Source organism: Pipistrellus hanaki (genome assembly GCF_964339955.1).
Source record: "Pipistrellus hanaki genome assembly, chromosome: 4".
Classification (NCBI taxonomy): Eukaryota; Metazoa; Chordata; class Mammalia; order Chiroptera; family Vespertilionidae; genus Pipistrellus; species Pipistrellus hanaki.
In genome coordinates this window covers 3767238-4014617 of record NC_140506.1, presented here as the reverse complement: position 1 = coordinate 4014617, position 247380 = coordinate 3767238, and the positions used below count along the sequence as shown (strand labels likewise).

The window sequence follows — 247380 nt, the reverse complement described above, 5'->3', positions numbered from 1 at the left end:
TGGGCTATCATTCCCTTTACAAAAGGATTTATTGCTTTTGAAGGAATTATACTCACTCCTTTAAATAGTGGTGCATATAAAATCCTATCTAATAAAGAGGGAATATGCTAATTGACCCTCATGCCATCACAAAAGATGGTGGCACCCACAGCCAATAAGGAAGGAATATGCTAATTGACTGTCCCACCCTCAAAGATGGCAGCACTCACAGCCACAAGATGGCGGGACATGGCAAGACCTCTGGAGTCTCCCAGTCTCCTCAGCCCCCCAGCTGCCCAGGGCCAGCCCAAGGCTCAGGCAAGCCTCGGATGGTGGCTGCCTAACCACCCAGGGCTGGCCCAGGTTCAGGTAACCAGGGCCAGCTGAGGCTTGTGCTGACATCAGCTGCGGCAGCAGAGGTGTGATGGGGGCATTACCTTCCCCTGGTTGCCTGGTTGTCTCCCACCCCTGAGGGCTCCTGGCTGTGAGAGGGGGCAGGCCGGGCTGAGGGACCCCCTCCAGTGCATGAATTTTCATGGGACAGGCCTCTAGTGTACATATAAATGCTTACCAAACCTAATTTTCCTTTCCTATACTCTGGCTCTAGGTAACTTAAAGCTTAATTGTCTCACCTGCCTATTAAGCACAACTTAAAGGGGAGATAAAGCACTCCCCAAATTTTAATTAAATTAATAAGATTTTTAATAAGATGAAAAATCTTATTAAAGTTGTAGAAATTCACACATCTTTATAGAAGCAAAAACTTTAGTTAAAATGACAAAATTCTAGATTTTTATCAAATATTTGGCTTGGAGGGATATATTTTTTAAATACGTTAGTTTATTACTTATTTTTGTGGGGTCCACCCACTTCCACCTCGCTTTAGAAGTGATAGTTTCTAAAAAGAGATCATGGCATCTGAAAGGTCTTTTTTCTTCCATCATTGTCAGGAACTGTCTTATGCCCCACCTTCTCTGACCTCTCCTATAGGATCAGGTCCCCAAGTGAACCAAGACTCCTTTAAGCAAATCAGGAGCCCAAGTCTTAGGATAGCCTGCTTGGCTTCATTCAGGCTGCTGGTGTCTTCTGCCTAGTCCCCGGACCCTTGCCTAGACCTTGACCTTGGCTCCCATATTCTTTGGCTTGGTTTCATTTCTAGCTGAGGTCCTCAGTCTGGATTCCAACACCTTTTTACTTACGTTTCTTGACTTCTGATGAGATGCAGTCATTTTCTTGCCTGGATTATTTTTTCTACCTGTTTCTATCTGCCTTAATTGAAGTTCATGGAATGTGACTCCTTTGCCCTCTTGACTAATGTTATCTATACTACTCTCCTGCCTTATTTGTTGTTGTTTTCTAGAGTTGGCATACAAATCTTAAAGGCAAAAGCAAACTGAGACTCAGAGAGATGACTTCCCCAAGGTCAACAGAGCAAGTCAAGGGCAGGTCACCAGGTGTGTGCTCCCATCCACCTCCCACCATGCTTACTGACCCTGAGACCTGGTAAGGCCTCGTGCTGAGGGCCATGCTCTGCTCTGACAAGGGGAGCCCAGTTTCTCCCAACTGGCAGCTCAGAGCTGCATCTTTCTCCAGTCTCCACATTGAGGAAAGATGCAAAATGTGAAAAAGCAAACAACTATGGACCCAAGAACTACCCAAAACATTGCAAAACATAATGAAAAAAGTGAGTTTTTTTATAGGTCCTTGGGCTTAACAAAACCTCTACATTGATTTATTAAGCAATAATATTGTTATACAAAGTTTTTCCCCCCAACATTGCTAGCAACATATAATACTTTTATAATTGAGGAAAGAGTTTCATTTTAACTTCGGATGATCTAATGATTTAATTGAGAGGCATGTGGTGAGTAATTTACTTTTTAACCTGACAGTAAATAACATCATCCAGCTAAGTCATCAGACTTTATTATTAACTTAACCAATACATCTGAATTTTGACAATCCCAGGACAACTTGTTCTTTAAGGACAGGTCAAACCTGATGACTTATGTACCTTGGGAAGATGAATAAATTATCTAAACACTCTCTTTTTGGCTTCTCTTATTATCTCCTTTTCCTCTCTCTGGATATTTGAATTTGCCATCTCAAGGACATGCTCCCTTTTACACAATTTGGCAAACCACACACACAAGACAACTGGTTCCAAGGCGATGCCTTGAATCGGTAAGCCTCTCTTTTTATGGAATTGTGCTAAACAGAGCATAATATTCATATTGGGACAACACACAGCCTAAACCAAAGAATACTCCAAATGAGCTCATGTATTCATTAGAAATATATAAACGGAATTGACCTAAGCTAATAGCTGGCTTCAATTCACTAAATAATGTCTAAATAAGAGGTATGGGGTGTGGGTGGGTGTTGGAGAGGTTTTCCAGAGGTTAATACATGTAATGAAATAAGATTCCAAATATCTTTGGGGGAATCTGAAGTTCAAAATATATTTTACAATAAAATATGTACTGAGACTTTCTAGTTTCACAGGTGTATCACCCACCAGGGACAGAGGACAATGTGACTATAGTTGTTGCTTTCTGAGTGGGTGGTTAAGTAATATAAAGAAGACAGTCATGTTATGCTGGGCTCCATCCAGTCTGTCATCTACTGCAGTGTACATAAAAAACTCCATGCTTCGCCCAGCCATCAACCTATGAACCAGGAGGTCACGGTTTGATTCCCAGTCAAGGCACATACCTGGGTTTCAGGCTCGATCCCCAGTGTGGGGTGTGCAGGCGGCAGCCGATCCATGATTCTCTCTCATCATTGATGTTTATATGTCTCTTTCTCTCTGAAATCAATATATATATATATATATATATATATTTTTAAAGCCCATGCTTGCCAACTGCTATTTTTGGCTTCTCTTATTATCAGAGGCCACGTTGGTGTAAGCCATGATGAGCAGCAAATGGGCAGAACAACATATCAGAGGCTCCCAAGTCCACTAAATGCAATTTAGGAAAATAAAAAACCACCTAGGGAAGCAGACGTTAGGAATCATGCCAACTCATTGCCTCTAGAAAAGCGGTCAGCCTTGGCAAGGTGGCCACAGGAGCTGCTCTCGCTGGCAATGTTGTGGAATCAATCTCACTGGAAGTGGAGAGAGTCCAGCATTGCCATGGCAACCACAGGCTGCTGCAGGAGAGGAGGGAGAAGAGCTTCAGGCAGGCCTAATCGCCAACCGGGAGAGCCCACTCTGGTGAAGAGGGCCCTCAGGACTTGCTTCTGACCCCAATCCCTAGAGAGGTCACTTTTCCCAGCAGGGATTTCCAGAGGAAAGACAGGCACTTCTTCCACTAGGAAAACAAGTCATAATTGCAGCCAAGATGTGCAGAGGACCCAGGGTTTGCAGGCAGGGGCGTGCCCTCTGTGGTTTCTCCTTCGTGAAAGAGTATCTCTCATCTCTGCCCCTTCGTGTGACAGTTCACTCTAAGACGTCAGAGATGGAGCAACAAGTGGTGCTGCTGAGAAACAGACAGGAACACAATACGGGAGCGTTATTCAGGTATGTTCTACTGGAGTTCTGCCGGCCAAGGTAATTAGTACTCTAATTCAATGGAATCTTCACAGATTTTTTCTTAATATGAAAAGTTTGTATATATTTTCCCTCAATATATATTTGTATATATTTTCCCTCAATACTCATACCTACCAGCTTCTTCCCTCCTCTTGTTTCTATCCTCTCTTCTCACCAAGTTTATGGTGGTGACAAGGATATATGAGTACCACTTACACATGTAATAGCATAGAAGATGTAGTTGGATGATGCAATAAAAGAGAGTTCAACTCACAAAAGCCAAAGAAGCAAGGACAAATAGTTGACTCCCTCTTTCTTTTTTATATATGTTTTTATTGATTTCAGAGAGGAAGGGACTGGGAGAGAAAGATAGAAACATCAATCATGAGAGAGAATCATTGATTGGCTGCCTCCTGCACACCTCTTGTCCAATGTCTAAAACCATTACTTCATATATACTCTACTACCCTCTACACAATTTACCTTTGCCATCACTCAATAATACTGCTAAAAAGCCTCTAATATGCTTCTAAAATATAGTTACACATGTGTAGATCTTGCCCTGGAGAGTTTTAAATCTAATGTGGCCTGATTTGAACAAACTCCACAGGTTAAGCTGGATAAAATCACTATGTCTCCAAATTCCTGCAAGGAGTTTTTTGTTTGTTTTTAAATTTTTGAAAATATATTTTTATTGATTTCAGAAGGGAGATGGAGAGAGAGAAATATTAATGATGAGAGAGAATCATTGATTGGCTGCCTCCTGCACACCTCACCCTGGGGATTGAGCCCACAACCAGTGTATGGGCCCTTAATCAGAATTGAACCTGGGATTTTTCAATCTGCAAGCCAATGCTCTGTCCACTGAGCCAAACTTGCTAGGACCCTACAAGGAGATTTTAGAAGTGTAAGTTCATGTAATCTCTGCATCCAAGAGAAAATAAAATCATAGGTACTCTTGCCCTATCCTGAAGACAAATGTAACAGATAAAATAATGATAGTGTGATTTACCCAAATACACACAGTCAATGAAAAAAAAAAAAAAAAAAAAAAAGGTGAGGAGTTTAAAATCCAAGTCTCAGGATTCTCAGTCCATTATTTTTTTCCTCACTATTTTTCCTTTCTGGTAAAACAGCTGTGTGTGCCTGTCTCCCACTGTAAGTCTGAGGGGTAATTAATCATTGCTCCCTCAACTATAACACCAAGGGGATGATCATTCAATTGGTGCTAGGAAAATATTGGTATTGAATTGTCGATAACAATGACTATGGCTCTTTGGTAGGACTGAGCACAGGATACTAGAATGGTTACCTGTACTGTCTGCAAAGTCCTCTAGAACTTTCTCTGGAGTGTGCAGGCAGCATCACTAGTAGTTCAATGAACAGGCTCAAATGAGCAACTTTACTTTCCTCCTCCGTATCTTGCCAGCCTGTTTAGTCACATATGACATGAGGATAAGCAAAGTACCCCCGTATGGACCTGTTGTGAAATTTAAATTATTCTGTTCATTGAAGTGCTTAGCATTTATTCTGAATCTCAGTGAGAAATGAATGAATGCTCATTATTATTATTTTATTATGACATTTCCCTAGAATACCTTTAACAATAGAAGCTGAGATGGTCCTTCCCAGAAAATCAAAATCAGCCACATTGTGTTTATGCCCACCCACTTGCTTTTGCTTAGGCAGGGCTCTGTAGCACAGAAATCAAATATGTTTTGTTCCCTTAGAATGATTCAGACCTCCTTTGTGCCCGGGCACCTCTGAATGTGTACTCCATAGGAATGTAATGCTCTGTTAATTAAACACTGTAAAATCTGTAGAAATCTTGTGAGAAACAACAAACAGGTCGATTATAGGCTGAATAAATTACACTCTTAGATGTTGGTGTCGTGAGCTCCAATACATGCTCTGCCACCTGCTGTACATTAAATTAAGGAAGCTGGTCAATTTCCTTTTCCAGTTGAAAAGCTCTCACATCCTCTGTGGCCTCAGTACAAGCCACACGTGTGCTTTATTGAATTATTGGCTCTTCAGTTATGCACACATGAAACTGGCTGGCACTTCCAACTGCTTCGGCATTTATTGCCGCCCGTGCCAAATCATTGTGTGTGAATAGCAATGTGGACTGTTCTTTTGAGTCACCCCCTGGCAACGGCCGCCAGTACATTTATAAGCTCTGCAGTGCCAGCAGGTCTTTGCATAAGACAGGTGGACTCTGCTGGGTAGCAGTGCTGTGCAGTCAGGGATGAGCCTCCTGCTGTAACTCAGTGTGCCCTGAGCACCCACTGGCCGTTAAAGGGAATGAATAGGGGAAGCAATTTGTTAGGACAAAGCAAGTGCCACTTACCCAAACCCTAACCCAACCACTTTGGCGGGGAGCATATTGACTATAATTGTTCCTAAATCTTTCATGTAATCCGACTTTACATATGACAGAGAGACAGAAAAGGTGAACCACTAGAAAATATAGATGTCCTCTCAGTGAAACTGATGTCAAACTGAATTATAATTACTATAGAGGCAAAGAAAAGATTTTACCATCGGCTTAGGTAAAACACACACACACACACACACACACACACACACACACACAACTAAGAGACAGATTAATGAATACAAAACGTTTCCATTCATTTTAATTTCAAGTCAAATTGCTATCAAGTTTTCTCATGACAAAATTGACATAGTCTTTTATTTTTATCCTCACCCAAGGACATGCTTCAAGAGAAAAAAGGGAGAGAGAGAGAAATTGATGTGAAAGAGAAGCTTCAGTCGGTTGTTTTCTTGACCAGGGATTGAACCTACAATCCAGGTATGTGTCCTGAGTGTAATCTAACTGGCAAACTTCCAGTGCACATGACAATACTCAACCAACTGAGCCATTCCAGTCAGGTGAGCATAGCCTTTTAAAAGTCATCTGTGATGGTACATGCTTTGGATGTTTTAGTACGGCTAACGCAACCAGGATCTGAGTGGATTTCTCTTACAGGAATGTCTACTAACTATTTTATATCATTAGTTTTTCATGGTATAGAACCACTGTAAATAAAAATACACATTTTAGCGGTGGAGATACTTTTATACAAATTAATCCGAGACCATTCAAAGACAGAAATTTTTTCTTACAAATGGAGAAAATACATAGCCAGTTTGCCATCTTTATATTTATCTTTATGGGTCATTAAAATAAGGCAATGCCATATATTATACTGTATGTTGAGAGAAGAAAAATGATCATTTCTTTCAAAACACTGCTCTCACTTTGAGCTCTGATTTTCTTTTCCAAAACTATTGTTTTTAGACAACTGGGTTATAATTGGTGTGCCTTTGCTTAGGAGTGCACATGGACACATGTGTGAGGAGTAATGTTCTATGATCATAACAGACACTTATGGAGTGCTCACTATTTGCTAGGCTTTATGTGCATTTTGTCATTTGTCTTCACCATGCTCACATACAGTGAGGATTACTTTCCATATTTATGTTTCAGATGGGAAGAGAGAAGAGGAACCCTTCTGAAGCATGGAACTCTTTCTGTCACAGCATACCTCATCAACACAGGATTTCATAAGTGGGTTTTGCCGCCACTGGCCACCATAATCTCCTTTGACTAACTGGGGAGGGACCACCCAGTTCATGGGGCCCGGCATTTAAACAAGGACCTTAACAGGTTTGTGAGACTGAGTGTTGTCTATGGAGGTCTTCACATGTAAATGACAATTTAATAAAATTTCTGCTAAGAATCTGGTGATGCCCTTAAAGAGAACCTGTATCTGGCCATTCCCAACCGTCTCCTAGGCTTCCCATGCCATCTCGTGGGGACATCTACTTTTTGTTTCAAGGACCTTAACACCACCCATGGCCCATCAGCTTTATTGAAGAGAACTCATCAGAACTTCCTGCAGAAGGTTTTCTTTTCCTCCAGTTCATTCTGGAAAAGGCTGGCTGCTGGCTGTACTAGTGAGTGGAAATATTCACGTGACACTGCAGCTCTCTGCCTCTCGCTGTCCTAAATATTGGTACGTAGACCTTCCTTGGAGGCATGTCCTCTTTGGTGGCACATTCTCTTTGGTGGCCTGTTTTCTGTGGTTTTTCCACTTCTCTGCGTAAACTCCTCTTAGAAGGAGTCGTTTCCTGTTTGCAACCTGAACTGAGAACATCAGCCAGCACACATACCTGTCCCGGAAGACATTATTTATGGGCTCCAGGGATGACTGACAGCTCATTTTGTGCCCGAGGAGCAGGCGGGCCACAGTTCCATCCTTGATTCACATCAGAGTCCTACAATTGGCCAGATGGCAAAGTAAAAGGCTGCAAATTTTGGTCATTACAAGACTGAAACTCAAGGTCTGCACTAAGATGCCTCAAACTCTTCTGCTTTGTATTCCACTATTAATTATCCCTACATGGGAACCTGAGTGCTTTGGACATGCCTGAGAGTGATCTGGGCAATGCTCGAATTCCCTCCATGGCTCCAAAGAAGAGTGCTATTGCATCATACAGACGTGAAGGGCAAAGTCCAATCCTGCCCTGTGATTGTGGGACAGGCCAGTTTAATAAGGAGAGAACATTCTTTAGTTGTGTTGAATTCAGGGACTTGTAGAAGAAAAACTCAGCTATCAATAAAGTCTGAAAGAGAAAAATTTAGGATGTGTTCATCATGCTAAGCACTTGTCTCCCTTTCTTTGGTGTTCAAGTTCCTTCCTGTGGAAAGATGCCTTTTTGTGGTTTTTAACCATGGTTAGAAGAAACAATACAAATGCTTTGTTTGGGTAGCACGTCTTTCATCTGGGCCCTCTGCAAGGTTGTAAACACTCCTCACAGCATTGTGCTGTGTATATATAGTTCTTATCCTTCAGACGGGAATTCAACAGGCAAAGCAATTTAAGCGTTCGTTATCATGCAGTCCGAGTCAGTCCTAGTTTCCTGACCATTTTCTGGTGTAACCAACTGTTTTTCTTTTTCCCCCCTCTTTGCTTCTAGTTATCCCCAAAGCGTTCTCATGTGCTTTTCCTTTCAGTTTCCTTACCCGTGTATCTTTCTGAATACGCATTTTGCCAACCTGAATCAGATAACTCTGACTTCATGCTCACATGATGTTAAAGTCATTTTTCTCAAAATGAATTTCCAAACTCTAGTTTGGACAAAAGTCCCCAGGGAATCGTTGCAGACATCGCCTGAGATTTGTCTGGAAATGTCATGGAATGTAGACGGCTGATATCAGGTGTGTTTTCAATGGGCCCTTAATCTTCCTTTCAGTCGATTGTGGGTATTTCCACAAAGCACATAGGTTTTTCAAGAAATAAAGGTGGGTACTTCTATTTACTATTCAGCATAAACTGGCTTGGTTTTGTGGTCAGCAAGAGCTGTTCCCTTCCTGCCCCTTCCCTGGGCCATCCCTGGTGGGAAACTACTGCTGAGCCCTCTAAGGGATACAGCTTAGATATCCCTGCCCTAACCTTCAAATATGAGTACGGCTTCTCTTCTTTGTGGTCGCAGGCTGTTCAGGAGTTAGCCTGCTTACTGGTTTATAACCCAGAATTGCTGTAATCTCCATCAAGCCTGGAATCTGGCCTACCTCATTCACTATTGTATTGCTAATTGGGACACAGATAGTATTCTGTAAATATGAAAACTCACCATCATACACCTACCCATCTGCCATAGCTTTTTTCTAGAGCAAACTGATGCCCAGTTTAAAACAAAAAGTCTCGCCAAAACTGGTTTGGCTCAGTGGATAGAGCGTCGGCCTGTGGACTGAAATCCTGGGTTCCATTCTGGTGGAGGGCATGTCCCTGGGTTGCAGGCACATCCCCAGTAGGGGGTGTGCAGGAGGCAGCTGATTGATGATTCTCTCTCATCGATGTTTCTAGCTATCTATCCCTATCTCTTACACTCTGTAAAAAGTCAATAAAATATATTATAAATAAATAAATAAATAAAAAACAACAAAAAGTCTGGCACTCATTACTAGCGGCCAGCAGACCACCAGAGAGGAATTCTTTGGAAGAGGGATGTAGAGTTCTACATGGTTTGAAGGCAGACATAACTTTACCTTCTCTCTGGTTTGATACCTGATACCTAACTGTAACTGACATGATCGTATACAGGGAAAGTGGTAGCTTTTAAAGCAATGTGTATCAAACAGTTTAACTTTTTCCACTACTTTCTACTCCTCTGTGGAACCCAAGAACAAACTGTGGACGAAAAGGGGCCACATGCTAACCTGACTAACTCAGGGAAGGCCTGCGTGGAGGCCATGCAAACTCAGAGACCTAAAGCAGTGGTTGGCAAACTCATCAATCCACAGAACCAAATTTCAACAGTACAACGATTGAAATGTTTTTTGCAAGCCAATTTTTTTAAACTTAAACTTCTTCTAACGCCACTTCTTCAAAATAAACTCGCCCAGGCCGTGGTATTTTGTGGAAGAGCCACACTCAAGGGGCCAAAGAGCTGCATGTGGCTCGTGAGCTGCAGTTTGCAGACCACTGACCTAAAGTAACCACAAAGGATGGTCTGAAAGGAAACTTTTTAATTTAAAAAACAGTTTACAATGGGTAGTCATATCCCAGGCCTATATCTTCCCTGACAAAGATCAACTTTGATCTTAACTGAGCCTATTGTCTTTTGGCATCTAAGGTAAGATATCTTATCTTTGGAATGTCAGGGTAACTTGTATCTTCCCTTTTCCGGACCCCTCAGGGCACAATCAATGTGTCAGGGCACCAGGTCATAGATCACAGATTCCCTCATTGTTATTGTTATCTGTTAATTGTTAATTGATGACTGTCAACTATCCTGCCCCCACCTAAATATATATATATGTGTGTGTGTGTGTGTGTGTGTGTGTGTGTGTGCCATTTTACTTTTTATCCAATCCCAGAGGTTTACCCACTTTGCTTTTTCCCACCTCCCTAGTCTATTACCAATGGACTTCCTGTAACCCACTTACATCTCCTCTTTTGACTTAATGTATAAAACAAGGTCAAAACAAAACAAAAGGAAAAAAAAAAACAAAAAAAAACCACGCCATTCTCTGGAGCACTCTCAGTATATTGACATTCTGCTTCCCGGCATTGTTGACAGTTTGGCTCAAATAAATTCACAAAAATTCCTTACGGGCTTCAGTGTTTCTTACGTTAACAGGACTCCGTGAAGAAATGTGTCACACACTTTTTGGCTTGAGCTAATCATTAATGGAGCCAGGATCCTGTCTGCACAAAACACCTGGATGATTCTCTAAAACAGCGCCCCCTACAATACACTATAGAAGTCCTCCAGGGAATCATGGCTGGAAGAGAAGAGAAGAAGAGAAGAGAAGAAGAGAAGAGGCCCCAAGTTTAGAACACTGAGCTCACAGTCTGCCTGGCTGCTGATGCAGTGATCCATGAATGTGCAGAATGGACAGGTAGCCAGCTACATTCTCAGCTGACCCTCACATGTGCCTTGGGTGGCCTCTCTCTTATAGCTTTCATCATTCTTATGCTGATGACCCCCAGTTCTGCATCTCCACTAACATTTCTCTTCTCATTTTCAGAGCCAGATAGATGCTATTTCGTCTACTAGTCATTTTTACTCTAATTTCTCATTAAATCGAATTCATAATCTCATTTTATGCCTGCTTCTTCTGCATTTTGTGTTTTGGGCTTCATCCTATTGTCACAGTTGTCAAAACCAGAAATTCTATAACCATGCTTCAGTCCTCCTTCTTTCTCTTTCTTCACAGCCCCAACACACACACACACACACACACACACACACACACACACAGTCTTCAAAGTTACCTCTTAATCCTACCTTTCAAATATCTTTGAAAGTCAATTACTAGGCTTCATCCCCACTGTCTCCACTGCAGTTCAATCTAGTGTCATCTCTAGTTTGGATAGCTGTGACTAATAGCCTTCTAATCAATTAGTGTCTTCTCTTCATTTTTGCCCTTCCCCTGCTACCTCTCCACACTGACCTCTCAATTGGACCTAAATTCTTACAGTTGCTCAAAGACTGTATTCCTTTCAAAGATTGTGGTCGCACATTCTGTGCCCTCCGGGTGGAAGACTGCTGGGCCATCCCTGGCAGGAAACTGCTGCTGAGCCCTCAGATCTAAGCTTAGATATCACTGCCCTGACCTCCACATATGAGTAAGGCTTCTCAAATTCTTTGCTGTCCCCAGGCTGTAAGGGAACTAGCCTGCTTGCTTGTTTATAACCCAGAATACTGTAACCTCCATCCAGCCTGGAATCTGGCCTACCTTGCTCACTATCATATTGCTGCCATGTAGCATGGGGTTGGGACATAGCTAGTGTTGAGTAAATATTTATGAACTCGGAAGAGGAAGAGAAAAAAGAACATATAGGGGAATGATAAAGATTGAGCATAAACCAATCTACTTAATAAATATGTAAATAAATACATATGCAATGTGAATAAATATATAAGTAAATAAGCCCCAGACATCAGTGTTTTGTTCTTATGATTTGCCTCTTTGTTATCAAAGTAGACTATATGTGGAAGGGGTCTGTAATACTTTTAGCATCTGTAATACTTTTAACAGTAAAGACAAATTTTAAAAATAATAATTAAGAACATTAAAGAACACAAAGTTCAGAGAGAGATAATATCTGAGCATTAATAATCCTAATTCAAAGTATAAATAATGTAAATGCCACTAGAAGGACAGACGGGAATGGTACAGGAATTTATTAAAGCGAACAATTATTTCAACCTGGAAGGAGACTAGAGGGATTTGTGCTTCTCCTAATATGAATAGTCTTCAATTGTCCCTTGGTAAAACCTGTTATTCTAGCCAAGGTTGAAGACATGAGAATTTAAATATTACATTAAAAAGTGTCCCTGTTTTGGGATGCAATAATGTATTTGAAATAAAATAAAATCTTTAATGTTCATTATTTATCTGGGCTGAGAGCAAGCTGAATTATATAAACAGTATTGTGTATAAATTCATAGTGCAATCCTTAAAGTAGGGTAAAAACTAAACAAAGAACAAAAGTATTCTACATGTTAGATAGGACAAGGGTACTGAGGTTGGGGACATTCTTACTAAACGCTATTCTTGCTAAATGTTAAAATGCAGCAGAGTATCATGCAGAACGATGGTAAACAGGATAAGTTTGATAGGGACTCTGTGCATAAATGTGGCCAACTGCAAAGAAGAAACCAACATGTATGTGACCAAATCACATGTGTTAGCAATGGCGGAGCGTTGGATATGAATGCTCTGTCTCCTTCACTCGCTGCAAGTGAATAAAACTGCCTTAAGGCAACATGTCTCTTGAATAGAGCACCCCAAGCAGCGAATCCCTTGAGTTCAGTAACAGGGAGAGGGAAAAATAAACAGTTTAAACTTTAAAGTCTTAATTAGTTGATTTCTGGTGAATCAGTTTTTAAACTATAGATTTAATCTGAAGGCCTAAATAATATTTTTAACACATGATGTTTAATAGGATAATACAGTGGAGTCTCTAAAGATATATAATGTTTTGTGTTGTTGTTTTAAAATCCAGATTTCAATAATAGCCTCTGCTATAAGTGAGGTATCTCAGAGTAACTACCTCACTACTGAAGTGTCCCTCCCTAAAGAGTTCTCCTGAACACTCTTACAACCATCACCTTAATAGAAAAAAACATGATCACAACAGGCAGCAAGTGGGCATCCATGCTAAGACTAAATATCTTTTTAAAGATTAGATTTTGACAAAAGTATGCTTTCTTACTTCCCATTTTAAAGCCATTTCAATGACAATATCAATGTACTTTTAAGAGTTAAGATCCTTTCAAATCTAAGTGATAGATGTTTCCGTGGTCAAAATGCCCCGGGTGCATGCTAGGAACACTGCCTTCTGCGTGCTTTATGTTCTAACCTCATTAAGCTGAGAAGACATAAACCAAGATGGAGTAGCGTTACATTCATATTTCAAAGTCAAAGTGCCATTTCAGGGGCCCAGAGGCCTAACCGATCATTGTCTTTTCTTCATTCCAGGTTATTCCTGAGTCCTGTGCTCACTGGAACCACTTCTCCCTCATCAAGATCAATGAGGGGTGGGCAGACCCCAGAAGCCACAGAGCTCCCGGGCACACTTCCAGATATATATCTCCTGCTCTTGAGAAAGCGGGAATCCTGAGTTGTGGACTTAAGAGGGCAACATTAGAAGTTGAAATATGAGTTCTCCGGTGCAAAGAAGCAATGAAGTACTTAATTCTGTATCAAAAAGAAGCATTCCATTTTGGCCTGAGAATTCATTACATAAAGACTTAATTAGCTTTTCCTGTTGCTGGTGCCAACAAATCTATTGTCAAGACAGAGAGAGGCCCAGAGCCATGAGGTTTGCTGAATCTCGCTGTTCCCTCTGACAGGAGCAGAGATTTACAGACTCACAGCATGCAAGTCACAGGCAAGACCAGGCCTGTTGGCGGCTGTTGTCAATCTCCGGGTGCTCTGAAACAAGACTACAGAAAGCAATTACCTCCTGGAATTGGTTGTTTTTCCCTCTTGATATACACAGTCGGGATAAGATTTTGTTCTAGTGTTTAGGTAGGGTCGTGGTAGGATCCGATGGAGCTGGCTCTTCCGTGCAGGGCAGAGTGAGGTGGGAACTGGGGAGCGAGTTACAAGAGCCACTTCCCACAGGGATTTTCCTGAGTGTGTCTCTTGGCTTTCTTTATATCCTAAACCTTCACTGAAGATTTAATCATGTATAATAGATTGTTTTACAATTATCTAATTGTTTTATAAGAGGGATGTCTATTTGGCTTCATTGTAGGCATTTCTCCTATTTGTTGCCATAATAAAAATTTATTTGAATTCTTGTCTTGTTTCAAAAAGACTTAAAATTCCCTTTACCTTCTTATTCTCACTACAGTCCTTATGTCACAGCACATCCAGTAACTATTTCCCAGAGCTAGTTTACAGTTCATGAATATTCTAAATAATTCAACAAAATTATTGTTTCATAAGCATTATGGGTTTTGCTTTTATTTTCAGTATCTGTGGCCTTGGACATAATTTTTGCATTAGCACCTTTAGAGTTTCATTTCCCTTATCAGCATTCAGTCTGCCTTTTAAAAAATCTGACTTTTTTACATTCTTTGGTTAGCATAAGAAACATTCAAACCTGTAAAGAATGTTGGTGAGTTTATTTGCGTCAAACTGTCGACAAGAGAAGCAGAATCTCAACGTATTGAGATAGTGTTCCAGAAAATGCATGTGTTTATTTCTTAACCTTGTTTCATACATTACAATCAAAGAGGAGATGTAAGTGGGTTACGTGAACTCTGCTGGTGACAGATCAGGGAGGCAGAAGAAAGCTGGGGGAGGAGAGGGAGCACCCTGGGATTGGATAAAAAGTAAAATGATAGACAGACTTCTTTCACTCAGGTGGGTGCAGGGCAATTAACAGTCAACACTGAACTCAATAACAAGAGGGGAGCAGTGCCTGTGCCTTGAGAAATCACGGAAAAAGGAAAATGACTTTGACATTCCAACAACATGTTATCACAGAGGCAAAAGGACAACAGGCTCAGTCAAGGCGAAGACTGACCTTTGTCAGGGAAGATACCAGCCGAGGACGTGACTACCCACCATCACTGCTTTCAGTTCAGGTTTTCATTTCAGACCAGCCTTTGAGGTTCCTTTAGGTCTGAGTTTGCAAGACCGCCTCGCAGGCCTCCCCGGAGCTGGTCAGGTTAGCATGTGGCCTCTTTTCATCCACACTTTCTTCCTGCTAAGGTTCCAAGGCATTTTATCTGTATTACTTTTAATATTTGTTATGATAGAGTCAGGACTATGTCTAATATTTGTATTGCCAGCACTTAGCACAGAAAATAGCTTATAGTAAGCATTCAATATGTGTTTGTAAATAAATACTTGATGGAAAGAATATATGACATTACATTTATTAGTTACATGTTTTTCCTCTCCTTGGTTCATTTTATGTCCCCCATAGCTCCTGGCAAACTCTAAGTTCACTAAATGACGGCCAGTGACACAAAAGGTAGTGAAGCTGTCTTGCAAAGAAGCAGAAGTTTGCCCAGTTCAAGGACCTTGGTTTCTGTCTTTCCAAATCTTATTTTTTTTTTTGTCTTTTTTTTTTTTTTTTTTTTTTTAGCATTCACCCAAGAAAGTGGTAACTCTGTGCCTTCTTGAATCCTTAGACCATTTACAGGAGGGAACAAGTAAGCCCAGCCAGTGGCAGAACAATTAATAGTCAAGTGGAAGGGAAGGGCAGAGGTGGTGAAAGAGCAGAGGCTTGTTGGGCCCAGCTGTGTAGTAAGGTGGTTGGTGTGACGGCAGCTTCCAGAGAGGAAGTGCAGATGTGCCAGTGGTAGCCAGCGCATCCAGAATAATAAGAGCACAATATGCTAATTAGACTGGATGTCCTCTGTCATATTGAAATTCAGTGAGTCCAACAGAACGTGCCACAGTCAGAGGGTCCAATTTTGGAGCCTTTATTTCAAAAGCCGGTGGCTGCGAAGGGCTAACGCCTCTCCAGACCTCGAGGTCCGAAATGAAGTTAAGGGTACGCTTCTAGAGGCAAAAAGAAGAGAAAAACTCTGGGATTGGTGCAGTGAGACCATATCTCAAGGCCTGGCCTGGCGCCAGCCCTGACAACTCCGTCCGGGGTTGTATGCTTTATGGCCTTTCCAGAACGGGAGCGGTGCTTAAGTGAACAGGTCCTGCAGGACGGACGATGAAGAGGGAGCAGCGAGCAGGCCATAGACAGATGAGAATGCTGAAGAGGGAGCAGCGAGCAGGCCATAGACAGATGAGAATGCTGAAGAGGGAGCAGCGAGCAGACCATAGACAGATGAGAATGCTGAAGAGGGAGCAGCGAGCAGACCATACAGATGAGAATGCACACCAGAATTCTGTCTCAGGCTCAGATTTCCAGGGCTTCTCCCCATGCCCACCCCCACTTTTTTTTTTCCCCCTAAAAGTGTCTTATTTTCCCATTATTCAAACAAGAAATAGCATAGTTACTTAACTGGTTTAGTTACATCCTGGAATTAAGAGAACAAGGGGACCACCTGTGCTCATAGGGAAACCCTAAAAGGCAGTTCTTACCAAATGTGTGGGGATAAAATAGAGTGCCTGTGGTTCAGATAGAGGGCAAGGGGACGGGAGGGAGTCAGTTCTTTCAAGGTCCGTTTTTCACTTTCAGAGTCTTCCGGACGTCCTTCCTGCCACCCTTCCAGACGAAGCCAGGGCTTCCAGGGAAGCCCACGTCCGGGGAGCCAGAGGGAAGCTGATGCTGGTAGCTGGGAGAAGGAAAGCCTACTTTTGCACGAATTTCATGCATTGGGCCTCTATTGCTAATAATAAGCATGGCTATGAACTCATCCCAATGTGAACGTGACTTAACTCATTATATCTGCTCTTCTGAAGGAAAAATATTTAAAACATGCAACTCTTACAACAACAGGACAACTTTTTCTGTTCCTTCCTGTCAAATCTCTTAATGTCTTCACAGATGCTACCTGTCTTACCTTTCATTGGCATCATCTGCAGCAGAGGAGAAAAACAATTCTCCCTTCCGCGTACCATCTTCCCATTCTTCCCTGGGTTAGGCCACGAAAGGGTGGAAGAAAAGAAGAGTAGAAGAAAATCCCTGAGTCAACAACGATTCGGAGCTCATCTGTGCAGCCACGAAGTCTTAGGTCTCCTGACTAGCTTGGATTGCTCTGAGGAACTGAACTCCATCACGTGTGGCCAAATGTGTGCCTAGGTTGAGAAACTGGTGTTTCAGTGTTAGTCAATATATTTTAAAAGTTAGGAAGAATTTTTAATGATTTCACCAGGAATAAAACCTTAACAAAAAAACTGAACAAAACGGTAGATGCAAGTTCACCTAGTCAGGCACTGAGAGCATTCATGATTTCTTGCCATGAAGTTTTCAGGTCTTGGCAGGACAAATTAGTTATTCTAAATATGGGGGAAGGGCACTTTATTTTGTGTACAGCTTGCATTCAGGAAGTACGGAATGATTAACCAGAATGAATGTATGGAACTTCCCAGCAATATTTGCTACACTTCAGTATTATTTCTTAGCTCTTCAAAGGAATAAAAACAAGTAAATGGTTTATTTGATGGGAACATAGTCACATTACCTTAGGCAAACCCAATGCCCCAGTACTCTGAATAGGGGAGAAGACCAAAGATCTGGAGTTCATTTTATTGAGTAAGAAACATGAGCAACTACCCTTCTCTTGGGCAAATCAGAGCAAGAGGGTTATCCCCTTGATGCAGTACCCACACTCATTCCATCTATGTCCCTGCCCCCTGGTCCATAACAGAGTAGGACCCGAGGGAGGGGGGCACTTTGGATCTTGAACATTTGCTCATCAGGTTCTACAACCACCTGGCCAACTTGGAAATTGCTGTGGCTCAGCAATTCTCATCTCTTGTTCAGCATTTTATCCCTCCCCATTAACTGGCATATGTGCTAACATTTATTGAATGAATAAATGAAATGAGACTAACAATAAGAATTGTTTCTACTTATTGAAAACTTACATAGGTAATACTATGCCAAGCATTTTATGTGTGTTCCCTTATTTATTCCCTGTATATTCCACAGGGCAAAAGTCCCCTAGAATTCATTTGCTTTTCATTATAGCCTTTCCCCAAAGTGATGGGCAGAATGTTTTATGATAAAATTAAGTGAATTAAAATTTAGTATTGGGAAATTTCTTCAATAAAATTTTATTTTCATAATCATGGAAAACAAAGACTATATAAAAGTTATAAAAACATTTGTGTGAATCTATATACTCACAAGATTATAGAGAAGGGACTTTTGAGTTCATCTAGTCTAATTCCCTAATTTTCTGAAGGAGAAAATTGAGGTCCGGATTAAATTAGAACCACTGTCACACAGTTAGCTGGTGACAGAAGTGGGAATAGATCTGCAGACCCCATAGACGTGCATGGCTCACTGGGCTTCTTATGGGACATTCTTTCGTTATTCCACTCCTTGCTTCAAAATTATTAAAGGTAATTAAATATCTAATGACATTACAGCCAACGAAGTCACAGAACTCCAGGTCATTGTATCACCCTGAGGTCTCTAGAATACATGCAATGACACAAACACTCTCATAAATGCTGATGTATTGCTTGATAAAGATTCTCAAGAAAAATGATTATGAGCCACATCAGTGGGAGGGAGAAGAATGAAGTAATAGCTACACTGCACCTCAAATTTCCCATAAACTTTTATCTGTGCTTCTGCCAATTAAAAAAAAATAACTTCCCCTGAGTCTTAATGGGAGATTGTCTTGCAGGTGATTGTATACTCACCCCATTAGTTGGATTTCCCCTGAAAAAGTTTTGAGAATCTCAGGGAACATTGCCTCTCTGGCCTGATGTGGGGAGGAGGAAGCAATGTTGGAACCCAAGATCCCAGGTCAGAGTTTTCTACCCCCGTAGAGGTGCTATGGGCAATGCCCCTCCCAAGAGCCTGAGCTCCTTCCTGTTTCCCCAGCTGTAAACAGAAGAGTGGCCCAGGATGTCCTGACATCCCCTGTTACAAAATTGCTTATATAACACCTGCACGTGTGCTCATCATATTACTGTAGTGTTGCCTAAGCTTCATTATTTCATCATAGGGACTTCTGGACAACCCAGCACACAACTGGAAGGTGGCAGTCAGTTTTTGGAAGAAAGAAAATCTTATAAATGTATCACGTGACCTTCATCAAGTCATTTTCTGAAAGACGTTTATAGTATTATACTTCCCTTTACCTCCAGGAAGGACCATGTTGGAACATTTCCCATTTAATTAGAATCTATCCTGGGGTTTCGTAAAGCCCAACTTTCCATTTTTTTTAAACATTTACTTTATACATAATCGTTTTTCACTTCATACCCAACTCCAAATAGCTTAAGTTTGAAAGGACACATTTGAAAACAATGCAACTCAACTCCACACTGCCCTTATGGCGGCAACATGTTAATAGAATATCAAGTAATTTCTTTCGTGGATGATGGATTCTTTAGTAAGATGAATTTTCGTGTAAGCAAGTCACCCAAGAACACACAGTCGTATTGGGCTCTGGTGGAGACGTTTTAATTTCAGAAATATCCATGATTCTGATCTGTGACTTTCTCTCCTTTAGCAATCAGGACTCCCGGAGAGTTAGCCAGCCTGCTAATCTAGTTTGTCAGGCAAGATTTCTTCTGCAGTAGCCTGGGGGATGCAGCCTGGTTCTAGCTTTACTTTTTCCCTTAGGTCAAATAACACAACTTCCCCATTTCCTGATGCTCATCTTAGGTATGGGTGTAAAAAAAAAGAAAGGTACTGGACAAAAAGCTGTCCCTAAAGTGTTAACTAAAATTTTTATTGGTAGTTCATCTCATGGAAAAATTAAGTAACATGTAATGAACCTAAAGCTGTTATAATGCAAAAAATGAAAATTTAAAAGCTATCAAGACTACATGATATAATTTTCAAAAGTCTCCTAATATTTAAAAAAAAAAAAAGGGGGGGGGGAATAGTAGAAGAATATCATGTAAGAAAAAATATCCTGTAAGTAAATTACATCTAGAAAATTTTACTTTAGAAAATTAATTTTAATGCTAACAGCAAGATACCCATGAAAAGAAACATATGGTGCCAAAACAAGCCAGAGGAAAATCATTTGGGCAAAAATGAAAAAGGATCCCAAGTCAAATTTATAGAAAATATCCCTTTATTAACTTTTGGTCGAGAATATGTGTGTATATTTTCAGAAAACAACTCCGAGACCCTGTGGATTCCTGTAACAGAGAGGAATTGACAGGACTCCTCCAGCCATGAAGACAGAAGAGAAGCAGCCCAGAGTTGGAAGAAGCTGACGTCGCCTTGCCATACTATCAGTCAGCAACTATGCATCACTGCAGGTTGCCCAGGACCATACCAGAGCAGGTTGGTCCTGCATTACCACCATTTGACTACCATCCAGAACTGAAATATCATTGCTGACATGTATACATAAGGAACTGTTTGACATTGAAATTGGGACTCAAAAGAACTCTTGTTTCATTTGTTGAGGAGCAGGAAGAAAAAATGGGCACATCTGATAGGAAGAAATAATAGCCTCTTCACCTCTACCTCCTCCATGTCCATGAGTTCTTTCTCTTTTTCTTTCGCTCAATCCCTCCACTCCCTCCAAACATCACTGCCCCCATCACTGCCTGCTCTCTATGAGTCTGTCTCTATTTTGCTTGAGAGTTCAGTTTGTTCATTAAATTCCACATATGAGTCAGATCACATGGTACTTGCCTTTCTCTGACAGGCTTATTTCACTTAGCACAATGTCTGCCAGATCCATCCATGCTGTCCCAAAGCATCAAAGGGTGATAGGGAAAAAATAAAATAATAAAAGGGGGAAAAAAAAGTAGCAAATGTCCCCACATATATAAATATTATTTAGCAGTTTATTAAGTTTTTGAACAAGTAAGAATCTTACTAGTGATAAAGCACCAAAATTAGCTCTTTATTAAAGTAACCTTTATTAACAGACAGTCAAAGAATTTCAGACAGACCAGTTGTATAACCTTTGGCAAATTGATCAGTCAAGGGCTCTGCTTTCTTTATTTGTAGAGTAAAGGTAATAATAGAGCCTAATTTAAACTTGTTAGAAGAATGCCTGTCATACCATAAACATTCAACAAATGTCTTCTGCTGCTGCAGCTATACACAAAAGAGAGAAATAACAGCAAGCAACCATCTTCCTTCTAAGTGGAACCTCAATTATTGCTTTTAAGCACACAACATTAAGCATTCGGAAGCAAAGAATAAGGAAAGCAAGTGGAGGGACATAGACAGGTGCTTTTATAATTACCTTGGGCGGCAGAAGGGTTTTTCTCCTGATTATCAAGCATGGAGGGCTGCCTCCTACTCTACCAGTAAACAAAGGAGTCCTCTTTGGCTCAGGTAGCACACAATACTGCTGTCGCATCAGTGCTAGCGCAGGGCATCTCAGCCTCAGGTCTGTGGACTCCCAGAGGTCCATGGGACTGCAGAGGGTTGATAATCTCCCCTGAAGTTGGATGCAAAACATGGCATGAGTGTGGGTGTACAGAGAGTATTTCTCTGACTGGCTATTTCAACTCAGTATTTGACACACATTATCTCAGAAATGAACGTGAGCCTGTCATTTTAAGAACAATTGGCAGCCAATGATAAAATTAGAGTTTTCCAGAGAAATTAGAAATTGAAACAATTAATTGCTGTGATCTGGACAGCTCTCCAATACTTGAAGCCTTAATGATATTAACTAAGGTGATTGATATTGTGTAATGAAGTCTGCCACCATCTGGAAGACCTTGGTTGTTGAGTGAGCCAATACTTTTGAAATGACCTTTGTATGATGTTTCAGAATCACGTGCACATGAGAGTTCCATTCAAAGTACAAGATACAGCAATGGGTTTTATTTATAATGCAACAGACTCCCAAGAGTTCAGATTCCATACTGCAACTCACTTTGAAAGAACTATTATTTGTTGAGTTTCAGTGTTGTTTCAAAGAAAAATATCCATAATTATCTGAGTAGGCTTTTAAAATATGAAAATACCTTCCCCAGTATATGTGTGTGTACATGGAGCTAGCTTTTCTTTTCAAATATATTTTTATTGATTTCAGAGAGGAAGGGAGAAGGAAAGAGAGATAAAAACATCAATGATGAGAGAGAATCATTGATCAGTTGCCTCCTGCATGACCCCTACTGGGGATCAAGCCCACAACACAGGCATATGCCCTGACCAAGAATCAAACTGTGACCTACTGGTTCATAGGTCAATGCTCAACTACTGTGCCGTGCAGGCCGGGCGAAGCTAGCTTTTCTGCAGGTACTTCACTGTAACATATCACAACAGATTGAACACAGAGCCAACTGTGAAAATCCAGCTGTTTTCTATTAAAGCAGATTTAAAAGAAACACAAAAATGCAAAATAATGTCATTTCTCACACCATGGTCTGGTTATGGAAAATATAACTTTCTATAAAAACATTATGTTAGTATGTAATAGATTTTTATTGTTATTTTAGATGAGTCCATGAATAAACACTTTTATACACTTTCCTTTTAAATTTCCAATATAGTAAATATCTTCACATATAAATAAAAGCTTTTTATTTATATGTGAATCATTTTAAGAGTATGAAAAGGTTCTGAGACTTCAACATTTGCCAACTGCCACTTGAACCTCTCCAGAGAGCAAAAATTGCAGAAATATAGACTTGCCTTCTCAGCCTGTCTGACAGGGTGGCCCGTGAGGAAATGGTGACAGCAGTGTTGTTGCCTTCATTATGGTTTTGGTGGGGGATGTTTGAGGAGGGGGTGGCACCCTCAGCTCTCTGCCTGTTCACAGTTGCTTGCCCACTGGGGGCAATATGTAAGTCATTATTTTCCCAGCACCAAAGGAGTTGACATCGTATCTCTCTGTTTCATGAGGAACAAAAGGGGACATTTTCTCAAGTTGTGAGGAAGAGAGAGTTCTCTGGAGACATTGCCTTGTAGAAAGGTAGATGCTTCCTTTGCATACATGTGCGTGGAGCCCTGGCCAAGGGCAGAGATGCATGCCGGCGATGGCTGCAGTATTTCTCAGCCATGAGGTGAGGTGGATGGAATCTTTTTTAAAAAGTCTCGGCATATTTTCCTGAACCTGGTCTTAACTTCCATACCTAGCATTGGCTTATGTCCTAGAAGGAGAATAAAAGCAAGGTGGGAAATGTGGAAGATAAAGGGAAAGAAAAAAGCAGGGAGAAAAGGAAGGAAAGAGGATGAGGGGTGGGGGTGGGGGTGGGGATGGGGGAGTGGGAAAGTGGCCAAGCTGGGTAGTTGTAAATTTCACTCCCAAGCCCCCACAATTAACCTCTATGTATTAGCCAGTGTCATACTTAGCCATGTAACTTTAGCATTTCCTTAAATCTGGACCATTAGGTATAATACTTAGAGACTACATACTTCTATCGTGTAAAAAATTCAGTACTGGGGAAAGGGAAACCATAGGCAAACTGAATTATATGGACCAAAGTCCCCTGCTCCTGGGCCCTGATTGGTTTGTCCTCATGCAAATGAGGATTCCAACCTGGAAGTTTGATCCAAAGGCCCTGTCCTGATTGGTCAGAATAGAGCTACTCCGGTTGGTCAAAGCTGTGCAGCTCTGATTGGGTAGGAAAAGCCTCAGTTCTATTGGTTGAAACGGGATTCCAGGAACTCCTTTGTAAGGCCTGGCTCAGATGGCAGACACAGCTCAGCAAGACTCCTCCTTGCAGTGAAGTGTGCCCAAGGAGCCTTGCAGGTTCTGCTTGTTGTTGTTGTTGTTGTTGTTTTAATTTGACTCCCAGGAGCCCTTCCTCATAGAGGTCTTCTTTCCAGGGTTCGCTAAGCACACAGCACAAACCACTTTATCCCAAGCGCAGTGTAAGATGGGTGTCACGGGTCGCCATGGGCCGCACTCATGTCTGCCTCCTCTGTGGCAGGCAGCCCTGTGCTCCCGCCTGGAAAAGGCCGGCGGTGCTGTTTGCCTTTCGGTCTCAGTGCAGGTGGCGTGTTTGTCTTGGCAGCCACATCCTACCCGTGCAAGAAGCCCTGGCACCTGTGACTTCTGTGAATTGCCTTCCCTATCCTCGAATTATTAGTCAACAGGGGCAACACACGGTGTGGGGAGGGGGGGCAGAGGGGAAGCCACGCTCCGTTTGCCCAGCTGACCTCTTGCCCCAGTTGTAAACCCTGAGATGGAAGCTGGTCTATACTCGCCCTGTTCCTCCCACGTGGAGGAGAGTTGGTGCCACGGGGTGAGCCAACAGAAGGAGCCCAAGGCGTGGGGGAGTGCCTGCGAAGGGCCGGGCCCCGCTGCTGGCCCAGGCTCCTTTGGCAGGAGCGGGAGACGCGGCCAGCCTGCCAAGTGTCCCAGCTGTGATTCAGCCGGGCAGCCTGCTGCTGGCTTTTCTCACTCCGCAGGACGCAGCTCACTCAGAGCCATATGCTGGACAGAGAGAACCCACCTTCCCTTTAAAATCAAAGGGGGGGCCAAAACCGGTTTGGCTCAGCGGTAGAGCGTCGGTCTGCGGACTGAAGGGTCCCGGGTTCGATTCCGGTCAGGGGCATGTACGTGAGTATGGAGGACATCTCCATAACACCTCCTGGATGACATCAGTTAGAGCCACTGTTCCCTGAGAAACATAGACCAAATGCTCTGGGAAGCCAGGAAAATGCCCCAGACTGACTTCTTTGCTTGTAAGAATTACAAAAGAAGAAGAGAATAAATAACACGCAAGCAAAGAGGCACAGTCAGAGAATGAAATAAAATGATAATAAAGACAACACGTAAGAAAATCACTTTTGGCCTTCAGAGGAAAAAGAAAAGAATTTTTTTTGTTGATAATCCTAACGAGGATATTTTTCTATAGATTCTGAGAGAGAGAGAGAGAGAGAGAGAGAGAGAGAGAGAGAGAACGCGCGAGAGCGAGCAGGGGGTGGGGGGAGAGTGGAGGGAGAGGGACATCAATGTGAGAGAGACCATTTGATTGGTTGCCTCCCACAGAAGCTCAACTGAGCTGGGGACTGGCCTCAAACCTTCAACCTGGGACCCCTCAGTCTGCAGACCAACATTCTGTCCACAGAGCAAACCAATTCTTGCTAGAGCAAGAAAATTACTTTTAACAGGACCCCCGACTGCCAGAGTTTTTGTTTTGGGGCCAGGTTGGGACATTTATTTTGGTGCTGAAGGCAGCTGGCGGCCAGGCTAGCAGTGAAGACTGCTCTTGCTGAGATGCACAAGGAAAGGAAGCCGCTGCCCAGCACAGAGAGCAGGGGTCTGTCAGGCAGGGGCTGTTCAGCAGCCACTGTAGCCAGCCTCTCACCACAGTTCGCAACGTGGCTTTTCAGACGTTTCCAAAGGCTCGGGTTTCCTTTGGCTCAGAGAGGAGAGCTGGCCCGAGGTCTCCACCTCATAAACGATCCTGCCAGCGTCTCAGAGCGGCTCGTCTCTCAGAGGCACTAGAATGGGCTTGTTTGGCTGGGGCCCAGAGTGGTGACCTCCTTGGAAAAGCCATCACTTCTCTGGCCCTCGATCTCTTAGTCTCTAAGGTGAGAGCATGACTCAGTGATTGTCAAACATCACAATCTAGGACTCAATATAAATTTGATTTCTGCATTTTATTTTAATATTATAATACCTATATTCAATAACTGAAATAAATATTTACAAAACAGTAATTATCCTTACTACCTGCAATAGACTTCCTCCTTTCTCTCTATTGCTTGTCATGACCCATTAAATTAAGATTTCATGACTCTAAAGTCATCAAAACCCACAGATTAAAATCTCTGATCTAGATCATACATTCACTCAAGAAATATTGACTAAATGACATGTACCAGGTTGCCGGGTACTGTTCTAAGTGCAGCAGAAAACTAAACACATGAAAATGCCTAGAGCTTACAACTAGATAGGTAATGAGGTATATCATGTATCTCAATAAACTGCATATATGTCAGATGTTGTAGCAGATACTATCAGTACCCCACCCATATCTCTGGGTATCATATCATATCATATCATATCATATCATCACTTCAGTGTGCTCTCTCCTACTCCAGGGACCAAGATCTGCATGTTTTTGCTTTGGGGCTTCTTCCAGAGTCACAGAAGTCCTATTTGCCCACCTTCAGGAGAAGCAGGCAATTATCACCCCATCCCCTAGCGCCCACAACCAATGACTAACCGAAGTTGGTGTAGAAATACCCCAGCTCCTTCTCCACTTGCGTGGGGTAGCCATGAGGCATCTCCCTAGGAAACCACTTCCATTTGAGTTCTCGGCACAATGTGTCCTCCTGGGGGGACTCAAACAGTGAAGCAAGGTGGAAAGTGCTGTGATATAAGAATCATAGGGAAGAGGATAGGAAGGCCGTGGCAGACATTTTCAGCGCGGAGATTAAGGAAAGCTGTGCTCATAGGAAATGAGGGATATCTGAGGAAAGGCCTAAAGGGGAGAAAGACGTGTGGCTATGGGGACGGGGAGGGGTGTTTCAGACAAAGGGTAAGACGGACTTAATGGGACAGGAGATCAGAGATAGAGCAGGCAGATTTAAGCACATACTTTCAGCTCCACTGTTTTATTTTATGTCTATATGTTAGTGATGGAGAATAATAATATCTAGAAGAGTGATTCAAAAGCACACCTTGTTATTTAAAGGCAGAATATGTGCCAATGTCAGGCTGAGAGGCTAAGGGAGGCTGCGTGCATACATTTCAGGACCTCCGCCAGCACCCACTGTGCTTCCGTTAAACTGAGCTTCCGAGAGTGGGTGCGAGATTCCTCAAGATTAACCATCTCTTTCTGCCAGGTCTCAGGGACGGCCTGAGAGCTTTCACATTCCCGATCCATAGCGGACTTGAACCTTTTCACTTGTTGATTTTGACCCAATCCGATTGTATTTTAGTATCAGTTTCCTCATCTGAAAATAGCCCAGCCAGCACTGGCACCATCATGCGTTTTGGAAAACCCTCAGCCGGTCCCTCGGGTGGGGCGAAGGGAGCAGCAGGTGAAGGCAGTTGAGAAGTAACATGTGTGCTGTCGTGGGGAGCAGGGCCTCCTCCTCCTTTTCCACAGTCAGGTTTTAGAGAAAGGAATCCCTTCTCTGCTGAGCCAAACAGCCCATCTTTGCTGGAACTCTTTCCGTGACAAAGGCCTCAGAGTTTCACCAAATGGTGCTTCTGATGCTCAGGCCCTGCTGGTTCCATAAAAAGTTACCCATTCTTTTGAATCGCACTCCAAAGGACTCTCAGAGCAACTCAGAGCCTGCTTTTCTCTTATGTGACTGCCCTTTACGTGACTGAGAAAAAGCCAACCTTCTTGGCTCCTTTCTCCTCAGCCAAACATCCTCAGGTCTATTAGGAAATTCCACACATAATGCAACATCCAGCACTTGAACATAACTTAATGGTTGACAAGCCCAACAATAATACCAACCATCAAGGTTACTGCCTACTTGATGCTGTTCTAAGTGCTTTTAATTTAATAACCTTATTTAATACGTAAGCCATCCTATGCAGTAGGTACAATTATCATTCCCAGTGTAGAGAGGAGAACAATAGAAAGCAGAAGCTCAGTCATTTGCCCAAGATACATAAGCAGGAAATCGTGGAGCCAGACACTGAGACTGGTTAGTCTGACTCCAGAGCTCACATCGTTCTGCTCTGCCACCTCTCCACTGACAAACCCATACCTCCTTAGTGAGGGCCCAGACCAAGGCTCAGACCTCCGGCTCCCAGTCCCATGCTTTGTCCACCATGTCCTTTTGCCCTGAGTGCGTTTGGACTGTCCTTGGGAGAAGTTTGGGGGTACCTTGGGGAGGGAGAACTAGGGCACAAAATCCCCTAAATCTAAATTCCCAGGGAAAGGTACATCTCTTGAGTTTTACTTCTGATTACCAAACGTAGAAATAACCTTTATTTTTACATTTAATCAGGAAAATAGACACTGCTGTAGAGAAGACACTAAGACTTTCCCAAATTCCCACACCTCGGGCACCCGAGGACAAAGCTCAGGGAAGTCTTCAGTTTGAACCAGGAAGGAGCTATCGCCTCCGGCCACAGGGCCTTGTCACCTGAGGCTGTGGAGATGGTGAAAAACGCAGTGGTGAAAGCTCCCTTTGTGTACGATCTTCCTTCTTCCCTAAGGAATTGAGAGGAAGAGAAAGAGAGGGCCTCGGCTCACAAAACTGAATCTGAAAGATTTTTATCAAGACAGTGAGCTTTCTGAAAGGGTTTACAAGGCGAAAATCTCAGAGAAAGGAAGCAAGAAGGGAGACAGAGATGACAATTGTCAATAGTACATTTTCATGACAGCAGGCAAGGTGATCGATTTGAAATGAAAGTCAGCTCAGGTCAACTCCAAGGACTTCCCTCCTCCCTCACCGGAGGAGCCTTGTTCCATAACCGCACTTCGTAGTTCTCATTCAGACTCTGCTCAGGCTGCATTACCAGAGGCCCACTCCCACCCTCAGACTTCATTCAAGCCTCCGATGCCCTTCCTCTGTTTTGTTTTACTACGTAGCATATTTCACATTGATGTGCTTGTTTGCTTTAGGTCTCTTCTCCTTCCAACCATATGTGTAATATAATGAATAATACAATGGAAGAAATCTCAGACTGAATTCAATTTTTTTTCCCCCTGCTATAATCCACCACCTAAAACTGAGCCTGGTATTTGTTAATGTATGAATGAATGGGGGGGAGGGGGAAGATCAATGAACAAAACTAAGAGGAAGCAAAGAAAGCAGATAGGTAAAGATAATAACAAAAACAAACAAAAAGAATGATTCCAAGAGTAAAGAGACCTAACATATGAAATTTGTAACCCAAATACAGATAGGAAGATTAGGCAAAATGAGAGACACTGGTCTGCAGTGATTTAAAAAATAGGAACATTCATTCTGTTTGCAAACCAACTATGGGCCTTATTTTATTAGCTCTTTATCTCTGGCCACACACACACACACACACACACACACACACACACACAAAACATTCATGATAGATTCTATATATTGAACAAGACATATGATCTGAATTAGCTGCAACCTTCACAATGACCCTGAAAACAATTATCCCCACTTTGCAGATGAGGAAAGTGAGGGCTAAAAGTTAAGCAATTTATTCACAATAGCCAAAAGTTGAAAACAACTCAAATGGATGAAGAGATACACAAAAAGTGGTATATCCTATATAATAGAATAGTACTCATCTATGAAAAGAAATGAAGTAATGACACGTGTTACAACATGGAAAAACTTAAAAAGCAGTGTGCTATGTGAAAGAAGTTAGGCACAAAAAGTCATGTACTGTGGGATTTCATTAATATGAAATAACCAGAATAAGTAAACCTATAAAACATAAAGCAGAGTGGCTGTTGTCAGAGGCTGAGAAGAGAGACATGGGCAGTGCCTAATTGCTGTGTATGGGGGGATGAAAATGTCTGGGAACTAGACAGAGGTGATAGTTGCACAACACTGAGAAGGTACTAAGTGCCCTGGATTGCACACTTTAAAATGCTTGACTTTATATTCATCTTAATAAATTAAATGAAGTATGAAAAACATGCACCATGGTAAAGTGAGGTCTTCACGTTGAAATGAAAAACACTTAACAGCAATAAGAAAGTATGTGAAAGTATAAAACTCACTGGTTAAAATAACTTTACAGGCAAATTCAGAATATTGTATTACTTATGTAATAATATGTCACTTTTGATTTTAATATAAAGTTTAGAGGCAAAAATACTAATAACTATAAGTATTTGATAACAAATACACAATATAAAAATATATAAATTGTCAAATCAGTAGCATAAAGTGTTGGAGATGGAGTCAAAGTGTAAAGTTTTTATATGCAATAGAAATAAAGTTCTTAACAGCTTAAAAGAGACTTGTAATGATAAGATGTCTTATGAAAGCCTCATGGTATCCAAAAAGAAAATGCATACAGGAGATGAAGACAAAGAAGGAAAGCATACTCCAAAAAAGAAATCAACAAAATATGGAAGACAGTGAGAGAGGCAAAGAGGAACAAAAAAACTACATGACAAAACATAGTTAAAATGTAACCCTTTTCTTTTTAGTAAATCTGTTTCAATCAATAATTGCTTTAAATGTAAATGAATGAAAGTTCTCAATCAAAGGGCATTAGAGTGGCAAATGGACATTAGAGTGGCGAATGGATTAAAAAACAAGATCCAACTATATGGTACTTGCAACAAATTCACTTCAGATTTAAAGATTTAAGGACAATCCTCAGCTGAAAATGAAGATATTTAAAAAATATTCCACGTAAGTGATAAGAAAAGAAAGCAGAGATAGCTATAGTTATAGCATCAATGTAGACTGTAAGTAAAAAACTGGGACTCGAGGCAAAAGTCAACATTATATAGTGATAAAAATATCAATTCACCAAGAAGATAAAACAATTATAAATACATATGCAGCCAACAATAGAGTGCCTCTTAAATATATAACAAAAACATGAACTAATCTGAGAGGAGAAGTAGATAATAATACAATAATATTAAAATACATCAATAACCCACTTTCAATAATATATAGAACAACCAGATAGAAGATCAATAGGGAAAGAAAGGACTAGAAAACTCTTTAGGCAAACTAGGAAAACCCTTACAGACATACACAGAACCATTCACCCATCAGCAGAAGCATGCACACTCTTTTCCAGCACACACATAACATTTCTCAGCAAAAAGCACATGTTAGGCCACAAAACTAGTCTTAATAACTTTAAGAAGATTGAAATCATACCAAGTATCTTTCCAAATGCAATGAAATGAAACTAGAAATAAATAGCAGAAGGATAACTGGGAAATTCACAAATATGTGGACATTTAAAAAGACATTCTTCAACAACCACGGGGTCAAAAAAATTACTTAAAACAAACAAAAATAAAAGCATACAAATTATGGAATGCTTTTGACCTGGTGCCGAGGAGGTTCCCAGGACCCGGGTATGCAGCGAAAGTATTATAGTAGGAGGAGGGAAAAGTATAGTGATGAATACCTACATTAAAAAGGATTTAGCCCTGGCCTGTGTGGCTCCATTGCTTGAGCATTGTCCCATGTATCAAAAGATCACCGGTTTGATTCTCAGTCAGGGCATATTGTGGGTTTGATCCCCAATAGGTGGTGTGAAGGAAGCAGCTAATCAATGTTTCTCTTTCATATTAATGTTTCCTCTCCCTATCCCTTCCGCTCTAAAATCAATTATTAGAAACATATTAAAAAGATTTTTTTAAAAACCTAATCTTAAAGCTCAAGAAACTACATAAAGAAAACAAACTAAGTCCAAAGTTAGCAGAAGAAAGAAAAAAAATAGATTATAGCAGAAATAAATGAAGTAGAAAATAGAAAACTTAAAGATTGTTTTTTAAAAGATAAATGAAATTGACATTCTTTAGTTAGATTAAGAAGAAAGATAGAAGACTCAAATAAATAATACCAGAAATGAAAGAGGACATATTATATCTAATACCACAGAAATAAAAATGATTATGAGACTGTTATGAACAATTATATACCAACAAAGGGAATAACAGAAGAAATTGATAGATCCCTAGAAACACAATATATATAGACAGAATCATAAAAAAAAATTAAAAATCTGAACGGACCAACAATGAATAAGGAAATTATCTCAAGAATTAAAAACATAGCAACCAAGAAAACTCTAGAATCATATGGCTTTGCTAGTGAATTCTACCAAATATTTGAAGAATGAATATTAATCTTCCTTAAACTCTTTCAAAAATCAAAGAGGAGAAAACCAACTTCATTTTATAAGGCCAACTTTATCCTGATGCCAAAGCCAGACAAAGACATTAGAAACTAAAACGCAATATCCCTGATCATCAACTGTGCAAAAATCCTCAACAAAATACTATCAAACCAAATTCAATGCACGTGGAAAGAATCACACACTGTGACCAAGTATCTGTAGGATGCAAGGATGGTTCAACATATGCCAATCAATTGTATCTTTCTAGAAACAGAGAAATCAGCGCCCCACCCTAAACCTCCTGAATTAGAAGCGTTGCAAGTGACAGCTGGACCCGGTGCCTTTGAAACACTCCTCAGGCGATGGTGGTGGCAGCCCAGGTTCAGGACCGCTGGCACTGCTGGAAGGCGGTGAGAGCATAGTGAGTCGGGGAAGCTGGGGAGTGTAGACCATTCTTCCCCCAAGTTTTCCAGGTGAAAAAAAAAAGGAGTGGATTCCATTGTAAAGCGCCAAAGGGGTTAGCCGGGTCAAGGCAGGTGTGAGTCTATTCCAGTCTGAGATGAAGGAGCCTGGGACACAAGAGCTGAAGTTTGCCTGGGAGAAAGGGAAGGTAACAAAGCAACTTCATGTGTCTGGACTTTCTGTTAGTTGTCAGTCATTTTACCTAGACTATTGCCGTTATTACTCCTTCACCGGTGATAAAAAAAAATAATAATAATCACCATGATTGTTATTCTGAAGCATATATCACCGCATCCAATTTACCATGAGGCAGGGAAGCTCCGGGAAGTCAAGTGAATAATAGTAAGGACCTACGCCATGCCAAGGGCTGAGCTCTCTCCTCTGCATCTGGCTGTGGACCAAGGTCTTGGAGGCTGGGGAAGGGATGGGGCCCCGAATCGCGTGGGAACAAAGGAGAACACATCCACGGAGACATGACCACTCAGAGACATGCAAGAAGCCAGCACAGGCAAAGGGGCCGTTCACATGCAGAGAAGGAGGTGGTGAAGGAGCTATTGTGGGCCAGAGACAAGAGGGGAGGCTCACCCACCAGCAGGCTTCCTTCATGGTCTCCCTAAAGCTGCAGGGTCGCCCTTCATGGAGGGTTTGTGCTGGCGGCTTAGGGACAGGGCCCGGGTCCTATGTGCTCACCACGAAGCCAATGCCAGGCTAGCCCTTCCCTCCCAGGGAGGTGTGGATCGGCCAGTCACTCCCCAGCCCCCCTCTGGCTCCCTGCAAGCCAGGAGCACAGAGGGGCTGAGCTGCCTGCAGCTACTGGGATTTGAACCCAACTCACCACCAGGAGTCCTTCTCGGTGAGTATCTGCCTTCTCACAAAGGCGAACTCACCAGCCATTGTTTAAAACGTTTTCTTGGTGCCCCTCTGAGGTATGAACAATCAAATACAATATTAATCCCATCAGCCGGACACTAGCGACTCACTAACTGAGGGATAACTGTTTGTCCTGGCACCGATTCTACTTGTTTCAGTTTTTGGTTTCTGTGGGGTGTGTGTGTGGTGTGTGTGTGTGTGTGTGTGTGTGTGTGTGTGTGTGTGTGTGTTTCCCAAGAGAAAAGGCGGTGGTGGTGCACATACAAAAGAAGGAACTCCATACAGCCCTACCAGAGAAGATAAATCCTGTGTCTGTGGAAAACAACCAAAGCTGGGTTCCTCAGGCACCACCACAGCCTCTGTGGTGAGCAAACACCCAGCATCCTGCAAGTTTGGGTTTTGGGGTGTCAAGAAAGAAACCAAAACTTCCCTGGGCCACTGACTGTTCTTTATTTTCTTCTGCCCCTTTCCCCCTGAGCCTTCCCTCTGGGCAAAGGTGAGCTTCTGCCCCCGGGAGCCCCTCGAATGTCATCAGGCTACTGCAAGTGACTGAGAACTCAGAGATCTGACACGGAGACACTCCATCCACACTTTGGCCGCCAGAGACATGCCACCTTGTGGTCCCTGAACGTGTGGAGCCGCCGTAGCCGTTCTGCTGCCCATAGAGGGCCCCGGGCCGGGGCAGGTGGGCGGCCCCGATCACGCATCGCCCGCCTGGGGAGACTGGAGAGAATCTCCGTTATCTCTCCCCTGGCTGCCCGCACTCCGGCCGCCCGCACCGGGAGGAGCCGCTCCGGGCGGTGCGGGCAGAAGAGCGTCACTGTCGCCTCCAGCGGAGCCGAGTGTTGCAACCCTGGCTCCTCCCCCCGAGAGGAGGCTCCGGACAAGTGCCCGCCGCTCCACTGCACCGCCGCCCGGCGCCGCGCAGGTCCCGGTCCGTCCAGTGCCGGTGCCAGTGCCAGCCCCGGTCCCAGCCCCGGTCCCAGCCCCGGTCCCAGCCCCGGTCCCAGCCCCGGTCCCAGGAGGCGTCTGCACGGGCTCCCGCCACTCTCTCTGGGTTTACGGGTTCGAGCAGCAGCCTCGGCGCGGATCGGCGCGGAGCGGAGCGGTCGCCCTCCTCCCGCAGGAAGTGCTCGCGGCCGCGGCGCGGACTTCGCTCCGGACAAGAGTGAGTGGCTCCGCGGGCGGCGGGCGCCGGGGCTGCGGGTTCGAGGCCGAGCCCGGGCGGAGAGCGAGGGCGGGTGGTTTGTTTGTCTGAATGGAAGGTGTCGGGGTGCTGGCCCAGAAGCTGCATGGCTCTGGCTCAGGGAGCTAAGCATACTGCCCCCCGCCCCCCGCTTTTCGCATTGGTCCTTTCAAAACGCATCTGCAAACGCACCTTGGAGACCGAGTTTCGGCCTGACTGTGGGACTCAGAATGTGAATGATTGACGGCAAATTGGGGAGGGGATTGGGGGCGAAGGGGCTCCGCTAGGTGATGGGTGACCGCGGGCTCAGGGTGTCCCGCCGCCGCCGCCGCCTCCCGCGGTCCCGGTGCGTGTCCCGCGGGAAAGTTACTCCCTGCGCCCCCGTCCCGAGGTGGCTCCCCGGGGCGGCTCCCCGAGGGCGGCAGGGGAGCGATCCGAACCCCGGGGGCTGCGATCCGAACCCCGGGGGCTGCGATCCGAACCCCGGGGGCTGCGATCCGAACCCCGGGGGCTGCGATCCGAACCCCAGCAGAGCCGAGGGAGCAGGACTGGGCAGAGAATTCCAGCCCGAGGGGACCGGGGACCGGAGAGCGGAGCCCAGGGAAGGGAGCCGGGAGCCGGGAGCCGGGAGCCAGGAGCCGGGAGCCGGGCTGGAGGTCTAGCCCTTCCCCAGGAAAACAGCCTTTGGGTGCCTCTGCCTGTGTCCCGGGAAGCAGCCCTCATAGGCAAGTTAGGGATTTGTGTGATGGGGCCGGAGAAGGTTGCTGAAGGTTAGGATCGGTCTGGAGGGATTCCTTGGTCTTCATTCATCACGTCGCTGGCCAAGGTTTCCCACGGGGTCCCCAGGGAGCTGCCTGCAGCCCTGCCCCTGCCCCTCCCCCTGCCCCTGCTCCTGCTCCTGCTCCTGCCTCAACCCCTGCAAGACTCCTCTCCTCTTTTCTCTTCCCTTCTCTCCTCTCTCCTCTCTCCTCTTCTCTCCTCTTCTCTCTTCCCTTCTCTCCTCTCTCTTCTCTCCTCTTCTCTCCTCTTTTCTCTTGCCTTCTCTCCTCTCTCCTCTTCTCTCCTCTTCTCTCCTCTTTTCTCTTCCCTTCTCTCCTCTCTCCTCTCTCCTCTTCTCTCCTCTTCTCTCCTCTTCTCTCTTCCCTTCTCTCCTCTCTCCTCTTCTCTCCTCTTCTCTCCTCTTCTCTCCTCTTTTCTCTTCCCTTCTCTCCTCTCTCCTCTTCTCTCCTCTTCTCTCCTCTTTTCTCTTCCCTTCTCTCCTCTCTCCTCTCTCCTCTTCTCTCCTCTTCTCTCCTCTTTTCTCTTCCCTTCTCTCCTCTCTCCTCTTCTCTCCTCTTCTCTCCTCTTTTCTCTTCCCTTCTCTCCTCTCTCCTCTCTCCTCTTCTCTCCTCTTCTCTCCTCTTCTCTCTTCCCTTCTCTCCTCTCTCCTCTTCTCTCCTCTTCTCTCCTCTTTTCTCTTCCCTTCTCTCCTCTCTCCTCTCTCCTCTTCTCTCCTCTTCTCTCCTCTTCTCTCTTCCCTTCTCTCCTCTCTCCTCTTCTCTCCTCTTTTCTCTTCCCTTCTCTCCTCTCTCCTCTTCTCTCCTCTTCTCTCCTCTTTTCTCTTCCCTTCTCTCCTCTTTCCTCTTCTCTCCTCTTCTCTCCTCTTTTCTCTTCCCTTCTCTCCTCTTTCCTCTTCTCTCCTCTTCTCTCCTCTTTTCTCTTCCCTTCTCTCCTCTCTCCTCTCTCCTCTTCTCTCCTCTTCTCTCCTCTTCGCTCTTCTCTTCTCTTCTCTTTTCTTCTCTTCTCTTCTCTTCTCTTCTCTTCTTCTCTTCTCTTTTCTCTTTGCAGTATTTAGGAAATTACTTACTCCATAGAATATATATTATATATCCCATTACACATTGTCTGTGTGCATATGTGTGTGTGTGGGGGGGGGGCGGTAAAAGTACTGAATAGAGCAAGGAAGCCGCAGGTGAACATTTCCATATTTGTGTGGGTCTGTGGCAGTGGCAGCCTCCGCTGGCCAGGCTGGCTCCCGAATCACCTGCAGCCTGCCCGGTCTGGCATCAGCCAGCTGCCAGGGGGAAAGCCTCCTTGGTGATCGGGGACCCTGTTTCCCGGGCTGCCCGTCTGCCTCCTGGGGGCCCGCCTCAGCAACCTTTCAGTGGCTCTCCTGAGCGGAGTCCTCACCCCCAGAGGAGTTTCCTGTCCTGCAGACAGCACTGGGGCCGCATGGAGGGTCCCTGTGGTCACAGAGAGCACTACCTCAGGGGGTCGCCTCGCTGGATGTCAGACTGGGGCCAAGGCTTGGCTGTGGAATGAAGTGCTGCCCGTTCCCCTGGGAACAGTAGGAACAGGAAATGGTGTTCCTTTGGGCCTCTGCACTTTGCCTTTAAGGGACTAGGGACTCACAGGGCCTCCCATTGCCAATGCCAGCAAGGCTGAGCAGAGGACACACGGAGCTTTGCAGTCCAGCAGCCTGGGCTTCAGATCTCAGCTCCCACACACTGTAAGTCAGTTCTCTGAGCCTCACCTTTTCCGTCTGTGAAATGGGGAGCATACTGCCTTTCTTGCACTGTTGTCGGAGGAATGTGATGCCTGGTCTCCAGTCAATGAAAAGCGGCTGCTGTTCACATGACTGTAAGACTATGAGTAAGTGGTAAATGGTTGCTTGCTTTTCCGCGCACTCTCTCTCCCGCAGGGCTTATATCCACGGGAGAAGGAGTAGAATCAGTTCTGGTGGAAATGTTCCCGAAGGTGAGTGGTGGGCTCAGAGGGAGTGTGGTCTGCTGCCTCACCTGCTGCCACGCAGAGCCCTCTGTGTTGCCAGCAAGTGAAATAGGACCAGACTGGTGTGGGTTCTTGGTCGACTTCCTCTGTTCTTTCTTGGCCCACTGTCTTGAACACACAACAGCTAGATCTTTGCCTGTAGCTACAAACAGCCGGGCATGGAGACTGGAGAGGTTTCCTGGCGGCGTCCTTCTCCAGGTACACCCGAAACTGTCTCTACAGAGAGAAATGTCTCCACTCCCATCTTTCAAAGCTTGGCATAGACTTAGCCAATTCAGCTCTCTCTCCCTCTCTCCCTCTTACTCTCTCTCTCTCTCTCTCTCTCTCTCTCTCTCTCTCTCTCTCTCTCTTCCTCTCCCTCTCCCTCTTTCTCCCTCTCCCTCTTTCTCCCTCTCCCTCTTTCTCCCTCTCCCTCTCCCTCTCCCTCTCCCTCTCCCTCTCCCTCTCCCTCTCCCTCTCCCTCTTCCTCTCCCTCTCCCTCTCCCTCTCCTTCTCTCCTTCTCTCCTTCTCTCCCTCTATCCTTCCTCCTCATTCTGGCCCCTCATTTGCAAAAAGTTGGATGACTGACATGGAAATTTGGGAAAGAAATATCACAGCCCTAAAAGGAAATGGGGCAGCCTCGAAGTGCCCACTCCAAAGACTGGCCAGTATGTTCTGGCAGGGCATTCTTGTATGCAAAGATGCCAGTACTGATGCCTACTATCATCGAGCCTTTGAGCGGTACTAAGCACTTTCCTACATAACCTCAATGATTTTTTATGTCAACAATGCAGGGTACAAATGATCATTTAAAAGCTTCACAGATAAAGAAACTGGGGCTTATAAAGATTTGCATATTTTTCTAAACCTCAGTTTGCAGAGCTGGTAAAAGGCAAAAGCTGGGATCCAGGCCCAGGTCTGTGGGATTTTGACAATCCTTTTCCAGTGCTGCAAAGCTCCTTCTATCAGAGAGTTGCATCATGCCAATTCGATCCCAGTTCTTCTTCTAAAGAGCAGGACTAACCAAATCTTCGGGATGGTGTTAAGTGGCGTGCACATGCACTTTGCGTGGGATGCATACTTATAGCTAGCAACAATAAAATCACCTGTGGAGAATAATCCTCCTCCTCTCCCCGCCCTGCTGGTAGGCTCCACATACTCAGCAAGTGAGGCTGGCTCTGGGCCATTGACTTCCTGAGCAATCCTTTTAAGGTGAAAAGAGCTGTGGAATTTCCTTTTTTTTCTACCTTCAGAATCTGAGTACCATTCACATTTACCTCCCCGGGTTAAGCATTCATTCATTGAACAGATACTTGTTGAGTTCTGAATGATACAGACAAGGTGCCGGCTCTTGTATAGCGTCTGCGCTAGAGAGAGTGACAAATGAGGGACAGGGAATAAACATATAAGAAAGATAACCTCAGATATTGATAAATGCTATGAAGGAAGTAGAGAGGCTGGGGACTAGCATGTACCGAGGCTTAGAGGCAACTTTATTAAGTAAGGCCGCGAGAGAAATTTTCCGTAAGAACTTGATGTTCACTCTTGAACTTCAACTTGCCTGATAAGAGGGACCCAGTCTATGAAGATCTGGGGAAAGGGCTGCCTTAGCAGAAGAGACCTCAAGGGAAAGATCCAGACATGTAATACATGAAGCACTAGCACCTCAAATACAATAAAATGGCCCCTTAGAAATCAAGGAAAGTTGTTGTTTCAAGGCCTATTATATTTTTCTAAGCTGTGCGGTGTACTTTATACTAATCTTATTTAATCTTCTCAACAATCTGATAAGTTAGCTATTTTTGTCTTGATTTAATAGTTGAAAAAAGCCAAGACTCATAGAGGATAAGCAGCTAGCCCACGGTTACGAAGCTAGTATTTTCATCTCAGAGTCTGTTTTGCTCCAAAGCCCCAAACTTGTTGCTCACCTAGCCTGTGGTCTTTGAGATAATCTCTTCTAGGGGATAGTGAAAATATCAAAACTATGTTAGGTAGCCAAATGTGAACAGTGATTTCTAGCTGATGTCCCAAGCTTGTTAGTGGCTGTTAATGTAAAAAGCATTCAAACCCGCAAAGAATTTTTGTGAGTTTATTTGAGCCAAACTGTTGACAATTGCCAGAAAGCAGAATCTCAGCGTATTGAGATAGTACTAAGGAGAATGGCAGGTGTTTTTTTTTGTTGTTGTTGTTGTTTGTTTATTTTTTACCTTGTTTTGTACATTACCATCAAAAGAGAAGATGTAAATGGTTACATGAACTCTGTTGGTGATAGATTAGGGAGGCAGGAGAAAATAAAGTGGGCGGGGGGGGGGGGTGGTCTCTGGGATTGAATAAAACGTAAAATGATAGCCCTAGCCGGTTTGGCTCAGTGGATAGAATGTTGGCCTGTGGACTGAAGGGTCCCATGTTTGATTCCAGTCAAGGGTACATGCCCAGGTTTCGGACTGGATCCCCAGTAAGGGGGCTTGCAAGAGGCAGCCAACCAATGATTCTCTCTCATCATTGACCTCTCTCTCTCTCTCTCTCTCTCTCTCTCTCTCTCTCCTTTCCTCTCTAAAACCAATGAAAGAAAATTTTTTTAGAAAGGAAAATGATAGACACATATGTCTTTGACTTAGGTGAGTGCAGGACAGTTAACAGTCAACAATTAACTGAATAACAAGGAGGGGCTTTGCGGTCTGGACCGAGCCCTGCTTAGCGGTTCTCAACCTGTGGGTCGCCTAAGACCATCGGAAAACACAGATATTTACAATACGATTCATTAACAGTAGCAAAATTACAGTTATGAAGTAGCAACGAAAATAATTTTATGGTTGGGGGGTCACCACGACATGAGGAACTGGATTAAAGGGTCACGGCATCAGGAAGGTTGAGAGCCACTGCTCTGCGCTCACCCCAACCTCTCGCTTCTGCTTGGGCAGGCAGTGATTTGCTGCCCACTTCATCATGTCACAGTCAGATTTGGTGGAATAGACCCAGTAGTTACACCCAACCTCTGACTCAGGCGAATCTTAAGATGCTGTCAGATACCCTCGGGCCAAAGGGTCATTTTGAATCTGGGTTTACAGTCTTAAATTTAAACCACTTCCCAGGACAATGCCTCTGTTGTAGGTGGCATTTTGTCAAGTCAGACTAGGAGTCAGCCAAGGCTTCTCGTTTGTGTGCAAGGCGCCTGGAATCAGTCACCTCACCGTGGTGACAGATGTTTCTTCCTCGCCGTTCTCCCGCTTAAACCATTTGAACAAGATGCAGGGCCCGTTTCCAAGATGCGAGGCTGCTCCGAGGACATCGCAGAAGGCCGTTTCGGGTTCTTCCGTCCACTCGCTACAGTGGCCCTGGAGTCTGTCAGTGAAGTAAAGATCCGATTCGCTCCTGCAGTTTTATTTCCTCCGAAGGGGAAAGCAGTCAGATTCTGGTATTGGTAGAGGGAGCCTCTGGCCTGGGGTATCAGAGGGCTGGATTCTACTTTAATCTACTGGTGTGTGTGTGTGTGTGTGTGTGTGTGTGTGTGTGCCGCCCCCCCCCCCCCCCCAGGCCTGCAGTGAGTTCGGAATTGATGAGTTATTGGCCCATCAGTGCTAATGGGGAAATCTCGGGCAGAGGCTATTCCTGAGGAGCTGAGGGCTGGGGGCTTCCTCAGATACTCGCCTACAGAGAGGAGCTTCCTTCCTGTGGCTGTGCCAGAGCCTGTACGAGATGCTCTGGGAAATACACAAGTAGCACTGCTCATGACCATTTGAAATCTAAATCTTGTGGGAAGGGGGATGGCAGTAAGAAGTTGACAGGAATGAATTTTCTTGTATCTATATCCACAGTAACACATGTTTTTCAGCACCTTCTATGCCAAGAACTCAGTGCCAGACTCCATGGGGAAAATAAATGACTAAAAAAGCCAGGTCCTTGGTTTGGAGAACATGTTACCCAGTCGGGGAAAGTAGGCATAGATGTAAGCCCTTAGGAGCAATGTTGGATGACAGCCAACGTTACGGGGATGGTACAGTTAGAGCCTGGAGGTTCCGGAGGGCAGTGTGCCCTAAGCCCCAAAGTACAATGAGAAAGACAAGGCGAGAGATGGCCACTGAAGGGTGTAAGGCTAAGCCAAAGACAAGTGGAGACATGGAGACAGAAGAGCGGGCTCTCCAAGTAAGGGGAAATGCACAGACACCCTAGGGCCAAAGGTTACCGCAGGAGGAGGAGACGTATGTGGAGCGTGTGGTGATGTGGAGGAGAACCGTTGGAATCCCAGGGAAGCTTTGACAAACAACTGATGCCCCCACCCTCTCTCCCAAGTCTTCATTGAGTTGGCTTAGGAATGGGGCATGGGTATTAGCGTTATTGAATTCCCCAGAGGAATCTAATGTGAAGCCAAAGTTGAGAATCACTGAACAAAAACACCAGGTCTCTAGATCATAATCATGGGAAATAAAATCAAAAGGGCGATATCTTAAAGAGAATTCAATGGACAGTCAAGATGTGTGGTCTTTGCTTTGTGGAAACTTTATGTACACTTATATCTCTCGGTTGTCTTTTTAACTCACAGATAATATTTGTGGCTATTCTATCGACGTGGGTGTCGTAAATGAAAGGTGTAACCAGCTGCCCATTCCCACATGCCATGTGCTTTTGGGCTGCCTTGGCATGAACCTGAGCTAAGTATGGAGCAAACGGTACCTCCCAGCTGGTGCATTGACCAGGCTTTGTATAATCTTGCAAAGGGCTTCATTATCATGCCCATTAGTACCAACAATAGCTATTTTATTAGAATCTGTAATCTCCCCTCTCACCCCCCACTTTACAAATTAAGAAATGGTGTTTAATTATTTGCCTTGGGCTTGAGCTTGCTGGCAAGAGAGATGAGAGTAGAATTCTCAGCTACTGAATTCCCCGTAACTGCTTTGGCTCCCAAAGAAAGTGTGCCCAGTCTCCTGTTACAGAATACTCTGTACCTGGCAATGTTATTCCTCCAATGAATGAGTTAGTGTTATGGCCCAGTGGGTAAGAGTGCCTAGTTTGGCTGAGCTGCCAGCCCTGTGCTGAGGGTTAGCGTCCACCTGCAGGCAGCCAGGGGGGTCCCAGGAGCTGCGTGGAACTTACCCACTGAGCTTCCATCCAAGGGAGAGCTCAGCCACGCACATCCACAGCTCATCCGCTCCTTCTTTGGGAGGTGAAGGCTCCCTAGCCCCAGAGCTCGCTAGCTATTGGATTTCTCTTTTCCAGAGCTTTGCTTTGCCAAATAGTGACTTTCAGAGAGAGAGAGAGAGAGAGAGAGAGAGAGAGAGAGAGAGAGAAACCCAGCAGTTTTACAGCTGCATTTTTAAAGAATTCTTGCCACTGTATGTCTTGTGCTGGGTCTATTGCCAATGGTGAGGCTGAAGGCTAGTGGAGGGAAGCTAGAGTCTTGGCATGTAGCCTCTTCCAGACAAGAACATAGGCCAATTTTGTGCCATCCCAAAATGGTTATTCTCTTTTTCTCTCTCACAATCTGTTACTGATCAAAGAACAAGTTCCAGTATCTTTAGCGATACCAAAAAGCAAGCCTGACTGCATGTGAGAATCATCTCAGGAGCTTTAAAAATGCGGCTGCCCAGGCCCCATCCATAGAGCCCTGGCATCAAGTATCTAAGACTGAGTCCTGGGCATCCCATCAGTTTACAGCTCTTCAAGTAGCTGCGTAGTGCTGTGGTAAGAGCTGATCTTACAGCTCAGCTAAGACCCAGCTCTTCATTACTTGTTTCTGTCTCTGGTTGTAGGTGGCATGGACCCCAGAGAACCATCCAAACCATATTTTTGTTGGGGAGCAACACCCTCATTCTCCTCTTTAGGAAGCAGCCTCTCTAACACAATATTAAGCTCTCTACCTCTCTAACTAACGCGCTCAGAGGGGCCCTGCAGGGCCTCATGACTAAATTCATGTATGTGCAGCTTGGAAATCCGGTTGCCAGAAACTTGATAATCATGAGATTGAAAGATAAAGATCAGGCTCCCTCCACCGTGCATTGCATTTCCCAGTTGCTATGTTGTTCTTTAGTTCACCAACTCCTGCTTTCCTGTTTCAGACATTTTAAAGCCAATTAACTTCGTTTCTGTTCACACCCTCATTAGAAATGCAATTACAGCCGTATCCTCCAGGGACTGTCACTGGGTAGACTTGAAAAGGTGAATTGGCCCAGGACTAAATCGGTTGTATAAAACCCTCTCCGTCCCAGGAAAAGGGCCAGCTTGCAGAGATTTCCAGCATCAGACTGGGCTTAGGGGAGCCATGAATTTGGGTTCGAAAGGGCCAGTTACAAGTCACCCCAATATAGAAGAACCTGGTATGTGGAAAATCATTCCAGAATCAACCTGAGAATAATTATCCAAGGCCCAGTGAAGTCTCAGCCTCCCATCTTTCTCAGAAAGTTGTATCACTACCAAGGAGCAGCCGAGTGTTTGTACTGAATTGGGAGGGAGGGAATGAGGTACCTCTGGGCTTTTCAGGAGCCCTGAGAGGACAGGATTGGAAGATGAGACATTGCTAAGGGAGATGGCAGGAAGGAGCCGGACCAAGGTCTGCTGTGAGCCATGCCTGTGTGGGCAGGGGCAGATTTTATTCGCTCCACTGTTCTCTGTGGAGGGTCTGCTCCCTGCCAGGGAGCCTTATAGGAGCTGGAAATGGAGCAAAACAAACAAATGAATTCGAGCTATAAAATCGTTAAGTGAAGGGAAGGGAACAGAGTCTAAGAAAGGCCGCTGTAAATGGGCTTGCAGGTGAGGAGGTGGCTCTGGAGCTGGCACAAGAATTGGAAAGAGAAGCCACTCAGGGATCAGGAAAAGGCCAGACACAGGGGACAGCACGAGCACAAGTCCTGAGCTTGGAAACGGTGCGATATGTTTGGAAAACAGAGAGATCAGTGCAGCTGGACCTCAGGGAGAAAGGGACGAGAGTCACAGGAAAGCAGCCCGGAGTTAGGATGGAGTTAGGACTTTCAGGAAAGTAATGTTAAGTAGGGGAGTTATGGGTTTTACATTGCATTGCAGAGATGGCTCAGGGTTCTAGATGAAGAACGGGTGGTGGACTAGAGGCAGAGGGGGGATTGGTGGGCTGAGCAGGCAGACTGCATGAGGATGGAGCCTCGAGGGCGGAGCATGGGGTAGAGTGCTGGAATGGGAGCACATGAAAGGGAGAGCCACCTTGGCCTTCAGACGGAGAGGGCCAGTAAGAGCCACAGCAGGCCCGGGCCTGTCTGAGACACGGCTCCTGCCCCTTCCTGGCTGCACCAAACTTGCCTGGTTATGAACTAAAACAGAACCACCTCAGGTGTCCTTTAGAATCATGAGGGACTTTGACCTTAACTTGTACAAACAAAACGTCCAGATTCCTATCCAAGACAACGTAACTGCTGCCTGCTTCTAACCTCCAACCCGGAAAAATGCCATCCTGTCTCATATGACCACCCTGTGGGTTTCGTTGTGTGTGTTTATCGCCGTGCTTTTTATAGGTGCTGAGCATGTCATGTCCCCACGGCTAGCTCCCCACTTCTCTGAGTATTTCAGCGCTTTGGCTGTATGTGCCGAGTCCTTCCTGGTGCCAGGTGTTCGCCCCTGGCCTCAGCTTCTCCAGATCAGCGCCTCCTGGTAGCCAGCTCTGCGGGAGCATTCACTGCATGCCAGGTGTTGTTGGAGAACTTCCCATTGTCAATCATTTCATCCTCCCAGCCCCCCTTGGAGTAAGTGCTCAGTCTTATTACTGTTTCCAAAAGGAAGAGACGAGGGAAGTCAGAGGCTCTGTCGTTTGCTCAGGACCCCACCGCTGGAAGGAGCAAAGCCAGGCTCGGAGCTGCGGGGACAGCGGCGTCCAGGCTCTGAGCCGCTTCTCCCCTGCGGCCTCTGCTCCTTCCTGTGAAACCAAAGCTGCTCTCTTCCTCTGTCACCGAAACACCTCTCTTCCTCTGTCACCGAAACGCCTCTCTTCCAACTTAGGTGTGTTGATTCTGAAAACAAAACAAAACAAAAATAACCCCAGGCCCCAATGGGAGGCCATCCCCCTGAGCAGGGCTTCCAGGCGTAGGCTGGAGGGGCAGTGGCAGGCCTCAGAAGCCCGGGGATGCGGCCCTTTGCAGGTCAGCCCCACAGCTAAGCCTTGGCCTCTGCCCAGGGAGCAGGGTGAACCCACCTGAGGAGCTGGCTGCACAAAGCTGCCCCCAGCAGAGGCTCAGGGTGAAATGCCCCCTCTGCTGCCCACTACTATAGGGCCTGCGTGGTGCCCATCTGCCTGTCCCTCCTCAGAGGACTGACAAAATCCAAGCGAATTCTAGCTGCTCGCCAGGCTCATTTGAGGCTGGCCCTCAGAAACCAAGAGAAAGAGTCATTGATTCACTTTGTAGCACATTTCTGCTTTAAAAATATTGAAGGTTCTCTCCAGAGGTTTGTCATGGGCAGTGAAAGAGCCTGGAGAACAGAACAGCCCAGGTTGTCTCTCTCCCTTTCACTGCATATCTGCTTCCAGAATATTCTTCTCTCACAATCAGCACACCAGTAGCAGACCTCCTCCCCTGCCTAACAGCAGTAACAGCAACGAGCTGAACAGAATCAGGTCTTGTACAAAGACATTCATTAAGGTTGATTAAACTTCATTAATGAATTCTTCAGCAATGATGGGAAAGGCAGGAACTGTGATGTTTTATTGCCTATGCTATAAGTTTTAACTTGTTACGTATGTCAATTAAATAGAAGGCCTATTTTCCTGCAATTGTCATAGGGTAAGTTTTCATAGCAATTGGAATGCCTTTATTGGAAATGTTGAATTCCTCTAATCAGCAGCCTGTTCATTCCATTATTTGATTTTCAATAAAAAAGCTATTTTTTAAATGTCATACAATGCATGCCAGATATTTCCTACTTGAAACGACAAAGTAATCTCCAGATTCAAAATGACAAAGGGAAAAAAGGACTATAGTGATGGTAACATGAGGCTCTCATCTTATTCCAGGCAGGAACACTGCAGTGCAACATCACTCAACTGAGGAAAGTTTGAAAGCCATTTCACGTCTCCGAATAACTCCCAAAGAGCTCAGAATCCTACTACTAGGTTAATGTAAAAAGATAAAATAAAATGCATCTTCAATTCTAATTGGACAGGTCTGACAAAATATTCAGCGGAAAGTGAGGGTGAGCTACCAAATGTCGGTATGTTCTGAATCCAAGTCACTCAAAGATCAGTGCAGTGTGCTGGCAGCCAGCTATGTGATCATAGGGGTGACCCCATCACCCCACTTTGAACTGGCAGAGTTTCCTTTTTCTTTTAGCACGCTTTCCTGGTTTTACTTTTTGGAGGACATACCTGAAACCATAACTCTATTCAGATCTGTGACTTTTATATTTTTATTCTTTTGTAGGTGGTTTAAAATTCAAGGTGCCAAAGAGTATTCAGTGAAAATATACCTTCTTGATGGGGAAGGCTGGCTGGGTGGGAAGTGATCAACTGAAGAACTTACATACATACTAGAGGCACAGTGCAGGAAATTCGTGAAGGCCTCTGTCCTCCCAGTCCTGGTTTCATCCGGAAGGTCATCTGGACAGTTGTTCTGCTGTTCTGTCTAATTAGCATATTATCTCTTTATTATATAGGACATGCATAACCCATGGACACAGACGATAGGATGGTGAAGGCTTGGGAGGGGGCAGGAGGAGGCTAGAAAAGGTCAATGGGGGTGCAGGGAGGGAGGCATATGTACTAGAAATACTTTCAACAATAAAGATTAAAAAAAAGAAAGAAAACATCTTCCCTTTCCTGTTCCACAGCCATTGATTGCCCTAACAGGCAATCACTCATATTACATAGCCGTTTGGCTCAATGGATAGAGCACTGGTTATGAACTGTCCTAGGTGCAATTTCAGTCAAGGGCACATGCCCAGGCTTCTTGCTCGATCTCCAGTAGGTGGTGTGCAGGAGGCAGCCAATCAATGATTCTCTATCATCATCATTGGTGTTTTCCTCTCCCTTTCCCTCTGAAATATATATATATATATATATATATATATATATATATATATATATATATATATATATATGTATTTAAATGCACCAGGTGTGTGAATATGGGCTAGATGTTTGTTTGTTTTTTAATTATTTCACACCCAAGATCTTATGACTCTTGAAGCCAGAACCTACATTCTAGTGCTGACCTCTTAGTCCTACTAACACTGGATACTTTTCAATCCTGGAGCCTCCTCTCCAAGCTCAAGTGCATTGCTCAGTGTGGCTATTAAAGGATGAGCAGCTGTCTTCAGAGAGGGTCCATCTGCCCAATATGGAGGAGGAGATGATGTTACAGGAGATGCCCACCTCTGTGTGTCAGTGGGCATGTGCTTTAAGTGGCAAGTTTACAAACAATCCAGGGGGAGTTGTTAAGAATTAGGGTGTAAGTCCTGGGACCTAAGCCTGCTTGGGCTGTCTTCTGCAGGGACTTAGGGGTGTCGGGGTTCACTTTGACTCCCAAAGCTGCCGCGCACAGCCACTTTCAGAAGGCTGGAGACTTAAGCGCCTACCTGCAATGGAGCCTCGCTGCCTTTGTGGGTCTCTGAGTCTCTCAGCAGGAAAGATGGATGTCCTGAAGGATGGGTACACTTGAAAGTCAGTCAATGGAGCTGGCTATTTGTTGACATTTGGGAGGAGTATGAGGAAAGGCAAAACCTGGGATCCAAAGAGAATTTCATTTCTTTTTCTTTATTATTTTAATTTAATTACTTTGTAGGGGCATCAACAATTCTTTGTTTTTGGTTGTGTTTTTTTTTATTGTTGACACTATTAGAGACGTCCCTCATTCCAGGACCTTTGTCTCCCTCCATCCAGCACACTAACCCCTGTCTCCACTACATTGTTGTCTGTGTTCATGGACTCTGCATATATGTATATGTATTCTTTGGCTAATTTCTTCCAGTATCTCAACCCCTCTTCCTTCTTAGATCTGTCATTCTATTATTTTCTTTTCTTTAAAAATATTCAGACTCTTTCATTGTGATGGGGATAACAACAGCAATGACTAAAAGTTTTAACTACATCCTGTATGCTAAGCATCACTACTCTAAATTCTTTACATACATTAACCTGTTAACGATACAACAGCTCACTAGAGGAAGATCTGTTCCCATCTTATGAGGAGAAAATGTGTGAGAGACTCGCCTCAGGTCTAAATCTAAGATTTGACCCAGTGAACAACAGAACTCAGGTAGTGGACCTTGGAATTGAACCTAAAGAATGAAGCAGTTATATAACAGACAGAGCCTTCAAAGTACACTGAATTTTAGAATGCACTGACTCTGTCCATAGCGTTACCCCATCACCTTTAGTTATCACCTTGTGTTAGCCATATGCTTACTATTGATCAACACCATTACAAAGTAGACTGCGGGGAGGGAGGCTTATGACTGACTCACCTTTGTATACTCTACCTGAGAGCCTAACAATGTCATTCACATTACAATATTCAGTAAGCAGGTTAAACCTATCAGAAAAGAATGTTTCAAATCATCACAGATTACAGTTAGTTGGAAACCCAAGTTCTTGTCAGCTTGTATCATTTCTAACTAACTTACTGTCCGTGTTTCTAAAAGAAATGGAATTTTGCCAATCACCAGTAAGGTCTAGACTCCAAGTCTGGAAGGCAGCAAACTGTCTTTGTGTTGACCTCTGTCACAGGTTGCCCATGTACTAATGACTGGTTATATGCAGATCTCCTGCAGGGTATCACATAAAGCCTAAGAAATAAGTTCACCTCATTATTTCACCTCTCCTCCACTATCATTCAGAAAGAATTCCCTTTTTCCTCCACTTACTACCCTAAGGTGTCCCCACATAAACCCCCAAGTCCCTTTTCTGTTCCCACTCTGCTTTCCTCTGTCAGATTCCTTCCTCTGAACTGAATGTTTATAAGACTATTTAAAGAACTTGATAAACCATTCAGGCCATCATGGTTCAAGAAATGAACAGTCCCAGCATTTGCATTTTCATAATTATGGTTCAACTTGAAGTCTTTACTGGTGGAACTATCACTAACAGCTAGGTGGGCGAGGGGGGTGGTGGGAGGGAAGAGTGGGCAGGTGAAGTCCTCCAATCACACCTCGCAGTAGCTCCTGCTGCTGCCTCCAAAGCCTTGTTGGTGTCCCACTGAGTTGGAAGTCCTCAATGCCAGAGCACTTACTCCTTAAAGTCAATGGATTACGGGGTCTTCCAAGAACTCAGAATTTGACCTCAGGTTGCGAGTCTTTTGTGCATCTTGCAAGTGAGAATATTCATTGGAATCAGACTAAGCACAGTCTCAGCTCCAACATTTCAGGGGTGAAACTGGAGCAAGTTAGGCACCTCTCTGCCTTACCATCTCAGCTGCATACAGAGGACATTAGAACATACATTCCAGGGCTGCTGAGAGAATGAGATAAGGTATGTAAAATACTTTGCATCGAGGAGGCACTCAATTCAACTCATGGGAGGCACTGGTATCACCTTCATCAAATAATGCATGTCTTAGTGGGGAGATCTATAAATGTACAGTCACCAAGGCAACATTCCAAGAGAATGGAGCAAATGGTGGGTCTGAGCTTGGCAGGAATAAATGAGCTTGTAAGACCCTAAAACGCCTCATGTGAGCTGCTCAGTTTAACCACTTCCCTTCCTTTCCCCACTTCACCAGCAGACCAACATGGCACACTTGGTTGGCAGCCCTTATCATAGACTTCAGCTTCTCTGACTACAAAAGCAGCCTATCCCTTCTTCCTGCCACATGTGTGTCAAGGCTGTGCCACTGAACATTTTGTGAAACTTCTCTTGAGTCTCAATCTCCTTTGTAAAAACAGAAATGATAAGCCCAACTCTCAGAGCTGTTGTGAGGCTGGAGTAAGGTAATGGATGAGAAGCACCTCAGCCATAGTGGGCCCTCACAGTGGGCTTGCTTGCTCCTCATGCTTTTGGATGGCTTGAGCAGTGTGTCAAATATGGAGGAAAGGCTCTAGAATGATGAATTGTTGATTTGGTGCTTTGTACATCCAGCCACAAGTGGAGGATTTTGAAGGTCATTGATCTTGCCAAATACTTAACTGGGGAGCTAGGTTATGAGCCTTTGGAACCCAAATCTGGGAAATATTCAGGAAACCTCCTCAAGAGAGATGAAACCAGTAGATTAGCCCAATAGACCTTCTCCGTTTGCCCTACATTTGATGCCAGCAGGCAAATGAGAGCTGGTTGGGCAGTGTGCAATTCTGAGAAATGAGAAGAGGGCAGAAACACCCGTTCTTCCTGTAGTAAAGCCAAAGCAAATGGAAGAAGCTCCAAAATATATTAGCACCATTGGCAAGCTCAATGGGAAAGGCTGGAAATGTGCTGCACAGCTCCCATAGCTGGTGAGAGTACTGCTTCCACCAGTACCAGGGAGCCTGCCAGTCTAGCCTCATATTGAGAGGCCTGCATGGCCAGGGCATGGGCTCTGCAGGAACTGGGCCCCCGGCAACTGAGGATTGAAAACCAACCTAACAAAGCATGCTTGTTTATAGGTATTTCTCTCTTTACCACGAATCCTGAGTAGGGGCGACAGAGAATTGAGAAAATGAAAGAAACAGACACAGAGACAGTAGGGACAGCTGGGACCAGATGGGACAGCTGGCCCTCTAATGAAGAGACAGTGACCCAGAGCCAGTGCAGCATGTTTATTTTATACAGTATGATTCTAGGAAGTTTTACTAGAGTTTAAGACAAAGGAAATTATGTGAAATCATGGTTAAAGATCAAGCTGCAATTCTTCATTCTTGTAGCTTCTTTGTAATCGTCACTCCTGGCTGTGCCCAGATCATTGCGGCCATTCCTTGTACCTGGCTGAACTTAGATAATGAAACTCACTCCCTGGCACCTAAGCTAAGGGTTAGCTTGACAACATATCTGCCTCTGGCATGGTATGTTTCCATGAGTGGCTCTACCAACGCCATTGGACTCGGCTGACAATAATCAAAGAAATTTTCATGTGCCTTCCCAGGTGCTCTCTACACTTGTTTCCACTTGTGAGAGACGGAGTGATATGAATTTTGTGATGCTAACCCAACTCCAAGGCCAAACAGTTACAGAGGCAAAATGCCTGCCTTCCTTTGACCACACAGAAGGGGCCTCAACTTGGGCGGTTGTGCCACTGGCGTTGGTGATTACACCAGAAGGAACTGTCAGGCTTGGATGCTTGTTATGATTCACAAGATTTCAATTTTGTTCTTTCCATTTGTTTCTAATTCCATAAACATAATTGTGACTGGTGGTTTAAAGAGAAATTTTTCGTTTGTGAACAAAGTGTGTAGTAAGAATCCAATAGCGAAAATCTACAAGCAACTAAAATTGTAAGAACAACAGTAACACGGGCTCCAAATATCTTGTGTTGTGTTGTCATGGTGAGAATCAATAGTGTTTGGGGGAACACTTTGAAATCTCAGGCATGGTCAAATGTAGTAAGTTAAAAGGCTGTGGATTTCTTTTAAAATAGAAATCACATGTGGCTTAGGGTACTCTTCAAGTGGAATATAAGCAATAGATAGTTATGGATTCTTACCAAAGTTATCAGGAGACTGATTATGTAAGAGCTTGGCAAATACATGTTCAAACACAAGACAACTTCTCCCCACAGTGGTATTTTATGGAGACCTACTTTACAAAGTGGCCATTGGTTGGGACTTTTCCAAGGATACTCATTTGGAAGCAGACAATGAACTTCAGTTAGGACATGTTTGTTGTACAATGTGGCAGATAGCTGGGATTATTCCAGCGGCTACTATTCAGTGACAAAGCATTAAGCTTCTCTGGGAATCTTTCTTCTTTACATGGAGATGGATGCTGTGAAAAATTTCTTTTTATGGGGGAATTTGCCCAGCAAATGTCAAACATTCAATAGGAGTGAAAGAATGAATGGCACTGGTTATTGCTGATGACAATTGAAAGTGAAACACACCTTAATGAATCTCCTAAGACTTGGTGCTGAGTCAAAGTCCTGTGCTGGAAGAGTTTAGTTATGATATTCCAATATTTAGATATATTGATTACTAACTCTGGTTTTCCCCATCCACTTTCCACGAAAATTTTAAATTCTCTTGGGGAAATTACTGTTTTTAAAGGTAAGAAAGAGATGGTCTTAATAGCGCAACCCTAAAATAGCACTCCCTGCCTTCTAATTGAGATCAATTTGTAAAATTTGAATGAGACTAAAGTATGAACTCCACGTTTAACCATGGTCTGTATATTGAGACAATTATCAAAAAAGAGATTCAGGCATTTGTCCCTGAGTGAAAATTTGTTCAGAATATGGGTTTCATTATGCAAAGTAGAAAGAAAAAAGCCCAAATAATGGAACAGTCTCCCTAGGTTATTCTCTTATATATAGCTAATTAGATGGTATAAGAGTTGTGATTATCAATGTCATGTTATAACACATGTACATAAATTGATTTCATACCAGGAACTTCATTGGGAAAAAATAAGTCACTACCACTGAAGACAATGAATTTGGTTTCTTTGTGGGTAAATACTGCTAATATAGTTGGTGTACAGGAAAGTGCAGTTTTGTTATTTAGAAATTAGAAGTCCTTATCTTAGTTCCACCTAATATTAGGACATCTCTTCATGCTTCTGAATTTTATCTCCCAACAATTCCATGCTTTGTCAATGGGGAGCCAAAATTGAACACATCAGAAACAGCTAAATAAAGTCAGAATTGAAAAGCACCAAAAACAAGTGAATAAAATAAAGATGGTGTTTTGTCACCATTTTCCTAGTATTCAGGCAGCATCCTTAACTTGATTACCAAACCTCAAAAGATGTGGGAATCAGATGACTGGTAAATATGTGTTTACCAGGTTATTCATATGATTATCAGAAATTGCTGCCCTCGACAAAATTCTACACCTTCCCAGAGTTGTTGTTTAGGAGAACTTATCTCATCATACTTCATGTGGACCTCAAATATGAATAATACATGCATGTTCCAACTATGTCACAGACAGGAAACTTTTTCTCTAAAGCACAAAATAGTAAATATTTTAGAATTTTCAAGAAATACAGCCTTTTTCACAATTACTCAACTCTGCCATGTCACACAAAGATAGCCAATGCATAAATATATTTGAGTATGGCTATGTTCCAAAATTTTAAAATCAAATATAGTCAATGGGCCGAATTTGGCCAATGGGTTACATTTTGTTGGCTCCTGTTCTAAACTTCTTTTAATTCCACAATATCCATCTGTTGTCATACATAAATTTAATTTACTCTAAATTCTGTTTAGCTTATTAATAGTTTAGTCCCTGTTACATAATATATTGTGAATCTATTGTGACACCATACATTAATTTATCTATACATTGGTTTGACCTATTAATATTTAGACATTATTATTATTATTATTATTATTATTATTATATTATGAGTCTTCTATCATGCTATATATGGAATTTTTAAAATCTTTGTTTACTCTATCAATATTTGTAGTGAATAGTCAACACACTTTGAGGTAACAAGTATTTTTTAGTTCACTATATATTTGATAATGTAGCCAGTCCTTACCTCTTCCTATATTCTTTCTAATCAAGGGGGTTTTACATAATATAGTGTAGGGAGTAAGCTGATTTGTTCTATCCCTATCTTTCTTAAGAGTAGCCATGTCTTGTGTTAATTTTTATCTTTGCAAACTGAATAGTTCTAATCTTCATGATTTGTCCTTAAATAATCCTCTGTCCCTCATCTCCTTGATCATTTTATGCCTCCATCACTGAGTCTCTTCGGGCTTTGTGAGTCCTTGAAGTGTAGCAAACTAGACTGGAACACATTGTCCCAGGTCAGTCCCATCATATCTTCCTAATGAGGCCTGGTTGTACTTTTTGAGTGCAGCAAGCAATAAACAACATAAAAAGTGTGAAAGTAGGGAAGAAACCGAGAAAGCCCCGAGGGTTATGGGTAGAGAAAAATGAACTACATAAAAAAGAAAAAAAAAATGGCTCTTGCAAAGCACTCTGAACTGACTACTAATGTATTATATAATTCCTTTAAATCTTAGCTGTGACCACAGGTAAGCTGTCTGGAATGTTGAAAGAGTCAGAACAAAACCAACATCCTGCATTGGATAGGAGTGGTCCTGTAGTAATTTAGAGTGAGGAGCTCTGGTAAGAGTTCGTCTCTGATGGATGTCAACCATGCAAAGAGAAAATTTAAGACATAGTGTAGCACAATTGGCTAAATAACGGAATGAGCACTACTGCTCAGACAGGACTACTCATCTGGGAAAATCTGTCTTTGAACTCAATTCTTTCCTCTGTCCTCTGGATCCATGGGAAAAGTTCACCTGAATTTAGTGAGATCAGTAACAAGGGGATTATGTTGTCATTGAAAGTCCTGTGCACAGGTTCAAATTAAAATTGGGAGTGATCCTACAAAATTCATTAATTTATCAAATCCCTTAGACACTGTGCTAGGTACTAGGGAAATATTATAGTGAGCAGATGGTTTCTGCCCGTTGGGAACTTACAATATAATGAGGAAGTTGATGTCAGTCAAATTCATATGCATTTGTACTATGGTTAAGACAACAAAGCAGAGGCACATTATTCTCTAAGAGAGCATCCTTGAGAAAGTGATGATTGACGGGAGATAAAAATGGTAAGGACATTTTCTCAGCAAAATGAATAGCACATGCAAAGGCACTGAGGCAGAGAGAACATGCTGAATGTGGGGAATAGAAGAAATGCAATGTGCCAAAGCCGGTTGGGCTCAGTGGTAGAGCGTCAGTCTGCAGACTGAAAGGTCCCAGGTTCAATTCCGGTCAAGGGCATGTACCTTGGTTGCGGGCACATCCCCGGAGGGGGGGGGTGCAGGAGGCAGCTGGTCGATGTTTCTCTCTCATCGACGTTTCTGGCTCTCTATCTCTCTCTCTTCCTCTCTGTAAAAAATCAATAAAATATATTAAAGAAGAAGAAGAAAAGAAGAAGGAGAAGGAGAAGGAGAAGGAGAAGGAGAAGGAGAAGGAGAAGGAGAAGGAGAAGGAGAAGGAGAAGGAGAAGGAGAAGGAGAAGGAGAAGGAGAAGGAGAAGGAGAAGGAGAAGGAGAAGGAGAAGGAGAAGGAGAAGGAGAAGGAGAAGAAGAAGAAGAAGAAGAAATGCAATGTGACTAAGCCAAGTTGAAACAAAATATGAGAAAAAGCTGGATAATGAGAGAGGGGGTAGGCAGGTCATATAGGATCTCAAGGAGCAATAGGAAACTTCTGGGGTGTTTGAAGAAGAGAGATACCATGGGCCATTTGGTATTTTTTGTTTGTTTATACGGTAATTGTTTTTTCAGCATCTTAGATATTTTTCCTTTTTAAAAAAAAATTTATTGGGGGTGACACTGGGTAACAAAATTATACAGACTTGGGGTGCACAATTTCACAACACATCTTCTGTACACCACCCCAAGTCAAGTCTTCATTGCCTTTTATCCCCTACTGTCAGCTTCTCCACCCCCTTACCATGGCAAGCACTACATTTTGTCCATGTCCATGAGTTTTTTTTCTCTTTTTTGCTTAATTCCTCCTCCCCCTACCCAGCTGCCCAACGCTGCTCCTCTCCCACCAACAGTTCTCAATCTGTGAGTCTGTCTCTATTTTGCTTGTTAGTTCATATTGTTCATTAGATTCCATGTATGGTCTTTGTCTATCTCTGACGGGCTTATTTCACTTAGCACAATGGTCTCCAGGTTCGTCCATGCATCACCAAGAAAAAAGAACCACTTGAGCTACTTTGTGGAGAGTATTGTGGGAGGTGAGTGTACATGCCTTTGGGCTTAGAGGTTAAGACAATTGGTAAGAAATGTGAGCAACGCTGTTGAAGGATCTGCTTCATTGAAGGCTATGAGACTAACAAAAATTTGAGGGGGGCCTGTATTAGACATGGAAATACCTCCAGTGATGATCACAGCCAAAGCAAAAGTTTGTTTGCAGTGTTGAAGGAAAAAAAAAAAAAAAAGGCTGGACCCAACTACAGTGCTGAATTTATTATACTACTAGCTCCCGGTGGTTTAAATAATTCAAGAGTCATTATTCATTACGGAATATGCAAGTGAGTGGTGAGTCTATAAGTGCTGATAGGAAGGCAGCTGAAGAATTTTTGAAACTCCCGATTAGCTGATTGTGGAGGAAAATTACTCGCCGGAGTAAACCGTCAGTATGGACCAAACTTCCCTCTTCTGGAAACAGATGCCTGAAAGGACTTTCATCCACAAGGAGGCCAAGTCAACGCTAGAATTCAAGGCTTTTGAGGGGCAGGGTAACAGTATTGCTCGGGGCAGTGCTGCAGGCTACACCTCTAAACCCTCTGTGACTGGCATCGTGAGAAGCCCGGGGCCTTCGAGCACATGAATAAGCACACGCTGCCAGGGTCCTACGGGGGCAACGAGAAGTCATGGGATGACCCGGCTTCTCTCCCGACATGCCCTCCGGAGCTTCTAGGTCAGCAAAATGGAGAAGTACTGTTTGGAGAATAACATACCTTTCAAGATTTTGCTTATTGTTGATAATGCTTGCAGACATCCTCCTGTTACTGATGATTTTCACCTCAGTATCAAAGTGGTGGTTCTCCCTCTGAATACCACCTTTGATTCAACTAATGGGTCAAAGAGTTATGGCAGCAGCTTTTAAGGCCTCCTACGTGAGCAGGACCTTTTCCTAGGCGATTGCTAACAACCGAGGAAGACACGGAGAAGACCCTGATGCTGCTCTGGGAGGGTAACCCCAATGCCTGCATCAGGAACCTCGCGTGGCCTTGCAATGGCATTACCAAGCAGCGTATGAGTGGCATATGGAAGAAGACCACCAAGAAGTTCGTCTATGACTTCACAGGATCTGCCAAGGATGAAAAAAGTTGCAAAAATAAGCCAGCCTGCAGTTGAAATGGCAAACACCTTGAACCCGGGTGTAAATGAGGATGACATCAAGGAGCTCCTGTGGGTGGTTCTTGAGGAACTGACTAATGAGGAGTTGTTGGAACCGGGACAGGAATTCAAAGCTGAAGAAGAGGCAAGAAAAAACCGCAGGAGAAGAACAAGAACCCCAGGAAACTCACAGTTGGAGGGTTAGCAGAAGCTTTCGCAGTTCTCAACAAGCTACTTAAAAACATTAAAACTTGGATCACAACACCAAACAGCTTCTGTTAATAGAGAGGCATATTCATGGCTCCTTAGCTGCTTCCAAGCAAATCTATGATTTAAAAAAAGAAACAAGTGGAGCAAATAACCATGGACACATTAGAAAAGACTCACTCCTCCTCAAGAAGAGCCTCCCACAGGCCCTCAGGAGCTGGTGCAGAACACGTTATAGGAGAGGTCAGCTCCCGCGTGTTGTTGCCCCTGAAGACCCTCCAGAGGGAAAGACGTGGAGGTGGGAGACCCTGTGGAGGCAGACTAATATGTGTGTTTGTGTCCTAGTTTATAACAAAGAAGCTTAAATACAATAGTAATATACACAGAGTGGCCAGATTATTATGACCACCCCATCAGTACTTTGTTGGGCCACCTTTTGCCTTCAATACTTCAGCGATTCTTCTTGGCATTGATTCCACAAGATGCTGAAAGGTGATGTGAGGAATCTGACACCAGCACTGTCTGGTCTGTGAGATTTGATGGCTGTGGAACCAGCAGCCTGATGGCTCTTTTAACTTCTTCCCACAAATGCTCAGTTGGATTGAGATCTGGTGATTGTGGCGGCCACCTAAGCAAGGTAAAGTCTCCCTCATGTTCTTGAAACCACTCCTGCACAATACGAGCACCGTGGCATGGCGCATTGTTTTGTTAGAAGAAGCCACCTCCATTGGGATATGCCATCAACATGATAGGATGAACTTGATCAGCAACGATACTTAGGTATGTAGTGCTATTCAGATGTTGTTCCACACCAATTAAAGGACCCAAATCACGCCAGGAAAACATGCCCCAAACCATAACACTGCCCCCACCAGCTTGAAGGGTTGTACTCATGCATGTGAGGTGCATGTCTTCATGCTGTTTCCACAAAATTCTCACTCTGCCATCTGCATGATGCAACTGGAAACGTGATTCATCGGACCACATGGCTTTTTTCCAATGCCCGACTGTCCAATCCTTGTGTTCCTGTGCGAATTGGAGATGTTTTATCTTGGTGACTGCAGACAGCAAAGGTGTTCGAACAGGCCTTCAGCTTCCATATCCCATATATGTGAATGTGAGGCCTAGTTTATGTTATATACTTCTGAAGAGTTTATAAACACTGCACACTGACTTTTAAAAAAGTATATTTTCTCCAAAAATAAGTTAATTTTTTACTTTATAAAAAGTCATTATAGCCCTAACTGGTTTGGCTCAGTGGATAGTGCTTCAGCCCACAGACTGAAAGGTCCCAGGTTCAATTCCGGTTAAGGGCATGTACCTTGGTTTTGGGCACATCCCCAGTAGGGGATGTGCAAGAGGCAGCTGAATCGGTGTCTCTCTCATTGATATTTCTAACTCTCTATCCCTCTCCCTTCCTCTTTGTAAAAAATCAATAAAATATATTTTTTAAAAGTCATTAAACATTTATCAGAACATTCTGTTATTAAGCAACTCATGACTGTACACACACACACACACACACACACACACACACAGACACAGTCTCCCATTGGAAATTTGATTGAAACCTATAGATCCATAGTGGAAGAAAATGGCATTCTTTTAATATTGAATCAGTCCATCAAAAAGCACTGACCAGCTCCTCACTCTAATTTTCTTTTACATTTCTTTTACATTTTCTTTTACATTTCATTTTAGTTTTATTTATACAGGTCCTGCACATTTCTTGTAAGGGCTCTTCTTATGTATTTTATAATGTGAGTTTTTCATCATATCTTTTCTCTGATATTGCTGGAATATAGGAAAATTACTAATATATGTGTGTTTTATTTTCTGACTTACTTGTTAAAATTAAATATAAGTTTTTAGTTGATTGTAAGGATATGTAACTATAAAAATGATGGCTGTAAATAATGTTAATTTTTATTCTTCCAATAGTGGCATCTAATTTTTATTTATAGCATTGATTATAACTTTATTAAATAGAAATAATGAGCATCCTATCTTAAAACATCAGTCTTAAGAAGAATGCCTCTTTGTCTAACATTTTTCAGAATATATTCTATGAGAGCTAATAAACTTGGGAAATGCTACAAATGAAATCCTCCCTCCCAGGGATTCATAATTCATATTAATACATTAAGAGTCTGAGCTCGGCAGTAAGAAAACTAATTCAACTGAGTTCAACCCAGAATTTCTAAAATGCATTTGACTACAGAAGTATTCTTCCTCTCATTTGAAATTACATCAGGTATAGCAGTCAAAATTATATTAATTTGATCTTACTTTCTTTAGTATTTTGTGAATTCTTGTATCTACTGTGGTTTAATTTAGCTTTTATTTTTCCAATAATTTAGAAGGCAATTGACTTGTTTTTTATTTCTACAAGTGATTGTGCATAAGATTTTCCAAAAACACTTCTGTCTATCCTATATAATAAAAGCATAATATGCAAATTGTCCCTTTGACCAGTTCAACTGCTTGTGATGTGCACTGACCACCAGGGGGCAGCGCAGAACATGGCAGGTGTTGGCGAAGCAGCACTGGTATCCAGCGGCAGTGGAGGCACTGCCAGCTCCAAAAAGAGCAGGACCACAGCGGGATGGTGGAGCAGTTGAGCAGGCAGTGCCAGGCCAAGGCAGGTGCAAGCAGGGCCCAAGCCGATCAACCCACAGATGGCAACCAGTGGTGGTGGCAGGAGTCAGAGCAGCCAATTGGCTCCCAAGAGCTGAGGGAGCCAGGTGGGGGCCTGATGACTTAGGCAGAGGGTATATGGGGGGGACCCAGGGGCCCAGGTGCTGCCTAGGACCCAAAGGTCAGCTGTCCTTCCATGCCAGACACTCGTGCTTCTATAGCTGGCCAGGCATAGGAACCACACCTGTGCATGAATTTTGTGCACTTGGCCTCTAGTATATTATACTTACCAAAGTCAATGACATGACCACTCACTTTTCTAATAAAGTTCAGAATGAAATGGCATGTTTGAATAACTCCATTGCAAATGAAAATTCTAATCCATCTTTACTTCCAATTATTTTCTTCTTGTTTATAAAAAATGAAAACATTTTTTATTCAGGTTGTTATCGGTAACTATTTTATATTACATAACTTCTCTCTCATACATTGTTTTATCTATTTAGCAATGTAATCAGAGTCTCAATACATCTCTAGGCAGTTTCTATGATTATCTGGCTTCTGTTCCATAACTCTTGTCCTTTTATACCATAAATACCTTATTTTTGACTTCTTATTTTCATTCCTTTCTAAGGCATCTAAAGGATAGCATCAAGAAGTATCATAAGTAGGGCAAGTAAATTATATATATTTTTTAATTCCTTGGTTAGTTTGGACAAATTTATTTAGGCTTTCAACATTAAGAATGATTTGTCTGGGTATAAAATGTTTGTCTTGCCATCCTTTTTGCCTTCCATATGTACTCATGTAGTGGAAAAATCTGAGATCATCCATATTTTTGTTTCTTAGTAATCTGTTTTTCTTCCTGGATTTTTGTAGCTTTTACTTTGTAATGCAAATATTTTATCATAACGTATCTAGGTATGAGCTCTTTTGACTCATTTTGCATAGTGCTTGCTGAATCATTTCCATTTCCAGAGTTGGATATTCTATTAGCACTGGGAAAATGTTTTAAAATTTATTTTATAAGTTTGAGTATTTCTTTGGTTACATGGGTTATGCCTTTTTAGAGATATTAGTTACAACAGAGATTATGTGTGTACTTTGATCAATTTTGCCAAACGTAGATATCTAAAGTAGTATATTAATATCCCTATTAAGATATAGAACACTTTCATCACTCCAGAAATTTCCTTCCTACCCCTTCCCCGGCAGTCCCTATACCAGAAGCAACCACTGATCTGACTTCTATCACCTTAGATTAGTTCTGCCTGTGCTGAATATCATATAAATGAAATCATAGTGTTGTGTACAAGACTTCTTTCAATTACATTTTTTTGAGATTTGTCCATGTTATTGCTTGTATCCGTCATTCACTTTACTTATTGCTGAGTAGCATTCCATCATATGACCACACTGCAATTTGTTTATTGATTTCCTATTCGTGGATACCTGAGCTATTTCCAGTTAGGAGCTATCATGAATAAACCTGCTATTGGCATTCTTGTGAGGTTTGTTATGGACATGTTTTTCATCTTTTGGGTAATTTCCTAGGCATGGGATTTTTTAGGTCAAATGGTGAGAATACGTTTAACTGTTAAGAAACTGCCATGTTTTTTCAAAGTGGTTGTTCCATTTTCCACCCCTACTGACAATTGATGAGTTTCAGTTGCTCTGTATCCCCCACCAACCTTTTAGCTGGCCTAGAGGGTGTGCAGTGCTCTCTCATTGTGACCATTAGTGTCTTTTTTATGAGTACACATTAACAGTAATTTTAATCTGTTCCCTATTTTGTGGATCTGCCATGTCCTCTCTCATTTATTCCTCTTAGGACGTATCAGGTAGAGCTTCTTATATTTCAGAGCAGGTGTGAGGAACCTTTTTCTGCCACGGCCATTTGGATATTTAAAATATCATTCGAGGACCATACAAAATTATCAACTTAAAAGTTAGCCTGCTGTATTGGGTCAAACATTTAATTAACTCACCCCGAAGGCCTTGGCAGGGCCAGATCACATGATCTCCCAGGCCTTCTACAGCCCGTGGGCTGGACGTTCCCCACCCCTCTTTTAGAGAGTGTCTGATTCTGTCTCCTGTAGCATCAGTTTTACTTCTTACTGCCTTCGGAGGATGTACCATATGAATCTTTTCATTTTGGGCTTCCCTGTAACCTCTCTATATCTCACCCGGCACCTTCTTCATTCATCCTTTTCTCTCATAATGGTTACCTGTCTTTTTTTTCTACATCAGTTGAGGATGTGAAACAGTTTTCTAAAATTATCTTTGATGATCTTTCGATCCCCTTGTGATGCATTTCTTCCACTATCTGTGCTATTTATTTTTCATGTTTATTCATCCGGGAATGAAAATCAATCTGCTTAGAACCAGTGTTTGTGAACACATAGCATGCACAGTGTGTTCCGAGCCCTGTTCAATATGTACTGGCTATAGGTTCTTTGATCTGCAGCTGGAGGGCAAAACGACATGTCCTAGGGCAGTATCAGCTTCTAACAGGAAGGCGGCTGATGCAGCGCTGTGCTCTGAGATGGGCTCCCCTCCTCTCCACCCCCTCCCCACCCCCACTGCCTGCTCTGCTAACCAGAGAACACACAAAGGCTCATCATCTTCAAATGCCCTTCTTTCAGGACTCTCCCTTTGTCCCCATAGCCTTTTCTGATTGGACGTGCGTGCCAGGATTTAGTATGCTACGACTCAGTCTTGTAACATCAAACTTTATTGTTTTGCACTGAGAATTTTATACAAATAAAGACGGGATCACCCACTGGGTTGAAGATTCTTTCATTCAGCAGAGGGATAGCTAAGTCATTTTCAGGAAAGGAATGACTTGTCTCCCTACCTTCTTTGAAGGAATGACTTGTCTCCCAACAGCTTCCTTTTGTTTTCAACAGCAAATCATATTTTGGTTAATAATCATAATTCTCAATTTAGTGTCATGAGTCATGTCTTTCAAGATTCTGGCTGTGAATAGTTGTTGATTTGAGCTATCCTCTAGCATTTTCTTCCTCTCCCCTGTCAACCCGTGTCTTTATAAGTAGTCAAAAATGGGGACTTCTTGCCGAAGCTGGTTTGGCTCAGTGGTAGAGCGTCAGTCTGTGGACTGAAAGGTCCCAGGTTCGATTCTGGTCAAGGGCATGTACATTGGTTGCGGGCACATCCCCGGTAGGGGGAGTGCAAGAGGCAGCTGGTCAATGTTTCTCTCTCATCGATGTTTCTAGCTCTCTATCTCTCTCTCTTCCTCTCTGTAAAAAATCAATAAGAATATATTTAAAAAAAAATCTTTATAAAAAAAAATGGGGACTTCTTTATAAAAATCTAATAAGTAATTTTTTAAAAATCCTTTCAAGTTTTAAGATTTTATTATGTTATACATTTCTCCCATGAATCTTAGCTAAATGCAGTTAATCGAGTCCAAGTTTTATGAACAATTAACATGTTTCTCTATTTTACATACATAAATAAATTCAAGTGCCATCTTGCCAATGAAACCCCTTTACAGATGACTAAATGTCCTCGGGGGGGGGGAGGGGGGGGAGGACATTTCCTTTTCCTGGGGAAGGAAAAAAAATAAAAACTGAGAAAGGAATCTAGTTAATCACAATTTTGTTACTGTCTTAAAAGGTGGTCAGTGTATGCCTTGAAAGATGTGGCATTGTTGATTTTGTGTGCCACCTGAATTCAAGTCAACTAATATCAGAAAGTGGACATTAGAGATGTGTAAGACATGGGTTATTCAAGGCCTTCCTACCTTTGTCAGGTGTGGAACTGGTCAAACTAGTCTTTGGAATTTGTGATGTTTCCCATATTGCTTAAAAATCTTTTGAATCTCATACAAATTCTTTTTTCTCCCTCTCTTAAAGTTATGTCTACCAGGAAAGTATTTGACTCTGACATTATATATTGTATTATTATTCCTTGAGGGTAATAAGATTGGCAGGTTGAGAGTCTTTGAAGAATAACACTATAAAGCCCAGAAAATAAGACTGTGCCTTCTGGGCTGCTTTAAAGACATCTTTTAGGTACTCTCTGCTTTGTACAATGAAAATCCCAAGGTCCCCTGTGAAATGGGCCTATCTGAGTTATAAGATTCAAAACGTAGCTAAACATTCCATCATCATGTCTAAGTATGTATCATATACTCTCAGCCCAGCATACTTTTCTAATCCCAAAGTAAGACTACAAATTTAAATTCCAGTTTTGTTTCACACAGTTATCCTTTGAATCACATATCCCTCAAAGTATCATGAAAACATTGTCCCATGAATTTTCTTAAAATCACCAGTAAGTGATGTAGATCTTTTTATGATCCCCAAAAAAATCAGTCTTGACTTTCTCAATCTTTACATGCAATACCAAGGATACTCAAGACAAAGGCTCAAGGAGAAAAATACCAACCACCTGCCCAAAATATTTAGTATAACAGTTCTGAACTTTTGGTAAAGACTCAATTTCCATGTTTGTCTAATAGATGAAAAGAGGAGCTTTGTTATTAGAAATTATATTCATTAAGGAACTTGATCCCAGAGCCCGTCCAGATCTGTATTAACAGCTACTGTACCATCATTTGGTAGTTTCCTGCACCCCTCTACTCCTTAAGTAGTGGATGACCACAAATGGGCAGGATGGTGTTAGATCCAATGTTTTGGCATGACAGGATGCAAATAACTCCTTGTGAGACTTTCAGACACAGCATAAGATTCCTAGCCATGTCAGGAGCTCAAGAAATCTTAGTTCCTTATCTCTTTTCTTCACATACTCAGCAAAATATCCTGCTAAGCAAGTCATCTCCTGTGGACACCATCATCTCTGGCCTAACCACATATTTGATGGTATCTTAAGGATTTTTTTAACCATATTTTGCCAAGAGCCCAATATCTAGAGCACAGGGACCCATTTAGTTTCCTACTACCTGTAGAAAAGGGGCAGTTTGGTCTTTCTGAAAAGATCGTTCTCAAGCAAGAAAGCATTTGAAGCTTCATGTTCACAAGGATGCTGGTAATTGATGCTCCTTCCAAAGCCAAGTCTCTCAATTCATAGGCATGATTTTTTCTGCTGGATTGCACTGAATTTGATTAAAAATCACTTAATGCAAATATGTAAATTGCCAGTTAGAAGCAATGCATGAGTTCTCTTATTGTCCTTATCTTTCTGGTGAGGAAACTGAAGCATTAAGAAGTTAAGTAGCTTGTTTAAAGTCACATAACTAGTGATCTGGCTTCACAATTTGTGGGCTTACTTACAACACCTTGCCCTCTCTTGATCTAGAGATCTTTATGCTTTTATCTGTGTGCTACTGTCGGCAAGTAAGCAAGCTTGAAACAGAAAGACTTGATATCTATGATAACACAGGTCATAAGGTCAAGGAATGAAGGATACCCCCTGGTCAGGTCTTCAAATATCTTTCTCTTTACCCTTTCCTGGTTATTTCAAAGCAGATACCTGGAACTGGATAGCCTCACCCTGCTAAGGGTAGAGAAGTGCTAGAAGAATCTTAAAATGGTATTAAAGGATTTGATGACCTCTGAGCTGCTATATATATTGCAATTATATTTACTATACAAGACATTAAAAGTGAAAGGCTAAACATCTCAGAGAAATATAATGTTTCTGATACATACTGGTTATTTGGTTTTGTTTAAATGTTTATAGGACAATGGAAAAGACACTGGGTGAATTCAAAGCAGAACAAATAGGTCCAACAAGTGTTTCTCTTTAAGAAGATAGCACAGTCCTTGGTGCTATCTTCTTACTTTGCATGTACCAAAGGAGTAAGATATTTGCCTTGGAAGCCCAAATGTTGAGTATATTTTTACAATGTGACTCAAATACTGTGGATTTACAATTCATCTCCTGTGTTTTGCATATCTATAGCTCTTCAGTACCTTACCAGGACTCAATATTTATTGAAAGTTCAACATCAAAGATTTATAATGTGAGAGGAGGAAGAGTACTACAAAGGTTAGAACCAGCACTGAGAGAATTGTCAGAGCAGGACATATCTAACAAAGTAAAGGGAAAGCTTTCAATCGACTAGTACATGATACACTGCTACCCAAAGGACGGACGGCCCTTCCCCCTGAAGTGTTTGAGCAGAATAACAATTGAGGGGTGAGACTAGGTGAAATAAGAGCTTGATGTCTAAGGTGGACTTGAAAGCCCGCTGGAGGTCCTGCTTGATCCAAAGTACCCTGAAACAATGTACAAATACTGGCTGGCTGCACAAAGAATTGGGTCTTTTGCTTTATCATACTCACTCATTCCATATGGAAAGGGATATTTGGCCCACTTTTTTGGAAGTAGTTGTCATCTTCATGTTCATTTTGATACCTCTTAGATTTTAATATATGTTAAATATAAACATACATAGATTTTATATATTTGTGTGTATGGCAAACACCTATAACAGCACTTCTTGAATCCTCTGACCATCTTTACAAGGTAGAACATGGAGAGGTATTTCTGTGAGCATGCCGTAGGTCAAAACCCTGGGGCCAGGCTTCTTCCCCCATCCTCCTGTGTCTGGTGCTGTCGGTCAGGGCCCTTTGAATGGAGGCTATTTTACATGTGGACATTTTGTTCAGTTTTAATTACAATGAAAACTCCTTAATGGGGGGAGGGGAGGATATAACATTGGATAATTTTCTGTGGAGAAATTATATCTCTTGTTTTGTTACCCTAAAATGCATTGTTCTTGGCCCACGGCTCCCCTTCCGTGCACATGGCTAATGTTTAAGAAGCATGTGTTAAACTGAGCTGTTATACTTAGAATTTTCCCAGTCTCCTGGGCCAGAATTAAAGGAGACTATGCATAACTCTCATCTGATGCATCAGGTACAAGCCCAAGTGTCCCAGTCACGGGGCTAATTTCAGATGTTGTGATGCTGCTAGTAGTAGCATGACGGAAGTACCGAGATGAATGAACATTGATGACTAAACAGGACTTCCCTCCATTATTCCCCTCTCACCTGGGTCAAATGATAAATTTCTCAGAATCTTTTGCCAAACTGGATCTGGCTCTGTTGCCTTGGGGAGGCTGTGTAAGCAGAGGTAACCACTTGATTGAAAGGAGAATTGTTTTGTTTTTTTTCCCCTGTTGCATTGTTGAGCAGGGGTGTAATGGATTGGCTAAACCTAGCTAGAGAGCCAAAAAAAAATAAAATAATAAAATCCAAAGTCTCTACTTAGACATGAGCTCTAGTGAGGAATCCATTCCTTTCTGCTTTGGCTTTTCTTATATAAGAAATCTCACTCAGGGATTAAGTACATATTTTGGAGGGTCACGGTTTTGCAAGAGACTGGGTCACATTCTCCCAAGTCAATGATTTCCCTAGAAACCAAGTGTCTTCTTAGAACTGCTAAAATTCCTGAGCTTCTTGGTAGAGACTGAATCAATGAGATAAGCACACTCTTGAGGCCTGTGTGTCCCAAGCTGCACAGACTCTGTCTCTCACTACACTCATTTGTAGTACATCAGTCTTCCTCCGAGCTATTAACTCAGGCAAACACATACCAGTGTCAGCCACTGTCTCTTGCACTGCTGAGCTAAGCCCCCCAAATAGGCTAATGCCAACTCTGGTGACAATCCCACTTTTTTTTTTTTGTCCAGCTGGTTACCACTTCCTCACTTTCCCCTTGCCCCTTGCCCCAGAGCAGGGCTTGGTGTCACTCTCATTGTGGATTCTCCAGATGCACCAGGAAAGTGAGTGACTGAATCTGCATGCGTTTAATGCAGCTTCTGTGCGTCACAGAAGAGGGAGCCAAGATTTAGTCACTCTTATGAGATAGAAGACTTTTCAGCAACTTTTTTGTCCAAACATGGGAGAAGAAATAGAGAAGGTTTCCCGTAGTGCATTTCTGCCCACGCCTGTATGCAGCCTGATCTTCGTAGACTGCTTGCAGGGATTTATTTTCCATTCCATGTCACTGCAACTCCAGGAAATACGGATTCTTAGCCTCCTTTTCAGAGGTTAGCAGACTGAGGCAACGCTGTGAAGTGGCATGCCCGTGGCCATGTGGCTCATAAGCAGCTGGGACTCTGGTCTTAGGGCAGATACCTCCCGCAGTGCTCTTTCTTCTACCCATGACTGCCTTCCCAGTTCCATGGAGGAAATCAAAGCCTGGAAGGATGAATTACAACAATAATAAAATTAATAATTGAGAGTCGACATATGAGCCAGAAGGTCAGGTTTGATTCCCAGTCAGGGCACATGTCTGGGTTACCAGCTCAATCCCCAGTTGGGGTGTGCAGGAGGCAGCCGATCAATGATTCTCTCTCATCATTGATGTTTCTATCTCTCTCCCTCCCTCTCTCGCTTTCTCTCTGAAATGAATAAAAATATATTTTGGGGAAAAAGAGATTTAAAAAATAATAATTGAATGTTTAGCCCTTGCTATGTGCTAGATACCATACTGATAACTTATTATATGATTATTCCTTCTACTCTTCCCAATTTTTGATAGCTGTCTTATCTCCATTTAAAGAAGAAAGTGGAATTCAAAGAGCATGAGCGATTTGCTATGGTTACACAGACAGGTAGAGACCTGAGTGCTGAGCATGGAATGTGTTAGTGCCAGACAGCTAATGGGTAGGAAAAGCAGGGCCTTGTGAACAGAGTCTTGAGCAAGAAGGATAAAAAGTCTGAGTTGGAGTTCTAAATCTGCTCCTGTTCATCTGTGTGCAGTCAGGGGCAAACCTGTTAACCTTTCATGCTGTTGGTTCCCTATTATAAAACGAGGCTGGTACCATTTGGCCTGATCGCTCACCGAAGAGGACCCAGTCAGACCAGACATGCTTAGGGTCTCTCGAAGCTGGAGAGCTCCATACAGAGGCAAGGCACTGCTCTTCACGTTAGAATTAGAACTCCAGCCGTAGGTCATGACACCTCACAGCTATGCCTGGAAGTTCTGGTCTCTTCTCTTGCTCCCATCTTCCGGCCACAGCTGCCGGAGCAACTTGGTGAGGAAGAGATTTGTTCCTGGAGAATGTATCCATGCAGGCATCTCCCTTTCTTCATAGTAAAAACTCATTAGGTGAAAACAAGCTACCCTTTCCAAGGAGTATCTTTCTGAGCACCCGCTCACCGGCTATTGGCCAAAGTGGTTGTCACTCAGTAAACGAGACGAGTAGCTGCCCTGAGAGAGAATGACTAACAACAACCTTCCCTCGCCCAGGAATAAACAGGACCTTTAGAAGGAAGGTTCTGGGGCAGCTTGTGGCCATGACAGAATTGATTTGCCCTTGTGTCAAAGGTCATCACTATCATGAGAGTTGCCATTCACCAACTGCCTCGTATGGGACAGGCACGTTAATTATATTATTTCCAACCCTCACAATAGCCCTGTGAAGTAGTTTCATTCCCATTTTACAAAGGGAGAAACTGGAGTTCGTGGAAACCTGCCCAGGACCTCAGAGCTAGTAACTTTCACCCTGGTCTTCCTGCCGTGTCATCTGTTCCCACCCTATTGGCCCTCCTGGCCCTCCCATCCTTTCTGTCAATCATCCGAACCAGAACCACTCAGAGCATGGGGGACGCAGGCAGGACAGAAGTCCTGTAGCTCTAAAGCTCATGCCCACAAATTGGGTGGGATCTGGGCTGGGACTAACGCCCTGTCCCTGCTTTTTTATTTTTATTTTTTGGACAATTTATTAAAGCCTCACTCAGTCCTTGGTTTCTGTTTAGTTGTGGTGATAGATACAATATATTTGGAACCTTTCACCCCTTGGAGTACAGATTTAGAATTCATGGGGATAAGGAAACTATAAAATGAGGGAGTTGAAAGACACAAAATGTGCTTTTGCAGTCTCATTTCCAGGCTCTCAGTGAACTTATTTTGGAATACCAAGGTAGGTTATGTAGCCACTGCATTGCTCATGTCATCACTGGGTTTTATTTTGAGAACCATAAAAAGCAAAATGGAAAAGGTACAACTATATTATTCTTTTTCATTTCCAATTTTTGAAAACAAGTTTTTTGGAAAACTCCTTTTAACTTCCCTAAATATAACTTCCTTTAAGATAAATGTATAGCTATAAAAATGATACCTTGCAAACTTTTCTTTATCATGACCCTAATCAGAGGAGAGTAAATAAGTTATTGTTCCACAGCTCCTCCTTTCAGAAAATAGCTTCTAACCAGACATGTTGTCTGTCTCACCCCATAACCACCTGCATGTCTGAGACCTCTTAAACAGGAAATGTCCACCAACTGCACAGCCTGACTCAGGGGAGGAAAGAAAGAAGGTTCCCATGGAATTCTGTCCCTGAATTGATCCTGTGTTTCTCCTATGGTGTTTCTTTACGTGTAAATAAAGCCTGCTCACTTGCAGTCTCTTTGAGGTTCTTACCTTTTGGTGAGTTAAGGAGAAGAGGGGTTAGAGCCACATTTCTATGTGTTTTCTCTTATATTTCCTGCTTCTGTGGAAAAGCCACCCTGTCCCAACACTGGCACTTCCTGCCCAGGGGCCCTGCTTTCTTTGTGCCCAGCCAGGTGGGCACACTGTCAACACAGGCAGGTGAATGCTCAGCTCCAGCTCCTTTCATCTCTGCTGCTGTCCCTGTGGTGCTTGCTGCTTAGGAACAAAGACTTCCGGGGGACAGACAGGTCAGCGGGCTGCAGGGAAGCTTCCAGGCTGTGTCTGTAGCAGTCACCTGACCAGCAGGTTCCCTGTGAGAGTGTCTGCAGTTCACTGAGGACACCACCTTCAGAGCTGCTGTAAACAAGTCCAAGTGACCCATCTTATAACTCATACCAGCAGGCGTAACTCACATACTTCCCAGTGGCGAAGAAGGAGCGGGGCAGAAAGAGAGAGCAAAGCCCGAGAGGTGGAAGTTAGTTCTAAAAATAAAGCAGGAAAGCAGCAAATACAGAGTGGCCAGATTATTATGTGTTCAGAGATCATAATAATCTGGCCACTCAGAGTATTTTTTTTTTCCAACAGCCCAAATAGTTTCCCATTTAGGTATCTGCTACCTAATCACAAATACAATACAATACAATACAATACAATACAATACAATACAATACAATACAAAAAAATAAGTTAAATGGCCAGTTTACTCTATAGAACAGAAAGGAAATAGAATCAAGAATTCACACTCGGGTCTTTGAGAAAGGAGACAGGCAAGGTTAGAGACGCCAATGACCTTTTGCTGAAATAAGAGACTCCTGTGAGGGAGCTGCCAAAAAAAACACATTTTGTCCAATGCCAAGGAGACTCGTTGAACCCATTGAAGGTTATCAGCTCTGCAGCTTCACTGAGGACTGAAGGCATGTTTCAGAGTCAAGGGCATGACATAATAAAGTATTCTGTTTGTTTACTTGAGCAGGTGTTGAAGACTTTACTAAGCAATCCTCTGCGAGGGCCTGGGGCCAGCCCAGCTGAGCAGGAAAAGAAAATCCATCTTTGGGACAAGGTTTTCTCAACCTTCCTGCTCTCAGAGATGTCCACAGGGATAACATTTGTCAAATCCCTGAGGGAGAGCTGAGCTCCTTAAAATTCTGCTCTGCCATTGCGGACTCCAAAGAGAGGCTGAAGGATGGTGTCAGAGCGATGAAAGGCTGGCTAGAGAAGTGGCCCATTAGCATCCTCAATGCAATACCTCCTCCGTCCACAGGGCAGGTATCAGAGGCCGCTTTTCCCTCTCTGCCGCCCAGGCATTGCTCCTTCAGCTTGCCAGTCTCAATCCTCATGCCATTGCATGTCCCCAGAGGGCCCTCGGGGGCTGATGCAGATCCAAGGTGGCAAACCTAAGTGGGCTTGGGCTCTTGAGAGCTTTGCTCCATCCACAAAATGACTACAGATGCTCGCTCTGCGCAGCACTCACACTCTGAGCTGCCCCAAGGTGTCTCAGCCACAGGCGAGAGCTCTCTCTAGGGAATGGTGCTAACTTTGTTGGCTGGTTTATCTTCAGCCTCCACCCAGACTTAGCCCCCATAGGTCCTTCTCTCCAGCCTCAAAGACTGATGGGAGTGAGGAGGAGACTGGCAGTTGTAGTTGAGGGTAATAGGCCATAGAAACTGAGCCGATGAGTGGTGGCACCATTGGGTTGAGCATTAATCATTCACCTGAGCCCTCATGGAGCCAGTCACTCTCGGAGCCGAGCAATGCGCCAACCTGCCCCCGGGGAAGCCCCGTAGTTGGATAAACCTGAGGAAGTGGCCAGAAGAGGAGGGACTGGCCCTGTGGCTAAGTAATGTTCAAAGGGAGAATAAACAAAAACAAAAAGTGCCTGTAGCTTCAAACACGTCCAGTGAGCCTGTGAATCTCTCCAGGTCCAAGGGAGAGCTGGCCTTACCCTCTTCCTTTCCTGTTTGTCTTTCCATAACTTCTCATGGCTAAAGTGCTTAGTAAATTGATTTATCTTAGATTAAAAAATAAAAAGTTGGGGTCAGAGGACAGTGGTTCCAGGGACCTACATGCCCCACCACCGAGACCCATTTCCCTAGGGGAGGCCTTGATTGGCCTCTGAGTCCGTTTGCCACCAGCTGGCGCATCTGCCAGTGGCTCTGGGTTGCTGCCCAGGTGCCCAGGCAGGAGTCCTCGGGCTCCCTGTGCAGAGCTCCACGCACATGGCGGCCTGGGAAACCTCAGGAGGAACAATTCTCTTGAGAAGGCAAGCCCTGTTAACTAGGGGTTTGGTCCTGCTTTTGCTCCCTGAGGCCCCAAGCTACCCTCTGCCCTATAAAGTACTCACTCTTGTCCTTATCCCCAGGGGATAAGATATCCAGTGGATGTCTGATATCGCAGATAATACCAAAACCCTATCTGTACTATGTTTTTTCCTATACATACATAACTATAATGAAATTCAATTTATAAATTAGGCACAATAAGAGATTAACAACAATAACTAATCATAAAAGAATTATAAAAACACGCTGTAATAAACGTTATATGAATATGGTCTCTCTCTCTCAAAGTATCCTATTACGCTGTACTGACCTTCCTTCTTCTGATGAGGGGAGGTGATAAAATACCTGTGTGATGAATCGAAGTGAGTCGAATGACCTAGGCCAGTGTTTTTCAACCTTTTTTGGGCAAAGGCACACTTGTTTCATGAAAAAAATCACGAGGCACACCACCATTAGAAAATGTTAAAAAATTTAACTCTGTGCCTATATTGACTATATATAAAGTAATTCTCTTGAATAGGAATCAAATAAACACAAAGAAAGTATTTTATAATTACTTTATTATGAAATATTAAGTAAACAAAATAGTGAAAAATTATAAAATTCTTGTCTTGTCTGCACCTACGGCACACCAGGCAACATCTCAAAACAGCGTTTGAAAAACGCTGACCTAGGCCTTGTGACATAGTGTTAGGCTGCTTCTGACCCTCTGACCCAGGCATCCAAAGGAGCTTCTTCTGCTTCGAGTGATCCTGTAGCATCAGGCCGTGCCATGTGGATGGTCAGTGTCAGGAGCAGACAGTGTGGGTGGGTGGGGGTCCTCAGTAGTTGAACTGTTTATTTCTAAAATGTTCTACTTAACATTTTCGGACCGCAGTTGATCTTGAGTAACTGAAACCATGGAAAGCGATCCCAAGGGTAAGGGGAACCCTGTGCTCCGAGGCTGAGGGGGAGCACTGTGCTCTGGTCCTTCTAACCCCCGTGGCTGGTGCTCCACCCTCCCACACAGACTCCTGTACCCTTAGGCAGAATGGGCCAGGGCCAACCCAGCTGCACATCTCAGAGTGGTTTTGTAAGAACCCCAAGGAGGGCGGTCCTGGGCTCCCCCCTCAGAGGAACAGGGCGACTTCTCCAGGCCACTGCAGTAGCTTCGCTGGCGGCCAGAGCCGTGGACAGTCAGACGCAGTGGGCATCTCTGCTCTGATAACCCATTGACTGCTTTCCCCTTTTCCCCTCCAGGATGCAAGGGGTTGTATTTATCCGCACCCTTCCCTGCCTGGTTTCTTGCAGAAAGCTTGGCATCATTGTCTTTCCTCCAGGGGAGTGACCGTTTACTGTGTCCTGGGAATGCTCTTATGTGTGTGTTGGGGGAGGGAGGAGCGGGGAAGGGAAGGAAGTAGAAGAGAAAGCAGTGCCTTTCAGGCTGCCACTCCCACATCAGACAGGATAATCCTCAATGAACCAGAGGAGGAGGGGCTGTGATACCAGGTGGAGAGCGTTGGCACAGGCAGTGTGAGGGTATCCTGAAGCTGCAGCTCGAAGGCCACACAGCCACTTGTCCACCGAACATTACTGAGGCCCTGCCACACGCCAGGATTCCAGAGCTACAAATTGGGTGAACCCACTACTGCAAAGCCTGGGAACTGAGAGTCTAAGGTAGGGGTGTCAAACTCAATCAGAGAAGGGGCCAAAATCTAAAATCCAGCCTAAATCGCGGGCTGAATGGTTTACTGAACAGTCATAAACTGACAATGTCATAAACTGACAGCGGAGTGCAGTGATGACAGCGTGGTGCAGGCCACATTGCAAGGCCTGGCGGGCTGGATTTGGCCCGCGGGCCTTGTGTTTGACACATGTGGTCTAAGGCAAGACCCTCATGGCCAGTGAGGGTTCTGTGCTCAGGGCAGACATCCCGGGCCCCTGCTACTCCCTGTGGGGATTGACAGCTCCCTTTGCTGGTTTCTCCCCAGGGGCGGAGAGATAAGGTGTAAGGAGCTAGCTTTCCAGGAGGTGCTTCTCAGGCCAGTGATTGGCATCACACACCCCATTGCTTGCTCCTACATAAGCTCCTTCCCCTATGCATGCTCCGTTTCTGAGCAGACAGACCGCCTACAGATGAGGGTCTTTAAGACAGCTGGACTCTTCCCTTATTGCCTTTGCTTTTCCTCTAAGTTCCTCTCTTCACTGTCTTTCCTTTTATCCCGCCTTACGCTTGTCACCTCCCAGAAGCCTTAGCGGCTCCTCCCTGCCTTCAGGATGGAGCTCGGCCTTTGCAGCGTGGCCTTCCATGGCGCGCAGGCTCGGCACGGGACTGCTGACAGGGCCTCAGACTGAGTCGGCTCTTGGTCTTTTCAACGCCTGTCATTCCCAGGAGTTGATAGACTGCTTTTTCTGGAAACTTGAGAATTCCTGTTGTCTTTCCGAATCAACTTTCCTTTTTGCTTAGAGCCTGTTAAAGACGAAGGTCCCATCCCTACCCACAACCAAACCCAGGAGACATATGTGAGCAAGTGCATGACAAGCCTTCCCCGACCCCCACCCCTGACCCTTGGAGCCATCTGGGAAAGCGTGTGGCTGTGCTTTTCAGCAGGGCACTGTCTTGCCTGTCCTGTTCCCATAATTGAACAGCGATAACAGTTCCCCATGCATTAATGTACAGCTCAATTATTAACAGCGGCTGTACTTTTCCCGGCTGTAAAAAGATGAGTGGTTAGAGTCCCAACGTTCTCCCGGCCAGTGTAGGAATGTAGAGGGGGATGTGGTCTCAGGCCACTGGCCTCGAAGACTTAGAACAAAAAGTTGGCAGGCACCCCAGGGAGTGTGAGTGGGGTCTCCGATGGCAGAAGGACCACAGGTGAGAGACTTTGGTGACTTGCACCTTTCTTCGTCAGCTCTGAAGCTTTCCTTTCATCTTTCTCTTCTGGGGCTTGGCATGGCCGGGGGCAGGGAGTATGATTAGGGTATCAGTGGTTGCACAAAGGTCTTAGGGAGAGGTCTGTGCTTAAGCAAGAGCTGTGCAAGGAGAAGGCAGGTTAATGTGTAAAGACCAGCAGGAAGGCCCACTCTGGACCCCGCGTGTTCCAGGGAGAGGGTGTGGGCCAGTGTGGGAGTGAAGATGGAGAGGCCAGCACGATGAGACACCAGCATTGTAGCATGAAAGACCAGTCCTGGGTGGTGGGAAGGGGGAAGTGGGAGTCCAGGAGGCATTGCATGGATGGGAAATTGGGGTGGTCTCCGGACCTCACTGCAAAGCAGAAAGGCCGAGAGAGAGCCAGACGGTGCACTGGGAAGAGCCCTGGGGCTCACGCCAGGGGAGCTCTGGGTGACCTGGGCTGAGGTTTCCATTTGTTTGTTTGCTTAATTTTTTAGAGCAGTCTTAGGTTTACAGAAGTATACAGGAAGTACAGTGTTCCCATATCCTTTTGCCCTGCACACACGCCAGGATTCCAGAGCTACAAATCGGATTCCTCTGATACTAACTCTTGAATTAGTGTGGTGCATTTATTACAATGATGGGCCAATTTGGATATATTTGTATTCAAGTCCATAGTTTACATAGGTTTCACTCTCTGTGTTGTACCATTCAGTGGGTTTTCACAAATGTAGAAAGGCATGTGTCCACCCTTACAGTATCATACAGAATAGCCTCACTCCTCCAAACACCCTGGTTCACCTACTCATCACTCATGCCTTTCCCCCAAACCCCGGCAGCCATTGATCTGTTCACGGTCTCTACAATAGCTTTGTCTTTCCACAATGCCGTGTAGTTGGGATCATACAGAGAGTAGCCTTTTCAAGTTGGCTTCTTTCCCTTAGCAATGCCTTTGGAAGTTTCCTCCATATCCTTTCACAGCTTGGTAACTCGTTTCTTTTCAGTACCGAATAACATCCCGTTGCATGCATGTACCACAGTTGGTTAACTTGTTTGGGCAGACTTTTCAGTGAGATACATGCAAAAACAATGGGGAGGGTAGATCTGACCTAAGCAGGGTTCTTGGAAGCCAGAAGCCAGCTCCTCTCCAACCTCTGAAGGCCTTCCCTGCTCTGACAGAAACCTCGCCATGGTGGGAACTGTGTCGGCTTCATCCTGAGAGCCTGACACACAGCAGACATCCAGTAAATGTTTGTTGAACCCAAGCATCCAGGACCATTTCTAAGGAGCAAGTTTGGGGACCTGAAATGGCTGAGGCCGGTCCCCACTGCTCACTGGGTTGAGACCCTCCATGCCCTTGGGTGGCACAGAGTTTGCCTGGGGTGTCTCCTCCTCAGCCAAGACCGTGTCTCTCTTGCTGCCTCTTGCACCTGCCTTGGGAGATGTGATGTAGACAGAACCGGAGGCAAGCTTTAGGGAGACAGGAAAGCCAATGGCGAGTCCAGCCAGCCTACCATCACAGGTGAAAAGGCACTCTGGCTACAGGGGAGATTCTGGCTCTCCATGCCCTAGGTTTTTTTAAAAAGATTTTTAATTGATGTTTAGCGAGAAACATCAATGCCAGAGCAAAACCTGGATCAGCTGCCTCCCGCACCCCCTGACTAGGGATTGAAACGGCAGCCCTTCAGTGCCCAGGACAGTGCCTGCCTACCTGAGCCATACTGCCCAGGGCTCTACATGCTAATTTTTCAAGGCAGCAAAGTTAGCCCAAACCATGTCCGTGGGACAGGAAGAACCAGCAGGGTGCCCCAGGTGCAAGGAAAGAGCTGAGAGGAGGCCGAGGGAGGGTGGGGTGCCCCCCATGCTCACATTTGAGAGGAGAAAGTAGGTGCTGTGGCAGTGACAGGCCCCTTGTGGGAGCTCCGGGCACCCCAGGAGAGCTGCAAAGTCAGCTCAAAACAGCAGAGCCAAAGCAACTCGCTAGTTGGAATTTGTGGCAGGTGGTGCCCCCCTGGCAAAGAGGTACTACCCAGATCTGTGCCTTGAGCCAGGTCGCTGTTTAAAAGCAGGTCCTCTCCCAGATGCCCCGATGGTGTCCTTTGGTACCCACGTCACTTGCTCTTGGAGTGATGGAAAGAGTGAGTGAGTCTGCTGCAATGCTGGGGATCTGTTCAGATCCTCCCCTGGTCCCAGGTTGTCCTGATGGAAGATGAGGTCTCATCTGAGGGACAGAATGTGGCTGCTGTTTTGAACAGCAGGGCCACCCAGAGACGCATTTCACTCTTTGTCCTGACTCTTACACAGCTGGAGCAGCCAAGGCTCACTGTGGTGGTCAGTTAGGCACAGAGGTAGCAGTGGGCACTGCATGGGGCAGGAGAAGCTTCCTTCCCCCTGGGACCCTGCAGGGGCAGCCCCTGCAGCAGGAAGACATGTCCATGGGGAGGGGGGCCCGTACTGGCACTGAGTGTGCTAAGGTGCCAGCCCCAGAGCTCTTCCTGACACGGGGCAGCAGAGGCAGCCCAAACCCTGCCGTGCCTGCAGACATGCAAGCAGGGGAGAGGCAGGCTCAAGTCACAGCACAGACTCAGCCTTGGGGACAGCTGGCCTCTCCGAACGCATCAGCATCTGCCGCCTCTCCTGTGCCTGGCCGGTCTCCAGGGCGTTTCCTATATGCATGGCCCCATGAGAACTACCACGAAGTTACCTGCATCCAGAGACTCCTGTGAGAAAAGGGGGTGTCGGTGTCTCACCTCTGTCTGTCTGTTCTCTAGGGGCATCTGCTCTCTGGGTGCCCACAGCACAGAATGTTCCTCAGATTGTCTTGCCCATTTGCATTTGCCTTCACGGGGTGGACACTGAGAAATAGTGGAGAGAAGATGAAGAGATGGCGCTAGCTCCATCACTCTGTCCCAGGATTATGAGTCACTCACCACACAAATCGCTTCTCTCTTCTTCCCATTCACACTTTTTTCTCCCAAACTTTCCCAAGCTTTGTCCTTCTGTCACTCTACATCCTTTCTTTCCACTCACCCCATGTTTCTCACAGACATCGGAGCACATTTAAACATCCACCCGTAACATAGGAGGACAGGGCTGAGAAGGGCATGCGCAGTTGGTGCTAGCTCCATAAGGAGCTCTGAATTGCTGGGGACCTAACAGCACACACACACACACACACTCATGATAGAGCCCAGAGCCATGTCCTTACTATCTATAATGTTAAACTATGGCTCGTTCATTCGTCCATGCATTCTCTCCACAAATGTGGATAGAGCACCAATTCTATAACAAGTAGGCTGTGACAACATACAGATAGAAGAGGTATAATTCTTTCCCCGAGAAGCTAATGGATGACATGGGTGACTGTTGGTGGTGATAACTAGTGGGGTGAAGTCTCCAGGGCACCGGGTCTCCATGGGAAGGCCTGGAACCCAATTGGCTGATGGGAGAAGAGCTCCTAGGGAGTTGATGCTGGAACTGAGTCCTGACGGCCAACCTGGGAGGAGCAGGGCAGCATGGCATACTCCTGGCAGAGGGGCCCACGCAGGAGCAAAGGCACTGAGGAAGCAGGTGGTCGCTGGGAAATGAGGGTGCTCAGGGGCGGGGCCAGGGGAGGGGTGAGACCTGAGGCAGGAAGGCAGAGCCAACTCACCATGGACTGTGAGGGCAGTAGCAACGCTGAAGCTACAGAAAACCATGGAAGGCCCGTGGTCGGAAGAGATGTATAATCAGATTTGCATTTATGGAGGAAAGTTCTGGCTGAAATGTAAAAATAGTCTGTATTTTTCGTGGGAACAAGATAGGAGGCAGGGAGAACACTTAGGAGGCTGTTACCTTTAGATCGACTAATAGAGATGTCCCTCAGGAGACTGTCCACCCCTGTCTACCTGAGGCCTCCTATCACAGGGAAAGCAAGCTGGTGGCAAAGGTTTCAATGAACTCATTTGCTGGTTGGATCATTTTTGTGCTGTAGGCGATTATAATGGCTGTGTCAGTTCCCATTGTGTAACATCACCAGTGTGTAAACGTTTCTTCTTGCGGAAAGCTAGCCTCCAGAGCTGTGAGATAATTACTGCTGCTTACAGCTCGGTGTTGGCACTTTGTTATGGCTGCCCCCGTAAGCAATATAATTATCCAGCACTACATGTGGAAACTGAGGCACAGAGAGAGCAACCACTTCCCCGGTGTACACAGTATACCAGTGGTGGGCAGTTTGTTCCAAAATCCGTCTTCTTAACTATAGTATTTAAATACAATTCTGTTTTATCCAAAAAATCAAATGCTTTGAAACAAACCTTAATTTAGGTACAGTCCTATAGTGCAGAGAAAGGAATAAATGAACTCTTTCTCTAATGAGGCCAAAGTCTAGCCCATCTTATTCTGCCACCCGGTGCTGGAACAGGGGTCTTGACAATTGAGTCTCTGCTTATAATCAAAGAGGAAACTTCCTCCCAACAGAAACTGTAAGAATGTGCCAGGCAGCTGGGTCTCTGAGCCTAGAGATGGGCTAATACGGCTTCTCCTACAGTTAAGAAGACAGAGTCTGGAACAAACAGCCCACCACTGTTAGCCGTTTGTTTTCATGCAAGCACTTCCTCTCTCCGTGCTTCAGCTTCCACGTGTAATGCGGGGTAATTACATGGCCCAGTTATATTCATGTGTTGGGGTTGCCATGGAAAGTACCACACACAGAGAGGCTGGAGCAGAGGAAGCATGTGGTCTCATCACTCTAGGGCTAGTAGTCAAGATCAAGGTGTTGACAGGATTGGTCATCTCTGGGGGTGTGAGGAAGAAGCTGTTCCATGCCTGTCTGCTGGCTCCTGCAGGTTTGCTGGCAATCTTTGTCGTTGGTTGGCTCATAGGTGCATCACCCTGTTCCCACCTTTCATCTTCTCGTGGCCGTCTCCCTGTGCATAGATGTGTCCAAATTTCCCCTTTAACAAGGACACCAGCCCTATTGCATTAGGGTCTGCCTGATGGCTTCAATCTGACCTGATTACCTCTGTAAAGATCCTATCCCAAGGGAGGTCCCATTCTGCAGTACTGGGGGTTAGGTCTTCAATATGAATTTTGGATGGACACAATTTAACCTATCAAAACACGTTAGTAGAGTTTTCAATGAGAATTAAAGGAATTAGCTCCTGTAAACAGTGGCTCACACTTAGAAGCACTCAGTAATGGTAGATGAGTGGATGTCAGGGTTGAAATTTTAGCTGGTTTGCCCAGGATAGCCTTACTACTTATTTACAGCTTGTGCAGTGTTTTGTTGGTCAGAACTTTTCCCATAGCAGTAATTTGGGGTAACACTACTGGCTGACTAAAAGGTGCAAGATGAGAAGGGATAAAACCACTGACGTCTGTTATTTGTACCCCCCTTTCTCCAAGCTGTGTATTCTGTACAATACAACCAGCTCTTTCGTTTAGAGAGGAACCAGCGAGGGCCCTGTCCTTCTGATGAGCTTATGAAAGCAAGCTTCCCGCTGTCAGTGGCTCACCCACCTGGGTCTTAGAGATGAAGCTATTCAAGCATGTTCAAGAGGGGCTGAGCCAGGCCATCGGGGGAGCAGCTGACGTGCAGAAAGGTGTTTGCTCAGTTCACTTTAGAACCAGCCCTCCAAAAAATAAATAAGGTGTGTTGACCTTCTGTGTGGATGGCTAAACCAAGCAGGTGGCCCAAAATGAATTCCAGGTAAAGAATAGTAAGAGGAAATGTCAGAAAGCAAGCAAGCTGCAGTGAACAGCCTGATCTGTATTTGGAGGGCCCAGTGGCCTGTTTGTAGAGTGTTCTGGGCACCTCTTCTTCTCAGCCAGGACCCTGGCAGCTCTCGGTGGCCGCCCCAAGTGATTGTAGCAGTAGGGGACTGAGGAGGCAGCATGTGGCTGGGAGAGGGGGTAGCTGACACAGTAGACCAAAGTCACGCTGAGCAGTCAAGGGGGAAGAAAATGATTGGAGATATATCGTTTCAGTTGAGGAAGATTCCAGACATATGGTTGTCTGCAGACAGGTTGTGAGGAAGCGGACTTCGTCGCTGACTGATGTCCTATAACCCTTATTCCTGGAACATCAACTTCCTGACACCCAAGGCCAAGTCAAGGTCGCCCTCTCCCAGGTGAACAAGAAGGCTTCTGTGCTCAGACTTGGAGGCTAGATGCCTGCTCTGATCCTGCTGCATCAAGCTGCCACCTTCGACAAGTGCTTTCTCCTTTCTGTGCTCAGTTTCCTCATCTATTTCTGAGAGGGAGGTGGAGTCTGGGAGTCATGGACTCTTCAGCTAAAGGGAGACTTAGGAATCCCGTCCAATCTATTTGGAAGTTAAGGAACCTAAGGCTCAGAAGTTAAGTGACTTATTCCCAGTCATCAAGTTAATAAGGGGACCCATTCATTAACCATACTGATCCCTCTGTCCAGAGTGTCAGGGCGCTTACATTTACCCCTCATAACTGAGAATATCTGAAGTAGATATTCTTAAACCCATGTTATAGATAAGGGAACTGCCTCTTTCAAGATCTCCAGCTACTGAAGAGGAGGGCCAGGATTTGGACTGTTGGTTTGGTGTTCTTCCTACTGTATGCAAGCTGCCTCAATGACTCTCAGAAAATATCAGCCACAGGACACCTTGGGCCCCACATTCTAAGCTGGTATCAACCTCGGCATGAGCAAGGGGTTAATTCTTGAGAGCAGACAGGTCCTTCACAGGGTGATAACAGGCCACCAGAATACTTGTTCTAAGTAGCTACAAAAATGTCACCTTCATCTTTACAGTGTAAACAAGTTTCAATGGGATTTCAATTAAGAAAATTTTGTATATCTGACATTAGAAATAAGCTGTTTAATCAAGGGTGGAGCAGAACGAGTTAGCCAGGTACATACTACAGTAGATGGGGCGGCAGCTGCCTCTCTGATCCACAGTGAGGTTTTTACACTGGTTTTCCTGCCCTCTCCCTGTCCTCCCTTACTTAAAGGGCCAGATGCATGGGAACAACTGCAACACAGGTTTCAGGGTCTTAGGGGAGACTCTCTTCCTGGGTAAACTGAGACCTCCATTAAGGCATCAATGCCTCTTCTGGGTGAAGAAGAGACAGCTTTTAAGATCTCTCCAGGGTTAGTGCAGATTAAGTCTAGTCTAGACGTCCAGCTGTACCAGCCAGCATTGGAGCAAGTCCTAATGAACATCAAGTCAATGTCATGGTGGGGAGAATCACCAGATGAGGTTCTTTGTAGTAGTTAACCAGCACTACCCAGTAGAAATAGAATGCACTAATGTGGCTGGGAAAACTTTCATCCTGCTCCTCATATTCTGAAAAGAAACAGATGGCAGCAAAATATAATCCCGAATCCCCTTTTCCCTACCCAGCCTCTCCCACCAACAGGCTGGTCTTAGAGCAACAAGGACCCCTGCCCCATGCAGAGACAGTGCTCACTCCTCGCAGGGCCTCCACGGCTCGTCCTCAGCAGCCTGTTTGTGGAGGTGGACCATCTGCCTCCCTCCAGGGTGACAGCCCCTACGAGGAGTCCCAGGATGAATGATTAACCACTAAGCAAACCCACGGGAGCCGGGACTTGGTCTTGCTATAGAGCTCCTGTGTGTTCCAGGGGCATGTTTCCCCGTGGACTTCGCCCTGTTTTGTTTGTCCTCTGGGCCCAGGACAGGGAGGCAGACACACTGCGCATGCAGTTTCAGTTAGATGAGACCCAAGCCCACACCCTCAGGGCACCCACTGGGGGGATTGTTCTGGGAAAGTGGAACAATTGTTCTTTTTGGCTTCTCAACTACACCGGTGTTTGGGGAGAATGAAGTCACACTACCTTACAAGGAACTGGGTAGTCTGGCCTGACTTGGGGAATATTTAAAGGAACTTTGTTCATTGTAAATAAATAAATAAATAAATAAATAAATAAATAAACAAACAAACAAATAACTCTAAATGATAGTAAACTCTTAGGAGATTGATTTACTGGCTGCATATACCCACCATGGAATTAACACCTGGGACTTAGGTTGGAAGGGCTGTGGGAATTTATCTTGTTCCTCCTCAATGTGTAGATGAGGCCTCTGACGTTCAAAGAAGGACCTGTTGAAAAGGGAACCCCCATGAACTGTTGGTGGGAATGCAGATTGATGCAAACTCTATGAAAACAGTATGGATGATCCTTACAATGTTAAAAATGGACCTGACCCAGTGATTCCACTTCTGGGGATTTATCCCAAGAAACCCAACACACTGGTTCAAAAGGATATGTGCACCACTGTGTTTGTTGCTGCACTATTTACAATAGCCAAACTATAAAAGCAACCCAAGTGCTCATTTATTCGTAAAAAGCTGTGCTACATAGAGGCGATGGAATGTTACATGGCCATAAAATAGAATGAAATCTCACCATTTGTAACCACAGGGATGGACCTAGAAGGTATTATGCTAAGTGAAGTCAGTCAGAGAAAAACAAATACCATCTGATTTCACATATATGCAGTATATAGAGAAAAATAAATAAACTAAATAGAAACAGGCTCATAGATACAGTATATAGAGCAAAATAAATAAGCAAAATGGAAACAGACTCATAGATACAGAGAACAGTCTCACGGTTGCCAGAGTGGTTGGGGCGTTGGGAGAAAAGATGAAGGGATTAAAAGGTACAAATTGTTAGTCACAAACAGTCAAAGGGCATAAAATACAGCGCGGGAATGTAGCCAATAAGGTCATAATAACTATGGGTGGTGCTGGTGGGCATGGTGGGGCTCCAGCAGCCATTCGTCATTCCTTTGGCTCTTTGAACTTTCCACGCTCTCACCACTACTCTGTGGGCAGCTAATGTGAGGCAGGAGAGAAAGATGCTGAATGTTCCTCTCAGGGCACATTATGCACCTCTGGAGCTTGTGCCCGCTCCTTCGTCCTCATGAACTAGATCGTTAGGGAGACAGCAGAGGACTCCTGCTGGTTTCCAACCCCAGGAGCTAAACCACTTTGTTCCTCAGCGAAAGAAGGCAGCTCTGTCCTACCATGAGCAATCAGTTGTCCATGATAGGATGAGCCTATTTTCCAGGGTCCTAATAAATAAAATAATGAGACCGCAGATGACCCCAGATGGTCTCCCTGGAAATTGGATGGTGCAAAAGCAAGCACTTAAATTGGTTCTTTTCTCCTTGGATTGTGTATTAAACTAACATCATTAAAAAAATGTTAAGAACTATTACGCCTCATTAGTGTGCTCTGGGGCATAATTTAGCACAGTGTTTTTCAACCTTTTTTGGGCAAAGGCACACTTGTTTCATGAAAAAAATCACGAGGCACACCACCATTAGAAAATGTTAAAAAATTTAACTCTGTGCCTATATTGACTATATATAAAGTAATTCTCTTGAATAGGAATCAAATAAACACAAAGAAAGTATTTTATAATTACTTTATTATGAAATATTAAGTAAACAAAATAGTGAAAAATTATAAAATTCTTGTCTTGTCTGCACCTACGGCACACCAGGCAACATCTAGTGTGCCGCGGAACAGCGGTTGAAAAACGCTGATTTAGCACTTCAGTAATAAGCGGCCATCACCCACCTCCCAGGATGCTCCCACTGGCACAGTCATGTCTAGACTCTCATCTTGAGTGAAACACAAGCTACTATCAAGCGTGAGCCGCAAGTTGTTTCTCCTGATTATCTTGTTTCTCTTTCCTTTGTTGTCTATGACACTAGCAGAAAAATCTACCTGCATGGATATCTGTCCACTATCTAGAACGTTCCATCATTTACTGAGGAAAAAATACATCTGGCAACAATAACATTTAACTCGAAGAAGCACCGTTTGGCCAGCTAACTGTGAGCTTCAACTCAGGCAGGATCAATGCTGCAGTTGGTTAAGGTTAACAATTAGGAGTTGTTCTTTATTAGGACGAGCACGTGTATAGATAGTGGTGAAATTCAGCAAGGTTTTGTTCAACAAGGGTTTTGTTTATCATGAAGATTCTACAGACTGATCTGTAAAGAATGTCCACAAAGACCCCTTGGAATGAGATCGTGTGTCAGCATTTTAGGTTTTCCCAAGTTAGAAAAGAAATTATTAAAAAATTCAGTGAACGATGATAGAATATGAGTCAGAAGTGGTGTGACATTTTCAATGTCCCTCAACCACGCATGGTGGCTTATCATCACTCCCTAATAACATTATCAACTCTAATAACAGTGGAAGAACTTAAAATAGCTGTCTGTCTCCATGGGAAACCTCCAGAAGGAAAATCTGGAGAAGCATTAAATGTGTGTGGATATAAGGAGAGAGCAGCACAGGCAACTTCTACCTCTTGTTTGATGGGTCGGTGTCTCTTCCCTCTTCTTCTAAGAGCCTTTCTGCTTAAGCATCTGTCCCCCTGAATTATAATAAATGAATTTATCGAATTGAATCACTTTACCTTCCACTCTACTCCTTACTTCACAAAAAATTGCACTTAATCAAGAAATGAGTTCTGATGTGATGAGAACTGGGTACTGCAAATTGCTGTTATTAAACTTATTAAGAGAAGAGAAAGGAGAATAACGCATTCTGAGTGGCATCTCTCTCCCTTAATAAGCCTCCTCCAAGAAGTGCTTCTGAACGTGATAATTACATTAAATAATTACAAATGAATTTGTAATTAGCGCACAACACTCTCCCCACAGCCTTTCTGAAACTGGTGCTGCCAGCCCATTCTTTTTCTTGCTGTTGCTTCACCAACTGGGAGGTATGGCTCACCCTCCTGTTAGACTAATAGCTGGACCCTAATCCCTGACTAATTAGTGTACAGCAGGGCCAGAATTATTCAGTATGACTCTGATAAATTTCAACCCCCAATGAGATCACACCTTGTTAAGTAAACGAAATGGCCCGTGGAACACCGCTGTGAAAGTCGTGCGCAGAGGTTGGCTAGCTGTCGGACATTCAATTGCACATCCCACTAAATTGTTAGGACAAATTTTCACTCCTGCGGAGCCTCAAAAATTGGCCACTTTAGCACTTAACTGAATATGCTGCTCATTACTTTTTTCCAAACACATACTAAGCAATAATATATTTTAAACACCTACTATATCCCACTGCTCTCAAAAACACTTTCAGTTTTGAATCGAAGAGGTAAAAGATACAGACCCTCAGGAAAAAAACTAAACAACTGCACAGAATGCTATGCCATCCGTATGATATTGAGGCGCATGGCGGAGTGTGAATGAGGTCACTGTGTGGCCACCTAGGCTAACACGGGCCCTCCCCAAGCACTTCCAATGACACAGCGTTATTTATCTGCTTTTCTGCATGTTGTCCCCACACACTGGGCTGGAAGCTCCATGAAGGCAGGCTCCCATCTCAGCTGTTACCACATCTGTCTCATCCACCGGGCCTGTACCTAGTGATCTGTACAATACTGTTCGCATGGGTGAAGCTGCTTAGAGAACGTACACATTGAAAAGGTGGGCAAACTTTTCACACACGTGGATGTTGAATGGCAGACTAAAGAGGTGAGCCAAAAGCAAGGATGAGCTTGGCCGATATAGCATTTCATTCTCTCGGCAAACATTTGCCAATCCCTCCCCGTGTGCTCGCTGCTGGGCAGGCACTCAGGGTACAGGGTGAAGGAGCACCATTCCTGTGGGCAGAGGAGTCATTTGGAGACCAGCCTGAATGGCGGGAGGTGGGAGGCAGCAGGCTGGGATTAGAGATGTTGGGAGGGTGAGCTGTGAGGAGCAGAGCTGTGAGGTGTAGAGGTCATCAGGTGTGAAGGGACCTGAGACCTTTGTCCTGAGGACAGTGAAAACTTGCAAGAGAATTTAAATTAGGGAAAGTTGAAAAGTCATTGCCAAGGTCCCAGAAGTTTCTATTACATCATTGTCCGAATATGGTTCATTACTGGTTGCACATACTTTAAAAACTGCTATCTCGAAACTCTTAAGAAAGTGAGGTATGTATTCACAGTCAGACTTTCCAGGGTTGGATTATATTTGTACTTGCATTGTTTAAGTTTTATGTAATCACAATATGAATATTATTAACAGTATTTGGTAATTGTTTTATAAATATAACTCAATTCTTTGAGCATATTTTTTAAACGGCTTTGGTGTATTGTTAAAATGTGGCTTTAATATATTCCCAGACAAAATTCTTTTCTAGCAGACCTCATTTCTATTCATAATATAGTTCAGCAGGATAACAGGACTTAGTCATGCCAAATTCAATGTAGAGGAAACTTAGCTAGAGTTCATCTGCTCCATTAAATGTATGTAGAGTCAGACAGTGTAACAACTAATGCCAGGGTCTTCCCCACCTTCTCTGCTATGTTTCCCTTGGAACATACGGGAATGTGTTGCATTTTGTGTATGCAGCCAGATTTTACTGATGTGCATTCTGGTGGCAAGGCAGTTTCTTCCTAGCTCCCATAGCTACCTCCAGGCTCCACGGACAATGCAAACCCCAGCTAATGCCTCCTGATGGGAGTGAGGTGTTTATGACCACAGGAACCGGGCTTCTTAGGGCAAGTGGGAAAACAGGGACAATCTCCATGTAGAAAGGCTCCTTAATACTCTCTTTCCTGAGGCCTGATTTGCAGCTGAGTGGCAAAGTTTCGGATTCAAAAAGGTCAACCTTGGAACAATATAAAGACAAATAATTCAAATAAAAAGTAGGTAAAGGATTCAAATAAGCATGCCCTTAAAAAAAGATATCCAAATGGCCACTAAATACAGGAAAAGATGCTTAGCATCATTACTCACTAGAGAAATACAAATTAAACCACAATGAGATACCCTTCTCACCCACAATGATGGCTATAATGAAATGACAGGCAGTAACAAGAGTTGGTGAGGATGTGAAGAATTCAGAGGCCTCAGTCTCTGCTGATGGATGTATAAAATGTTGCAAATACTTCAGAAGACAGTGTGTGTTTCTCAGAAAGTTAAATATAAAGTTACCACATGACTTAGCAATTCCAATACTAAGCATATACCCCCAAAATTGAAAAAATTAAAAAAAGATAATTAAACAAATACTTGCTCATGAATATTCATAGCAGCATTATTCACACTATCCAAAAAAGTGGAACAACCCAGGAACAGGTAAATGGGTAAATAAAATATAATAACCCCCTGGAATGTTATTCAGCCATAGAAAGGAATGAAGTACTGATACATACTGTGCTGTAGATGAATCTCAAAAACATTAAGCAAAGTGAAAGGATCCAATCAGAAAAGACCACTTATTGATGGTTCCATTTATATCAAATGTCCAGAATAGGTAAATCCATATGAACAAAGAGTGGACTAGTGGTTGCCAGGTTGCTGGAGGAAGGAGAGAATGGGAAGTGACTGTTAATGTTACAGGGCTTCCTTGGATGGTGATAAAAAGGATCTGAAATTTACTATGATGATGAATGTTCAACCTTGAAAACATATTTAAGAAAAACACTGAACTGAATCTTTAAAAAGGTGAATTTTATGGTTTGTGAATTATTAGTTGACTTAACAAATGTTTTAAAAAATATATTAAATTTGGAATTGTTGATTATGTAATGAAATTAGTCCTTGGTTTGAGGGAGAGCCATGAAAAAAGTTGCAACTTGGAAAAGTTATAAGAAAAGATATGTGTAAATCAAAGAAGGTTGGGAGAGAATCTATAATAATGTATAATTATAAAAGTCCAGGAATCACTACCAGAATGACCAATCGACCAGTCGCTATGAGGTGCATTGACCACCTCTCAGTCCCTCCCCCAAGCCTGCAGGCTCCCATCACTGGATGGCCAACAGGGAACCACAGGAACCGGGCTGGGTGTTAGGGGAACAGGACTGGGGACTGGACTCACAGGGCAGAAGCAGCAGCGTGAAGGGTCATGGGGGCAGCGGCAGCATGGCGGGGCGGCAGACATGGCTCTGATCGCAGGCTAGGCCTACGGACCCTACACGTGCACGATTTTATGTGCTGGGCCTCTAGTTAGATGATAAGGAGACAGTCACAGAGACTATGTTGAGGTTTCTGAAAACAACCTCACAATGGACATGGGGGCCAGGTGTACATGTGTGGGCATCTGTCTATATTTGTATATATGTTAGACCTCATATATTATAATATATAAATGTACATATATCCAAATGGGGAAATTCTCAAAGACTATACCACCAAATAGTAACAGTAATTGTCTCTGTTTAGTGGGATTCCAGGTGATTTAAATTATTTTCTTCCTTTTGCTCCTCAGCATTCTCTTACATTGTGCGCAATGTCCACATAATAGTTGAAGAAAAATGAAAAAGTGAATGTGGGAGGAGTTGCTTGAGAAAGTTTACTCTGATCAGACATAGAAGGTAGTGGCAATTTTTGAGGTCTCACTAATAAATGATGTCCTGTTTGGGGAAATTGTGTTCATACTGGGAGGAAATCATATCGGATATGCATCACTGGTAGAAAAGGTTGACATGACAGAGCCTCTGAAATGCTGATGCCTAGAAGATGGGTCCTTAGAGACTCTGAAGGCAAAGCACACAAAAACCTCTTCCCTTCCTTAGCAGTTCCTCCCTCAGGTTGAGGCATCCACAGGTACACTCTATGTAAGTCACTAGGGTGCTGGGCCTATTGCAGCTCTATCTACTATCTATCATCTTGCTATCTTAATTGGACTATGTCTACAAGGCACTTAACACCTAAATGGAATGAAAATGCATTTGCTAAATCACAAGAAATTCTTAAATTACTTAAGATTAGACCACAGCCAGGCCCTGCACCTGAGCAAATATATCACATACCATTGACTAAGCCATGCCCTCTTGCCTCTCCGAGCTTGCGGTCTAGTTAGACAGGAGCCGGGAAGGGGCTACTCCAGGTAGGACACGTCCCACAGGCTGTGGGTGCCCTGGGTGTGGCTCTAACCCATAATTTCCAGTCTGAAGCTGGAGGACAAAGATGAGTCCCATCCTGAAAAGTTCTCAAGGCTAAAGTCAAGGTGGCTGGTTCCAAAACATGTCATGGGAACAAGGGCCTGGTCAGACAATTAGAAACAAGATATGGAGCCCACACAAAGTGGCTTGGATATGGGCAGAGGAAAGGGGGGGTCACTGGATATCGAGGGGGGAGAGAGGGAGGAGTGGTGGAAGGAGGAAAATAGCACCATCTCCACATTTGTGATCGTGTCAGCCTAGACAATGTTCACAGCAGGGAGTATGTAAGGGGGAAATGGGGAAAACACTAGTTGCCCATTCACAGAAATAAACAAGTTAATTGTGGGGCTTTCAACTGATCCAATGTTCAGCATAAAAAATTAATAAACCAGGGTGGCATGCCGTCGACATAGAAAGTGAAGAACAACAAAAACTACCCTTAAAGGGGATGCACGTTAACAGTAGTTTCTTTCTTTCTTAGTTTGTTTGCTGAAACATTAATCGGGCTGTCTTTCAATCGAATGAGACATGTCTTTTAAAGGGATCAGAGGCAGAAAGTTTTCAGTTGCCAAAAACAAGAGAGAAACTGGGAAGAATTTAACTTCTGAACTGGAAGGCCACTCCTGCCAGAGGCCTTAGAGGAGGGCAAGGCTCTGCCTTTTGTTTCCCAGGATTTTTTCCTTTAAGTAAAAGACCACAGCGCTCAGGCCAGTTCTGCCACTTTAGCTCAAGAATGATTCGGCCAAACCCCTTAGAACGGAGCTGAGCAGAGTCCTGCTTTGGCTTCTTCTCTTTGCCAGGATGAGTCTCCCTGGAGACAGGATCAGGGCTGAAGAGGGCAAAAGGCAGCTGATGGATGGATCTTGGGCCCAAAATAACTCAATTTTCTCTGTCTGTCATCCCACCATCATGGTGAAGGTTTTCTAGATTGTAAGAGACTCACACAAAAGTGAACCCACCATTGAATGATATTAAATTTTATCAGACAACATCTATGTGGAGGCCCCAGGAGAAGAAGAGCTTGGTGACTTAAATCAAGCGGGGAAGGTTGTGGAGTCAGCAGGTAGAATAAGACATGCTTTGCCAGCCAATTGGGATTAAGGCTCATTTTTCTGGAGGCCATATTAAGTGAAATCTCAACAACAAACAAAAGTAAAAGAAAGGAGGAAGATAGAGAGAGAGAGAGAGAGAGAGAGAGAGAGAGAGAGAGAGAGAGAGAAAGAGGAGATTGATTCTAAATCTCACATTGAAGACACCTCTGAGGTGCCAGATGCTAGTTTGAACATCATCCCTGTTCACCCAGGAGTTATGGGTGCCATTCCTCCTGTGAAAGAGAGAGAGTAAGCCCACTCTTCTAAGGTCCTCACACCTTGCTTGCTCTTCCTACTCTCATGGCAACAATCCTATGTAATAAAAGGGTAATTTGCAAATTAACCATCACTCCATCACAAAGATGGCAGCGCCCAGTCCCCTAATCCCCACTGGAATCTTCCAGTCGGGGGTGAGGGAGACGAGTTTCGGGGTGGCCACTGAGAGTGGGCAGCATGAGCAGGCTGGCAGAATTTTTGCTTCTTCACTATGGCAACCATGGTGACGAGGCAAGTGTTTTGTGCCTGGCCTCAGATGGCCTCTGGGCAGCAGAGAGCCTTTGGGCAGCAGACACACCGGCCAGGCCCTGCAGAGAGCTACTGGCACATGGATTCGTGTGCAGGGCTACTAGTTCTTTAAAATAATTAATCATTTCAATTATGAGCTGTCACAATGGAGATGGGGTGGAGGAAATGCCAAGAGACACAGAGACGAGGCATACAGATCAGGGCCTGAGTCCTGTGTGAGTCAGCGTGGGCAGAGCACTGCCTTCTCTGGCCACCCCGTCTTTATCAGAGATGTGAAACCACAGCCCCAGGGTCGCTGGGACCCTCTTGGCTCTGACTCTCTTTGATTCGAGAAGCATTGTATTCTGAAGCTACAGCCCTAAAAGGGCTGTGTATGTATTTACATGCTTAGGTTCCCACAGAGTCTCACACAATAGGAATCCAGTGTAATTCACTTTCATGCAATTTTTGTATTCCTGCTTATTTTAACTAGAAACATATTTATATGCACTTCTTTAAAACCTGGAGGAAACATGCGGAAAATGCACTTTATAACCCAGCAAGCTCCCCTTAAAGACGAAGTGGGTCCAATGACCTCAGGCTACTTGAGCTTTGTGGTTTGTTTTTGAAGCTAATCTTGGAAAGAAGGTCTTTTATGATTTATCAGAGAGAGAAAATAAGATTGAGGCTTACAACCAGTGATGCTCAGATATATTTTATGCCATGCTCAAGTTGCAACCAGAACTTCTTTCACCACCACCGTTGGCAAGCCTTTGTGACTGAGAAGGAGAGAGGGTTGGCAGTTCTGTGCACAGGTAAGAAGTGCATGCCCAGCATTTTCCTTTATGCACAAGACTTGCTGGGCGACGGCCACGTATCGCATCCACAGGAGACTATGATGAGGTGCTAACCACGGCAGCTAAAGTTTTGGAAAATTGGCTTTAAAAAGTAGTACCTGGCAAACTCAAACTTTCCGCTTTCCACAAGACTTTTGGAACAGGATGGGGGACATCAGTGTTCTCAGACCCACAAGGAACAGACGCATCACTTGCAAAATGATCCTCCATGCAAGTCTGATTTTCCAACATGGCCCCGGGCTTCGGAACGTGCTGGCTCTGGCTGGACCTTCATTAGCCAAACCAAGAGGACGGTTGAGGCATTTACATAGACAATCGCATGTCAGCACTGTCCCCTCGGAAAAGGTAAAGAGGCTTGCTTGCCTGATGAAGATAGGAGCCTCACTGATGGAACAGTATTCATGCGTCCGCTGTGACGTACACCACAATCAGGTGTTTTTAGGACAAGGCATTTGGCAAGCTGGATGCCAGTCAGCCAGTTCCTTCTCTTTGCTTCTATAGTTATGGCCATGGCTTTAGAAATCACGTCCTGTGGATATAGAGCTATAATTTTAGGGATTGAAATGCCTCTTACGGATGTAGTGCTGCATACTTTTGTAGAACCATGATCCTGTAGAAGTCCTTTCCCTGGCACTAATCTGTGGTCATGATGAATGGACATCCAAACCATACATCCCATCCCTTTGTAACCAGCATCAGGCCTTTGTGAGAGCAGATAATCTTAGAATTTGGAATAAGCTCTATAATAGGGACAAGAAGAGGGAAGCCATGCTCGACAGGAGTTAAATCACTTTCTAGGGCCACAGAGGTAGCTGGGCATGAAGCCACTGCACCATTTTGCCTCGTGCTGGCTGTCGAGGGATAGCAATAAATCAATAGCCTCGGAAGCAAGATTTTCGTAGGGGTAAGCAAGCAATTTTTGTAATGAACCAGATTGCTTTTGGCTTTGCAGGCCATATGGCCTCTGTCGCAACTACCCTATTCTGTAATTATAGGATGAAAGCAGCCACCAACAGTATGTAATGGAATAGGCAAGGCTGCTTTCCAATAAAACTTTATTGATGAACACTGAAATAAGAACTGCACATACTTTTTACATATCACAAAATATTATGCCACTTTAGGGTTGTTTTTTTTTTCAACTAACAATGTGAGGACCTTTCTTCGATCACAGTGGGCTGGATTTGGCTCAGTGATTTGCTAAGCCCTGTGAGAGTAACACATCCCAGCCCAGGAGAGAACTTATTCTACATTCTGGGCAATGCCCTTTTCTCTGGCTCCACACCCAAACCTCAGGTCTCACTCCCTGTTCCTCTGCACAGTACACTGTCCCATTAGACTGAAATTAGGTCACTTTCCCATTTCATCTCTAAAGTGACTAATTTAATCCAAGTTGCTGAAGGTATAACTAAAGTCACAGGACTTACTCTAGAAAAGGACCAACGGGGAGAATTCATTCTGACACAGACCCAGCCACAAGTGCCAGACATGTCGTTGGTGAGTGTTGGTGGCTTTGGTGGCAGTTAATAATGGGGCAAACAGGAATATAAATGTGGCATGTTGACATGGGGCTAGTAGGGAATACAGAAAGTGCCCCAAACTCCTCGCTAAGATCACAGACTGCGTGTTTACAATGAAAGGAAATACTTGGGTTTGTAAATAAATAACTGCCTCAAGAAATTGGCCACATTTCGGGTCAGCGAGACCTCTGCTGGCCCGTTCCTTGGACAGGCCTGGATTGTTTGCTCACTTAACAGAACAGCCAAACATTCCCTTCAGATTCAAGGGCCTTCTCTCTGGCCGACACTGTTTATCTGTGTCAGTAGCGTGGCCCTCTTGGAACACTCCAGTTTTATCTGGGTTGAGAACAAACAGATATAGATCTTTTTTTTTCTGATTTGGATGAAGGCAATAGGTCTGAGTTAAGGAAAAAATACATTTAATTCTTTTTTCCTTTCTTGTCTGGCATGCACTTAGAAGAAAAGAGTGTTTCTGGAAGCCAAGAGAAGGTTGCATGATGCCAAAGAACTTAGTTGCATAGTAGTGCCTCTTGGCTGCAGCCTCCACAGAATAAAGGGCTATAGATGGCTCACTGAAACTATAATCCAGATGCTTCCATGGAGTGTGAGGCCAGGAGGACCACCAACTCAAGTTGTTCTTTTAATGTCGTCCATCATGATACCTCACTAGAACCACTTATACTGGCATCATGTTGCCTGTTCAAATATGAATTGTTATCAAAACCTTTGGTTGCAAGGGACAGACACTTAACTCAAAGTGACCCATGCAAAATTAAATACATTAAAAAAAAATACCTTTTGTTCAAAAATCTGAAAAAACGATGGGTTGATCTTCAAACATGGTTATATCCAGTATTCAAGAAGCAAACATCGTCTCTTCTTCCCCTTCACTCCATTGTCTCTGCTTTCATCTCTGTTGGCTTTGTGCTCATACAAGAAACAACCAATAAATGCATAAATAAGTGGGACAATCAACCAATATTTCTTTCTCTCTGTTTCTCTCTCTCAAACCAATCAATAAATAATAACAAGATTAACAACAACAACAAAATTGAGGTGAGACTGTGTACTCAGAGTAGAAGCTTGGGGGTTTGGGAACCACAGACTCCTCTGAGGAAAATTAGGTGTTTGGATGGAAGAGAGCCCAAGATCCTGTCCAGTGTGGACATGCTGTGATCCTACTTTTTTTGTCTGTTTTCTGAGCTTAAATTGCATGTGGCATAAGCAATCCCTAAGAGCCAGCAAACTCGGCTTTGTTAAGGAAAAAGGGAGAAGTCCTCTCCCAGATAAGACATCTCATCAACCAGGAAGTGGTTAGTCACACTGGAAATGGTAGCATCTGTATTTCAGCCCCTTGAAGTATCCATGAACAGGCTTCTCCCCACCCTACCCCCAACCTGAAGCCTTGCATAGGAAGTCAAGAAGATAATTGTGTTGATACAAATTTGGATTGCCAGTGAGTTCTGCCCCACAACATTAAGATGTACCTATTTCAGATCTACGATATTGCCCTTGCCTCAGTTACATAAACCTCCATTTACAGAAGAAAAAAGGAATTAATGATTTTGACTTTCTGAAGAAAGCTGGGTCAGACCATTTTAGATATCATTTCTTTTATACCAAAAATCTCAGCCAATATATCATTGTCCCTGGATAATTGTATTTTTTTTCCATATTGTCTATCTTTGAGTGTGGTGACTACATTTTATTTAAGTTTTTGTTCCAGACAGAGGACACAGAAGGCTCTCAATGCATATTTGTAGAATTAATAAATTAATGTAATTCCTGGAACTCAGGCAGAGAGGCAAATTTTCTCAAAACTAATAGGGACAATTGTTATTGCTCTATATAATAAAGTCTGGGGAGGATTTGACAACTTCTGAAATAAAATATGTTCTCCTTCAAATCCAGAGACTTACAACATCCAGAGTTTAGCCCAAAGGCTGTGATTCAAAAGAAAAAAAAAAAAGCTTTAAAGGATAATTCACAACAGAGAAGAGATTGACAACCATGAGAAGGGAAAGGATTGGGGGGATAAGTGAAAAAGGTGAAGGGATTAAGTGAAACAGGTTGGTAGTTGCAGAATACCCACAGAAATGTAGATTACAGCATAGGGAATATAGACAATAATAGAACAGAAGTGTCATTGTAAAACAAGCAAATGGAGGAAGTGATTTGCAAGCCAATTATTCACACACACAGAGCCAGTGTTGCAGAGAATAAATAAATACATAAATAAGCGAGTAAAATATAGGAAGGAAAGTAGAAGGCTAAGTAACTATGAAGTTAAAAAATATGTTGTGGCCGGGACCGGTTTGGCTCAGTGGATAGAGCGTCGGCCTGCGGACTGAAAGGTCCCGGGTTCGATTCCGGTCAAGAGCATGTACCTTGGTTGCAGGCACATCCCCGGTGGGAGGTGTGCAAGAGGCGGCTGGTCGATGTTTCTCTCTCATCGACATTTCTAACTCTCTGTCCCTCTCAATCCCCCTCTGTGTAAAATCAATAAAATATTTATAAAAAATATATATGTTGTGAAGTTTTTCCAAGTCAAACAGCAGGTGAACAGAGGAGCTGTGATTTCATTCCAGGTTTTGCCAATACCAAGTCCCATTGTACTTGCCAATACCTCAGCTTGCCCCTGTTAAATTGTGTGGTACTTAGCAAATCTGCACATTGCTTTAGCTTGTGGGCCCTCGTAGGCTTCTCTCCATCCTGTCTCATTGCTGTGAGTGAGGCAAGATTCCATGAAATGATCAGCTATATAGTTGACTTCGGCATACAAAATTGGTTCCTTACTCGGGATTGGTTTGCTTCTTTGTTGGAATATATACTTTGCCCTCTCTGCAAACTAACAGGATATAGTTTATATTTTCTCTAGGACACATACCGCCCAACACATTATGAATAATAAAAATTAGCCCCCAACATTTATTTAAGAATCTGTGAAATAAACCTTACTCAGACAATATGCTCATGCAACACTTGCCCTGGTGTGCATTCATAGTGTCCATTTGTCCCCAGAGCTGTGGAACTTTAAAATTAAGCTAATTATCAGTATTGTTGCTTTGCACAATATTGGCAATTTTCTTCTCTGCTTTTCCACTGTGGTATCTATACTTCTACTAGTAAATATAATACAATGTGAGCTCTAGTGGTTTTGTTAAAATTGTTTTTTTGCTAGTAATTTGAAGCCGTCCAACAATATTTATTCAGGAAGTAAATATTTACCCTACTTGCATGGCAATATCTGAAACTGACATCTAACATAACAATGGCTTAGATGCCAGCTATTTCTGAAATATCAACCAATCATCCGCAATATGAGCTTCCCAGTTTTCCCCACAGCATCTTATCGTGTGTAAATATGTGAAAATGTGCCATTTGTTTCCTTGAGGTTCAGAAGGATATGGTTATTTTCAGAATGAATATTGCCTAGAAGAAACAATGAAAATTGCTGTGCGCCAGTAAATTCAGTTTAATAATCTTGTGTAGGTGAATGAGGTACTGGGGATGTGGCTTCTGACTAAGCAGAATGAACCACACAGGTGAAGCCAGTATAACTTCCCCATGATGATGGTACTATATCTGACACTATTATAAAAAACCTGAACTTATTATTTTTCATCTTACTTTGTTATGCTCACAAATTTTGTGGGTCATGAAACTAGATGCAATATAGCTGTGTGATGCTTCTTCTGTGTAATGTCTGGGGACTCAGCTGGTAACACTCAGATGGCTCAGGGGTTGAAATCATCTGGAAGCTTCCTCCCCCACATGTTCGGTGCCTTCCTGGGATGACTCAGATGAGCTGGGACTCTTGACAAGAGCACTGACATGTGAACTCTCTGTTCAGCTTGCTGGCTGGATTCTGAGAAGCAGCAAGCAGGGAGCATGCGTTCCAACAGAGCGATGCTCCGAGACAACTTCCTGGCTTTTCCTAGTCTTGTACCAGCTGTCACTTTTGCCCCCCAGATCCAAGGGGAGAGGAAACAGAGTCCACCTCTTGCTGGGGGTACGGCGAGTTCACGCTGAAGAAGAGCGTGTTGGGTGGGCCATATATCCACCGTCTTGATCACTGTGGACCTTCCCTCTGCCATGCATTGGCTTTCAACAACAAGGGTGTGTTTCTTGCTCAGACAAATCTGCTTTGTATCCAGGCAGTTTTCCAGAGCAGGGTCCTCCTGGTGGCTGAGCAATGCAAGCTGCTGTTTTAACAACTCATGGTTCCTCAGCTGCTGCAGCAGGGGAAGAGTGGACTCCATGATCATGCACCAACCACCACCTGGACGGGACATAAGTCACTTTACTCACATTTCATGGCTCACGTAGCCAGACCTGAATTCAGTGGTGCAAGCAAGCGTGGCCCTTCCGTGTGCCCAGAAAGAAAAAGAGAGCTAGAATTGTTGGCAAGTGGCAATAATTGCAAGTGGCAATGTTGTCTGAGTCGTGACACCCTGCAATTCCTTTCAGTGCTGATTTGAACTTTGTTCAGTCAATTCATTCATTCCATCATCCATCTGACAGTGTTTTAGATGCCTACTATGGGGGACGCATCAGACGTAGATTGTTCCTGGAGCAATTCAACTGCCCCCAAAAGGCATATAATTTTACTCCAGCAAACCAATTGAAACTTGTATTGCTTTGTCCTTGACTCCTGTGAGTGCGTAGGGAGTGTCTTTTCAGGGTCCACATTATCATATCCCCTCAACGCATGTAAAATAAGACTTTAGTTTTCTATCTTTACTTCCCCTGGTCATTGAGTTTTCTCATTTCCATATACTACTGTCCATCAAAACCATTTTCCTTTCACTATTCATTATCTATCTTCTCCTCTGAAGGCCTTAATTTCAAGAGAGACTTTTGAGGATGCAGCTCTGATTTTAGAAAATACAGATGGTGTCTGTTAATCAGGCACTGCCACAGCAATAAATCAATGATATACTAGTACGAAACGGCTTTAATCCCATTTCAAGTTATCACGCATCGTTAGCCTGACAGTCTGATTCCATTTGCTGTTGCTCTAACGGACAGTTAGATATCGAGGCTGCAAACACTTGATAGTCCGGCCAGGCGGTTTCTATTTTGCAAAAGCAGAGCTCAGAGATACAGCTCAACAATGAAAGGAACAAAACCCAGCAGGAGCTCTGTTTGGAGCCAGTTTGTTTTTTGGTCTTCAATTAGAAAATTGTGTTTCTGCGGGAAAACTGTAGACAGGTCCTCACTCCCCGCTGAGAAAGAATGAAGAGGGAGAAACGAGCTCTATGATAGACTGAAGCCAGGACACTGTGTCTTTGGCTGGACACCTGCTGTCCTAGGTTAGTTTGGGTAGGTCAAAAATCAATCTTACCCTTAGCTTTTCCACGCACCAAATTATACTATGGAATGTTCCACCAAGGTTTCTAAAGTATTGAGCACACGGTGGGAGTTCTTAATTCATGGCAAATATAGGAAATGTAAGCAATGGAAATCATTAGAGGTGCATATGAAAACTTTTTGAGAATCCTCAAATTATATTTAAAGTAATATGTTTATGGCAACATTATAAATCAAGATTGCTAAAGCTTTTCAGCAGAGACCCCTCACCTTTGAAATGTACCCACAATTGTGTAAGAAACTTAGTTGTCTGCTAGTCTCTTCCAGTATCATATGTGTACACTGAGTGAAAACTGGATCTTTATAAGATCATTATCATAGCTTTCAATTTGCAAAAGGTATAATGCTTCATTGGGTCTTCCAAACTAGGTCAACCAGTTAGCCTTCAGATGTAACATGTTGTATTTGGCTAAGCCAAACGGAATAAACAGATATTATCAAAACAGATGCAAGCGAAACTAACAATAGGTATTCTGATGGTAACTTTTCCTTTTAATGAAATCTGAGGTCTTTTAAGGTCAGTCAGATGTAAACTAAAGAGGATGATGGTTAGGCTAAAAGGAAAGGTACTAAACAGCTCAACGCTTTGAATTCCAAGAATTTTAGTTACATCATGATAGAAAAAGAACACCGACTTCACTTTTAAAGCTGTACATTTTAAGGTCATCTTCTTGGATTCTTCTTAAACTTCTGAAGGCTTACCAGTCCTCAAAAATTAAAGAAACTCTGTATATGTGGATCTGTTTATGTATATGTCTTGTATCTTTAAAATTTTATATATATATACTTTGAAGATCTCCAAACATGCATACTAACTACAATTTCTTTTGTTTTTCAACCTTACATACAAATAATAACATTTTTAAATTTGAAACTAGGAATTGTTTACAGTACAGATAAGAAAACAATGTAGTATTAACTATAGGTTTAACTTCAAATTTTTTAATTTGGCAATATCAAATTTTTTAAAAGTTAAGTTTAAAGATTATCTCTTTTAAAATCAAGGGTTAAAATTAAGTGGCTTCTAAGAGCTCTCCCTTCCCTGAGAGAAGGGAGGGAACTCGTATTCACTGGGCATGTGCTGTGTGCCTTGTTGCTCACCTGTAGTATCTTATTTCTCACAATAATCCAATAATCCTCTCTAGTAAATGTTGCTGTTTTTCTCTTGCTAATGAAAAACCCAAACCCCCTAAAGATTGCCCAAGTTCACATGACCAATCATCAGTATAGCAGGTATTCCACTCCAAATCTCTCCAAAATCAAAGCACACTCTCTTCCATCCTTGCCCATCCTCAGCTCACATGATAATTTTGCAGTAAGCAGTGGCTAGCTACACCACATAACATTGAGCCTTTTTTGTTTTATTTTGTTTTGTTGTTTTTTCTCAAGAGAGGATAGGAGCCAAACTTCCTGCTCCCTTTATTGGAATCACAGAAAGTATACCTGATTCTCAAAAGTCATACCCTAGAAGTTCAATGCAAATTGAATGGTTGGAATATGATTAGTATGAATGGGATGGTTGATCCACATCTCAAGATTGATTACACAAAGTGAAGTTGAGATTGAAACCATTTTCCAGATAATTAAGTTCTAAAGAACAACTGTTAAGGAAAAGATAGCTTGAAATACTTAAGAAATTGGGTTGTAAAATTATTCAAATTAGTGTTATATATACTTAGAGAATTTAAACAACATATCTTTCCAAATTCATTCTTTTTAAAAATGAGTGAAAAATTAAACCTATGATTAATTCTATGTTGGTTTTTTATCTGTACTGTAAACAAAAAAATATATTTTACATATGTTCTCCTAAAGTTTTGAAAATAAGTTTTCTTCTAACTCAACCATAATGTAAATTCAGTGACATGTCCCATCTGTGATAATCTAGTTATCCAGTTGGTTTCATTAGAGGCACCATATATATTTGACAAATCTTTGGTTTTGGTTTTTCTTTTATACCACTTTTCATTGCTCTTTTTTTTTTTTTTTTTTTTTTAGTATTAAGAGATATTTATTCAAGTATAAACCAAGACTCCTTTTCAGGAAGTTCAGTAGTGCTTTGAATTTCCTCTTAATTGCGATTCTTCTGAGTTGCAGTTGTTTTAAATTTACATCTACTAATTTGCAATTTGCCCTTTATGTTTGGCCCTGATTTTCATAAAAGCTTATTTCTCAACTATCCCTAAGTACATTAAAGTACACCATCTTAGGTCTCATGGGCCCCATCACCATTCAGCATCAATTAACTCGACCTCCCAAGACATAACTGCTCTGATCATCAACATCTGTTGGAGTGGAAAATGGTTGAATTGTCCCTGCATTTCATTGCAACATAGGAAAGAAATCTGCTATTTAAAAGTGTGACTTAATGATTACTGAAGTGGGAATGGTGGCCGCCTCCTGTGACCCTGAAAAGGACATAGATGCTTCCAGAAAGGAGGAGCGAAGCAATGCTGTGGCTGAGGCACAGTTGGGAGCAGTGCTCTAGAGCAAGCCATCCCTCTCTGAGAAAGCTGAGCGCTACTCTACAGGGCAGAAGAGTGGATCTCCTGGGAGCAGGGCCCAGCAGCAACCACCCGAGCAATCCTTTTCTGGCTGTGACTGTCCTCTGTGAACTCGTACTTTCTAGCTGGGTTCATGTAAGAAATTGTGAAGCAGAAAATTGAGGAATCAGCACGAAAGACTGGCCTTTAATGGCTTCGCAGATGGAGTATTGTTGAAAGGAGAGGCTGGAGCTCACTTCAGCATCCCACTCTTCTCCCAGCATCCATCCCAGCCTGGGTCCCAGCTGAGGGATAGGAAGTGTGTGCGTGCGTGTGTGCGTGTGTGTGTGTGTGTGTGTGTGTGTGTGTGTGTGTGTGTGTTGAGGTGATTGGAGGTTCTTTTCTGTTCCCAGGCCAGTTGGATATCTCTACTTGTCTTCCTTTGTTCTTTTCCAACCCCTTTCCAAAAGAGTAGAAGAACTCTTACTTCAGAATGGCTTAGGGAGACTAAATAAGTTCATAACCTGTATTTGCTAAAAGAGGAAAAAGAAAAAGAACTGATTAATAAGACAGTTGCTCTAGCAGAAGCACTGCTCTCAGAGAAACACAGGGGTTACTTTTTATCACTCCAAGTCTTGTGTTTGAGGCCTCATCCTCTCCTGCAAAGAGGAATTAACTCTCTTGTCTACGGCCATACCACCCTGAACGCGCCCGATCTCGTCTGATCTCGGAAGCTAAGCAGGGTCGGGCCTGGTTAGTACTTGGATGGGAGGAATTAACTCTCCACATTTTAAACCATTGTCAGCAGGTGTGTCTGGCATGGCATTCTCAGGAATAGTTCTAATGATGGGTCACTAATGGGGAAGACAAACTGGATAACCTCAAAGACATGAATAAATTCCTGAAGTCACATAATATACCAATAATAAATCATGCCCAGCTGGCGTGGCTCAGTGTTGAGTGTAGACCTGTGAACCAGGAGATCATGGTTTGATTCCCAGTCAGGGCACATGCCCAGGTTTTAGGCTTGATCCCCAATGTGGGCCGTGCAGGCAGTAGCTGGTCAATAATTCTCTCTCTTCATTGATTTTTTTTTCTCCCTCTCTCCCTCTCCTTTCCTCTCTGAAATCAATAAAAATATATTTAAAAAAATATATAACCCCACACATATATGGTCATTTAATATATGACAAAGGAGTCAAGAATACACAATGAGTAAAAGATGGTCTCTTTAAAAAAAAAATGGCATTAGGAAAAATGGGTATCTACATGCAAAAAGATGAAGTTTGGATCCTCATCTTACAGCATACAAAAAAAAAATAGTTCAAAGTGGATTAAAGATGAAATGGAATACCTGAAACTAATGTAGTGTACACTTACAATCATTAAGAGGTTAGATCTCATGTTGTGTTCTTAAATAATAATAAAAAAAATTAAATAATGGGTATGTTGTGGTGGGGGGTTAACTGTTTATTTTCCTATCTCAACTCTAATTGCCTTGGTCACTGATACATAGAAATTAAGGCTATTGTTTTTTGTTTTTTGTTTTACATTGACTTTATTGGGGTGACATTGGTTAACAACATTATATAGGTTTTAGGTTGCTATTCTATAATTTTTTGCACAAAAAAAGAAGGTTCTAAGCAAAGAGAAGGGAATTTTGCTTTGTAGTATTAAAATAATTCATTACAATTTATAAAAAGAATTCAGCTTTTATGTATTGTTTTATGCAGTCAGCAAACATTTGCTGGGGGCCTGCCGTGAGCCAGCACTCAGCAGTTTTAGAGATAAAGTGTGCGTTAAGACCCCTGTCTTCAAGATGCTCACCAGGCACAAGGCCAGCACACTGTTTTAAGTAGCGACTTTGGTGTGTACAAAGTAGAGTAGGTGCGTAGAGGAAGCGAGGAAGTGCTCAAGGAGGCTCACAAACCCCTCTAATGTATGGGGATCACAAAATAGCTCATCCAGGGTGCAATGGGTAGGAACAGGCACCCTCCAGATCCAACCAGCCCAAGGCTCTGTAGAGCCGGGACTTCTTCCCTAATCAGGAAGGAAAGTGATTGATGCAAATTAAGCATCGTCCCCACTCTTTCTTGCCAGGATTCTATCAAACAAAGGAGTAGGCTGTGAAAGGCCACATTTCTCTTCTTCTCTTTGTTTTTTGTTTGTTTTGTTTTTTTTTTGTGTGTGTGTTTTGTTTTTTTGTTTTGTTTTGTTTTGTTTTTGTTTTTTCATTAAACCACTCTCAGGGCAACTGCATGCTCCAGGAATAGGTGTCAGAACAAAGCAGGCAGGTGTGTCTATGCCATGAGTCTGTGCTTCATGTTTATGAAATCAATTTTCTGTGCCTGCTGGGTCAGCCTGCTATGAGTATTAGTTTTCCACAGCTCATTGCATTGCCTCCGGGGTCATTGACAAGGCTGGCTTTTTATCAGGCACACAAAGGCGGGGAGCACTATATACATTCTCCTGATAGATTCATTACCTGTCTCACCATGCTGGTAAATACTATGCAGATGGTAACTTGAGAGCAGTGGCGTTCCCACTGCTCTTTTTTCACTCCTGGAACTCTGTCTATGTTGCAAAAATCAAAGACAAGATTACCTCAAAATGTGATTTTATGTTCCTCCTGTTCTCACTTTCTGGTGTCCACACAACACATTCTTCTCTACAGTACATTCTTCTGTTTTAACCTGTGTTTTCAGATAGCACAGCCCCTTCTGCTCATACTTTTACTGTAGAATGTTGTAAAATTACTCAATGAAGACTCATACATTTGTTAATTCTCAGATATGTATTAATTGCCTACTATGTTCCTGGCATGATGCTAAATCTTAAACATAGAAAGAATAATGGGAAAGATGAAAGCATCTGATTTAGGGACTGTTGTTATTTTATTTCTTTTCAAACTTTTCCAAAATCCACGGCATCATCTAAAGACAAAAGAGAACAATAACTGGATGCCTCAAATAGAAATGGATTAATAATGAGTAAGAGACTCAAAAGCTCCCTAGAACACATGGTTTCAATTAACATGAGTAAACCGATTATCTGGAAAAAAAGCTTGATGGTGCCCCTGGATTTTGGGAAGAAAGCCCTGTTTATAGATTGCATATTGAAAGCAGATGCCTGGAGCACTTTTCCTAGAAATAAGTGACTACATTGGTGTGTTTTACTGAGAGTGGCTCTTAATTTATGTGTACTTAAACTGTCAGAATGTTTTAGTCCTTTACAGCCAGTAATTCTTTCGTTTACTCATTTAATAAACATTTATTGACCTGTTATCCTGGATCAGTCAGTCGTCGTTGTCAGGTGTTGGGCATTAAGGGTCCGGTCCTCCTGGAGCTTACATTTGGATGAGAGGACAATTAAAACAAATGAACAGACATTCCAAAATCCCCAGTGGATGCCTGGGATCACAGATAGTATTGAACCCTTTATATACCATGTTTTCCCTAGACATTCATACCTATCACACAGTTTTAATTTATAAGTTAGGCATATGCAGGAGGAGATCAACAGCAATAGCTAATAACATAGAATACACTGTAATAAAAGTAATGTGAATGTTTTATCTGCCGTGCAAAGTATCTTATTGGACTATACTCGCCCTTCTTCTGTGATGTATTGATGGTACGGAACTGAAATCCCAAAGTGTCACAACAGATAAGGGGGGATTGCCATATACCAGTTAGAACTTATGCTATGAAGGAAACAAATGATGTGCTTACAGACATAGAGGTGTGTGTGTGTGTGTGTGTGTGTGTGTGTGTGTGTGTGTGTGTGAAAGAGTACTTTACAAAAGTCAAAGTTTGGAGCCAATCATGCAAATAGGAGAAGAAAATAATTTCAGGCAGAAAACAGAATATTTGCTTACTGTTTCCAAAAGATAGCTCTTTTGGACAAAAGCAGTATACAATTATCTAAATCAGGGGTTGGCAAATCCCTCCTGTTTCTATAAATAAAATGTTGTTCTGCTTTTGTAGAAAAAGTGTTTTGGAAACACAGGCGGGCCTGTCCTTTCCCGTATTTTCTGTAACAGTTTTCACACCACAATGATAGAGTGTAGGGAGCGGTTATAGGGTCAAGTCTCAGACTGACCTGTGGCAGAGCCACATAAAAGTCCCAGCTTGGAGGCAGAGCCCTCCCAGCACAATTAAGCTTGACCTTATAGACCTCCCTTGTTCCTAGGTAGCTAATAGGCTGTGGGAGGTGCAGCAAGAGCTGCCAAAACAAAACTTGAGTAAGAAATAGATTTGAAACTTGCAAGAACGTTGTAAACATGTTTACACTCCCCTTGTTTTCTTTGTGTGCTCTGGCTATAAAATAAAGCTTCAGTTTATAGACTGGGTCACTGCTTCCTCATTCAGGCACAGTGATCCTACCTGTCCCCAACTGTATTCTCTTGTCTGTCTTCTTTAATCCTTCACCACCCCTCCTTAGGTTCACCCCTGGCGGTACTGCATGCGGTTCAGTAGAGCACTGTGGTTGCAACAAAGCTGTTGTGGCCCGCAAAGCTGAAAATATCTACTGTCTGGCTCTTTACAGAAAAAGTTTCCCGGTCCATGATCCAAATCACCAGGCTGAATAATCATTACCTCTGTGGGCTTTTTAATTCTGTGTCGTTAGCCCTGTGAGGTCAAACTGCACTTTATAGGAACTCTGCTAAAATGTACCTGGTGATGATAGTTGGTAATTAATTATTTAGTGAAACTATGTTCCCAACACTTTTTTAAGCACTTTACATGAAATTGTATTGTCCTTAAGGCTCACAATAGCCCTATTCAGTGGGTGCAATGAACACTTCAGCATGTAGGTGAGGAAACTGAAACACAGAGAAGTTAAGTAACTTACTCGATTTCACCCAGCAAGTAAGTAGTGGCATCAAAGATCAAAAGCACACAGCCTGGGTGGGAAACACTATCCTAAAATGCCCTTGTCACTGAACATTCTGCAGCTCCTCCACCACAACAGACCTGCTGCTTCCAACTTCCTGTCTATTCCCAACTTGCACAAGTAAACAAACATCTTGCCACAAGAATTTAGAACTTGCTTCGGAGCCAAATGTTACAGTTATCCCATGCTTAGCATTCAAGATGAAAGGCATGCTTCCAAGTCATTTCCTCTCAAGCTTCATTGAGAAGCATTTGGGTAAATATTTTATGCTTTCAGGAATGGCCCTGGCCACACTGGAAACCCAAGCTATTTCTATAATTACCCAAATGTGCTCATCATTCGACGTACTACATTATTCTGCAGCCTTCTCCCTTGTTTTGGCTAGAGACGAGACTCTTGAGCCAATACCACCCTTCCTTTTCTCTCCATGTCCTGAACATCCAACGTACCGTCATTGTCTCCTTCCTAGATTGCTAGACGATCTCCACTTAAATCCCAGATTTACTGGGGACGACAGGTTTAAACTGACCTGAAAAGTCTGTTTCAGGAAGTCCAAATTCTCTGATGTTCACTCCTAGCAGCTCTGTCCAATAAGCTATGTGCTAATCTGTATGAAGGATGTTGGTGTTTCTAGATTTTATTTTATTTTTTGCAAGCCTATTCACTTTTGAGGTGATTTCCCACAGGTTGGAATAATTTTCCAAAGTCACTTGTACTTCCAACATTTACAAACCCATGAAAACACTAGAGAATTGCCATTTTTTACCATGTTCGAGTATAGGATTTGAATAGTTATTGAATAGTGGCACTGTGCTAAACAGTACCTAATCACACAGATGATCATTGTCCCTGTCATCATGGAATGGCAGGGATAGGGACCAGTAAAGAGAAAATGAATATACACCGTAGTGCGTGTTATAATGAACAAAGTACATGGCGCCTACCTAGGAGATAGGTGGAGGTCATGGTCAATGAAAGCTCCCTGAAGGGTAGATTTAGAAGAAAAATTTTATCAGACTTGGAGTACAGAAGGGAGAGAATTGGAAATTAAGAAGATGAGATCACATCTGGTTTTATCGTCAGCATTTTGTTGACTTATTAGCCTTTTCTTGATATGTGTTTCTACACACATCCAAAATTGATAGTCATCCATTCAAATTAACCCACTTCCTATAATGTTTCATGTACGTTTTTGTGTTTCAAAATAGTAAAAGGATCAATCCAGCCTCACTTTTTTAGTAACCAGCTGTTAAAATTTGGACAAATCACTGAATTTTGCTCAACCTCAGTCTTTTCCATCTTTACAAGGATATTGTACAAAATAATTTCTCTGGTTTCTTTCACCTCAGGAATTCTACCCTGTTAAATCCTGTCCTTGTCATAATGCTTTCCTAACTTCCGTGGCTTCATGTGGAATTTTCCAACTTTGGACCTGATGATGGTGAATCTGTTAGAATTATATTATACTATGTGTCACACCAAATCTGACTGACCAGGAACTGAATCATGGGGTTTTCTGGTTCTCAGGTCTGAAGGAGACCAGCTTAGGCAATGACATCCTAAGCAGCCAGGCAATGACATCCATTGGAGCAGCCAGGCAATGACATCAGGGGCCCAGGCTCATTCTATCTTCCTTCTTAATCACCTATACTCCCAAGACAGGTGGTCCATCTCCAGCTTCCAGTCTGTGTCCTAGGTCAGAAGAAGGGACAGCAAAAAGGGCAAATGGCAAGGTCTAGCTGGATCAATTTTCTTGGAAAGAGCTTTTCCAGAAGTTCTTAGTGGCATTTGCTTAAATCTCATTGGTCAGAACTGTCACATGGCCACCCCTAGGTGTAGGGCAGTGCTCTTTTCTTTGGTTAGGTCAATGGATGCAATAAACAGAAGGAGACTGCATATATAAGAAAGGGAAAAGGGATATTGGATAGGCAGGTTGCATCATTTTGTTACTCAGATGTAATATCAAAATAGTTTAAAACAGGTCTGGCATAACCACTGACCAATCAGTGCAGCTGTTCAGTACACTGTAGCAACACATCCCAGTTGGTGGAGTGTTTTTCAGCTTGGAAGGACAGTCATTACACGCAGCTTTTATCCTTCCTCCCTCCGTGTAATAAGACTTTAGTTCATCAAGGGCAGGACCATATTTTGCAGATATTCTTTCCAGTCCCCAGGAAAGCAACATTAATATAGAATAAGTGTTCACTTTTGTTGAAAGGAGTTGAATTATTCATATTATAATCCAAGGATGATACAACCAGGCAAAGAAGCGTTCCTGTTATTACCTATTCTGTTTCCTCAGGACCGAATGACTCTTCTGAATGGTGACTGTATAATCCTCAATGCCACAGTACAATTGATTAGAAAACGGGTAGATGGATATGGAGCTTTGAAAGTTGTTCAAATCTTTTACAATTATTCAAAGGGATTATTATAGACTTTGAAAAAAAAAAAAGTATTGCCTGAAGTGAAAAGCTTCAGGCATAATAGAGGTTCAGAAGCCCTTTCTCTTCATTTATGAAATTGAATAGATCTAACAAGAAGCACACCCTCCCCCCCGTTAGTGTAAAGAATCAAATAAAATAGTTGCATCTGGTCCTTCCAGCCTATAAGACACCTAATAATGTATTACTTCTTTTCACTAAAATCTCAAGTAACCATAATGCTCAAGATTAACTCAAAAATTCACGTAGCAATCCTGATTATTTTTTTTAAAGCTTCAATGTTTATCCTTTAATTTTCACTAATTCAATTTTTTTCAAAGTACTTCTATTTTTCTCTGCTTTGTTCATTTTTTAAATGATGTTTCAGTGGTTGTATTTTTTTCATTTGCTCTAATTTTCCAGCTTATTCTCCATTCCATGTGCTTCTGGAAATGCAATAAAAATGTATCCAAAGTTATTTGGAGCCGAAACCGGTTTGGCTCAGTGGATAAAGCGTTGGCCTGTGGACTCAAGGGTCCCTGGTTCGATTTCGGTCAAGGGCATGTACCTTGGTTGCGGGCACATCCCCAGTAGAGGTTGTGCAAGAGGCAGCTGATCGATGATTCTCTCTCATCGATGTTTCTAACTCTCTATCCCTCTCTCTTCCTCTCTGTAAAAAATCAATAAAATATATTTTTTTAAAAAGTTATTTGGAAAATTAATGGGATATCAAGAAAAAAATATATGTAATATCCAATTCTGAGATGGCAAAACCTAACTTTGAATCATCATATCCATTGAAACATCTCTCAAGTGCAAATTATTTCATGATGTAATAGAGGTTAGAATATAATGGGTGTTTTGTTTCCTTACTTTATTTGGAACCAGGGAAATCTCTCTTTTTTTATGTTCTTATTTGGCTAACTTCCTTTATTAATAAAGTATGATGGTGCATACATCTTCAAGTCTAACATGAGTTCTTTCTTTACTTATTTTATTATCTTTGAAATTGGGATATGTCTTTAAATTTTGGGCATATCATGATTTAATTGGAAGATTTGGGGGCAGTAAGTAAAATAATGATAGCAAATAAAACAATCAATAGCTTCTCAGATGCATTGAAATGAAGACACCTCCAACAGTAACAGTGAACTTTTAAGAATTTCTGAATGCATCCTGCTCTGAACTAAACGATTGCTTCTGACTGGACCCATACAGTATCCTAAACAGAAGGAGGTTTACATTTTTGAAAATTGGAGCACACCGGCTCATTTTTGTCAGCCACGGAATCAGTCCATTCCGGATATTTCAATTCTCAGTTTAACGGTTTAAAATGTTCCCATTCCCATCATCACTCACTCACCAAAAGCACTTTCAAATTAACTTTGGAAACAAGCAAGTAAACAGAAACACAGTCATCATTCTGCCAAGTTCAACTACCCCTAAGAGCGCCTACATCTGATAGTCAGCAAACAACCAGATTGCAAACCAGAAGTGTCAGCGTTGACATGTGCTACTTGCTTGCTTTTCTGCAAGGGTCATTAGCTGCGCTTCCCCAAGATGTGAGAGACAAAACAGTTCAAGGGCCAGAGACAAACAGCATTTAGATGGTCCCAAGTGGCTGAAGTAACAAGAAAACCAAAACATCTTCCTCCTACCGTTCCCATCTGAACAGTCTTCAGGATTATGCAGTGTAAAATAGAACACTTTTGGCTACTAATCCTTAATAATCCTAAACCTTAGATACTAAAACCAGGTGGTATTTATTATTTTATGTTTCTCGGTATGAAGGTGTTCTTGATTTTGATGGCCAAAATCATAACAACCTTCTAGTTTAATTAAAAGAGTGTGTTCTTTCCTCACAGTGTTGGAGGCTTCAAATGCTTAAAGAACCTTTTCATAAGCACCCCCTGGTGGGAACTTACAGATCAGGACAAAGGGAACATTTTAAGAATGGTCTTAATATTGCAATTAAGTGGGGATTATTTATTTTAAATCATTCCTTATGAATTTTGGATAATGTCTTTTCCTGTCTTGGAGGTTGTTGTTTTGCTCTCCTTTTAATTAAGATTGCAGCCTGGCTTGTAAATGCTACAAGCTTGTCAGGGAGGGTGGATTTCACACTGTGGTCTCTGAGCCACTTTGTTCAGGTTCACCGCCAGTGGTCATCTCACCCCCACGGTTGCCCCAGTCAAGATGACCGCTGGTCAGTTTGTGCAGACTCACATCCATGCTGTGGCTGTCCAGTGGACTGGAGCAACCACGCTGCCTTTGAGCGATCCCTGTTTGGCACTGGTGTGCTTGCAACATTCAGCTCTAAGCTCTCTCCTTCCCTTGTCAGCCAAGGACACCAGGACTTTGGTTCCTTGGAAGTTAGAGTAGAACATTTTATTCACTTTGCACTCATTCCCGAGAGGATTTGAAGTAACACGATTTCAATATGACTCTGCTGTGCTGTGACCTCGGGCGAGTTACAACAATAATAGAGCCTCTAACCTTCCCCAGTGTTTCCCTGTTACAAAGCACTTTGTGGACCTCCTTTTGTTAAAGTTACTAGCCTCGGAGAATGCCAGTTGCCCCATGTGCTTCTGTGAAAGCCAGCAGATGGAAGAAGACTTGGGAAAATAGGGCGCTGCACAAATGCAAGGGTCACCCTGTGAGTCTGTCGACTGGTAGGACTAGAGTGTCAATGTGTTGGTCCAAGTTTGTTGGTTTCAGAGCTAGCTTCCAGAGAAGTTCCCATTCGGGATATTTGTCAAGAATGGGAGGTCAGAAATGCCAACACCAGCAGGTCAGGCTGGTGGTAGTCTACCAAGAATTCATACAGGAAACTTCTTGGAAAGACAGAAATGGAGGACTTTGGCCTGAATTTGACCTGGAAGGGGGCCTTCAGTTCTCCCCGCTGATGACTGCAGGGATATCTAAACTCTAGCATACAGCTGAATTGTAAGCCTTCAGTCTCCAGGAATCAGAGCAGTTCCGGGCTGAAAGTCCCCTTACTGGTCTTCCCACCCTGATCCAAGTCACTAACCCCTCTAGGGTTTCATAGGGTCTCTGCTTGAGCATTGGCAATTTCATCATTGGGGCATAATAATAATTAAAAAGGTATTCTTCCTCTGGAGTTGAGGCCTTCTGCCTTATAACATGACCCATTCATGGTAGCTCTGCCCAGTAATGGGCAAGTGGAATGTACAGCAAGACATTTCTCTACCCTTTTATTGAACTCGAGTTTGCTCCCATGTCATTCCCCCCAGTGAGAGGATTTCTCTACATGAGTTTTTGGATACACTTTCTTAGTGATAACAACTTTGAATGGTTTCAGAGTCAACACACTAAGCTCCTGGGAGCTGCATATGTGCCTTTCTACTCTCAACCTCTTCGTGTATTCTGTATCTCTGATATCTCTTCTGCTTCTGTACCTAACTCTCTTGTAATACTCCTGAAAATTAAGCATGAACTCACAGGCAGAGGACTCTAAGTGGAAAGAGCAGAGGAACTTGGTTCGAGCCTGGAGAAATTTCCACCTCTAAAGCTTTGTGAGTATTAGTATTTACCCAATGGGAGTGAAAGAGAATAATGGGAGAATGTAAGTGAACAATCATTATAAATTGTAGTGTGCTATAAATCCACTGCGTACTTTACCGTTAAGTTCTACAAGGCCTCGAGCTCCTTGTTTTGTGCTAGAGGACATGAAACAGAGAAGAAAAGTGACATGCCCCAGAACTACAGGATCTGGTAGCGGCAGAGCCGGGAATGGATCCCAGATCTTCCAACTCTCAATCCCTGTTCCCTTTGCTGCCCCTGTGTTGAACAATGACTTCAATAAAATCATCCATGCACAGACCCTATATACAATAGTACCCAGCAAACATGAGGAGCTCCATAACTAGTGGCTGAAGAGATGTCTGAGCAAACAAATGAATGTACTTTTTTCCAATGTCCGTTTATAATTTCCCTCTAAATGTCACTTTCGTTGTAATCATTTTTAATTAGGTCTCTTAAGGAGTGTGGTTCTCAGGATGTACTTGTGAAGATTAAATGAGACAATGCATTAAAGTGCTTAAGAACAGTGTCTGGCAGTCAATAAATGTTAACTATTGTCGTTCCCTGTTTTCCAGCCATTTCTAAAAATGAGGCTGTGTTGTTGCTGTAAGAACTCACCAATCTGAACATCACTTTGCAATTTACTAATGAAAGGAATTCTGGGATTGCAAAATTATTACAACTAGTTGGCAGTTTCTATCCTGTGCCTTTAACTAGGTCCTTGGTCAGCAAACTGGGGCTCAAGAGACACATGCGGCTCTTTTGCCCTTTGAGTGTGGCTCTTCCACAAAATACCACGGCCTAGGCGAGTCTATTTTGAAGAAGTGGTGTTAGACGAAGTTTAAGTTTAAAAACTTGGCTCTCAAAAGAAATTTCAATCGTGTCCTATTGATATTTGGCTCTGTTGACTAATGAGTTCGCCAACCACTGAACTAGGCCATCCATGCCTACCCCTTATTGTTGGCACCCCAAAAGCCACAAAGTCCTGGATTGTTCACTTCCTCCTCTGGGCTTGTGTTTACTCAGCCCCTGGCCTTGAGTTCTGTCTCCATTCCCAGCATGTTGGACCTGACAGTTTAGTATTTTGCTTCATATTATTTGAGCCTTAGCATTCTTGCTCCCTCTCTGTCCATCCCAATATTAACCTCAATCAAGGTTTTGGGTTTTCCCTTTTATTCCCTTCGTTCCCGGCGCTGTATTCCTTTTGAACAAGGCTTATTCCTGTCACCCAATTTGGTGTGTTTGCCTCACACATGTCTGATATGAGGTCAGACAGGCTCCATTTTATAGCATCCTCTATAATAAAGATCACATATGCAAATTGTCATTATGCCGTGAAGCATAACAATTGACCTCACAGAATGACCGGATCACGGATCAGCAGGAGGGTGGAGCAGCGAGCTACAAGTGGGTGGCAGAGAGTTATAGGAGGAGGCAGGGCAGCAAGCTAAGGGGAAGATGGGAGGGATGGAAGGGAGCGGGGCCGGGAGGGGCTACAGGAGGACGGGCAGCAGGCGGAGAGCTACTGGAGGGCAGCAGCGAGTTACTGGCAAGCTGCTGGCACACGGATTCATGCACAGGGCTACTATAATAGTTTGTTACAAATATTGAATTTAATTTTGACACTTGGGGCTCAGAGATAGCCTTAGTCTCTTTATATCTCAGTATTTCAGGCACAAGAAAGGATGACTTTTTCTTCTTTATTTTTATGTTAACTAAACGGATTCTTTACATCTGTTGGCTCTGATCTCCCAGTTTGAAGAGTGATTCCTGATTGTTTTATTGGCTCATTTTTCCTTCTAGAGCTCACACACCTGTATACAAATCACTATACATGATCTGTGCCTATTGCCAAAATCTTAAAACTTCCTTCCGAATCTCTGAATGTGTCTGACAATTTGTCAAGACTAAAGGCTAACCTTGAGCTAAAGTCAGTGAACAAGAAAGAACTTTGGTAAATTCACCAATTAGATTATGCCTGAGGTTCTGGTGTGGACAAGAAATATTTATTATCTTTTTATTCTCTGTGTCTTCTGATGGATTACCATTTGATATATTCTCAATGTTAGTGGTATATCTACTCTCACTATCCCATCCAAAATGCAGTTCCTTCAGAGAATGGACTTGAATTATTCATATTCATAGCACCTAAAACAGTATTTGGCAAATAGCAGGCAAGCAATTAGTGTTTGTTGAACAATGAATGAATGAATGAATGAATGAATGAATGAATGCAAGATAGAGTTGAGACTTTGGCATGAAGAGATCCCAGTTTAAGTTTTGGTTATGCCACTTCCCAGCTATGAGACTTCTCTGAATTTTAATTTTTTCATCAATAACATGGATAGGTTTTGGGGGAGAATTAAATAAGATAACTGATATACTAGTGAAGTTCTTAGCACAGTAGCTGGCATACTTTCAGAACTTAATAAAAGTTGGCATTTATGTCTATTCTTTTCAGTGAATAGTCTCAAATATTGAATCTTATTAGAGGTAATTGAACTAATTTAATATGACCTGTAGTGGTGACTGTATTAAAGACAAATTAGTTCAATTCAGCTGTCAGCAAGATTTTACTTAAAGAGCCACATTGAAAAAAGAAATGTATTGGTCACACCACCATGCTTTCTGTACTTTACTAGGCTTCAGGAGTGGGCAGGATAGGACAGATATGACACAGTCCCCTCCCTCTAGGAACAGAAGCTCCAGAGGACTTACTATTTCTGCAGCACTTGCTGAGGTCACATAAAGGGGAGGCATTGTCGCCTCCCATGTCATCTGATTTACTCCCTGTGCTTCTCAGAAAATTATCCTACAACTTTCAGTTTCTCTTTGAATCCTTTCCATGACAAGAGACCCGCTGCTTCTGAAGCCGCTCGCTCTATTTGGGAAAAATAATCACCATTAGAAAGATCTTCTCTAGAATTAGCACAAATCTACCTCCTTATGATTTCTACACATTGACCCAACTTCTGCCTCCCAAATACACCCAGAATAAATGCATTTCTCCCCCCCTCCCCCCCCCCGCCCTATGTACCAGAGGTCAGCAAAGTAAGGCCTGCAGGCCAAATCTAGCCCACCATTTATTTTTGTAAATAAAGTTTATTGGAACACAGTCAAGCCCGTTCATTTAAATATTGTTTGTGGCTGCAGGGCAGTTGCAGTAGACGCTATTGCATAGAGAACTCATGGACCACAAAGTTGAAAATGTTGATTCTTTGACCCTGGAAGAAATGTTTTTGGCCTCTGCCTTGACACGCTGAAAGACACTGAAAGACAACTGGCATGTCTCCTCTTTAAGTGGGAAGCTCAGAATGGAGCCTAGAACTCTAAATGGGAGCTAGGGGAGGCCAAATGGAGTAGCACTATCACTTCCCTTGTTCTGGATTCCATACGTCCAAGATGTGGCTGTTACCCAGCAAGGGCTCACTGCCTAATGTGTATAGAAGCCAGTACTGTGGCCCCGGCTTTTGGGGAAAGCAACAGCTTTATGGTAAAGTCAGCCTGAGAAATTAGGTGACAGCAGTCAAATCTGTCTCTCGGATGGAGGGTTTGGGGTGAGTTTTAAGGGGTTTGGGGGAACAGGCTGTATGAGACTGAGCTGGTGGAGCAGCTGTCTATTGGAGGGATTTTAGAATTCGACTCCTTATAGTCCGATGTGGCAAGTAAGGCTTCAGCCCAGATCTTCCCGGACCCTTGGCTTCTGGAAGGGTCCCAGCATTCAGGCGGTGGTACTGCCCCAGCCCTTTGGCACCTTGACAGGGAGAAAGGTTGGTGCTGGGTGTAATTGGCAACGTTCTGCCCTCTGCACATGCGTCGGTTACATAACTTGCAATATTGTCCTGTTGTCTCTTGAAAACAGCTTGCTCAGGATCTCGTAAGAAACAGGATAGGGCCGGTTTCGGTTGCTTTTGCTATGACAAGGTCAGTGGTCACGTTGATCTTTGATGGATACACAATACTTGGTTGTATAAAGGACTAAGCCTCTGAGATTGTCCTCCTCCCACGCCCTGGAGCTTCTGCTAACTCCTCCCGCCCCACCTGCGGTGGCGGTGCCCAGTGTTGGAAACTATGTACAAAGCTTGCATCTCCGCAGGCCAGAGCCATCCGGAGCAATTCCGCACACAGACAAGGGCCATGCCCTCAGGGTCAGACAGGAATAAGGTGCCAGGCTCAGCTGGGATTTCTAAGGGAACTTATTAAAGAGGCCATTTATTGTATAATACATCCCTGTGGGCAGGGCTGAGATAACTCAGGAGGGAATTTGTCACCACTGGCTCCTCGTTAAGGGGAGTGGGGGAAGGGGAGTTTGTGGGACCCAGTGGTAGCTGGAGCCTGGAAGAGGGGCTGCCCAACTAGTTGGAGACACAGTCGCTGTTGGAACTAAGCCTGGAGGAAGGCAGGGAACAAGAGCAGCAGTCACCCTGATGTGCTCTCCTCCCGTCCTCCACATCCACGGCTGGAATCCAACCTGAAGCTGGAGGGCAAGGGAGGCCAGGACCCAGCTTCACGGGGCACAGAGCAGGGCCAGGAGCAGGGCCAGGATTTGGGGCACAGGGTGACAAGAGCTAAATGGTGTGCCAGGCACGTTTTAGATGCCGAAGGACAGATACGTGACTGACGTGAGCCCAAAGCCTGAAAGTGCTTGTTGAACTGCAGTGATGAGCGGAAGGCCTGTGACCTCCCTTATGTCGTCCTACCCCAGAGCTGTCAGTGCTGGGCTCTGCGTTCCAGACAACCACTCAGTGCAGTCCCTTCCTACATCTCCCTCCCACCCGCCCCCAGCCCCCGCGCCCTTCCCCTGCCTCTGCTGACCCCTTGGGTATCCCGAAAGAGGAGACAAAGAGCCTGGATGTTATTTAGGAAGGAATGGAGCAGAGGAGTTCTGAATGGAACTAGGACATTATCAAAGAGAGGGCGTTAAGCCCTGAAATGATTCCCAGAATCTAAAATACATTCTAGGATGTTCAGAGTGTTAAAGATGAAACATTCTGCAACACTTCAGTCTATGGTAAAAAAAAATAAATAAATAAATAAAATAAAAATTGGTGGCTTCTGAGAAAACTGCCCCAGACATTCATGATAAGCTCTGGATTCAATAGACACCTCATTACCAAATGCCTCGGGGCTGCCCACTTTATGCTCAAATGACCCTCATCATCTCACAGCTGTTGTTGCAAAGATATCTGGGCTCTCCATTCATTATGCCCGTCGCAGGGCTACTGGGAGCGGGGAGTGTGTGAGAGAGACATCATGTGCATCATGTACAAAAGTGAGAGAGAGAGAGAGAGAGAGAGAGAGAGAGAGAGAGAGAGAGAGAGAGGATGCACACCCTTTCTTTCAGAGGAATTTACAGGCTCATGAAGACATGAAAGTGAGTAGGTCCTTTCAGTCTAGCCAAAATTGTGCTAGGATTTCCTGAGGCCAGCCGAGGGTACTTTCTAGTCTTCCAACGTTGAAAAAGTGGTAGCCCTTTGGGGGCCCTCTGACACTTCAGTGTCAAGAACCAGGCCGGCGCCTTTCCTCTGGGTCAGAGTTCTCAGCTTCAGTTGGCATTCTGGGCCAGATCTTTCTTTATCCTAGGGGCTGTATTGTGCATTGTAGGATGTTTAGCAGTTCCTCTGGTCTCTACCCACCAAAGGCCTGTAGGACACTCACCTATCCAACTCGTAACAACCAGCAGTATCTTCAGGCATTGCCTAAGACTCCAGAAAGGACAAGATTTCCCTCCTCGTGGTGACCTAACATGTTTCCAGACATTGCGAATGTCTTCCCCCAGTGGGGAATGGGGAGCTCAAAGAGCAGTGGCACAACTGGCCCACGTGGCCTAATAGCCCTGCCCAGGAGTGCTTAGCAACACTGCAGCCAGTGAATCAGGCCAGCTGGCTTCTCTGAGTTTTTTCCTCCTTCTGGGCTTCTGCCCCTGGGTGCCAAATGCCTCGTGAGATTTACATGAAGGAAAGATACACAAGAGGGAACAGGGTAACACTGACTCCTTGGGCAGTCCTTCCCTTTGTGAGGTCGAGGAAATTCAGAGAGGCTCTGTGTAGCTTCAACTGTGTTGCAAGGTGCCGGAGGGACTTGGCTGCCATGTTTCCTTCGTATGTGTCCTTATTTATAGACCACATTATTACGCAAAACGTTTGAGACTTGACCTCCAATTTATTTCATAAAATTGGGTGGTTTTATAAACAAATAGGCATGTGGCTTAACTGGAAATCCCTTCAATTCCTCAGAGTAAAGAGCGGATGAGGTGTGATGGCAGATTTTCCCACGGTACCAATAAATAGGCAAACCAAGGCCTGGGAGAATAAGTCCCAGCCAAAGTTCTTGGGTTGGTACTCCCTTTCCCTGCTCATCTCACCTCTTATGCCCCAGTTGAACCCCTTTCCAAAAATCCTCCCCCCATTATCCTCCACCCTTTACCCAACTTAGTGTCTAGTTTGTCAGGCTGCATTTGATGCCTGTGGGTATCTGTGAAAACACAGGCGAGAACCAGAGGGTAGTTGCATAGTCATTCAAGACAAACAAAAAGACAGCTCAGTATTGGGGTAAAAAGAACATCTAGAAAGCAATGTCCATAAAATAATTCAGAACAAGAAAAAAAATCCCTAAAATTAGGGGAGATTAGAATTGAGAGCGGAGATACAATTCCTATCTGAGATTCAGCCCAAAGTGCTACAGTCCATTCTGTGGCCTTCGATCTGGTTTCTGAGCTTGGGGACTGAACTCTTAGCCCTTCAATCTTGTCCTAATGGTAACAATTATTTCCTAATGACCTCTCCCTGGTACCTCCTCCCCAGGGTGGATCAGAATGCCAACTCTAACTGGCACACCAGGTTCTTTTGTAAGAGCTTGGCATCCTTTGAGCTCTTCCCATTCCGATCCTCCCCTTTCCAGCCCCTCCTATCTCCACTTCTCAGGCTCATTCGTAACTTCAACTCACCCCAGACTGCAAGAGGCTGGGAGGGACCTACAGCACCCCTGGGCACTGGTAAAGATGTGCCTGTCCATAGAGTATGCTTTGGAGTGAGTCTAAAACTCTAGGCCCATAAGCTTTTCCCCAATCATGCTTGCCTATCAGAGTCCTTCAAAGTCCTATCATTTGAGGCTCTGCTTTGTCTAAAGTCTTGCATTGCTCAAAATCTATGAGCTTATCTAAGAGAGATAAGACAGTAATTAATGGAGAGGAATTTGCTTTTGGGTAGGCATGTTGGTACATCTGTAAGAAGAGGGCCTTGAAATTGGGACACAGGACAGGTTAGTTCTGATTGCTGTGGAGAGACTGGATGATTGAAGTGTTGAATTCCAGACCTGTACTGTCCAATATACTAGCCACATGTGGCAATTTTAATATAAATTCATTAAAATTAAATAATATTAAAAATTTAGTTTCTTAATCACACAGGCCACATTTCCAATGTTCAATAGTCACATGTGGTTATGGCTACCATATTGGACAGAGCATATATAGAATGTGTCCATTTTCATAGAAAGTTCTAGTGTACAGCACTCCTGAGCCTGAGGCTGGTACTGGCATTGGAGAATTCTGGAAAGCAGGGGCCTAAAATCGCCGGCTCTGTAAGGAAGGATAGAGAAGAGAGTTCCAAAGAGAACGTGAAACAAGACCAGTAGGCAAACCAAGGTTCTCTGTGTTGATGATGTAAAATAGTGAGTGGGGTTGGCTTTGAGCCCTATTTCCTCCATTGTGTGGTCCATGAGGCACATGGCTCTTTGGGAAGCAAGAGACCCTATCCTGAGTCTGGAGCTGAGAGGGGCTCCGAGCCTCACTCACACCTACACACAGGTCTTCCAGCCAGAGGGAAGCCATCATCCTGATGGCACATGGCCACCCATCGCTAACACAGAGTCTAGCCTTGGGAGTTCCCAAATGACAAGACACTCAGGAAAAAAGGAGCAATTCCTCCCCCTTGAATTGGAATCTCTGAGGGACGCGGAGAATCTGAGGAGCAATGTCACGCCTTACTGCCAGCGCCCGGTTCACACTTGCATAGAACTTGCAGAAATGTGGAGCATTTGCACAATGTTCATTTACCTCATCTTCACAATCATTGGCTGGGCAGAGCAGGGCAGGTGCAACCCTCTCGACTTTTTCAATTAGAAAAAAAAAAAAAAAAAAAAAAAAAATCCATGCTCAGAAAGAGGTGCCAAAGTCACTCTGACTGAGAAATGGCAGAGCTCCCTCTCTCGGGTGAGGGGGTTACTGTGTACCTGTCCAGATCCTTCAGTTTCTCAGCCCAAGGGTGTGACCTCCCTTTAAATCATGCTGCAAAGTCAGCTCACAGCCAACCCAAGTCGACCATGGCGCCTCTAATAGTCTCGAGGATTCTTTATTACCAAGTGACTCATACGAGCTGCTGAGAAAGAGGACAACGTGGGGACATCACTAGAGTGAGAACACTGACTTTCCCACGAATCCCGGCATCTAGAAGATGGGGCAGAGGAAATGGCGCTTATGGCTGCCTGTGTACCGGAGCCACTGACTCTGTCTGTGTAGACACACAGGGAGGTACTGCTCTCCTGGGTCTCCAAACTCTGACTCTGCAGAGCGAGGCCCTGGAACGGGCCCGTGGCTTTTCTTTGCTAGAAAGGGATCAAGGATCCAGAAAACTGGATCAGATTAGTCCATTGATAGGACATTCAATAGTTTGTGGCCAAATACAAGGTGGGGCAAAGGTAGTTTTACAGTTGTTTATATGGGAAGTAATATAATAATAAATAGTGATACAAAGATAAACTGTGTTTCGTGTACTCACAACTGTAAACCTACTTTTTCCCTACACTGTGTATCACATTTTCAAATTTGAAAGAATTTTTCACTGGATGGGAGCCATTTGCACACATGGCTAAATAGGACTTCCACTTCTAGGAAGCTCTAGCACTAAGTCAGCCATTGTCCAGAGAACAGAAAAGAAAAAAGAAGAAGATACTCAAGTAACTAAAGCAATAGTGAGGCCAATGACAAAAATGAAATGATTACTTTAAATTACCCAATAAAGCAATACCCCTAGCAACCACTACTTTGTTCCTTCCCTTTACAGCAATATCCCAACACTTCTCATTCAACATCCACCTTTCTATACCTCTCAGCCACCCCTCATCAATTCTACCCCTGAGTTGTCCATGCCAAACTTTGATGAAACCCCCAAAGCCAGATGCCTGGCTAAAAGTGCATTCAACCGTGGGCATGTAACACACCCCAAAGTCCTAAGAAAACTAGTTCCTGGTGTTACTGAGCTGCTCACCATACCACATAGTCCCACTGAAAGAGGCTTCTCCTCACCCCTCTCTCTTTTCACCCTGGAGGAAAGCTTTCCCAGCGGACCCCAGGAGACTTCTGCTATGGGTCAGTGGCCAGAACCAGAGGGATAACCACTCCTACACGAATATTAAGCAGTAAATGAGGTTTCCATGGTTACCTTAGACTGATACCTCCTCCTCCCCTGGTCTGGACAGCTGGTAGCTGACAAACTGGGCTCCTTGCGCAAACACAAATGGGAACATGGTTGTGGGAGAAGCCATCAGCGGTGCCTGCCACATCAGTTATACACAGGACCACAGATAGAGAAAGGGGGGCTGCCCACTCCTCCCCCCTCCAGGCAGCTCCCCAAGGAAGCCCCGCCTCCGTGACCAGGTCAGATCTACCTGCTGTTGGCTCTCATGGTACCTGCAGAGCTCCTTCTTAATACTTACGTCATTTACACTTAAGTGTCTTACTAGCTCCTCCTCTATCAGACTAAACACTAGGAGGATTGTTTTAGCACAACCCTATGTGCTCAGGCCCTGCCTATGCCTCGTGCATCATAGATGCTCAGTGATCCTTTGTTTAAAAATGGATAGATGGGTGGATAAATGGGTGGATGGATGGATGGATGGATGGATAAATGGATGGGTGGATGGATGGATGGATGGATGGATGGATAGATAGACGGACGGATGGATGGGTGGGTGGGTGGGTGGATGGGTGGGTGGGTGGGTGGATGGATGGATGGATGGATGGATGGATGGATGGATGGATTGGTTTTCCAGTCACCAAACTAAACCTACCCTAACTTTTTCTGAAAATGCATTAAAAGGGGGTGAATCCAGGTTTCCCTTCCTCCTCTCCATTGTCACCCAATGAGTCTGCACTGGGGGCATTTACTGTTCCGTCCCCAGGCCCAGCCTCACTGAGGACACTGCCTATGACACTTTTATTGGTCAGGTGGCTTTGCTGCTGAGGGAGGGCTTCTGGGGGAAGCTGGGTGAAGGAGAAAGAAGAAAAGGGTGAATTTAAGCCAGTAAGAGAGTCAAGTGATTATCCGGCTGGATCTATAGCCCGGAAGTTTTGAATGAAGAGGCGAGTTTGAAAGAACACGTTGTACAAGAGCGAGGCTGGGTGGTGATGAAACCCGGTAGAGACAGTATGTGCTCCAACGAGATGCAGCAAAGGGAGGAGAGAGAGGGGCGTTGGGACTGGGCTTCTAGATGTCGCAGAGATGCTCAGGCTTCCTCGCCCACCTGCTTCCCCTTTCCGCCGCCTCTGAACCTCCAGGTCCTCCCTGCAGACCTCGGGTGAGCAGAGCCGAGGGCCCGGGACCAAATAAGCGCCCGGCTCCCCAGAGACCCTGTGACCTTCCTACGCTCTCTTTTAATAAGATGACCCCACCTTTCCCTGAAGTTCTGAAAAAGAGTTTTTCCGTGAAATTGCCTTTCACGCTGTCAGAAAGTTGGTGATAAATCATGGCCAGTCGCCCTCAGTGTTTTAAACAGCCCTAAGATGAATACCATAATGGAATTCGGAGAAGCAGAGGGAATTCCTAAAAACAAGGGAGCTGGCTGTGGGGCATCACGGGCTGGAAATCACTCGAGTCTCCCCGAGAGGCGGAGCGCACCCAGCCCCACACGCTAATTGGCACAGGGAGGCTGGCTGTCAGCAGCTGCTGAGAACTGGGCCACACACACACACACACACACACACACACACACACACGCATACAGCATACGTGCAACGCCTGCATCCCACTCCAGCGAGGTCCTTCCCGTGTATTTACTCCATGAAATGGCAGGTTGTCTATAGGAGATGGTTTTTGTAGGGGTAACATTTTTATGGGGATTTACCCCCCTCAATTATAAAAGTAATAACTTTTTATATTGTTTAGGTATTTCAGTAATATTTTATTTCACTTTATTTAAAAAGTAATAATTTTTATTTTAGAATCATCCCTCCAGAGATAACCACTGCTAACATATTGGCTGATATATTAGTGCATGGATTTCCAGTCTTTCTTCTGTGCATGTGTGGGGGGGGACATACATTAAAGTAGAAGGCAAACACATCTATTTTGTACCCAGTTTTCTTTTTCCTTTTCAGATGTTTCCATAGCATTAAAGTTTTATGACATTAGTTTAAAGATTAAATAATATTTTATTGTGTGCCCATATGGGGATTTAGTTCAATAATCCTTTATAATCCTTTTTTTAGATTTTTTTCCAATTTTCTCTTTTATAAATAGCAGTGAGGTTTCCGTTTTGTACAGAAATGGGTTTTTGCACATAGCTGTTCATTTGGAATAAGTTTCTAAAGGTGTGTAGTTTTTTTTTTTTTAATTCAGAGTGCATCTACGTTTTTCAGACTTTTAATAAATACTACCCCTAAAAAGATTGTACCATTTTGCACTTAAAAGGTAAGGTGCCAGTCCTATCTCTATAATGAGCAGCCAGAAGTATTGGCAAACTTAGTGAGACCATCCTGAAATCTCACAGGGTTGCAACAAAACAAAATAAAATATTTTCTCTATAAATACTTTTAAAATTGAAAATCCTGTTAAAAAACACATTTACATTACTATCAATTTTTAAGTCACCCAAGACAGGCAGGCATGACCTTTCTGAGCCACGTATCCCAGTGATTAACACTTTGGAGAATGATATCGTTAACTTCCCTCCAAATGCAATGACGCACCCAATTAATTTTCTTTGTTCCAACCATGTATTGAGTACCTTCTATGCCTTGAGCTTTGTATTCAGCAAGAGGAAATCAGAAAGAAAAATAATCAACATGGTGCTTGACATCAATAAGCATCTAGCCTGGGAGGGCGTGGGGAGAAAGAGATAAAGGAGGATTTACTCTGGGTTCTGAGCTGGGGTCAGGTCCTCGGTGCTGTGTAGGCAGGGCATCCCCGCCTTTTGGGAGTCTCTGTCTGAAGGAAGGAAAGCTGAAGCTGAGGATGGAGGTGCAGTCCGGCGTTTGGTTGGATGGCCACATGCCAGTCTCACTGCTTCAGAAACAATATTGCGAAATCACATTTTTCTAGCAGCTGTGTTCATGCACAGAGGAGGAGCCATTTCTGAGGGATGAAGACTTCAGCATGCCACATGGTGGGAAAGCTGGCGCCGCCCCCCCTCCCCCCATGGAGACAAACCTTGGGGAATGCTAGCTGGATATAATTTCTCTAGAAATCAGCCTTTTTGGTCAGTGAGATGTGCAAGCTGAGTCTGGGAGAGGAATTGCTTGGAGTTGTAGAGGGGATTTTAAAGGGGTGGAAGGAAGATAGAGGGGCAAGATATGGCACCTGGGCAGGAAGGGGATGATGGGTGCCTAGCAGGGGTCTGCTATGAGATATGCTACCTGTCACCCCACAAGGTTCTTGCCCTTGTTAGCACCCAAAGTGACGAAAGGCTGCGTGTAGCCTCCGGTGGGCAGAGAGTGAGAACGAGGCTGTCTGCTGGAGGTTGTCACACCTGGTTTAGTCAGCCTTCATTCTGTGAGCATGCAAGCGCTGCGATGGTGTGCTCAGGAGACTCTGTTAAGCAAGACATCTCCTAATCTGCACAGGATGTTCAGTCAGCATTACCTGCTGCTCTCCCCGTACTGAGCCCCTGGGTCCGCTCAGGCTCCATGTTCTTGGCACATACACAGAGCTTTAAAAAAAGGTGGGGGTTGTAACGAGGACTGTTAGGCAATCAAGGATGTTCAGAAATGCACTCCCCAAATCCAGCTGTGGATTAGCTCCTCTGCTTAGGCACACCCATGAAAAGCATCCCAAGCCATTTGTTTTTTGACTTGCAAATAAATTGACAATTAACAGAACTACAGGTACTGGCAAAGCAGTAAACTTCTCTTCCAAATCATATTGTCTTGTGATGACATTACAATTAATTTCTGTCTCTAAAGCTGAATTCAGAAGCATGGGAATGTGACAATAGGATGCCTACCAGGCTAACGATGGGAAATTACTAGGGACAATCTTTCTAGAAGAGTGTTAACAAAGATACAGAAAAATTAACTAACCTTTTGGATATTGGCATCCTAAACTCTGTTTTTCCTTTGGTGGGCTCAGAGAAGGCTGCCTGGAGGACATGCCACCAATTGTATGTTGAACAAAGAGGTGATGCTATTATTGTAAAGCAGTGACTCAGCAATGAGTTACTAGGTTCTTCCAAGCCAATGAGGCGGTGGCCAAATGAACAGACTTTTGCTCAGGCCCACTCCACATCCATGTGCAAATACATCGGCACACGAAGCCTAGCAACTATTGTGCATCTTTGTTGAGGTACACTAAGGGGATGATGGACTTTTGAAGAAATCCTGAGAGAGATCCTTTTATAATTAACAAGTACCCTTCCCTTTTAAGGTGTTAAGCATACTATATCATATTTTTCTAAGGGCGGTTGTCTTACTTTGGGATACAGGAATACATCACTATTCAAAGTTCACTGATCTAGCAACCACATCTCAATTGGCTTTTGTCACCATCTGTCCCTGGTCTTAAATTAATGCACATGAAGCTTTATTGGAGGAATCAATAAGGTCTGAGAGCATATCCCTCTGTAATATGGAGGACCTATTCATTAATGGGAAGAGCTCAAGGTCAAGTGCTTTTCCAATAGATTTGTGAGTCAGAATAATGTGTTTTTTATATAGCCTTATAAAAATAGTCAGTCAGGTATCTATGGACATGTGTCACTGTGACCTTGTGTAGAGACTGAATATATAGAGGAAAGAAGACAGAGGTGACTCTGAGACTTTGATGATGGTGTTCACCACGGAACACTGGCCGTAGGCCAAGTCGCAAATGGTCTTCTTATTCACAACTCTTTTACTTGGTTAAATATAGTTGTTACCATGTAAATGAAGCTGTCTCTGGACTGTCGCTGGATTAGTCAGGCTACGGCTAGCCATTATACCGCCCAGTCTCTGTATATCTCAGAAGCTCATACCCAAAGCTTTATCCCTCAGCTATGTCACCGTCCACTGGGCATCAGTAGGGGCGGATGAGCCTTCCATCTATATCTGTACTAAAACCTTAGGACCTTGAAGTCCTCAGTCTTGCCTTCTCTGGCCAATAAAGAATCAGAGAGAGGGAATGAGAATGTGTGCGAAGTTTTAAAGACCAGGACTAGACTAGAAGTGTGAGATTTCTGCCCACTTTCAGAAGCCACAACTCAGTCACCTGATCCCATTTAGCCACAGGGGAGTCCAGGAGGTGGATTTTAATTGTGTGCCCATAAAGAAAAGATAGAACCGAAATCTGATGGGTACCAGCAGTTGTTACTCCTCTTGTGAATGGTCTCCTGGGGTTGTAACTGAGGTGGTGGGGAAAAATCAGGAATCTGAGAGGGAAAACGCTTTTATACAATACATTATTGGGAATTCCTTCTTATCAGCTTCGCAGATGTGCACTCAGCCCAGTCTCGATGCTCTAAGGATTCTCCCAGCAGGCATTTGGCCAAGGCATTTCATCTTCCTAGTCCTCAATTGACTCATATGTAGAAGTGAGGGGTTGGATGAGAATTCTTTCCAATCTTTTGACTCTCTTCATATCCCAAATGGCATGATTCTAGAATACCAGCTGTTCATGTCCTCCTAAGAGAAGTAATCAGGGAGGCAGAGGGACAATGCCATTAGGCCAATAATTTATTTTATTTTAACTTCCCTCCTCATTTGCCAAGCCCAAGTTTCTAAAAATTAAAATATGCATAGTAGACAAGGTTGCTATCAATACAATAGTGATTTCTTTATGGCAAAGTAAAGTTGTTAAGGGGTTTAGATGAATCACAGTCCATTCACACACACAAACACACACACACACACACACACGGACATACACAAGAGAGAGAGAGAGAGAGAGAGAGAGAGAGAGAGAGAGAGAGCCCTCTGTGAAAAAATAATCTTCTTTAAATAGTCTTTGAAAACATATGTTCTCTTCCTACTACTCTTGCCTTGTATCCGTTGTCTGTGCACTGGTAACAGTGCCTTTTTGCTGGCTTAACATTTACTCTTTGCTCATTTTGCATAATGATGGTGTCTCAGCTGCAAGTTGGTCGTGGCTCTGCTAACATTGGCTGGGCTATTCTGGAGCCCTCCTGTCTTCTCATGTCAGAACCCAAACTGAGGGAGTAGCCACTATCTGGGACATCCTGAGGGCATGTGGATAATGAGAGCAAGAAAGCCTAATCTAGCCCTAACCAGTTTGGCTTGGTGGATAGAGTGTCGACCTGTGGACTCAAGGGTCCCCGTTCGATTCCGGTCAAGGGCATGTACCTTGGTTGCGGGCACATCCCCAGTAGGGGGTATGCAGGAGGCAGCTGATCAATGTTTCTCTTTCATCGATGTTTCTAACTCTCTATCCCTCTCCCTTCCTTTCTCTGTAAATATATATATATACATATATATATATATATATATATATATATATATATATATATATATATTTTTTTTTTTTTTTTTTTTTTTTTTTTTAGAAAGCCTAACACAGACCTTGCAACTGTATTTAAGGCTTCTGGTTGCACACAGCGAAAACAATCATAACCACTCCCATTCCACTGATCAAAACTTTTCACATGGCCAAGTCCAAAGTCATTGAGGTAGGATGTGTTTCCTTCCCAGACGAAGCATGGGTATGTCCAATGACAATGGGGCTATACAGTCCTATGACTGGGAGGGAGCAAATAGTTGGGGACAGTAATTTGGACTGCTCACACCCCCTCCACTGAAATTGTAAATGTAGCATTTCCCATTGAGAGAAAGCCTCTTGACCTCTCTCCTGCTGTGGAAAGTCCTTGGGTTGGAGAGAGTTAGGAGAGAAAAACAGTCAACAATGGGAAAATGGAGGGGTTTTAGCAAACATTTGTATAGGTCTCGGGCACTGTTTTAAGCTCTTCGCAAATACTAACTCATTAAAATCTCATGGCAGCTCTGTGAGGTTGGTTCCAGCATCATTCCCATTTTACAGATGAGGAAGCAAAGGCACAGAGCTGTTAAGTAATTTGCCTGTGATTACACATCTAGTGAGTGACTAAAAAGGATTCCAACCAACCCAGGTAATCTGGCTCCAAAATGTCTCTCCTTCAACACTCCAAAGGGAAGAGAACTAGAAGGATTCTAGCATCCTTGATAGGCTGGTTGCCGATATGCTATGATTTGGGGGAGCAAGAAAACCAACAGCTTCTGGAAGGGGCAGACATTATTTCCTTAAGACCTGACAAGATTGTTTTTCAAAATACACACAACACTGAACACCGTGAGGTTACTGGGACTTAGGTCGCTGTCCTAGGCATGGTCCTGCATAATCTCCTCTCAAGGAGTTTACAGTTCAGTGGATGGAGACACGCTATCCACAGATAAAGAAGGAAAAGGCGCCCTGGGGCAGAGGGCGGCACGCTCCACGGAGAGCAGTCAGGTGAGGAGGGCAATGAGGAGCAGTGCAGAAGGCAGGTCACATTGGAAGACAGTGGTCGGTGAAGGCTGTGGACGAGATGCCATTTGAGCGATGGCCTGAAAGAGGTGAGGGAGATAAATATTAGATGAGGGAATAAATGAATGCTCAAGCAGCTTCAGCTGGCCCAGTGAGACCTGCAAACAAACAAACAAAAGATTACTTAATCCTTACGCCTGGCTCAGCCACCACTCTGCTGACGTCACCCGGGCTGATCTTGTGGTTGCCCCCTGCTCCTCTCTCTCCTCTCTCCCTTGGCTGTGGTCACTCCCAATCCCAGCAAAGGACCTCCTGTGGGAAAGGAGGGGACATAAGCACAACCTTCTTTATAAACGGCCATGGCACTTTTTTTCTGATTGGGAATAAGCAGGGGCCGTGTGGGGCATTTGTTCCCTTTGTCATGGGAGAGAGGCGCAGGGATGATCTGTACTGGTGTGATTGACATTCGCATGCCCACACATGTGAGAGGAGGCCACACATGTTTTGTTTGACAGGGAAGTGAGCCAGGTGTGACAGCAGACAGAGCTAGTAGGATTACTGGGCAAAGGGTGAAACCTTTGAGTGCCAAGCCTCATCTTTGAAATGGGAGCAATAATGTAGTAGTCATAGTAACAACAATAATAGCTTCCCTGCCCACTGCACAGGATTATCCTATATAATAAAAGGCTAATATGCAACTCCTCAACTGAATGGCAGAACGACTGGTAGCCATGACATGCACTGACCACCGGGGGGGGGGTGGGGGGGGGGGGGGCAACCGCTCAGCCAGAAGCCGGGCTCACAGCTGGCAAGTGCTGCTGTGGTGGCGGGAGCCTCTCTGGCTTCTACGGCAAAACCACAGGTGCAGTCGGGCTGGGACGATTGGAAGCAGCAACCAGGCTGCTCCCTGGCCACCTGCAGCTGCTCGCACCACTACCTCCCTCAAGGGATGGTGGACTGCCGGTTTCACCCGGTCTGCGAGGATCAGGCTGAAACTGGCAGTTCGACATCCCCTGAGGGGTCCCAGGTTGCAAGCAGGTGCAGGCAGGCCTGAGGGATTCCCCTCCCACAAATACACAAATTTTGTGCACCGAGCCTTTAGTTATAAGAATGACATGTGGTAATGATATGAAGGGGCTTTACCAACGCTCCATCACCATGTTAGTAGGAAAGTTTGCCATTTTATCTTTGATGTTGTTGCTTATTTGAGGCAGGACTCAGAGTCTAAAGACTAGTCTCCCTCTGCTGTGCCACCCACACTGTGTGATGGCTCCCTCTCTGAGCCTCAGTTTCCCTGCCTATCGAGGTGTTATCCCTTAAGTGAGGTCATGCCGGCCACCGGTTCCAGTCCTGCCTCCCCACTGGAATCTTCTGGAGGCTTTTTTAAATGCCCCTGTGCCCGTGGGCCCAACTCTGAACACCACAGGTGTCTGTGCAGCGACTTGGTAACCTGCAGAACGTAACCTACCATCTACAAGGGGGGTGTCCATTGTTATTGAGTGTCATTGATTTGATTTTTATTGATTGATGATCTCACGAGGGATCAGACTGACGTGCCTTTTCTACCATCTGTCCGAAGTGGACCCTGGCCGGGAGGATTGAAGCTCCCCCGCGTCCTAGTCTCGCCTTCCAGCCAGGCAGGCTGAGCGAAAATCTGCTGGGTCAGATCAGAGATGCTGCTGGGAGGCCGAGCGTGTTAGTGGGGCTGGTGTCCTCGGATTTTGAGCGCTGCCTCCAGCCGTGGGAGCACTCAGCGTTCTATTTTATTAAAGGAACTCCATGCCAGTCGCAAGGGGGTGATTTAGCCCAATTCAATTAGGAGCCAGGAGATCTTTCTATTCAAGTCCCCATATGTGGAACCAAGCCTGAGTCAGCTCCAGTCTGGACACACACTCTCTCTGCTAGGCCTGGGCCTTCAGCACGCAGCCACCACCATGCACAGCTCTCGCCCTCCTGAGGAGTGTCTGCACAGAGTACAGTCCGACAGCTGTACTTCCTGTGGTGGAATCGAGGATTCGTGTGAGAGGAGGGAGGGAGGGGCTGGAATGCGAGGTGGGCATTTTGCATCAGCCTCTTTCAGAGCCGTAATGTTCTGACTAAACCGCTGAGCTCTAATGCGATGGTCATTTTATGTAGAAGTGATTTCCTTGTGGAAAGTTCCAGAGTGTTTCCCATCAAAGACTATCTCAAAACAAGGAACGAGATGAAAACCTTATTGGGAAGCAATTAAATATAAACTTGATCATGGCAGTGATAAACAATAATAATAATGATCACTTGAGCAAGGGCCCTCCTGTGGAAGTTCACAGACAAATAAATGTCTAATGTATGGTCTGGTGACAGACAGGGATACCCACTGCTGTGGACACGTGCGTCGCACACACAGGAAGAGCTAGAGCTGTCATCTCCCCACCTGGGGCCAGGGTTCTCTTCCAGCTGCATCCCCAGCTTTCAGCGTCTGTCTCAAAGAGCAGCTGCCACACTCTCCTGGAATGCTGGCCAGCTCCCCTGCCTAGTACACGCTGCTCAGCTGGCCCCACGTCTGGCGTGCGAGAACACGTTCTCCTTGTGCACAGGTCATCCAGGGTCTTAGAATCTTGTCTGCTCTCTCACCGTCAGGGCTTCACGGATTCGCATATTCATCCCACAGACCGTCCTTGGCCATTGCCTTTGGACAAAGCTTGTATAAAGGCCTTAATCTTGTCCCCTGGTGCGAGCGCACTAATCCGTCCTCCTGCTCTCCCCACGCTGAGCAGCTTTTGGTCTCTGTTTTCCAGACTAAATGGTGGCATTCTGTATTGGAAAGACAAGCCAGACTCCTGAAGTCGCAGGGGACATGTGGGTCCCCTGTCAGTCCAGCCTCAGGCCATCTAACCGGGAGGAGCAGCAGCTTAAGGGGACCCAGTGAGCTGAGGACCCCAACCCAGCAGACCCCAAACAAAGCCCCTAACATTGAAAACAGTGGGGAATGTGTTTAAAATTCGTCTGCAAGAAATGAGATGCGTTGCATTGTTAGGACAAGAAAGGCATCTGAAATTGAATTCGGATTAACAACCAGGAGCTGCGGCAGGCAGTGCCCTAGCTATTCAGTAGAGAACTGAGGGGAGGAGCACAGAGTGGCTGGGGGGGAGGGGGGGAGATGCAGGGTCCCCCCACCATCTGGGCCTTGACCAGTCTTAGCAAAATCCAATGTCTGCCAGACACTGGCGAATGTCTGTCAAGAGCAGAATGGATTTAAAATGACAGCCTTTCCTTCGATGTAGTGTGAATGATGATGAGTGAAATGAAGTGAAAGTGTATTTTGTAAAACGACATGTAACAAGGCTGAATCATCCAGAGAGAAATGAAAGGAGCCAGACACACCCACTCAAAAATGCACATTGTATGATTCTATTTATATAAAGTCCCAGAGCAGGCCAAGCGGACCTGTGGGGCTCGAAGTCCGAAGAGTGCTTTCTGCGGGGGAGGAGTGTGGAGACTGGGAGGACCCCAGGGGTGTTTCTGGGGCGCTAGCAGTGTTCTCTTCCCGGACCTGGTTGTAACATGAGCTTGTTCACTTTGTGATAATTCATTGAGCAGAATGCTTATGATTTGTACATGTCTTATGTATGATGGTCTTCAAAGAAACCCAATCCTTGGATTGGGCAGCCCTGTCCCTGGGATTTGGGATTGCAATTGCTAGGGAGGTCCTCGGAATTTCCTGTCTCACATGCTAGGCCCATTTCTAGAGTCAGGGTAAGTGGTTCAAAGATCCGAGTAGAAGATTAGGGCAACAGTGGCAAGTGGGGCAGGGCAAAGTAGGGACGGTACTCGCTTTGGGGACCACCTGATACCAGGTTTTAGGAGTAAATCCCACAGAATGGTAGCGATGAGATGGGTGGGTTTCCAGGGATTTGCTCAATTCTGGGTGCACCCAACTGTGCGGATTTGTAGGCAGTGGGACCTCAGATCTGTTATTTTGAACTTTCACACACCCTTTTTGCCACAGAGATCAGGGTCAGAGCAGGCTGTGGGACCGTGGCTGTGCTTTTCCACTTGGGGGGGTGTGGTTCTTATTTCTCAGAACAGCAAGTTACCAGGGCAAAATTTGCCAGATTTCTTTCTCAACTCTTGGCCTGGGTGAAGATCAATGGCTCCATGGAAAAGGGCAATGAAGGAAGGCTTTTGGAAAGAGAGGGTCTGAGCAGGCTCAGCACTGATAAAGAAGAGGGGTCATATCACAACGGGACAGGGCAGGTGGGAAGGCATGTCTGAGCAAGATAATGGGAGGAGGCTAGGGAAGGGAAAGTCCCTAAGGATTCAGAGGCGAGGAAGCCAGGCAGCCGGTCCCAGGCAAGGTGTGGGAGCGGCTGCCTTGCTACAAACCCGCTATCTAATTCCAAACCTTCTTCTATTTCCAAGCCCTAGTCACACCCAGGGAGCCAGGGAGCAGTGGAGCCAAGGTAATGGCCCTGGGGCAGAGGTGTGGGGCTGACTTTTTCCTAATTGGATTCCAGATATTTGGAGCCATTTGCCACTATCGCCATCACTAAAAATAAGGTGCTCCCCTCCAACTGGGGTGAGCAATCTTGATCAAGGGCCTGTTTGCGATGAGAGGGTGGATTCAGAGAGGCAGACTCCATGTTTATCCCCAGCCTCGTGCTAGTCAGCCATAAAAATGGCCAGTGGCAGCGGAGGTGGGCCCAGCGCTGGGAAATGCAGCTGTGATTGTCTTTCTCTCTGAAGGCTTACGTATCCGACCATGTTTGTCCTGCTGGAGAGCGAGATGTGGAATGAGGGGGAAATCGTTACTGGGACGCAATAATGACACCACGGTGCGTGCGTCCAACCCCCCGGCACAGGTGTTTCAAGGCATCCGGAGGCGCGCATGGCTAGTACCCAATCTGCAGGGAAGTCAGGAAGTCCTGGAGAAATGCTTTCTTTTTAGCACAGAAGATGCTTTCGGAAAGCATTTTTATATGAAAACGTTATCGAGGAGAGCTTCTCGGAGCCTGGGTCAGGGCGCCAGAAAGTATAAGCAATGACAGCATCTGCTCTTGCGGCCCCACCCAGCTTCCCTCGCCCAGGCGTTTCTTTTGCAAAGCACATGGGGCCCCAATTCTGAGGAGAAGTCTGCATAGCATCTGGCCGCGCCCGAAGGTGTGATTTATAACCTGTCGCGCTCAAGCATGTCGGTGCAACTGCCCAAAGAGCAGGGAACTCTCAATCAACGCACAGTATAGGGCTTCGCCAGCCAGTGGGAGGTGGTTCCATCCCTGAGCCCAGCTAGGATCACCAGGTCTCCAGGACTAAGAGCCTGTTTGGGGTCACCGGTCCCTAAACAAGCTGGGTCAGTGGCAGTCAGGTGTTTGAGGTGCCCAGGCCCCAGTGGGGCGGGTAACTGAGAGGGCCTCCCTGGGCCCTGGCTCTCCGGACCCCAGGCCACCCAAGGCGTGACGGGTCGGCTGTGTCTCTGTGGTCTCTCCCCATCGAAGGAAGAGTAATCACCCCGGTGATCACAGACTGTCCGCAAATCCAATGACTCCTCGGATTTGCCAGAGTTCTCTGTCCCGGTGATACGTTGGACAGTTGACCAACCCGCTCTGTACTTCAGCTTCCTCCTCCGTTAAAGGGGCTACCGGTGGGCGCCGGTGAGGGTTAACTGAAATGTAAGGAATTGGGGTACTCAGCACAGTGTGCAGCCCATAAATAAGTGCTCCATGCATAAACCCGTTATGAGTCTTTAGTAGCTTGATTTCCGGAGATGATTCTGAGGCCTTAGATGGACCAGCGGTTTCCAATGTACAGTCTGGGAGAGGGAGCCCGGCTAGAAGGCCCCGAGGAAAGGCAAACTGGCTCCCTCCCAGAGCCCCGAGAGGAGTCACTGATGACACCCATACACCCAGACCTCTGTTTCCCTAGGACTTCCTTTCTGAGAGTGCTGGGGGGTGGGAGGGAGCAGATGGACCCAAGCTCTCAGGAAACCCATTAGGGAGTGTCCAGCTGGCAAATGGGGAGCCGCCCTCTGGCCAGGAGAAGTGGGCCACAGCTGGCCTTCTGGGCTCAGCAGGTAACACTCAGGCATGTCCAATGTCCCACGGTGAGCAGTCTTACCCCTGGCCATTCCTCCCTTGACTTAAAAATATTTTTTTTCCTTAATCAATAAAGAAATTTTTTAAAAAGAATGCAAAAAATAAACCTTTCCCCCTAAGCATTTGCACTCTGTTCATCAACTCCGTTGTTTTCTGAGAATTGCATGGAGTCTAAAGAAAAGAACATTTAGAGGCTTTGACACTGGTTCCTAGGTGAAAATAATATTAACAATAAATTTCTTGAAATTCTCAACCCTACAGGTTCAGTGTTACCTAACACTCGGCACGCAGAGGACTTGAGTCATTACTGGGTTTGTCATGTCTTGTTTCTGGGCCTTTTCCAAACGGGAGAGAGAAGCCACCTGGAAGTTCACCAGAGTTCACTGCGTGGTGCATGGCCATGCCTGTAGCCAAGATTTCCAGATCCTTCTCCGCCTGCACCTCCAGAGGAAGCCCCCGCCCCCAACTGTGTGGCACCAAGGAGGCCCAGTTGGAGTTTGTGCCCAGTGTTGAACTGCTTTGCTTTTGACTGGCAGAGCGAGGCCCTCCCAGAACAGTCCCCTAGGGGGTGGGGGGACTCGGTGTCCCTTCTCGCACTCAGGGCGACGTGTTGTTGGGTGGCTGCTGGGTGGGAGAGAGCAAGTTCCCTTTGGGGTGTGCAGACAGAACCGGCTGCCACAGGCTGCCCTTGAACGTGGTCATCTGATGACCTCTGCTGGTGGAAGTTCCCCCGCGTGTGCACAGATGCCCGGAACCAAGCCCAGACCATGCTCCTGTCCCCACATCCCTTCCCTCCTGGCTTGTCCTTCACAGACAGCAGGGAGCAGGAGGCCTTTGCAAACCCCCGGAACCAGGGGTGCCTGGGCCAGGCCAAACTGTGCCCCTAAAAGCGTGCTGCCGCCCTCTCTTCCAGTGAGCCTCTGATCCCCGCGGACCCAGCAGGCAGCCAGCATGATGGAGAGCGCGCGGTGCACGGGTGTGTGTGTGCTGCTGCTCTTCCTCCACGTCCACCTGCTGAGCGGTAAGTCGGGGTGGCCCTGCCCTCTTTCGCTGCGGGGGTGTGTCCTGGGGGCGGGAGAGTCCCGCTCAGTCCATTTCCTGTGCAGTTCTGGGTCACAGGTCAAAGCAGAATGGAATTAAGGAAAAATGAAGGGGAAAGGAAGGAAAGGAGACAGGAAGGGGGAGGGAATGAGGAAGCTGAGGGAGGAGCACCAGTGACACAATGAATCACAAGAAATCAGACACTGAGTTCCTTGTGAGGGAATGGCAGAAAGATGGAGATCAATGAGCAGAGTGACAAGTGCCAGGGAGCACTGTGTCAGCAAAGGGGGAGGATTCAGTGTAGGGCCACCGGCATGCCGTGGGTGGGTACCAGCTGCATAGACTCCATGGGCTTACAGAAGGGCCGCATACTCCTCAGCCCATCCTACTCCTCACGTGCACTCTCTGTTGGAATTCTACAGCTTGTCACTTGATCCTAAGTTGCTATTATTTCCATCTCACACAGTACACATATACACACCACCACCACCACCACCACCACCACCATCTCTCCATTTCCACTGCAAAGCTGTCTCTCTCTCTCTCTCTCTCTCTCTCTCTCTCTCTCTCTCTCTCTGTCTGTCTTTCTCTGCATCCTGCCAACAAGGGGCAGCCCACAGAGAAGGGTTGCTAGATTGGCATTTCTGAGCTCCCCACCCCTAGGCCTCTTCACCCCAAGACCTCATTGCTGGCGGGGTCCCCTGAACCTGCTCTTGTCACCAGCAGGGTGACGGAATGCTTGAATGGGCCTTGAGATTGATTCCAGCGGCTTCTGGCTTTTTCTAGGACAGTCACCTCCTGAGAAGCCGAAGATATCGAAATGTCGCTCCACCGAGAAGGAGACCTTCACGTGCTGGTGGAAGCCGGGGCGGGACGGAGGCCTGCCCACCAACTACACGCTCTTCTACCACAAGGAAGGGTGAGTGCTCCCGCTCGCTGGCAGCGCGGGACTGCTTCTGAGTGAGCACTCCCTCACGGCCCCCTGGGGACTCTAATACAGCTCCTTCTTCCGGGAAGGGACCCAAGCATCCGTGTCCGCCTTCTCCTGTTAATGACCTTGAAGCGCTCTCTCAGTGTGCGTCAGCTCATCCACCACCCCAGCAATACCACGTAGTGTCCCCTTAGCTGGAGTTTTGCTTTCAGGGGTTTTAGTGACTGGTGATCAGCCACAGTCCAAAAGCATTAGATGGACAATTCCAAAAATAAGCATTCCCTAAGTTCTTAAATGGTGTGCTGTTCTGAGCCACCTGGTGACATTGCATCTGTCCTGCTCCTTCGTCCCATGTGTCCAGGCCGAGTAGCTACCCATGTGTTAGTCACATGGGTTATCATATCCATCAAGTAGCCCCATAGTTGCCTAACCCTACGTCACATGCCTGTGTCCTCCTCACGCCATCTCATCCCATCGGCCCGTGTCACCTCACCTCATCAGGAGAAGGGTGAGTACAGTAGCTTAAGGTATTTTGAGAGAGAACATTCATATAACTTTTATTACAGTATATTGTTACATTTGTTCTACTTTAATGCTAGTTATTATTTTAATCTCTTACTGTAGCTAGTTTATAAAATTAAACTTTATCATATGTATGTATGTATAGGAAAAAAAACACGATATATATGTGGTTCGGTACTCCCCAGCAATCCAGGCATCTACTTTGGATCTTAGACATATCCCCATGGGAAAGGAGAGTCTACAATAGCAATGTTTCCAATTGCCTGTCCCAGACTGAGGCTGCAGCCCCAGGTCCCATATAAGTGTTGGCTGAATGTTAGTTCATTTCAAATGCTTATCTGTGAGCCTCGTGCTATTTGTAATTTTTTTAGTAATAATTATTTTTGCAACATAAAAAGACAACCATGGTCCATGAGCTTTTCAAACTAGTGTTGTGTCCTAGAACATGAAGATCCCTAGCCTTATAGGAAGGGGAGGGTTTCCCCTTGGGAAATGGCTAACCCCAGACCCTTGATCTCCCAGAGGGTGTGTTTGGAGCCCAGGATGCAGTGCGGACTGAAAGAGGTCACCTGTGGGTGAGGCTTTCATCACCCCGCAGCGAGAGCCTCCGGAAGTCCAGGAGAGCCGCCTCCTTCCCCGGGGAAGCACCGCTTACTGGTAGCAGCCGCTGGCCCGCCGCCCGGTGCCTGCACTCTGTGCACACAGAGCTATCAGCCCTCTGGGACCCACAGGGTGGCAGGTCACCCATTCGGGAGCTCCACTGGCAGCCCGAATGGGATACTTCTCCACACCTGTGCGGAGTGTCTTGCGCTGAGGCCCCCAAGGCTCGGCAGAACAGAATGATGGGCCGCTTGGGCCTGAAATACCTTTCTTCACAGCCACATCACTGTTGCCAACTTGGTGCAATCTGAAATATGCTGGCATCAGCGTTTATTCTCTTGCACCTTTTGTAAATGAAGTGTAATTCAATATACGTGTGCCATGAATGCTGCATGTGCATGACCCTGGGTGTTATGTGCGGGAGAAGGCCCCCGTTTCCTGAGATGACCCAGGGGCGGGACCGTGGGCACGGTGATGCCTTGGTTGTGGAAAGTTCCAGCATCTATCGGCAGGGGGCATATGTCACAAAGCCCACAAAATACTATGGAAAGAAAGGGTTGGTGAGAAGCAGAGTCAGCAAGCTCTGAAGGGACACTTCCACCCCCTTCCCCAGCATTCTCTCCCCGGTCTCACCCCAGGGCACAAAGCCTGGGGGTGCCGTGCTTCAGCGCTGATCCCCAAAATCCAATGGTATTGATCTACTAAGAAAAGCTGGGCTCTTCTTACTACTTCCTTACTCACTCCTAGTATATAATACGTTGCAGGAATTCATTAATCTATGAATGTCCGGACTACAAAACCGGTGGTCCCAACTCCTGCTACTTCAACAAAAAGCACACCTCCATTTGGACCATCTACATCATCATAGTCAACGCCACGAACGAGATGGGAATGAGTTCCTCAGATCCGTTTTTCGTGGATGTGACCTACATCGGTAAGGGGGATGGGAGAGGGATTTCTTACTCCATCGCAGACCTAACAACAATTGGAGTCTTCCTGGCTTATGAATGAATCACCAGAAAGGAAGATGAGAAAATGCACACTATTCTCATCTACTGATAATTTTTATTGAATCATTCATGACGGTATTTGGGGTCCTTGTGTTTCTCTTCTTCCTTTGGCCTTTCTTCCCATCCCCTTGCACCAACAAGAGTGTTCTATTTGTGCTTCTCTTATTGATCCTTCCCTCCAGCCCTCCTGCAATCAATGCCCCCTTCCCCCGCCGCAAGCTGGAACTTCTGTTCTCCTCCCCACCACTCCCCCCTCCTGCTGAAGGACAGAGCTACTCACCAGAGCAACAGCTTTTGGAGTTCATCTGCTTCTACACCCACAGGACCAGCTCCAGCTGCTTTACCCACATTGAATTCTCAGTGTATAAGTACTTCTTAGCAACCGGAACTCTCTTCTTTTACAAACAAAGAATTTGGGGAGTGAAGTGTGTTACTTGAATAGCAGGCTGAAGGCCACAACCACACATACAAGGTTTGTGGACCCCATTAGCAAAGCAAAACAAAGCCAACCCAAGAGCTGTTTCTTGCTCTGCATGATCCGCATTGATCTGCAGGGCAAGTGGGCATCACTGTAGTGGCCTCTGGGTTTAGCAAGGATGACAGAGGGAATCTTAGGACAAGTCATGGGTTAGCCAGGACTAGGGTCAGCCCTCAGCTTTGATAATAATTTAAGGAGAAGTGTTCGATTCAAGATTACCTAAGATTTACCTAACGCCACCCAACAAGGAAAATTAGACTGGAAATCTCAAATATGTACTTGTATGTCATTGCTTTGTCATGTTATCAGTGGCTAATACCACCAACTGGCTCACATTTGAATGTTTTCTGCCCCCAACAAATCATTGCAATTAGCATGGAGGTAGAAAATGAATTGAATCTTAGTTTAGGAAAATCCAAAAGGTAACCCCACTGACAAGTCAGAATACAGTAAATTTCAGTCATATAAATTTACTTGAGATATGAAGTCTTTAAGATGCTAAATGCCAAATAATTTCTTATTTATGGTTCTTTCTAGAATTGCCCTGCCCTCAAGGATTCAACTAGTATTTGAAAGCAAAACAGTGAAACAATTAAGGTTCTAAAATGAGTAATTGCTATATCACTTGAAAGCAGTGATTCTCAGCTGGGGTCTATTTTGCCTCCCATAGATATTTGGCAATGGCAGGAGACACTTTTCATTAGTCCAGGGAGGGGAGGCGACGGTATTACTGACGTATAATAGGCAGACCAGAGATGCTGCTAAGCATCCCACAATGTTTCAGGATGGCCCCCACAACAAAGGATTACCTAATCCAAAATGCAAATGATGCTGAGGGTGAGAAACTGCTTTAAAGAGTTCACCCTGAACATTGTACATGGACTTCTGCACAGTATTTTTTGGATCAGAGGCATTTCTCATAAGTGTTTAACTTGAGACGTATATTGAATAACTGATGTTTGTTAGTGAGTGCATATAAAGCAATCTTTCTTAGGTATTTGCTTAGTAACCGAGAAGCATAAGGATTAGTGGCAGATTTTCTAACATTCCTTTTGTAGGTTATAATGTCAAGTACACTATTGCTACACTCACTCCTATGCCACCTGGTGTGGAGAGTGGGCTGAGGAGGTGATAAGTAAAGAGAGAAAGTATTACTAACTAGCAAGACTGAGACTAGGATAAGGCAAGCCAGGGTTCTAGACATCTCACTCTTAATGAGGCACTCACAGACTTGTACTTGAAGGAATATGGAGAGCAAGTGCCTCTTTAATTTTCTAAATATGGTAATATACACATAACATAAAATTCACCATTTTAACCATTTTAAAGTATGCAACCTAGTGCTTGGTATTAGTTCATTCTCAATATTATGCAACCATAACCACTATCTATTGTAGTTCCAGAAAACTTTCATGACTCCAAATACCCATTATGTCCTAGTTACTCCAGATCTCCCCCCTTACTCCAGCTCCACTAATCTGCATTTTTTCTCTTCAGATTTGCCTATTCTGGTTATGTTATATATATTGTAGGTGTCATATCATAGGTGGCCTTTATATCTGGTTTCTTTCATGTAGTGTAATGTTCTCAAGATTCATCCATGTTGTAGCCTGTGTCAATATATACTGCCTTCCTCTTTATGGCTGAATAATGTTTCATTCTATGAATATTGTTTAGCCAGTCACCAGTTGATGGACAATGGGTTGTTTTCACCTGTTGGCTATTGTGAATAGTGCTGCTTTGAACATTTATGGATGAGTTTTTGTTTGAACACCTGCTTTCATTTCTTTGGGTATGTTGGCTAGGACATGAAATTCATGGATAACATGACTTAACATTTAACCTTTTGAATAAGTTCCAGACTTTTTCACAGCATTTTACGTTCCCACCAGCAATGTATGAGGGAATGTCTCCAACACTCTCCCTTGTTATTTTTTCCTTCTTGAATTTCAACCATCTTAAAGTGGGGATGAAATGGTATCTTGTGATTTTGATTTGCGTTTCCCAAATGACTAATGACACTGAGGGTCTTTCCTGTGCTTGTTGGCCATTTGCGCCTCCTGAAACTTTGCACCCTACACATCTCCCTTGCTTCAGCCTGATCCCAACACCGCTGATCAGCACCTGACATCAAATACAAGCCACCTCATAAGCAGGGTGGAGTGAAACAGGAAGTCATATAGTTTTGTTTTCAAATGCCACTTTTACTAAGTATGGGATTTCTTTCCTCAGTTGAACCAGACCCTCCAATGAACCTGACTTTGGAATTAAAACATCCAGAGGACCAGAAACCGTTCCTATGGATAAAATGGCGTCCACCCGCCCAGGTTGACGTAAGATCTGGTTGGCTCACACTACAATATGAAGTTCGATTAAAGCCTGAAAAAGCAAATGAGTGGGAGGTGAGTCAACCATGAGCATTTGGAAGGAACCATGTCCTTTGACAAAGATGAAACCCTTGCTACGGGGAACAAGTCATTCCTCCTAACTACTGGGCATCATGTTGCCCTCCTGACGCTGATCTGGAAGGGCCTTCTCCCCTCCCTTGGGACTGATGGGGTGCGTCTTCACAGCTCTCCCAAGGCTAATTCCTTCTTTGCACTGAACAATCTCTTCCACCAGGTTTCCAAACCACCTCCCTCAGGATATCATAGATCTAGACACCTATGAGAGTTCTTCAATGGCACTAAGGGGGAGGAAAATATCTCAGTGTAACCAGTCAATGGCCAGTGGTATTTTTATTCACTTCACATTATTTTAATGTAAATAAATAATACAGAAGCCCTGGCCAGGTAGCTTGGTTGGTTGGCATGTTGTCCTGATATGCCAAAGTTGTGGGTTCAATCCCCAGGTAGGACACATATAAGAATCAACCAATGAATGCATGAATAAGTAGAACAACAAAATCAATATTCTCTCTCTGTGTCTCTCAAATAAATGTTTTAAAAACAATAAATAATACATTAAATTATAGGCATTATGATGTTCCACTTTAAGTATTTTAGGTCAGTGGTCAGCAACTGGTGGTCCACAGACCACTGGTGGCCCGCGAGTTCTGAAAGGTTGGCAACCACTGCTTTAGATTGTCTCTTTTACAAAGGAAACATTTTTAAACATAGCCAAAATATGAAAATCAGACATTGAAAATTAACGAAAATTTTTACATAATTCAAATAGCCTGTCCATATTTTAGTTCTGCCAATTGCTTCAAAAAAATGTCTTTAATGATAGTTTGTCCAGACCAGCATCCATCCAGGACAATGCACGTGACTGGTTGTTAGTTACCTTAGTTAGTTTCAGTTTCAGTGTGGTCAGGAGACCAGGCTCTTTGTCCACGGAGTGCTCTCTCTTTTGCATTAATCTGATTATTCTTTGTGAGGTCATTTTGCTAGTTTCTCGCCTCTATATTTCCTGTAACCAGACATTAGATCAAAAGAATTGATTAGATTTGGGTTGGACAATTTGGGATAAGAGTACTTCAGAGGTGACATTATATTACTTCCTATCACATTATGTCAGGGGACACAAACCATCTGGTTGACCTCATAAATGATGCTAAAACTGACCCCTGGGTTAGGGGCCAACCTGGTAATTGTGAAGTCCCATTTAATCTGTGCACTGTTGTGTCAACATACATCCCAGTTCTCTTCCACCTAGTGGCTTTACTTGAATGATCCTTGAATCAATTACTTCATTGGGGTTCACAAAATAACTGTTTTTACAATGTTATTAATTGGTTACATTCTATAAAGTAGAATTTTGAAGGCAGTGGGAAGGATGCAGAATATTTATCTTTCTGAAATAGAGTTCCAATGGAGAGGTAGAAAACCTGTTAATTTTTGTGTGAACTATGTTTCAGAGCGAAAAGGGATGGGCTGAGAGGGCGGAATGATGAGAGCAAGGTATCTACTAAGTCTGATCGTCTGGCCTCACTCCTCCAATAGTTTCTGCTCCAAGGGAAAAGTCTGTTTCTTCAGAACACAAGTCAGAGTGACTTCCGTTTTCCTTGCTCCTCCTTAGGTTCATTTTGCTGGGCAGAACACTCAGTTTAAGGTTCTCACCTTATATCCAGGGAAGAAATACCTTGTCCAGGTTCGCTGCAAGCCAGACCACGGATTATGGAGTGAATGGAGCCCAGAAAGCTCCATTCTGGTACCTGATGGTGAGTGTCTTGGCTACATTTTGCTTATATCATTAAATATTTTTAGAATAGAATGGATATAGTTAATTTGAATGTCATCACTACAAAATAGAAACTATTTTTAGCCTTAGTAAGAGGAATGAGTAGAGATATGACTTTCTCCACCCAACACAAAGACACTTGGAAGTGTAGCAGTGTTGGGGTCACTGTCGGTGAGGACCAGTTTCTAAAGCTGCAGACATGGGCTTGGTGTGTGTCAGAGGGCTTGGTGGTCGTTCTGGCTTCCCCATCTGCCCATCCCTGTCATTTAGTCAAGGTCATCATCTAGTTCTCCCAGAATTTGTAAGGTGCTATGCCATCATAAGGGTCTAAGCTGAATTGGTTTTCAGTCTCTCATGTCGATTCCATGTTAGTCCTTAGTTAAGGCACAGTATGTGAGAGGCCCACGATTCTAACAGTGTCATTACCCATGGTGCCTTGTAGTTCACAAGAGAACGATTCATCTTGCATTTCCCAAGTACTTTATAGTTTACAGTCTTTCTCTTGTTTGGGCCTCCCAACCCTCACAGGTATTCAGAGAGAATATAATTGCCATTAAGAATTAAAAGTGAGGAAATTGAAATTCAGCAGTGAGGTTTGAAATCTTGCCCAGAACCAAGTGGCAAAGCCTAGTGCTTGTGACAACTTGCCTGGCCAAAGTATCAGGATTTGCACCGGTTTGTCTTACTGGAGAGAGCTGTGGGTCATAAAAGATGTACATGCATCCTGTCCAGCCCTGGCTCTCACTTCATAAAAGCACAGAGTCTACAGGCAGAAGGCTGGATTCAAATCCCCGACTATGGCCTTACAGTCACATGCTAACGAGTAAATCACACATTAGAGCCTCATCTTTGCATGCAAGGCAATGTATGTAAAGAGCTTAACACTGTTGATGGCTTTTAGTAAGAACTTAAGTGTTACCTTTTATTATTACTGCAACTGACCAGGTGGCCTCGGCTTTCCTCTTTAAGTAGCAAATGAAATAACATGTAAAAGGATTTTAAAAGTACAGATGACTATAAAAAAAAAAATACATGGAACCCATGAAAATGTAATAGTATTGGGAAAATTAGCCCAGCATGAATGTTACTCTGGATTGCTGTCCAAATCAAAAGAGTGTGTGTAGGAAGGGCGGTCGGGGGAGGCCTTACCTTCAAAAGGTTCATTCATTCGCTTTGTTTGTTCGCCCGTATTTAATGATGCTGTATGTGATGAGAGCTTTCTGGCTGTTTCTTTTTAGATCCCACCAATGCAGACCCCACCGTGTGGATCTTTGTGGCTGTGCTTTCTGTTGTCGTCTGTCTGATTATAATCTGGGCAGTGGCTTTGAAGGGCTATAGGTACTTCATTGTCTATCAACCTTCCTCCCAACCATGTTTTGTGGGATAGTGGTTTTTTAAAAGGCGAAAGCGAGATGATGGAAACTTACATATAATTCAAGCACCTGATTTTAGCCATTAGCTTCAGTGTGCTACCCATAAGAAAACCTTGTCAGTACCAGCAAAAGTCGCAGAATGAGCTCATCTGAAGCTGGTTGGTGCTCTTTCCATCAAACTGAGGCTTGCAGTTGAAAAATAGTTTAAAAAAAAAAAATCTGCCAAGAGCAGCTAAAATCAAGAGGAGCAACTAGTGCACATAATCCACTAATTTGCAAATCAGCCCCTTAGTCAGCCAGAGCTAACTTTGCTGTTGGCCTCTATAATTATTGTCTTCAGCACGGATTGTCAATTTCATGTAGCACCGACCCCTCCTGGCCCCAGCTTTAACTCCTCTCTACCATAGTCCATGTAGCAGCTATTTATAGGTAATACTAACCTTCTAGAAATTACAAAGTGATCAAGTGAGTCATTTTTTCTCTCTCACAAATTATTTTACAGCATGATGACCTGCGTCTTCCCACCAGTCCCCGGGCCAAAAATAAAAGGATTTGATATCCATCTGCTGGAGGTAAGTACCAGAGGTGGAGCATGTATCCTGCCTCACTGATCTGTAATAATGACCTCTACACATGCACACACAGTCCCATCTGTTAGACCCGGTTGCTTCAGTCACCCTTGCCCCACTGTCCCTCCTCTTTTGAGAAAGATGCATGAGGCCTGAGGGTCCTTCCTAGGAGACATTAAATGTCAGAGGGAAGAGAGAGAAAGACAAGAAAATAAGACAACACACAGTCATGCTCTCTAGACTTACCAGATCTATTCATAAGCACAGCTGTGAGCATTTTGTACAAATAATCAATTTAGAAAAGAGGTGAATATTTTGTTTAATACAAAAGAGGGACCTACCACTCCCCCTGCCCTATGGTGCAAGCTTTCACTTGAATGTTCTTTACAGAAGGTCATGGTGACAGAATAGCCTGCTGCAGTGTTGGCTCTGTTTGGGCCCACAGTTGAGATTGGGTCAGTGCAGTGGGCTGGTGTCTACCAAGGCCCATTTAGGCTGATTCAAGTGGGAATTAAATGTAAGTGTTTTGAATGAAAACATGGGTTAGAACATTGTAAATTTCTCTGCAGGTTGAAATATGTAGTTTCTATTTGACCTTAAGTTTAACACTGACATATATATATATATATATATATATATATATATATATATATGCAATTAACTTTGCAATATATCATTTGACCTAGCCACTGTGAGGCTAATAGTACAAGAATGTGAGAAGTGGGTCCCGGAGAATTTGGCTTGACTGCATTCACTTTGACTGCAAATATCATAGCAGGGACTCAGGCCCTGGAATTTGGGTTCCTCGTTCAGTGCTTTCACCCCACTATCCTTTAAAAACCAGCATGAACATCTCAACTCACTAAATTAAGAACTATTTGACCTTGTGGTCATGGGAGCTTAATGGAAAAAAAAAAAAAAACTTCTTTTTGTGTCACAAACACAAAAAAACGTTGTTGTTTTCTCAATCACATGACCTCCAATCCTCAAAAGAACTCTCCCATATGACACTATTATTCCCATTTTACAAACGGAGAAACTGAGAACCACTAAGCAGCTTGTTCAAGTCAGTACCCATTAGTGAGTGAAAAAGCCATGATTTAGACATCTGTACCTGACCTAAGTCAGAAGATCAGGAAGAAGAGTGGCAAGTAAGAGGAAAAGGCAAAAGGAGGAATGAGGGAGACGGAGAAGGAGGAGGGAAAGGGAGAACAAGAGAAGGAGAAAATATGTACTAGAAGGAAGAGAGGGGGAAGAGAAAGAGGAAATGGAGTAGAGAAGAGAGAAAAGGAGGATGGGAGAGGAAGAGGGAAGAAAGAAGGAATGATGAAGTAGGAAAAGGAGGAGTTAGAAGGAGGAGATGAGAAGCAACTCGCTGCTTCCAGACTTGAGAAAGTGGTGGAGGAGGTTGAAGGTCAACTACCAGATCTTAGAGCCTCTGAGTCCCAGAGTGAACGTTTCTTCTTTAACAGTTATGTTTCTCACCTGTGCATATGCTACTTGCCCATTAAATGCATAATCAGTATTGCTTAGAGACTAAGTTAAAATCATGAATTGACTTAAAGAAAAATATTAGATGAATAGAAGTCTAGGAGGTGATTATTGAGAGCCTGTTTGGGAAATGTCTAAAGTTTGGGAAATGCTGCTAGACCGTTATAGCTTCCAGCTGCCGTGGCCATGAGCACAGCTGTGCTTTGATACTGATTTGGAATGTTCTGAAGCTCACAGCCATTTCTTCTGTGTCTATGTTTTAACAGAGGGGCAAGTCTGAAGAACTGCTGAGTGCCCTGGGGTGCCAGGACTTCCCCTCTGACTGTGAGGACCTGCTGGTGGAGCTGTTAGAGGTCGTGGACAACGAGAACCAGCAACTGGTGCCGGTCCATTCAAAAAAACACCCCGATCAAGGTCTGAAGCCCAGACACCTGGATCTCGACAGTGACTCTGGCCAGGGCAGCTGTGACAGCCCTTCCCTTTTGTCCAGCCATCATGAGGGGCCCCAGGAGAGTCCCTCCACCTTCCACACTCCTGAGGGCGCTGAGAAGCCAGAGAACCCTGGAAGAAACGGAGCCCACACCTGGGACTCTCAGAGCACCAGCGTGCGGGGCAGAGTCCCCTCTTTCTGTGCTGATGGACCCAAATCTTCCACATGGCCTTCATCGCAGCCCCCCAACCCCAGATCTTCTTACCACAACATCGCCGACGTGTGCAAGCTGGCCATGCCCCCGGCAGGCTCCTCTGCCACTGTGCCCCCGGCAGGCTCCTCTGCCACTGTGCTGGACAAAACAGACACACGTGCTCCGACGTCTTTGGAAACCACTGAGACTGGAGCGGGGGAGGAGGCGGCCGAGCAGAGAGGGGTGGAAAGCTTCCATTCCCAGACTGACCCAGACACCCCATGGCTGCTGCCCCAGGAGAACACCTCCGATGTCTCTGCTAAACCCTTGGATTACGTGGAGATTCACAAGATCAACAAAGACGGGGCGCTGTCCTTGTACCCCAAACAAGACGAGAACAGCAACCAGGCAGAGAAGCCCGGGGCTCCCAAGGCCAGCAAGGAGTACGCAAAGGTCGCCGGGGTGACGGAGAGCAGCATTCTGGTGCTGGTGCACGAGCCGCCCGCCCCCGACCTGGCTTTGTTTGAAGAACCAGCCGAGGATCCCCCCCCATCCTTGCAGCAGAACCAGGAGGAGAAAGACCGGGCCGCCTTCGCCATGGCACCCAGCCCCTGCAGACTGCAGCCGGGGGGACTGGATTACCTGGACCCCGCGAGTTTGAAGGACTCCTTCCAGTGACGGCTGGCTCGTTGGGATGGCCGGTTAAAATGTGATTTTTCTTCAGGTACTGCTACCGCGCACATGTAATGTACTCTCCTAGAGAACGTTAGAGAATGGGGTTCAGATGACACTACTAAAACTCACAGTTCTCTCTTCTTCATGCTCCATTTTCAACCAGTGGCCTCTTCCTCCAACAGCTGATTCCGGATCGGATCATTCTGTTTCCTGTGATTTGTTGATCTAGTTTTTGTTTTCAGTTATAAAACTGCATGTTCGATGCAATAGAAGCGCCATTGCTCAGGGTTCCTGAGGGACTGTGCCAATAGGGAAAGCCTCAGAAAAGGCGCCCGTGATTGGGCATGGGACAGGAGGAAATGAAGGAGTTAGCGTAGCTTGGCGCAGGAAGATGATCGATGTGAGAAGGATGCCATGTAAGCTGCTTTTGAAAACCAGTTGCTTATCCTTTGCACCCCTCCCCCATTTTATTAGGATTAACCAAATACAGCCCCGTGCCAGAAAGAATGCATTCTGGGACCTGACACACCATTTTCACCACCTCCTGTTACCTTAGTGACGCGTTGCTGGTATGCACCTAACAATCATGCCTCCATCTCTTTTTCTTAAAATAGTTGGAATCTGGTGAGCAAGGATGCCCCTCTCCCACATCGTGTTTCATCCTAAAGCCTCTAAGAATACAGTTTTGGAGAGTGAGGTTTCCTTACACGGGAGGCAAATGAGTTTGACATGGTGAATCCTCCTAAAATGGTTTCCTGCTTCATTTCAATACGACAGATAATTTATTATACACCCTAGTCTTCTCCTAGTGGGGAAAAAAACAAATCCCCAAGGACTAACTTTAATTTAAAAACTAACCACAGCAAGATGATCATGGAGATACTGCCTTACTGTACATACAGATTCTACTTTAATACCAGACCCGTACGTTTAACAATGTATTTTTGAAGACTATTTTTCTACCACTCGGCGAAGTAAAAGAGTATTTTCTATCTTCCCAGTACAGCTGTTTATGTAGTCAGAGGGCATAGTCTTTTCTGCCAAGGCTGCAGGGAGCATGTGCAGTCCACAACAGTATCTGCAGTCCCCATTTGGGGAGCAAATGTCATATCAACAGGAATGTGAAGTGGGTGACAATACTCAATTTCCAATACAGCATAGTATAGTTTATCTGGTTCTTTTATCTCCAGATATACTAAATGACAATCACCAATAGCGGGTTAGGACTCTCCACACACAGAATTATTTCTCCTGTAATTTAGGGCTAATCTGGGGCTCCTGGGTGAACATTCTAGAAGCTATCAGGAAAAAGGAGGGTGGTGACATCCAGCATACTGTTTTAAAGAGAGGTTTTGTTTTGCTTTGTTTTTCTGAGCAATCTTGGACAGCAAGGATATTTTCAGCAAAGCCGTGCGTTAGTTATCTTTCTGGAGTAGATCCATTTGCAAAATCTTGGCAGAAGCAGAGAAAACACTCACGTCAGAAGTTTCCAAATAAATGTTTTAAGAAACAGCATCTGTGGAGTGGTAGGCACAGCTACAAAGACCAGGGTCTGGTAGTAAGGATCTCTGAGTTAGTGCTAGGGGGCGGCTCCCAGGAGGGATCAGAAGCCTGGATCTCCATCTTACAGAGAGCATCCATAACTCATGAGCTGCCTCCCTCTCTTGTTTATTTCACCTGATGCCAAATACTTTCCCTGTGTCCACTCACCAGCTGGACTTAGAGAATTTGAGCTCACCTCTATGAGTTAAGTATTTCATCCAACAAGCCCATGTTGACAGAAACTGGACGCAGAGGTGACCTGATGTTGGAAAGCGAACACACTGTCCTGGCATCCGGATTGCAGAAATAACAGACCTGAGGCTCTGTTCTCCCAATACATAAACATCGTAAAAGTAAGGGGAACATTTGGAAAAGTTGTCCCCAAGTTCATCCTGTCTCCTAGATCCTTGCTACTCAAAGTCTGGTCTGAGGACCAGTTGTGTCATCATCACCTGGGCGCTGCATGGAAATGCAGATTCGGCCTCTCTGGCCCAGAATGACAGAGCCATTACCTGCATTTGACTAAGTTCCCCAGGTGACCCCTGTGGGTAATGAAGTTTGAGGAGTACTGCCTTACATGATTACTTCCACGAAAAGCTATTTTAGCACCTGGACACGCCTCTTTTGGAAAGTACAAGTCAAGTCTGTTTGACTTACCCCAGACAATGCTGTATGGAAGGAGAAGGCATGGGTTTTAAAGATCTATTTGAGCTTTAAGATTCACAGGATGGTACAGAATGACCTGCAGAAGGACACATAACTTCTAAGAGGGCCAAGGGATGTAGTCCATCTTGAGTAGCATTGACCAAGACTCTACCCTTCAAAGCCAATGCAGACTAAAATGTTCCGCAAATAGTCCATTGTTCTCCAAGATGTACTAGTCTATCAGTCACTCTGATAGCTTGCAAATTAAAAAGTAATCTGATTTTGGTATTCATGAAAAAATGTTATGGGTAAATATTTAAGTTGAACTAAATTTTTATGAAAACACCAATTAGCCACTCACTAAGTCAAGCCAAGTCTATATTTCTTTGTCAGTTAGGGCTCTATTTTAATTAATATTTTTTTCCATGGGTAGAATATTTTCTTTCAAGAAAACAGCTAGCTGAATGGGAAGTTGCAGGTTGGGGGTCAAGAGTCCCAGGCCCTAGTCCTAACTATCCCACACTGAACAGATCAATTCCCTTCTCTGAGCCCCCGTTTCCTCTGAAAGAAATATTGGTCCAGATAAACTCTAATGTCCTTTTAAATTCAACTCCCAGATTCCATGGCTCACTGGCCATTTTATAGCCAAGATAATTTAACCAGTAAATGCCTTGTATCCTGCGAACAAATAACTGCCCTTCATCATAGAAATGCAAGTACTCTTCCGTGATGTGCTGATCGTTTCCTTTAAAATCATCAGTTCCAGCTTGTGCTAACACACCACATGTGCATTTTATAAGTTACATAGGCACAGAATCACAATCTCAGATTGTGCACAAATATGTGTGTAGAGAGAAGAGGCGTGAGATTCTTTAAAAAGACGTTTTGAATGGGGATCTACTTTTTAGAGAAATGATCTTTGGCTGAATCAAACCATGCTTATTTCTTGCTGAGTCCAACAGCCCCAAATCTCCTCTCTTATAGCCGGCTGCTGATTTTGGCATTTTTCTCTCTCTTCTAGATTACCAACCAACATTGCACAGTTGGTGTCATTTTCTGAATTATGGAAAGTCATATTTTTATAAACAAAAGCTTAAATATTCATGTTATGAAGCACATGGAAGCGGGATAGCCAGTGGGTGATTTATGGAAGCTTGTGGCCCAAAATGCACATGGGCTGTGGCCGGCTTTCACAAATGGGTATTAGGCACCTCAACATGAGCACAAGGTCCTCTCAGCCATGTCATTGCCAATTAGCTGACTCTTCTTTCCCCGAAGTGCCTCAGGCCAATCCTGGGAGGCAGTTACAGATTGCAAACTTGCTTTCACTGGTTTAGCCCAAAGTGGGTCCATCCCTTAGTGCCTGCTCTAATCAAGGAGTTTGACTGCTTTTCCCATAATGACCCACTGAATGAGGGAGTCCTGTGAGTTAAGGAGCGGCCAGAGGCTGTGGAGGAAACCTGGCTCTTTCTCTGGCTGCCCGCTGCTACCCATCACTTCCAGAAAGAGGTGGCCCTGCCCTTAGTACCGTCCCTATCTCCCTAGAGTAGGCGAGAAAGAAACAGATTTGTACACATCCTACAAAGTGCCTTTCTTTACTTTTATGTATGTTTTTAAGTTTCCTTTTCACAAAAAAGAAAAAAAAAGTGTATTAAATGGAAAGTAAACTTTCCTTTTTTATGTAAATGAACGAAGAAGCCAAAATAGAATGATGAAATGGTCTAAGGTCCAACCAGCAACTGCCCAGAGGCCTTTTAAATGTATTGTTTAACTGAAGGACCACAGAGTCGATGTGAATCATGTGACTGACTTTGATAAGAAATTGACTCTGGCTAGGGTTTAGGGAGTCAACCTGCCACACCCAGATCAACTGACAAGCATATTGATGCCCGTAGGCAGGGCTGTGAAGTGAATGCCGGGACCTGAACAGGGGTGCACACAATGGAACTGTGCATAGGCAAGGAAATGGAAAGGACTCAGGTTGCTCCCGTGCTTGCTCATGCAGATTTCCCGTTGATAAAGGCGCCGAGTGTACATCAGTGAACACATCTCCTGCTCTGCCTTTTCAGCGGCAGCACAGTTGTGTTGTTGCTTGGGTGGTGGCTGAGCGTTCAGTTTCCAGGTCTCGGGCACATAGGTACTTTTTAAATGTGATAAAGAAGCTTTTAAGAGAATGCTGTGGAACGTTAGTCAAATAGAACAGGCTGTTGACTTGATACAAATCCTTTAAACTCTAGCCACCATTTTCCTCACCTGTGAAATATGTGGGTTGGCCAAAGACCGTGTTACAACTCTAACCATCTCTGATTTCCGTGATCTAAATAAAATCTAGTGTTTCTGGTGAAATGCCCAAGTACAGTCAGAGAAGCATGGTTGGTGTGCCCTTGACCTGAAGCAGTGAACAGTGTGGCTGGAGCAATGCTTGAGAGAAAAACAGAGATCCATCCCTCCATATCAGATGGACATGATTTAGCATCCTTGCTTCTCTTATTAATTGTCCATACTTGTAGGCTTTCTTCTCTCACTGCAGGGCCTATAGTTTACCTAGGAGTTACTCATGGCTGTAGCAACTTTAGGAACTGAAAAAACAAACAAACAAAAACAAACACCTGCATTATTCCTAAACAATGACTATGGCCCTGCAAAAGGCTGAGTTAGGTGTTAAATCAGCCACCCAGCCATCAAGGCCCAGGTTGAGGGTCACAAGTAACCTAAGTTGGAGATTTGCACGCTTAGAGATTCTAGCTCTATTCATTAATTACTAAATTAATTCCAAGACAATTCATAAATCCAAGTGGCATGGACAGCTTGGTCCAGGAGGCCTTCAATAGAAACTTAACGCTATAGAATGATGGCCAAGGGCCGGTGGTCTCACCAGGAGTTCTATGTTTAAATATGGCTTGGATGTGTCCCAGGATGTGCGAATCACATGGGAGTTCTCTCCTCAGACTGGTGTTTTTCAGGAAGGTGATTTTTGGCCTGAGATCCTCATAGTGTCTATTTCAAAGAAAGGAAAAAGATAGAAAATAGAACATGTTCAGAAGTTTAGGCATCTCAGGAGTCCATTAAGTGCTAAACCCAAATTTTATGAAACCTGGTGAATCGATTACCTACATAACTAACAACACCATAGGCCCCGTGGATTCCTTTGGCCAGTGCTCTGATTTCAAGTCAGGATGAGTTGAGACGTGCAGGGTGGTAACACATATCCCATTTATGTGACTTTGGCCAATGAACAGAGAGAGACCTTGGATAGTTGTCGTCTATTAGTTAAGTTCCACCTGCTTCTGATTAAACAGGGGGAAAAAAATTAACTCTCAAAACTTTGGCTACAGAAGTAGTAATATCAAAAAACAATGTTTAATAGTTGTGGTCAAATTATGCGTCACCTGGATAAACTTCAAAATATAGTCTGAATTTTTCCACGCAAATTTCACAAGTCCTGGAGGGAAATAAAGCTGTTTTTGTTATGCTATCTGAAATTGGAAAACTACATGGCAGAGGTACTTCTGAGAAATAATTTGTTTCATAAAATTCCTGATGAAATGATTTTTTTAAAATTTTTCCAAGTAACTACCTCCCCTTCTTGTCCTTTCTTCAAAGCTGCTTATTCTTAGAACGAAGGATGTCATGTCTCACTCATGCTTTGACTTTTTCAGTGGTATATTTGTTGTATTTGCCATGTGATATTCCTGACTTTAAAGTAACTATTATATTATTTTACATTATAATGCTTTATGTGGTACAAAAACTCTATGACACATTGAAATATATAGTCAATCATGTTGTAAGGATAAAAATTCATGTTACACAATGAAAATAATTATTTAATGACTTACAATCTATTCATATGTGGTTTCAATATGATTGTGTCTGTGTCTGTAAAACAAAACCGAAGGAAATATGTAATCATATAATTCTGTTGAAACCGTGACTACACTAATTTTTTTCTTAATCTTTGTGTAGAAGTAGTATAATATGCCATTTGTACAGCTGGGCTGGGGTCTTAAGTGTTTAGAGTACAATCAGCAATTGTTTGAAAGTCAACCAAGCCCTCAGCTTTGCTTCCTGTGACCTCTTCTTGAGTGCTATCTGCAGCACAAGGCCTGCTTTTGTGCTTGATCCTTCATTCTTAAAAAATTTCAGTCTGCTGTGGAAACCAAAGCAATGTCGAAGCAGCCTGTGTCTTCTGTAAAGCCATACTGAAGAAAAGACTGTGTAATAGTATCAAGTTCCACATTTTCAAAGCTACCACTACCTCTGCTTTGTCTCTTTCCTAGAAAATGCCAAGCAGAATTCTTCACCATTAAGTGGGAAATGAGAAGCGATTGTTACAAAAACTGTTGGATAGGTTTGTTTGTTTATTTGTTTTCACATGAGACTACACCTTCTAACTCACCGTTTTGCAGGTTTATGCTAGGTTGTCTCAAGAGCCATTTTTACATCTACTAAAAACTGGATAGTGAATAAGGACCAGAAAGAACACATAGTAAGTCACTGGTGGAAAACCAAAAAACCAGAAAGCAGACTTTTTTCCTAACTATAAATCATCTGTTGCCCAAAGTCATGATGATGTTCTCTCTCACAATTTGATTTCCCTAATTCCATGTAGAAATAAATATTTTCCTTATTTGATTTTAGACATTAAATATATTGTGGTATGAGAAAAGTTAATCATATATCATAACTAATCTTGTTCCAATTTTTTAAATTTATTTCTACATGTACTTATTATAATGGCGATTGTGCTTCTTTTTAGCCTTAAAGAATTATAGATGATAATCATCCAACCTGCATTTTTAATTCTGTAAATCTTTGGTAATTGAACCTTGTGCTTTCTGTTCTCAGTGGATTTACTCCTTTGTCTCTTTCCATTTTGAGGAGACACGTGGACAGTTACATCTTTGTCAATTGTATGGGAGATTATGCTAACTGCTGTTATCCTAACATCTTCATCTTTTCTGCACGCCAAAAAACAATGCTTGCCAAACAAAATCGTAGATGTCCCAGTACAATACGGTCATTCTGTTTCTATTCATGTTATTGAAAATTCCCAGCTCAGTGCCTGGCTCAATAAATGTTTATTTCCCTTGACTACCCTTCCTCTATTTTCTTATTTTTTTGACATGGAAGTGAGTAGAATATCATGTGTGTGGTTGAAGCAACTTTCTTGAGTAATGTTTGCTGCAATCGGGTCTGATTTCCAGAAATTGTTGGTATAAGTTGAACCAAATCACTTTTCCTCCTTTATCATCATCCTTCCTCATGACTACAAACATAACAGCCCCCTTTGCCTGTCCTTTCATGTGACAAGCTGCTCAAACTAAAGGAGATGGAACATGAAGATGGGGAGCAAATCAGAGAAGCTCATTTAGATATTGTAAAATGGCCCTGGCTTAGTGGATAGAGCATTAGCCTGTGAACCAAAAGGTCCAGGGTTCGATTCTGGTCAAGGGCACACACCTTGGTTGCAGGCTCCTCCCTGGTCCAGGCCCTGGACAGAGCTCATGCAGGAGGTAACCAATTGATGTGTTTCTCTCGCATCAATATTTCTGTCTTTCCCTCTCCCCTCCACTCTCTCTAAAAATCAATAGGGAAATATCTTCAGGTAAAGATTTTTTTAAAAAATTAAATATTGTAAAGTAAAGAAATAACCAAACCATTTTTTAAAATCATAATAAATAAATTTATTTAAAACAGCATGAATTTTCCATATTACGAACATCTTTCTGATGAAACCCATCAGAGTAAGGACTCTGGACCTAGAAATCTTGGCTGCTGCTCATGCTTGTGGTACAGAAATAGGGCCTGGTGTGGGTTTTGCTTTACAATCTCTCCTCTGCCTTCTGGTTCTCTCGTGCCAGGTTTTCTGGGGCCATGAAGACTTCCCTGTATATTTCAGTCCATAACTTGGCCTATGCCAAAGAAACGGGGACTCTCCCGTGCTTAGGTGGGTGCCATCCGTCTTCCATACTGGGGCGCACTTTCACTTCTAAGCTGCAGAAATGGGAGGGTCAGCCACCAGACACAACAGTCGAATAATTTACGAGGAGCCGGAGAAGCAATATGTAGATAGGTTTCCAAAACCATTGCGTGTGCTTTTCTGAGAGAAGATGGAAATGATGTATTGCCGCATCTTGCCAGGATTGCATTTGCAACTTTAACCCCACCCGACTCCCTGTGACTTGCTAGCCAAGCTTTATACATTCTAAACCTCCTCTAGTGTTCAGGGACTCGGGGGTACAACTTCCATTTAGGTAGAAACCTTAAAGGCTTGGGGGTGGGGTGGCTGGTGAAATAAGAGGGTCCAGGAAATTGAGGCTACTGCACAGCCCCCCATCGGGACCTCACGGGCCACAGAAGCAGATTCTTGCTGGTTAACCCCTGAAGACCTTCTCAGACCATGCAGGTGGACCTGAGCCCGGTACTGCTATTGCAGAAGACACACGACACCATCAATCTATCTACAACCTGCCCCCAATCCCGCTGGCCATGTTAAGGTCCCTTTCTCTTGTTACTGATCAGGTTCACATTAAAAGTCAAGCTTACAAACTGACTTGAGGCACAGATACTTTTTAAACATGATTAAGAAGTTTTTAAGTCAAAGCAGTGGGGCGTTAGTCAAATATTGGGTCGGCAACTAAGTAATTGCGGATTTTTTAAAGAAAATCAAAGACAATTTTTTCATGGAACTAAATAACTTTATTCTGTAATGTATTGCCCATTTCGATCAATGACCTTTTGCCATCTTTCAGGCAGCATCATAATCCCACGTTCAAAAAACTTCTGGTTTTTATTAGCAAAAAACTGAATCAGGTACGATTTGACATCATCATCATTATTGAAATTTTTACCATTCAAGGAGTTTTGTAAAGATCGAAACAAAAAGTAATCAGATGGTGCAAGGTCAGGACTATATGGTGGATGTGGCAAAACATCCCAACCAAGCTCCATTAATTTTTGCCGAGTGACCAAAGATGTGTGTGGCCTTGCATTGTCATGATGGAATACAACACCTTTTCGATTTGTCAATTCGGGCCGCTTTTCTTCAACTGCATTGTTTAATTTCGTTAGTTGTTCAATGTAGACATCAGAATTGATCGTTCGGTTGGGTGGTAAGAGTTCAAAGTAGACAATTCCTTTGTAATCCCACCAAACTGATAACAAAACCTTCTTTTGATGAATATCAGCTTTTGATGTTGTTTGAGTTGGTTCACCTGGCCTGCTCCACGATCTTTTCTGCTTGATATTGTTGTAAACAACTCATTTTTCATCGCCAGTTATCAGTTGTTTTAAAAATGGATCATTTTCATTACGTTTCTTTAGCAAATCGCAGCTGCTAATGCGTTGCGTTAACTGTGATTCTTTCAGTTCGTGAGGAACCCATGTATCGAGTTTTTGAACATAGCCAAGTTGTTTTAAGTGATTTTCAATGCATGTATGTGATACATGAAGCTTCTCTGCAATCTCACGTGTTGTACTGTGACAGTCCGAATTGATTATTGCTTTGATTAGGGCGTCATCAACTTCAACTGGACGACCAGAGCGTTTTTCATCTTTGAGTGAAAAATCACCAGAACGAAATTTGGCAAACCAATTTTGACACTGCCGTTCTTTTAAGGCTTCGTCACCATAAACAGCACATAACTTTTTATGAGCTTGCGATGCGTTTTTCCCTTTGCGGAAATAAAAAAGCAAAATATGACGAAAATGTTCCTTTTGATTTTCCATTTTTCAACGAACGCCAAACAAAAACTACAAAACAGATCAAAAAACTTTTTTTACTGATTAACAGCTGAATAGCCAACTATCAAATAACAAAATGTGTTTTACATTTGTACTGCGTCTGCAAACCTAAAAATTCAACTGAAGCCATATATGTGTGAAACCCGCAATTACTTAGCTGCCGACCCAATAAAACACCACATAGAGGTCAGTTGGTGAGCACTAGTTTAAAAAAGAAAAAAAGGTGGGGGGGAGGAAGCTCAGAAGTTTTTATTACCACATGGACAGATGTGCTTGGGAGAATTTGTGTCACAGGTACATGTTTAAGGTGACACCTTCGCTCCATCAGTCACTGAAAATTCCAAGATGAGCGTAAATGGCATCTGCAAGTGGTTTTATTTCACGTGATCAGCATTGATGCTGTTACTGAACCATGTAGCCTGTGATGCATTTTTTCAAATCTCTTTCAGTGCGACTGCTTGCCATGGCCGCAATGCCTAGTTCCAACTGAACCAATAAATTACTGCCTGAGCGATGGCTTTGGGAGGTTCTGTTTGTGTGCTTATGAAACATGTATTTTGGAGGAGGGAAGGACTTTGAAGACTTTGTCTTGACTTCAAAAAAAAAAACTTTATTAGGACCCTAAAAAGGAGAAGAAGGAGGAGGAGGAGGAGGAGGAGGAGGAGGAGGAGGAGGAGGAGGAGGAGGAGGAGGAGAAGGAGAAGAAGAAGAAGAAGAAGAAGAAGAAGAAGAAGAAGAAGAAGAAGAAGAAGAAGAAGAAGAAGAAGAAGAAGAAGAAGAAGAAGAAGGAGAAGGAGAAGAAGAAGAAGAGAACAGCATACAAGTATCTCTGGAAATAAAGTACCCAGACCCATGGTAAAATCGAAGTCTTAGGAAAATATATTTAAAATCGATTTCTTAGAACACACCCCAGGCATTCTTTTCAGACACACATGTTTTGTGCTCGTCTTTCAACACAGTTTCTAATTTTATTTTTCCTGCTAATTCTAAATAAAAACTGACGTCTTTCTTCCAAGCCAGCTAAATTCTCCATCTTCTCTTTTCCCGGTCTTTATTTATGTGCCAGACCCACGCCTTAAGCGCGTACACATGCTGGGAAGCACTCAGGAGTCCCTGGGCCTTCTGGGAACAACGGGAACAATTGGAAGGACGCATTCCAAATCCGATCTACACTCAACTTGCCCCGAGGAGACTCAGGCCATAAGCCTCAGTGCCAAGGAGCCACACTTTCTTTTGCCTGCTTCTTCCTACTGAGCATGGTCTTCCCTCTTCACATGAAACTCTAGTTGTGATTTAATCCTCCATTTATGATCTTTTCTTTATTGCATAATACTTTGCACACACTTGTAAATTACAGAGGGTGATACAACTATCCTCTTACCAACACTTACATTTCACAAATTAATATTTCATCACATCTTTCCTCTACCATCCTATATAATAAAGAGGTGATATGCAAATTGGCCCTCACGCCCTCACACAAGATGGCTGCCCCTAGGTGGTCAAAGATGGCCAACAGGGATGGCAGTTGTGGGCAACCAGGCCAGCAGGGAAGGGCAGTTGGGGGTGATCGGGCCAGCAGGGGAGGGCAGTTGGGGGCGATTAGGCCAGCAAGGGAGAGCAGTTAGAAGCAACCGGGCCAGCAGGAGAGGGTAGTTGTGGGCAACTAAGCCAGCAAGGGAGAACAGTTAGGGGTGACCGGGCCAGCAGGAGAGGGTAGTTGGGGGTGATCGGGCCAGCAGAGGAGGGCAGTTGGAGGCAATTGGGCCAGCAGGAAAGCAATTAGGTGTTGATCAGGCTGGCAGGGGAGTGTTTAAGGGCTGATCAGGCAGGTAGGCAGGTCAGTAGCATGATAAAATCTTATGCTATTCCTCATGGATAACCCAGGATGTCAGTCATCCCTTTGGCCAAAAGATCCACACTATATACACTACCCACTTGTTAGTCCCTTAGTAGCTATCAGAGAAAGAGGTAGAGACCACATTGGCATAACTTATATTACAGTAAATTTTTATAATTGTCCTATTTTATTATTATTTGTTCTTGTCAATCTCTTACTGTGTTTAATTTATAAATTAGGCATTATCATAGGTATGTATTTAGAGGGGAAAAACATAATATACATAGGGTTCAATACACAGTTTCAAGCATCCATTGGATGTCTTGGGACAAACACATCCCCCATGAATAAGGGGACTACTGTAGTTAGATCTTTGTGTTTTCATTCTATTTGAAAACTTCTTCCTTTAGGTGAAATATTAGTTCCATTTTTTTTCAACTGGTGCACATTTCCTTTATTTTTTTATTTTCTTCAATCTAAATGTCTTTGCAATTTGAATCAGACAATTCTGAAATAATTATTATAGGGACAAGAACAAGATATAATTAAAGGTAATTTGCTGTATCTGAGGGCCCAAGTCCAGGGGCAACTCGTCCTCATTCAAGAGCAACCCCAGATTTAGGGAGGCAAATTCTAAGAAATGCCATCCTGCTGTGATTGGGAAAAACAATATGCTTTGATTGTGAAATTCAAGGGATGAAGAATTGGAGAAGTCCAACTGTTATGAGAGGAGACTGTGCACAAAACTCTGCCTGCCATACATCCTACCAAAAAGACATTGACTTGAATGTTCATGCCCCTCCTTTTAAATATGAGTTTTACTCAGTTATCTGTCAGTCATTCAATCACATCCATTTTTGAGCAACACTTGATGAGCTCTGGGCCAGGACACAGTAAGCATTAGGGCATGCTTTCTTCCTCCTGGGGATTACAGTCCAGTGGGAAAACTGAGGCAACCCACATGCCCCCAGGTCTCACCAGGCTGACTTTTAAATTATAGTGAGTTCAGCATGCCAGATGAACCTTGTCCAAAGAGTTTGTCCTAATAAATAAACAAAAGGACTTGACTCTGCACAATTTTTCAAGAAAATCATGACTGCATGAAACTGATTGCAAGGTTCCAGCAGGGGAGCAGTTAGGTGTTTTGTGTGGGGGGGAGTAGGTTAGGGGGGGTGTCCCTCACGTAACTGATATGGGATCTGACAAAGTCATTATCTGAGCCACATCTCCATGCAGCTAGTTATTCTGTCCTGGCACACCTGCCATCTTTGCACCTCCATCCAGGCACCCTGTACACACCATCCTTCCTAGTCAATGCACTCTGCAAGGCAATCCGTGTCCCATTAGGGTTCATCTGAAATTCTCCCCAAATTTGTCCATGTCCTTCCATTCTACTGCTTTTGAATGAGTTGGGGAAGGGACGGGATCGCTTTGGAAAAACTGTTATTTATCCTCAGTAACTCTTACAAAACTCTGTTCTGTTATTGGCAAGAGGACTGGGGCAAGAGGCAAAGTTCAGGACTTAATCACTCAGGACAAATCATTGATTAACCTGTTTAAAAATACTCTCCCCCCCCCCCAGAATCATTAACATGACAACAGAATTGCCATGTTTCCCCATTTTCCAATTATCTTTTTCAAGAAGAAATTCCAGCATTTCCCTACCTGATGAAATATATTCTGTACCTTCAAAGTCAAGAGACAGACATCTTGCTCCTCCTGTTTACCACTCCTGTGAACTGTGGCTTTTCATCTCTGCTTCTATGTAAAGTGGAGAAAATTGCCCCTGATCTGCTTGAGGGAGAGAGAAGAAAAATACCCATAGCAGTTGTCTCTTCAAGCCCCTCACCACTGACAGAAAATGGCTATTTAAAAGGAGTGTTCTCTGTGAACCCATGGTAAGAGATCTTGGATTGGTATTTCAAGTGACTCCTAGACTGAGGATGATGCTCTGGAGGGAGTCTGACTGTTCTTTCTTCCCATCCCAGTTCTCAGATTCAGTGGATACAACAGTAATTCTAAAGAGGTCAAAAGGCCCAACATCTCAGAAAACCAGTTCTGTGACATGTTAGTTAAATTATAAATTGATACCATCTTCTGGAGTACATTTAAAATGTACATACACTTCGACTTAGAGAGCTCTCCTCAAGGAATTTACCCAGAGAACAACATAATTAGCACAGTGCACCGAAGTCTACGTCCTAGGATGCTGGACAATAAAGCCTTCCCTCAACAGAGATTTATTACGTAAAATATTCGGAGTCTTCCAGCTTTATCTTCAGCACACACGGAGCTTGGGGGTTGTCACTTCCATTTTTAATCAAGAAGCTGGCAAACTGAAAACCAATGACTTTTTTTTAACCCATCAGGAAAGTGAAGTTGTGAAGTGACTCTCAAAATCTAGAGACACCGGCAAATCCTGAGCATTACAGCCCAGACCTGCTTCACCTGGAGCAAAAGCACCCGAACCTTAACTGGCAGCAAAATTTAAACCAGTGTTTCCCAAACTTCTCTCATGATGAGAATCACCTGGTGGAGTTGTTAAAACACAGATTCCTGAATCCCAACTAAGAAGTGCTAAACTAGAATTTTTGAGAACATATAGGTAAAATTGCATACCTAACTTAGTGCTCTGTATATAACATCTGTCTTAGAGCACTAGTTAAGTATACAATTTTACCTATATGTTCCCAAAAATTCTAGTTTAGCACTTCTTAGTTGGGATTCAGGAATCTGTGTTTTTACAACTCCACCAGGTGATTCTCATCATGAGAGAAGTTTGGGAAACACTGATTTAAACGGTAATTTTGACAAATTGCTGGAGGACTGGTGGGTCCAGTGTGAGAAGGAGAAACTCCCTGGTTGCCAGTTTTAGGAAGAGCCCAGACTTGTACGGTGACGATCCCCTCACAGCACTTTTGTGGTGATGATTGCTTCACAGAGCTGGCTGGGAAAGGGAAGAGTGATCACTGTGAAAGGTGCTCAGAGCCTTCATTGTGACAAAGATCTCTTCTCCAAGGGAAATGACTTTGCCAGATCCCATATCAGCTACATGAGGGACATCCCCCCCCCCCACCAAAAAAAAAATCCCTCTAGTCTCACCTACAGGATTAAAAGAAGAGGAAGAACAAATTCAATGGGTATAAGAGCTTCAAGGCACTAAACTGGAAAAACTAAAGCCAAAGAAGGGAGTCAAGAGTGGGATTTTTTTTCTTAGGTTAAACTCCTGGAGAAACACTTGTGAAAGTCACAGTCCAGAGACATAGGCCCATGAAAAGACTGAGATCAGCCATTAGACTTTAGGGCATCTGTATAATAAAACGGACTCTCTTTAAGGAGAATTTCTTAGGACTGCCCTAAGACAACGAGGACACAAAAACAAGGACACTCAAGGATTTTAAGTCCTCTGGCTTCTACAGCTCCAGCGAATATTGAACGCATCCAACTCCCAACCAGATTAATATAAAACAATACACTATAGCTACTGACCTCAGCTTTTCCAATGCATCGTGTCCAGCTTTCATCAAAAGGAGGTGACGTTAACCGAAGTGATAGGAAGAAGAAACACAGTCTGAAAAGACAAAGTAAGCATCTGAGACAAGCTCAGAAATGACACAGGTATTGGAATCCCGACAATTTAAAATAACTATAATTAATGTCAAGGACTCTCATGAGTAAAGTAGACATTCTATCATACCAAATGAGTAATGTAAGCAGAGAGAGAAACTCTAAGAAGGGGTCCAAAGGAACTGCTAGAAAACAAAAGCACTATAACAGCCATGAAGAATGTCTGTGATGGGCACAGCAGAGAAAAATGAGCAGGGAAGAAACAGAATAGACCCTCAAGAGCTGTGGAACAATTTCAAACGATATAATATATGTGTAATGGTAGTACCAGAAGGAGAAGGAAAAAACAGAGAATAGGTGAAGTTCTAATGCCCAAGAATTTTTCAAAATTAAATATGTAATGGAATATTATGAAAAAACAGTTAAGAAAGGTGACTCAGGTTTCTATTTTTGCATAAAAAGCTATAGTTTTGCACTAAAAGCTACAGTATTGACTATAGGCAGTGTGTTCCTAGGAGGAAGGCTTCAGAGTGCTGGGCCTGGTGGTAGATGGCACCATGGGGGCCCCAAGGGAGCCTGGACGAGCAGGACAGCAGCTGTTCTGGTTTGAAATGGGTGGGTGTGTCCTCAGGAAGATGTAGATTCCGTTAGAGAAATTGATATATCTGAAATGGTTGTAAATGAGACATTTTATTGTCTTCTTGACCTTGGTTTACTCTAGTTTGGTTGTATGGTGGCTTTCTTCGTGGCCTGAGAGTGACTGGTTTCCTGTCACTTTTTCTCCATGGGGTTTGGTTCCTAACACATGCATTTGAGTATACGCTTATTATCGGAGAAATTGGGGTGACCCCTTTCCCACTGGGTGCTGGTGGTGGGGTCCTTATGATATCTCAAAAACAAGAATTTTCTGAGACTTGCACGGGAGGGTGAGTGATTTTTATTTGCAGGGAATACATCCCTGATTTTCCAAAGTCCCATTCCAGTCACAGAAGTGTAGCTAACCCTAACTGGTTTGGCTCAGTGGATACGCAGGGGTCTTCAAACTACGGCCCATGGGCCACATGCGGCCCGCAGAGGAGTCTGATCCGGCCCGCCAGGTTTTTTGGGCAGTGAGCGCAGCCGAGGTGTTACAGTAGGAATTAGTAGTTCATATAGTCCGGCCCTCCAGCTCTCTGAGGGACCGTGATCTGGCCCCCACCTTAAAAAGTTTGAGGACCCCTGGCAGAGTGTCAGCTTGCAGACTCAAGGGTCCTAGGTTCGATTCCTGTCAATGGCATGTATCTTGATTGCAGGCACATACCCAGTAGGTAGAGTGCAGGAGGCAATTGATCGATGTTTCTCTCTCATCGATGTTTCTAAATCTCTATCCCTCTCCCTTCCTCTCTGAAAAAAAAAAATATCAATAAAAATATACTTTTAAAAAAAGAAGTGTTGCTAGGGTTTCAGGAGAGCTAAAAGCAAAGCCAGTGTCCACAGCTTTCGTTCCATGTTGCAGCCAGGTTTAGTTCAGCATCTGGTTGGCTGCAGTTCATTAGCCCATTGAGTGTGGGGTCCACACACTGAGGAGTGTGAAGCTCTAGCTTCCTGGTGAAGCTATCCAAATGACATGCCTGTGAAACTTAGCCTTCCCTTTGTCCTTTCCTGTTATTAATAACGAGGTTGAATATAATAATATCACTCTCACCATTTAATAATGCCTTCTACAAGGCAAGACCTGTCCCCTCCCTTTAAAAGTCTGTCTGCTCTTGATGATTATTCTTGGGTGAAGCTCTGTGGTTCAGACACATCACCCCAAACAGAACCCAATTTCTTTAAACCAGTCAGGAACTTTCATGAACTTGTAATGTTTATTTAAAAATATTTGCCACTGTTATTTCACATCAAACTCTAGAAGTTTCACTATTTATGTGTTTACCTTCTCCAGAAAAACTCCTGGACATTTCCCTTTGGGGAATTACATCTAAATCCTGGTAACTATTAAAAGGAAGACCTGGTTTATTTCAATGTCAAGTTTCACATTTTTTCTTAAACAGCCAAAACCCATCTTTTAACTTCTTAAGTCGAGGACATTATCAGGTACTAGGGAGATCAAAATATATAAGCTTACCAGTGCTTACCAATATTACTAAAATGAAGTAATTTGGGGGGAAAATGCATTTACCACAAACAATACACATTTAACAAAAATACAAACCAACAAAAGGATATATATTAAACACATCAAATACCTGCCTATGCAGATTGGGGAAGGGGGAGGCAAGAGGGACAAATGGGAATTTAATAAATTAAAATGTATTAAAAATAAAGCACCCTAACTTCTCAGAACTCAGCTTCTTGCCTCATACAGACATCTGTGGGGATGCCCGCTGCCCATGGCCTTCCCTAGCCCATTGGTGCTCCTCTCCTTCCTCTTGGAGTGTCCCCTGGTCCATTAATCCATGTCCTCTTCCTCTACAGCCCCCCCATACCAATACCTATTTCCTTGCCCATTTGCTTCATGCATATTCTCCTTAACTCTCTTATTCACACCTTCTCAAACTCTAACCCTAACCCCAACCCATTACTACCCTCCCTCAGCAAGAAGCACACCCCATGAGATGCTGACAAAACACAAAACTAAGAAAACTAGTCCAGAACTCCTTCCCTTTGCCTGCCTGCCCTCTCTCTTTCCTCTCTCCCCTCTTCCATGACCCCATTCCCTTTATCCTTCCCTGTCTCTAGGCACTGCTGCCGCCCTAAAGCCCCTGGGCTTGTCAGTAACCACTCCAGGACTCCTCTCCAAGCTCCTCCCCTGCCCTCCTGATCTCAAAGTCCAGCCGCTGGGTGAGCAGGTGGAACCCTTCCTCCGAGCCGCTTCCGTGGGAATTGGCTTCCTCACCAGGAGAGATGACTCCAGCCTGGAGACATTTGCTGAGAACTTGGCGCCTGGAGACTTCCTCACCCAGGACCCCCACGACATGCCCTTCCCTGAGCCGTGAGTGGAGCCCAGGGGGACGTGGGTCAGCAGAGGGTGAGGGAGAGGGAGGGACGGAGCTCTCGAGCCTGTGCCTGGAATTCTGAAATGTTAGACCTGGGTGGGATCTGAGAGACGGGGCACCAACACAGCAGTTTTCGCCATGTTGGATCCAAAGCCCCCTCTCTTGTCCAGTATTTTCCAGTGAAATTGATGGATTACAAAACCTGGCTTTACTTTCAAAATAAAAACACAACACCATAGCTGTAATGTAAAAAGGAAAGGAATGCAACATAAAGTATTAACTGCAATATACAGGTGCTCAAAGACAACCCCTTTCAAAGACATACGGCATCCTCACAAATCTCCACCATCCCCTCAATTACCAACACAGAGACTGAGACTCAGAAAAGTTCAGTCTTTAGCTCAGGGACACACACAAAGCTAGGATTTGGCCCTGAATCCCCCTCTCCTGCTCAGACTCTTCTCTTCCCAGCAGGAACAGAAAATGGAAGGGGACCTGGGATAGCCAGCCATTGTGGCTTGCATATTATGCCCACCTATGTGTTTGTGAATTTTCACATCTCTTGTTCCACTAGAACATCACCACACCCCCAACAATTTCCCTCATGCAAACATGAGCATCAATAGCTATCAGCGCATTTATGTGCCGTAGTGGGACCTGGCCTCACAAGCTCTAATTGGGCACAAGAAATCCTTTTCATTCCCTATTATGATCAATTTTATCTTCATTTTCTCCTCATCTTTCCTTGTTCTCCTTCTTCCGCTATTTGCTTCTCATTTCACCACAAAAACTTAATATGCCTGTTGTTTTATATTATCATCTCCTTTCATCTTCAACCAGACTTGTAGGTGAGTACTATCATCCAATTTCACTGAGGAGGTGACAGGAGGAGAGGGAATGGTTAAGAAATTTGATCAAAGGCAGAAACATAGAAGTGACAACATGGGATTCAAAGCCAGCTCTGTCTGACTCCAAAGTTAGCGTGATTCCACCAGACCCCTTCTTCCAATCCTGTTTGGATTTCTCTTTTCCCTTAGTCATGGGTCTTTTGCCAGAACATCAATTAACCCCAACGTATTCTAAGAAGGAACTAGAATAATATCCAGAGTTTTATGCTTGTTAAGGAGGACACTCTGCTGAAAATACCAGTTGCTGACAAAGCAAGAGGAAATGTCCTCTCTGTGATCCCCTTTACCCCTATGGTTGTGGAGCTGGGCTGAGTAGCAGCAGGTGTCTTAGGAATGGCAGGTGAGGCTTGTTGCCTGGAGGTCCTGATCAGCTCATGGGAACTCTTTAACGGAGCTCCACTACAGAGAAGTATCCTTGCAAGCCCACACCATGTAGACATGACTGTCATACTTTTTACCTGGCCTTCTAAAATCCTTCAGAGTTTGGCCCTGGCCAGGTGGCTCAGTTGGTTAGAGTGTTGTCCCAATAGGCCAAGGTTTCAGGTTTGATACCCGGTCAAGACATATCCAGGAATAAACCAAATAAACCAATGAATGGATAAGTAAAACAACAAATATCTCCATCTCTTCCTCTCTCTCTCTAAAATTTAAAAAAACTAATAAATAAAATCATTTGGAGTTTGATTTCTTCTCTCTTACCTACTGTATCTAGATGTATTCCTGCTTGTGTTAGTTCATTCAAACACACTCATTGAACACACTCTTCTTAAGAACTTGCTGTGTGCAAAATATACACCCACTTGATGTATCTAGACTGAGATGTTATCTAGACTTATTTCACTTATTGACTAATCATTTTTTCTACTTGCTTGCTATTGTCTTTCTTCCTTCCTTTCTAAGAACAGGATTTTATATATTGCATTTGGAGCCCTCATCCCACCACTGTATTCCTATCAGTTGAATTAATTAATTAGTTAATTAATTAATCTGTATTGACTGTTTAAAACTCAGGCTTTCTTTTATCAAATCTTTCTTTTCAATTCTCTTCTTTCAGCCTAATTTCCTAATTCCTATAACCATGAAGTCAAGAGTGCTTTGATCTTTCTCAATGGACAACTCCAACTTTGCAGGTAGAAAAATGAGACTGGAGGAGTGAAGGAAATTTGAATTCTTAGAAACACTCAGAATTGTTCTTTCATCTCAGAAAAGTAATGTAGAGAGGCACAATGAAAACCTTTTTAAAGGTGAAATTCTCAGAAAACTTAAACTATTGGTTTTGAGGGGCTATTTTTATGACTAGCCAAAAGCCACTTGCTTTTAAAGAGCAAATTAATGACATTTGTGATTTTTTTTTTATAGCAAAAAGTAAATGAGAGCTCTTTGAAAGAAAACATATTCAATGCTGTTACATTTCATCTTCCTTTAAAAATGCAATTGTTCGTTGTGTTTCTCAGGACTGTGATTTCATAGCCACACAAAATACCAACACTTTATCTGTGGATTAAACAAGAGATCTCATTGCCTCAGATTCTCCAATTATCTTGATACTGACCTTGAATCTTCAATTAGCAGCATTCTGTTCCAAGGGTACTCGTAAAGTCTCTAGATGTCTCTTCCAGCTCTGATCTTCTCTGGTCCATTATTTCATCAAAATCTGTGTCCGGCCTGGCAGGCATGGCTCAGTGGTTGAGCGTTGACCTATGAATCAGGAGGTCATGGTTTGATTCAGGTCAAGGGCACATGTCCCGGTTGTGGGCTCAAACCCAAGTAGGGTTTTGTTTTGTTTTGTTTTGTTTTTAATCTGTGCTGGAGGGGAGTGTGAAGATAGCCAATGAGTGAGAGGAAAAATACAGAGCTGGAAGTCAGCGATGTAGAGTTTCATTCTTGTGCTGCAGCGAACTAGCTCGGTTTCCTTTAACAAATTAACTCACCACTATGAGCTGGTTTAATTATCTATGAAATGAGCATTTTAATCAAAAGATAAAGTCGAAGGTACCTTCTAGCTCCAAATGTTGCATTTTGTGTGTATTTGTATCTCTGTCCCTGTGATATATCGTCATGGATGTACTCTGTCTCTTTCTGGCTCAGCTTATCTTTGCTTTTTTCATGGTCTTGTGTTGCTATGGTCTTTGTGTTGTGTTTTGGAGAAAGGTTTTTCTTTCCAATCTATTTGCACGTAGTATTGATTAATACAGTACATTGCCAAGCATCTCTTTGTCTTTATTCCCAAAAAGAAAAGTCAATAACCATTCATTCCTTTATTATTGACACTGGGGTGGGTCCTGGGATTCAGGCACCAGGTAATCCAACACTTAGAAAGCACCTCTATTAACCAAGGGTACATATTCCAGCAACGCACAGCACTGCAAGAAGTTTGGTCAACGGAAGAGAGAAATGTTGTTGACATGGGGGTCGGGGAGGAGCTTTCCAAGTTAGTGAAGACCCTGATGGGAGAAACCGTGACTTCCCCCAGTATCTGCCACACCTTCCCTGACTCCATTTGAGAGAAATTATCTTTTTTCTCTCCAGAAAATTCATTATTGAGATACCTCAGTTTCTAAATCCCATCTAAAGACTAATTTAAATGATTTTTTTTTTAACTAAGAAATAAAATATCCTAAGAACCTTGATTCAGGTAACGAACTACAGGAGATTTATACAAATGGGCCTGTGTGCTGGTTAGTTGAGGATCCTAACTCACTTCGCTTTTAGTAGGTGCTTTCTGGAGATCTGTAACCAAGCTCGGTCTTCATACGAAACCCAGAATGCCTCCATGTGACTTCACACCTGAAAAGTACCAGGTAAGAGCTCCAGCTTTAGGGAAACCCAAAAGAGGTGGTGCTTCTCCAGAAAGCTAGGTTAACTGTTTTCTCAACAAGGACCCATAGCCCAGCCGGTGTGGCTCAGTCATTGAGCATGGACCTATGAACCAGGAGGTTGCCGGTTCGATTCCTGGTCAGGGCACAGGCCCAGGTTTTGGGCTCCATCCCCAGTGTGGGGTGTGCAGGAGGCAGCTGATCAATGATTCTCTCTCATCATTGGTGTTCCTATCTCTCTCTCTCTCCTTCTCCCTTTCTCTCTGAAATCAATAAAAATATGTATTTAAAAAAAAAAAAAAAAGAAGGATCCACAATCGGCCCTGCCTACTGAACCATCCCACCCAGATAGCCTCTCCTTATACCACTGGGAGCATCTGAACCCTCTGGCTCTATTCAACGCCACAGTGTCAAAGGCTGTGCATGTTTGTGAGAGAGAACCAGAGACAGAGGCAGAGGTGGAAGGCAGAGAGAGACAGAGTGCATCCATAACAATATATCACAGGGACAGAGATATAAATATGTACATAAATACATATATCACAGAATGGATTGGCACACTAACCTTAAAAAATGTTGTTCTGAGTTTGATTGTCTCATATGGCCTTCCTGAGTTCTCCACCAAAAAATATAAAGTTATCATTTTGCTCCCAAGTTAATAAACCTCTTCCCCCCTTTTCTTTTCTTCTCTCCTTTCCTCTTCCCTCTCTTCTCTCTCTCTTTCCCCAAACTTTTATTCTACATAATATTCACAGGTTAGGAATCGCATAAATAATAGACAGTCAGGAGGGACCCCCAAAGCAGAGACGCAGAGGAGACAGGTGTGGTAATTATGAGCATAAACATCACCAGCACTTCATGTTTTTATTTCTTTTAATATGGCAAAATTTAAAAAATATTAAACCCGACTTATTGCTTCAGATATTTACTTCCGAAGTCTTCTCCCCCCACCCCCCCGCCCCCGCTCCCCCAACCCCCCCCCACACACACAGCTAAAACCAACTCAAAGCCAAGGCTTTCCACTAAGAGGCAGAAATGCCTGCTCCTTTCTTCACGTGTGATCTAAATGGGGTCCCAGGGCCACCTTCCTGAATCCCTCGACTTGCAGGAAGGGCCTTGATGTCCTGCGAGGAGGGGAGGGGGGCGCAGGCAGATGGCCGCTGGGGAGCACAGGGCCCGGCCTCGCGGGGTCAGGGGAAGGGAGGCACTGCTGTGGTGGTCACTGTGGGAAGAGCTGTGAGGGGGGAAGAGGAAGACTTCCCGCTGAGCGCTGTCTGTCCACAGTCCATGCCCTACAGCCGCGTCCTGGAGGTCTACAGGGAGCATCTCTCCTGCGAGCTGGTGTACTTCCCCGACCCTCTGCTGCTCCACCAGGGCCACATGCAGTGGCTCTTCGACCACGAGGGAAACAGATACCTGGACTTCTTCTCTGGCATCGTCACTGTCAGTGTCGGCCACTGCCACCCGTGAGTCGCCTTAGAAGTCGGGGTTTCCACTCCAGGAGAATATATGGAGGACAGGCGAATGGCCACGTTGGTGATGCGGGGCCCTGATTAAAATTCTCTCTCCTGAGGCGCATCCCAGCTTAGGGCTGACACACTCTCTGCTGTTTCCTGGGTAACAAAAAATCTGAGCACTGCACTCTTTTCTTGACCATGCAAGTTTTAGTCATCCTCAGGGCCCGTGCCATGGAGGGGACCGTGTGATTGGACTGCTGTGCGTGTGTGGCTGTGGGAAGGGAGTCTCCGCACTGGTAACTCTTCCCAAGAGAAGGACGAGGAGAGGCAGAAGGAAGAGGGAGAGAGGCAGTTCTCACATCACACGTGTGGAGTGGAGGGAATGAGGACAGACGAGAGAGCAGTTCCAGCTAAGGATCTTCATCAGCTACTCTGAGCCAGAGATGAGGAAATGGAGGGTGACAGGAGAAGGGTGAAACATGGGTGGGGATTTCCATTAGGAATATATGGGCCCATTAATCATGAGGTTGTCTGCTACCTTAGGCATGAGCCCAACTAACAGCGTCTCCTATGAGTCTCCTCTGCCCACACCTAGAAGGCCACGTACCTTCCCAGCAGGACTACCGGTACCAATCTTCCCCCCACCCCACCCCCGCCTTCCATTCCACCTGCACGTGGCTCTCAGATTTATTTTGTTGAGCAATCTTTGGCCAAGTGTCTCTTCTGTCTGGGAGTTTATTGGCACTCCACACTTTTCTAAAGGGGGTTTCATGGAACACTGACCACAGGAGAGGTTTGTTAGTAAGAGATGCTTGGAAGAAATAAGCTCAGGAAACACTTTAAACTGTATCTCCCTCCTGGGTAGAAACTGTGCACATGAGACTGTTAAAGGTACCGAGAAGTCTTGCAGTCCAGAAATCTGTATGATCTTGCATTTCTCAAAACTGGTCAACTACTAACTGATTTTCGGCGTGGGACAGTTACTAATAACAGATTGGTGTGTAACAAAACTCAGCCATTGCTGTTCTTTAAATCAAAATCAGACAGCTGCATCTGGCTCTTCCAGGCATTCCAAGCCGAGTCCTACCTGCCTATCTACCCTTAGTTCCCACTGCCCGTCAACATGAGCCTTCTTTCTGAGAATGTGGTTTCATAGTTACAACACGTTCAACTTTCACCACTGCTAAGACCCAGATATCAGAATCTTCTTTGAAGGAAAGGAATATTGACCTTGTATGCATGTGCCTGATGGATCTGTAGTTCCTGAAAAAAATAAAAAGGGAGACACCCAGGCTTGCATTTAGAGTCTCTAGCTTCCAAACCATTGAACGTGTAATTAATAAGAATGCCTCATTGGAAGACACTGTAAGCCCAAACTCCCTCCTACACTATGAATTTCTTTTTTAAAAGATTACCATGTAGGCTCCTTCATTGCCTTTGGAGGCCACGTTGCCAGTCACCGCTGGTGGTTGGAGTTCTTTCTCATGTGCGGATGGAATGTTTGCACTCCGTGCTCAGTGTGTGAGGGACCTGGGCCTGCAGCCTGGGTAACTCTGCTCCCCGTTTGCCCAGGAAGGTGAACGCTGTGGCGCAGAAGCAGCTGGGCCGCCTGTGGCACACCAGCAACCTCTTCTTCCACCCACCGAGCCATGAGTACGCAGAGCAGCTCTCGGCGCTTCTCCCCGACCCTCTAAAGGTATGATGCTCCCAGCTTCCAGGGAGGGGAGCCTGGGGATCCCAGAGGAGCTGCCTGGCCCGCAGGGGCATGGGAAGGGAATCTGGTGTGTGCCTTGACCTGAACAGTGAGCTGATAGCTGTCTCTGGAAGCAATCGAGAAGGAAGGAGTTGAGGAATCGCTGGTGAAACCAGACTGGATTCACTTCCTCTGCTCCAGCTTCTGGTTGCTTCCTCATCCCTCCTACTCCGACTTTCTCCTTTATGTTCCCTAGGAGGTTTTCATCTCTTTGACTCATAGCCCATTTGCAAAGTCATTTGCATTTTTTTCTTTTACAAAGAGTGGAGCCATTTTTAAATAAAAAAATATATACACTGAGTGGCCAGATTATTATGATCTCTGAATGCAATGAGATTCTTCTGTATCTGAAATAATTGGATTTTTTAACTGAATTGAGATGTGAAAATGTTGCCTAAGATTTGCAACTAGGGATTCAATGAGTTAATACATAGGTAGTACCTAGGACAGTGCCTGTGTTAACTATTATTATTATTTCACTCTATTACCCGGATACCTTATTTACTATAGTAGCTGGAAGACATGAAAGTTGGAATAATTGTAACCAAAATTCAGCCCAGTCATGTTTATGGAAGAGCAGGAGCCAGGAAGTCAGCAGGGGCACAGCACATGCCTACTGCTCTGGGTCCCCAAGCCAGGAGGACGCACACCCTTCCGTCGCTCCTTTCTTTGGGTCAAGATGGACTGCATTTTGTTCATTTGCTTGTTTTTTCAAAGTCACACACAGCTCAGGCTTCGATTCCCTTCGGGCTGCAGGATCAGGGAGCCTCCTAGTCCCAGGCCCTCAGATCAGGTAGGGTTCGGGTTCAGGTTCAGGTTAGTTAGGTTCAGAAATCGAGAGACCTGGTGTTCAGATCCACTCAGCTACTAAACACTGTCTCCCCATCTTAGTATTTTGCAGAGCATCAAAGCCAATGAAAATCAAAAACATTTCACGACTGAGACAATCCCTGAGCCATTTTCTCATCGCTAGCACTTAGCAGCTGCTCACTGAAAAGCTATAGAATGAATATAGTCGTCAAGTGACAGAACTGCTAGTCTGAAGGAAACTCTCCTTAATAATCTGGGCTGGGACACAATCTTCAGCAATTTTGAATTAATGGATAACAAGAAAATAAACTGAAGTGTGAGGCCACGTGTCTTTCCCTCCAGGTCATTTTCTTCATGAACAGTGGCTCAGAAGCCAACGACCTAGCCATGATGATGGCCAGAGCACACTCAAAGAGCACAGACATCATTTCGTTCAGGTAACCACACCTCGGAATACCCAACTTGAATGGCAGTGACTTACCCCAACACTAAATGTCTAGCTGTAAAATATAGCATGGAGGGGTATGTTTCTAATTTTAGGTTTTAAGGCAAGATCAGTCAAATGACTTTTATGACTGGATGACCCCATCCAAATTGGCCTGATCCAAACTAGGGGTCCCTGACTGCGTAACCAACAGTGTGAAGTCTATAATGTCACAGATCTCCTGTGGAAGTGAAGGTCACATCTCAGCTCCTTTTACTTGGAAGATGTACTTTGATGACGACATATGCCAAGAATTACTGGTCTCCACTAATAGAAACTCATGACTCTACCATAGGACCGGGGCCCACTTAATCTCTGCTTGTAATAATGAGCCGGTTGGCATTCATAGTGCCAGCTGCACCGGGTTTCCATGTTTTCTTCTTTTTAAGTTCATACTTCTGTTCCTTTGGGTGACTTTTGAGAATTGGTCATTTATTAGGTTAATTATTAACCTTTGATGGCTAAATTACTAATGTTAAAAATAATAGAACACTAAGAATTTTGCTTACAGTTGCCTCCCTCAGGTAATTTTATATAGCACATTTAAACACTATTATAGAAAAGTTTATGCAAAAGACAGGAGTGACATATAGTAAAAGTTGATGGAATGAAGAAATAGTCTCATTCTTTCCACTGTATGGCCATAATTTCTATCTAGATCTGAAAGAAGATTTAATTTCAGCACAATTTTATTACCAAAGCACACCCAATAGTACAGATTCCATATAAAAAGCACATGCAGGGATAGCAGGCTTGAGAAAACATTTGCTATCAAAGAAATATAATTATAAAGAGTTGTGATGGATTTTACCTAAAGGAACATTCCAGAAGATGTATGTCCTGGCAAGTATTAGCCTATTAAAAACAATAATGGGGCCACTAGAATTCATAAGATGTTTGTGTCTCCTCTTTCAAGATAGATGACCATCTGTTTGCATAGGATTGGTCTTCATTCAGAGTCCTAGATCTGCATTTTGAGTGATTTTGAATTGGGAAATTGCCCAAACTCATTTGAAGCCAAATAGATGATTAGGATGATTTATACTGAATAGGATTATTTCAGGTTCAAGAACAAGTAACACCTGTGTTTCTTCTATGGCAGATCAGGTAGCTTTTAAGGCACTTAAAAAGGAATCTCCCACAGTGTGAGCAATAGCTGCATCACAGGAAGGAATATTTGGCTTCTCAAGGTGACTATTTCAAAGACAAATACTCATTAAATATATGGGGTGAGGCAAAAGTAGGTCTACAGTTGTAGTATGCGAAATATAATTTATTCTTATACTAGAGGCCCGGTGCCACCAATGGGGTCCCTCAGCCTGGCCTGCATTTTCTCACAATCTGGGACCCCTCAGGGGATGTCAGACTGCCGGCTTCAGCCCAGTCCCCACAGGCCAGGCTGAGGGACTCCACTGGTGCATGAATCTGTGCACCAGGCCTCTAGTAGGCATGTAAGATCTTTGGTTAACTTCTTCCTGCCCTCCCCCCCCCACCCCCATTCCCTCTGAGATTCATCAATCTGTTCCATGTTTCTATGCCTGTGCATTGAGCATCTGCCCCCTGGTGGTCAGTGTGTGTCACAGCTACTAGTCAAATGGTCAACAGTGTCACTTAGGTATATATATATATATATATTAGAGCCTGATATATGAAATTCATGCAAGGAGCTCAGCCCCTGCAGCGCTGGTGCCTCCACTTTGTCTGGAATGTTGTCTGGATGGTCCTTGCAGCTGTTCAGTCTAATTAGCATATCAGCTCTTTATTATATAGGATAGATTACTTATTAATTATTGTATTATTTTCCATACAAACAGCTGTAAAGCTATTTTTTCTCCACCTGTATAATTTTTGTCTTGTTGCTAGAAGAGGAGTCTCCCTACTTTATAGTAACAGAGTAAGGCAGGTGGTAAGGTCAGAGTTTTGGCTAGATGGCCTCCAAAATTTCTCCTATCATTTCAAATCTATGACACCAGCAGGAAAGATAAACATGTTAGTTTGCCTGGCATAGGCTTAGAAGATTTCTTAGAAACTACTGGAATTGCATGAAATGGTGTTCCATTGCATCTCCATGGCCTTCTGGGGTTTTCTCTGTTGTCCTACTCTGTGCTTCACAGGCCAGAGATCAAAGAATAATGAACTTACCTCTGTCCTCCGTTTTTTCTCTGCAGAGGAGCCTACCACGGATGCAGTCCTTACACAATTGGCTTATCAAATGTAGGGCAATTCAAGATGAAACTCCCCAGTGGAGAAGGCTGCCAATCAGTGAGTTTTGAGACTTTTCGTCTTATTTCTCTAAAGGCTGCTGAGTATGTGGAACAATTGATCAGATTTTCCAGGTATTGGCCTTAGAAAGCAATATAAAGTCCATCATTCACCCGGGGCTTAGTTTAACTTAATTGTCTGAAGACCATTGTGGGGAAGTGTTCCTTAGAAAGACCTTACAAGTCTGAGGAATAATGAATAATAGGATTTGTAAAACGAGTTTTGCTCTTAAATAAAATCAGGTAGATTTCAATAAATGCATTGAAATTAGATCTCAAAGCTTTAAGTGCATAGAATGTCTATAAAGTCGCCCCGATCCCCACCCTTTCAGCATCAGGCACCTAGTTATCGTTACTCTTTTGATGCGCTCACCCACCAAACCCTTGAGCAAGTTGTTACCAGGCTGACGTTGAAAGCAGTTTCCTTTGTACAGAGCCCACATGACTTTTTCTAAGAAAACAATTACCTCTGCAGAGCAGAAAATTAGGTTTTCATCCTAAATGGGAGAGGAATCTTGATAGCAAATTAAGAAACCCTCTTGCCTTGATTGGCACCATATGAGTCCCCCAAACTGGCTGTCTTCTGCTCATGTTTTGCCAAACTTCTTCTCTTGTCCTTGCAGACAATGTGCCCAGATGTGTTCCGTGGTCCTTGGGGAGGAAGCCACTGTCGAGATTCTCCAGTGCAAACCATTAGGAAATGCAGCTGTGCACCAGGTCCCACGGGGCAGGGAGGGCGGTACCTGGTGGGAGATCAGGAGCGATAAGTCGCTTGGAGAGAGGCTGGTAGATTTCTGGGGGAAAGTGGGGAAGGAAACCAAACTAGGAAGCAACCCCTCCTTGAATCACTTCTCATGCCTCCTGCCACCGTCCTATCTGGCTGTTAGGAAAAGCACTTCCTGCTCCCACAGCCGAGCTAAACACAGACTGTCACCTGGTAGTTATTTAAAGAGGCCCTATTAACTCCGTTAGCAGTAGCTTTGCTACTGATCTTAAAAGAGAACACGGTTGGTGGGCTCATTTGCCCATTTCCAATGGGAGGAGGGGAGAGGGAAAGAATACTTTTAGCAATCTCAAAACTCCAGTCAAGAAGCTCCCCCAGGGACTCAGAACGCCAGCCAAAATGAGAACATCTGTCAACACGTAAGGCCATTCTTGAAAGCTGCTGACATCTCTGGCAATGTTTTGAAGGCCTTCTCACAAGGAAAGCTTCTGTTTGCCAAACGCATTGTCTTTGCATTCTTTACATGAGGGAGGAGGCAAGGGCATGGCATCTGTTCTTTGCTAATCACCAGTCCCACCTCCTATCTATCGCCATAGATCAGAACTTTTTCGGTTGCTGCTCCTCAGTAGTGCCCAAGGGAAGAACTGGATGTTCCAGCTGAATGAGCTTGAATAGAATAGTAGGCGTCACCCCGTGTTGAGAGGGAGAGTGCAAATGGAAGTCTTTAAAAGCAGCTTTGAAAGGAAGAATAGTCATAGGCATCTTAAAATTCAGATGGGATAAGGCAGATGGAGATAGAAAGATGGAAGAATGAGCATTGGGTCCAGAGGTCATGGGCACAGAACATAAAACCATAGGAATTTTCCAGCTGTCATTCAAACTCTGTACAGATGAAGAAACTAAAGTCCAAACCCAGGAAGCAGAACAGTTAGGACTTAAACCCAAGTCCCTGACTCCAAAGCCAGTGTTCCCAAACCTCTGAGCACCCTGGCTCACACTACTATCCCAGCAGGGTAAACCCAGGCTTTAAAATAACTCCTGTCTTGCTGTCTGGGGTTGAAGAGACACAGGAAGTCAGGAGACCTGGGTCCCACTCCCTGTCCGACCATGGTGCAGAGAGAAAGCCCCATCATTTGCATAAGTTTTCTCATTTGTAAGATGGAGATAAGAATCCCTGCCTCCCTGACCTTTAATCCCAGGACTTCATGAGATTGAGGCAAGAGAATTTTTGTAGAGGAAGGCAGACAGTAGCAAGGCCAAGTACAATCAGACCTGGATATCTTATCTACATGGCATCAAGAACCAAAGGCACTTGGGTGCACCTCACAGACATCCATATGACTGCAAAACCACCAGCACAGAGCCTTGTAGACAGGAGCACTCGGAGATGGTCATTTCCTCCCCCTCCCTCCCCTGTGTCCCCCTCTCTCTCTATTCTCTCTGCCTCCTCCCTCTTTGAGGTCTTTTCCTCAACCTTAGGCCAACTAGATAGAAAATACCAGAACATCTCTAGTGGTGATCTCTCTTTTGGCAACTGGAGGCTAATTGACAGTGACCCACGTTTGTTCCTGCTTCCCTGAATTTGTTCTTTAGCTTTCTGAAGTCAGCTGTTTTCCTAACTCATATTTTCAAGAGACAAGCCTGGCACTGTATCTTTGAATGAAATTGGAATGCAAAAAGGATTTTAGCCTCTGCTAGTGCTTTTAGGGCCTGCGAAGTCAGGCTTTGTTTTAAAGAGGTTTATTCAAATATGTTTACAAAAACATTCCAACGTGCAAAGTCCTTGGGGCAGAAAGTTCCTGTTGTCAGGTGCCTCAGGGGGTTCCCTCAGATGCCAATCTTGACAGAAGAATTTTTGCCTCAGAATTACGCCATCACTCCCCACACTGACCTAAGCAGGGGTCCGTTTTGTGAGGCAGGTGGTTATGTGGTAGATTCCATTAGCCTCCTTCACCCCCTCCTGAGGAACTTTTATTTCCAAGTGTTCGTTCCAGGCCCTGAATGTCAGATAAAATTCACTGGTCAAATCACACTGACCCACAATGTCCTCAACCTGTTACTGTTCATGTCACTCTGCACCTTTTGCAAGACAAGTTTTCTTTTAATTTTTTTTTTCTTTCTTGGCTCCCCGTTCTGCTTAACTCTTTCTACATCATCAGCTGAAAAAAGAACTCTTCCTTCTCCACGCTGTTCCTTGGATGGTACCCAGCAGAGCATCCACTCTCCACCGCCTTGACGTTGTCATGGTGACACCACTGCATCAAGCCTCTCTCCAGGGCCAGACTGACCTGGAGTTTCAGCAATGAGCCTGTGAAATGAATAAAAACTCTTATGACAGTGGGTGGTCCCTCTCATCGCTGAGCTTGTGGGCAGTGGGGGTGGCATCAGGAAAAGTCTAGTGCAGAGCCAAACAAAACACTATCTTCTCTGGGTTTGGTTTTGTCCAAATTTAAGACATTGGGTCGATTTTTCTCTACCCTTTGATTTTTCTAATTATAAATGGGCCTGAAAAACATCCATATTATATCTTTTGGACATATGTCTATCTATCCTTTAAGGTCATCCTAGACTCTTTTCTCTTCTTTTCTTAAAAATAAATTCCTCATCTCTAGAGGCCTAGATTTATTTGTCTACTATTTCCTGCACATCCAACAATGTAACTGATGCTAACCATGTGCTTTCTGAGTTTGCTATCCTTTCCATTACTTCCTTCTTCACACCCCAACCCCCAACTCTAACTAACTCTCTGTCAAGCATGTTTTCCCAAACATCACTTACAGCCTAAAACAAATGTTGGGGCCAGGTAGTGATTTTCTCGTTTTCTCAGTGAAGAGCTGGAGTATAAAATAGATGCATGCTTCAGTGGTGAGGGTGATGACTGAAGGTCTCTGTTCCTCTAGCCTTCAGGAGGCAGGCTGCAGCCATGCCTCTGAGTGTTAGGATGGTAGCCGGTGACTCGTCTTCCAGACTTGCACTGTCATTTCCATCACATCCTCATTGCTCTGGAGATCCCTCTACTGTCCACAGATACGAGTTGTTACGCTCAAAGAACCCATGGTGCTATTTAGATCCAAGTTACAGGTGCAGGTAACAATTCTGAAGGTTCAGTCATATGTGGATGTGTCCATCCGGGACCTTTTCCAGAGGGAAACGCTTCCTCTCTCTCCCTCGCTGCAGGGATGGAAGTCATCAGGCTCTGTAGACTGAATTCTAATTGTTCTATAAACACACTTACTAGCTGAAGACTGAGGTACTTCATGACTTTAAAATTGTAAAGCAACTTACGTATCAATAAAAGGTACATAGAGTTATTCTCAAATAGATTAAATCTCCGCCCACCATCACATTGGAATGAAATCTGTGCAGCTGAGAGGATGGGTCTCCTGAGCGGAAGCAGCCCTCTATAGCAAACTCAATGGCACTTCCGGGCATTTCTCCCCCAGACGGAAAGGACGGAGGAGTTTGCTTATGCCTCTGTGGTTGCCTTCGCCGCGCTGCTGGATCCAAAGTACAAGCCATTCCGACAGAATGCTGCCCCTTCAGAAATCAATGCCCTCCCACCCTGGTGTTCTGTATTCCAGGGGACTCTAGTCCATTTGTGCTTCCTGTTTTCTTTTGTCTGTGTTTTCCCCGCTCCTCTGGGTGCCACTTGCACACCCTCAAATACGTGGGGGGGTTGTTTCTTTGTCGGTTTGTTATCCACAGACTGCTGCCAAGCTAAAGACCAGTATATCGAGCAGTTCAAAGATACTCTGAGCACCTGTGTGGGCAAATCAATTGCTGGATTTTTTGCAGAACCAATCCAAGTGAGTATGCTAGCCTGAGATATTAACTGAGTTTACAGTTATGAGTTTTAACCCATCCATTTTAGAGAATTGTGAAAGTATTTAACCATTGCTGTGTCCCTCTCCAAAGTCGATTTCTTCTCTTGGTCCCCTTGTTAAAACGAGAGCCCATGATTTTCAATTGACTTATAAATATACCATCTTCTGAATGTCTGGGCTGAACAGATAGAGAAAACCATTAAACTCCTAATATTCTGAAAAACAGAAAACCCCAGCAATATTCAGTTGCTTAATGCCCACAGCGTGAGGAGAGGCCTTCTTACACGGTGGGACAAAAGTAGATTTGCAGTTGTTTGCATGGAAATAATGCAATAATTAATAAGTCATAATACAAGAATAAACCCTGTGTTTCAGGTACTCACAACTGTAAACCTCCTTTTGCCCCACCTTGTATGACCTTACTAAGTCCCCTTAACTTACTCTTATTCTAATCTCAGGAAAGCAGACAGTTGGATTTTTTCCCAGAAGGCATGGCATAGGAATAATGGCCTCTCTTTTCACCCATGGTTGAAGCAATTCTAGAGACTGTGTTAAAAATTGCTGGGATTGCAATTCCGGTCAAAATGGCAGAGTAGGTGTCCGCCTCCTCCTATGGTCATAGCCAAGTTCCCACGAAACTGCAGAGCGGTCGGTCGCCTGGAGACCCGCTGAAGAGGAGCTGGCGGAAGTGCTGTCACTAAGGGTAGAAGATGCCAGAGCAAGACAGAAAACAAAGAAAAAAAAGAAAGAAAAAAAACTTTTATTTGAGTATAAAAAAGTGGCTAGAATGACTGATGTTGAAAAGCTATCTTCCTTGTCTTTAATACTTTCCAAGGCTGTGCGGCTGTGATAGGTCTTCTGTGCTTGGGCTCTTGCAGGGGGTGAACGGGGTCGTCCAGTACCCCAAGGGGTTCCTGAAGGAGGCCTTCCAGCTGGTGCGGGAGCGAGGCGGCGTGTGCATCGCGGACGAAGTGAGTGGGCACAGGGGCAGCAGGCCGGGCAGAAAACCCTTTTAATGCCCCTCTGTATTCCAGGCAGAGAACGGCCAGGGTGGGTACAAGTTAGTGGAGCTTCTGCTCATTGGCTGGCTGATTGATTCCTGGATTAGTCAGTCATTTGAACAAGTACAGACAGCAACTTGAAGTCTAGCACATATTGCCATCACCAAAATTACCTTTAAATTCCTGTTTGGGGTTACGTCAGGGGCCACTTAAAAACCACAGGGGAAATTTCATCTCGTAACCAAATCTTCCTCAAGTGCTTGTTGCCAAAAGAGTATTAACCAGCCTGGCATTCACCTCACCTTAGTAACAAAACTTGTTCGGAAATTATATTAAAAAAGAAAAGAAGCCAGCCTCTAAGTTAGAAGAGGGCCAGCATTGGGAATATTCAAAAAATAGTTCCCCCAAAAAATTCTAAAACAGCTTGAGTTAAGAAGGCCTTGTTGGAACAGCACACTGTCTGAGGGGACGACTTTAGAGAACAGAATTCATAGCTTCTGTGAGCTCTGGCCTGTGTGTGTTTAAAAGAGACCGGTTTATTTATAACCACACCTCCTAGTGACGTCTGTTCGGAAAGTAAGGTTTGCCTCCTGAGAACAGCAGTGGGGATCCATGGCCAGAGGACGGCGGCCAGGCCCCAGAGGTGCTCCCGGCTCACTCATCCTGATTCCACCAGCAATGGTAGCCGCACCAAGAGCAGGTGGAGAACTCCTATGCTCCGCGCAGGTTTCAGACCTGCCGTCTTTGCCTGAACCATTTTCCTCAACTACTCAAGCCAAGGCAGACTTCAGGCTCTCCCTCAAAATTTTGTTTTGTTTTGTTAATCCTCACCCGAGGATATTTTTCCATTGATCCAATGATTTTTAGAGAGTGTAGAAGGGAGAGAGAGAGAGATCAATTGATTGTTTTCCACTTACACCCTGATGGGGACGGCGGGTGCAGGCAGTGGGAATTGAGCCTGCAACCAAGGTATGTACCCTTGACTGGAACAGAACCATCTGGACCCTTCCGTCTGCAGACCAATGCTCTATCCACTGAGCCAAACTGGCTAGGGCAGCTTTCACATTTTTTCCTGCAGTTTCTACATGTGCAGCTGGGTCTCTGTTAGCCTCAGGGGGACTGGACAGCCTCCTCCAGCCCCACCGCCCCTTTGCAACCTGCCGGCTCAGGGTCAGGGACGTCAGCCAGTCAAAGTCCCCGCTGAAGAAAGCTAACCTGTTGTTAAAAAGAAGAAAAAGCTACTCAATGGGTTTGCAACTCTCTGCATCAGTGAAAAGAATGAACTTTGGAGTCAGCACAGCCCAAAGCTGCTGACTTGCCCTAAACAGAGGGAAGGCAGACTGGATTCAAGGGATCTTGCAGGGTTTTCTAAGAGACCTGGCTTTGTCACTTGCGAGAACTTGATTGGAAACTAACGCAAGATGACCTGAGAAGGGCAGACGGAATGACCAGGCAACGCGAAGACCGGCTGGAACTTTCTGAGCACTCCTGCGTGCCAGGCGCGTTGGTCACGCCTCTCCAGCTAATGCTCCCAGCAGGTCTGTAAGGTCCGGCCCATTGTCATCCTTCCTGATTTTTAGAAAACTGACTTGAAGTCCAACCTGGTTCAACCACCTGCCAGGGAGGGTCACGCATTGAGTAGGGCCAGAGCCAGAACTCAAACCCGGGCTCCAAGGCCACCATAACCACGGGGCCACGCTGCCGCTCCTGAAGGTACCGTGGTGCAGAAGGCAGAGGGGGGCAGGAAAAGGGGGAGCGGGACGGGAAACACACAGATCATCTTGAGGAGCGAGCCCTGCTCTTCTCTTCTTTAAAATGAGGAATTTGGAACCAGAGAGAAGACCGGCCTCCCTCGGAACCGGCCCGGCATGAAATCGGTTTACATGTGAAATTGACAGCTTTTAGGCAGGGCGAGCCCAAGCACAGTCCTCTCCACTACTCGTGCTCCCCATCCCCACGCATTAGCATGTGTGGGCCTTAGCATGAGTCATCCCTGTTCCCGTGAAAGATTCCGTGAAGCTGACATTTCCTCCGTGACTGCACATGGTGTGCTGTCCTACATCATTTCATGCAATGTCCAGGCAATCTGGTTTTCACCATTTACTTTGATCCTTAGACAGATGGAAGACAACACGAGCAGATTTTCCACAAGCTCTTCCTACGTGATCTCATTTGGGCAAATCCGACAGCCTGCCCAGCTGCCCAGAGCGAGGAAGCTGGAGATGCCCAGGCTGGGGCCCAGGTCTGTCGACTCCTGGGGCTAAGCTCGGCTCCATTATTTGCGTCCTGTAATTCTAACCTGTGGAGCGCACCCTGGAGAGAGGGGAGCTATAGAAGGACTCCGGAAGGAAGCTCTGTCAAGCACATTCAGAGTCAGCAGCTCCACGCCTTGGTCCCCACCTGCAATGTGTGTGTTAGAGAGACTGAGTCCAACAGACAGGCCAAGAGACTGAGAGCCAGGAAGCTTGGCCAGAAGGCCCTGGCCAAGCCCACACGGCGTTGGTGTGCCTTTGTGCAGTTAGGCACTCGGCCACGCCATTCATTCTACAGACCCTAGGTGTCTGCTTTTACCAGGCACTTGGCGGTGTTCTGGATCGAGGGAGGTGTAAGATCCAGTCCCTGGCATCAGACATGTAGCCTGGTGCTGACAGTCTAAGGCGGGAGGCTCCAATGGCAGAGGCGGCAGGTTCTGGTGGCAGCATGCCCAGATGCCTTGACTAGGGGCCCGACTGGCTCAGGAAAATCCACCTAGACTATGTGATGATGAGGAAGCTGTGCTTTGAAGACGAGAGAAATCAGTGGGATGAACATGGGGAGGAGTCTTCTAGAAAGAAGGAACAGCATGAACAAGACAATGAAGATCAACTTTCGGTCCTGAGTTCCATGGCTCAGCTGGGTCCTCCTGGTGATGGAATCCTCCGGAAGAAAAGGAGGTGGCCGGGAGAGGAAGGCTGTCCTATCTGGGCTGGTGGCAGGTGCCCCAGCCCCCACCTGCTTCTGTGACTGCTGCCTCATCCAGCTACCCAGCCAGGGGCAGGGGCTGCTCCTCCAGGCTCCTCCCTGCTGCCTTGCACACAGGAGTCACTAAGACTTGCTAAATCGTACTGACCCTCTCCACATGCACCGTTTGTGTGGCCCTCACAGCAGGCCTGAGATGCGTTGCTATTAGCATTCCTGCTCACCAGAGTCAACACAGGTCCAGAGTGACTGAGAAACGCAGCCAGGCACACAAAGCTAGTCAATGGCTTTGGCGGCCTAGAAGCTCAGTCACAGATGAAGCGTTTTGTCAGTGATAGTACAAAGGTGGCGATGACAATAGCTGGCAATGAGGATCCTGAGGAGGAGGAGAGCCAAGCAGAGGGGGAGAGGGGAGGGGAGGAAAGTGAAGACCCCAGAGTGAGAAAATCCAGCATTTCCTGAACGTCCCCCAGTGATTTGGGATTTGCATCCTCCAGGTGCAGACGGGATTTGGAAGGCTGGGCTCGCACTTCTGGGGCTTCCAAACCCACGGCGTCCTCCCGGACATCGTCTCCATGGCCAAAGGGATCGGGAACGGCTTTCCCATGGCAGCGGTTGTGACCACGCCAGGTAGGCCCTCCGGGCAGCGTGCCTTGTGCACCGGCGATGGGAGAGAGCATGCGCGTTGAATGTGTTTGGGTTGGAGACGTGATGGGAACTCACATGCATTTCCCAAGCCATGAAAAAAAAAAGGAAAGAAAGAAAGAGGAGCAGTCTGTCAGCCAGATAGTGGCCAGATGAAAGCTAGTGGCCCCTCCTGCCTTGCTGTAGGGGGACTAATTCTCGTTCCTCCACCATGAAATGCAGGGTTCAGGCACACTGCCAAGGAATAGGGAAATGAGCCACCAACCCAAGAGATCCTCGTTAACCAACCTGAAACCAACCCTGACATTCCCAAGGGAATATTCTGGAAGGAAATGCTAACTTGGTCTCGCCACATTAAGAAGCCATAGACTCAAGGTCCTGAGTGTTAGATGTGCCTGTGGCTGTCTCATCCATAAAATAGCTAACTATAGCACAACGTCACCTAGCCAGACATGAAACTTAGCTGAATTCTTCATTTTAGAGAGGTCTGACAGAAAATAATTTTTATGAAATTCCCAAAATCATTTCATTTGTCTTCCCCACATCAGGCTCTGAAGGCTACTTCTTAGGTGCCTGGTGATAGCTCAGAGTTTTTATTAAATGACTTTAGGTACAAAAACATGGATGTAGAAGTATAACAAGCTGAATATATACTCACCCTGAAACAATCCAAAAATTCTATTACTAAATCCTTGATGTGAGCAATTTTTCCCCCTCTTAATCCCAAAAGTGAAAGACAGAAGGAAAAAAAGGTTTTATTAATTAAATTATTAAATTAATTATTAAACTTCCAAATTAAATTTCACAAATCAAGATTTAAGGCACTTCTCAGTTCACATGGCACGTTCAAGGCTGTGTGAGCCAACTCTCCATTGAGTAGACAAACTGTTTCCTTGTGCGCCATACTGGTCAGCCAGGGAAACCAGAACAAGATACCACAGGGAGCGGCTTAACCAGCAGACGTTTCTCTCTCCAGTTCTAAGACCTGGGGTCCCAGATCAAGGCGCCAGCAGAGTTAGTTTCTGGTGAGACCGCTCCCGCAGATGGCTGCCTTTTTGCTCTGTCCTCAGTGTCCTGTTTGACAGAGAGCGAGAGAGCTCCGATGACTCTTCTTCTGAGGACACCCGGCCTGTGGGATTAGGGCCCATTCTTATGCCCTCATTTGACCTTAATGACCTCCCTACAGGCCCTACCTGCAAATGCAGCCACGTAGTTAGGATTCCACATAGGGAGTTAGGTGGGGCCACAATTCCATCCAGGCCTCCGCTCTCTGAGTGAAGAATGAGTTGGATATGATGTCGCTTACAAAGTTCCCCAAATGTTGTGACGGGAGGTTATAGACGGGGTGTCCCCTTCACCCACCTTCACCTTCTCCTCCTAGAGATCGCCAAGTCTTTGGCGAAAAGCGTCCTGCACTTCAACACCTTCGGAGGGAACCCCATGGCCTGCGCCATCGCATCGGCCGTGCTTGAGGTACGTGCCAGCAGCCGTGTGAACGTCATTCGTGTCACAAACGACAACCTCAAAGCCACACACACATTCTCACAACTTTATCACGTCACAGTATTGGAGAGGAGGGCTATTAGTTCATGAATTAAAGTAAGATCCCCAGTTTTTATTTTACTAGTTTATGAATTAAAGTTCGACTCCCAGTTATTATTCTGACACCTGACCTTCTTTTCTTAATTATCTAGTCTTGGTGACCAAAGTGTGGAAAAGGAAATATATAAGGAACCTCACATGCATGGGAAATGTCAGCTTTCCGCTCGCTGCTGGGAGCACTGAAATGTCTTTGTTATTTGAGTGGCATTTTATGGACAGCTAGCAATCGCTGTCTTTAATGCCATTCCTTTAATATCTTTAAATAAACAAGCTCTTTTTCCTTATATAGTTTAATTTTGGCCTTTTTTTTATATATTCTTTCTTGTTTTTAAAAAAATTATTGATATCAGAGAGAGAAAGACAGAAATATCAATGATGAGAGAGAATTATTGATTGGCTGCCTCCTGCATGCCCCCTTCTAGGGATGGAGCCGGCAACCTGGGCACCACCAGGAATACAACTGTGATCTTCTGGTTCCTGGGTTGATGCTCAACCACTAAGCCACACCTGCCTGTCTTCTTGCTTTTTTTTTTTTTTTTTTTTTTTTTTGTATTGTCATAAATGAAATGTCTACAGACAGCGGATCTGAGTGCTGTGTGACTACCAGGTATTGTAGCTACTATTTAGCCCTCTCCATTGATTTTGGCTGGGGTCACATCTGTAGGAAAAGACGTCTTAAATGCCCTCAAATGCTAATAGCTTGAAAGCACTGGCATAAATGGGTTTAATGCATTTCTGAAAGAATGCTCAAGAAGTTGGTAGCAGCAGTTGTTTGTGGGGAGGGAGACTTGGGGGCGGGGGGACAGGGGTCAGCAAGGAGCTTTCTACTCTGCAGGCTGTTACGCTTTCTGATTTTTAAACTAGTCCCATGGTTCCCCTGCTCAGAAACTTAAGTTCAAAGTATTTTTAAACAAAAAACAAGTAAGAAAGAGCTGTCCTTGCTAATTAAAAAGTACCTCCAAATATGATTAAAGGATGAAATGAGCAAGTGTGGATCCGATGTGTCATTTATTTCATTTTGTAGACATCGCCAACTTTTTTTTAAAAGTGCTGTGTCACCTCAACTACTTAGAAAGTAGAGGACTTGGATGAACAGAGAGGTATTAAAAGCGTCTGGGTTTGCCCTCAGTCGTGCAGCGGCTGTCAGTGAGATATGAACACAGCACATGCTGCACGTATCACAGATCACAGTCTCGCTGTGCGCACATGAAGGTGAGAATCCTGTTGTCTGTCCCGGTGCCCTGACTCTGGGTCACACGGGGCTCAGCTCAGCTCAAGAGGCCAGGGCCCTGCAGGGAGGCCCCTGGGCACTGCCAGCCTGTCTGCCGGGGGCAGCTGGGCGAAGGCCAACAAGCTGCCAGGAGGGCAGGCATCTGTGGCCTTTCTGCCCTCGGAGCACTTGTCTTCCCCCCTCGGTCGCCCAGTGTTCAGCAAAGCCAGGCAATGCAGAGCTCAGGACTGTGGGAGCTGTTACAGACCGCACCGGGACGTGGCTTGCACGCTTTCCTGGATTCTCAGCCACCTGAAGATGAGGAAGGATGGGAATAGCCCCGCTCCCAGCACTCACTTTCTCCTCCCAGAATTCTCTCTGTGGCACGGGCCATGGCCACACTGGATGTGGCTTCCATTCGCCTGGCCGGCTTTCTGTGAAGAAGGCCACCTACACTTACCTCTCCTCACCTCTCCGTTTTGGAACTTTGCTTAATGCAAGGGCGTTCGGGGCTTTCTCTCCACAGGTGATCAAAGAGGAAAAGCTGCAGGAGAACAGTCTAGAAGTTGGCACATACCTATTACTGAAGCTGGCTGAGCTGCGGGATGAATTTGAAATCATCGGTGACGTCCGAGGCAAAGGCCTCATGGTGGGAATAGAAATGGTGAAGGATAAGGTAGGTGCTGGCTTGCGGCTCTCTTCTCTCTCCCTCTCTCTCTCTCTCTCTCTCTCTCTCTCTCTCTCTCTCTCTCTCTCTCTCTCTCTCTCTCTCTCTCTCTCTCTCTGCGGCTTCTGGGGCAGCAACAGGCCAATAGCAAGCATCAGCCCAAAGCTGGCTTCATGCATTCTCAGGGGGAACCACAGGGCGGCAGCAGTGCTGGGTGTGCACAAAATGCTGCAGGCTCTCAGAGTGCCAGAGGGGTGAGGGTGGGATTTGGAAAAGGGAGCTGATCTTCTTGCCACACTAGGCAAAGAGCATCGCTGATGACTGAATATTTAGAACCACAAATGTGGGCCAGGCAGGAAATTATTGGGGGGGGGGGGGGGGGCAGCAAGTGGTCCAGAGAGCTAGTGGAAGTAAGGGGGAAGGGCTGGGAGAAGGTTGTGGTAACGGTTTAGGGTAAGGATGTTAAAGATCTGTAGGTAGGTGTGTGTGTGTGTGTGTGTGTGTGTGTGTGTGTGTGTGTGTATGGTCACAGGGCAGACCCCAACTCCAGCTGGGGGCGGGGGGTGGGGGGTGGAGGGGTGAGGGAGGATAGCTCGCAGCAGGTGCCAGAGCTCCGGGCTTCTGCCTGCAGCTGCGCTGGTCTCAGGAACTGGAGAACAGACCGGGATACAAACAAACACCAAACAAAATTGATACCTAATAAGACCCCAAAAACCCAGTCTGGCAACGAACAGCTTCATCCCATTGCCGGAGAGAGGGGTAAGAGGGAGCGAGGAACGCGGACTGCTTGGGCTGCTTCCCTTCCTCCTGGGGTAAGTCCCTAACCAGCCACCACCAGATGGAAATGTGTTCCCTTCACAGGCCAGCCGCCAGCCCCTGCCCCGGGAAGAAGTCAACCAGATCCACGAGGGCTGCAGGCGGATGGGCCTGATCATCGGCAGGGGAGGCCTCTTCTCCCAGGTGAGGGACGGGCGGGTGACCAGTCGCTGTAGGTGGGCACCTCCCTGACGCCCCGGCTGCTGGGTCCCTTTCCAAAGGGTGTGCTGGGGACCAGCCCCTCTAGGCGTCCCGCTCAGGAATTTTCCAAATGAAGTGGCAGTGGCGCCTGAGGGCCACCAGGGGCCGCTGTGTCCAATGATTTAGTTGTCACCTTTCTGTAAACAGTCCAGAACCAGCAAACCAGAGAACTTACAGCGTGGGTCATAGTGAAGTCATAACTGTCATGCAATAAGCAACGTGCCTCATGAGTGGGTGCCCTGGGGCCTGTAAGAGCGATCCTGGTTGTTCTTCACTGAGCCCCGGGCTCTGACTTTGAAAACCCTAAACCTCCTAAGACATAGTAGCCCCCGGGGCCGGAGCAACCTCAGAGTGCGGGCTGCTGCTGAGACTGGAGCAATCTGCCCCCTCGTCCCTCACACCGCAGGACACTCACAGGACTGGCTGGGGGCAGAGGTCTAAGGTATAGACCAGTGGTTCTCAACCTTCCTAATGCCTCGACCCTTTAATACAGTTCCTCATGTTGTTGGTGACCCCAAACCATACAATTATTTTCGTTGCTACTTCATAACTGTAATTTTGCTTCTTAATTTTGTTAATGAATCGTAATGTAAATATATGTGTTTTCTGATGGTCTTAGGTGACCCTGCTAGAGGTTCTCAACCTGTGACTCACAGGTTGAGAACTGCTGCTGTAGAGCCCAAGACCATTACATTACGATATTTACATTACAATTAATTCATTAACAGTAGCAAATGAATTTTTATACATCGGGCCTAAATGGGCAGTCAGACATCCCTCTCACAACCCAGATTGCTGGCTCCCAACCACTTGCCTGCCTGCCTAATCACCCCCTAACCACTACCCTGCCAACCTGATTTCCCCCAACTGCCCTCCCCTGCCAGCCTGATCACCCCTAACTGCAATCCCCTGCAGGCCTGGTCACCCCTAACTGCTCTCCTCTGCAGGCCTGCTTGCTCCAAACTGCCCTCCCCTGCAGGCCTGGGTCCCCCCCCCCCAACTGTCCTCCCTTGCAGGCCTGGTCACCCCTAACTGCCCTCCCCTGCTGGCCATCTTTTGGCCATCAACTTGTGTCCACATGGGGGCAGCCATCTTTGACCACATGGGGGCGACCTTCGTGTGTGTTGGAGTGATGGTCAATTTGCATATTGCCTCTTTATTAGATAGGATTTTACAGATGAGGAAAGAGACACAGAGAAGTTAGTTAAACTGCCCAAGTCACAAAGCCAGTGAGTGGCAGAACCAGGATCCAAACTCAGGCCATCTGATTTCTGAATCTGTCCTCGGAGGAGGGTGAAGCTGAGGGGACCAGCTGGGAGGCAGGGAGTCCAGGTGGGGGTTGACGACGCTCCTTGGGCTTGAGCAGTAGTGGATGTGATGGGAGAGACCCCAGAGAACAATTCTGGATGTGAAATGCACAGGACTGCATGTGGAGAAAGAGAGTCAAGGATGGAGCCCTCATGTCTAACTCGGTTCAGGATAAAGATGACTTCAGCTTCGACCGTGCTCCATTCGAGGGAGTGGTGGACATCCGGGTCTGTAGATAAGTCTGTAGCTCGGAGGAAAGGAAGCTGAATATCACAGTTTGGGACCCATCACGTGAGTGGGGAGATGAGGACATCTCCTGGGAAGTGTGTCTGCATCAAAAATGCAGGGACACGAGGCTAGAAAGCTGTCCACCAACATGGAAAGGGCGGGTGGAGGAAAGCGTGCCTGAGTGGTGACAGGACAAAGGGCGGAGAGCTGAGAGAAAGGCTGGAGAGTGTAGAGCAGCAAGGAAGTGGACAAGTTCAGAAGGAGGGACCCACGTGCCACGCGCAGCAGGGAAGGCCAGGAAGGCGAGGGCAGAAGCAGGCCCTGGCAGCTCGGGTGACGGTGCTGGTGGAAGGGTGACAGGGGCACGACCAACTGGCAGTGGGTTGAGATGTGAACAGAGGGGAGAGGAAAATGGTGACCAATAAGCTTCAACCCGTCTTTTTAGTAAATTTTCATAAAAAGAGAGAATAAGGTTTATATGACAGCTAGAGGGACGAGGGGACCAACAGATGTTCACTCCATGTGGTTTGATGTGGGTTATGAGAGCCGTAAACCTGCTTCCTTATGGTCTGGGGGAAAGTTGAAAAGAAGTTGAAGATGCAAGAGGACGCGGATGGTTCCTGAGTGACGGTGGTGGGAGTCGCCAGGGCCAACGGCACAGGTGGAAAATGTGGAGCTGAAGAGCAGATACCTCATTCTCTGAGTGTTCAGGTTGGGAGGATGTTCAGGTTAGGATATAAGAACGGATGTGGGAGCAAAGAACTCTCTGGAAAGATCTTGCCTGACAGGTTCTGAGAAACATCAGGTAAGATCTTCTATGAAATAGAGCCAGTGGCGTGGGAGTTGAGCAAGGAGATTGAGAAGCAAGAAAAAGGTGTAGAATGAAAAGGGGAATCTGACAGACATGCAGGGGACCAGCAGAACCTGGAGGCCCTGCCGACAAGGGCTGTCCGGCTGCCAAGCAGCGAGATGTTCTTTAGCACTTTCTTGGCTACATGTGTTGGCACAAAGTGGTTCAGTTATAGCTTTGATCAGGGCTGGGACTTCGGGGTGGGCGTGGGTGCAGCTGCAGAAAGTGGAAGGAAATGCAAGCGCAGTGAGGGGACAGGTGAGAGAGCAGGTCACACGATCAACCACGTGCTCCAAGCTGGTTAGAAAAGGAAGAGAACTGAGTGGGGCGATAGATCTGAGGAGAATGGAGGGACGAAGGGACAGAAGCTTTCATTTTAAGGGCAGACACAGGGGGATCAGAAATGGAATTATTTCTAGTGAAGAGGAGGCTCCTGGTGCCGGCGTGGGTGTGAACGGATTCGGAGAAGCAGAGAAGAAGGTTCGGGGAGTTGAGGTAATCAAGAAAGTAAGAAGCTAGTCTGTTGGGTTGTACACACATGGACATGGAGGTCACCCTCAGTGGTGGCAGAAATGGGGTGTAGATAGGAACTAAGATCTCAGTGAAGGAGGCGGAAGGGCGAGGAGGTGAGCAGATGACAAAAAGGGAAAGGAGCACAGCCAGAAGGTACCAGAATTGTTACAAGACTGGGGGTGAATGGCCGGGGCACAGCGTTGGAAAGGAGACCAACCTACCAAGGAAACACAGGAAATGCCACAACAGCAAAGTCTTAGGTTCGTAGTTTAACGCATTTGCTCGCAGTCACGTTTGATTCTCTGACCGCCCTATTTTCCTGTCTCCTCAGACGTTCCGCATCGCACCCTCGCTGTGCGTCACGAAGGCGGAGGTCGATTTTGCAGTGGACGTATTTCGTGCTGCGGTGAGCCAGCACATGGAAAGAAGAGCTAAATGAAATCTAAGGCATAAAACCTACAAGCCTCAAGACCTTCCCACTGATGTTCCAGAGCTAACTTGAGGAATTTCAGAAGCACCGGTATAAGTTGTAAAAGTTGACTGCCTACCAGCCATATTGGTTAACAGAGCCCTGTTCTGCCGAGAAATCCTTCAGCAAAGGATCTCTCTCCCTCGCTCAGAGAATAAACCCTTCTTCACTAGGTTAGCGGTGCTCATTGGGGTCCCCTTTGAATGATTGGCTGGTGCCTGATCCGTAGCCTCTTTGGGGACAACGAATGCTGAGAGGCGATGCTTGCTGCAGGTGCCTCATGGGAAGGTTTCTTCCTCCTTCACCTCCACATCACTTGTTGTGATGGGACTCCTCAAACCACTCAGCCACATTGGGGCCACGAGGCCAAAGCTTATGTGCTGAGGCTGGCAGGGGTTGGGAAGCTGAGTCCTTAGTGATGTCACTGAGCCACCAACTTACCCAATCTGGACCAATCTTACCTTGAGGCTTCTTGTTATATGAGACGATAAATTCACGCTATTGCACAGACTTTTTTTTAATTTAAGTTTTCTCTTATTGCAGCCATAAGCATCCTGAGAAATGATGCAGAAAATACCCCAATTTTTTAACTTCTTTAAAATGTCTACCAGAGACGTCTTCTCCATTTCCCCTGCCAACATCCCACCCTGGGCTAAACCCTCATCAATCCTATTACAATGGTCTCCAATATAAGAACTTCCCAAACGCTAGTCATTAGGATGCACATTCATCGTGTTTGTTCCCATATGTGTGTACCATCTGGCTTAATATTTTTCTTTAATTTGACTTTTTTCACTTAGGTGTATTTGAAAGCAACCTTCTATAACTACAATAAATGAAAAATCAGTATTACTTGTCATAACTGGAGGATAATCTAAAACCAGAGTGAACACACAGCAATGTAATTCAGTCTGGCCGGAGCCTGTTGAATACAGTTGTTCTCAGCCTGTGGCTAACTCTCTCTTTGTTCAAAAGGGAGATTAGAAAGTATTTGAGGGGTATGAGAGGATACTGGCAAAGTGTGATCCTCTCCTTGACACAAACAGAAGAGGATCCACAGGACTGAACAGGAAATAACGTCTCAGCATGCGGTGCGATGTTTATTTAAGCTGTGCCTGGTTTGCGGCGTGTCCTAATGGTCTACTGTCCAAGGTGTCTGTTCCACCAACACATCCTGCACTCCCTGCAAGATTGCCTCCCTCGAGCATTGGCTTACACATACCGTTACTTTGCACAGAACCTTCCAGGTGCTCCCCATTGTCCCCTGGATAAGATCAAAACCCCTTTAACAAGCCCAATATCCAAATAAAGCAAGTTCAGGGGAAAGATCATTGAATTAAGAGCCAAAAGACCTGAATTCTAAATTCAGTTCTCCCACTTAATTGTTATCAATGACCCTGGGCAAGCCTCAAGCCTTGAATCTCCTTTTAACCTCACTTTGTTCCCAGCATATCAATACCTCCCCTTCCTACCTGCTAAGTTGTCTTGGGAATTGACTGAGGTCATGGATGTAAAAGTGTTTTGTAAGCCGATGAACTATGCAAATAGAAATTTCTTCACTTCTGCCTACATATCGCTTCTTTCCTTCACTACAAAATCTCCCCAGAGCAGTTTTGGGTTTCATTTATACTTCCTTGCCTCCCGTTCATGCCTCAACCACTAGAACCTCATTCCTACCTCTCATTCCTTGGAAATTGCCTTCTCAAAAGCCCACTAGGGACTTTGTTATGGCCAAAACTTAGTTTCCTTGCAACATTTTTTCTAAACTTCTGCTCCTTCTTGAATATGATTCCCTTGGCTTCTACAGTGCGGTCCTTCTATTTTTTATTGATTTTTTTTACAGAGAGGAAGGGAGAGGAATAGAGAGAGAAACATTGATCAGCTGCCTCCAGCACACTCCCCACTGGGTATGTGTCTGCAATTGAATCTGGGACCTTTCAGTCTGCAGGCAGATGCTCTATCCACTGAGCCAAACCAGTTAGGGCCGAATCCCTTCTTGATTAATGGTTCCCATTGTGTCTCAGGCTCACACTGGGTCATTCTTTTTCTCCACGTTATCTTTTTTCCCTTTCGTATGACTAAGTCTCATGAATACTTGCTACAACATACTTTTCCCAATATGACTCAGTTATACCTACGCTGCCTTAACTTGGACCATCATCATCTCTCCTAAGTATTTAAACTGCCTCCTGACTGGTAACCTGGACTCCTTCCCAGTCAGCCTCTACACCAGAGGTTCCCAAACTTGTTTGTGCCGTAGACCCCTTGCCATGTTTTTCGGTTTTGGGTAGACCCCCTACTTACCTGATATTGATTTTTTTGTAAATTTCTAACTGTAGTGAAGTTTAGTGTTAAAATTTAATAAAAAATAATGTACCTACTTTTCTCCGGCATTCTCAAACAAAATAACACTGATTCACTATAATTTGTATGATAAACTACCAGTTTATATTTTTTAAAATATTTTCTCAGCACTTTCCTATTCAAGATTCAGGAAACGAATGAACGTATTTTTCTCACATTCATATTTATAGAGTGACGAATTGAACAAGTCGGTGCAAGTTCGCGAAGCTTTGAGACAAAAATTGGCAAGAATGTTTACTGCGCGTATGCTTGTAACAAGATGATACTGGTATATCATTATGTGCAGGTTTTTATCCTACAACTTACACAATTTTATAAACATATATGATAAATTTTTTACTTCATAGGTACTTTTATAAATAATTTATATGTTTTTATATTATAAGATAATATGATGTAAGTAAATAGGTACTATCAGTGTATGTTGAGATCCACTATCGTGGACCCCCATTTTCATTTCATGGACCCCCAAATTTCTTTTTCGCTGACGTAGACCCCTTGCAGGTTGTCATAGACCCCTGGGGGTCGATATAGACCACTTTGGGAATCACTGCTCTACACTAATAGCAAAGTCACTGACTACAAGGCTAGATATGCGCACATCTCTCATCTCCTGGGGCCTCTGGGGGCTCCCTATTGCCCGTGGGACAAAGTCAAACTCCAGCTATGATGGTATCCAAGAGCCGTCACACTTGCTCCCACACATTTTCCAGCTTTACTCCCACCATTCTTTCCACATCCTGCACAACGGGCCTTTGTTCCCATAGGTCACCTTATGTGGAACGTTCTGCCCCTTTTTGCTGATGGGAATTGTGGGGTCAGGAAGGGAGCAAGACAGCCAACCCTTACTTCTCAGTTTTCCTTCAAAGCCTTCCTACCTGCAATATTCCTTTTTTTTTTTTTTAACCAAATAATGTACATGCATACATGCACAGGCCATGGACAGAGGGGTGGGAGCAGGGTGGAGGAATGTCAATAGGGGAGGAAAAGAGGACATCCGTATTACATTCAACAATAAAGATAATTTTTTTAAAAAGTAGTTCCCAAATTGTCCATCTGGCAGATCAGAACAAAAGCATCACTGTGGGAATTAAGAACAATCACATCAGTGCACACACAGGCACCCTAAAAATAAGGCTGCCAGTAGAATGAGCTGCAAGCTGCTTCCGGGGTGCTGTGACAGGTGGACACTGGCATGGACCTACCAGGAGGCCTGCCATCCAGTCTTTGGCTTCTCCAGAACTGCGGGTCGCCCAGCCCAGCCCAGCCCTGACCGGCTGCCCATGGGGCATCTCCCCTGGCCCAGCATCCTCTGCGGCCCTGCTGATGGACTGCAGTCCCAGGAACAGGCAGCTCCCTGTGTCCTCAGACCGACTCCTCTGCTGGAAGAACTGATAAGAAATCCTGCCTCATAATATGCTGAGCCTGCTGCTATCCTTGGGCCACAAAAGCCTGAGCTCTTACTCAATTTGAGAAGAAGAAAGGTGCCCCAAAAGATATATAAACTATATGCCATTTTATCTACATGCTAAAAGAGACTGTGACCTTTCCAGTGCTTGAAATGGTTAGAAACTCTAAGTGACATTCAAACGGCTTGTAGGGCACAGGATAATTGAAGCCTTTTCTGTTTTCCTAAGGCACGTGGTGTCCAGAAGACAGGAATGATGATGGCGTCCTGACTGCTCTCTCACAGAAAGTAATTATCTGTACAAATGCACTGCGCCTGGAGCAGAATTAGGGTCACCGGCCTTTAAGACAGGGTCCACCGGCCGGGACGAGAATTTTCGAGGTGGCTCCGGGCCCGACTGAAGATCAGACTTGGAAGAAGGGGGTGGATATTGAGGAAGACAAGTGACAGCCTTTGTGTTATGGAGCATGCCAGGAGCCAAATGGAGGTCTTACCCTCCTATCTTGCTTCTCATGCAGGTGTATTTCATTCGCAAGATTTGTACTTTTCTGGACATTTGAAGTATTTCATGAAAACCATAGCAGTCAACGCTCATTACCCACCACCCAGAATTAACATTTTCCTTCAAATCTTAAAAATATATATGTATATAAAAAAATGGACTCAGATGAGGTCCTTTGTTGACACCCCCACTGTGTTCCTCTCCCTTCCTTCCTGAATTACTTTTCTGAATGATGTGTTTTCTATTGATGTCTGTATATTTTCTCTTTATAAATAACTTTTTAATTGCATAAATGGCATATATTTCATCTTCTAGCAGCTCATTCAGTATTTTTCCAAGGGCTAGCCACGGACACTACAGCCCAAGTTCACCCATTTGAGCACTTGGTAAACAGGCCATGATTTATCCACTTTCTTGATCAGACATTTCGGGAGTCTCCATCTTTTCCCGGATACAGACAACTCAGCTGTGAACATCCATGTCAGCTCCTTGCACACGTGCACAGGGTCCTTGCCAGCCCTGCTTCTCGGCCTGAAGCAGCACGAGTCTCCGAGGACCCGGCAATCGCTGAGCCTCCCTCTGCAGGGCGGGCGGGCCAGGAGCCACACTCAGAGCCCCGCGAGCCCATGCTGTGGCCAGGGAGAAGTGATACAGGCATGTCCTCGGGCTGCTGGGCCAGCTTTCAGAAACCATCCAGGCACCGGTTTCACTCCCAGAGAAACAAATGTGTCCTCCTTCCTCCACCCTCACCAGCACTCTGTCTTCTCACACCTTCTGCCTTTGGTCAAAGCAGGAATCAATGATTCAGCCACGTTTCTCTCATCAGTGATGAGCTGTTTGGCCAAGGAAGCTTTTCCTTTATCCGTTTTTCAAATGCAGTCGTTCTGTTGTCTGAGGACCTGAGGGCCCCGTGGGGCAGGGGTTCCACAAAGTCCTTCCTTTCTACCTTCCCACTGTGTGCCGTTCCAGTTCCTTCATATCCTTGAACAGAGTGACTGACTGCAGAAGCAGACAGGCGGATCCGCTGTCTCCTGATAAGCTAGACATTACAGAGGTTTTCAAACATGTGACATGAAGCTGTTTTCCATAATTGTTATGTAACATGTGTTTTAAATACATCCTTTACATGTAGTGCTTTGATTTCTAATGAGTAAACAATAATCACACCACACAGAAACCCTTCGGGGTGCTCACGCCTATGAGCATGGATGGGTCTGGAGACCAAGTGTGTGAAGTGCTGCATGAACCGTCCTTCGGTCGCTGTGTGTAAGAGGTGCCTATGTTGTAATGTATCCTGGACCCTAACCCTTGGTCAGTTACATGTACTGCAAAGCACCTCCCCCAGGCCCGGCCCATCTTTTCACTTATGGAGCCTATTGGTCTAAGGACTTTTCATTCTGATTGAGTCCTCTTTTCTGTGGTGTGCTTTTCCCAATGATACTGCTTCTGTGTTGAAACAGTCTCACTGGGCTTTGGAGAATCCCAACTGTGGCACTTTTATATGTGATCTCACCTTCAGAATAACCCTGCATGATAAGTGGGGACAATACTCTTATGGTAAGAACTGTGTCAGAAACAAGGAAAATGAAGAGTGAGAAGGGAACTGGTTTTGCAGCATCATGCACACAGGGTCAGCAATGAGATCTAACGTCCAGTCACAACTGAGGAAGATCCCTTAGAAACTATGGCTGATTTTTGTCAATCAGAATAAAAGTGACGACAGTCAATCTTCACATGGGGCAGAAACAATTGAATGCCTGCATGGTGGGCACAGGGCAAGCAGGGGAGGTCTAGAGGGCATTTGTGGGACACTCAGTGCCTTTCAAGACGGTGTCCTATTCTTACTGCATGATAGCATGTGACCAACATGCCTGCCTGGGCATTCATATTCCAATTTTGTGGCCTCAGGCAATTCATCGAGTTCAGGTCAGAGGAAGGCGGAGTGTTCAGAGGGAGCCTGGGAGAAAGAGACCAAAGACAGAAAAAGGACCAGTGTTTCCCATGAAGGGAGCAAGGAGGAGGGGGGAAACAGCTGGAAGTAGTGACAGATGTTAGACAGACACAGAAGGGGAGGAAGGTAAAAGAGCTGCCTGCCTGTTTAATCCATCCTAAAACTCACTCATCACTGGACACGTTTGACCACACTCACTTGTGATGACTCTCCAGTATCTCTTTGGATTTAGTATTCATCTTTGCTACTAAATAGAAGGCATAAATATCAACTTTCTTCAAAAATCTTCCATTAAAAATGTTTTTCTCGCTGAAACCGGTTTGGCTCAGTGGATAGAGCGTGTCTGTGGACTGAAAGGTCCCAGGTTCGATTCTGGTCAAGGGCATGCACATTGGTTGCGGGCACATCCCCAGTAGGGGATGTGCAGGAGGCAGCTGGTCGATGTTTCTCATCGACGTTTCTAGCTCTCTATCCCTCTCCCTTCCTCTCTGTGGAAAATCAATAAAAAAAAATAAAAATAAAAAAAAGTCCCGATTTAAAAAAAAAAAAGTTTTTCTCCATTGAATGATGTAAAAAAGAAAAAGAAGACATTTCTGCAAACAGTGATGATGAAGCTTAAGGCAGAATATCCCTTGCTAATGGATCAGTATAAATTCTGCACCATCTGCTACGCTGACCCGTCACACTTCCCAGCAGTCACTGCGCCGAGGAGAAAGCGCCGTGTGAATTAACTGGCTTCCACCTCCGCAATGCAAATCAGAGCGAGAAGCCAGGCTGCCTGTTGGTAATTACCAGCAAAATCTCAAACCGAATCAACACAGCCATACCTTGGAGAGACACTGTTCTTAGAACACAACCATGTATGTTCAAACAGTCTCTATCTTTCACTGTCCTGGGGGGGGGGAAAATACAGAATCAACAATAGGTTCTTTAGAAGTAATTTTAAAGTTAGAACCAGAGTCATGGTATCAGGTGGAAAAATAAATCTATGGCAATTTTAAAACAATCTGGAATCACTGACAAAGGCATTCAATCACATGAAAACACTTAATGAGAAATTCACAAAATAAAACAGGTGCATTCGTATGTGTTAAAATAATTTAATTCTCCCTGTACATCTCTGTCCACATGAGCCAGCAGGAACCAAGAGCACGCACTTTACAATATTTACCTGTTTTGAAATATTCAAGTCCATTCAGATGGCAAAGTAGAATTCAATCACTAATGAAATGTTTAAAAATATATATATTAAACAGAAAAATGTTTTTACAAGATAAAAAATAATCTTCCACAATGCAATCAATTGCAGATCACGGAAACTTTAACTCTTTAGGTGATTTCAGTTCAGTTTTTGGTTTCAAATCTAGAGACAATCAGAGAGAAAAGGCGCTGGAGGCTGCCTATCTGTTTTTGCGTTTGTCTTTCTTGGTTCGACTACTCGTCACGCCGTTTAAAGAAGATGACGAGGGCGCTCTCGCGTGCCCCGTGGCCTTTAGGTGGTCAAACAGTTTATTCCGGGAGGGGAACTCGCTGCGGCAGGTGGTACAGCTGATCAGAACGTCACTCTGAGAGGGGAAAACCAACAAGAAAAGCAAGTGTTAGCTGAGAGCAGTATGTGTTCATGTCCAGATTAAATAAAAACCATCGCAAAATTAAGACCTTTCAACAAAACGGACAGCTACAAGACAGGCTCCACAGGGGCAGCAGTTCCTGAAAGTTAAGCCCCATTAACCAGCACCGTCACCACCTTATGGGTCCTGAGAAGTGCCCTGGCGTGGCCCCCTCGACCAGACCGAGGCTTTAGAGTTCAGAGCAGTGGCCAGAACAGGAACTGGTCACACAAGCTGGTATTTCCCATCTGCTTCTCACTACTTAAAGGAAGCAATGAGAGGGCACATGGATAAATTCAACGTTTGTCCAGGAGAAGTGCTGACAGATCCACACCTCTAGCAGGTGGAGAGGGCTCACCGAACACACTCCCACCTTTGGAAATGGAACTAAGACTCTGCACTACGTGCTCACACTCCATACAGCCTCACACACAGACGGAATGGCCTACCAGGGTCTGCGGCTCAGCGGGCGCTCTGACGGGTTTCTTCGGATCTTTGGCTTTCTTTCCCCGGGGTTTAGGAACACTGCAAATGAATGAAAGAATTCAGCATGATCCAATCACTGTCACTCTGCTCCCAAGATTCAAACAAACGACATGCACTTTAATGGCTGATTCATTCATTTAACGATCATGTAAATTAATTTCAACATTCCAAATAAACAGCTTTAAAGAGCCACTTTAGAGATCACATTTTATATCAGATTTGTCACAAAAACTAAGAAATTTACCTAAAATGGCTGAAACATAAGCTAAAACGAGACCTGTCAAATTCTCTACATTTTCACACTATGTGTTTTCATTAAAAAGCAGAGCACTTAATATCCAATGTGCTGAAGCAAACTGGTCACAGCCAACCAGTACTCCTCACAGACAGACAATCTGGCAATCCTTCCTGGACCTGATCCCATCTGGGACAAACATCCCCAGTGTCTCAATGAAGTGAAATGAGAAAAACAGAGACCCTGTCACGCACTTTTGTAAAATTACATTTGTTCACCGGAGAAAACTCCCTTTCACTAAAAGACCGTGTCCTTTCTGCCGGCCGGTGGGTTCCCTGGACCCTTTCACCCAGAAGCTGCCAGCCAGACCGCCCGTCCACTCCTGGTCCACTTTCCCTCCGAGCTGTCCTCTGCCCCGTCTTCCGGATGAAGGGTAACTTGCCCCAGGCATTTCATACCCCCTCATGTGTGCTAGCCACATTCTCTGGATAGAATCCGAGTGCCACTGCACAGAACAGACGGCCTGGCTTACAAGGGATGAGCTGTGACAATGCTGCCCTACTCTGCCTCAAGCAGAAACCAGGAGTCTGTGTTAGTTAAAAGGCCTGTTCAGGCACACACCAGTTTACTGCGCTTCACAAGTGCTGTGTTTTTACAAATTGGAGTTAAGACCCTCCACCAGCAAAATGGTTACAAGAGGCTTTCCTGTGGCCAGGAACCCAGCCCGCAATGCGCCGAGGGCGCTGCACCAGTGGAAGATGCTGACTGGAGGTGACACATTACCAGGACTCAGCCAGCCTGGAAAGCACCAGGAAAGGACATGATGGCACAAAGGCTACTGATTAAAGTCAGTAATTAACTAAGTATCATCACACATATGCCATAAACATATCCAGGAGCACCTGGGGTAACATTCCCAGAGAACAATTTATCGTTAGGAAAGAGGGCAGCTGATCCCTGAAGCTCAAATCGAAAAGCTTTATTTTTTTTTAAAGTACTTTGTATACATGCAGGTTTTTAATGAACTTCTCACAAGGTTACCAGCATCAGAGGAGCCCTCAGAACGCAATGGACACCCGTGTGTGTGTGTGTGTGTGTGTGTGTGTGAGAAAGAGAGAGAGAGAAAGATGGTACAGGTGAGTGTGTGACACTTTGAGCGAGACTGTGTGTATGTATGAGAATGCATGTGTGTGTGAGTATGTGAATGTGAGACTGTGTGTGTATGTTTGTTTAAGGGACTAAGTGTGTGTGTGTGTGTGTGTGTGTGTGTGTGTAAGAGTAGGAGACTGTGTGTGTGAGTGCGTGTGTATTCACACCGACCCTGACACTCCTCAGCAGTGAAGTCAGGTGGACCAAGTCCTGAACAGAGAGCAACTGTCACAGCGGCGGATTCGCGGGGATGCGCCAGCTGAGTGGGGCACAGCCTCGCCAGCAGTTTGTTCGCACGTGAGGTCAGGGATGGCTGACCCAGGAATAAATATGAAATCAGCAGGATAAGGGATAGAAACTGGGTCAAAGTGACGGCTTCCTGCTTTCGGCCAGGGCGGAAATGTGTGCGTGTCCTCTGGCATTCTCTCCAACGCCCTTCATCCGTACCCCGCGTCTGGATATACACACACTGACCGGGAAGCCACTTCAGCCCGCAGTCATGGGAAGAAGCTTCTATTTGGTGTGTGAAAAGACATCCTCTCCACCACTGTTAAGGATGTAGACAACCGCATGCTCTTTGGCCTACCTGCTGGCTTCACTTTTTGGGTCCTCACACAGCTGGCCAGTCTCTGTGACACTGACACTGTCTTGGGGATCAGCTTTCAATTCTTTGGCACTGTCGTGATTTAAGTTGGTAACTTCTGGTTCAACTTTTACTCCTTCTCCTGTTCCATTTTCATTGAAATTATCATCATAATTCTAGGTTATAAACACGTGTGCATTACAAGATAAATACTATAATAATACTAGCTTCTTATGTCATGCAGCCAAATAGTTATAATAAATAATGATAATGTCCCATTCCCCCTAGATATATCTTTAGGCAATAAAAAGAAGCACATAATCTTAAAACATGAAGCTCTCCCTCTCTGATATTTCACCGCTCTCTTTACGCCATTCTATTTAAGGGATGTGATCATCCATGGGTTTTGGTATCTGGGGAGTCCTGGAAGCCATCCCACACAGATCCCGTGAGAGAACTGCAATTCTTGAATTTGGACCCCAGAATGAAATACTTAAACTAGCAAAATTTCTGAGTAAGTCAACATTCTTTCAATAACCACAACCATTGCAAGTTTCTAACCAAATGTTTCCTCTATAAGATTTTCATTATGTTGTCAACAGAACAAACTTGATTATACAATGAAAAATGCCAGGTGTCACATGTCCAGATATTTTTTAAATAAGGTCACTCAGCTAAATAGTATTAGGAGAATTCCACATGCAAAACTGTAACACACCCTGACAACAGTAATTAAACAATTAGCTGCATACACATAAAGGGGGCTTAAAAAAGAAAACATCTTCAACTCCTTTTAATCATTTTACAATTGACATAAAATTAGAGCAAATTATTAAGGAGAGCAAAAGTCCCTTTCCATAACACAGATGATACTGAACAAGAGCATGACAACTCTCTATTTGCTATTTAATGTTAACGAGACTTTAACATACCTGTGCTGGTTTCTGCTTCTTTTTCTTCTGTTTCTTAGAAAGCCTAAGAGCAAATATAAATCAAAATGTCAAATTCTTGATTCTATAAAGACTTATAAAATAAACAGGAAAACAATGAAGGACTAGTGATACAGAGAGAAGTAAAAAAAATTAAAATTACAAATATCATAAAGCATTAAAAGGAAAAGAAAATGTCCACATTATTTTAGAATAGTTAGTGGCTCAACGGACAGTAATTAGCATATCAATTACATAGTCCTAATATAGTGTGTAAAATCATACTGACATCAGGTCTTTACCCACTTCCATACTATAAAGTTCCCTTCGCCAGAAGACAGCAGGAAATACGAGCATAGCAGAGTGGTGTCGGGGGTGGAGCAGCCCCCACCGGACGCGCGGGGTCACGGTACGCCTAGGGAACCTTTGCAAGTACTTTTGTTTGGGTGCGTCCTCCGCCTCGTCCTCAGAGTTGGCATTCCACAGATTCTCATCCGTCTGAGACCCCGAGAAGCCCTCTTCCTCCTTCTCCAGCTGCTGTTTCAGCAAGGCCACCATCTCCCGATGCCGCTTGGACTTCTCGTGATTCCGCATGCTGCAAGGACAAGCCCCTGAGTAGCTGCGCAGGCCTGTGCCAGGTGCGCCCAGCGCGGCGGGGATGCCGCCCGGTGACCGTGCCCCGTTCTCATCAACCAGGCAGAGCGCAGCGGCCACGGGGAGAGCACCGTCTTCCTGACCTGCGGGCCTGGGAACCAGCACCGTCCTCTTTCCTGCACCCAGAACCCCCCTCCTTCTGTCCTTCCGTGTGTTCTTCCTCTTTTCCCCTCAAATTCTCTATTTGCTTTTGTCGGCAGCTGCCTTTCACCTTCTCTAGAGGCGCCCCTTCTCACTCCCACCCCCTAAAAGCGAGCTCAGACACGTGTACCCTGTGAGACTCTGTCCCAGGACACTGGTAACACCACACACACAGAGGTGACGGCACGTAGGCCGTGAGGGCAGATACGACGGAAAGCAGGACACTCGTGTGTCAATGTCCTCGCCTGTTCAAATTCCCGTCTGCTTGTTTCCACTGCTGCTCTCCTTCCACTAACACCTCCTGCAGCCAGGCTCCTCGGAGAAACGGGAGCATTTCGTGCCAGAAGGAAGTGCTCAGAATGACTGGCCCGTCAGGGACACAGGAGCGGGCTGGGGGGACGCTCACTGCCCGCTGCTGGGGAAACTGGAGCCCAAAAGGGCAATGAATCCTAAACCCTGACAAACCCCTCAATCCGACTGACAGCAGGCAGGTCCACGGGGGACTAGGCTCTGGCTTACAGCAGAAAGCCACACGGCGACGATGATGTGACATATGTAACAGTACATGCCCTCGACCAGAGCCCAGATTGAAGTGAGCAAGATGCCATACAGGACACTAAGGACCACCAGAGAGAGGAGGAGCACGGCAGGAAATGACAAAGTGCCGTCAGGGGCACCCACTTCCTCCAGCTGTCACTGCACTGACTGTGAGAACATGCTGAGGGCCGAAACCGGTTTGGTCTGAGGACTGAAAGGTCCCGGGTTCGATTCTGGTGAGGGGCAGGTACCTTGGTTGCGGGCACATCCCCAGAGGGGGTGTGCAAGGGGCAGCTGGTCGATGTTTCTCTCTCATCGACATTTCTAGCTCTCTGTCTCTCTCCCTTCCTCTCTGTGAAAATCGATAAAATAAATTTTTTAAAAAATGTGCTTAGGGCATTGCACGTGTCATGTACGCAGACCTGTGTGAGCGAGAGCCCAAGCACAGGCAGACGGGGAAGCTGAGCGGCGGTGAGAGGGGTGCCCCTGTCCTTGCACCCGGTCTGTAAGTTCGCTGCTCCTTCCAGAGAAACAAGGCTTTTGAAGCTGCCTTCCCTGCTGCCGGTTCCTGCCCGCCCCAAGGGCTCCCCCTCGCCCACTCCTCTCACTGCCCCGTGGCCTTCCCGCAGGCTCAGCCGCAAAGACCCCTCTGACCCCCACATCCTCACTCCCATCCCTGGTCCCTTTTCTCTTTTCTGCACGTATTTTGCTGCTTTTCCCCTCGCTGATTCTGCATTTCCCCCGCATTCTTCACTCTCTTCACACCAGTACCCATCTTAATACTGTCCCCACCGTTCCGTAAGGTCAGGCCTCCGTGCCCTCTCTCCGGGGAGCAGGCCCGTGCTTTCCCCTGCCCCCTCGCTCTTTCTCCCTCAGGTGCAGTACCTATATTATGCTAAGCGAAACGAGCCAGTCAGAGAAAGATAAATATCCCATAATCTCACGCATATGTGGGATAGAATGATCAACATCATTTGATGAACAGGAATAGATCGATCCAGAGACAAATGGTGGGGGGAGGGGTTAGAGAGCAACCAAAGGACTTGTCTGCATCCACATTAGCATAACCAATGGACACAGACACCGGGGTGTGGGGGCTTGCCCGGGGTGGGAATGGCTGGGAGGAGGGGTCAACTGGGGGGAAAGGAGACATATGTAAAGCTTTAGACATAATAATAATAAATAATAAAAAAGAGATCAAGGAACAAAAATAATAATAATAAAGCTCACCCCCCCCACCCCCCGCCCTCAGCAATGTCCCCCAGCGGGCCCTGGTGGCGCTCCCTGCTGGTGGGAGACGGCCTGCCCGGAGCGATGGCTGGAAGTGAGTCTGCACCAACAGAGATCGCGAGCTTTGGGCAGCCTCTCTGCCCACACACCTTCTTTGCCAAAAAAAGCACATTTCTTTCTGAAGACCGCGCACACGTTTACAAAGCAGTGCCCACAGGAATGCTGGCCTGACAGATCGTTCCACAGGCTTACCGCTGTACAAACGATCTGCTCCCCAGGACGGCCGGGAGGACGAGGGGGCTACTCCAGGGGCATCTCCGTTTCGTTCAGGATTGCAAAGCGGTACACTTGCCTCAAAGGAAAGGGTGAGTTCAAAGACCATAAACTTACGCCTTTTCCGTCTTGAAGGATTTGTCGCACGCTGGGCAGTACAGTCCCTCATAGAGCTCCACGCCATCGGCCTCGTCGCTGTCCCTCCCTGCAGGAAGGAGGCTGCCATGAGAAGCCTGTTGCACTTACAACGCACTAACAAAACCTTCACTTCCTCACCAAGACCGACAGTGGCGGCCCAGGATCCGAGCTGACCCTTTAAAAGCAACACTAGAGATGAAAAAAATCCCTTTAACTTTCTATTTCTTTTTGTAAGTCTACTCACAAGACAAAAAATTCTCAGAACCCTGGGAGTGAGCAAAGGTTCAGAATATCAAATGTCCATAGTTCTACCACATACCAATTTTTTCAACGAGGTGTTTTTAATTTACCTCTTGAGCAAGATTTGGTACAAACACATTTATATAACTGTAATCTATTCTTTTTATTTTTAATTTTTAATATATATTTTATTTTTTTTACAGAGAGGAAGAGAGAGGGATAGAGAGTTAGAAACATCGATGAGAGAGAATCATCGATCAGCTGCCTCTTGCACACCCTCTACCGGGGATGTGCCTGCAACCAAGGTACATGCCCTTGACCATAATCGAACCTGGGACCTTTTAGTCCGCAGTCTAACACTCTACCACTGAGCCAAACTGGTTTCGGCTTGTATTCTATTCTTGAGTGCTTAAATAAACTTAACTTACAACATTCTGTCATTATTAGACATCATAAAATAGCATATTACACTGGAATAATTACTATCGATAGAGTCCAAAAATCTAAGCAATTAAAAAGTGCAATGAAATCTTTGCACAATACCATATTCTATATTTATAGGAAATAATGTTAAAAATGATGTTAATATGGTTTTGAAGGACAGTATCATTAAAATCATTAAGTGATCAGAATACATCCAAAGCTCACTATATGGTATTACTAATTATGTATACACTTTCAATATATCATATACATGAAATAAACTTTGATTAATCAAATAGTTAATAAAAAATGCTGGATTTGAAGCCAAAACTGGATTTAAAATGATCATATGCTCCCCAGGCATATGCCATAGCTTCTTAAGAGTCTTAGTTTCTTCATAAGGAAATGCAGTCAATTCTATGAGCAAAATCCACACTTAAGGGCTATTGTGGGAGGATCAAGCAGCAAAATCATGTATGTGAAAGCATGCCATAAATTACTTAACGCTACATAATTACACCCCCTCACATTTGAGAGTGCTTTATAATTTTCCTAACATCTTCACCTTTACATCTTATTCATTTTAAAACATCCCATTTCCTAGTCATTTTGAATGACTGAAAGTCTGTCATTTTATCACGGGGTTTATTAGTCTGAAAAGCACTTCTGTAGGTGTTTCAGTGCACCGAGTGCCTTCTACAAAGTCAGAAACGAGATGAAGGATCTATCTATAAAAGCTCCTACAAAACATCCGCTTTTCTGGAAAGAGCTACATGAAAACGTGACCTACTACCTAACTGCATTTTTTAAAATAACCAGTCAGCGGGCGTCACACCTATCAGTATGTCCACTTGTTTATCAACATGTTAGAGGCCCGATGCACGCATTCGTGCGGGACAGGCCTGCCTTCCCCCGCTGCTGGCTCCAGCGTCCCTCTGGCACCCGGGCTGCCCTCACAGCCCCGTCCTCATCCGGAAGGTCGTCCAGAAAGACACCCGGTCTAATTAGCATATTACGCTTTTATTATTATTATGGACGGATATGGCCGGCCAGAAGCACAAAATGTTAAAACATGGTCAGAAAAGAGTTGTTAATCAAATTACCGGAATCAGCCTGCTTCAACAGACGGCCTTTCCTCGGTCCACACAGTACTGTTTCTCATGTTAATTATCTGTCACACTGAAAAACTGGGAGATGGCACGTAACAATCCAGAGTCCCCGCTCCACTTAAAACCAAACGGACGTGGAAACTCGGGCCACAGCCGCTGGACGATGGTCCCAGGGCCTCCTCCCTCCGAGCTCCCATCAGCTGTCTTACCCCTTCCCTGGCCCTGTGAGCCGAGTGCCCCCGGGCAGAGACACGTCATTTCCCAGAGTCCCCCCGCGTGCAGTTACCATCCGGCCTGTCTCTGGGCTCCTGCTCCTCCCCTTCGTCCTCCTCGGAGCCGTCTCCGAACTCCTTCTCGTAGCGCGCCTCCATCTCCCGGAGCTCCTTCTCCAGGTCGGCCATCGTCATCCAGCTCTGCTCCTTGTACTGCTCGGCCAGCCTAGACACAAACAGCCCGTCTCCGCACTGCACTCCCCGCTCCTCAGCTCCGAGTCCACCCCAGGGGCGCGCCCCCCCCCCCCCCCCCCCACCGCCTTCACACCTGCGCTGAGTTCAAGGGCAAAGTCACTGTCAATCTGTTAGCTGTCCTGGCTGGTTCTAATTGCTTGACTAGATAATGGGTTTGGAGACATATAACTCTTAGCAACTTACTAAATGGTTTGAAGTGATGTTAAGTTGTACGTGTTAAGTGCTAATTTTCAAAAGATGAGGGGAGGGGCAGGAAGAATTTTTAAGAATTCGCTTTTTAAAGAATGCTATAATGCTCTAGACACAAAGCTTTTACAGTAACTCAAAAGCAGCACTCTCGAGGCACTAGTGTGACCTAGATAGCTGCGAGTACACCGACTGAGACCAGTCCTGGGTGGTGGTTAAAATCCCCGCCCATGCCGAAACCGGTTTGGCTCAGTGGTAGAGCGTTGGTCTATGGACTGAAAGGTCCCGGGTTCGATTCCGGTCAAGGGCATGTACTTTGGTTGCGGGCACATCCCCAGTGTGGGGTGTGCAGGAGGCAACTGGTCGATGTTTCTCTCTCTCATCGACGTTTCTAGCTCTCTATCTCTCTCCCTTCCTCTCTGTAAAAAATCAATAAAATATATTTAAAAAAAAAAAAAATCCCCGCCCATGTGATTCACGGCCATGACCGTGGCCGGTCTGCTCGCACCGCAAAGGAGTGACACAACCAGCACTTGCTTCCAGAGCTGTGGGGAGAAAAGCCCTGAGAGCAGGGCCTCGTGCAGAGCGGGAGCTGGGACCTCAGGAATGAAACAGCCAAACACTTTTCCACAGGTGAAAATCACTGTATGTCAGGATGACTCCACCGCCGTGAGGCCCCCGGCAGGCGCCCCCTGCCGCTGCCCTGGGCCCAGGCCCCGCATACTTGGCCTGCTGCAGCTTCTGCTGCCGCCGCATCGCCTCGGCCTTGCGCGCCTTCTCGGCGTTCTGCTCCTCCACCAGCCTGCGGTGTGCCTGCACCCGCTTGTCCCTCTTCCGGATGAAGGCCACCAGCTGCCGCACAAGCTCGTTCTTCTCCTTCCTGGCCTTGTCCCGAGTCTTTCTGTTCTCTTTCTCCATGGCGCGCTTCTCCCAGCGGTTGGAAGCTTGTCGGGTGTCATATTCCTCCTTCCAGGCGAAGCTCTTCTGGGTGCAGAAGCTCTGCCAGTAGGCGTAGAAGGGGTGGACCACCTGGCGATGAGAAAACCGGCAAACGCTCGTTTCTGCTCACACCTGTCTTAGGACGGCAGCGATGTCAGGATGCAGAGCGTCTTCCGTCCCTCGTGTTTAAAACATCACTATTAACCAACAAAGACAATCCTCTTAAGGCTTTAACAAAGGCAGTCACTATTCAGTGTGAGTTTAATGAGGAAGTTAACGGGATGGGGTGCTGGAGGCTAATTCCAGCCGGTCATAATAAATGCAGGAAGTTCATCAAAAGGTTGGTGAACCCTAGAGCTTCAGCGCGGCTGAAAGCATTCCCAAATACACATGCTGCCTACGAGAATGGCTGAGAGCTTTTCCCCAAACTGAAGATCTGCATGTATTATTGCCGAGGGCATTTTAATCTGCATGGCACTGCCTCCTGCTGGCCAAACAGCTGAACAGCCAGGGCATTTCCCCCAACCGACCATGCCTACTGCATACTGAACCTTGCCTTGATATGTATATCTGCTTTGCTATAGGGCAAAAGGAGGGAATAAAAAAAGCAAAGCCCTGGGTCCCGAAAAAGAGAGAACTTGATGACCGAAGCTAAGCTCTCCCCTAGCTCCCCAAAATGCCTTCCAAATTAATATTTCATGTCTAACCTTTCTCCAGATTCCTGAGCCCTTCCAGATGCTCGATAGCCCACAGTCAATGAGGAGGGAAAGGTAAAAACAGGGAAGACTAGTGGGGAGAGAAAGGAAGGAAGTAACAGGAGAGGAGCGATTTTTAAAAATAAGGAGCCAGGATAGGAGACACACGGATCCACACTAAGTGCGCAGCAGCCGTGCACGACCCTCACCGTGTCGTAGTCGCTCTGGGAGTCCCCAAAGGTCGGGAAGGCCTCCGCATCCTCTTCCAGCATCGATTCCAGCTCTTCCTTCGCAATCAGTTCAAACACGTTCCGATACACCGCGTAAAAGCCCTGACACAGGCAACAGGAACACAAATTCCTAACTCTTTATAGTCTAATCACAGAATGAGATTCTAAAATGCAACACGAAAAACTTTACTGCTAAGAATTACAACCCCAAACTCTGTCCGTATAAATACATTCCATTCCAATTGGAGGTTTTCAATATGCGGATACTTTAAATAAGAAGGCAGTGGTAGTTTTTTTGGTTTTCAGAATAAACAGTTTCACTTTTACAGAATTCTCTGTATGTGAGGGTCTCACTTACGTGCTCGGTACGAAGTGATAAGGGAGTCCGCGCCTTACCTTCTCATCGTCTCCGTAGCCGGAGTAGCAGGTCACGGTGAAGAAGTGAAGCAGGTCTAAGCTGTCATCCTGATACTCCCCATCGAGCCCCCCTTTGAGCAGAGCCTCTCTGTGGTTATCGTACCTGAGCGACAAAGAAATGAGCAGTGTCAGGGAAGGCAAATGCGTAAGAGTTCAAAAGGACTTCTTGCTCGGAAACAGCCAGATTGCTATTGTAGTCCATCTTAATGTGTCCAACCCATAACCAAAAAATTTCAACATGAGAAGACAATCTATCGTAAAACTGCTGATTAAAACTCTGATTAGGCCCTAACCGGTTTGGCTCAGTGGATAGAGCATCAGCCTGTGGACTGAAAGTTCCCAGGTTCTATTACAGTCAAGGGCATGTACTTTGGTTGCAGGCACATCCCCAGTAGGGGGTGTGCAGGAGGCAGCTGATCGATGTTTCTCTCTCATCGATGTTTCTAACTCTCTATCCCTCTCCCTTCCTCTTTGTAAACAAATCAATTAAAAATATATTTAAAAAAAAAAACACCTCTGACCAGCCCATCATCAGCATATACAACACTAGCCCATGGGAACAAGGGACTTCCATGTGTCAGGGAATTTCCATGCCACTCCCGGAGGTGGCTGCACTGAGCAGGCGGGTGGACATAATCTAGTCCACAGACTTCTTCCACATGTGGGACCTGAGAATGTAGTAGCATGAACCAAAACCACCATTGCTGTCTCCGTAAACAATGAAGTAGCTTCACACACATACAATTACCCACAGAACAACGCTGTCAAGTTTGCTGCAACAGGAAGTGAGGCTCGGTGACATTAGACAGCGTGCTGTCCACAATCATAAAGCCTGTGAGCAGCAAAGCTAGACTTCAAAGCCAGGTCCGAGCGCCGGAAGGACTGAGTGCAGTCCCGCCTGCACACTGCAGCGGAGGAACGGGCAGGGAGGAGAATACTGTGGGCTCTCTCAGTGATTTCCATATAAAAGGTAATTTTGTAAGAACGCCCTTTGCCGCCTTTCTCTCCGGAGGCCAGCCGCGGGCACACCGCCCCCGAGGACAGGCGCTCAGCACGCGCACCACCGCACTGAGCGAGCAGCGGGGGTGCAGGTGGAGCCGGGCTCAGCACCTCTCCCGCTGCAGCAAAAGGCCCAGCACAGAGCCTGTGCGGAAACCATACGCGATGACCAGGGCCTCCTTAATAAAAGTGTGTCACAGAGGTAGAAGCTTAACGCGATTTCTTCATAGAGTGTAGTTGTAGGGGAAATATTACAACTCTTGCATTAAAACACTATATGTGTTCGTTAAAAAAAACAAAACACTGATTTTACTTATCTTAAATGATGAGTGAGTGAGTGAGTGAGAGTGAGAGTGAGAGAGAGAAAGAGAAAGAGACAGTTGGTTGTTGTCTCACATATTGATGCATTCACTGGTTTATTTCTGCATGTGCCCTGACCGGGGATCGAACCCACAACCTTGGTGTATCAGGATGATGCTTCCTACTGACTAACCTGGCCAGGGCTGTATCTACTTTTTAAAGATTTTTTTTTTTTAAATGCATATTTTATTGATTTTTTTACAGAGAGGAAGGGAGAGGGATAGAGAGTTAGAAACATCGATCAGCTGCCTCCTGCACACCCCCTACTGGGGATGTGCCTGCAACCAAGGTACATGCCCTTGACTGGAATGGAACCTGGGACCCTTCAGTCCGCAGGTCAATGCTCTATCCACTGAGCCAAACCAGTTAGGGCTGTATCTGTTTTTTAAAGACAAATCAGCATGCTTCCTTGTCTGGCATCAGAAAATTAAATGCCACACACCAAAGAGACCCCACTTAATGCGAAGTCACTTCCTAAGTACCAAAGTTAAACTATCTCATTGCCAAGCTTTCTGCATCATGAGCTATAAAATCTCAGCTGGAGTAGGAAGTTCCCTCCTGCTCAACTACTGCATTTTATATGAGTAGGTGATAGAAGTCTCAGACCACACCAAAACCACTAATGATTTAAATTTTTAAAGAACCTCTCCTGACAATTCTTCCCAACAAAATGCACAGGGCAGGAGGGACAGTGTGCTGCTCACCATGCTCTTTCCTGAGGGTCACTCAGCACATCGTACGCTGCTTGGATTAGCTTAAACTGCTCAGCTGCTTCTGCGGCATTATCCAGATTTTTATCTGTGAAAATAAAGTCACGGAAATTCAGTCATCAAAAAAGGACAAAATCTAAAAGGGGCCTCACCCATCACAAACGCCAGAAACCACATGAAGAGTGTGCAAAACAAAGGAAAACTAGGGGAAAGCAAAGAGGTCTGGACATCGGTTAATAATCAGAACTAAGTGTCTACCCGAGTAGAAAGTCCATGCTTCCGAGCCTGGGTGCCTCCCCAGTACTCGCCCGAGCACTCACCATGAGCACTCACCATGAGCACTCACCTGAGCACTCACCATGAGCACTCACCCTGAGCACTCACCCTGAGCACTCACCCTGAGCACTCACGCTGGGGTCCACAAATGGAAAACCCTGAGTAGCGAGCACCTTCTATTTAGGAGGAATATATATATCTACACTATTTAGAAGGAATATATATATCTACACTAATAAGAGTAACATGTTAATTGACCGTACCTTCACGACACCCACCAGTCAATTAGGAGTATGCAAATTAACCCAACAAAGATAGTGGGTTAATTTGCATACACAGGTGCTGAGCGGCTGGGGGTGGGGCGGGACACGTGTATCATGGGAAGGCGGAAAGGTGGCTTCAGGCTGGGGCCAAAAGGCAGCTCCAGCCAGAGCGAAGGCAGTGCAGGCAGCCAGGGAAGGCAGGCCCATTCTTGCACGGGTCTTCGTGCATCGGGCCTCTAGTCTATATATTAAGGAAGCACTATTATTTAGTGCTAGATTATATTTTCTGTTCACAACCTGTAAGTTTTTCTACAGTTTTTCAACCTGTAACATATAAAGTTTTAATTAGCTATACTAATTATTCTTCTCTTAGCTGTGTTTCCTTAACCTTGGAATTCAGAAAGCATCTTAGCCTCAGGATGGCAGCCACCTTCCAAGACGACCCCCACCTCCCGGCATCACACCCTGTGTGGTCCCCAGGGGTGGTGTGTCTGGCCGACAGCAGCGGCAGGCGTGAGCAGCGGCATGGTGGATGGCACGGTATGGTGACTCTGAGACGTTCTGATGAAAGAGCAGTTTCCTCTGTGGGCTCTCACTCCCTCTGGGCTCACTCCGGAGCAGCAGCTGCCATGGCATGAAGACGCCCAGGTGGCCGATGGAGAAGCCACGTGGTGAGAACGGAGGCCTCTGGCCACGGCAGCCAGCGACTGAGTTCCGCCAACACCACGTGAGTGAGCTTGCAAACAGGTGTCCCAGACAGTGAAGACACAGCCTCTTACGAAACCCTGAGACACAACTACCGAACTAAGCTGTCCCAGACTCTGCTCCTCAGAAGCCGTGTGAGTCCATATGATGAATGTTTGCAGCGTTTGTTGTTTTCCACCCTAAGTTTCTGGTGGTTTGTTACATAGTAATAGATAGATAATACACTCAGAAAGTAAAATATTTGAATCCACTGTAGAGCACAGCAGTTCTTTAAGCTGCAGCTCCATAGTTGCCGTGTAAGAGGCCAGAGGAAATATGACAAATGTGTATTCCCTACAATGGTCTGGCAGCCTTCGACAAGGCATCCTGCCCCCTCCTCTTGGTACCAGCGCACGGATCCCACGTCCTTCAGGTGGCTGGTCGTCTGCTCAACAACCAACAGTGACAATTTCTCAAGGCAGCAATTGGCCATGGCCCTCTTTGCTAAGATGCTTTAACACAAAAAGCTCTCAATATTATTTTAAAACTACAGGCCCAGTGCTTGAACTCATGCGCAGGGTGGGGTCCCTCAGCCTGGCCTGTGAGGGACCATCTCGCCCAGTTCCAATTGGGGCCCCTCGGGGCCAACCATCCAGGGGGAGGGACCTCCGGAGGTTGGCCAGCCGTGGGAGGTTGGCTGTGGGAGCTCACTGACCACCAGGAGGCAGCTCCTGCATTGACCATCTGTCCCCTGGTGGTCAGTACACGTCATAGCAACCGGCCAGTTATCAGGCCTAACTGTCGCTTAGGCTTTTATATATATATACATCATGGTCCCTTAGAACTGGAAGGAGGACAGAAATCCCCATCCCTGTAGTCTACTTGTTTGTGAGAATACAACGCAAGTCTACATCCATGTCCACAGCACAAGCCCATCTGACGCAATAAACATCTCTTTGAGGCTACCATGCTTACACTCTGTGCAAGGACGCAAGTTATTGGTCAGGAGGATGGAGCACGTCTTTGAAGATTTCATCAAGCAGCTGGAGCTACGAGGATGGGCCACCTCTGGATTGCTTGGTATGTGAGATTAATAAAGCGGCTCTGGGTTAGCCACTGCAGTCAGCTTCCTGTCACCTGCAGCTAAACACAATCCTAACATGCCTTGATGGTGAGAGTCCAGCTAAAAACAGTCACAATTTCTACGTCTTCATCAAATCACTAATAAAAATCTTGTCAGGTAAGTAAAAAGCAGAGTTGAATGGAAGCTGAATGGCAGAAAAAGGCAGCGAACAAACAGGTGACTGCCTGGGAGCGGCAGGCGGAGGCTCTCCTTCACCTTTAACCGGCACTGCACTTGGCTGTCCTGCCTCTTCCCACGCCCTCCTCTCCTCCCCAAAGAAGCCTGAAGAAAGCTGAAGCGTTTGAGCGCATAAAACCCATTAATGCGCCACCTGAAAATAAGATCTGATCTCTTCCTGAAGCGTCCTTCTTAAATAATTGTTTTCAATCTGTCATATGGCTTTTTATTTCCACTAAATACACCTGACCTGGCTGACAGGAGGGTTGAGCTGAGATCCAAAAGCGTGAGAGCAAGAAGTTTAAAAGCCCTAATTTAAAAAATGGGAGGCCCACGTGGTATATTATTCACCAAGTGCAAAAGCCACAGGTATTGCAAACCCAGCCATCAAGTTTAGAAGGCGTTCTCACGTTATCCTTTGTGCTTTTCTCTTCACCCACCGTGCTCTTTTCCACTCCCTTCCAAGCCTTTATGCAATGCCTTCTGGAACATTCCATGGACCGTGCCTCTTAAGCCAGGCTCCCTGAGGAGGCTGCTTGCTTCCCTCTCAGACTCCTTCAGCCACCACCTTCACCGGGCAGGTCTGCGCGAGCTCTGGCATCCTGCTGACCTCGGCTCCTTCACTCACCGGAAGACAAACTCTCATTCCCTCACGATCCATGGGCCACCCCGCTTCTTCCCCTCCCGGCTCCTCACCTCCCAACCACTGCGCTTATGCCCGAGAATCCTGGCACTGGCTCAGTTTCCATCCCCAGGTCCTGGTGGTCACCCTGAGGCCTTCAATGCCCCTTGACCTCCAGGCTTGCTGCTCCAACATACTCTCCCCACTGCAGCCAGAGAGATACTGGAAAGACACAAACCTATCTTCTCGCCCTGCTTCCAATGCTCACTGGCTTCCCAATGCTCCTGGGTTAAAATCCAACCCCTAGCCGAAACCGGTGTGGCTCAGTGGATAGAGCATCAGCCTGTGAACTGAAAGGTCCCAGGTTCAATTCCAGTCAAGGGCATGTGCCTTGGTTGCGGGCACATCCCCAGTAGGAGATGTGCAGGAGGCAGCTGATCGATGTTTCTCTCTCATTGATGTTTCTAGCTCTCTCCCTCTCCCTTCCTCTCTGTAAAAAATAAATAAAATATATTTAAAATATATATAAAAAAATAAAACCCAACCCCTAGTCCAGTCCACCGCACCTTCCAGACCTGGCCCTACTTCCCTGGCCTTCCAGGACTCTGCCATGCTTGCTCTCCCTTGCCCCTCCACCTGTCTTTCTCTGTATGCCCGCTTCAGGTCTCCTCCAAGATGTCCATTCTGGGGAGGCCCATCTACCCCACACACACACAAACCCAGGCCAGGTCGGGTACCTGTGCTCACAGGCACCTGCTATCTGCCCTCACACTGCCCTTATCTCACCGGACTGGCATCGCCTGTCTCCTCTCCTGCATGTGCCAGCAGGCGGGGGGCCGCTCCTGTCTCTGCCCACTGAGCCAAACGGGCTAAGCCAGCCCATTCTTTCAGACTTCAGCCAAGCTGTCCACTGGACCCCTTTTGCCCATCACGTGCTCGCTCTTCCCCGATTCCATCCTCGGGACCCAGGCTCCTCTCCGAGGGGAAGCCGCACAGCCCTCAGGACCCAGACAAACTCCCTCTCCTCCTGAACTCCTGGGGTGTCACCAGGTACCCTCTAAGTCCCGTTACCGACTCCGTCTGTCCTGCTGTTATGTTTGCCCCCGAATTTAACTCTTTTCTGCGCGTGAGGCATGTTTTCCCCGCAAGACGGAGGCTGCCGCCGTCTTAGCATTTCAGAATCGGCAGTGGCTTGCATGTCCTGGAGACCAGAGCCGTGCTTATGGATCGGTGCTTATCGATCAGCAAGCCCCTCATCAACCTGGCAATGCTGAGCTTCAACGCCTGCCTTTGCTCCCCAGCCCGGGCGGTCACACAGACCACACAAAAGTCACACAGGCCTGGACTAAAACCGTGAGACACATCCCGCCGGAGCACACTTCCGAGCTAACAGCACACAAACTTCACCGGGGGAGCGATCCCAGGGCCGCTGCCTGGATGTCAACGGGACGGGAGCCCCAAGTTGCACTGAAGGAGCAGGGGCTCCGGGTCAAGCTCAGGCCCACGCGGAGCCGGAGCCGGAGCCGGAGCCGCAGGGGATCGGCGGGGTCGGACCGGGGAACCTCCCGGCACCTCCTCCTGGCTGACCCCGGGGCCCGCGAGGCGCTGGGGGCCAGGGAGGTCCCAGAGGCGGTCTGTCCCCCCCACCCCTGGCGGCCGTGCGGGGCTGTGGGCTCGGCGGGTGGCGCCTGGGAAGGGACGGGGCGCCGGGGCCGGAGTGCAGCCTGGGTGGCGGGCGGGAGGACGCGCAGGGCCCCGGGGTCCCGGGCCGGCCCCGGGCGGAGGGGGGCGGAGGGCGGGCCGGCGGGGCCGGCGGGGCGGGCGGTAGTTACCCGGGTGCCATCTCAGGGCCAGCTTCCGATAGGCCTTCCGGAGCTCCTCCTCGCTGGCGTCGCGCCGCACCCCCAGCGCCTCGTAGTGACACTTCATGGCCCGCGCGGGCGGGGGCCCGGGGCCGGGGCCGGGGCCGGGGCCGGGGCCGGGGCCCGGGGCGGGGCAGGGGCCCGGGCCCGGGCCGGAGGCGGGGTGGCAGCCCTCGCTGTCCTCTCTCGCGGCGGCGGCCGGACGCCAGCAGCGGGCCAGCCAGCGGGCGCGGCGGCGGCGCGGGGCGGCGGAGGCGCGCGGCGGGGTCGGGCGGCGCGGGCGGCGGCACGCGGATGCGCGGAGGGGGCGGCGCCGGCGGCCGCGGCTCCGCATGGGAGGGGGGCGGGCTCTGCGCCGGAAAAGGCTGGGCGGAGAGGAGGCGGGGCTTCTGGAAGGAGGAGGCGGGGCCTCGGGGAGGGAGAGGCGGCGGAGAGGCGGGGCCTGGGCGAGGAGGAGTCGGCGGGGAGGCGGGGCCTAGTCGAGGAGGCGGGGCCAGGGCGGAGGGAGGCGGGGCCACGTGGCTGTCATTGTGAGGGGCACAGAGGGCGGTCAGGAGGAGTGCACTAACAGGGCGGCCGCCCTGCGGGGGAAATGGGTGGAAGAAAACAGTGGAAAACATCCGGTTGTGCTGTTTATGTGATGATGTCTTCACTGGGCCCGGTGTTTACAGGTGAGGTGCTCATGCCGGAAGTAGTCCAGTAGTTTGCTCAAACCTTCGCAACTAATCAATGCCAGAACTCGGACTCAACAATAAAAAAAACATCAGTTTTTTTTTAAACTCTTCAATCCTCTTCACCTGCCATTTAATGAGACTATTTTCCATTCTGACCAATATGCATAGGAATAACATCAAATAAGATAACTTGAATGAACTAAAAACATTTGAGAAGCATCAACACTTAAAATAACATACTAAATGTTTTACCACCAATATGGATGAAATTGTACTGACCCCCTCTCCATCATTCATTAATCCTAACTTTCTGGCTTCTAATCCTACATTTCCAAGATTGGTTTAGGTTAAGAATTGCAGTTAAAGCACAGTATTTAACCAGGTATTTCAGATCGAACAGATACACTGTATTACAGGATGGAAGATCTGTACACCTGTTTCAATTTGACAAGGTGTCAAAATAGTAACCTAGTTCTCATTAAAATGCACCAACACAGCAACACATGTCACTGTAATCCGGGATGTTCACATCCATCAGCCACGAGGAGCAGGCTTCATTTGTAAATCACGTATGGTAGAAGAGTGGGTTCCCCAGCACTTCTGTAAAGTTGGGGTGCAGGAAGTTTAGGAAGACAATCCTCTCCCTGCACCATCAAAACCAACTCTAAACTTCAAGCGTATCCACACACTACTGTCCAATCAAACCTCTGGCCTTGTGCACGGGCCTGTTTTCCAAAGAAAGAAGGTGCCATACGCCCTTGTTTTAAATTGGCAGTGCATTGGCAGTGCAGAGGAATTGAGACGTTTGAGTGCAGGGAAACAGTGGAGCATTCCCCCATCTGAGAATCTGTGTTGGGGCCGGGTGGGGAGGGAGTAAGAAAGCACTATTTTCTTCCTTCAGTTACATTTGCTTAACCTCTGAGTCACTTGCCTTTTTCCTTCAAAGGATCTATTTTTGCCTATAACATTGCATAGAAAATTCAACTATTACACTAGATATAAATTTCAGTCTAAAGGAGCATCTGTATTAAATGGGTTGGCTTCTCAATGAACATGGACTTGGGCGATGAGGAATTCTCAACCAAATGAGGTAGTATTCATATAAATGACCGTGAAAGAGAATTTTGGGAAAGGAAAACGTGGAAACTGATGAAGTTATTAAACTGGAAAGCCCATAGAAACTCTGCCACACACACATCAAAAAGTACTCAAACTCACATCTTACTATGTTCGTAACCTGTAATTTTGAGACGTGGGTGTTTAAAAAAAAAAAATCCTTAAGTTATTTTTATATAAGGCCAGATTTATCAAGAAAATCTGACCTGAGTTACCTGCATAATTTAGAAGACTTCAAGTAGCCTCATCATTTAGATTATTTTCAGATCAAGTAGCCTAATTATAGTGTCAGGAAGGCGTTTTTTAGTAGAAAATTAAGAGAAAATGGAATGAGGAAAAATTTATCATCCTGTCTATATTTTAAAAAAAAATTAAACTACAAGTGATGAACCAGAAAAAGATGTCTAGAATGAACTTACTAGATAAGAGCTCTTACAAATTAGGGAAAATTAATGACAATAACCAACACCCCAAAACAAGAAGTCTTAAAAAAAGAACCAATACCTAACCAAAAAACACCAAGAAAACAGTATTTTTTTAACTATCCAATAGACAAAGATTATTTCACCACTGCAAAGGTACAAGAAAATGAGTGCTCTAACTTCTGGTGAGGTATAATATTTAGGGGACCAATAAGAACGTTTTAGTGTTCTGACCTGAGTCCTACTACTTAGAAGCAGTTGTTAGAAGGTACTAGAATATTTGAACGTTGTACAAAATAATTTGTATATAGAAATGTTTACTGCAAGCACCTATACAAGAAAATATGTAACTGAACTACTTAATAATAAAAAACTGACATGTGCTATAGAGTAGAATACTGTACAATTACTAACCATATTGTAAAACAGACATGGGAAAATGATTGTGAAATTAAAGTGATGACAGACCTCCACACGCATGACTTAATTTTATTAGTTATGCAGTATCTATACAACTTCTGAGGATACATATATATCCTTTTGCTGCAAATAATTCAGAGAAATTCAAATATTCTAGTACCTCCTAACAACTGCCTTGTATTTCTTCCTTTTACTATCAATAAGTAATTTATACCCACTGCTTCTAAAATTTAACTTACAAAATGCTTTCAAAGTATTAATTCGATTCTCAAAACCTAAGCATTTTTGTTGTACCTTTTCGAAATGAGAAAACAAGAACAGAGGTTGGCTTGTCCAAGGGCTCATTAATTGGTGACTCAGGGACTCAAACCTAATAAGATGCTTTCTTTCCTCCCAGTCAACCCCTACCCCCCCATCGGAAACTACTCTCAAAGTGCCTAATGCTATGTTTACTAGTAACCCAATAAATTTGTTTACAACCTAGCTTTGCTAAACAAACAAAACAAAAAAAAGTTTTAATCTAAGAGGACAGGCCTAACTCTTAAGTGCTCTAAATTTTTAATAATAGCAAATAACCTTTGAACAGAAATTTGAGTTCTAAAAAAAAATAAAAAAAATTTATTTTTTAAAAAATAATAAAAAAATAATAAAATAAAAAAAAAAGAAAGAAATTTGAGTTCTAGGGATATTTTATTTAGAAAAACAGATACTGAAGCCACAAAATTTTAATTTTTTCTTTTAAATGCCACACTAATTAGATGTAAGATAGTCCTGAATAAAAATATTTACACATTGAATACAAAATAAATATAAAATAACTGAAAAATTAGTTATCCATTGATTCATTTTGTATTTCCACTGTTCACCTTCTGTTTCATTTTTCTTTGTCTTTTGTAAACCCTCTTCTTTCTTGCTTTCAAATCAACTTTTGGCTCTGGTTTTACCCACTGTATTTCTATGGGCTTTTCCTCAGCTGGTATAACAAAAACATCTGCAGTGGGGTCATGTGGAAGAACAGTCTTTGGTTCTTTCTTTCTCAGTTTTTGTGCCTCTTTAACTTGCTGTTTCTCCTTATATTTTGCAGCTGTGATGGATCGTATAACACGTCGATGCTACAAAAAAATAAAAAACACATTAGATGTTTTCGAAATATGAATAAACATTTTACATATGGTGTCAAGAACATAAACTTAGGAACCTATTTCCCTTAAATTCAGGAGCAATTTAAAATAAAATATAAAAATAAAAAAGTAATTTGCAAGACTGCCTGCACCAAAACCCAAAGTGAGTTTCGCAGTTAACAGAATAGTAGTGACCTGACGAAATTCTCTTGGCCAGAGTTTTGGAACACGGAAGACCACTACACAAAAACAGCTTACCATGTTCGGGGACTGGTAGTGAGGATTTTCATATAAAGTTGGTCCTCCAAAACTTCCCTGGAAAATCTTTATGAGATTTAAGACGAAGCGAGGTCCTATTTCTACAAGAGCAGCATCTTCCTCTATGATCTTTAATAAAAAGAAAACATTTCATTTAGGTTTGGGTACAGTCTTCCTAAAAGGTATACTGGCTATAACCTCACTATAAATGTGCCTAAAAAAACTGAAAATAAAAATAAGGTAGAGGTTAAACCTGGCAAATGCCAAAACATCAGCATTTCCTGAAATATATTAGTTACAAGTAGTTATCAGGAGAAAATATAAAGGCTTTTAAGTACTCTTTTAAAAACGAGTAACTTAAGTTTGGTTCATATCCTGCTTCTCACAATGCATGGATCCTTGAAAACCTCTGGTTAAATGTTTGTAAAACTGCAATTACTGTAACAAAATGTATTGAAGTATACTACAGGGGACCCTTTAAAAATGTAAATCAATCCCTAAACGGTTTTTGTAAACCTAATCAAATGAAGTTAAAGGTATATAGAAGTATAGTACAGGGTCAAATTTACTTTTGAATGACTGATTAAGGCCACTTCTGAACTACAAATATTAACACTGTATAATGGTTCAGACTGTCTGCCCTCAGAGGTGAAGAAGGGAATATATTGAGCTCCTGATATAACAGCCCATGAAGAGCCCAGTCTGCTTCACACACTGCCTGAAACTTGCGATGTTTTTCCACTGCCCGCCTCTCTGCAGGTTTATTATTATTCTGCCAAATTCCTCCTTCAAGACTTTCAGAATCACCTCTCCTCCTGAATGAGTCACTGTGACTCACCTAATAGTGCTCATTAAATGCCTTCTATAGAGACTGCTTTTCTAAGTCTTAACCCTACCCCAGGGAGAGTCTAACTTCGCCTACATTTTACTGTGTCCTTTACAGCACCTAGCACAAATTTAGAACTCCACTGCTTCGTGGATCTTCAAACTATCTTTTAAGAAAACAAAACAAAACAAAAAAACACGAAATAAATGGTCAATATGTAGTGGTATTGTTTGTCCTAATTTATTTCAAAATATAAAAATTAATTAAAGCTAACCTGAAAGTTCCGAAACCATATCCTATTATCCAAAACAGTGAAAGTAAACACGTGGTCCACGAACGGTTGGCTTTTAGGATGGTAGCGTGGTGTACTAAAGATCTAGGGGGGGGGAAAGAATATGTTAGTGCCTTATTCTACGATTCAACCCACTTTAGTTTTAGATCGCTGAGTTAAGAAAAAGCCCAAAGGAAGTTACGGATTTATAAAATATCACCAAAAGTACTTTCTATTTACCTGAATTAAGAGTTCTTTTAACAAAGCATAATGTGGTAATTCATCAAAAGCCTATAAAAATAAAGTGAGAGTATTAATTGTCAACAGCAAAGTGCTTTGTTTAAAACGGTTGTTCACTAAACTGACTTATCCAACAAGCTATATCCTCAAGAAACCGCCACGCAGAGTGAAGTTAGACTTCTTACGCTAACTGCAAACTTACAGGGTCAAAGGACAAAAGGGGCCGAGAACCTTTCAAACAGTTTCCGGTCATCTTTAGCTCAGCGAGGGTATGAACTGGAAAAATTATGTTAACAAGAAAAATAGTCATAATTTTGGCACAATTATTCCAAAAGGTTTGCAATGTTCTCATAAAACTTTAAACTGAGTCAACTTACTATTTTGAACTAGGAATTTAGCAGATGGTCCATGAGGTGAATTTGAAAGCCTGAAAAATAGGAAGGAAGCCTTTTAGAATTTAGAATGTAGCAAATGCTTACTTTGTATTTATAGTTAAAAAGATACTATAATGTGTTCATACAGTGTTTCCCCGAAAATAAGACATCCTCCGAAAATAAGACCTACTTACAGGTTTCCTTCTGAGTGAAATATAAGACATCCCCCCAAAAATAAGGCCCCCCCCTAGGCTAAACATGAGAGATTTGGTCCACTGATTGTGAAAGAAATGGAGTCACAAGAAATTCACCAGGAAATTCAGGAATTGGATGGTTATGATGATGTTCCAGAAGATGATGACATGATTGTCATTGAGTAAATGAGTAAATTCTTGATACTGTAGGATTCACAGTTTGTCTGGTTTGTGTGGACAACTACCGTACTGTATACAGGTAATAAATTTCCTTTATTTTCATTTAACAATAAATGTGTACCGTATTCTTCTTCATGGAAAAATAAGACATCCCCTGAAAATAAGACCTAGTGCATCTTTGGGAGCAAAAATTAATATAAGACACTGTCTTATTTTCAGGGAAACAGGGTAACATTCTTTTTTTTTTTTTTTTTTAAGTTTTCACAACTTTTGTGAAATCAACTGAGTTCACTTCATCCCCTGGCCCAGTCTTGGGGGAAAAAAAAAAGAAAAAAAAAAAAAGACTGAAGAGGTACAAGGAATCATTTAAAAGAACAAGTTCCACACCAATCTTTCTTACTACATTCTCTTACCACATATAGAGATCTTGTTTCTTCTTAGCTTCAAAATAGATACATTTATTGCAGTTTTTCATTTCACAAACCTAAATGGAGCAAAGTATAAAGAAATGAAGTAGATAAAATGAAATCTAAAGCATCTCGATGCAGTTAATAGCAATATTCTTTAAAAAAAACTTAAGCAAATTAATGAGCTAGGGTCTAAATCTAGTGACTGTATTTATTCATAAAAAGAAACCTTTCCAATTCCCTTTAGGTATTCTGCCCAAGGTAAACTAGACTCTCTGCCTGTCCTGGCATAAACATCTCTTCTGGCCCAGCTTTTAAAGTAACCTGGCCTCATTCTGACTGCTGGGAACCTCTTCTGACCAGCTCATGTACAAGCTACAAAGACTGGAACAGATGCCCCTGGGAGACTGCACGCTATGAGCCTCACTACTCAGGAAAATACAGCCCTGACAGAACCAAACTCATCCTTTATAATGGTTATTCTGATTTTTAACTTTCGTTTTATTAAATTTTAAGATCAAGAAACTTAGGCTTTTTTTCTTCATTTATACTATCATTTCTGTGGTTCAGTTCTATAAAATCACTCAGGGATTAGTGAAAAACCCAAGTGAACAAAACCTATTTTAAGTTGAATTAAACTTCAACATCTTGAAGGTTTACAGTCACACTTGAGAAATATACAAAAGCAATACCGGAATAAAGTCCTGTAGTATTGTAGTAATTCATAAACTACCTGATGTAGTATTCATAAACTCTAAACTTTAAACCTAACAACTTTAAAGTTCATAGGTCCAAAGCTTTCCTTTCTGGCGTGGAATGAACACGGCCACACTACGCTGACCATTTCCCAGTCCACCTCAGCTGTGGGCCTGCTTTCTCCTCCTGTGTCCACTGCTATGTTAGGCTGTGCTGGCCGGCTGCCCCCGGAGCAGGCAAGCTCCCCGGTGGCATGGGGCTGCTCTGTAGAAGTTTCCACAGCGCCCAATGTCATGATCTAGCACAGGTTCAAAAATGTGTGCTGAATGGCTTAAAAGCCTAACTGCTGAAGAAAAGTATCTTTTAAAAATTCTTCTACGTTTTTAAAAATCTGCTTTAAATGTAAGGTTAGTCTCTTCAACAACTTTGAAAATTTAACCTCATTACTACTTTGCAGTATCTTAAGAGCAAGTATGACATACATCATTTTACTTAATACTGGCAAAACGCTTTCTACAATGTGGGGTTTTAAAAATACTTTTATCTTATACATGTTGAATAATTCTGTGTACCCAAGAATGCACTTCTCACTATTCTAAACATGAGGAAAAAAGAATGAGCTAGAGTCCTTGTCCTCATGAAATATCAACATGGTGTTGAAACAAGATAAATAGAACGATTAAGAATAATACAGAAGCACTAAACTATAAGACATAGACAGTGAGCACTATAACAATGTAGAAGGTAGATTACTGAAGATTTAATAAAATCTGAGTATCTTCTATAAAGCAATGTGAAAGTCATTGAATAATTGACTTCCTAAATATAGTGTTCCCAGAATACTTTAATTACTTTCTAAAATTACCTCATTAATCACAAATAACTTATCTTTGCGATCCATTTTAGTATCTGTAAGGAAAAAAAAGAAAAAAAACAAGTAAATACAAGATTCCTAAGCACCTTCAATCAAATCACACATGCTTTTAATGCAATGTTATCAATATTCAAAATGATTAGATCTGAAAACACAACCTCTTGGAAATCTTGATTCTTTTTAAAGGTGAAAATGAGCACTGAGCCCTGGCCAGGTGGCTGGCTGGTTGGTTGGAATGCCATCCTGTGCGCCAACGGGTAATGTGTCTGACTCCGGCTCAGGGCCCTCGCAGGAGGCAAACAACTGATGTTTTCCTCTCACAGCAATGTTTCTCTCTTAAAAAAAAGTAATTAAAAGTAGTCCTCGAGAATTATAAACAAAGATCTAAGCAGTTTCCTAGACTTTATGTATTCTGTGAATCCCTTTCAAAAGTAAAAAAATTCTCACAACTGAACACCATGTTTTAGGACTCCAGTTATGAAAAACTCAAACTAAAACTTGAAGTAATGAAAATTTCTTTTAAATACGAATCACAGTTGCTAAAGGAAACTAATAAAACAAAATGATTTCATATTATCACAGGAAAAAAGAAAACTGATACAAATTAAAAATTTCTCTTATTAGTTTCAGAGATCTGAAGATGTAGCAGCAGACCCGAGTTCAAGTTCAAGAAACACTGATTTAAAGAAAGACTTAAGTTATTATCTAGAATCAACACAGACACAGAAACAGCTCAATGGTGGCACTGGCAACAGTTCCAAACTTAAAAGTAGCTGTTCTTCAGCTGCCTGTAAGATACCTCAGTGCTAAAAAGATTAGCTGGGCAGTGAGAAGGGGGTTTGAGTGACACCTAAAGGTGCCTGAAATCCTGCTTCAGGTCCATTCTTCTTTAAATGAGGACAGTTGTTTGTAATTTAATGCAGAAAGCAGTCCTGAGTCATTTAAAATGACAAACCAGGATGGCTAAGAGCATTACTATGGAGGCATTTCTTCTGGACCTTCACAATGTTCCAGGAATCAGGATATTTGTTTAAGAAAGTGAAGAGAATCTATAATAATAAAAGTGCAATATGCTAATTTGACCAAATGTCCTTCCTTCCGAACAAAACCATAATGGGAGGGAGCCAGAGCCAAGGCCCTTGCACATATTTCATGCATTGGGCCTTAGTGTTCAACAAAGTTTGCAAAGAATTTCTGGCAAAATGTTAACTGGAAAAATCTCGGCACTGAAAAAGATACATTTTTCAAGAGTACTGATTCTTTATCTCACAAGATTGAAAAACTGATGTGTGACTTGAACTGGAAATATATTAATATGCACATTTATAAACATAAAATTGCAAGTATGACACAAAGGCACCTGCTTTAGAATGAGGCATCAGCATTCTTAAGTCTTGCATTAAATGTCTTGTTCTGAAATTTATTCCTCTGGAAGAAAAGATGAGAATCCGTTCCTTATTTTTCCACTTGCCCTAAAGAAAAATAAAATGTTAAATGATTCTTAAATCTGAGTGAACCTACCTCGTTTGTTTACAAAGACAACAGCTTCCAAGTAGCAAGCCAAACAATCCTGACCAAAACTTTGTCAATCTCTCAGCAGTATTCAGACCTAACTGCCACCCAGAAATCCCCTGCTTGGCTGCCTTTCCTTGTGGTTTTCCTTCAGTGTCTCCAATCCCTCCTCCTAACTAAAGATTCTTCCTTAGCCTCTTTTACTTCTGTCTCTCCGGGAGAGTTCTCATAGTCATTCCCATAGCATGAAGGGTCAACTCTTCAAAAACGGTAAAGAACTGTCCAGTTCTACTAATCTCAAATTCCATTCTAGAATACTAAATCACAGGTCTGGCCAATTCCCGTGTTATTTCTTTTTCTGATGCGGTCACCACCATTTCAGTCCCCCAGGCTCTGAATCTTCCTGGCCCTTATTCTTTCACATCACAAGCACTGCTAAGTGCTGTCACTGTCCTTTGTAACAGCTCTCGATCCTTTCCTACACCCACTGCACTCCTTCAGATCCTCATAATTCTATTCTTACTGCCAATCCCTAAATGGCCAGCCTTCCCGACCAGGAGCCCCTCCAACAGACATGGCTGACTAGCAGCAGCTCAACCTTCAAGCTCAGTTCCAACCACATCCTACCTCCTAGGTTTTTCTAGACAAAGTCCAAACATGACATAGCTTTACCAATAGGGGGGGAGAGAAACATCCATGTGAGGGAAACACCCGTTGCCTCCCTTACAGATCCCCATTTGGAGTGGAGCCGCCACCCCTTTGGGGTCGGGACGATGCTCCATTTATATTTCCCCCTCCTATTGTCCTAAATCTACCCTTCACTTTAGCCAATAGGGTTCTACCTTGTTTTATTTTTATTCTTTTAGAGCACGTTTATTAAAGCTGTGGAGGAAAAGAAGGGCTTAAGGCAGACGACGGAATGGGAGACAGAACAGGTGGAAACGCTTCGGCTCTGGAGAAACATTTTGGGGAAAGTATGAGCCGAGGTGGGGCTGTGAGCTCACAGCAAGTCAGAGAAAAAGGGGCCTTGAGACAGGTTCAGGGGTTAGCCTGGGAGGAGCTGTTGCTGCCCACTGCTCCCCTGGATCAAGTCCCCTGGGGCCCTTACAGTTCAGGAGATGTGAGCTCCTGAGAATAAGAGCACCTGGTTTAGTTGCTTTAACTCTCAGCATTTCTCATACTTCAACCCCTCTGGTCAGTTTCTTCTCATTTCTGAATATCAAAATTCTGCCCTTACTTTGAGATCCAGCTCGGAGGCTAAATAGTCCCTTTATGATCCCTTACCCTATTATCCTCCGGGAAAAGTAATCTCTATCTTCAATAGCATTTTTCATATCAAGACTTGCTGATACCAGATTTCGTATCAGATCACTGTTACTATCATATTCTTTCTTGGTCCTTAAGGAAGAACGAGAGCACTAACATTGACTGAAAATAGACTACATTCTTCACAAAGAGGCGATCACGTTTCCTTCCTCTGAATATGCAGATGAGGAAAAGCCCACAATCTCACTGTTAATAACAAGGCTAGAATTTAAAGTCATCTTTCATTCCTCGGAGCTAAGCCCCTTCCTAGTGCTTGCCCCTACACCACACAGGGCCATATTTTCATCACTTACAGGCACAGAGCATATGCTAAGCCGGGGACACAGGGATTAATAAATCAAAAGCACTTCTTGTCTGCACAGTATTCGATCTAGCTGTTCACTTCCTTTTGAATAAAAACCACCAACGTGTATGAATTCTTCCTTGGGTTTGCTTCTAAACCCCCACATTTCAGGAAAAAGGAAGAGGTCGCGATCTCGCTCTGCAATCCCAAGGCCGGGAAAAACCTGACTCCGTAGAATGCCTGACACCGTAGCTGCTGAACGCCAGTGAAACCCACAGCCCGCGCCCGTTAGCTGCCCCCGCGGAGTTAAGGAACCAGACGGGTCAGCGCGGGCCGGGGGCTCCACTCCAGATGGGGATCCGTAAGGAGGCAACGGGTGTTTCCCTCACATGGATGTTTCTCTCCCCGCTTACAAACCAACAGAAACATCCTCGGGTGAGGATTTAGGAAAAACAAAACAAACAAACAAAAAAAACAACCCTAAGTCCCAGTCCCAAGGGCAGTGCTTGCTGGAGGCGCCCCGCAGTTGGCTACGGCGGAACCTGGGGAGACCGATGATGTTAAGGGACACAGCCAACACCTGGAAATCCCTCTAAGGAAGGCGGGGACGAGAAACCAGAACTGCGCCGGGTCTCCCGGGGTCGGCTTCCCGCGGCCCGGGAAGAGCGCTGGAGGCGGCACAGCCGCTCGGCCGGGCGCCTCCCGGGGCAGCCTCCTGCCCGGGGGTGAGATGTGAACGCGGGGGCCGGTCCGCCCGGACACAGCGACTGGGGAACCCGCGGTTCGGTAGGCGGCCCCGGGGAAGGCGCAGGACGCCGGCCGCGGGGGAACCGGGAGCAGCCCTCTACCTTGCACACGGGGCCTGGGATGCGGTTCCTGTCCTCTTCCTCCGCCTCCTCGGCCTGGTCGCGCTGCTTCGCTGCAGGCCTGGCATCCTTCTCGCTCTTCCTCGGCCTCTTCGCCGGGCCCGCCAGGCCTCCACGCCGCTTCCTCTTGGTGGCCGCCATCTTGCCGCGCCGCCTCCGCGCCGGGTCTTCTTCCTTCCGGCGCGGCCTCTCGCTCCCACTTCCCGTCTCTATGGTCCCGCGCGCTGCGCTCTGGGTCCTCCGCCGGCCTAGGGTGCCTCCTTCCGGTCGCCTCTCTAGGCCTCGCCTAGCTCTATGGTGACGGTGGCCGAGGCGGTCCCGGCGATCTGAAAGCAGTGGCGGGAGCTGGTCCGCGTCCTCCCGGTTTTCCCGGGAGCTGCGCCTCATCTGCCCGGTGACCTGGCTGGGGGAGGCTCCCCGGCGTCCGGACCCCGCCGCGAAGGTACGGTTTCCGCGCCTGGGGCCCGCGATCCCGGGGCCAGCAAACAGATGCCCCGCTTCCCGCTCTGACCCCCGGCGCTGCGGGCTGGGGATCGAAGTGGGTCTTCGGAGAAATCGGGGGGATCCTTGGCCCCCCGTTTGACGTGGCGAAGCTGGCCGTCAGCACTGTTACTTACTGGTGACCTAGTTTCAGGATGCACCACTTTCCATGAATTACTGTTCCCTTCCCAGAGACCAGGGAGCCGCCCGTCGTGCCCCAGAGTCTCAGGGGCGGATGGGAGGCCGAGGTGGGGTGCAGGCCTCGCAGGCAGGCCGGGGCGGGGGGCCCGCGGCGGTGACAGGTCTCGCTGGGTCTCCCCAGGGGTGCGCGCCCCCCGCCGCGGACCATGCCCCTCGTCAGCCAGCGGGCCCCGGACGAGAGCGACTACAGCCTGGTGGCCAGCCTGGACAACGTGCGGAACCTGTCCACCGTGCTCAAGGCCATCCACTTCCGGGAGCACGCCACCTGCTTCGCCACCAAGAATGGGATCAAGGTGACGGTGGAGAATGCCAAGTGTGTGCAAGCGAATGCTTTTATCCAGGTGGGTCCGTTAGACATTCACTCCGCACCCAGTGTAATGAGATCCAAGGCTTTAGTAGGCGTCATGTAAGTTAGAGAACGACAGGTCGTTTGCTTTTCGTTTTTTGTTTTGTCCCCCCCCCCCATAACAAATTCTTTCCCCGTGTTTTAGAGAGAGCATGGTTAAAACTAAAAATGTCCCAAAGCCTAAGAGTCCAAGCACTCTTGTGAGTGTTTTATGTAGTTAAACTCATCTAATCCTCACAATAGACCTATGACTGTGGTTTTCAACCTCTCTAATGCCGTACCTTTAATACGGTTCCTCATGTTGTGGTGATCCCCAACCATAAAATTATTTTCGTTGCTACTTTGTAACTCTAATTTTGCTACTGTTATGAATCGTAATGTAAATACCTGTGTTTTCCAATGCTCTTAGGCTCTACAGCAGCGGTTCTTAACCTGTGGGTCGCAACACATGGCTAGCAGGGTCACCTAAGACCATCAGAAAACACAAATATTTACATTATGATTCATTAACAGTAGCAAAATTACAGCTATGAAGTAGCAACGAAAATAATTTTATGGTCAAGGGTCACCACAACATAAGGAACCGTATTGCAGGGTCACGGCATTAGACTGAGAACCACTGTCCTATGAGATAGGCTGCTATTCCCATTTCATGTATGTGGAAACTGAGGCACAGCTTAAGTGATTGGCCAGCAGCACCATAGCTTGCAAGTGGCTGAGTTAGGATGAGAACATTTGTTTTCAGAGTGTGTGCTCTTTACTGCAACCTCCCTTATTAGAAAACAGTTTCCCCTCTATTGGTTATAATGTAATGTATTTGTTCTTACAAAGTTACATCTGTATGGTTCAAATTTCAGATTTAGTTCAGCATGTTTTTGAACATCTAAGTGCATAGTATGACTTCAGGGATAAATGAGACATGGTTCTTATTCTCAGAAGAAATTGAGAACTGTCACTCAGGCATTATCAAATTGTTTGGCAATTTTCCAGGTGACCTCAGCTGCATTGATGGCTCCAAAAAGGAGACTGGAGAATGGGGGGAGCGGGGGGGAAAGAGTTGGGAATAGTTTAGATCCAAGAAACTAGATGAAAAGCCTTACATAAAGTTGTGCATGAACCTAAATTCCCATTATACCATTAGCTATTAACTAGTGTTATTCTTTTTAAAAAATACATATTTTATTGATTTCAGAGAAAAAGGGAGAGATAGAAACATCAGTGATGAGAATTATTGATCAGCTGCCTCCTGCATGCCCCCTGCTGGGGATTCAGCCCAAAACCCAGATATATGCCCTTGACTGGAACAAACCGGGACCCTTCAGTCTACAGGCCCATGCTCTATCCACTGAGCCAAATCAGCTAGGACTTGACTAGTGTTATTCTAATAGATCAGCGTTTTTCAACTGCTGTTCTGCGGCACACTAGTGTGCCGCGAGATGTTGCCTGGTGTGCCGTAGGTGCAGACAAGACAAGAATTTTATAATTTTTCACTATTTTGTTTACTTAATATTTCATAATAAAGTAATTATAAAATACTTTCTTTGTGTTTATTTGATTCCTATTCAAGAGAATTACTTTATATATAGTCAATATAGGCACAGAGTTAAATTTTTTAACATTTTCTAATGGTGGTGTGCCTCGTGATTTTTTTCATGAAACAAGTGTGCCTTTGCCCAAAAAAGGTTGAAAAACACTGTAATAGATGATAGTTTAAAAAGCTTAAGATGTATTGATTGATAATCAGAAATTATTTTCATGGGATTAGCATAATATTGGTTTTTTTTTAAAAAAAAAACATAAAAGTGAAATCTATAACCTTATGTGTGTGAGGTCTCATTCTTAAGTATACTTATTTTTTCATGTTTACTTTTTTTCATAGGCTGGAATATTTCAAGAATTTAAAGTTCAGGAAGAGCCTGTTACTTTCCGAATTAATTTAACTGTCCTTTTAGACTGCTTATCTATTTTTGGATCAAGTCCTATGCCAGGTGAACCATTTAATTATTATTATAATAAATAACTATTTTTCTGGACATAGAATGGCCAGAAAAAGACAGAAAACGTTATTAGAATATAAGTACTTATTATTCTCTAGAAAATATACTTTAATTTTATACTGTACTTTCATTGTTAGTTATACATTTTCTTTTCTTTTTTTTAATCCTCGCCCAAGGATATTTTTCCATTGATTTTTAGAGAGAGTGGAAGGGAGAGGGAAAGACAGAGAGAAATATCGATGTGAGAGAAACACATCGGTTGGTTGCCCCCTACACGAGCCCTGACCAGGGGGGGACAGCAGAGGAGCCTACAGCCTAGGAGTGTGCCCTTGACCGGAATTGAACCCAGGACCCTTTCATCTGCAGGCCAAGGCCCAGACTGGCTAGGGCATTAATTACATTTTTTAATGCAGCTGGTTTTTCCTAAAAGCATCTGCCTCCCCCCACCCCCTCCTCACTGTGGCCCTCCATCTTCAGGAAGGGAGAGGAGCTAGAATGTCCTGTCATACTCCTCTTCCTGTCAGATGGTTTTCAGAGTTAAAACCCTAACCACCACTAACCACCCTCTCTTTTCCTCCCAATTTGATCTTAACATTGGGGAAAAGTGTAAAGAATGTCTCCCAAAACAAAAGATTGGACATCCTTAAAGCCAAGCATGTCAAACTCGTGGCCCGCAAGCTGAGAGTTTGACATGCTTGCTTATAGTGAATACACTGGCATTAGTACAAATAATACCACAGCAATCCACTGTTGTACAAATTGCACCTTCAAGAAACAGCATCGTCTATTCTGCTGTATCAGACCGTGTACTCTCCCTCCTGAAATTGTGTGTACATGTGATCAGTAAGGCATTTTGGAGGTGTTTTGCCCAGCTGGAAAGGATTTCAGAGTTACATTTTGTTCCCAGTTTTCTCACAATTAGATTTGGAATTCCCTGATGACAGTATGTACATTAGGGCAGATGTGATGCTTTCTTATAGAGAGACATACATTTCTGCTAGAAATTGGGCAGGCTAATGTGTTCTTGAGAAGCTTTATGTGACATTTGACGAAAACCTGAACCCAAAGGAATACAGCTAAATCCAAAGTGTGATGCATTTCCATTGCAGGGAACCTAACTGCACTTCGGCTGTGTTACCGAGGTTATGGTTGCCCCTTGATGCTGTTTCTGGAAGAAGGAGGCGTGGTGACAGTCTGTAAAATCAACACCCAGGAGCCTGAGGAGACACTGGATTTTGATTTCTGCAGCACCAATGTGATTAATAAGATTATTCTGCAGTCAGAGGGGCTCCGTGAAGCATTTTCCGAATTGGATATGACGAGTGAGGTCCTACAGATCACCATGTCTCCTGATAAGCCTTACTTCAGGTACTAAAGGGCAGTGCACTTACAACTAATGTCCTTTACTCCATCTTCCTATCGACACATTTGCTGAGGATGCGGGACTTACAGAGTGTTATCCAGGGTCCTAGAATTTTCAGAACTCTAGCGAGCTTTTACTCTCCTCTCACACTTTCATTGATCAGAACACTTAAGACCAGGAAAATCAACTCACTAGTTCATCTTCATAGCTGCATAGTTAGGCAATGTTGGTTTCAAAACGAGTAGCTCAGTCTCCTAATTGAGAAACTAGTGGTCTTTTCATTGTTGTACTTTGTACTACTTAAACTGTTGTAAAAATAATGTCAGAATATTAATGAGTAAAGGGTTTTAAATATCTACTTGAGAACTGAAGGCCCCTCTCGTGCATTAGACAGTCAAATATTTGGCTCAAGATCTGTTAAAATATTAACCAAAAGGGAAATCAGTGGAACTCTAGTGGAACAGTGATGTGAATTAAAATCCCAGGCACGTAAGCAGAGCCTGTGAGAGGGTCCTCACCCGTGTGACCTCTCGGCATGGGTAGCCGGGAGGCTCCTGGCTGTCTCCGTCTCCCTGTGGGAGGTGGTTCCATGGTGGGAGCGGAATGGCTTCTTAAGGAAGTGTCTTCTGTGTTCGGACCTGATGCGGCTTACTGCTGGGCCAGCGATCCACGGCTTTCTCCTTCTCCGCTCTAGGCTGTCTACTTTTGGGAATGCAGGGAGCTCCCACCTCGACTATCCCAAAGATTCTGATCTGATGGAGTCCTTTAATTGTAGCGAAACCCAAGTTAACAGGTCAGTTATGGTGATGTAGATGCAGTTAAATACCAAATTTCCATTAAATACATTTTTTTTTTAATTTTAAAACTTTCAATCTGTTGGAAAAAGTAGCATTTTAAAAAAATGAACAGTAGGTTCTGGATTTACTTGGGGATTTGGGGTTATAGTGGATGAAATTCTTTTTAATGAAGAGAAAATATTAGCAAATTGACTAAGTATTGGATTTCATTGGATTTGCTACATGGCAGTTGCTGGCTAACTTTGTTCTTGGAGTTCTGAGCACTGTTGGACGTGTATCCAAATCACAGCTGTTTATTTCCTCTTCTGCAGATACAAGATCTCTTTACTGAAGCCGTCTACGAAGGCGTTGGTCCTGTCGTGCAAGGTGTCTATTCGGACAGATAACCGAGGGTTCCTCTCCTTACAGTATATGATTCGGAATGAAGATGGACAGATATGTTTTGTGGAGTATTACTGCTGCCCTGATGAAGAAGTTCCTGATTCAGAAGCTTAAGTATGACAATGCACGGACATTTTATGTCTGCATTCATGATAGGTCTCGTTCTCATTCTTAATCATTTCGTACTGGATTTCCCAACGGAAGAGGCACGGAGGAGACCGGAGCAAGCTCCCTGTGTAAGTGGATGTTTTCATGTAGTCGCAGATGACCCAGTACTGGACTGTCCTGCGGTCCTGCTTTTTTTGAACTCAGGAATTATTATGAGCCAAGATGAATAAATTATATATTCTATTTAAGTAGGACATTTCAAAAGGCTGAAAATTTAAGGTTTGATGGAGCCATATGTGAAATGTTCTTTTATTTATTAGAAATCTTTTTTTACTATTAGAAAAGTAAAGGCCTATGGGTATTGCTTGTTAGTTGGAGTTCTGGAGAAAATATCTTAAAGCAGCAGTTCTTAAAGGGCTGTGCCCAGCCCGGCACCATCAGCATCACCTGGAAACTTGTCAGAAACTCTGAGTGGGCCAGCAAAGCCGCCCCCTGACTCCGGAATTCTGATGTATGCTGAGTTTGAGAACCACTGTGTGAAAGGATACTTAAAAAAAAAAGGGGGGGGGCTTTTGATTGTATCCAAGTGCCTGTTTTTCTATGTGATTTCTTCACAAACTTTCTGAAACTTAGGCATCACCAAACAAGTCTGAATATGTGATTTATTTTTAAAGTATTCATTTTGAAGAAATGAAAAAGATATGGCTTCAGAGTTATAGATTTTCTTGTTCTCCAAACTGTCCACTGTAGTGAGTCCTGCAGTAAGTACTTATTAATTCCTCTGTTTCCCTATAAGAGTTTCTTAACTTAACCAAGGTGGGGAAAGCCATTGAGAGATTTTGTATTTCTTGGGTAATTCACAATGAAATAATTTGTGAATGTAGATATTTAATAAAGTATCATACTAAAATTATCTGACCTGTTTTCTAGTAGGAAAAAAACACATATCTAAAATGAAGTTTCTGTATTGGGCGACAACAGCTTCCTGTCTGTAGGTGGGAAGGCAACACTGATTGGCCTTTTGGGTGGGATGGTCCTTCATGGGGGAAAACTCACCCCATTGCAGGATTCATGAGCCTCCCTGGTCCAGACCTACTGAGGCTGCCATTGTGACCACCCTCCCCCCAGTAAAAGTGGCCCCTGCTATTGATGGCTGAGAACCGCTAAATATTCCCCACAACTGGAGGGTGTATTTGGTATGCTGTCCTGTAAAATGGGCCACACAGCTTCCGGGAGATTGGTTTGGAGAGAATTGGAGCCAAGCCCTTCAGAGAAAGGCCCCCCTGGACAGCTGTAAGCACTGTTCCCAGACACAGTCCCAGCCTGTGTGTCGAGCTAGCACATCTCCCAGGTGAGTACCTGCCTATTAACATGTCTCCCAGGCAACCTCAGGATGCCTGGCTGGTAGGCACAAAAGAAGTTGGGAGTTCTGTAAAGAATAGAAAGTGTTCAAGAAGGAAGTGAATACATCTAACTGTCCAAATATTTTTTGTTTAGATCAACACCAAGAGCAGAACAAATTAAAACATAGTTCACGTGCCTGGGTTGTGGGTGTGCAGGAGGCAGCTAATCAATGACACTTATCATTGGTGTTTCTATCACTCCCTCCCTTCCTCTCTGAAATCAATAAATAAATATAATCATGAAACTATTTCATCAGTCAACATGTCAAGGACTACAGCTTCCCTTAACTTTGAAAACCACAGTTGTTTTTTATTTTAATGTTTTTTTAAAGTTGAACCTATGAAGAATCCTATATAATAAAGAGGTAATATACAAATTGACCATCACTCCAACACACAAGATGGCTGCCCCATGTGGACACAAGATGGTCTGCAAGGGAGGACAGTTGCGGGGGGGGGGGGGGGGGGGGGAAGACCAGCCCTGCAGGGGAGGACAGTTAGGGGTGGCCAGTCCAGCAGGGGAGGGCAGTTAGAGGTAATCAGGCTGTAGTATACTGAGCATTCTGATGTGGTTTCTTAAAAGTGGGGGACTTCATGCCTTAGCCAGTTTGGCTCAGTGGATAGAGCATTGGCCTGCGGACTGAGGGGTCCCAGGTTCAATTCCGGTCAAGGGCACATTCCTGGGTTGCCTGCTCAGTCCCCAGAAGGGTGCATGCAGGAGGCAGCCAATCAATGATTCCCTCTCATCATTGATGTTTCTATCTGTCTTTCTCTCTGAAATCAATAAAAAAAATATATATTTTTTTAAAGTGAGGGACTTTACAAAATAGTGAATTTTAAAACTTTTGGGACCTACATAGGTGCCACCTTGTCAAGATCTGAGGACATTAAAACTGAATACATTATCACCACCATTTCACAAAGCATTTTAACACCAAAATCTCAGAAAATGAAGAGTTGGCAACTAGCTAACAGTAAAGAAAAACAAAGTAAAACCAAAGATCAAATGCAACAACATGGTTATATCATAAAATCGTATTTTAAATGTTATATTTTATGCTATTTTATTGATATAGGCTTGTCAGTTTGGAGATCTTAAGACTCTGGGATCTGACAAATAGTAAAATTTTTAAAATTTTTAGTGTCACTCAAAATGGAATCTGAATGGCCACTTTCTCTGGTTCTTTGTTTTTAATCACAGTTATTTTTAAAAATATATTTTATTGATTTCTTACAGAGAGGAAGGGAGAGGGATAGAGAGTTAGAAACATCGATGAGAAAGAAACATCGCTCAGCTGCCTCCTGTACACCTCCTACTGGGAATGTGCCTGCAATGTACATGCCCTTGATCGGAATCGAACCCGGGACCTTTCAGTCTGCAGGCCAGTGCTCTATCCACTGAGCCAAACCAGTTAGGGGTTTAATCAAGTTATTGTTGAAATTTCATTTTCATCTGGGTCTGTGAAAACGGAAACCACTCAGACTGTCCTGGGTGAGAAGAGCCGCCCCATCTCCAGGCAGGACTAAAACTGGCAGGACGCACTGAGCTCTGCCGGAAGGCCAGTGGAACAAGTGCCCTTCAGCTAGGCTGCAACCCACACCTTGGTCCCCGGTGCCAGGCCTAGAGCATTCTGGGAAGTAGATAGGGGCGAAACATTTCGTTAATTAGCACATTGTGCTTCTGCCACAGCAGAACACCTCTCAGTGCTGTGCCCTGGGTGCTGACTATTAGGCTTTACAGGCTGAATAAACGTCTGGAATGAGTTTCTTAAATGAAGTACCAAATGTGGTTGGACGAACGCTGAGGGAAAGAAATTGGCACTTGGATCCCCAAAGACACGGACGCCAAGCTCAGCTCAGGTGGCCGAGAGAAAGGCCGGAACGGGAAATAGAAAAGTTTTTCTAGTGCCACCTCAAAGGAATCTGATGTCTCCTTTGTCCCTGCACACACACAAAAAAATGTAAAGGCCACGATTCGAGATTGCCATTTTTTTCTTCTTCTAGAATGTACACTTACTTGTTCAGGGGCTGTGTGTGTGGTTTAAACAATCTCCACCAGCATTTCTTCCCTCAAACAGCCCATGTAACCCTGTTTTGTGGGCTCGGGGCAGTGGGATGGGAAGAGGAATTATCTGTGCGGTCCAGGAAGTCGCTTTGTAATCACCAGGCTGACGCACAAGCCAATCCCTCCCTCCCTCCCTCCCTCGCTTCTTCACGTCTAAGACTCCAAAGGCCCCGGATGACTAACATCGATGGCTTTAGTAAATCAGATCAGGGCAGGTGTCTAAGATTAAACAAAGCTGAGGTGCTAACCTCAACAGGTTTTGACTAAAAATACTTCCAAATAGTGCATTCACATAGTCACCAATGAACTACTTAGTTATTGCAGAATGTCTAAGAGAGAGAGAGAGAACCAAAAGGAATGGAATTAGAGTTAGAAAAAGGGAAATGGCAGGAAACGGAGTCCCAGCGAAAAGAAACCAACCCGAAGACAGCGTGTGGCTAAGAAAAGATTGCTTTCCCTCAAATCACAGGCCCGGTTCCTGGTTTCCAACGGCTCCTGGTTATGTTCCCTGTAGCCCTCCTTGTCCTTAGCTCTGATTTGGACCGGCCGCTGCTCTGAGCGTTGACAAATGCACATTGTGGCCCAGAATTCCCGTTACCGGCCAGGCTGGCTTTCCTGGTGGCTGCCTGGGACCGAGGTTCCTCCTCGCTGCGGGAAAGGCCTGGAGGAGAGCCGACGTCAGTGCGCTGTTTGGCCCTGGCCTCCTCCTCCTCCTCCCAGCACCACACCGCTGCCTCGCAGCCCCTCCGCCCCGAGTTCAGTCTGAGGCTGCTTTCCCCTGAGCCCACACCTCTAAGCCCAGCTCTTCTCAGAGGCCCCCGCAATGGCACCAGCGTCTTCAGTTTTCTCCCTGAAGAGCAGGGAGCTGGCTCCTTGGTTTGATAGCGAGCCCAGGGTATCTGAGCGGCCCGGGGTGCTTTGAATCACAGCTGCAAACAAACATTGAATCTGGGGCCTGTTAGGTAGTTCCTGGTTTTCAGGTGGTTTCTTCTCCCGAGCACAGAGATTCACAGCCCAGGGGCCTTCTAGGAGCTGGAAAGAGGACCCGCCCTCCCCGTCTCCAGCCAGAAGGATTGCCCGGCTCTGGGCTCCTGACAGGGAGGGCTGGACGGAGCTGAGGCAATCTGGTCCAGAAATGCGGTTTCCATTCAGTGTTCCTCAGTCACCTCCCGGGCAGAGCTCAGGCGGCACAGAGCGGATCCAGGGGCCCTGTGGGGGGAACAGTGTGTTCCACAGAAATATGAGAGACCACGTTTTATGAACCACTTGAGGATTTTTCATATGTAAAACCCACTAAGACTCTGATTCGTTCTCCACTGCCCTACAGAACACTGCCTGCCACCTTAACTCAGCTCTCGGCAAACCAAAAGGTCAGGTGATTCCGATTTTGGAGAATGGGCACCAATGAAATCAATGGCCCAGGGCTCTCATCTAATCAGAGGTGAAGGTCAGCGTGGCCCAGGGCAGGGACAGCAACTGGAGAGGAGCACCGGGCCTCTCCCACCACAAGATGGCAGCATCCCCTTGCCTAGGACCTGCCGGTCCCTGGGAGGGCACTCCTTTCCCCAGCGCATGCATTATCTTCTTTGGATTCCAGTAACTGTGCCAGATGGTCTGGCCTATGACGCCATGTATGTTTCCAGAGGCTCACTTTTGAGATGTTTCACATCAGCATGGTGGTAGCTTTTAGTTTCTTAGCCTCTATCTCCTTTCGCTTCATACACCAGTGGTGTCACTCGAAGGTAATAAATAGCCGGTATCTGCTGTGAGTTACATGACCACTGTAGGGCCAGGCACTGTGCTGACTACATACATCATGTCACTCTCACAGCAACACTGAGAGGCGGCACTGTTCTCAGCCCCATGCTACGGATGAGGAAACCAGGATGACAGGGAGCTACAAGTGTTGGGGCTGGGGTTTGATCCCAGGTTTGTCTGCCTCCAGAAGTAGAGCTCTTCCCCACCAGGAATCATAAAGAAAAGCTCGCATATGGATGTGTTGAAGTCATGTTTCTATGATCAGATAACATAGTTTGCTGGTGAGATAGTCATTGGTCATAAAGACTTTGTTAGGCACTGAAGTGAGGCCCACATTCTTTACCGAACTATAAAAGTCTGCTTTCCCTAAATTTTGTTATTTGTTGATTTTATAGAGAGTGAGGAACAGAGGGAGGGAAGGAGAAAGAGAGAGAGAAATATCGATTTGTTGTTCCACTTATTTATGCATTCATTAGTTGATTCTTGTATGTGCTCTGACTAGGGATCGAACCCGCAACCTTGGTGTATCTGGACAATGCTCTAACCAACGAAGCTACCCAGCCGGGCTCCAAAAATATTCTTGGACCTTCAGTGCAAGCATGTGCTATACTCCTTTCCATAAAACAAAACCTTTGGAGCTCTCTACATTGGTTCTAAAGAAAATGTAAGGTTTTATTAGACAAAATTTAAATCTCTATTTCTAAAAGAAATATATATATATATTTTTAATTTTTAAGAAGCATAACCTCACCCATCTAAGTCCTAACTAACCTCATCCACTTGGGTCCCAACTAACCTCACCCACATAGGTCCTAACTAATTAACCTCACCTGCCTTGGTCCTAACTAACCTCACCCATCTGGTCCTAACTAACCTCAACCGCCTGGATACTAACTAACCTCACCCCCTTTGATCTGAACTAACCTCACACACATGAGTTTGAACTAAACTCACACCCTCTATGTCCCAACTAACCTCACCCACCTGGGTCCCAACTAACCTCACCCACTTGGATCCTAACCTCACACATTTTGGTCCTAACTACCAGGTGTACCGGTTAATAATGTGGATTTTGTAATCAAATAAAACATGTTAATTTCAAGAGAAACATCAAAAGTGCTTTATTCAAAGTAATGCCCATCGCTAGCTACACATTTCCCCCCATCTTTCAGGTAACTTGTGGATACCGTCCCAATGGAACTTTTCTTGTTTTGAGACAAACCATTCAGAGACCCAATTTTCCACTTCTTTGCACGTTTTGAAGTGCTGCTCAAAAAATGCGTGTGCCATCGATCGGAACAGGCGGTCATCTGAAGGAGCAAGGTCTGGTGAATACGGTGGATGGGTTAATACTTCCCAGGCAAGATCTTTTAACGTGTCTTTAACTGGTTCTGAAGTGTGTGATGGTGCGTCATCAGGAAGCAAAATTACTTGGCCGTGTCTTCTGGCACATTCTGGTCGTTTCACAATCAAAGTGTGGTTCAAATTGATTATTTGTTATTGGTAGCCATCAGTATTAACAGTTTCACCTGGTTTTAGAAGTTCAAATTACACCACACCTTCCTGATCCCACCAAATGCAGAGCATTGTCTTCTTTCCAAAGCAATTTGGCCTTGCAGTCGATGTTGATGGTTGACCTGGATCAACCCATGATTTTGTGCATCTGGGATTCTCAAAATAAATCCACTTTTCATCGTCAGTCACAATTCAATGCAAAAAGACTTTCTTTAGTGCCATTGAAGCAGCATTTTACTGATGACTTTTCAGTTTTCCATTTGTCTTTCATTCAGTTGATGTGGCACCCATTTTCCTTCCTTTAAAATCTTTCCCATTGTTTGTAAATAGTTGGAAATTGTTTGCTGAGCAATGTTTAATCTTTCTGCAAGTTTATTTTTTTGAGTTTGACACGCATCTTCTTCCAATAATGCTTATAATTGTTGGTCTTCAAAATTTTTCAGTTGACCTGGCCGTTCTTTGTCTTTCACATAGAAATCATCACTTTTAAAGCATTTAAACTGGCGTTCACAAGTATCTTGAGATGGAACATGTTCACCATAAGCTTCCCGAAGTATTCAGCAGCGCTTTTCTTCAAAATAAAGTAATGAATTAAAACTTGCAGCAAGTGCTCTTTTTTTGGCACAAAATTCAACATTTTTAAGAGTAAAAATATCTATGATGTTAACACCTTCAGCAAATTTGGCATATGAAGTTTTGAAGCTTGCTATTAATACAACAAAATAGCATTCATATTAAATCGCATAAATATCAACATATGTGTAACTCCATCTATTGAAAAAATACGCATTATCAACCAGTACACCTGGTAGATACCAATGTTCCAATATCATTTTTTTTTTTCACCTTAAACTGCTTTTGTACTTTTGTCAAAAAATTAACTGGCCCTAGCCGGTTTGGCTCAATGGATACAGCATTGGCCTGTGGACTGAAGGATCACGGGTTCGATTCTGGCCAAGGAGCATGCCTGGGTTGCTGGTTCCATCCCCAGCAGGGGGAGTGCAGGAAGCAGCCATTCAATGATTCTCTCTTACTACTGATGTTTCTCTTTTTCTCCCTGTCCCTTTCTCACTGAAATAATATATATTATCCATCGGAGCCATTTCTGTGGACGGAGCAGCAGATGCCATGTCCTGTCACCCTTGGCAGCAATAACCTTGCTAGTTGCTCTTTCAAATATGCCAGAGCTCGGTTCCACCTGTGGGCAGCCAAGGACACTCCTAGAAAAGGAACGAAGAGCCCTGGCCCCTGGCTCAGTGGGTTGATCTCTGTCCCATGCACCTAGAGGCTGCTGGCCTGATTCCTGGTCAGAGCACATGTCCAGGTTGTGGGCTCAATCCCCAGTAGGGGGCGTGCAGGAGGCAACCAGTCATTGATTCATTGATGTTTCTCCTTCCTTTTCTCAATGCAATAAAAGCATTTTTATTTTATTTTTTTTAAGAAAAGGAATGAAGAGAGAAAGTCAGAGAGAGGCCACTTGCTTTTCAGACACAAAACGGATTCTAAGAACGAAACCATTTGGCCTTCCTAGGCCAGTCACCTCCGTGGTTGGCTCAAAACCCAGCCTTGCTGTAAACAAACTCCAATTAACCTGTATTCTGCCCACTGGACTCCACTGCCCACCATTCATCAAACCCATTAATATGTCCGCCTACGTCTAATTTTATAAAAAGCAAATGGGGAAAATGGCTTCCAGCAACTCACAAGATGGGATCATTTACCCATAAACATAAATTTCCTAAAATCAAAATAAAATTTTATTGCCTCTGGCTCCCTCTCGTTCAGGACTAAGAAAGTTTTTGCTTTGTTTTGTTTGATTTAGTTTATTCCTCCCTCGTTTAAAGTGAGAGAGGATAGAGAAAACATTGTAACTATCCTCCCCAGAGGAGGAGGCTGAATAAATCATGGTGCGTCATCCAGGAAAGAAC

The 247380-nt window shown here is 44.6% G+C and overlaps 5 protein-coding genes across 10 annotated transcripts; 3 read left to right on the top strand and 2 right to left on the bottom strand.

The window, feature by feature from the left end:
- Nucleotides 1-34190: 34190 nt before the first annotated feature.
- Nucleotides 34191-156464, top strand: PRLR (prolactin receptor). Of its 2 annotated transcripts, XM_084881898.1 has the most exons (9): nucleotides 34191-34310; nucleotides 136602-136709; nucleotides 137516-137648; nucleotides 139547-139716; nucleotides 142503-142672; nucleotides 144291-144432; nucleotides 145691-145790; nucleotides 146328-146397; nucleotides 148152-156464. In XM_084881898.1, the coding sequence occupies exons 2-9, from the start codon at nucleotides 136640-136642 to the stop codon at nucleotides 149184-149186; spliced, it is 1890 nt and encodes a 629-aa protein (XP_084738024.1). In that variant the 5' UTR covers nucleotides 34191-34310; nucleotides 136602-136639; the 3' UTR covers nucleotides 149187-156464. The 2 variants fall into 2 exon arrangements, with proteins under 2 accessions (XP_084738024.1, XP_084738025.1); XM_084881899.1 differs by lacking the exons at nucleotides 34191-34310; nucleotides 136602-136709; nucleotides 137516-137648 and adding an exon at nucleotides 137730-138168.
- Nucleotides 156465-167329: 10865 nt separating this feature from the next.
- Nucleotides 167330-200411, top strand: AGXT2 (alanine--glyoxylate aminotransferase 2). 4 transcript variants are annotated; one of them, XM_084881904.1, is made up of 15 exons: nucleotides 167330-167497; nucleotides 171122-171210; nucleotides 172510-172691; nucleotides 174255-174378; nucleotides 175588-175682; nucleotides 177898-177991; nucleotides 178614-178707; nucleotides 182420-182520; nucleotides 183417-183509; nucleotides 186995-187127; nucleotides 188524-188615; nucleotides 190481-190630; nucleotides 191483-191581; nucleotides 194869-195480; nucleotides 200286-200411. In XM_084881904.1, exons 1-14 carry the CDS (start codon nucleotides 167410-167412, stop codon nucleotides 194974-194976), a joined length of 1542 nt encoding a protein of 513 aa, XP_084738030.1. In that variant the 5' UTR covers nucleotides 167330-167409; the 3' UTR covers nucleotides 194977-195480; nucleotides 200286-200411. The 4 variants fall into 4 exon arrangements, with proteins under 4 accessions (XP_084738030.1, XP_084738032.1, XP_084738031.1 ...); XM_084881905.1 differs by having other exon boundaries at nucleotides 167331-167497; nucleotides 171125-171210; XM_084881907.1 differs by lacking the exons at nucleotides 167330-167497; nucleotides 171122-171210; nucleotides 172510-172691 and adding an exon at nucleotides 173238-173308.
- A 1904-nt stretch (nucleotides 200412-202315) lies between these two features.
- On the bottom strand, nucleotides 202316-221285 carry DNAJC21 (DnaJ heat shock protein family (Hsp40) member C21). 2 transcript variants are annotated; one of them, XM_084881900.1, is made up of 12 exons: nucleotides 220949-221285; nucleotides 215966-216059; nucleotides 213882-214005; nucleotides 213465-213587; nucleotides 212346-212650; nucleotides 211255-211406; nucleotides 209176-209263; nucleotides 206648-206818; nucleotides 206227-206269; nucleotides 205298-205470; nucleotides 203291-203366; nucleotides 202316-202796 (listed from the first exon to the last, which is right to left on the bottom strand). In XM_084881900.1, exons 1-12 carry the CDS (start codon nucleotides 221043-221045, stop codon nucleotides 202632-202634), a joined length of 1611 nt encoding a protein of 536 aa, XP_084738026.1. In that variant the 5' UTR covers nucleotides 221046-221285; the 3' UTR covers nucleotides 202316-202631. The 2 variants fall into 2 exon arrangements, with proteins under 2 accessions (XP_084738026.1, XP_084738027.1); XM_084881901.1 differs by having other exon boundaries at nucleotides 206660-206818; nucleotides 220949-221283.
- A 2996-nt stretch (nucleotides 221286-224281) lies between these two features.
- On the bottom strand, nucleotides 224282-233244 carry BRIX1 (biogenesis of ribosomes BRX1). Its single transcript, XM_084881914.1, has 10 exons — nucleotides 233021-233244; nucleotides 230412-230523; nucleotides 229043-229086; nucleotides 227488-227558; nucleotides 226704-226753; nucleotides 226529-226602; nucleotides 226327-226377; nucleotides 226090-226191; nucleotides 224990-225118; nucleotides 224282-224722 (listed from the first exon to the last, which is right to left on the bottom strand). The coding sequence occupies exons 1-10, from the start codon at nucleotides 233177-233179 to the stop codon at nucleotides 224453-224455; spliced, it is 1062 nt and encodes a 353-aa protein (XP_084738040.1). The 5' UTR covers nucleotides 233180-233244; the 3' UTR covers nucleotides 224282-224452.
- An 81-nt stretch (nucleotides 233245-233325) lies between these two features.
- On the top strand, nucleotides 233326-239640 carry RAD1 (RAD1 checkpoint DNA exonuclease). Its single transcript, XM_084881920.1, has 6 exons — nucleotides 233326-233480; nucleotides 233841-234060; nucleotides 235945-236053; nucleotides 237172-237430; nucleotides 238120-238218; nucleotides 238534-239640. Exons 2-6 carry the CDS (start codon nucleotides 233866-233868, stop codon nucleotides 238715-238717), a joined length of 846 nt encoding a protein of 281 aa, XP_084738046.1. The 5' UTR covers nucleotides 233326-233480; nucleotides 233841-233865; the 3' UTR covers nucleotides 238718-239640.
- The last annotated feature ends 7740 nt before the right edge of the window (nucleotides 239641-247380 follow it).

What these genes read in the sequence shown, in the direction of transcription:
- PRLR (XM_084881898.1), top strand. Translation starts at nt 136,640, where the DNA reads ATGATGGAGAGCGCGCGGTGCACGGGTGTGTGTGTGCTGCTGCTCTTC. An exon ending in CCACGTCCACCTGCTGAGCG is followed by an intron (nt 136,710 to 137,515) that starts GTAAGTCGGGGT and finishes GGCTTTTTCTAG; the next exon opens with GACAGTCACCTCCTGAGAAG. An exon ending in CTCCATTCTGGTACCTGATG is followed by an intron (nt 144,433 to 145,690) that starts GTGAGTGTCTTG and finishes GTTTCTTTTTAG; the next exon opens with ATCCCACCAATGCAGACCCC.
- AGXT2 (XM_084881904.1), top strand. Translation starts at nt 167,410, where the DNA reads ATGACTCCAGCCTGGAGACATTTGCTGAGAACTTGGCGCCTGGAGACT. An exon ending in TTCTCCCCGACCCTCTAAAG is followed by an intron (nt 174,379 to 175,587) that starts GTATGATGCTCC and finishes CTTTCCCTCCAG; the next exon opens with GTCATTTTCTTCATGAACAG. An exon ending in GAAATGCAGCTGTGCACCAG is followed by an intron (nt 178,708 to 182,419) that starts GTCCCACGGGGC and finishes TGTTATCCACAG; the next exon opens with ACTGCTGCCAAGCTAAAGAC.
- DNAJC21 (XM_084881900.1), bottom strand. Translation starts at nt 221,045, where the DNA reads ATGAAGTGTCACTACGAGGCGCTGGGGGTGCGGCGCGACGCCAGCGAG. An exon ending in GACCCTCAGGAAAGAGCATG is followed by an intron (nt 214,006 to 215,965) that starts GTGAGCAGCACA and finishes TTTGTCGCTCAG; the next exon opens with GTACGATAACCACAGAGAGG. An exon ending in GCTACGGAGACGATGAGAAG is followed by an intron (nt 213,588 to 213,881) that starts GTAAGGCGCGGA and finishes TGCCTGTGTCAG; the next exon opens with GGCTTTTACGCGGTGTATCG.
- BRIX1 (XM_084881914.1), bottom strand. Translation starts at nt 233,179, where the DNA reads ATGGCGGCCACCAAGAGGAAGCGGCGTGGAGGCCTGGCGGGCCCGGCG. An exon ending in AAACAAGATCTCTATATGTG is followed by an intron (nt 226,754 to 227,487) that starts GTAAGAGAATGT and finishes CCTATTTTTCAG; the next exon opens with GCTTTCAAATTCACCTCATG. An exon ending in TATGGTTTCGGAACTTTCAG is followed by an intron (nt 225,119 to 226,089) that starts GTTAGCTTTAAT and finishes TTTTTATTAAAG; the next exon opens with ATCATAGAGGAAGATGCTGC.
- RAD1 (XM_084881920.1), top strand. Translation starts at nt 233,866, where the DNA reads ATGCCCCTCGTCAGCCAGCGGGCCCCGGACGAGAGCGACTACAGCCTG. An exon ending in TGGATCAAGTCCTATGCCAG is followed by an intron (nt 236,054 to 237,171) that starts GTGAACCATTTA and finishes TTTCCATTGCAG; the next exon opens with GGAACCTAACTGCACTTCGG. An exon ending in CCTGATAAGCCTTACTTCAG is followed by an intron (nt 237,431 to 238,119) that starts GTACTAAAGGGC and finishes TCTCCGCTCTAG; the next exon opens with GCTGTCTACTTTTGGGAATG.